We start from the raw sequence: 288358 nt of genomic DNA on the forward strand, positions 1-288358 counted from the left end.
ACGTGCTTTCTTCATATTGGTTCAGTGTTCCATGAGAAATGGCAACTCTGCCACAATGTGTGCATATAAACAGTGGTAAGCACCAAAAACATGATTGCTAGTGGTGGTGGCAGTGGTGGTGACAGTAACGTGCAGTTGTCATGCCAGGAAAATGCTTTCAGGGATAATTTCAACAAATCTGATAATGATAACAACTATGAGTCCGATAAAGATCCTAAATATGGCCCTGAATGCAGATGTGCTTGCTAATCAGGGAAATGTGAATGATTTTTTAAGCAGTTCAACAATGTTGTGTTCCTTACCATTATTTACACGACAGAAATGTTAAGGGACATTCTTAATATAGATTGCTTTTTGAGGTTGTTGTTACACTTCATTATTTCAGAATGTGGTAATGCAAATATTAGTATTATAAACTGAAAAATTTGTATTTTTGAGAGGTTTCACAATAATGTTTTTTTAACTCGCCCAGCGTAAACAGTGGCAAGTCCGTGGTAAATCATGTCAAATACACTCAGTTTGCAACTAAACAGTATTAAGTACCCATTGATGTATTTTTAAGAACATTTTGGATAGAATTTATGAAAGTTATTAGTGTAGAAATATTTGAGCACAACTACTTTTCTTAATAAAAATATCACAGTGGATGTACTTGAAATTTCTATTTGTGAGATTTAATAATAAATTTACCATGTAATTTCTCAAAATAACCAAGTTATCCCTTGCCATTGTTTACAGCCAAGGCTTCAATTCACAAATGAGTTTCCTTTTCCCCCAGGCATTTTAAGTTGCTGTCCCGCAAAAAGAAAAACAACAATAGTGTTGCGTGTCCTACTTATTTTTAACAAGTACCTCATTTTCATTAATTAAACAGCAAATGATAAACAAACCTTTTCAGTTACTCTTACATTAAGAGGACATTCCACTGGAAAGATCTAAAATGGCCGTACATTGTAAAAGACGGGTGTTGCAGCAATCGGTAAGGGAAGTGAAAAACTTGTGTAGAAAACTTATCCACTGTTTATTCACACACACTTCAACAATGTTACAAAACCTCACAAATTAAACTATCATAAATACAACTTCAAATGAGTGAGTAAAGAATTTCAAACTGACAACAAATGCAGAACAGTTACTCAAATACAAACAATACAATAAACATAAATAAAATAACATGAAAATAATTTTTAAGAAACAACAGAAAACCTAAGTTCACCAGCCACTTGGCATGATAAAAATAACAGTAACATCAGGCAGCTACAAATAATAAATTGAGGTGAAACAAGAGTCAACTGCTTCCAGAGCGCAAAACAGCATTTGCCACAGGAATGTCTCTCTCTCATTTTACCATGTTTAACACAGGGCACAAAGTTGATGTGATATAGAGGAAAATTAATCTTCCTTGCACAAAACAACTACCCATAAAATATTTGCAAACCTAGTTATTATGGCGAGAGTCTTGGAAGTTGATGTCTCTCCATCAAGAACCTTGTGCAATTCAAGCCATGAATTTTAGCTGACATTAAAGTGTCATTTCAAATTGTGAATTGTGGAGGAGGAGAAGGGAAGGGGGGGGGGGGACCTAGCGTGGTGAACTTACAACAACAAATAATGGAAACTGAATGAAAAGTAGAAAAATTATCTTGGAGATATGTAATGCCCTACTTAACATATTGCAAACCTTCATATTAATAAATGCTAATAAAGAAAGCAATGATTAAAGAGAAATACATAAGCTGAGAGGGCAGTTTCATTAAATTATGATTTTTGTTGAGCACACACAGAATGGATCAGACAATATGCTGCCACACATTTTTATACTCAAATCAATAGACATCTTAAAAATCAACTACTATCACTGACAGAGAACAACGAATTTTAAAATATGGGACTTCAGTAGCAGCTGCCATGAAATATTAAAATATTTTCGTTAAGTCTTGAAGACAGTCTTAATATCATGCTCATAAAGAGCAATTAAGAGCATGATTCCAACACCAACCAGTAGGCCGAGGAACTGCAGGAGGCACTGGCACAACGAGCCGCCCTCCTTCGAGTGGCCGCTAGTAAGCTCTGGAATCTGAAACATTAGTTAATACCTAAATAATTAAGTGTATCAACAGGAAAGCTACAAGTAATCTGAAAGAATATTCTGGTTTAATCAGTCAACAGTGTAATCATTTTGACTATTTAAATACAATGACACTGCAAAAGCTTAAGTGTCAGAGTTTCTAAGGATGGTTAAATCACACATAAAACAGAAACTATCATTAAGTAGTTGTTGAAAAACTTGACATCCATGGTGTTCATCACTTATCCTTGCACGTCACACTACATATCTGCGAATTCTAGGAACACTGTATGCGTCTCTCCTATATGCAAGAGTCAACTCTGTACCTTACCATAGACTCAGCACAGCACCAGCACTTGAGAGAGAGAGAGAGAGAGAGAGAGAGAGAGAGAGAGAGAGAGGAGGAGGGGGGGGGGGGTGAGGAGAAAAAAGGCACGAAGAAGGAAGTATCTGAATGGGACAGAAATCAGTAGATGTTGGGCACACATCAAATGATTACGATATCAGAAAAAAATGCATAATTTATTTAAGAGAAAGGGCTTCACAAATTGAGCAAGTCAATAATGTGTTGGTCCACCTCTAGCCCTTATGCAAGCAGTTATTCGGCTTGGCATTGATTGATAGAGCTGTTGGATGTCCTCCTGAGGTATATCGTGCCAAATTCTGTTTAACTGGCATATCAGATCATTAGAACTGTGAGCTGATTGCACCGCCCTGCCCATAATGCTCCAAATGTTCTCAATTGGAGGCAGATCCAGTGACCTTGCTCGCCAAGGTAGGCAGACATCACGAAAAGTAGTAGAAACTCTCGCTGTATGTGGGTGAGCATTATCTTGCTGAAATGTGAGCTCAGGATGGCCTGCAGTGAATGGCAATAATATTGGATGTAGGGTATTATCTACGTACCACTGTGCCACAGATGACAACTAAAGCAGTCCTGTTACGAAAAGAAATGGCAACACAGACCATCAATCCTGGTTGTCGGACTGTACGGCATGCGACAGTCAGGATGGTATCCTACCACTGTCTTCGGCCTAGAATCTCCGTGACTGGAGTAGAACTGTCTTCAGTAATGAGTTCCGCTTTGAACTGGGCCCCACAACCAGTAAAGATTTGTCTGGTGATGCCCCGGACTGCCGTAGGATACCAACCTGACTATTGCCTATCAAATGACCCAACAAGGAGTGATGGTCTGGGGTGCCATTTCAATTCATTTCATAGCAGGACGCCTTTGATCGTCATCTGCAGCATCCTTACTGTATGATGGCACGTCTACAATATTCTATGCCCCATTTTGTTGCCCGTATATTTCAACAATTTAATGCCTGCCCACATACGGCAAGAGTTTTAGCTCCTTGCATAATGGCGACAGGTGGACCAAGACATTACTGGCTTGCTCAATTTGTGAAGCTCTTTCTCCTGAATAAATCACCCAATTTTTCTGAAATTGTAATCATTTGTTTGTATATGTACATCACATCTGATTTCCATCACATTTTGATAATTCCTTTGTGGTGTGTCATTTTTCTTTTGTCTTAAAGTGTATTTCATAAAAGTGAGGTAGTTACCTTGCAACACTAATACCAATAAAATATGCTAAATTCAAGATAATTATTCTCCTTAGCAGAGCTGGAAAAACACTGAATATCTGCTTACATATAAAAATTTGAAATGCCGTAATGATTAGAATGGAACACCTAGCACTGTACAACATTTACGTGATTGCAGATGCAGAAAATACAAATTCCTAAATTAGTACTGACATCTGGTAATATGTGGTATGCAGTGTTGCTATGGGGATAGAGAATTAATTTATAGTTGTTACAAGCTGAGAACTTCCCCCACAGGAATTGCAATGAGCTGTATTGTCAACAGGCACCCTCTTATGAATTCAAATAAAGATGAAGAACAATGAGAAGAAATTCTCCTGTTGCATGGCTATTCATGAGAAACACCACTCACAGAGCATGCACAGGATACACTGAATATGCAACAGCAATATCAACATTCAGTAGCTGGTATGAACTAAGTGTAAACTCTGACTGAAGCAGCCTCACAGGTAAAATGTCAAGTACGTCCTCAATTGACATTCCCATTCAGTATGGTGGTTTATAGAAGCTCCCACTGCAAGCAACCCACAGTTCTTGAACAAAACACACACTTGTTCTTGGAAAGTGATTGTATTCCTCTTAAAGAAAAAAATATTTAATTTAATCACACAAAAATAGCATCACGTTCATATAATTAGATTCGAGATTTTGAATGTTCATAGACATGAATGAATAAAGGTTTCAAAATACTGACACACAATAACTCTTTGAAAAGTGGCTGTCAGTACAAAATATCTGTGGTAATTTACCAGCTCAATGCCTGACTTTTCTTGAGGTTGCTTTTGAAAGTGCTGAGGAGCAATTGTGTTTTTATTTGGGGGAGGGGAGGGGCAGGAAAAGTTCTCACTGATATTGTCATTCTCTAAAATGTGGCCAATTCTTCTTGACGTAGGAGCAACATGCTATAGGAGGAAAGTGGCACATGGTTATTCCTCTGGCTACTCAGCTGCTTGCCACTGCAGTCTTGGATTGAAACCACGTCATATCTAGTAATGACTGTATCCATTCTTCCTATGTTCCTCTTCTCATGTTAGATAGTTTCGTAGTAGGAAAAACATGGACTATGTGAACAAAAATGTTGATTATATTGTTGTTTTTTTTCTGCAGCCTCACTCATTGTTGCACTATATTAAAAAGAATCCAACTGATTCTGAGCAGCAATTTGTTATTGAGGATGAGACAGGGGTCCATGACTTCATTAAAATGTAATCAAGCCCCAAATGATGCAAAACATATTTCATCTGCTGGAAAGACTGAAACTGAAAAGGAGAAAGAAATAACTGGCAAATGGTATGAAAGTTCCTGGACTAACTTGAGAAAAAAATGAGCAAATAGAGGATTACAAAAGATTAAATATCATCTTTCTTCATGGCAATGTAGTTGCCCACAAACATGACTTCCACTTTTCGTGATGTAAATATCACACAAAGTGGTGAATTTTGGAGCAATGAATGTTTTGACAACTTCCATACTGAATTAAATGGTTTGGTAGACAATAAGAGCGAGTGAGAGCACATGGACATGAAATTTCATGTCAATTAGTTTAAACACAGGTGATGTATGATGTGAATCACAAATGATCAGCATGTGGGCACATATACAATGAAAATTCTAAAGATGTCAGCTTTGTAAACTTGTTGACACACTGTACATAATAGCAAGACATCACATACATGATTCATGGAACATGAACATAATTTAAAAATCTTACAGAATAACAGATCATTTATAGAATAGAATCCAGATTTGGTAGTGCAATGAAGGTATAGCAGAAAAATCTCCTCCTTTGTCCCTAAAATTCTTCTAATCTTTTCACAACCATGCCTACATGTATCTCTCATCCTTTGTCCCAGCCCACTCATCCGCTTTCTAGCACATATTTACAATCGTGAGGCATTCTTCATATTTATTTATGTAAATCAGTTATATTATTTGTACACTAGGTAAGTTGTCAGCTACAATGTTCTTTAATTGCAGTACAGTTAGGACTGATAATCTAATATGGCATATCCGGTGCAAACTGTTCTCTCCCTTTCTGACAACTCAACTTACACACTACATTTCTTCTGTTGCCTTGGATCACTATAAAAAGTCAACTACTCTGTAAATCTGAACAACAGATTGTAATGTCTGTTCCAAAGTTATTCACCAGCATGCTGTCATCTTTGATGACACTAGCCCATTACTTTCCAATGACAATCATTTAAGAGAAAACCTGTTAACATGATAACTAAGTACTATAGTTTCTATTTTTGTTAATATGCTTCAAACAATTTACACTACCTCTGCTCCTCAGTTAAGCCAGAATTTCACAGCACACTGAACATGGCATTATTTCTAATCTGCCATTCATTTTAGTTCAAAAAAATGTATCTTCAAAAACCACAAACCTCAGGACATAGTCAGTAACAAAGTAGTGTCTTTTCAGGTAAGGAAAATCAAACAAACTGCAAATATTCTATAGTTGCTTAACTAAAATCAGTGTAATAAATCTGTGTGTCACTTTAATATTTACTGGTTAGTACAATTTGTAGTTTGCTATAAAATCACAAAAATGTGTTTTATGTGACACACAGTCTAGTATCACTGCAATCTATTTGACAATAGCTACCCTATAGGCAAATTTTACTTTTAAAAAAATCAAAATATCAAGTTCAAATTATTACCATGCAATATTAAGAAAGCCACAAGTTACTGAGCACATGGATTAATAGTGTACCTCACAACTTATGGTAGGTGATCTGATTCAGATACGTATGTCTTCTGAAAATTGATAAAATTAGGAAGTGAGCACTTCACAAATTTATTTTATGATGCAACCTACCATGTCAACAAGGCCTATGTACAAAAAAAGTCCTCCTGCTAGTGCAAACACCCATGAGGTGGCTGACGAATTCTGGCCTAATACCAATCCAATCACCATCCCGAACAGACAGAGGATAGATGACAATAAATTGTAAAATACTGCTTGCTTTGGACTCATCCCTGCTTTCAGCAGCACAGCAAAATCACCTGCAAATATCAACCAGTGAACAAAACACCAAACAAAAATTGTTGCAATTATTAACATGAATGGAAATAAGTGTCTAATGCAGAGATGTTCTGTAGTTATATGGTTTACACACTTACAGATATTCCGAAAATAAATGTTGAAACTAAGAGGTCAGTAACGCTCTGAACAGTCAGTAACTAGAAATGAACTTCCCAGATTACGATCTCTTCTGCGCACGCACACACACACACACACACACACACACACACACACACACAATAAAACTTATTTTTAAAAATAGGTTAGAGGAGAAAAATAATGGCATAAAATGAATGAAGGAAGTTTACAGATATATGTGGCTGACTGATAATGTAACATAAAACGGATTAACTATGTAGATTGTTCATTAGCATATACAACTGCGACTTTCTTTTCTATGAGCTGTAATAAACCTGTACAAAAATGAATGGCAACTTATTGGTGAAATAGCATACAGACAGATTTTGGAGACTTTTTTTAATCTGTACCTAATTTTTCTTCACATAAAAACCATGTATCTTCAATAAATTACAATGTGTCAAGGAGCTGTTAATCAAGAACTGCTACTTTACCTGATAATATTAGGAATTGCAATTCTTCAATGTGCCTTGTGATTTCAACACACATAGCCACAAAATAACAAAATTATATGGAAATCTTTTTTTATTATGGAAGTTAAATTAAAACCTATCCTGTCAAGTCCTGTCAAACAGTCTCTCTGCATGTGCAATATTAAGCTTTCACTAACATCACCAGACGTATAACTAACTATCTCGCTCTATCCCTAGAATGGATATCTTACCGACCAAAATGCTACAGAATTCAATATTGCAGAGACATGGCTTAACCACAGCCATTTCTCAGCAATATCCTTCCTTCCAGGAGTGTTAGTCTTGCAAGTTTTGCAGGAGAACTTCTGTGAAGTTTGAAAGGTATAAGAGGAGGTACTGGTGGGAGTAATGCTGTGAGGACAGATCGTGAGATGTGCTTGGGTAGCTCAGTCAGTAGAGCATTTGCCCATGAAAGGCAAATGTCCTCGGGTTCGAGTCTTTGTCTGGCACACAGTTTCAATCTGCCAGGAAGTTTCAAAGACAGTCATGTTGTGACAGTGGGTGAGATTGGTAATAGTCTGGATAAGAATGGGGCAAAGATAACTTTTGAGAATCTTGGGGGGCAACATGCATTTTGATGAGTTTTTTCAGTGTAATGCTACTGAATGGCAGAGCTTTCCAGAATTCAGTGACTGGAACTGGAGTTTAGCTTACTTCTGTGACAGATAGGACAGTTAGATATTAATGTTAGTTTGATTAACATGCATCTTTACTAGCACGTTGTTTTTACGGTTCTAGTTGTTCACCCAGTGGTTACAAGAAAAGAAAACAACACATCATAACAGGTATTCCATCACATTAGGGGGCAGCATGTGAAAGTCCACAGAGCATCGCCTTCAAAGTAGAGGAGGAGGGGGGGAGATGTGTTGTTGCCAGATGCATGTCGAGATCCCTCTGCGAACTCAAATCTTCTTCACAGGTTTCCCTTGTGCATGGGGAAATTGCTGTTTATGCTGCATGCAACATCTTTAACACAGACTGAGATCCCAAAATTTTTAGTAAAATTGTGTTGGAAAGCCTTGAAGTAATGTTTTATTACCTGACAATGAAAATTTGAATATAATCAGTTTTTAAGTTAAGGGTTTTCCTCAACATACTTGACACTGTGTTACCTTCTACTTAGAAGAAGAATACCACCTGGACACCTCAATAATAACTTTTTAGGCAGTGCATGTAGCATAGTGACACATTATTTTCTTTTTTCATTTATTTTCAACAGCAGCTTTCCCAACAAGAATGCAAGAGTACATTAATATATTAAACATTCAATTATGTCTCATTAGCTAGTATGTTCAGTGTAGTTTGATTGCTAATGGGTTATCGCACCATGAGGTACTACTCTTAATCTTGGGGAATATAAAGAAAGAAAGAAATGAGGATACAGAGTTCAAGAACTTTATAGTCACTAACCACTTTTAATATATCCATTCATTCAACTCTTGAAGGACAATCAGTGGCAGACAGCGTCCAGCGCAGCTCTACAATATATTCACAGAAGCAGATAAATGTTTACTATGTAATTGATGATGAGGTCATTATAAACAGAATATAAGGGTGGGAAACTAAATTTGTATTGACCTAATTAAAGCCACTATGATGCTGTTCACCTTACTCAATTTAAGAAAACCAAAATAAGATATCTGACTGGGAATTTGAATCAAGCTCCTTCGAAAACCAATCATAAAAATAAACCACATTTCGTGAAAGCTGCTTTTCATCAAGGTACATAAAACACATTTCCAATAGTGCCAGACAGTCATTGTGGATAATGCAAGGAAAAAGAATGCAAGAGAATGGGATAATTGTATCAGAGATTAAGACACAATCAAGAAACATCTGTAGTAGACAAAACTAAGGCAGGGTCTTTGAAGAAAAGTTATTAGAGTAACCAATTTTTATCTTTTCTTGGAATACAATGACAAGTTACATACTAAAGATTGAAAACACCTCTTCAGTTGTAAGTTTGTTATTATTGTTGTTGTTATCTGAGGTCATCAGTCACGTAGAACTTAGAACTACTTAAACCTAACTAACCTAAGGACATCGCACACAACCATGCCTGAGGCAGGATTCGAACCTGTGACCGTATCGGTCGCGCGCTTCCAGACTAAAGCGCTTAGAACCGCTCGACAACAGTGGCTAGCTAAAGAAGACACCAAAGCTACTAATACTACTAATTTTTACACACAGTAGTACACATGAGAAAACAAAAAAGAAGTACTATATAACATTTTTAGAAAACAGTGGTTGGGCTAGGTGCAAGAACACCGGGATACTTACATTTTATGCTGTGACCCTGAGTGCCATGGTGGAGAGTATGGGATGCAGTGTACTACCACTGAGCACAAAGCACAGAGTAGCATACATGAAGGCGGAAGTAAACTTTGGTAAAAAAGATTGGCAAAAGTACTGCCATCTGTTGATGGGAAGAATAATGTGGGATCAACTAGCCCAGCAGTTCGAAGTTTGAATTAGTGATTTACATGCAAAAGGAAATAATTACAAAAAAGCTGCATGACAAGTGTGAAGAGTACATAATGAGTGGTAAAGGAACGTACTGAAACAGGGGCAGTACCATAGTCATGAGTTAAAAGAACATGCACATATATCACTCCTGTTAAAAATCATCTTGCTACTTATCAAAACAGAAAGTAGTTAAACCGTGAAGTGCTCACTGTTAAAACCCCATACAATTTAATAGCTAGTAGCAATAACAATAAAAGGACACTGAAAATAGGAGCAATACAGCAATGTAATAAAACAGCTAACTAAAAGACGGTGACTCAACAATGCTTATGTAAGTTAAGACGTGACACAATTAAATTTTACATCATGATGGACAGGTAAATTTGAATTTAGTGAGGACTCAGATAATAATGCACAACAACACACCATGGCCACTGGCTAAAAAACTAAAAATATGCAAATTTCTATAGGAAATAGTCATATGCTGTTTAGTAGGTAAGGGCCATCAAAGCAATGACAAAAAGACTGGCCCTGTTAAGAAGAATACCTGTGTAATGTACAATAAACAGAAATCAAAACCAGAAGGAGGAGGAAATGAGGTGGGATAGTGCTTCAAAAAAGAGAAGTTTTTCAGAAGGGCCCCTGAACAGATGGCAGTACTTTTGCCAATCAGGTTTACCAGTTTACTTCCTCCTTCACGTACGCGTCTCCATGCTCTGAACTTGCTGGTGGTACACTGCGTCCTATACTCTTCATTGTGGCACTCTAGGTCACAGCACAAAATGTAAATGTCCTAGTGTTCTTTCCATACTTATTTACTCAGGCGCCATCTGTCATGTTGTCTGGAGTTGCTTTGGCACTTAGCCCGACTGCTGTTTTCTAAAAATGTTACATGCTACTTCTTTTTTGTTTTCTTTTCTCATGTGTACTATTGTGTGTAAAAAATATTATTAGATTTGGTCTCTTGTTTATTTTCAGTATCACAACTGATGATGGGCATGTAATAGCCAGAAACTGGTCATGGTCTAAGCATTGAAAAATAAAAACATATCTTACATCTGAAGTGGTACTTTCAATATGTATTATAATGCTCAGTTGCGGACATTCCTCATGAAGAATAATCTGCAGCAAGTTATTGCTTACATAGTGTGGACCATTTGAGTAGTTTCTTCTTCAGTTATTATCTCAGTGGACATGTCATTTATACACTAAAGCTTCCACATACCACCATATAAGTAAATCTTTCTCTCGCAAACTTCACAATACCAATAACAACATTACCATTCTTACTTCTATAAAAAAACGCAATCATTCATACTTAATGGCATAAAATGAAGGAATGAAAAGTAAGCTAAAAGTGATATAAGAATTAAATCAGAACAGTGTCATGAAAGCAACAGAAGGTGCATATATATCAGTTCAATGAAATGGGACATTACATATACTACCAACATTACCAGATTATATATTGTGTATTGTAGGTAAACTGAACACCAGCAATATATTTTTCTTGTAGAACATGCTTTTGAGAGAACACTGGAAATTAATAAAAAAATGTCTGACTAATTAAAATCTGTGATGCATAACGATTTGCATGGTTATGATCACTGTTGTATTATGTAACAAAATTGAAAATGTAATACACAAAAGAGTAGTTGCCCATTTCTTTGAACACAAGTTATTAACAAATTCACAGTTCTGTTATTGAAATTACTCTTCAGCTGACCAGGCAACAGATTCCTTTTGCAGAAGATAAAAAATGTGGCCATTGGGTGACTTTTACACTATTATCTCCCCTAGTGCTGTGTGGAGTCTACAGTTACATCCATTATCCAATTATAGAAAAGAAGAAAGAGTAGAATTTAATGTCCAGCTGACAGAGTGGTCATTAGAGTTGGAGCACAAGCTCAGATTATGAAATGATGGGGAAGGAATCCTTTATGCCCTTTTTAAATGAACTATCCCGGTATTAATGACACCCTGGCAGTGAAATTACTAATTTAATTTATTATTGAATGGTTGATGGTATGTTTTGTTTTGGGTGTAATTTCAGTGGAAGTTTTCTTATGTAATCATGCTTCTGATGCAGTGGTAACGTGTTTCACTAAGTAAAATAAAGTATTGTATTGGTCATTCAATACTACAGATTTAAAAATGGGACAATTTCATGGGGGAATTTTTAGTTCTTTCATCCTCAGAGATTACAGTTTTTAAGTGGTGTGTTTGGTAGCTACAAGTTCTCCAATTCTTGCAGTTTCTATTTCTTTTTCCAAACTGTTAGCCTTCTCTTTAATTTTACATACACTACAAATTTATCGGAAGTATTAGGAGATTTTTTTTCTGAACCTTCTTGAGAAGTTAAGTTTGTTTTTATACTATTAATATTTATTGGAGAGTTGCATCAAACTAGTCTTCAGGCTACCAGCAGCAGCAGCAGCAGCAGTAGGAGGATTATGTGCCTTTAAAACTTAATACTTTTGTGTTATACTTCTGGTGATGTTTGTATTCTGAAGATTGCTGGCGTGTAACTAAAGTCTATAAAAGTGAAAACAGCTCTGGTATGAACTATAACCATTGAGGAGATACATAGGTAAAAGTCTTGTGGTGTCAGTTAATGAAATATATTACATTATGTATAAGGATGTAACATATTAAGTGTCAATAAAAGCAACTGTGGCAATGATGTCAATGTTTACGAGGCTTATAATGAGCCATTCGTGGCACAGTGATGGGCATTCATTTCTTGTATTGTGACACTGTGAAAAGCACCAATCTGACCATGGCCTTTGCTTGAACTGCGTAAGAGAAAGTGTCTTCATTCAGATGCAAATTATGAATTGGAAGGAGCAACATGTTGTGTTTTTTGGTTTGCCCATAGATGTTTAGAGAAACTTGAAATACACTGCTCTCAAGGTTGGACTTTATTACTTATGAACTGATATCTTATTGTAGAACAGCCACATGAAATTACATTGGACACTACAGCAATTTTTTTTTACCTAATATTATTCTAAGTAATGTATGCATATGTTACTGCTGTTCATGGGATGACATAGCTAGATTAATGTTTATCATCTAGGTTCTATCCCTATTCTTAAGGCATGCTCAAACATTTATGAATTTTTATTTTTGTCCTCTCCTCTCACGAATTTTATATTAATTATCAAATTTATTATGCCTAATGTCAGTCACTAGATTACTTACTGCTTGATATCAGTTAAGGAAACTCTAAAAGCAGAAGAGATCTATGCTTGGAAAAAAAGTTACTTTATGTTTTATCTCTTATGAATTCCACACACAAATATTATTCGAGGGTTGGAACTTTAATAGTGGCAAATATTTATTTACAGCTTGTACAAAATAGATACATGTTTCAAAGATTTTTACTGACCTTCAAAGTAGTCACCAGCATTTTGTATAACCCGTTGCCAGTGATATGTAAGTCGTAGGATACTCTTAGCAGTGCCAGTAGTGTTGACAGTTCGAGCGGTGCAGTCTACTGCCCGACGAATTTGGAGCAGTTTTGAAGTGAATACCGTGAAGTGTTTCCCTTAGTTTAGAAATTGAGTTGAACTCAAGAGGGCTTAAGTCAGGGGAGTGCAGTAGGTGGTATAGCACATAGCAGCCCCATCAGTCAAACAAATCAGTAACAACTTGCACTGTACGTGCTTGAGCATTGTCCTGCAAAATGATGGTCAGGTCCTGCATAAAGTGTCATCACTTCTGTCTCTAAGCTGGCCACAGGTTGTGTTCCAAAAATGAACAGCATAGAGACAGAAGTGATGACACTTTCTGCAGGACCTGACCATCATTTTGCAGGACAATGCTCAAGCACGTACAGTGCAAGTTGTTACTGATTTATTGACTGATGGGGCTACTGAGTGCTATACCACCTACTGCACTCCCCTGACTTAAGCCCTCGGAAACACTTCACAGCATTCGCTTCATAACTGCTACAAATTCGTCGAGCAACAGACCGCGCCACTCGAACTGTCAACACAACAAGCACTGCTAAGAGTATCCTACGACTTACACATTACTGGCAACAGGTTCTACACAATGTGTGGTATTTTAAATTAAGTCATTAACAATGTGCTTACACATCACTGGCAACGGGTTCTACACAATGTGTACCATTTTAAATTAAGTCATTAACAATGTGCCTTTCGCTATGTGACTTTGCAAATTATTTTACTGCAGACTGTAAACTTACTCCTAATTCTGTTAACATTTTCTTTCCTCATTTGTCCTTTTAAAGGAAAAGTCAAATTTTAGCATGCCAGGTTGTTCCAGAGGTGCCTCTAGTTATTTTTTTTTGCAGTTTAAAGCTTTGAAGTTTTCATCCACTGTAGTTCATTTCATGCTGGCTGCCGCCTCATGTTCCTCACTCGTGTGTCCTATGTATTTGTGTCTGAACTGACACCCACCTCAAGTTCCAGCCTTTGGCAGCGGTGATCCCATCACAATAATACGCTATACATGGAGTTGGTTCTCTTCAAAACTGGAGAAGTACCATACCATCGTGACCCCGGCACTGGCTGAATAAAGGGCAAGGGAAAGGAAGAGAGTCCAGTCCATTTACATAAGTCCACTACATACAATAATGCAAAGTATTAAAGTGTGTCATTGGAGATGTTAAAACAATGCATTACACAAGGTAACAGGAAACTCACAGAACAGAATTAAAACTATTTGCTCAGTTGTAAAGAATTTCAGAGTAGAATGTAGGTGCCTGACATACGACATATCTTCTACGAGAGAATGATACTATTAATGATTTTTTGGAGTACTGCAGCTAACTAATAAATGGCAAGTTAAACCAAAATTTTATTGCTAAAAAGGAAGTATGCGTAACTTTTAAAAACTGATGTTCTGAGACACTGTCACATGCAGTTAATGAGAATAAGTAAGGAGGAAATTGAATCAATTAGTAAATCACTGAAGGGCAAAGACTGACACGGGTTTGACTTCATGAAATATGAAGTAGATTTATGTAGATCAGTAGGCCATACATCAGTTTTGTACTCAATCATCCGTTTCTCAGATGCAGTTAGTTTCCAGATAGATTAAAATAATAGTTAGCAAAACCACTTTTTAATGAAGGAGAAGATTATATACAATTACAGGCCAGTATCCTTCATCAAACATTTTTTGAGAAGGCAATGTGCAAGTATTGTAACACATCTTAGAATTCTTAATTTTTAGTCAGATTTGCAGTTTGGCTTCATGAAAGTAGCAACAACAAGTAATGCAATTTAATCTTTCATATGTGAGGCACTTGCAGAGCTAAATAATAAGTTCTGGGCAGTAGGTATCATCATCATCATCATCATCATCATCATCATCATCACCACCACCATCACCACCACCCACCCTCAAAATTAAACTTTTTTTTTTTATCACACTACACTTTTGTACAAGTTATAACAATATAAAATTAGGAGAAAAGTTGAACAATGGCTCATTTCATATCTACGAAGTACAATAAAGAACTCTGTTTTCCACTGTCAACAAACGGACGACACATTTGTGGACTGGAATGTTATAAAGTGAGGTAGTCTCAGAGTCCCATTCTGGGTCCATTAATATGGTAGGTGATTAAAAAAACTTTTATCTGCAAATGACAAGTTCTACTGTAAGAAAAACTGAAATATAATGCAAATGATTCAGTAATGGATAACATTACCTTATGACTTGTAAGGAAGAGTGTAGGATGCTTAACTGCTACCAAACACTGTGCATACAGTATTTGACATGGAACTCTTGTAGAAATGAATGTTTACTGCCACTAAGGAGATCAAATAATCAATAACTTTTATATTTTAAATTCTTAAGACTGAATGTGGATGAATTCAAGATCTTGTGCAAATGTAGAATACTGCCATCTTTACTACGAAAATATGCTCCACTGTCCTCTATATTCAAATGCGAAAGATTATTTACTTTGCATACTTTCATTTTATTATATACTGTAGTATCATATTTTGGTGCACTTACAAAGAATATTTTTAGCCCAGAAAAAGGCAGTCAGAAAAATATTTGGTTTCAGTTAATGAACTTTGCATACTACACTGTTCAAGCATCTCAGAATTCTAGAGCTGTGTCATCCTTGTAGATACAGTTCCTCACTGGATTGATGGACTCATTAAAAAGGAACTGACTCAGTCACTTGGTAAATATTTGACAAAGGAATAATTTGCACTTGGATAGCACATCTTCAATCACTGCAGAGCAAAATATGTACTATTTCACAGGTACCATTTTCAATAGGTTTGAAGCTGAATGGAAAAATTTCCATTATAAATCACAGATTTTCACAACTAGCTTGAAGGGCTTCCTGTGGCATACTCCATTAGTCTGTACAGGATTTCTTCACTTTAATTAGAAGTCTTGCACTTTCACTACACCACCACCATGGCACGTTTACAATTTTTTATAGCCTTCTTTATGGTTTTTAAAATTTTATTATCAACAGAATTATGTAATGATTTGTGTCATGACCAGGCATCTTTGACCCACTTGGTCTCAAGGAACCTGGTGCATTAAATTCTAAGCATTCAGTGCATTACTATGAAGCATGTTATGATACAGCCTATTTCAGCTATCTAAGTAATAGGTTATAATTTTAAAAGACTATGTAAATAAATCAATACACAGAACCACATGAGAATCAAACAACAGCACATTCAGTAATGTATGTCCCTGCAAACAAGAATGTGAGCTTTTGTTTACCCACCCTCAAAATTAAACTTTGTGAAGGTGACTAAATATAAAACAAAGCATGTTTACAAAACACGACACTATCATAATAGAAAACATATGTATAAATAATTCAATATTAACCAAATTATGAGTAATGTGTGGACTTTGGCACTGAAAGTTAACACATACCTGAACAAGGGACAGTGAGACAGGGTGATAATATATTTCACCTCGGTTTTTACATTACGACTCTTGATTACACCTGCTCTTTCTGGCAAGCAAAACAATAGAAAATTTAAGCTGGTTTTCCTCAAATAAATTGAAAAATATAAGAATAGATGTTCATTTAAAAAGGTCTCGTGTTTGTTGCCTTATCCAGTCATTCTGACTTGGATTTTCCAAGGATTCCCAAGCACAATCCAGGTGGTTAGCAGGATAGTCCCTACTCAATGAACATGGTCTTCATTTTTTTTTCGCCATAATTAAGCTTTGCAAATGAAGCAAATTCTTATAACAGTCTACTACAATAATCTTCATTCTGACATTTTACAGATCAAAGTCTTGGTACTTTTAATTTTTTTGCTCTAAAAGATATGATATGCAATGACACCTTCAATGATCATGTGCCATACATAAACATGTCCAATGGATTAAAAATAACTCAATACTGCATATTTATTCTAAAACGCTGAAGATTGTAAGTAGCAATCTACCATTCTCTCTGTTTTTTTTTTCCTTTCAACTTGTGGTAGTCATATTTCATTTTCATTATCTTTTCTGTTAAGACTGAATAGGTATTACTATGTTTTAGATGGTTTGATGATCAGAGTCTCATCCATTGTTTGTTGTCCACTTCAGTACAGTGACTGTGCTAATTTAAAATGTCCTTGCTCATTTCCAGATCACAAAAGCACATTTCTTAACATACGAGGTGCATTCAAGTTCTAAGGACTCCGATTTTTATTCTCCGGACTAGAAAGAGATAGAAACATGAGCATTGTTTTAAAATGAGGCCGCGTTCATTGTCAATACGTCCCAGAGATGGCAGCACCGTATGGCAGATGGAATTTTACCGCCAGCGGCGAGTATGAGAACTGTTTTAAATACTTAAAATGGCGACGTTTTCCTTACTTGAACAGCGTGCAATCATTCGTTTCCTGAATTTGCGTGGTGTGAAACCAATTGAAATTCATTGACAGTTGGAGGAGACATGTGGTGATGGAGTTATGGATGTGTCGAAAGTGCGTTCGTGAGTGCGACAGTTTAATGAAGGCAGAACATCGTGTGACAACAAACCGAAACAACCTCAGACTCGCACAACCCGGTCTGACGACATGATCGAGAAAGTGGAGATAATTGTTTTGGGGGATCGCCGAATGACTGTTGAACAGATCGCCTCCAGAGTTGGCATTTCTGTGGGTTCTGTGCACACAATCGTGCATGACGACCTGAAAATGCGAGAAGTGTCATCCAGGTGGGTGCCACGAATGCTGACGGACGACCACATGGCTGCCCGTGTGGCATGTTGCCAAGCAATGTTGACTTGCAACGACAGCATGAATGGGACTTTCTTTTCATCGGTTGTGACAATGGATGAGACGTGGATGCCATTTTGCAATCCAGAAACAAAGCTCCAGTCAGCTCAATGGAAGCACACAGATTCACCGCCACCAAAAAAATTTCGAGTATCCACCAGTGCTGAAAAAATGATTATGTCCATGTTCTGGGACAGCAAGGGCATAATCCTTACCCATTACGTTCCAAAGGGCACTACGGTAACAGGTGCATCCTACGAAAATGTTTTGAAGAACAAATTCCTTCCTGCACTGCAACAAAAACGTCCGGGAAGGGCTACGCATGTGCTGTTTCACCAAGACAACGCACCCGCACATCGAGCTAATGTTACGCAACAGTTTCTTCATGATAACAACTTTGAAGTGATTCCTCATGCTCCCTACTCACCTGATCTGGCTCCTAGTGACTTTTGGCTTTTTCCAACAATGAAAGACACTCTCCGTGGCCGCACATTCACCAGCCGTGCTGCTATTGCCTCAGCGATTTTCCAGTGGTCAAAACAGACTCCTAAAGAAGCCTTCGCCGCTGCCATGGCATCATGGCGTCAGTGTTGTGAAAAATGTGTACATCTGCAGGGCGATTACGTCGAGAAGTAACGCCAGTTTCATTGATTTCGGGTGAGTAGTTAATTAGAAAACAAATCGGAGGCCTTAGAACTTGAATGCACCTCGTATTAGCCAAACATTATCCTGTTGCACTCAATTTAGTGACCGCAAATCTCTTCTTGATGGCGTGAAAAGTAAAATCCCTTCAGACACCATTCTCAACTGTGCTTCTGATATGTAGCATCTGTGGTAGCAATAAAGAACATTATTTTGGGTACGAGCAAACTCATTTATTTCAGTTTGCTCCAGCAACCGAGTTTCTTGAGCAGTTCAAAGCAAAGTGAGTTTTTTTCCAGAGATTCCAGTATATAGACTCAATAACATGCCTTATATGAATGTGGTTTTACATTCATTAATAATAAATATTAGCCCTAACTTAGCAACAGTTCATTTGTGTGTATGATTTTTGTTGTTCCCCTACTCCCCAACCCCCAGTAACAACTGTACAGCTTCAAAGCTGTTTAATGATTTGTACCACTCTTTTCCCTATGAAGAATAGTCAGATACCAGTCTCTTTCAGAAACAGGAAACTCATATCATCTAATTCATCCTGTAAAAGGTTACATGCAACAAAATTAACAACTTCACAATTTGTATGTTCCCTTTTGCAATCATTATACACTCATGCTCATAAATTAAGGATAATTGCTGAATGTGATGCCACACAATGTGGCACTACACAAAACTGGTGCAAATAGCATAGGCACACAGGGAAAACACACGACACAGATCTGTAAGTCCACCGTATTGGTGATAAGTTGATAAAACTGTTCTGAAACACATGTGTTACAAAATGCCACTGTTTCCTGCGCACATACCCTGACATCAGTATGGGATATGATCACCATGCACACGTACACAGACCGCACAACAGGTTGGCATACTCGGGATCAGGTGGTTGAGCAGCTGCTGGGGTATAGCTTCCCATTCTTGCACCAGTGCCTGTCAGAGCTCCTCAAGTGTTGTAGGGGCTTGAAGACGTGCAGCGATACATCGACCGAGAGCATCCCAGACATGCTTGATGGGGTTTAGGTCTGGTGAACAGGCAGGCCACTCCATTCGCCTGATATCTTCTGCTTCAAGGTACTCCTCCATGATGGCAACTCAGTGGGGCTGTGCGTTATCGTGGTGGGACCCACTGCACCCCTGAAAAGGCGGACATACTGGTGCAGAATGACGTCCCGATACACCTGACCCGTTACAGTTCCTCTGTCAAAGACATGCAGGGGTGTACGTACACAAATCATAATCCCACCCCACACCATCCAACCACGACTTCCATACAGGTCCCTTTCAATGACATTAAGGAGTTGGTATCTGGTTCCTGGTTCACACCAGATGAAAACCTGGCGAAAAACACTGTTCAGACTATACCTGGACTCGTCCGTGAACATAACCTGGGACCACTGTTCCAATGACCATGTACTGTGTTCTTGACACTAGGCTTTATGGGCTCTCCTACGACCAGGGGTCAGTCGAATGCACCTTTCAGGTCTCCAGGCGAATAAATCATGTCTGTTCAGTCGTCTGTAGACTGTGTGTCTGGAGACAACTGTTCCAGTGGCTGTGGTAAGATCCCGAGCAAGGCTACCTGGAGTACTCCGTGGCCGTCTGTGGGCACTGATGGTGAGATATTGGTCTTCTTGTGGTGTTGTACACTGTGGACGTATGTACTGTAGCACCTGGACACATTTCCTGTCTGCTGGAATCGTTGCCATAATCTTCAAATCACACTTTGTGGCACATGGAGGGCCCATACTATGACCTGCTGTGTTTGAACAGCCTCCAGTCGCCCTAGTATTCTACCCCTCGTAACGTCATCAATGTGTGTTCTTTGAGCTATTTTCAACACACAGTCACCATTAGCACGTTTGCAAACGTCTGTACATTTACTCACTGCACCGTACTCTGACATGCACCAACACACCTCCGCATATGTGGACTGCTGCCAGCGCCACGGTGGTACGACCACAGGTCAAATGCACTGCATGGTCATACCCAGAGGCGATTTAAACCTGCAGACCGCCCACCAGAACGTTGTTTCACCATGTATCAGCATTATCCTTAATTTATGAGCATGAGTGTATATTCAAAAGGAATAAAATTATGATCATTAAAACATAACTGTACTAGTTTTAGAACAAAATCTGGTTAGTTCATAAAAGCGAGTCCATTGCCCTATGCCTGATATATTGTGGTCCCACAGAACAAAACCTCACAATGGACTTGTTAAAAATGGGATTGGGAGAGAAAGAGAGAACTCTGTGCTTGTATTAATTAACAAACTAATTAAAATTACTTATAGTATAGCTTTCTTGCTTCCTACCCTTAGATTTGTAAAGTCTAGGGAGTCACTAGTGAAGCATTTACTGTTTCATTACAATTTCGCACAATATGAACCACACTATGATGTACCTTTCTTAAGTAATCAAACTCTATATTTCATGCATCATATGAATTCACTACGACATGTACTATTTCATATACAGTACACAATAGACACATATTCTATTTACTACTGCTTTCTATATATCAATATAACTGTTCCTCCTACAGACAAAATTGGCACATCATTATTCTGACGTAAGTATCTCATTCCTGGATTATGATGATGACTAAGCAGTGAAATCTTCACAAACTATTATAGTGCAATCTAACCAAGCCAATTATGCTTCAAAAACTGATACTTACTATCATTCATAAATATTACCTTACCTAATTCATGAGGTAGCTCATGGCAGAAGACAGCGATGGCAGTTGAAAAGCCACCACCTATATTGGCAGCAAATGCAGCACCTATGGCTACACCATCTGTAAAATTGTGGAGGCCATCACCCATAACCACCATCCATACAACTGATGACATTGTCTTTGGTGGTGAATGTACATGTCCATGAGTATGTGAATGCCCATGGTGAGAATTCTGATGCTCTCTACAAATTCAATCAGTTAAAGAGAATGTCAGGAAGAATGTGCACAATAAGCAAATGTCAGGAAGAGTGCGAGCAACTGCAGTTGCTATCTACACAGAAAATCTTGTAATTAAGAATGAAAAAATTGCACAATTATTTTATTCATTAGGATGACTATTTTACTGCACCATAAGTAAAGTTTAGTAACAAATTAAAACATTTCTCCAAAATCACAGAAGTTCAGCTGCCGTTACCCACAAGCATCAAAAATCAATTAACATATATCTGTTTGTTATGGCTTTTGTGTGTGTGTGTGTGTGTGTGTGTGTGTGTGTGTGTGTGTGTGCGTGCGCGCGCGCGCGCATGCCTCCAGGAGGAGGGGAAGCTGATAATAGGATTTGGGAAAGAAACAGAATGCCTGTGGGGGGGGGGGGGGGGGGGGTGAAGCACCAGAAATGGAAAAGGAAATGAAATGGACTTTCAGAAGTTAAGGTGGTATGTGCTGTTAGTGGCATGATTACAAATTTGAGTCAAATTTATAAAGAACTTGGCAATGTGAGCCCATGTATGACGTTGCACCCCTCCGACCTGGATGCATGTACTGATTAGGTTGGAAAGGGTGTCTCAAAGCTGTTGTATCCTCTTCAGATGCAAGCTGGCCTTCAACCGTTTTAACTGGACCTTGATGTCCAGAATACTGGCACTGGGATAGCATTACATCTTAGATGATTCCACACATTCTATTGGGGACAGATCTTGGGATTTTGTTGAAGTATTTCTGTGATCAGTATTGGGCAGACATTTCACACACGTAAGTGCCATGTGTGAACAAGCACTGTCCTGTTGAGAAATGGTATCCTGATACTGTTAAACAAGAAGTAACACATGAGGATGCAGGATGTCTATGACATACTTCTGGCCCATCAGAGTTCCCAGAATCACTGTCACCTGAAGTCATACTTGATGGGTTCCAACACCATGACACCAGCAGTAACACTGATGTGCCTCTGCAAAAGATAGGGAGAAATGGACTTATCTCCATCTTAACATCACACTCGCCGACAATGTTCATTCTGTGTGGTACAGAACAGCTCATTGCTAACACAGTGAACCACCACTTATCAGCAGTCAATGCTTCTTGGTTGTGGCACCATTCCAAATGCAGCCATTTGTGTTATGGTGTTAACAGCAGCTTATGTATCAGGCAGTAATCCCTAGTCTGGGTGCTGCTGAACTCTGACAAAAGGTTCAGGACAACATGGAATTCAGTAGGAAATCCACTACTTGTTTTTGGATAGCAGGTGCAGATGTGAAGGTCTTACGATGTGTGATCCACCCTTGTGGTGGCCAGACTTCTTATTACTTTTCTGCTAAAACTTAAGACTGTGGCATTACATTGCCCTCCTCCACAGAGAAGACCAGGCCCCTTGGGTATTACGTGTCCCAGTGCCCTGCTGACATCTCCTAATATATAAGCTAGCAGTATTACTACCAAGTTGGTTCCTCCTATATACTACACAATTATCGTGTTAAAACTGAAAATAAACATTTACTCTCCATCCCTAGTTCATGGAATTCAATCTATGGAAACTCGAATCATCCCTGGATCTCCTATCTGTCTGGCTCATTGTCTCAGATACGTAAAGGCAATGCAACGCAAGACAAGTGTCACTATGGTGTCTGGATCTGCGACACTCAATGTCATTTTCACTTGATGACTTTCCTCTCAATACTGTTTCATATGCTGCAAAATTTCGAGATCATAATCCTCTCCTCCTGTGCGGCTATCATCTGACTTAAAGAATGGTCTAGGCTCAGTTCCCAGGTATCATTAAGGAATGTAAGGTTCTGCATGGGTAACATTTCCAAGGGATCGTCTGGTCAGAACAGCTGTGGCTGTGTCACATTCAACACAGTAACTACTGTCATAGTGGTCCCCTTATGTCACACTTAGTTCTATTATCAGCAATCCACTACCCTGCAGTTCTGAAGGTAACCCATTTTTTTACCATTCTTACATACAGGAGTCATCCATGCTTTTTTCCAGTTGCTTGGGACTTTGTGCTGCGAGGGAGATTCGTGATAAATGCAAGCAACGTAAGGGATCAATGCCGTAGAGTACTCTTTGTAAAACCGAATTGGAATTCCATCCAGACCTGGTGACTTATTTGCTTAGAAATCTGATGATGATGATGATGATGATGGTGGTGATGACGGTTTGTGGGGCACTCAATGTCATGGTCATCAGCATCCATACAAGTTCCAAATCTTTCTAATTCCAATCTCGGCACTTCCCAAATGATGATGAGATGACGAGGACAACACAAACACCCAGTTCCCAGGCAGAGAAAATCCCCAACCAGGCCAGGAATAAAACCCCGGACCCCGTGATCCAGAGGCAGCAACGCTGGTAAAAACATCTAACAATTAACCTGATTTCACCTACACCTGTTATATGCAGATAACATAACTGTTGCACTCCACTTCGACCTCAATAGAGAGAACACTTTAGTCAACTACAATAATCACTGCCCCTCCTATTGTGTCCAATCTTTCTTTCCGATACATGTTCCATGACTTGCTAAATATCTCAGAGCTTTTCACTTTGGTTTTCAGCCAGTTCTCGATCCAAAGAATAATTTAAGCATGAGAGCTTCTCTGGAGGGCAGTAAATCAGGGAACTTTGTTATGGATACTTTGACATTTTCAAAAAAAATTTGAAAAAGTGTCTTGACTCTGAAAACAGTTTTACCTCTCTTGCTGTGTACTGACTGGCAAGTGTTCATCAGAGCACCTCAAACTACCATCCAGCCTAAAATACTGTCATGTGCACTCCACAAGTACTCTGCTACCCGATTAGTTGCTTTCTTTGTGTAGTATAACACTGACCTATCAAGAGGAGTTCTACAAATTCCCACCCGATAACACAGGTCTACAAATCTGCAGCCATGACCATCGCCGATCTTCCTGTGCTCCTTTGAGACAGCTCCAAATACTCTGTTTTTACTTGCTAACAGTTGCACATCAGAAGACACATCCTGAAGCCTTCTGACCTCATTCCGCAACTCCCACACACATTAAACATCAGATTCAATGACCATTTATGACATGACAATACTATATCCTATTCTTGGAAAACAGGACTCATCTGTCCAAGTGATGATTCTTCAGTTCCCCTACTCTGCACGCAGCACTCTGCACTCACTCACAAACTTTCTATAATAATTTGCAAGTCCAGATTCCTTAGTTGTTTCAAGTACTGGAAAATCCTGCACTGCATGTACTAATCTCTGAACAGTCCTTAAACCATCCTTACTGATGACACGGCCTAAATAATTTACCTCTCCCAATGCAAAATGACATCTTTCGGAACTCAGTGTTAAATGGGCTGCCTGTAACCTCTTAAATGCTTTCCTTAATCACTGCCTATATCCTGCAAATCCACTGAAAAGATGATTATGTTGTTGAGATACACCAAACACTGATGTGATTTTAATCATTTCAGAAACCCATCTAATAACTGTTGGAATGTTGCCAGTGTATTTTTTATCTGAAAGGCATCCTTCTATATTGACAGTGTCCCCATGGAGCCAAAAATCCAGTCTTTGGTCTACTTCCTGAACAACTTCTGACTGGTGGTACTGAATTCGCAATTCCATTGTAGAGAAGTACCGGCATTTTCCGAGATTATACATTGTTTCAGCACTATTTGGAAACATATACGCACCTGTTATGGTTTTGCTGTTTTAATGTCGATAACTGCAACAAAAGCAATACTTTTCGAGCCGTCTGTCGACTTCTTGGGCACAATTGCAATTACTGTTTTTTTCTATTATTCCACCAGACAGTTCCTGATTTATAAATTCCTATGAGGCTGGATGCAGTGATCGAGATATTCTGTAAAGTCTATGATATACTGGTGCTTCATACCCTATCAGAACCCTGTGCTGAGTTACTATCATGCAGGCAACGGTCCTTGTGGAAAAACACATCTTGGAATTCCCATAATTAATCCTCATTTATGCTCTCTAAATGCTTAAACTTCTCATGAAATGCAGTCCTAGCAGCAACCTGTTACCTCTTATGGCCCACGCCACCTGTATGGCAATGAGTGAGGTGGTGCAGTGGTTAGCACATTGACTTGCATTCAAGAGGACAACAGTTTAGACCTGCATCCAGCCATCTTGATGTAGGTTTCCAAGATTTTCCTAAATTGTTCAGGCAAATGGTGGGATGGCTCCTTTGAAAGGGCATGGCCGATCTGCTTCCTCATCCTTCCCTAGTATGAACTTGTGTTCCGTTTCTAATGACCTCCTTTTTAACAGGACGTTATACACTAATCTCCTCTTCCTCTTCCTCTTCCTCTTCCTCTTCCTCTTCCTCCTCCTCCTCCTCCTCCTCCCCCCGTATGGCAATCTTCTTCATCTGGTATTTGTAACGTGGTCAATGTTCCTGTCACTAACTTAACATTTTCAGCACTAAAATCATCTATGTTGACAGTTACTACTTTATTTCCTTCCATCTCTTGTATGTGCACAATACTTCGTCACGCTAAACAAAATGCTGCATCCAAAACTTCATTATCTCTTAGTGGTCCCATTACACAAAATACATTCACTGGTAAGTCTTATTCCACAATCACCCATAGTTACTTTCCAATGCTATTACACACACAATCATGCCAATTAAGCCTTAATGGCATTATTCAATGTTCAGTTGGACTGCTCTATACAACAGATGCTCGTCGCAACAGATCAACATTGACAGCAGTCTCCTTCAGCCAGAATGTTTTCCCACTACGTTCCACTATGCATTATCGAAGATCAGTTATGGCATGATGTTGATGCAGAAAGTCTAATTCTAAAATCATGCTGTACCCCTAACTTACATAAGACTTCCTCACACTGTTTAAACTTGGCTGTCCCCAATGAAAAATGCAGCATCACTGACCCCAGTGGTTATACATTGAAGTGCCAAAAAATCTGGTATAGGCATGTGCATTCAAATACAGAGATACTTAAACAGGCAGAATACGGCACTGCATTCAGCAACACCTGTATAAGATAACAAGTGTCTGGCACAGTTGCTAGCTCGGTTACTGCTGCTACAATGGTGGGTTATCAAGATTTAAGTGAATGTGGTGCTATAGTCGGCGCATGAGCAATGGGTCACAGCATCTCCAAGGTAGCGATGAAGTGGGGATTTTCCCCATACGGCCATTTCATGAGTGTGCTGTGAATATCAGGAATCCGATAAAACATAAAGTCTCTGACATCACTGTGGCTGGGAAAAGATCCTGCAAGAATTGGACCAACAGCAACTGAAGGGAATCGTTCAACATGACAGAAGTGCAACCCTTCTGCAAATTGCTGCAGATATCAATGCTGGGCCATCAACAAGTGTCAGCATGTAAACCATTCAACTAAACATCATTGATATGGGATCCAGAGCCAAACACCCATTCATGTACCTTTGATGACTGCACGACACAAAGCTTTACCCTCACCTGGGTCTCTCAACACCAACATTGGACTGTCGATAACTGGAAACATGTTGCCCGGTCGGATGAGTCTCTTTTTTTTTTATCGAGCAGATGGATAGGTACAGGTATGGAGACAACTTCACAAATTCATGGACCCTGCATGTCAGCAGAGGACTATTCAAGCTGGTGGAGGCTTTGTAATGGTGTGGGGCATGTACAGTTGGAGTGATATGTGACTCCAGATACATCTAGATATGACTCTGACAGGTGACACATGACTCTGACAGGTGACACATACGGGAAGCAAACTGTCTGATCACGTGCATCCTGTCTGATCACGTGCACCCAGTCATGTCCATTCTGACAGACTTGGGCAATTACAGTAGGACACTGCAACACCCCACACATTCAAAATTGCTACACAGTGGCTCCAGGAACTCTATTCTAAGTTTAAACACTTCCGCGACCCACAAAACTACCCAGACATGAACATTATTGAGCATATCTGGGATACCTTGCAAACGTGCTGTTCAGAAGAGATCTCCATCTCTTCATACTCTTATGGATTTGTGGACAGTGCTAAAGGATTCATGGTGTCAATTCCCTCCAGCTCTACTTCAGACATTAGTCAAGTCCATGCCACATCATGTTGCGGCACTTCTGTGCACTCGCGGGGGCCTTACACAATATTAGGCATAAGTACCAGTTTCTTTGGCTCTGCAGTGTATATCAGTATCCCCTGCTCCACCCAACTTGTAACACGCCTCCTACCCAATAAGTCTCTTGAGGCCAGTGACACAAGTGCCCCTGTGTCCAACAAAATCTTTTATTCCCTGCTGTTGATCACACCTATTATGGCACGTTCTGCCTTTGCATTCGATTGTACTGAATTAAACTTTGCATGAAATCCTGTTGGTGGCTCTGGGATTCCCTCTCAAGTTTAACAGACCTCTTTTAGGCCCCAGACCATGTCTACTATCATCCCTACATCCTCGTCCACAATCCATACCAGCCCCCCCCTCCCCCTCCTCCTACCACCACCACCACCACCACCACCACCACCACCACCACCACCACGTTCGCCTGTAGTCCAAATTATTCCCCTTATTCTTCCATGGTTGGTAACATTGCCTCTGCATATGCCCCGTACAACCACAATTACATTAGTTTACATTACAAGTGAACACATGCCTTTTATCCTTAACATCATAAATACACTGCTGGCCATTAAAATTGCTACACCACGAACATGACGTGCTACAGATGTGAAATTTAACCGACAGGAAGAAGATGCTGTGATATGCAAATGATTAGCTTTTCACAGCATTCACAAAAGGTTGGCGACACCTACAACATGCTGACATGAGGAAAGTGTCCAACCGATTTCTCATACACAAACAGCAGTTGACCAGCGTTCCCTGGTGAAACGTTGTTGTGATGCCTCGTGTAAGGAGGAGAAATGCGTACCATCACGTTTCCGACTTTGATAAAGGTCGGATTGTAGCCTATTGCGATTGCGGTTTATCATATCGCGACATTGCTGCTCGCGTTGGTCGAGATCCAATGACTGTTAGCAGAATATGGAATCGGTGGGTTCAGGAGGGTAATACGGAATGCCGTGCTGGATCCCAACGGCCTCGTACCACTAGCAGTCGAGATGACAGGCATCTCATTCGCATGGCTGTAATGGATCGTGCAACCACGTCTCGATCCATGAGTCAACAGATGGGGACGTTTGCAAGACAACAACCATCTGCATGAACAGTTCAACGACGTTTGCAGCAACATGGACTATCAGCTCTGAGACCATGGCTGCGGTTACCCTTGACGCTGCATCACAGACAGGAATGCCTGCGATGGTGTTGGCCAGGCTCCAGCTTAAATATCCTGAGTTTGTAAGACTAATATCTAATGATAGGTAGTTCAGCTGATTGAAGTGGTGATCCTCACTGAAGTGGCAATCATAAGCAGAAGCAGAAGCATCATCATCATCATCATCATCATCATCATCATCATCATCGACTGCTAATAGGTGTACGTTACAAAGCAGCAAGCATATAAACCCCTGTAAGTTAGGCACCCATGAGAAAATGATCTGTATAGTACACTCATGATCAGAAAAGACAGAGCACTTTGAACGACTAGTTGAACCATATCGGCCCGCGGGCTCAAGTCAACATTGATATTGTGGTGCAACACCACCTACCAGTAAAATGTGCCTGTGGCTCTCGTTGTCACTATAAGCTGAAGGTAATAGATCAATGTGACTTGAGGAGACATGCAGGATGCCTCGTAATGAGTTTGAAATAGGGTGCATTATTGGCACGAGAGAATGCAATTCATCCACCCAGAAAATTGCTGTTTGTGTGGGATGAACTGTTTTGGCAATAAAATGGGTGTGTGCAGAATGGGTCACAGAAGGCTGTAGAGCTCGACAAGATGGGTTAGGTCACACCACCCAGACATACCCTCCCTCCAAGAAGATCGACACCTCATCCGAATGATTGCAAGACAGGTCTGCATCCTCCTTGGCTCTGGTACAACAGTGTAACACATCATACACTATCAAAGGTGACAGTTCACTGCCATTTATTACGGCATGGGTTATGTGTGCATCAATCAGTCCTCCGCCGACATTTGACGGATGTACGGAAATATGTTAGACGGCAATGGTGTACAGAACAATGTCACTGAGGCAGGAATGGCATCAGATAGAATTTTCGGATGAATCTAGGTTCTGTCTGCCTGAAAATGATGGCCGCATTTTGGTTCGCCGCAGACAGGGGGAGCGGTATCACAGTGACTGTTTGCACAAGACATACAACGCTAACTCAAGGCCTTTTGGTGTTGGGTGCTATTGGGTACAACCACAAATCACAGTTGGTGTGTGTCCAGGGCACTGTGAGAAATGTGACCTACACGAATGACATCCTGCGACCCATAGACACACCCTTTCTGCACAACAATGTCGCTGCATGAACATGTGCCTTCTTTGTGTCACAGGAAGTCAGCCTCTTGTCCTGGTATGTCAGATCACCAGACTTGTCACCAATTGAAATGTGTGGGATATAGTGAAACGATGGGAGCAGTGCTGTGAGCCAATGGCATCCACTGGAGATGAACTTTGGAACCAGTTGAATGCAGCATGGATGGCTATACTACAGGATACCATTCGCACCTTATACGCATTGATGCCATCATGCATGGAACAAGTTATCAGGGCCCACGCCGGATCCTGTGCCTACTAGGCAACAGGACACATGCAGAGCCAGGGTGACTGAAATGTTAATCATTTCTGCAGAAGATACTAATGTACATGTCCTGTTAATATCTCTAGTCATTCAAGGTGTTCGTTTTTTTTCTTAAAGTGAATGTAAAATGAAAATATTCTAAGTTATCTGTATGAAGTTGATGCAAAGAGCAAACGTTAGATGTTGCTAAGACGTCAATATGAAATACTACACTCACTGTGTAGGTGAATACAAAGTCTTAAATTGCACGGAAGAGACGTACTTGCAACTGCTGATTTTGGAGTGGGACAAGTAGCACAATGGCCAGTGAGAATGGAGGAGACTGCAAGGTATGTGAGAAATAAAGACTAAGTACAGTAACGTAGTAACAATGAATAGTGTGTGGCAAGTGTACTGCAGCACATACGTCAAATGGACAAGCACTACTCCCTATTCTAATCAATGCTATTCATTGCCCTGTATTCTTCCTTTCTGGCTCGAACTACTACTCTCTACATTTCAGGCGTTGAGACCCACATACTGGTTCCTTCATTTTCTTTTGTGTATTTCACTTCTTATTTATCTACCTTTTCTTCCCACAGTCATCCCTTTTCTCTCACAGTCTTCAATTATGACATTGTAAGACACCACTGTATGTAGCATGGGATTGAGTGGCATATCTGGCACAAACACATTGATGGATGGTAAGATAATGAATGGGACAAGAAACCCACTAAATAGTGATGAACAATGCAAACAAAATATTTACATTCATCTCACCTTATTATTACAATATATTTCTCATCTTCTTTGTTGTGAGAACTAAGTTGACCATCTCTGTTTACAGCTTCATTAGAAGCACTCGATGTGCTGGGACGGAGGGCCATCTCACCACTACAATTTACAGAACTCATTTGATGATCAAACTCCTCCTCTTCTTCTTCTTCCTCTTCATCTTCTCCATAAGTATGGCAGTGATTGTTCTGGTTCAGGTTTAAATCTCTATTTTTCTTCGAAATGTTATCAGGGTTGTTCATCTTTTTATGCGCTTCTGGAAATGATAAACAAACAACTGTTCACAAACTACTTTTGATATTTGCTTAATTGTTTCAATATGTATTACAGAAGACAGGATGCAAGGAAGAAAAGGGATAGGGAGAAGGTAGTTTCCACTCCCATATTTCCTGTCACTGAATTACCAATGTGTAGCAAGAAAGATAACGATATAATTGCAACAGGTATCCATTAGATGGAGGGCTGAAATTGCAGATATAACAAAGAACCTTATTAAAAAACAGTAATTACAATGATGTGCTATCACAGTGTTTCACAATGCCATCTGTGATAACCATGTAGTAAAAGTATCCGTCTTCTCATCCATGTGCATGACCCTCAGATAATCAGTCTTACGTCTGTATGAAGATTGTCAGCAATTTACAATGTACACTGTCTATTATACGTGTGATATCACACAAGAAGCACACTTGCTGCTATAGATTTAATGTTTCTGTACTCACTAATTTTCCCAGGGTGTCATTAATGACTGTGATAATTAAGATGTTTTGACTGCAGTAGCACAAAAACAGTGGCAACGTCATTGCAATCATCTACAGAACTCAGTACAACAAACCAATTTTATATATCATCTTCAGGTTGAAGCTCTTCTATCCACATTTGCTTACAAATATATCTGTTTATGGAGGGGGGACCCTTGAGCAAAACACAGTTTTACCTTTCTTCTATTTCCTAGACATGTTTTGCTGAAGTTTCAGCATCATCAGTGGACTTTTATTTTGTGTCTATTAAGCAGGAAAAATGCTCTTTACTGCTTTTACACATATTAACTTGAGTTTTTAAGATAGTATTCACAAATCTGAAAAAACAGACAAAGTTTTGTACATATGCATTGTTATTACATGCTTTTTTCCCCTACAGTTTGTTACCTGCAACCATAAAGAACTTAATGTAGAATAGTTATTTACTTTGAAATTTTATGACTGGGAATGTTATGGTTAGACCTGACATTACCTATTTCGTGTCAAAGATAGCTATCTCTCTCTCTCTCTCTCTCTCTCTCTCTCTCTCTGTGTGTGTGTGTGTGTGTGTGTGTGTGTGTGTGTGTGTGTGTAACAGAGTTCCATTACTGAGAGCTGTGTAGTCATGTACTATTTATTTTCCTTCAAACTATGGCTTTTTGAATTTGATAATTTCTTCAATTATTAGGTTTTGTGGTGGTCTGTTGCTGCACTTGAGAATTTCCCAATCAATGATGATGTCCGATGGGCTGTGTTTAATGATGTCAATAAAGTGTCCAGCAGATGCAGAATAAAATGATACTTTTTAATGCTCTTCTGTGTTCTATGTATCTGGTATTAAAGTTTCTGCTTATCTGTCCTATATAATATGATTGCAGCCATGGCATGGCAGTTGGTAAATACCAGAAATGTTGTGTTTGTATTGGTTGCCCTTGTTTTCGGAACAGGGTACCAGGTCACAAGTATTGTGAAGCCAAGATGACAAGAGGACATAGAAAATTTGTCACTCTGACTGAAATGAAATCATATGAGTGCAGTGCCTGTTGCTACAACTGGGAGATTGGGCTGTCCTATACATGGCATACACTTGAATAGGGGATGGAAAGATAGGTTGGTTGATCTTATTGTAGATACCACACAGGGCGGGGGCAGGGGGCGGGGGGGGGGGGGGGGGGAGAGGCACCAGCACACATAGCAAGATCCGTGCGGTTACTGGTGTTAGAGGCACCTCTTTTTAGGTTAGAATCAACATTCAGGCACACTGTTTTGAAAGAAATCAAAATAACAGAAGAGCCCCACAAAATTTCTAAGTACACACAGAAAAGTAAGGTTAGCTTATTTCATCAAAATATTTGAATGCTGAATAGTAAAACAGGAGGTTTCTTATGTGAATGTACGCTTTCCCAGTGTATACTGCTGATGAAATCTTCTAGGGCTTCCATCCGGGTAGCTGCGTCGAAAATCCACGACTTTTCAATGAGTGTCATTCTCATCATCTTCTGGTGAAGTGTCGATGGACCGCAGCCGTCCTCTACATATAGCTGTTCAGCAGTGCGCGGCGTCTGTCCCTCCCCATACCTCCTACCGGTGCTGGGCTGGTGGTGGTAGGGGGAGGCCGCACGGGGGCCGGGCGACGTCGGCCGCCTGCCTCGTTAGTCTAGCTTAGAGTCGGGGAGAGACAATCTCGTCAACAGGGACGAGGGCTACCATTTAAGTTTGGCGTGGAACCCTGCAATAGCAGCTATATGCCGGGACTGTGCTCAGCTGCCAACGCTCCGAGACTCTAAACTAGACTAACAGTGTCACTCAGTCCCGCGCGGCCCAGCGCCGGTAGGAGGGGTGGGGAGGGACGGCCGCCACGCACCGCGGACCAGCTATATATAGAGGATGGCTGTGGTCCATCAACACTTTGCCAGAAGATGATGAGAATGACTCATCGAAACATTGCGCATTTTTGACACAGCTACCTGGATGGAAGCCTGAGAAGATTTCATCAGAAGGTTTCTTGCCGGTTTGGAAAATTTTGAGAGCTGTGAAAAGACAGACATCATGTGCCTGTCTGAGCACCGCATAGCCACAAGGTTAGATAAGTTACATATAAAAGATTACACTACAGTAGCTTTCTCGAGCAGAACTAATATGGGAAAAAAGAAGTTGTTACATATATTAAGATAGAATCAAAAACACTGAGACAAGTAAAACTTGTAGTGATCAGTGCACAGGAGCGTGTGCTTGTGAATTAATACTGAAAAATAGTTTGCTTCTAATTGTAACTGTACACAGATTCCCACTGGGAAATTTTGAACTGTTTATAAATAATCTGGATTCCTTACTATGCTATGCTATCTGTCAAACAGCAGCAAGCGGTTCATAGTCTGTTGTGACTTCACTGCAGATTTTCTAATGCATACTGATAGGAAAAATGATCTGGAAACCTTATTTGGATCCTACAATTTGATCTCACAAGAGGAGACCACGACGTTGGGATCACGGATGTACCGGGTGATCAAAAAGTCAGTATAAATTTGAAAACTGAATAAATCACGGAATAATGTAGATAGAGAGGTACAAATTGACACACATGCTTGGAATGACATGGGGTTTTATTAGAACCAACAAAATACAAAAGTTCAAAAAATATCTGACAGATGGCACTTCATCTGATCAAAATAGCAATAATTAGCATAACAAAGTAAGACAAAGCAGAGATGAAGTTCTTTACAGGAAATTCTCAGTATGTCCACCATCATTCCTCAACAATAGCTGTAGTCAAGGAATGATGTTGTGAACAGCATGGTAAAGCATGTCCGGAGTTATGGTGAGTCATTGGCGTCGGATGTTGTCTTTCAGCATCCCTAGAGATGTCGGTTGATCATGATACACTTGCGTCTTCAGGTAACCCCAAAGTCAATAATTGCACGGACTGAGGTCTGGGTACCTGGGAGGCCAAGCATGACGAAAGTGGCGGCTGAGCACACGATCATCACCAAACGACGCGCGCAAGGGATCTGCCAGACATTTTGGGAACTTTTTTTTTTTTTTTTGTTCTAATAAAACCCCATGTCATTCCAAGCATGTGTGTCAATTTTTACCTCTCTATCTACATTATTCCGTGGTTTATTAAGTTTTCAAATTTATACTGACTTTTTGATCACCCAGTACTTCAAACTCTGTACATCTTTAGTAGACCATTAAAACAATGCAATGTGCAAATAGTAAGGTGCACTACTCTGGCAATTCCAAGAAAATTGCAAGAGAAGTTTTACACGTCTATTATGTGGTTTATGTATGTGTGCATGGATGCTGGATGTGTGGTGATCAAGTGATTAGCATTCGAGCTTCATAAGACGTGTGTGTATGACCCAACAGTTCATCTACCACTTGAACTTAATTATTAATCTCATTTCCCCCCCCCCCCCCCAACACTGGTCATATTATTGAATTTATATGCCATGTGAGAGGTAAAACAATGAAAAAACCCATGTGTGTTTGCATGAAATTTCAATTTCTGTTTTCCATGTCTGTATGACAAATACTACACTGCAACGTGTGATGTCGAGATAACATCTGACGAGTAATTGTACATTACTTTTGTGGTCTGGCACATTGTGACTTATTATATTACTGATTGTGAATAACATCATTTGCATCATTATTTATCGAGGTTTGACTTGGGCTTTCCAAGCCTTGCCCCCCTTCCTTGAAAAATTTAGCTAGAAATAGTAAGTAGTCAAATATGAAATTCACTACAACTTAATGAAAACGCTTTTTTCATTACATTACCTCTCAAATGTCACATAAATTAAATAATGTGGCCAATGTAGCAAAAAATATAAATTAAAAAGTGAGTGGTAGCAGGTTTCGAACAGTTGCCTCACCCACAACGCTCTTGCAAAGCGCGGATGCTAAAAACTTGACCACTATGACTTCTTACAGCCAGCCCCTCCCCACAGATGCATCAGTTACATAACAGACGCATGAAACTTCTTTTGCGATTTTCTAGGAATTGCCAGAGTAGAGCACCTACCTACCTGCACATTGTGTTGTTGTAATGGTCTACTAAAGGGGTACAATGTTTGAAGAAATCCGTGAATCCAACATTGTGGCCTCCCCTTGTCAGTAATTAACTTTCCAACACAGATGAATGAAACAGTAAGACTTTAATTGATAATGTTTCCTTTGGTGAAGTTCAAAACAAGAATAGAACTGATTACCCAGTAACAAAGGCTCTCTCTGATCGTGATGCACAGTTAGTTAGGATGAATAACATAGCGCCTTACAGTATGGATACTCCTCAGTGGAAATCAGTTACAATAATTGATAACACCAGCAAAAAAATTTTTTTAAGAATGTTTGCAAGGTATCACCTGGGATGAAATATACAATGAACAAAATACTAACATAAAATTTAATCTGTTCCACTACAAATTCTTAACATTAAGAACATAATACATTCTCACAAAAAATAAAAGTTTCTGTGGTTTTTATGGTGTTTTCGATAGAGTACTAAAGAACGTTCCCATGCATTAACCCCAGACTTATCTGAAATACGTAAGGCATCACTAAATTAAGGTATTTTTTCCAGAGAGACTGAAATATGCCATTGTTAACCCCTCTTTAAGAAAGGTGATAAGACAGATGTCAACAAGTAATGATGTCTTCCACTGACATCTTTTTCCAAAATCTTTGAGAAGATGGTGTATTCTGGAGCAGTACTTCACCTTAGCAACCATAATATCCTCAGCAAATCACAGTTTGAGTTTAAGAAGAGTTTTGCTATCGAGAATACCATTTACATGTTCACTCATGAAATTTTACAAGCATTAAATAATGAAACTGCACCAGTTGGTATTTTCTGCGACCTAGCTAAGGCATTTGACTGTGTGAATCACAGTATTCTCCTAGATAAATTGAAGTTTTATGTGACTGATGGTAAAGCCAACCAATGGATAATGTCACAGCTAATCAAAACAATGCAGAAAGTTGTACTTCGTAATTCCACCAATATAACACTGGGATTTAATTCTGACTGGTGAGAAATCATGTTCCCCAAGGCTCATTGTTAGGTCCACTATTGTTCCTCATAGATGTATCTTCTATCTAATACACAACAAGCAGAATTAGTTCCTTTTGCAGATGACACTAATATTCCAATCAATCCAAGCATATATACAGAAACAGAAGAAATGGTAAACAATGTTCTTGAAAGAATTATTGACTGATTTCCTGCAAATTGTCTCATCCTCAATTTTAAAAAGACACAGCATATTCAGTTCTGCACATCTAGAGGTACTACACCAATGATAAGTGTAACACATGATGAAGTAAAAAAATGGGTGGAAGCTTCATAATGCTTAGGTGTCTATCTTAATGAGAATTTAAACTGGAAAAATCACATTTTAGAACTCCTAAAATATCTTGGTTCAGCCACATTTGCATTTAGAATCACTGCAAACTTCAGGAGAGAGAAATCAGTAAGCTGAGATATTTTGGATATTTGCATTCAATAATCTCATATGGAATAATTTTCTGGGATAACTCATCTTTAAGAAAGAAAGACTTCATTGCTCAAAAACATGCTGTAAGAATAATATGTGGTGCTCACCACGATCATCTTGCAGACACCTGTTAAGGAGTTCGGCTTTCTGGCTACTGGTCCAGAGTGTATTTATCCCTTCAGTTTGTTGTAAATAATCCACTACAGTTAAAAAAACAATGATGTAGATAATTGCAATACCACAAGAAAAAATGACATTCATTACTCCAAGTTAAAGTTGTCTTTAGCACAAAAGGGGTGCACATTGCTGCACCAAAATGTTTGATTACTTAGCTGGTGACAAATGTCCTACAGACAGCATGATAAAATTTGAAAACAAACTGAAAAAAAAGTTTCTCTTTGACAAATCCCTCTATTTCATTAATGAATTATTATTATTATTATTATTATTATAGTAAAAAACTTATAAATGTTGAGCACATAGCCACATTTACAAATTAATTTGCAATGCAAATGTAAACTGACTCATTCCACATCATTATGATTTATCATGCAAAACGATCCAATGAACTTTAAACTAACAAATGAAATTCTCTGTATTGAGTTGTGTGTTCTGTAGACTGTTTTGAGCCCTGTTTCACTGAGTATGTCGCCTATTCTGTGGGCTGCCTTGTTGTTGTAAGTGAGACTGTACCAGCTGCTTGTTGTTACAGGTGTTTATTGTTCATGTATATGAACAAACAAATGGCTCATCACCATTCCACAAAACAGAGACCTGGAACATAATGCTCTGGCTGATCAGTGTATGTAGGACAGACAAGCAGAAACACACACACACACACACACACACACACACACACACACACACACTCTGTCTGATATTTACCAACTGACTTGCCAGGACTGCAAACCAATTTACAATGATCAGCTAGAACATTATGACCACCTGACACCTACTTAATAGCTGGTATGTCCACCTTTGGCACAGATAACAGCAGCAACGCACTGAGGTATCGAAGCAATTGGGCCTTGGTAGGTCGCTGGAGGGAGTTGGGACCACATCTGCAAACACAAGTCATTAAATGTCATAAATTTTGGGGAAAGGGGGGTGGGGGGCAATGAGGTCTGGCGCCACGTTAAATCACATACCAGATGTGTTTGACCAGATTCGGATTTGACAAGTTTGGGGGCCAGCACATCAATTGGAACTTGCCACTGTGTTCCTCGAATCACTCCATCACATTCCTGGTCTTGTGACATGGCACATTATCTTGTTGAAAAATGCCACTGACATCAGGAAATAAGATCTCATGAAGCAGTGTGCGTAGTCTGCAAACAGTGTATGAAACTCCTTGGTTGTCATGGTGCCTTATACGAGCTCCACTGGACCCATGGCTGCCCAAGTGAATCTTGCCCAGAGCATAATGGAGCCGCCGCCACCTTGTCTCCGTCCTGCAGTACAGGTGTCAATGAGCTGTTCGCCTGGATGAAGAGGGATTTGCGCCCTCCCATCGGCATCATGAAGAAGGTATCGGAGTTCACCAAACCATGCAGTGTTCTGCTACTGCACCAATGTCCAGTGCCAATGGTCACACATCCATTTCAGATGTATTTGCTGATGTCATGGTGTTAACACTGACACATGCACAAGTCGTTGGCTGCAGAGGCCCATCGTGTTTGGTGAACTGTGTGTTCAGACACATTTGTCCTCTGCCCAGCATTAAAGTGTGATGTTAGTTCCATCACAGTTGACAGCCTGTCCTGTTTTAATAGTCTGACATCTGTAATTAGTGGTGGCATCCAACCCCACGACATATGGACATGGGTTCACGTTTGTGTTGAATACACTCACTATAGCACACTTGTTGAACACCTGACAAGTCATGCAGTTTAAAAAATGCTCATGCTGAGCCTTCGGGTCATCACAATCTGCCCTTGGTCAAACTCACATCGATCACGTGCCTTCCTCATTCTACACACGGACAGCACACTGACTGATACTATATGCACCATGCGTGTGTCTGGCTAACAGTCATGCCCCACCAGGTTATGCTGCTAATCGCCTGGATGGGTTTATATCAATAGTAGGTCGGTGGTCATAATTCTCTGGCTGATCAGTGTATGTAGGACAGACAAGCAGAAATTTTAATACCACATACACAAAGCACAGAAGAGCATTAAAAATTAATAGCTGTCATTCTACATGCTGAACACCATATGGCCCCATTAGACATCAACACTGACTTGAAAATTCTCAAATTCAGCAACAGCCCCCCCCCCCAACAAAAACTAATAATAGAATAAAACTATCAAATAAATAATGCCATAGTTGAAGGAAATAAAATAATAAATTAATACACAGCTCTCTCCAACAGAATTCTGTTCTCTGCCCTCTAAGAACTATCACACAACACCAACCCATAAAAACCCACCATGGTTTAATAAAAACAAATACGAGAAAGCAAGGACTGTTGCACTCTTTCTTCATAAAGATTGCAGATATGTTGACAGGCAAAAGTTACTAGAAATTCATGCATCTGTACAAAGATTTATGTGCAAAATATACATCTTACATTATCAACATTAGTGAAAGATGTTGCCAAGAATCCATGAAAATTCTGGCCCTATGTAAATTAGCTAAGCAGATTCAAAGGCTTCTCTCCAATCACTTGTTACCCAGTCTGCTGTGGCAATAGAAGAGAGCAAAAGGAAAGCTGAAGTTTTTAATTTTGTGTTTAAGAGATTATTCACACAGGAGGATCATAGAAACATACTGTTGTTTGAACACCACACATACTCCCATATGGAGGACACAGTAATAGGCACCCCTGCTGTAGAGAAGCCCCTGCCGTAGAGAAGCAACTGAAAGTATTGGAAACAAATAAGCTGGCACACCTGAATGGAATCCCAATTCAGTTTTACAGACAGCACCCTACAGCATTGGCCCATTCCTTAGCATTCACTTATCGCAAATCTCTCGCTTGCACAAACTCCTAAATGACTGGAAAAGAGTGCAGACGATTCTTTAACAATGGTGTTCTGCAGAATTCTTTAGCACATTCTCAGTTCAATTATAATAAATTTCCTGGAGATGGAAAAGTTTCTGTCCATTATTCAGTGTGGCTTAAGAAAGTACCACTCATGTCCTTTACTTTCACGATATCCTGCAAACCATGGATGAAGAGCAACAGGCAGGTTCAACAGCCCTACATTTCCGGAAAGTTGTCAAGATGGTATCCTGCTGCAGGCTGTTAAGGATCCGAGTATACAGATTAGGTTCCCACATATGTGAGTGGCTCCAAGAGTCCTTGAGTGATAAAACCCCAGTATGTTGCCCTCGACAGTGAGTGTTCATTAGAGACTTGGATATTGCCAGGATACTCCAGGGAAATGTGATACAACCACTCTGACGGACAGGGTGGGCAGCAATCTGAGTTGTTTGCTGATGACATTGGTTGCACTGGAAGGTGTTATTGTTGAATGACTAGGAGGATACATGGTAACTTAAGACAAAATTTCTAGTTGTTGTGATGAATGACAGCTTGGTCTAAATGCAGAAAAAACTTAAGTTAATGCAGATAAATAGGACAAACAATCCCATTATATTCAAATACAGCATTAGTAGTGCGCTGATTGACACAGTCACTTACATCAGATATCCAGACGTAATGTTGCACAGTTATATGAAATGGAAAGAGCACTTGAGTACGGTAGTGGGGAAGGTGAATGGTTGCCTTAGGTTTATTGGGAGAATTTTAGGCAAGTGTAGCTCATCTATAAAGGAGAATATGTAATATAACAATAGTGCAACCCACTCTTTGAGTACTGCTTAAGTATTTGGGATCACCACCAGGTTATATTATTGGAAGACATCGAAGCATTTCTGAGGCATGGGGCTAGATTTGTTACCAGTGGATTCAATCAATATGCAAGTGAAACACTGTCGAAAAAATTTAGGGAACTGGCATCCGAAGTTGACTGCAGAACAACCCTACTGCAACCAATGTACATTTCACATAAGGACCACAAAGGTAAGAGAAATTAGGGCTTGTACAGAGGCATATAGGTACTCATCTTTCCTCTTGGTCTATTTGCAGGTGGAATGGGCAAGGAAATTACTAGTAGTGGTACAAGGTACCCTCCACTATGCACCATACAGTGGCTCGTAGAGTATGTATGTAATGTAGAACAATGTAAACATAAGTCTCCCAAATACACATTAAATTAAAATTTTCACAGTGTGTTGTAAACCGAATTTTCTGAATCACAGTATTCTTAAAAATTACTTACAGTACTTTCTCAGCCTTTTCTGAATCACGGTATTCTTAAAAACTACTTTTACTACTTTCTCAGTCTAGTTTTTTGAACCTGTCATTTTACACTCTGTGCCAAATTCCCTGTCTTTAAATGTTTCTTCAAAAAAGTCACACTTCATTTCTTTCCCCATCCTTGTCAGATTCAGTGCACTGTTTGTAATCATCTTGATGTCGACAAATGTGTCCTGCGCGCGTGCACACACACACACACACACACACACACACACACACACACACACACACACACAAGGTAGAAAGTTTTCAGCCAGGCACTGAGAGAAATCAATTTGGTTTTTGTTTTGCTAGTCCACAAGATGCAGTAACTTAAGAGAAACATCTACTTAATCTGCAGAATAGTTTTGTTCACATCAATTTGTAAATTAATTTTGCTGTCAGTGTGTTGAAAAAGTACCGTATTTACTCGAATCTAAGCCGCACTTTTTTTCCAGTTTTCGTAATCCAAAAAACCGCCTGCGGCTTAGAATCTAGTGCAAAGTAAGCTCTGAAAAGTAAGTTCTGAAAAATGTTGGTAGGTGCCGCCACAACTAACTTCTGCAGTTGAATATATGTAGCACTACACAGGCATGCTTTGCAGGCACAAAGATAAATACTGGTGCCAAAACTTCTGTGTCAGTAAAAAAAAAAAAAAAAAAGAAGAAGAAGAAGAAGAAGAAGGTGGAAGACGAGCCGTTTTCTCCGCCCCGAGTTTCGAGCACTGCATTTTCCTACATTATCCAACGAAGTAAATACAAATTCCGTATTGTTCATCTTCGAATGTAGCAGCATTTCAATGTACTACGAAAATCCGACTGGCAAGACTGTTTGGGATGTTTGTCAATATGGGAAATTGTACGTTCTGAATTTTTTCCTACCTGTGAGAAGAGATGATTGCTAATAGGAACTACTATGAATTGTGAATCACATGTAGTATTCTCTTCACCATAAGAATAATACGAATACAAACATTTTGCCATGTATTCTTTTGTGTTTGCTGCTATCTCATTTAAATCCTGTCTGCTTAATAAACTACGAAACTAGAATGAGAGAACAGCAAACACGGAAGAATATAATGTCATGTCATGTCATGTTTATATTCGTATTATTCTTATGCCTAATAGTGATACAGTCAGAAATGAAGCATGGCAAGTGACTAGATTTTTAAATCTAAGATGACTAATTTCTGTGCAGAATGTAATGTACTAAAGAGGCGTCTGCAAAGATTTTCAAACAGAGAAAAATTTTCGCTAAACCCTCATTCAGAACATCTTCTATCATACACAGTCTGTTATTTGGTTTTTGTTGATCATTATCAAAGAAAGCAGCAGTGTAAGTAACAACAAATAGCAGTCTCTTGCCATTGTTTCGCAAATGAGACAATTCCTGTTCTTTTTTTTTTTTAATAAAAATTGTAAGCGGTGGTAGTGCGCACAAAACCAAGCCATGCCGCGAGCGGTGACAGGTCATTATCAGAATGCGACAAACAATGCATGACACAGTACAATAATGCATTTTCAGCTTAGAGTGACGTAAACACCTATAACAAAGAGAATGGCACTCATCAGATCAAAGAAAAATAAGCAATCAGTTCAAACCAGACGAAGCACGTGAAAAAGGAAGGTACCTGTATAAATGCAGAAGGAGCGACTGACTCATAGTAATGGCTACCTGGTAAAGCTTAACTGCTAAGCTTACGACTCGAACCAAACTACTATAGCTGTATCGTCATTCATTTGACCTAAATTGTCTCTCATATTACAATGGACCAACTTTGTTTCGATTTGGAGGTGCAGCCTAAAACTTTTCCCTTGAATTTCGAGTCTCAAATTTCAGGTGCGGCTTAGATTCGGGGAAAATTTTTTCCTTGATTTCGAGTCTCATTTTTCAGGTGCGGCTTAGATTCGAGTAAATACAGTATGCAATTACAGCATGGCAAGATTGGTGGTAAAAAGCACATGAAGTAATTATTGCCAAAGTGTTAGAAAGTGTTTTCTGAAGGTATTTGTCTGGAGTGTAGTCCTGCATAGAAGTGAAACATGGATGATAAGCAGTTCCTACAAGAAAAGAATAGAAGCTTTCAAAATGTGTTGCTACAGAAGAATGCTGAAGGCTTGGTGGGTAGATAGTGTAATTAATGAGGAGTTACTGAATAGAACTGGAGAGAAAAGAAATTTGTGGCCAACTTCAATAAAAGAAGAGATTGGTTGATAGGACACATCAAGGAATCTTCTATTTAGTACTGTGTGTGTGTGTGTGTGTGTGTGTGTGTGTGTGTGTGGAGAGAGAGGGGGAGGGGGAGGGGGAGGAGGAGGAGGAGGAGGAGGAGGAGGAGGGGGAGGGCGGATAAAAATTGTAAAGGGTGACCAAAATATGAAAACAGTAAGCAGGTTCAAATGGATATAGGCTGCGTTAGTTATTCTGAGATGAAGGATCTTGCACTGGACAGAGTGCCCGGAGAGTTGCATCAAACCAGTCTTCAGACTGAAGACAACAAGAAACAATAACGTGGGTATTACAGTAAATACTCACCACAAACTCTAACTCCACTTCCGCATTTGTCTATTCTGTAGCCCAAGCTGTTTGGTGAGCATAAGAGAATGAGGAACATTATGTGATACTGGTGGGCAAGACTTGAGTGATTATCTGCATAGGCGAGCTATATCTTCTCAGAATTCTTCCAAAGAATCTGAGAGTGGCACTTCCACTACTTTATTTTTGTCGTCCTATCATTTACTTAACTTCTGATCATAATCCATAAATATTTCCACATTATGGCTTGTAAGAGTGCTCACATTATAGCTTGTAAGAGTGCTATATTTCAATCATTTTCCCCACTATTATTTATACTGCACTGTCATTGCACCTGCCCTCAAGTCAGGCCATACCTACACCTACCTGTATCGATTAACACACAAGAACACTACTACCATGAATTGCTATTTGATTAGAAATATAAATACATAACAAAACATTACCTGAACACTCATGCAAATAGAAATTTACCACTTTAGTATTACTTATCTCAAAAATATTGCTCTGCAGTGCCGAGTAAACTCCAAGCCCCACCAGTCTACGGCTACTATATCTAAAGCACCACATACATAGTGTACCTAATAACAATCAAACTTTCAGAAATGATGTAGAAAGGAAAATGAATTAATTTGAAGTAAGGAATGCTGGTCCAATGCTGACTGCACCAAAATTTATAACAAAAATTAAAAAAAAAAATTAAGTTTACCATTGGTCTGCTGACAGCAATGAATGTCCAAGCAAAAAAAAAAAAAATTGTTTGTAATAATTTTAATAGCGAGCATAAATTTTTCAAGTTGCTACAGTCCCAACAGTTACTCAAAGTGGCATACTCCAGCTACTATGCAGGCATGACATGGTGGCACAAAGTTCTGTTATACCAGTTTGAACAATGCTGGAGTTGTTCAAACAATGGCACAGGCAGTTAGATGGTTGGTTGGTTAGTTTGGAGTGAAAGGGATTAAACTGCAGAGTCATCAGTCCCTTCATCCGTTAAGTGGCAAACCAGAAGTCAGTCAGTCAGAAACCTTGCTGGAATATTTTCTTCAGCCCTGCCATGTCCCACAAGTATTCAATGAACATTATTATTATTATTATTATTATTATTATTATTATTATTGTTGAGTACTGTAACCATCTCAATATTTTTGATCCTTCTTCTGAGGCTGGGGCAGGGATGTGAGGGCCCTCGTGTTGTACCACTAGTGCTGCTGCTGTGGTGTCAGTACTGATGGTGTGGCATTTTCCAGGTGACTAATGAGATTTGCCCAATCAGATCAGGTGAGTTTTAGCCATAGCGGACCTGGGAGGAAGATTGATCTCTGTTACTAGCCTTGGCACACATCTAATCAAATCCAGGATGGAATACAATGATATTATGGAAAGGAAAGTTATACTCACCATATAGCAGAGATGCTGAGTCGCAGATAGGCACAACAAGAAGTCTGTCACAAATGAAACTTTCAGCTAGTAAGGCCTTCGCCAAAAATGTGTGTGTGTGTGTGTGTGTGTGTGTGTGTGTGTGTGTGTGTGTGTGTGTGTGTCATCTATTTTAGATGAAGGCCTTACTGGCTGAAAGCTTCATTTGTGACAGTCCTTTTGTTGTGCCTATCTGCAACTCAGCACCCCTGCTATATGGTGAGTAGCAACTTTCCTTTTCATAATATTGTTACATTCCACCCTGGAGACACTGGAGTTTTCTGCAATGCCTTCTGCTATGTAATACGTCTGTATCCCTTTTTTCCAATAAATCACTTTGGTTTTCATTATGTGTTCTTCTCAGAACTCATAAATTCACAGTCTATCCTGTTGCCCAGGCTCCTAGCTTGGCTACTCTACACACTGATGTTAGGAGTGGACTCTGACATGCAACCTTTGAGCCTAGTTATGGCTATTAATAGACACCTAAAATAACACATTCATGTCGAACACACTATTTGCTTACAGTGCAAGGGTGTGCTGGACAGCCCCATTGTCCTATGCTTTCATTGTCTTCTGATCTCGCCAAGTCATGAGTGCTGTAAGAAGTAGGTAGTTCTCATTTCTGCATGGCTGAGTGCTGCCTGGCACGGTAACATGCTGCTAAACATTTGAATTGTCCAGGTGCAACACTATGTACAGGGGTGCATCAGGTGTAGGTATCTGACCACTTCTTCAGCAACCTGCCTGCCTGCTCGTTTGTCAGTGAAGAGGGTTGTTATGTCAGCTCCTGCTCCTGCTCTGCCACACACATTGTCAGCTGGCAGTTTTCCACCATGGCCGCCCCAACAGTGTCCTCATGGTAGCCTGAAGATGCCAACTGTGATTGTTGAGCTGCAATTATTTTAGGCCATTATGGGGACTGCTGAGCCAGAAAATAGAAATCAGACCCAAGAACATCTATTTAAAAGGTATATTTATTTACAGCTTAACAGGAGCATAGCGTAAAGCCTGAATATCTCAGATTTCATAGAAACAGCATTTGCCTGACAAAATTTGCTAATTATTATTATTATAATAATTGATTTGTCACCTCGCGTAATTGAAGTGTGGCCCTATGCTGTTTATTTTATTAATTTACTCTAAGAGTGAAAGTTTAAAATGTTTAGAATGTAGATTGAGAAAAGTAATTGTTAGGACTGAAGACCAGGGAAATGATGCATGTAGCAGAAGTATTTCAACTGTAGAGGGAATCGTTAATAGTAACTGTGTTGGGAATGGAGTCAATATGGAGAAGTTTTGTGCAGCAAACTGAAACTATTATGTTGGAGAACTAACAACTAAAGAAAGCTTCAATCAGGCAGTTGGAGCTGTAGCAGTAACTAGTGGGATTGAAAAAATGCAAACCAGTTCAAGTGTAGCAACTGTGCCAACCCCACAAGCCCCTGTAACTTCACTTCACCACCTGTAGCAATGACAGGTACTCTGATAGTAGATATCTCCTTTAATAATTTTACTCTGTCTTTATCTGGGAAGTTGAATGAAAATGTGCACCCATTTCTACAGAACGTTAAATATGTCGATTATATGTGCACATTGCTGAGCGAGTTTCAACTGAATATGCTTCTTCTTTTTCTTGTGCCTGTGTCCCATATCTGCACAAGGTTGGCAGGGTTAGTACCAGATTTGGCATGGTTAGTTTAAGGGGTGGCTGGATGCCCTTCCTGTTGCCGTACTGCTACCCCTTGGGACACAATGTGTGTTAGCTATGTGAAAGTGTGCGAAAGTTTTTCTAAATGTTTCCGAATTGTGTAACTGAGGAGGGACTTGGGTAGCAGCCTGGTATTCACCTAGTCAAATGTGGGAAACTGTGTTAAAACCATATCCAGGCAGGCTGGCACAACGGATTCAATCTGTGTCCTGTGCACCTTCCCATCTAGGAAGCGTTGCTTTAACGTGCACAGTTATCTGGGCAGGTGAGTTTCAGTAGAACATTACTCAACTGAAATTCTCTGGTGATGCAGGTAGTTATAATGAGTCATTAGATTCACTAAAAAAGGGTTCCTATTTTGAAACACTTGGGCATGGGTTAGTGGTTTGTTTTGCAGACAAAATGTGTGTTAGTATTTATCAGGATAAGTTAGCTATGATGAGAGAAAAAACCTGCTAAAGACTTATCATTTGCAGACAGAATCCAGCTGTCTTTTGCCAGACATATGAGTTGAGAGAATGCCAAGAACATAACAATATCCTGCTTTGCGAGGCAGAGGGCTGTGCAATACGTATCAACATTAAACAGATTGACCATAAAACGATGGGTGAGATCAACTTTGTGTCGCCTACTACCTTCCAAGAAGCAGTATGACTCACTTTATTAAGGGAACAGACAAACTAATTTGTAGCAACTGCGAGCCACATGACTGATGTGCACCATGTCTTCATAACTAGTGTCCAGTGCAGCTGTTGCCAATGACCAGGACACCTTGGGCATGAGTGCCAAAGGCCGTGTTTCATGCATTGTTGAGAAATAGGTCATATGCAACAGGAATGCCCAAGTGTATGGTACCAACAACAATAGGAATTTTCTGAGTGTTAGAGGTAGCCACAGAGGAAATAATAAGAGGCGAAAATTCAAGAAGCACATGGGGAGTTGGAGTCGCCACTGTCCAGAGCTCCAATTGACTCAGATTAATCCATTGAGGAGCCAAGTATTTGAAAAGGTGGGAAATGTGACATTGATCGTAGAATTACAGTAAATAAAAAAAAAAAAAAGTGAAGATACTTTTCGATACCAGATAGCGGATGGGTTTAATATTCACACTGCTTAGCATCAAGCGCACCTTGCGGCAGCTTGTTGTTGTTGTCCTAGTGTTTTAGGAAGTAAAATAATATGCCCTGTAGGCTCACAGGAGATTAATTTGAAGATTGGAATGGAAATATCTGTGCTGATGGTAGATGTACCATCATGGGGGAAATCTATAGATTTTGACACGCTTCTAGGAAGTCATTTCCTGCACTACATTCACAGTGCAGTTGATTTTGGGTTATAAACTGTCCGAATAGGTGAGAAGAGCACGAAGGCATCCGTCCTCAGAAGATTGACACACTTCAGTGCTCAAGTCAACTGAATGCGAAACTAAACGTGGTGGAATAGGAAGGATTTCTGGGTGCAGGTCAAATCTAAATTCCACCATGCACTCAGTTATTCTGGTGAATCCAATTCCCAAGAACGAGTTGCTAGATGAGATGTGATTGCATGTGAAACAAGGTATATGTCAACCAATTGTACTGAATGAAGAAATATTTTTACCACTTAGTACCAATAACTTTAGCAGGACAGATGCCATGGTACCCAAGAGAACTGTTTCAGCAAGTATACAAGAATCGCCAGCAAATGAAATTGTGAAATAGGAAGACAAGGGAAGAAGAAGGAACAGGAGGAAACTAAGATGTAAAAGAGAATATGTTATAATGTACACATTACAATCCCCTTAAAACAGAAGTTTCAAGAAACGTTGATGTATCTGCCTGAGAAGTTGTAATCACTACTTGAAAAATTTAGTACCTTTCTGAAGAACGACAGGATTTGCCTGCTGAAAATTTGGCACAGGAGATGCTTGGCCGATCAGTCACAAATCATACAGATTTTCATTTTATTTGCAACCTGTGGCTGACCAGAGCATCAGAGAACTGTTTGTAGTGGGGTTAATACAACTGTCATGCAGTTCCTGGTCTTTGCCTGTTGTCATACAGAGAAAAAGCATACAGAATATGCATCGACAAGAGAGTTTTGAATAAAGTAACAACTCTGGACTTGTATCCCCATCCAAGAACAGATTAAACAATGGACTATTTAGACAACTGTCAATCTTTCAAGACACTAGACATGCATTTTGGCTCTCAACAAGTATTGCTCACCCCAGCAGATCACGAGAAAACTGCATTTGTAGTTCCGTCAGGGCACTACGAGTATCTGAAGATGCCTTTTGGACTACAAAATGCACTTGCAAAGTTCCAACAACTTGCAGATTTATTTATGATGGAACTGAAACTTTCCACATGCCTAGTGTATTTACATGACAACATTGTGTTCTCCAGTTCCTAGAGGGACATGCACAACAATTAAGATCTGTACTTTTTTGCATACGAAATGCAAATCTCAGTCTGAAATTGGAGAAAGTTAGTTATTTGGGGTACATAATTTCAGCCGAAGGGGTTCAACCCAATCCATAGTTAACTGAAGCAGTAAAACACTTTCCTTCCCCTCATAATGTGCAAGCATTAAAATCCTTTCTCAGTTTAGCCAATCATCATCATTGTTTTGGTTGTGGAAAACACCATTGTTCCTAAACCTCTTTCCAACTTGTTAAAGAAGGGATTAATATTTACATAGGACCCCCCTGAGTGTGAAACAGCACGACTCAAAATAAAAGAAATTTGAACAGTCATCTGTTTTGGTACACCCTGATTTTGAGACATCATTTATGCCCTCTTATAACGCCAGCGATTTCACAGTCGGGTGTGTTCTCAACCAAGTACACTGGGAATTTGAACCCTCTATTGGGTATCCATCTCAGCAATTAAATAAATCTAAGCTCAACTACAGCAAAATAGAGGAGCAGCTGTTGGCTCCAGTATGTGGAATGAACTATTTTAAATTTTACTTATATGGGAGAAAATTTACTTTTGTGATTGATCACACCACCTTAATGGTGGTGTCGAGCCTCAAGAACTCTTGTAGCAGGGTGACTAGATGGGCACTTAAGATGAGCGAATATGATAACTCAGTAAGGCACAAGCCAGGAAAGCTCCATCAAAATGTCGAACATTGAGTCAAAATGTTTGGTATACAGTGAAACCTCTTTATATATAATCTTTTCCTCTATATTACATCTATTTTTTTTTGGTCCCGACTAAAAGCCCATATAAACAATGTTAAATTTTCCTCTTTACTGAGTTTCCTCTATATTACAATTTCCTCCATGTAATGCTCATATTTTTGGAACCCTCGTCAATTATTCACCTCTTTATAACGTTTAAGTGACTGGATGTAGACACACAGTTTTCTGTTCTGTGGATTCACAAGAAAGCCCGCGCTCAGTGTATTTCATAGGTCTGTGGCAGAACCCGGTCACGACATTCTGCTTGCAATCTTTTTGGTGCCATTTCAGTCAATGCTTTGGATTCATAGCGTGTTGTGTGAGCTGGGCAGCAAACAGTTTGTGTGTCTAGTGAGAGTGTGTCTTCGATATAACCTTTTTAAAAAAAAAAAGCTTTCATCAGTGTACATGAGTGAAAAGTGGAAGAACATTTCTCTGGAAGAGAAGTTTTCTGTTATTAAAAAAGTGGAGGCATCTCCTTGTGTGAGTCACGTGGAGCTAGCTAAGCAATTTTAACTGGTCCCCTCAACACTCAACACTACTATGGAAACAGATCGTCGATAATGGAAGGGTTTGAGAATTGTGGAAATTCGAAACGTATGCATGTGAAACCATCGACTTACACAATGAAATGGAGGAAGTTTTATTAACTTGGTTTCAGCAAGCACGCACTGCAAACATTCCTATAAACTTAACTATTCTGAAGGAGAAGGTGCTTCAAATATCACTGCAGTTAGGAATGGAAAATTTTACGGCGTCCAATGGATGGATTAATAAATTTTGACAGCATCATGGTGTTGTATACAAAGCAGAATGTGGAGAAAGTAAAAGTGTGGACGAACCAACTGTAACTCAGTGGATGCAGACTCTCCCTAATCTGATACATGACTACAAACTGCGTGACATTTATAACACTGACGAAACCGGCATGTTTTTCAATTTAATGCTGGATAAGACATTTACTTTTTGTGGGGAAAATTGCCATGGCAGTAAGAAGAGCAAGAAACGTCTTACCATTTTGTTGTGTACAAATGCCGATGACAGTGAAAAACTGAAACCTTTGGTTATCGGGAAGCCAAAAACTCCAAGGTGCTTCAAAAACATTTCCACGTTTCCATGCAAATATACAAACAATGCCAAGGCATGGATGACGAGTGATATATTTTTACGTTTTCTCAGAGAATTTGATGCCATAATGGGGAGTGCTGCAAGAAAAGTGCTGCTGTTTGTGGATAGATGTGCGGCACATCCACCAGACGTATCCTTTCTGAGAAATGTGAAAGTAATTTTCCTGCCACCCAACTGCACCAGCCACCTGCAACCTTTGGACTTGGGAATAGTACACACCCTTAAGGTTAAATATAGGACAGCCCTTGTAAAAAAAAGGCCTTGAATTTGATGGACCAAAGGAAAACCGGGAAGCCAGCAGAGCTCACAACTGAAGCTGAATATTTTACAGGCAATGAATTTAATTATGTACTCGTGGAGGCAAGTCAGTGCTGAAACTATTAAAAACTGTTTCACAAAATCGGATTCAGTGAGAATGAGATGGCAGCTCCTGTGGAAGATGTTGCAAGTGATTTGCAAGAGTTTCAGGAATTAATAGGCAGTGATTCTGTCACTTTTGAGGACTTTGTGGCTGTGGATGACAATGTGGCAACCACAGGAGTACAAAGTATTGAGGAGCTGACTGCAGAGAGAAGCTTGGATAATAATAGTGGTAGTGAAAGTGACAGTGACAAGGTAGATGACCCTGTGCCCTCATATTCTAAGGCAGCTGAAGCCTTTGAAACATTCAGGAGATATATGATGGCCCATAGACTTGAGGACAGAACGAGCAATAAATGATTGCCATACAGTCAAGGAGAAATAGAAAACAAACATGCTTGCTTGAATATTTTAAAAAATCATAGGTATGTGATTTTCAGATTGCATAGGTTCCTAGAGTTTTGTTCAAATTTAAGTTCCATTTCATAATTTAATTATTAAAGTAATTTTTTGTAACTAATTCTTTTTTAATCTGTACTACTTACTGTGTTTTTATGTAATATGTGCAGTATATTATAAACAAAATTTGGCTCATATTCTATAAGTGGGTCAACTGAAGAATGGGATACCACCTGTCAGCTTTGGACAATGATGTCATATCTTAAGAATCTGTTATAACTTTTTACAGTACAAACTGATCCATTTACTTTCACCCATCCACCTACTGGGCCCCATGTTTTAATTACAAAAAACTAGTCATTTGATACATTTATCATTTGCAATGAATATCATATTATGGTATTGTGAAAATTTAAAATGTCATCTATGGCACCATTTGTAAAAGCTGATTAGTGGTATCCCTATCTTCAGTAACGCCCTGTAATTATTATTTGGAAGCCTTCCTCTTTATAGTGTTTTCCTCTATACAGTGTTCAGAATTTGTGGTCCCTTGAAAAACGTTATATAGAGGTTTCACTGTATACATGCTGATGAAGTCCTGGTTGCTGAACTAGAGAAAGAACAGCAAGAGGACAAAGAATGTAAGCAATTTGCAGCATTCCCTGACATGATGGTTATTTATAAAATCCTTTATCATAAAGCACCCTAATGCAATTGGCTGCTTATCATGAAAATATTTTTTGCACTCACATGATAGTATACAATGGTAAGAAGCCAACCAATGCACGAATAGCCTTGCAGTTCTGGTTTCAGCTCAAAATAATAAATATTTCTTATCAATTACTGATTACTTAACCTGTTTTTAATTATGGTAACTCAAGCAGATATGACTGCACAGACAGTCATGCCCAAATCTTTTGTGACACACAATATTTTACAGTATGGAAGCTCTGAAGCCATCATAACAGACCAATGTAGCAACTTTGTATCATACCTTTTTACACAGGTCTGCAAGTTATTAAAAATCAACAAGTAGCAATAGCAAACTACCCTCTTCCATCTAAAAAGTAATGACTGTGTAGAGCATGTCGATAAGTCTATTTTCAAACTGCCATTTTACTACTTTAATCACAGCCATACAGACTGGGATAGACTGCTCCCATTCATCGTGTTCTTGCATAATGTGAAAGTGCATGAATCGATTGACTGTACTCCATTCGAGGTGCTATATGCATGCAAGATGTGTTCACCATTAGAACTAGATAAGTTGCCCTTTGATGTCAATGCAACAGCAGTGTAACAGCTCTTAAGATGCTTGAGAGCTGTCTGTAAACAAGTACAGAAAAACAATGCCGCTGCTATTGTTGTTAACGAAGTTGCAGATAAAATGAATGTCCAAATCCCCAATTATCAGCCTCAACAACAGGTGTTGCTCCGGAATTCAGCTATGAACATGGGCGAGACTAAAAAGTTCACACTTCTCTGAGAGGGCCCCTACCAAATAACACTCTTAACCTCACCATAAATGCAGATTTACAGCTGCCACACCAAGGAGTCATAGGGCACTTTCATTGGCTGCAGTTTTACCAGAATGACATGACAGTGATTGGCAGTAATCAGCCTCACAGTACCCCAGGCATGCCAAGACCAGCCACACATCCAGACACCATGCCCTAGTTGGCAGTGTACTATTATAGGCTAGTATAATCTATGACTAGCACCATATCAGCTTTGTTCTATGGACTGAGCAGCTATTAGGTGTCATAGTAAACAGATTCATGGAAAGCACATACTATTTAAAAGATGCACCAAACCCACAATTTTGAAGATACAACGATGAAATTTTGTATCATGCTTTACATGAAATTAAAATATTTACTGTTAAGTTGCTTGAATTATATATATTTAACTTTTTTATGGCATTTAAAAATTTCATTTTCAAAAAATAATAATGTACCTTTTTCTCACACACTATTCAAGAGATTTCTACAAAATTTTATCTGTTTAATCTCTTTGCATATAGTAAACCCCTCTCATGAGGTTTTCTGAATATATCAAATAGGAGAATCTTAATAATTTTTTAATTGCAACTCTGTAAGTATAATATTAAATTCACACAAAATTCCATGCAATTTGCCCCATAAATCAGCTTGCAGTCAGAATTTCAAAATTTACTCTTGAGACAACATTTATTAGGTTAATAGAAATAACTGTACAAAATTTCATAATTCTAGTCTTCATAGAATCTGAGAAAACGGTACATAAACTGACAAAAATATAATTTTCAGGATATGCTGTTCAAAGTTCAACCTAATGTTTTTTTTCTTAGTCACCTCTTTGGAAGGCCCCAGATTTGTACTCAGGGTCTTCTTTCCCTTCAAGATTTCTCCTCTTGTTTTCTGCTTTTGTTTCTTTACCAGCTCCTCAAATGACTTTTCAGCAATGGACAGTCGTCGTATCAAGTGAAATTTCGTATCTTAAAAACCATTCTCTTATACCTTCATCCTCCCTACGTGCTCATCATTAAATAAAAGAACTTCATCATTAGTTGCAAGTGTAGCAGATGAAAATATGGTTTTAGGGCATCATTTCCATATGAGTGAATTTAGAGACTCATTTCGATTCTGAGTTTTGCCAAGATTTTTTTTTTTATTTTATTTTTTTAAATAGAAGTTCAGGATCGACCAGAAACCAGTAAGTGGGCTTGAGAAGATCCAGGATACAATTTGGAAGCCTCTTTTTGTGAATGTAGGGATTGTTTTCCCTCTGAGCCCAGAAATATTTACACCAGCTAATGTAGCAGATGAGGAATGGTATGTTAATCTGTTGATAATATGTGGAAATATGTAGCCCATAGTGCACTTTTCATGTCACTTACACTGGATAGGTTCTGTCTAATAGCCTTGCCATCTCGGTCAGTAGCACAAGGCAAACAAGAAATGCTTCTTCATAAACAAAACTGCTGGTTTGTTACAGTTTCTAAGAAACAGAACATTGTCACAGATGATCTACAAAACCAAAGAGCCTATAAAACAGCCTTCTGGATATATCCCACGCAAGTTTGCTTGAAAGGAATCCATGGAATCATTGTTCACTGAGCTAGTACTGAAGTGTTGCTTCAAAAAGTGGTCATGGCACGAATGTCATGTCACACAGGCACTTCGGATGCAATTTCATCACTGAAACTTTGGGAACTTATTGTCCACGAGTTCTCCTACTAAATAAAAGATAAATTTAAAATTGACATTTTTGGTCAATTTCATAAATGAACATCCTCCCTTAAGACAGTTATATATATATCCTTTGTTTTATGTGTACTGAATGAAAAGTTACAAATGCGGTTGGTTATACAGTACTTCCTGTAGGATTATAACACAGGAATTGGCAAATCACTACACTCACTTCTCCTAGACATACCTACCAGTACCAGCCTGGCGGCTACTCTGTCCTGTCTGCTGCCTCCGTAGTGCCTCCATGCAACAGTTACTGCTGATCACGATAGCAGTACATAAATGTTGTTGTTATTGTCATTTTCATGACTTTTGCAAATTGCATATTATGAATGTAACACCATTAAATTTTTCTTCCTCTTTAATCAACTCTCCATTAGTTATAAGCCCCCAATCAGAGCAAAATCACCATGTCACATGGTCCTTTGTGAAGGAAGGGTAACATACAATGTATAATTACTCTTAAGTATTGTAAAAGGCTTGATATTTTCGATCTTTCTTCCGAGACTGGAGCAGGGAGGCAAGGGCCCATGCTCCTGTGTCAGCACTGATGAAGCAGCAATTCCCAGGCGGCCAATGAGCTTTCCCCAATCAGATCAGGTAAGTTTTAGCTATAGCAAACCTCGGAGGTATCTTGCTCTCTATTACTGGCCTTGTAATGCACTGGATCAATCTTAGAGAGACTAGAGTTTTCCGCAATGCCTTCGTCTACGTAGGATCTCTACAGCCCTTCTTTCCAATAAACCACTTAGGTGTCAATAGTGCCTTCATCTTCTTATCCCTGATTTCACAGCCTATCATGTTGCCCACACTCCTAGCTTGATGTTTAGTACATAAAAACAACTCAACAGGTTATATTAGATAAATGAGCAGGCCATGAAGCAGTATCCCACATGATGTGCTTTTATGTGTTGAGCAAGAATGCTTAAGACACAGTATTAGAAACTACATAAATAATAGAACTATTTATTACACCACACTGACAGAGTTATACAACAACACACTTGTCATTATAATTTCGGACAGTCGTTTCTCGACCAGATTTCCTTACTTCACATTGTTACATTTGCCTTGCTCCATCATTTCTGGAACTTTCTGTCGCCATCATTGTAAACCCCTGTAATGACATTAACTAATACTAAAATATTGGTATATTATGTACTAATACTACCTCCTTCACATGATCAAACGTATCTGTATTCCATTGACAATAAACTCAGACTACACATTCACAGTTATAGCTATTGTAAGATCACTTACATTAGCTGCGGGGAATTGTGGGAAGGGCAAGTCAAGACAGGTGCAGTATTTGCGTTACCGTCTTACCCTTCAGACAGCAGCTAATAAGAACTCTTTTTGCATTAAAACGTTAAAAAAAAGAAAAAATTCATAATTTTTCCAGAAGATGAGAGCTACTTCACCAGTTTTCGTGCAGTTCCAGTGACTTACATTCATATTTTTGAATGTGGCTCAAAAAATGGCTCTGAGCACTATGGGACTTAACTGCTGTGGTCATCAGTCCTCTAGAACTTAGAACTACTTAAACCTAACTAACCTAAGGACATCACACACATCCATGCCCGAGGCAGGATGCGAACCTGCGACCGTAGCGGACGCGCGGTTCCAGACTGTAGTGCCTAGAACCGCTCGGCCACCTCGGCCGGCTTTTTGAATGTGGTTTTATTTTTGGTGTGAGGTGGTTTACACATGTCTCGTTAAAAGGAACAAACCAGTGGATAAAAGTGGTTGGACTATTTTTTTTAAAATAGTTCAATCAATCAGTTTTGCATTTGCTTTTGGTCAGCATTCAAAAAATGCAACATTCATCTTGCACAAAGGTTTCTCATAATTATGTGTCTCTCCAGAATGTAATATTCTCCTACTCCTGATAAGACGATGATAGCTGTCTCATACACCTTTGATCACCAAAAATATGCAGTATTACAGAAATCGCTTATGTTTTCATTTGTGGTTGCACTTCTGAGATGTCCTTCACATGTTGTTAGAAGAGAAATAACGGTAATATTGGAATTCAGCTATCATTTATCAAATGTTGAAAATTCAGGACCAAATTGGGTTGGTTAATGATGAAGTGAGGGGGGGAAGGGAAAATATTCTAGTTGAATGATTTGAATGAAGCACATGTGTACATATTCACATGCCCATCCACAGTAACACCTACATAGGTGTGAGCATGTGAAGGTGTTGATGTGAGTATTCGTGCAAGTATGGGTGTGCGTGTTGGTACCCACATGCTTCATTCATATGGGTGAAACAGAATATCTTCCTTTCCCCCCCCCCCCCCCCCCCCCTCATCAATACTGGAAACTAATCCAATATAGCGAAAATTTATAAATACACACCACACACCATTCTTCTAAAAAGAAGTACACACCAAACTGTTTCACATATAATGTTGGAACTTCGTACAATTACTGGAAAATGTGTAGCAGTGTGCGAGTGTGCATGTACTTGCAAAGTATAAGCTTTCTCAGCTAATATCACTTCTTTGTAAATCATGTAAAAGACATCATGTGTCAAGACTGACAATATACAAAAATGCAGTACACAATATAGAGAAGTTCACAATAATTCATCAACCAAGGCTGTCCTTTATGACTAACAAAGGACAAGTCAGGAGGAAAAACAAAGATGTGGAGTAGTAACAGAAAGATTCAGAAAACAATTTAGAGTGAACTGAGTGGTATACAATTTGTAGAAGAATCACACGAATTTGCTAATAAAGTGTTAAAAACCTGATAAGCATTTTTATTTCATCATATTTTGGGTGTGCATCTGCGAGGACAATATTTCTGTTTCTGATATTTCAGCTAACACACACAGCTATTTTCAAAGTGAGTGAGTGACTGAATTAAAAGTAACTGACACATTAGCATTTTTGTTTGGTTAATGGAAAGAGTTCAGAGTTGATTATACTAGTATGTTACAGATAACAATACATAATAGTTTTGGGAACCTTGACAGACATAACTTTATTTGCATGTGAGGTGATGATACTGTGTTACCAAAAACTACATAGGAGTGGAGAAAACCAGAAAAACATTTTCTGACTATGTGATCAGCAAACTTGGCCTAGGGTGAGACATCAACACATTTTTTTTTTTATGTTTACGTTAAACTGCACTGTCAATATTAACATGAATTGCTAACATGTTTTTACACTGGAGGAAAAATCTCACCTCGCCTACCAAAATAAACATTACAAATTCAAATACAAATTGTTAACAACATACCTGACATTTCTGTAATTTCGTCATAGCAGTATGGTGATGAGCTATATTTATGTTTGCACAATTTCTCGCCAACAGAAGGTGTCCGTATTCCCTCACAATCTTGCACGACGCGCACTGTTGGAGGTGCCTAAGAAGTGATATTATGAAGATGTAAGTCCACAAAATAAATAAATATTTATATGCACTTCATAACATAAAGGTGTGGAAACTTAGAAAAATGTTTGTTGCCGAGAGCATACAGATTCAATGAAGTTTATTGTCTGCAAGCACATAAAATAAACAGATTTATAATGACTGTGCAATAACTGAAAAATGGGTATCAAATCTCTAAAAAATAAAAGACTGATCCAGTGGTGAAAGTCAAAAACATAGTGTCACAGCTTAATAATCAAATGTACATCAGAAAATATACAATAAATGGAAGCCAAATAAATATAAAAGTAGTAATTTTACAACCTGGCGAAGCAGAATGAAGACCTGATCAGGGTGGCGGCACCATCATCATCCTTACAGCAAAGAAGCAAGGAGGGAGGTAGTAATAGCGTACATTCCAGTATTCTCACTAGCACAGCACTGTCACTTACTACTTGTTTGTACACGTAACTGAGCGAAGTGCCCATTTACAACAATGACAGAAACAGAAAGTACAGTATATCCCATCTTTGCTGCTCACGACATGTCACTGGTAAAACCAACTTCCCTGGTGATACTGCTAAGTCCCTTAGATGAGCCTGTTGTATCATCATGTGCTATTTCAGTCACGGACTGCAAAGTCAACTCTATGCTCAAATCCACATTGAGTTATTGTACTTAATTCTCAATTTCCTCGTCTGTTACAATATTACTGCTCCAGTAGTCATCACAATCTTCTTAGACTGACATACTACTTAGTTACAGCTTTCCAATGTTACCAAACGCTAATGTCACAGCAGCGTATGCAGTCTGCTGTTGTGGATGACAGGTCAGCCAAAGCTAGTGATGTGGAGGTCAGGTTCAACTCCCAATGAACATCTCAAATTTTTCTCCGAAAAGAGGTCAATTCAGCCTTGTGAAGACCAATGCCGAGTTAATTGAAAACAAAAGCAGCAAAATTGATGTGTAAGTCACTGAAGAAGTGTCACATTAAAAGGCTTATACCAGGTTGGGCAACACACAATGTTGTTTATTAGCAGCAAAAGCATCAAATGTTATTTTTGTCAGCTCTGAAAACAAGATGCTTGATGATTACTACTCCAGATCTTATTCCTGGCAAGAGTTTAGACCAGTTCTATAGGATTTATGTACAGATGGTTTGGTGGCCATACGACGGGACCCATTTTCTTCTAAAATATTGTCAATGGCATGAAATGGATAAGGTTTATTCTTCTGAATGACAAAAGTTCAACTTTCTTTGTCTCTACCTATTTTTAAAACATTTTTTGTCCATTTATGTACAGTAATCCAAAATATAGGAGAGGTTTACATGAAACTTGCCTCGTATCACTGGCCTGCATCCCCAACAATGAGAAATTGATTGATCCAGAATGAAATTTTCACTCTGCAGGGGAGTGTGCGCTGATATTAAACTTCCTGGCAGATTAAAACTGTGTGCCGGATCGGGACTCGAACTCAGGGCCTTTGCCTTTCGCAGGCAAGTGCTCTGCAAGGTAGGAGATGAGGTACTGGCAGAATTAATGCTGTGAGGACGGGTCCTGAGCCGTGCTCGGGTAACTCAGATGGTAGAGCACTTACCCGCAAAAGGCAAAGGTCCCAAGTTCCAGTCTCAGTTCGGCACACAGTTTTAATCTGACAGGAAGTTTCAAGTTGATTGATGTTTTTGTTTGACAATACTACATACAAAGGAAGGTTCTGCCAAAATGTAAAAAATTTAGGAGTGAAGCAGTCCGCTCACTATATAGCAAAAATGTTGAGTCCTTTATTTCCATCTGTCTCAATTTCATTTGACAGCCCCTGGCATTTCCCTTCTGTTGCAGGTCATGTTCCAAAGTACTTGGTCACTCACAGAATATCTTTTATAGTGAGTGAAACTTCTCTCTACCACAAAGAAATTTAAATCTGTTTTTGTAGAACTTATTTATTCTAATGTTACAGACGAATCTTGGTAGCTCAGTATGTTCATCAGTTAAAACTTGTTGAATTACACATTTTTTTCAGATCATGATTTTTTTAGAAATATGCTCTATACATTTTCCTACACTACTTCACATATAATTCCAAAGAAAGACTTCAGTTTAGGGATGATAACTCTGAACATGTTTAGTAAGTCACAAGAAGTAGAATAACAGAGAAATAGAGTAGCCTGCCTGCATGAAGCAATTAACAACCAGAAGATAAAAAAATGAGCCAATATACGTTACTCATGCCATACAATGCAAAGACAATTATGCACAACAAGACTGGCGCTTTGTCAGATCATACGTGTTCCGCATTTCTTGCAGGCACAGTTCTACTGTAGTATGAGTAACATGTGCATTACACTGAGCAAATGAAATGTCATGGCACCTGAGAACATACTCCACAGTTGAAGTACACTGGACAGTATGAGTCTTGTGGGCACAAAGTTTTAATTGCACGCAGATTCAAAATGAAGTTCAGGCAATATATGGACCAAGTGCACAGTGAAACAGTGCCAACAAGTTAACAAAGATCAAACAGGAATAGGTGACATGGATCAGGAATTCCAGATCTTGCATCACATGATTTTCATCATCTTGACAAGCTGACAGAATGATTGTGGGAAACTGGTATTCCAAAGATGAAGACATTCACATAGTGGTTCTCAAATGACTGAGACCAAGGAGCAGATTTCTATTTGAGTGATTGAACAATTGGCAGAACGTTCCAATTGTTGGTAACAAAGACTTGGTGACTATGTAGCAAAACAGAGTGCTGTACTCGTGTCACTTTTGAAGTGTAGTGCAGAATTCAAGAAAAGTTAGTTCATCTGATGTAACAATGTATAGTACTTTCTGAAGTCTCCTCAAATATATGAGATGTTTGCACATGTTTTCACATTTTTTCAGCATACAATGGTGAATGTTGACTGAGGCTGCACTTCAAGGATTAAATGTAATTACAACATTACTAATTCATTCTAGTGAAAAAATATAAATGCTGGGAGTGTTCTCTCTCTCTCTCTCTCTCTCTCTCTCTCTCTCTCCCATACCCACCCCCACCCACTGAAAAATGGTTAAGAACATCCCTCAAGCTTTCTCTAGGGACAAATATATAGTGTCCGGTATATCGTTGAGTACTATTCTAGAATACTACCAGAGTCAGGAAATGACATTCAGTTTATCTCCACATATCATGAGGCATGTGAGCTGAAGGAGTCACTATCAGTTCTGTGTCCATCACAGGTACAGTGATATTAGGACTAAAAAGTGTTATTGTTATAAACTGTGGCAAGATGTACTGTGATACGATAGAAGTTACTTAGTCACAGTGTGAGACAAGAAATGCGATTTGTGTTGCAAACTGCAACTTTTTGTGTGTACGGTCTTTTTCAAGAGATAATCCATACAAAAAGATCATGACAATGTTGCTCATGAACAAAACAAATCAGAGTGAAGCTATGAAAAAGCATGACATAACTATTTAAAGGTGAGACAAAGTGCAACTCAGCAGTAATGAGTCTTGCAAACAGCAACAAAATAAACAATATTACCTTACCACATACATAAAAAATAACCAAGCATGCTACTAACAAGGGAACCTCCCCATCGCACCCCCCTCAGGTTTGGTTATAAGTTGGCACAGTGGATAGGCCTTGAAAAACTGAACACAGATCAATCGAGAAAACAGGAAGAAGTTGTGTGGAACTATGAAAAAATAAGCAAAATATACAAACTGAGTAGTCCTTGTGCAAGATAGTCAATGTCCAGGATAGTACGCGGTCAGGAGCGCCGTGGTCCCGTGGTTAGCCTGAGCAGCTGTGAAACGAGAGGTCCTTGGTTCAAGTCTTCCCTCGAGTCAAAAGTTTACTATCTTTATTTTGGCAAAGTTATGACCTGTCCGTTCGTTCATTGACGTCTCTGTTCACTGTAATAAGTTTAGTGTTTGTGTTTTGTGACCGCACTGCAAAACCGTGCGATTAATAGACGAAAGGATGTGCCTCTCTAATGGGAACCGAAAACATTTGATCGCAAGGTCATAGGTCAACTGATTCCTCCACATGAAAACATGTATGATATATTCTATACGACACTGGTGACGGCATGTGCGTCACATGACAGGAATATGTTGTCGACCCACCTAACTTGTACACTTGGCGAATGGGTAAAAAGATTCTTCTACCTTGCCCGATTTAGGTTTTCTTATGGATGTGATAATCACTCCCAAAAAAGTGATGAAAACACAAGAGTTTGTAACATAAACTTAAAATAAAAAACTAAACTTTTCACTTGAGGGAACACTTGAACCAAGGACCTCTCGTTCCGCAGCTGCTCACGCTAACCACGGGACCACGGCGCTCCTGAGTTCATCCTATCCTTGACATTACCTATCTTGCACATGGACTACTCAGTTTGTATATTTTGCTTATTTTTTCATAGTTCCACACAACTTCTTCCTGTTTTCTCGATTGATCTGTGTTCAGTTTTTCACGGCCTATCCACTGTGCCAATTTATAGCTAAATGTGAGGGGGGTGCGATGGGGAGGTTCCCTTGTAAGGAACAACTAATTGCCTGATGTCACACTTAATGTATTACATTTTCTGGTAGAACCCAAGAACACATCCATAGCACACTGCTCCTCCAACATCACTGAGTTGGTAAGTTTGTAGAATATGCAGATACGGTTCTTTTATAGATTATGTAATCACAATGGCTATTGGCTTTGCTTTCCAGCACACCAAATTCCAGAATGCAATGTTTATTCTAGTGATTCTAACACACAAACTGTACAAGGAAGACAACACATTTTTTAAAAAAATGAAAAAGTTGTTATATTAACTTAACTATGTTGTTATATCTAAAAGCAAAGATGATGTGACTTACCGAACGAAAGCGCTGGCAGGTCGATAGACACACAAACAAACACAAACACACACACAAAATTCAAGCTTTCGCAACAAACTGTTGCCTCATCAGGGAAGAGGGAAGGAGAGGGAAAGACGAAAGGATGTGGGTTTTAAGGGAGAGGGTAAGGAGTCATTCCAATCCCGGGAGCGGAAAGACTTACCTTAGGGGGAGAAAAGGACGGGTATATACTCGCACACACACACATATCCATCCACACATATACAGACACAAGCAGACATCTCACAAGCAGACATATTTAAGGAGCAGTGTGCTATGGATGTGTTCTTGGGTTCTACCAGAAAATGTAATACATTAAGTGTGACATCAGGCAATTAGTTGTTCCTTACAAGGGAACCTCCCCATCGCACCCCCCTCACATTTAGCTATAAATTGGCACAGTGGATTTGCCTTTAAATATGTCTGCTTGTGTCTGTATATGTGTGGATGGATATGTGTGTGTGTGTGTGCGCGAGTGTATACCCGTCCTTTTTTCCCCCTAAGGTAAGTCTTTCCGCTCCCGGGATTGGAATGACTCCTTACCCTCTCCCCTAAAACCCACATCCTTTCGTCTTTCCCTCTCCTTCCCTCTTTCCTGATGAGGCAACAGTTTGTTGCAAAAGCTTGAATTTTGTGTGTGTGTTTGTGTGTCTATCGACCTGCCAGCGCTTTCGTTCGGTAAGTCACATCATCTTTGTTTTTAGATATATTTTTCCCACGTGGAATGTTTCCCTCTATTATATTGATAACTATGTTGTTAAATTAACACAATTATGTCATGTATTGGAAAATTTGACTCGTTCCACATCATTAGGAAATAACGTATTTATGATCCATGGAACTAGTATTAATCTAATCTAAACTAATGCTGCTCAGTATAATTTTACATCTAGCATGTGCTACATTCCATGATTATGTTCACTGTTACGCAAAAATTACATGCAGAAGCTTGTAGCCGTTCCACCTACAGCATATCAACATCTTCACAGCAGAAACAGGATTTCATTACTACCACAAATTAAATATTAATTCTGATGTAGTTACTTTAATGCCATTTCCTGATGAATTCACAGGTCATATACACCCACAGTAGTATCCATAACATGAGTAATAATCAACAAGATTCATAGGGCAACCCACATGGTGCCATGAAAATAAATTCCCAAGTCAGTTTCTTTAATATGTCATGTATCCGGTGATGCATTTACAGATTCTGTATTTTGGAGAAATTAACAACAGCAATCTGCAGTTGTATATTGGTAGATATGATACCTATAGAAAGTGCCAGCATCCATGCACAGCACCAGTGGCACCACAATGAGTTCCAATCTACTGTCGCCTTGACGGTAATCATAATCTGGAACCATTATATGCTTCCATCTTGAAACCTTCAGAGTCATATCCAGCCATAGCTAGCTCTGTCAGCCACAACAGGGAGTGTCAATACCGAAAACTACTTTCTACTTTCGCCACTGAGATCACAGATGCTAAAATATTCTGCTCCTTGTGGGTAAATGAAGAGGTGTGGATGCACTCTGACAGTGCCAGTTGTGGTTCATCAGTTTGTCTGGTCCCTGTACAGTTTGCATGCGATAGTTCCAGTTTCCCATTCCAACTGACACTATCTTCAATTGCAGCCTTTACAGCAAGCTGCTATAAACAAGTGATCCATTGGACAGTAAATGCCAAGGGTCAACTGATAGTCATAGACAGAGCCAGACTTATAAACAGTTACATACAGTAGTCAAAACTTTAACTTCTATGGATTAGCTAGTTCACTTTCTCTGTATTAGGTTAGAATGGTGTTAGGACATCAGCTACTGTGACACACATCAGTCAATACTCAAAGTTGAATATTTCATTCTCCATAAATGCTTTCAATAAATGTTTATTGCCAGTTTCATTTTGAGTTCCACATATTACTTGTTTTAAACATAATACCCGTGATCACATCTGTGGCTAGTGCGCACGTCAGCTACCGTGTACAGTCACCATTATTTTGTAATTGGGGTGGGGGGCAGTGGGGGAGGGGGGGGGTGTTTGCTTCCTGCTAACTTGTTGGATGTTGAGCATAAGAGTTATTTTGATGAATATAACAATACAGTACACATGACATGTAAAATCAATGAATAAGTATGCTAAACTGCCTGGTTGAGCTATCCACTCAAGAGTGCATTAACCTCTCTCCTCAACACTTCAGGGATGAGGCCTGACATTTCACAGAATTGTAAAATGTGTTACACTGGTGTCGGTGAGGGTGGAACACAGGTCTCCAGCCAAACAGAGTTGCCCCTATGACAGCATATAAAACGCATGTAGTTAAAACATACTGTACCAAAAGTGATGCCCTACAAACTTCACATATTGGTGCACCTTTCCAATCGAGGAGGAACCTGTACATCAATGGACAGTGTCCTATTCTGAACATTGTGCACATAAATTTCTTGCATTGGTGTGGTTGGCTGACACAAGACTGTTCAGTCAAACAATAAGATGACAGCATGCTGAGGAACAGCACATTAAATTACAATATCATCTCTTTGGCTGCTTTGTCAGCTGTGTCATATCCCCATATCCTGACCTTTTCGCGTACCCAGCAAAATACTAAGTCCTTTGCTTGGTTTTTCATCCACTGTGATACACTTTTTGTACTGCTTGTAGGAAAAAGAGTATGAACAGATGAGAAACCTTTTGCTGTGATGCCTCTGTACCTGCTCCAGTGTTTTCAGAGCTCCATATACCTTTGCGTCATAATTTGTTAATTATTTGAGATAAACTGTTAGAGGACATACCATTAGCCCCATAGAATGCAACATTCTTATAGCATAGTCTGGCTATTTGGATCTCCAAGCATAACACAGATTTTTGTTAACGGGATTGGCTGAAGACAGGAACACATACAGAAAAGGTGGATACCCAAGGTAAACTTCTTGGACCTATAACACGCAATGTCAGCCACACAAAGAAATGTAGATGTGCGCTAAATTGAACTGTGGAGTATAAAAATGCATATAAGTTGATGGTGGACACCTGGAAGATTACTTGAGAACTGTTTAAAGCAAGCTCTGAATTGCTGAAAACCTATTATGAACTGTGGTAAATTCAAACTTGGAGATGTATACAATAAAAAACTAGTGCAACAATAAATCACAAATTAAAATCATCTTATAATTACAATAAAAATTTAAAAGCATTTACTCTGGATGTCATTTGAAATACAACATGTGTCCATGTGGTCCCTCTCCCCCCTTTCCATGTACCAGAATACTGACTTTTCCTTCTTGAACACCCTGTATACATCTAATTTTTCCCTAGAAATCCTTGATTTGCTTACTTGTATAGAAGATAGGGGAAATTAAACAATCTAGAATTTTACACTCTCCTATTCTTTAAAAAAAAATAGCTTACTGTACATGTGGTTATTCCAATGAAGACTGTGTGGTTCACTAAACTGGATTACTTCGGGAATGCTGTGACAGGGCTTTCCTCCTTTGACTGCAGATTGACAATGATTATTCTTTCAAGAGGTAGGCCATCTCTGTTTACTTGAAGATGTATTCTACTGTGGCACAGTAGATTGCTGTAGTGATTTTTTAAATGAAATTATTGCCACCATTTGAATACAAGTTTTTATTGTTTGTTTATTTCACTATCCAGATTTTGGCTTTTGAGCTGCTATCAAGTACAAAGGTGAAAAAAACATCAGCAAGTATCATATATGTATGAACTACATGTCTTCAATCAGTTGTCTCATGGTAAGCTCCGAATGTGAATTAAAAAGAGAGATTGCAGCTAACATTAGGTATGGCAGACACACTTTTAATGTACTGTGCTGCAATAATGCAGGTAGGGTAAGCAAGAACCATGTCCAAACAAAAACTAATTGTTAGTTCATATTTAAATAGGATTTGTGCTTTCCGTAACACTGTGTAAGCAAGCAGTATCCCAGCAAAGTACGTTAAAGTGTGTGTTCTTTTTAACTGGCACTTGGCTCTTATGATGAGAGAACTAGTACACATATTCACACATTTGGTAACATTTTGACAATTACATATAATTCAGAAGTGATATTTATTGTCTTTTCACCCTTGCACTTGAAAAAGTTTCTACAGCTGGAATTGTAATAGCAAAATAAATAATAAAAACTTACAGTCAAATGGTCACAATGATTTCATTTAAAAAGTATATTACGACTGTGGTCCACAACACAGGAAAAACCATCAACTGTCATAATGTTTCCACCAAATCCTAAATGCTATCACAATGTTAAACATAGTTAATGGACTATATCTCATTTAGTTCCCTTGCTGAACTCTAGTTTTAGTGCTTTTGTTTCTGGCACTGCTGTAAATTAAAAATGAGGAGAAACATCATGGGGTACGAAATGAAGTAAAATATGTATGTAATAAGAGTATGTACTTAGTGTGAAGTAAAAATAATGAAGTAAAATATCAAGCAGTGCACTGTTTTCCAGTTCTCTGCATAATGTCCTACTGTGACATAATATATGCTGAAGGTCACAAAATAAAGAAGATAAAATCACTCACTCAAGAGTATCTACAAATGCCAGAAAGTAGACTGTATGATTAATGAGAGATAATCTTTTTGCCAAATCTTGCCATTTTCTCTGTGTTCTTAGGCACATACCTCAGGTCATAATGCACAATGCATCCATTGACATGGCACTGCAAAAAGAATGGGGAAGAGAGCTACTGGATTGATTCAAGAAGCTTATTGTGTATATATTTTTACGAAAACATAGGTCTCTATGAGGTTTTCTATTCTCTCTCCACCTTAACGAGTTATAGGCCCGTAACACTATTCCAGGATTTTGCTACCTTCAACATAAATATAATGTCATACTGCATGGAAGACATCTGGACTATGAACTGACATTTACAACCATGTTTTACACTGAAAAAAATGAGTGAATGTTCACCTAAATAGCATTAAACCTGGAGTGTAAACTGGGCCAATAGTTACACAACTTTAGAAGGGTGTATACATGCAGTGACCAGCTTACAAGCCAGGCAAACAACCTGAATATACTGTGTACATTTGTTAACTACGTAATGTGGTATTTAATTCTGTTGAAGAGTGCCTATTTCACACTGCCTGACTACCTTTCCCAAATGTAACATGACAATTATGGTGTAATCTATCACCAATTTTCAGCAATTCAGCAATGAGTTCAGTGTATGCAGACATACCTTATGTTGATAAGTGATCAGATAAAATGGGTGAATAAATGTTAAATTAAAATGACTTTTTTTAGATTACCAGAGATCCCCATCAAGTTTCCAACCTTAGGAAACCATTCAGATTGTATTGTTTCTGTACCTGAATAGGATCTCAACGTAGAGGGTGGGGCAAACAAAAGTGGCCCGGACTTTGCCAAGTTACACTGCCAACATTTTGAAACATGTGTGGCAGCATTAATGGAGGAGGAAAAGACATATAGTTACTTCCAACAGGATGGAGCAACTGCACATACAGCTGGCTGAACCTTGGAGCACATTTACACAAATTCACACCCGACAAGAGTTATTAGCAGAGGTCAGCCTGGTCTTGGCCCTAGCTGGTCATCTGGTCTGTCAATGTGCTATTACTTTGTGTGGGAAGCCCTCAAGTCTAAGGTGTATTCCAACAATGCTCATAGTCTTCAAGAACTGCACCAATACATTTTAGATGAGTCTGCAGGAATTCCAGCAGTCCAGCTTCGATCTGCCTTCAGCAATTTGCTGACCAGGGCCCAAAAGTGTCAAGAGATTGAATGGTAGTCACTTTTAAAATCTGCTATAGTCAGGTTAGTACTGTATTTCCTTTCCTCTGCTGTGTTTCTTTGTACCCTGGAACACTGTTCTCGAGGCCACTTTTATTTACCCCACCCTGTATTATGTTCTTGCATCAAAGCTCCATAGCTACAATTAAGAGTGTTACATAGCTCAGCTTGGTTGCTATGGAGCATTCCAAGATACAAGCACTGTCTCAATTCAACAACAATGAGGGAAGGAATTGTCAATGGACATGTTGAAAGAACCACAGGTTGAACTGATGATGTTTACAATGATCTTCACCACTTTCACAGAGCTGACAACCCCCTATATGTCAAACTTTATTCTTACCAATGAACACTGGGCAATGTTCACATTGTTGACATTTGTTCGCAATAATAAGGGCCCCTCCATCCCCTTTCAGTCTGATTCCAAGACAGGAAACTGTTCCAGATATGAGAGCTGTTAATGTTGTGCTTTTACCTGCTTCTGGACAAAAAGGCACAAACATGAATCCCGTTGTTTTGCTCTTTTTACCCATAACAACTATGAAACTGAAATGAAACTGTGTTGATATTCGCGTGTGCTTATGATTCATAAATGACACCATGAAAATGGCGGCACAACAATTAAGTATAAAATCATTGACTTAAACTGCTTTAGCATGCGATTTACCTCCCTCTTTTTCTGTCGTCGTTTGTGATATTCTGCGACTACAGTAAGGAACTTTTCAGTGAAAAAAAATAAGATAATTCCCAAAACTGCAACCAGCCCCTTTAAGACCATATCTTCAGAATGATGGTCATGTTCAGAATGATGCTCACTTTCATCATCATCATGTTCTCCAGCAATAGCCTGGAATAAAAACAAGTGATATTTGTAATTCTTGTATACAAATCACCTAAATCAGCAAAAGAAGAAGAAATGTGTCCACAAAAAGTAAAACCACAGCACACTAGAACAATACATTTGGTTTTTTCATAAATATGTTTGATTGCACATGTAAACGGCAGCACCATGAAGAAAGCATGCTAATGACACTAAACTTACAGTATGTTAAAAGTAAGATGAGACATTTTAAGTGATTAGAATAACTGTGCACAGCATATGAGTAGCCAGTTGAACAGCACATCTGAATAGTTATGTGTGTACATAAAGAGCTGTGGACTGGTGCTTAAAAATAATGTAGTGTTTCCTGTCAGCAGTAAATGTTGCACAAGTAATTTCTTTGTGTCACTTATGTTATATGGTAGAACAATTAAGTTACAGAATCTGAAATCAGTGAATGGACAGCTTTCTTGGTCATGATTTGTTCATTGTTAAAGTGTAGTCCTTAAGAGGCACAATGCTAATACTCTGATGGATATGTGGAATACACTAGACATAGGATGCCCCATCAATATGAACTTGAGTGATCGTTGGGCATATTCAGCACACTATATAGATGAACACCATCTCTCACAAAACAGTTTTCAGTTCACACAGACTGGTACAACAAACAACTATCACAGGTAATCCCAGGAACCGATCATCCATATGTGCAAAAACATCCAAGAATTAACTTGTAAGCAATATAGGCAGTTACTGTTCTGGGCTGGCCTCTCTCCACACATCAATGCCCAGAACATGTTACAGATTTCAGTGGTCAGCAAATTGCTCATAACAATAATTCAGTAACTTATAATGTTGAATTTACATCCCTGATATGTTATGACACATTCAAAGTCTGTTTACTTTTATTCAGTCATACGAAGAGGCTGTTACTGCAGTGTAAGGCAACATCATATAATGATTTCAAGGAAGCATTTTTGACTATAGAAACTGTTGAATAGACAAAAACGATTTATCAGTATTCTGACTGCAACTGAATGAGCCACGACACTGGAGGAAGAAGAAGAAGAAGAAGAAGAAAATTAAAAAAAATGAAGTCGTGAGCATGCTATGAATGTTTCACTGGCATATAGCAGTCCTCAGCATTTGTTAGTGTGAATGGAATTATTGTGACAGTGTTTATTGTGGCTGAAGGAAAAAATTGGAATAGAGGAATACAGTATCTCATGGATGGAATGAATTACTAAGCTTTTCCTTATTTCTTGCATCATTGTAAACCTCTCTCCATGAGAAAATTATTAAGAAGCAAAACAAAAACAAAAAAAAAAAAAACAAAAAAAACAAAAAAAAAATTACCAACACACAATTATTGGTTTGAACAGCTTAAAAATCAAAGTTTGAACTTGTATTTACATCTTGCTTCTGCCACAAACCTCATTATGTGGAATACAGTGCGTAATTTCTGACTGGATGTCTATTTCCACTAGATGTATCAATCGAAAATCTGGGATGGAATACAATATGAAAGAATAGATTGCTGCTCACCACATAATGGAGGCATCAAGTGGCAGACATGCAAATTAAAAGAAGACTGGCTGATATTATCAGTTATTTGGTGCTACGGCCTAGAAACTACACTAGCCATGTGTGTGTGTGGTCTACATCAGATGACTTAGTTGAAGAGCTGATATCATCAAGCTGGGTTCTTTCAATGTGCCTGTATCTCACTCATCACCACCTCTACATGGTAAGTAGCGATCTATCCTACTTCATACTGTCGTATCTGTTAGATTTTAGTCAGTAAGTGACATTACCTTTATCTATCTTGCCTCTATTTTTCTTCTGCTTCTCAGTTTTATCACCATTACTAACAGTACAATGCTTCTTAATTCAGATGTTAACACACAGATTCTAGTTGTTCATAAACATGTGGCAGTCCACTTACTTTTGCCAAAGGCATGAATGATCTTTTTGTTCCCACAACATATCCATTAAGATGAATCAGACAGCCCATAAGAAGTTGTAGGCTTGTTTCTCATTCATCATCTCAAGTTTTAAGAATTTAGCACTTTTGACAATACTATTATGTCCATCACCATCCACAATGAAAGAAATCAAACAAATAACATACAACTTGAAGAACAATGAGGAACAGGGGGAATACAGAATAATTGTGAAATGTCAGAAATAGGTGGCAGCAAATTGGCTCAGATTCTTCAAGAAATTTCACAGGACAGCAGATGTAGTGAGATAATCCCTGAAGCATGGAAATGTGCATTAGTTCATCCATTTCATAAAAAATGGGACAAAAATCATATACACACAATTACAGAGGAATTTGTTTACTTTCAGTTAGCTATAAAATCCTTTCTAAAGCCCTACTTAATAGATGAGAAAAACAAACAGACCTCTTATGTGGAGAATACCAAGCAACAGAACAAATCCTAACTTTTAGAAGCATCTTTCAAATTTGGAAAACTTAAACAGTAATCATATCTGTTGATTTAAAGCAGCATATAATTCTATTAACAGATGGACACTGCTTAATGTATGAGAATAATCCATAGTACCCGCCCAGCTAGCCGCACGGTCTAACATGCTGTTTACCGAGCAAGAAGTTGTGCCGGTCCAATCCGCCTGGTGGATTAGTGTTGAGGTCCAGTGTGCCAGCCTGCCTGTGGATGGTTTTCAAGGCGGTTTTCCATCTACCTTGGTGAATGCGGGCTGGTTCCCCTTATTCCGCCTCAGTTACACTGTGTCGGAGACTGCTGTGCAAACATGTATGTGTACACCATCATCACTCTACCATGCTAAACATTTGGGGTTACACTCATCTGGTATGAAATGATCCTGGGAGGGAGGGGGTGGGGGTGTCCACTGGGAACCGCACAATAACCCTGGGTTCAGTGTGGGGTGGTGGTGGGGTGGGAGGACTGCTGTGGCCTGTTGTGGGGTTGTAAACCACTGAGGGCCATGGCAGGACGAAGCCTGTCCATCATTTCTATGTCCCCAGTTTAATGCAATACAATTATCCATAGTAACACCACGCTCATCTGGTGTTAAAACTTCGATAGGAAGATTTACAAGAAATGGCAGATGAAGATACATCTGCCACTACGACATTATACTTACAAGGCAACCTCCCCATCGCACTCCCCTTAGATTTAGTTATAAGTAGGCACAGTGGATAGGCCTTGAAAAACTGAACACAGATCAATCGAGAAAACAGGAAGAAGTTGTGTGGAACTATGAAAAATTAAGCAAAATATACAAACTAAGTAGTCCATGTGCAGGATAGGCAACATCAAGGTTAGTATGAGCTCAGGAGCGCCGTGGTCTCGTGGTTAGTGTGAGCAGCTGTGGAACAAGAGGTCCTTGGTTCAAGTCTTCCCTCGAGTGAAAGGTTTACTTTCTTTATTTTCGGAAAGTTATGATCTGTCCGTTCGTTCATTGATGTCTCTGTACACTGTAATAAGTTTAGTGTTTGTGTTTTGCGACCACACCGCAAAACCGTGCGGTTAGTAGAAGAAAGGACGTGCCTCTCCAATGGCAACCGAAAACATTTGATCGCAAGGCCATAGGTCAACCGATTACTCCACAGGAAAACACGTCTGATCTATTCTATACGACACTGGTGACGGCATGTGCGTCACATGACAGGAATACGTTGTCGACCCACCTAACTTGTACACTTGGCCAATGGGTAAAAAGATTCTTCTACCTTGCCCAATTTAGGTTTCCTTGTGAATGTGATATTCACTCCCAAAAAAGTGATGAAAACTTAAGAGTTTGTCACATAAACTGCAACAAATGGATGGAACAGTTTCACAGTTGCACAGTTTTCCCTGTGCTCTGTAAAAACATGTTTTTAACGTTTTCAAATTTTTCCGTGTGTAGACGATCGAATTCTGCATTTGTCCAAGCAAATCTGAACATGTCCTGGAATTTTGGAGAGCGAATTTGATTATGTGCCTGAACTTTGATAATTGTTTGAAAATAAAAAATTAAACTTTCCACTCGAGGGAAGATTTGAACCACAGACCTCTCGTTCCGCAACTGCTCACGCTAACCACGGGACCACGACGCTCCTGAGCTCACACTCTCCTTGATGTTGCCTATCTTACGCATAGACTACTCAGACTGTATATTTTGCTTATTTTTTTCATAGTTCCACACAACTTCTTCCTGTTTTCTCGATTGATCTGTGTTCAGTTTTTCAAGGCCTATCCACTGTGCACTCTTATAACTAAATCTGAGGGGGGTGCGATGGGGAGGTTCCCTTGTTAGAATGGTTCAAATGGCTCTGAGCACTATGGGACTCAACTTCTGAGGTCATTAGTCCCCTAGAACTTAGAACTAGTTAAACCTAACTAACCTAAGGACATCACATACATCCATGCCCGAGGCAGGATTCGAACCTGCGACCGTAGCAATCACGCGGTTCCGGACTGAGCGCCTAGAACCGCTAGACCACCGCGGCCGGCATCCCTTGCTAGAAAACAGTACAATTGCCAAGAAGTGCACAAACTAAACAGAAATGTACCTTGGTGGAACACTAACCTGGAATTGCAAATGAAGCAGGTAAGAAGACTTGTTCAACTTTGCAACAAGGAAAGGACAATCGAGAAAATACTGGGAGGTCCTTGCCAAATACAGCCTTGCCATTATGCAAGCGGAACTATTATCCTGGAATGTATTCTGTAAGGAGGTGAAGGGCACAACTAGGATACTAACAAATAAAGGAAGCGCATTAAGGAAAATAGTGGTTATACAAAGGCAGTGCACAAGACACTGGATGTGCTACTCAACTCTGACTCACCTCAACGCACTCTGGGAGGTAACCAAGGTTCAGTACCTGAGATGTGCTAGTTTACAGGTAACCAATGGAAGAACTGAGAATCCATCACAGAATGTGGTGACTTCAGGAAAATAGAGTGGGTAGTGGGAAGGTTTCAACTGTTCAAGTGACTAGGCCCAGATAGAATCTGTCTGGATCTATTGCAACAGGCGGGAGAGGGATTAATCAAGATTCCTATGCAGACGATTGAGAGTCAGTCTAGCTGGAGGAATCCTTCTTACGCTTGGAGGAGAGTGAAAGTTGTTTTCATTCTGAAGCCTGTGGGAAGTGATCATACAAATGCTAAGGACTTGATACCGATCAGTCTGGCCCCCTTTCTTATAAAAACATTAGAAAAACTGATTTACATGTACGACAGCAAAATGTGGTTACCTGAGGTTCCTCTATATGCAAACAACGCACATATCAAACAGGCAAATTATGCAAAACATCACTTCACAAACTTGTTGAGAAGGTAGAGGGGGGGAGACTATACTTTCAAGAAATTGCTCTCTGCATCTTCCTGTATACTGAAGGGGCTTTTAGTAAAATGACCTTCGAATCAATGGTTAAACCTGCACAAGAGTGTGACATTAACACCACTATATATATGTAGGTAGGTTAAGAACACACTGCTAAAGATGAAAAGTAGAAATTGTCCTGATGGATGAGAAAATTGTGATCAACAACACTCAGTGGCGTCCAGGAGGTGCGGGCCTGTACCCACTGCTGTGGAAGCTAGTAGTCCTTAAATTCAAAGATTTAAATGCTTGAGGTTACTTTTGCCAATGATACCTAGGCATTTAGTCACAGAAATACTAAGTAAATTTGCAAGCACTATTATAAAAATTGCAAACTGCACTCTGACATTGCAAAAAAATGGTGTACAAAAGACAATCTAAAGGTTAGTCCCAGGAAAACTGTGCTTGTACCGTTCACAAGGGAGCATATCCAGGGCATGTACTGGAATCTTAAGCTCTTCAATAAAATTCTATTAGTGGAGGAGGCAGTGAAGAACCTGGGGTAACACTGGATGTGAGACTAACATGGACCCTTCACATAAAAAAAATAAGTTTCAAGGCAAATGGTGCGCTCACCTGCATTAGAAGAGCCTGTGCCAAAAACTGTTCCAAGTTCCAGACGCATGTAGTGAATATACTCCTCTGTAATAACACAAATGATAATCCAGAATGAAATTTTCACTCTGCAGCGGAGTGTGTGCTAATATGAAACTTCCTGGCAGATTACAACTGTTTGCCGGAATGAGACTCAAACTTGGGACCTTGGCCTTTTGTGAGCAAGTGCTCTAACAACGAGCTACCCAAGCACAACTCGTGACCTGACCTCACAGCTTCAATTCTGCTAGTACCTTGTCTCCTACCCTCCAAATTTCACAAAAGGTCTCCTGAAAACCATGCAGAACTAGCACTCCTGGAAGAAAGGATATTGCGGAGACATGGCTTAGCCACAGCCTGGGGGATGTTTCCAGGATGAGATTTTCACTCTGCAGCGGAGTGTGCACTGATATGAAACTTCCTGGCAGATTAAAACTGTGTGCCCGACCGAGACTCGAACTCGGGACTTAGTATCCTTTTTTGAGTGGAAAAGAGTTGACAGACTTGTCTATCAAATTAGTATAAAGTTCATGAATTTAGTAGGGCCTGAATCCGTTCTGTGTTATTCTGTAGAATTTTCGGTTAGACTAATAAGTGGCGTATGTTGAAGACCTGTTTTTATGAAACAGTGTGGAAACTTTGGAAGGTGCTTTTACATACTTCAATTTGACGTTACAAAATATTCTGAGCTTCGGAGATGTATTATTTGACATTGATTCAAATTCCCCATGCAGGCCATGTATCAGTATGAAAAAAGGTCAGAGATACTCTGGCTTCATACCACTGCTGCAACTTGCTCCCACAGGGGGCACTGCTATCATGGCCATGCTATGTGACCCCATACGCTGACATGTCAAGTGCCTGTAAATACGTAACCCTGCAGTTCTTTCTATTCTCTGAAGCCTTTGACATAAGCTACTGATAGTAGAGTAACTGACTTTGCCTGTGTTTAGGTTTCTTGATTTAGATCACTTCCTGGGCAGTTTGTGCACACTTACAATGACTTTCGCTAGGCTTTGAACTTTGCTTCTAGCTACATGTTGGCCCCATGAACTCTGCCACCACTGACCACAGGAACAACCTATTTGTTCCACCAATCTCTATTTCACCATTAGTACGGGTTATCATAAACTGTGTTCTACCTATGCCAAGCAGAACGGAAAAGTGGCTACAAGGATTTTCTTGGCGTATAGCTATTCACTGTAACGAATGGATCCCGTGTGTCTACAGTTGAGGCAGCAGAAGAAGTTGTTGTTGCAACAGCAACAACAACTGCAGCATCAACAGCAAGAAAAGCAGTGGGAATTCTAACAGCAACAGCAGGAATTGCTGTTAAAACTACTGCAAAGCCAACAGGTCTGCACATGCAGCAGCATCATCACACTTCCCTTGCTAGTTCACTTGTTTTGATAAGGAAATGAGAGATGGGGGAAGTTGGGAGGATTATTTATGTCATTTGTTCTTCACTGCAAGGCAAGTCACATAAATGACCCTGGACATCAGAGTGCACTCTTGTCATCTTCTAGTAATAAATTGTACGAAGAGATGCAAAAAGTAAGCCCATTTCCGGATCCCAGTGGTTCGAACTTCTCTGATGTTTGTGGCTTGCTGACTGACTACCATGGTCACCAAAGTCACATAGGTGCAACTAGGTTCAAATTAAATCGATGTGTTAAGCAATGTGAGCAAACACATGCAGCAAGGATTGCTGACTTACAAGGCATAAAACACAAGTGTTATTTTTCTTATAAACAGGACATTGTATGTGAAATCATTAATCTATAATATTATTAGATGTCTAACTCCTGATGAAGTTTGTGGGAAGGTTTTAGTCATCTTACCCAACCCCTAGTCATGTGCTAAGAATTGCCAATGCTAACGAAGTAACAGCATCAGCACAAGCTTTGTATCATGACACTTGTCGACTTTCTTAGCAGTAGCAGTAGTACCTGTCGTATTCTACAATCAACTGACAACAGTCAATCAACGTTACCATCTAATTCACAGAGCACCTTCCTGCCTGGTAGTCTGACGAAGCAGGATTCAGTAATTAGAGCAATAATTAACAGTTCACTTCCCTCATCTTAGACAGACACACACACAAATGCAAGTGCTTTATTGTCCATCAGCATGTACCAAAGTGAGTGGAAGCTCATATAAAAGTTTCTAGAGTACCAGAAAAGTCAGCGCAATTAAATCACGTTCAGATTGCCCCCCTCCCAAAGACATTAATGACATCACTAGCTGTTCTGTAACGTTATCTGCTTTGTATGCCACAAACCAGGACATCTAGCAAGTGTCTGCCTTAACCGGCAGGCAATAACAACAACCGCTAGTGCACTGCATGCTAACCTGCCAGTGCCGATAGCAGCAGCAGATGAGATACAAAAGATCATGTTGAAGTTGGAAATTAATGGAGCAACATGAGGATTCCAGCTGGACATGAGAGCCACCATTTCTCTGATTAATGTGAACACCTATGGCCGAGTGCATCAACCTTGATCAAACACCTAGATACCCAAGGTCCCATGATCACAGCTAAAAGTAAGCTACATTTAAAATGTCTCTGCTGTACACCAACATTATTCGCCAGTCCACAAACCATCATCAGCCAACCGTGCAACTGACCATAGTTAACTCTCTTTATTGTAATGGAAGGTGCCCTGGAGATGCAAAGATGTTAATAGAGATATGAATCTGCACATGGGCACATATATACACACTTTTCTAGACAGCACTCATCACTGTCACATGCTCTCATTTATGTAAACAAGCGGAACTGTGTTTATACCTCACTACTAGTCTGCTCATTTGTATCTGGTGAAATGAAAAACAAAAGAACAAAACGTTTTCAAGTATGAAATTGATATACTTCTCAAATTGGTTGGTGTGAATGCATCAGTTCTTAAAAATAAAAGAACTGATGGCTGCTGCATAAAAAAATGTATAGTGTCTCGTTTCGGTCAGTATTTTTCATCCATGAACCATTGACCTTGCCGTTTGTGGGGAGGCTTGCGTGCCTCAATGATACAGACAGCCATACCGTAGGTGCAACCACAACGGAGGGGTATCTGTTGAGAAGCCAGACAAATGTGTGGTTCCTGAAGAGGGGCAGCAGCTTTTCAGTAGTTACAGGGGCAACAGTCTGGATGATTGACTGATCTGGCCTTGTAACACTAACCAAAACGGCATTGCTGTTCTGGTACTACAAATGGCTGAAAGCAAGGGGAAACTACAGTCGTAATTTTTCCCGAGGGCATGCAGCTTTACTGTATAGAGTAGCATGGAGAGCTGCATCGAACCAGTCTCAGGACTGAAGACCACAACAACATCCACCCCATTAGTTCAAATACCTATGTCATTTAAAGTTATCAAAAAAATCATCAAAACACATCAAATATATACTAATTAACAAATTTAACAGTCATTTTTATGAAAAAGGCATGCCTCCTTACTTCTAGCTATATACTGCGTACAAAAATCCAGTTTTCATTCCAAACAAAAATTCTTAATGACTGATCTTATAAAAGATTGTTAATCAATACTGTACAATTAAAATGAAAATTTTTTTTTTCTCTCTTTTGTATTCTTCGCTTCACGTAAATGATCACAGAACATGCACCTTTGTTTAAAAATTTCCCCCTGTACTCGAACCATGGTCTACCACACAGTTAGCAAGCCCACTACCACAGAGCCACACTGCTTGTCAGAAAAACTGTATCTTATTTTAGCATACTAAACATGGTCAGAAAACTTAGGAGTTGATTTTCTTGAGAATTTTTGGGAGTTGCATTGGACTGCTTTGGGAGAGGTGTATTTGGGTTTTGGACTTCACATACAGCAAACATAAAAATTCTTCTTGTCAGAGAAAATCAGACAACGTTGTCATGTGTGGAGACACAATTTAATTCTACTCCTGGTCAGTTTCATTCATAAACTAATAAACGTTTTGGGTACATCTTACACATATGGTATATGATGCTCAGAATCTCTCTTAGAACATCAAAACATGCTGGCATCTTATTATTATAAGCTCATAAAATCCACGTCGTCTAGTGCAAACCGGACATGAGCCATGATCAAATTTAACTGCGGTGAATGGCCTTGTTTAAGTCTGATCGATTTCGGTGCACCAGAATTTTGCATTGAACAGGGTTAAATGCCAACTTTACCATAGTTAATTTTTAATCGAGGTTGGTGCGCTATGCTGATACTGGCACATCGACTCCCCACTGCAGCAGTATCCTCAGCGCAGAATGGACAGTCAAGCCTGTTGCAGAATCGGGTTGAAGTCCAACCCATGTTTTAAAAAGTCACCCAGCAAGTAAACCTGTTGGTAGTCTCTTGGATGACATCATTTTTGACTTAAGACACTTTTGCATGCTTTGGTTTCCAAATTCAAGACACAGTGAATCTAGTTTCAATTGTGATGCCATTCAAAGAACATGATACATTACGTGTGCAATGTAAGCAAGTTATTTGAACCTACATTAGGTTTTGACCAGGTTTCCAAGCCCATGTATCATCAAAGCAGTCAGCAGTGCCCAAGTTTTGTAGAGCATGTCGAGTGCCTTTCGCCATAGGATCAAGTTAAAGTGGAACTAGTCAAATTACAAAGTCTGGGAGTAATATCCCCAGTATTGTATAGCCAGTGGGCAACACTGACAGTAACAGTTAAGGGGCCAAATGGATCACTTAGAATTTCTGGCAATTTTAAGTTTACCATTCACACTCAAGCTAATGCAGATCTGTATCAAATTCTTGGGCCAAAGGAAATGTTGACAAAACTGGCTGCGGCTATAATTTTCCTAAAATACGTCTCGCTAACACTCATTTTCAGTTACCTGTAGATGATCATCCATAACAGGTTTTAGTGATTAATGTGCCATTTGGCATGTATCATTATAACACAACACTCTTGCGGTCACACACACTCCTGCAATATTTCAGATATCTTTAGCAACTCATCCAAGGTACCCCAATACTGTTAATTATTTATATGTCTTGTTAATTACATGGGTCATATGGGAGCATCACCTGCAAAACTATTAGATGAAACTTATTCCCAACACAGCTTAGATTTCCTACCCACTCAATTAACTGTGTAAAAAAGGAGTTAAATTCATTTGGTCAGAGGCATGCCAGAGAGCTTTCTTGCAACTTTAAAAATGCCTTATTGGTCTCTTGTTTAGAATCATTCAATCCAGGCAAATACTTAACAACAGCCAATGATGCCTCAGACTGTGGCACTGCTTAGCGCTGTCCCATAAGTATGCCATCTGCACAGAACAGCCCAATGATTTTTTTATCTAAAACTTCAAATGTGGCACTGCAAAATTATTCACAAATAGAGAAAGGTGCATTGGCTATCATGTATGATGTCAAGAAGTTTCATGTATCTCTTTATGGTACTAAGGTTTACCTATTCACAGAGCACAAGCCCCTCATTTTGTTATTTGGACCCCCACTTGAAACTTTTCGATGATACGGCACAGAGGCTGCAATGATGGGCATTGTTTCCTAACAGTTATAACTACAAGCTTTGTAGCAGGCCCAATGCACAGTATTTAAACACGGAAGCACTTCCCCACTTTCTGTGTGGTCCAGATTCAAAGTTTCACAGGTGTGAAGTGCTGTGTTTTGCCATAGACACCAGTTAGCAACAAACACATCCTTGACAAATTCCCAATTACAAAATGCAAAGTAGCAACAGAAACGTGACATGATCTGCTGCTTTGTAGGGTGTTGTCTGCTGTGCAGCAGGGTTAGCTGCAGTGTCTGCCAAGGGGGCACTGATCTGGCATGGCGCACACATTTTTCGTTACTCAACCAGCTTAATGCAACTGACTGATGGTGTCTTATTATTAACCTTGGACAAATCTCAATGTCAGGTGGAAATTCTGTCCCATCACATTGAAGCTTCTCCATATTGCACACTGGGGAATGTACAGAATGAAGGCAATAGCACGGCATCATGTGTACTGAGCCAGTGTTGACACAATCAGAGAACATAATGGCTGGAACTGCCAGGCTCTTCTTCACTATCAATCAGCTCTGGCATAGTGTTTCAACCCTCAGCTATGCCCTGACCAACCCTGGCAAAGAGAACCTAATGATTTCACTGGATCATTCTGAGAACCAATGTGGTTGCCAGTTGTAGATGCCCTCGCTAACTTTCCACATGTGGCACGGTTGGCTAATACCACCTCTATAGTTACCATCCGTACCATCTCCATCATATATGCAATGGAGGGGGCACCTTAAAACTTTGTTCCCAACAATGGCCCCCAACTCAAGCATCTGTGTTTCAGGATTTCTGTAAATGCAACACTATTGAGCACCCGATCACTGGCCCTATCCATCCAGCATTCTATCCGGAAGCTGAGTTGAGGGTCAGGACCTTCAAAATGCAGATGCACAAGATAATGATGACAGCCGACTCTCGGGAAGCATTCAAAAGCTTCCTTGCAATGTACTGGCCCATCCTTGTAAATGTACATAGGCCAGGCAAAATTCTGAACTGGTGCAGAGCCCACACCCTCTTCAATCTGCAGCACCTGACTCAGTCAACCCCCCCTCCACACACACACACACACACACACACACACACACAGGATTGTGGCTGGCTGCAAGTGCATAGTCAAGCATAGTAATCAGCTCCCCCTCAGCAGCTGGCTGGACATGACTCGTGCAATGAGAGCCAATGGGGCTGGAATCACTTCCAACTTCTATGCCACTTCAGTCTCCCACAACACTAGAAACACCCTCCACAAGCATTCTTGGTCTGGGGTGCCCACACAGGACGAACAGTTATCCCCATTTGAACCATGGCTAGCATCCACTCCCCTGCAGGAAAGGCCCAGCGATGCTCTAGAAAGCGTCAATCAACTGGCAATACCACAGGCAGTGCCCACATACAAACCACCCAATCATGTCAAGGGCATCCTGTGGGAACCTTGGCAGTGATTCCAGTACCTCTCTCTCCCATTCCTTGATGGTTTCTGGCCCTATGTGCCAGTTAAAGTAGGGAGGGGGTGGAAAAAGTTTAGTGTCAAACAGTGATTCAGATACCCCACCAAGCCTTAGTATTGATATGGAGGAAAGATCTGAGATAATCAGGTAGGAGCACTGCAAGTGCATGTCTGAAACATGAGGCATTCATGCGGCTACAGTGCAAGAGTGAGCAAGCGTGAATACACTTCGCATTCTTTGGTGGAAGTTGTTGAAGATCACTGATGTTGCCTCGGCAAACGACTGCAGAGCGAGTGATTTTCCACAGCCACATAGAGGGCACAGCCAATTAAGCCCTTGTTCATGGCCATGCACGTCACACATTTGCATTCACTTGCACAGACTGTGATTTTGCAGTGCACGCATGCACAATGTGCTTTGCTTACCAATAGAGTTTGGAAAAATTTATTTGAATGACAAATGATGAATAATGAATACAGACAAAAATTATTATTCCCGAATAACAAATATTACTCAAAACGTTAGTCACTTAAATGTATAAAAACATTTATTTGCCAACTGTGAATAAAAAAAGAGTTATTAATAAAAGATAAATCTGAAATCCAATGACATTTATTGCTCCAATTTTTGTCATTTATTCAACAAAAACTGAGAAATCATCAATTCTGGCGTAGTTTTTGGCTAATAATTCATTGCGATTCCATGTTAGCTTCACTTTCCAAATCACAATCAAAATAAAATTTTCTTTTTACATAATAACTTCATTTGAAACTCACAGCGTGATTTCTTCAACATTTCTGTGGCTATTATATGACTGTAGTTTGTTGTAGGCCACCCTTGGTAATGGACAGAACCACAGGTGAATTATTTATTTTTAAATTGCGGGTAAGACATTGCTGCCATAACTGCAAGTGATGTAGAAAGGTGAAAAACATCTTCCTAGCGTCTCTCGACACTTTCTCAATTAAAATAGCTCCCAGTGTGCTGCAACATTATGAACTCTTTTATGTAATCAAACCCACCATCACTTCTGAAAGCTTTGAATCGCTACACTTTGTGTAGCTTTACAGGCACATGTTGGATTGAAAAATTACTCCAGATTCTAATGGAAAGTTTACACAGACTTAACCCTAAAACACCTTCAGATGACGCTGGACATACAGCAGCATTCCGCAAACATTTTACAAGTTCTTTAGATTGAAAGACTGTTGATGTTAAGTTGTTAGCAATTGAGTTCTTACTTTGTTCATTCATTTTGTAGCACTACAAGCATGAGTGGATTGCGTAATTAAGACCCAAATATCCAATAGTGTTAGTAATCTTGGTACAATGGAGCAAGGTGTTGCAGATTGGGAGTTTTTGTTGACTGCATTCTCAACTTTGGCTACTTACATAGATTACATCTGCATGTTAGCAGGAGGATGGGAGAAGTATTGGCAAGTGCACAGTAACTTGAACTGGGCCACAATGGTAGCATAACTGCTGAGACCATTCACCTGTGAAGTACTTTTGTGTTGCATTTGTTACACTGTATAACAAGTAAAGCTGTGCTCAACTCAAAAGTTGGTTTCAACACTGCAGTGCCTTACTAGGCAGGGTAGTGCACTCTCAACTTCCTCCCACATCTGAACTGACTTATACAGCAAGTTAAAGGGGGACCTATAGTTCAACATGTACCCTAAAACACGGTGCAGCTTGACTTGGCAATTTTCTCATTGTTAGAAATGAAAGAAGCAATAAGCAATAGAAAAAAGTATAGGCCAATGTGAGACCAAACACAAAATTTTAGCTTTGTAGTTTGGAACTGAGCCATCGAGGCTCATTTATGTACAATCCATTAATAACTTATTTATCAAACTGAAACTGCACTCAGCCAATAGAAGAAACACTAGGCAAAGAATTCGGTATAAGAGGTAAACAAGGAGAATAAAGTGGCATTCTAGGTTATTCATTATTTAAGTACAAATTATTCAGTTGCGAGTAAATCTGTTTGACTTATCTACTTATTCAAATAATTATTTGGATAGAAATTTGAATAATGCCAACCTCTGCTTACCACTACACCTTGTGCTTCCTTCCTCTTTCCATTCACAACAGTCTAATATTACAAATTTTAAGAAGTCCTATTAGTTCATTTGCTTGATTTACTTGTGAGAAGCTACAATGTAGCTGGATTGAAGTCTTTTTTTTAATTACAAAGTTGACGATTATAATCTGTTGTCACACTCTTCAACATTATTTTTTTCATTTGTTCTGTCCAAAAAAAGTCTATGTTAGTGCGATTTTAGCAGCAGACTGAATGTGAGCATTATTTCATCAACTATTCGATTTTACAGTTCCACATCTAAATGACGTTCAATAACATTCAATATTTGATTACAACTTAAATTTTTGTTTTACATGACCACACTCAGTCATTGTGGAACAGATGGTGAATCTCAGGTGTACAGCATACATTTTCGCATAGAAAATATAGAAAACCGACAGCTAAAAAGGAATTCCAATTTTACAGTCATTCCAACATTTGTTGGACCCATTAGTGTTGCTACATTGTGGCAGAGTTTATGTTTCCTTAGTTGCATGGCAGGGCCACTCACCTGTTGCCCAGCACTCAGCGCGCACCATGTAATACAGAGTGAAGAAATTGACAGGCACTTGTTTCCACAACATGCGCAAAGCGAGTGATGGGTAGCGAGCACTGCTCATGCAGTTATACCATGCAGATGCAGGACTCTAACCCAGGCTTCATACCATGGTCGTAGCTCGCTCCTACGGAGTGCACCACTGTAAGCAAATCACTTGGCCCATCTACTGACGTGACTGTGTCTGTAAATACTGCGGCCCCACTTGTCCAACAGTTCTTGCTACTTTCTGAAGTGTTCAACGCATCACTGATAATAGAGTGATTGGCCTTGCCTGTGTTTACATTTTTTTGATTTAGATCACTTCCTGGACTGTTTGTGCGTGCTTAGGATGACTTTCATTATGATTTGTACTTTACTCCTGGTTAGCAGTTCACTCTCCGTTTGTTCCACTGGTCTCTGCATCATCGCCAGTGTGAGAGATCAAAACTGTATTCTACCTATTCCGAGTAGTATAGAAAAGGAGACGCTGTTCGGGATGCCTTTGTTTGACATCTGTGGTAATAATTAGTCTCTACAGACATACATAATGACTATTTTTTTCTCGATTTTCAAAAACTGTGATACAATTTGATGTTATGACTCCCAAATATGATGATAACATTCCTGTTCAGATCTGAAACCAACACATTAAAAAGAAATATCTAGTTCACTACTTGAACAGACAACATTTCTGAATAAATATGCTAAAACCAGGGGCACACTTGTGTTGAAGCAAATAGTTCAGTGACTTGGGGAAGTAAGTGGCAACATTGAGGCACTGCTGAAGGAAAAGCTTTTAAGTCAAAGGATAACAATGTATTTTTGATTATCACCCCTTCAAAGTTTCACAGTTCTGGAGCCATACAGAAAATTGATACCTACTTTGATCAAACCATTATTTTCTATTTCCTTCAGTAAATGTCATTACTGTAACTTCTTTCTGCTGTTCAACTACTCACATGTGACCACTTAAATATCTGCAGATGACTTACATGAGGCAAGAGATGCAAGAGGGCATCACCACACAGTGTTCCAATGGCCAGTGCAACAAGAAACTGAAGCATCTGCTGGTAAAATGCACGTTCCATGAAGGGAATTACAGCAACACCAAGCAGGCCACACAGACTTACGACAATAACACTTGCAACAGCACAGAGCCATACTGAAAACAAAATATTTATAATCACACAACTTTATAGTTACTACATTTACTTTGTATTATATAAGAGAGGTCTGTTTCAAGTAATATATACTTACTCAAGTAAATTATACTTACTACACAATGTTCCATATCACAGAATAAACTACAGAACTGTGGAAGTTAAAAAATACGAAAAGGAAACACAGTTTTCCCCTCTTAAAAATTTAATTCTTATATTTCAACTACTACTATCATTCACTAAACTTTCAGAGTTAAAAATTCTGTAGCAAATCCATCGAGTTACAGATGTTAGGGTGCATATGTAAAAAAGGCCAAAATCCTGTCAATGTGGTTGAACTTTATACACAATTTCAGGAAAAAATTACAATTGGCAAACAGAATGGCCATAATGAACCAAACCTGTGACAATGCATTGAACAGTGTAGCAGCAACAAGCAAGTAAGACTGCAGAGAGATGAAGTACACGTATAGTGCAAACAGCGCACTCTCGTGTGAGAATGGGAAGAGCACTGAGATACCTACGTTATTCAGCAAAGAGCCACCAGACAAAGCAGAAACATAAAAGTAAGTGGCCATATTCCTCACTGAAACCCAAGTGTGCAGTATTGATATGTACGTTAATCCTAATAAGGCAGAACACTGGTCCCCAGGAAATGAGCTTGTCATACCAAGGATGTTTCAGCTCTGTTATTATCTGCCATCTGCACTGAGAGTTCAACATTGTCTGTTGTGGACTGAACTAGTAATGTGCAGTTATATTACAACATACAGATTAAGGGATGCCTCGTTCACTTCTTACTGGCCCCAGACTACATCTTTTGACACTGTAGCTTACACAAAGTTCCAAAACTCTTCCATACCAGTCTTCAATACAATACAAAAAGTTCAAAATGTACCAATACCATGCCAGTGTCTCCAAATGCCCCAAGCACAGTCAAAAGTGTGTTACAATTTTATTTCAGAAATATGACGGCAAAGGATGAAATTTCGTGGTTTGGCACAAGATCGTATTGATATGAATGAAATTTTGTTGTTGTTATAGTGCTTCGTGTGGCTTCATATGCAGTAACTTGAATCAAGTGTCACTTTGATATGTGGAATAGCTTTGGTTATATGGCTTTTCAAAGAAACAGAGAAAGAGAGAGGGGGGGGAGGGAGAGGGAGAGAGAGAGGGGGGGGGGAGAGTGTGTGAGTGTGTGTGTGTGTGTGTGTGTGTGTGTGTGTGTGTGTGTGTGTGTTGTGCTGACTTAACATATTTTTTATTTTGTGCAGTTTATCATGAATAGAAATCATCTACAATTGGGGAAGTGTTACACAAAGTCTAGAGCTTTAGTTTTTATGCTTAAGGAACTGTGGCTGAATGCAAATTTTCTGTATTTCTTTTCAAGATGATCCAGCTGAAGTTTCCAAAAATATAAACTACAAATGAAAAAGCTGATAAAACTCACAATGGGGAAATGGATGAAGGACCATTAAACGTGTGAAAAGCAAATGCTACCATAGGCACATCAGAAGAAACGATATGATACATTTCATAAGAATAATTAGCTATCAAAAACATTTATCCAAAGCCCTTGTCACACTTGTTGAATACTGCCCAAATGAATATGGAACAGAAAGTTTTCAAAAGGGTTCTCTGCTACTGCAAACTTACTGTGAATGAAATGTGGGTCCACCATTTCCAACCAGAAACAAAGCAGTATTCAATGCAATGAATATTTGCTGATGGTTCTGCACCAGTTCAGTCAGCATTATTGAAGTTATGTCCAATGTTTTCTGAAAGTAAAAGCATTTTTTTTAATTGAAATGGTGAATACTATGTTCGTTTTAGTTTTTTGGACCAACTGGACGAGGAAAGTATTTGAGAAGCTATGTGGATTGCCAAAGAAGAAGAGCTGCCACCTTTATCAGGGCAGTACAAGTGGCCACAAAGGCTCTTTGGCAAAAATGGGTGATTAGAAGTATGAATTGTAGGAACGGTCACACAAACCACACGAGTTGAAACCCTCAGTCATACATCTATTCCCACATTTACAGAAATTTGAACATGGGAAAGGTTTTTGAGTACAATGAAATGGCAGTAGTAACTGGGTATTTTGTAGACCTCCAAAATCCACTTTTCCAGGGTACATCACATTACTGCGGCACTGACTGTGGAGGCAGAGAGGTTTGTATGAAGCTGACAGCAGCACAGCTGGACAGGTCTTGGTGAATGAACCAGATGAAGTGTGTCCCACAACACCACATTTCCATAGTCCTTCCCAGCTCCTTAGGTACCCAATGCAATTCATGAGGCAATCCGTGCCAAGAAGTGTATGGCTCCTGGGAAAGATATGTCGTGAACAGAGCCTCAGTGTACTGGATGACTTCCCTGAGTAATTAGCCTTACACCAGCATTGGCCCTTTAAGAATCCTAGGAGAACAGACTGTGACTCATACAGGAAAGGTCTAAATTCACATGCATCTGAAGTTGAAACTTCTATAAGAAACTCAATAGGTCATGAGGAAATGGCAGTTGAAGTGACATTTGCCATTATGACCTCATATTTAAAAAATTGTCCAATCACCAAGAAGTGCACAAACAAACAGGAATGTACCTTGGTGGATCACTAATCTTGAATTGCAAAGGAAGCATGTAAGAAAACTGTTAAACATCGCAAGAAGGAAAGGATAGTTGGCAAAATATTGGGAGGCCCTTGCCAAATATTTCTGGCCATTTCATGAAGCAAGAGAGGGATCAGTCAAGAGTCCTCTGCAGACAGCTTAGAGTCAGTCTAGCAGCAGGAGTCATTCCTGTGCTTGGAGGATGGTGAAGATTGTTTTCCATCCAAAGCCTGGGAGAAGTGATCATATCAAAGTTAAGGACTTGAAACTAATCAGTCTCTCCTCCTTTCTTATAAAAAGATTATAGAAACTGGTTATGTGCACATTAGTGAAAAGAGGTTAACTGAGGTTCCTCTACACAAAAATCAACATGTAATTAACTAGGAAAGCCATGCAAAAAAGCACTTCACCAATTTGTCAGGAGGGTGGAAAAAGCTCTATAATTTCAGGAAATTGCTCTTTGCATCTTCCTGGATATTGACGGCACTTTTGGCAATAGGACCTTTGATTCCAAGGTTTGAGCTGTAGAAGAGCATAGCATGAAGACCACTATATGTTGGTAGATTCAGAACATGGTGCTGAAGATGAAAAGTAGAAACCATTACGATGGATGTGAAAATGGTGCTTAATGCCATATGAGGAGTGAGGTTTTGTTCCCACTAGTGTGGAACCTAGTGGTGAACAAATTCATCAAGGCGTTAATACTACAGGTTACTTTTGCCAAGGAAAAGTAAATGATTTAGTCATAGTAATACATGGCAAATTTGCAAGTACCATTAGAACAATGATATAATGCACTCTGAACACTGTGAAAAACTGGTTTAGGAAACAGGATCTAAAAGTTAGTCCCTGGAAAACTATTGTAGTACCATTCACGAAAGAGAATACCACTGAGCATGGGGAGCATATACTGGACATGTGCTGGAAACTTAAGGTCTTCCACGAAATTCTACCACCAGAGGGTACAGTGAAGCACCTAGAGGTAACAATGGGTGTGAGGCTAACATGGACTTCCAAGGGCGTCTGGTAAAAATTGCTATCTAAGTCCCAGGAGAATGTACTTGTCTGTAATAACACATATGATAATTTATGGTGCTACAGTATAGTGGAATAAAGTACAGCAGAAAGTGGTTACTAAGGAGCTTGGTAAGATGCAGAGATTGGTCTGCCTAGCTACAAAAGACAGGATTAGCAGTGGATCCACTGCTGGGATGGGGACCATGCTGGATGGACCTCATTACATCTTTGAGTACAAGGGAGGCAGCAGCATGGCTGGGGAAATGCAAGCTTACCATACAATAACTTCCAGATGCTTCAATAAAGCTTTCAATGTGACTGTTGGAAGTATGGAGCAGTGAGCTACAATACCATTAAGGAAACAGTCTTTTTGTAGACAGGTTGAAAATAGATGAAGATGCTGGGATTGGAGTATATGGGGTGCAGTTTCTCTGCGGAAACCAGCTACAGTACAGGTGGACATATTTGTAATCAGAATGTGTGTAGTGGAGAATCTACATAGTGCTGAAAGGATTGTAGTTTCTTCATTCATTCAGACAGCCATGTGGCTCTGAAATTCCTATCAGCTCCTTCAATGAGATCAAAGATCATTGCTGAATACCATGAATCGCTTGAGGCTAGGGGAAAGCAACAGCATAAACCTGCTGTGGGTCCTTTGTCAATTAGGAATTAGTGGTAACAAAAAAGCTGATATGCTGACCATTACAGAAATGAGGACTCCATTTGTTGCACTGTACCATGTTTCAACCATCTTTAAGGTGATGGTAAAATCAAAACTAGGTAGATGGATCAGGAGGCAGCACACAGAATTTTGGGCTAAGATCCTAAAATAAAAATATGGCAAGCCAATCGTAATGAAACCATGTTTTAAGAAGTTCTGCTGTCATAGGCTTGAACAGTAGGTAGTATAAACACATGGTAGGACTCATGTCTGGCCACAGGAACTTCAGAAACACTGACACACAATGGCTGTAAGGAAGAAGCTCTTACATACAAACTATGTGGTATGGGAAATGGAATTGCATCACATTTAACATTCCAGTGCAAAGCACTAGAGGCCAAAAGACACAAAATATGTGGGTCATTAATTCTGAATAATCTGGACCCTAGAGCAGGACACCTTATGCTCATTCCTCCACAACCTCAATAGCTCCTCCACCCAGCATGCCACCTTCTTGTATGTAGATCATCTCCTCTCAGCTGGCTCCACCCACACTTAGGTCCACATCAAACCACCTTTCACCGACTGTACCTACACTTTGACAGTGGCCACCCCTTCCAGACCAAAAGGTCCCTCCCACACAACCTGGCGACCCGTGGTAGATGCACCTGCAGTCGTGACAAACCCCTCGCCCAGTATGCTGAAGGCCTCACAAAGGCCTCTGCAGGCAGGCAATAACCTCCAGACCTAATTCACAACCAGATCTCCCATGCCATATTCTCTCTCTCTCTCTCTCTCTCTCTCTCTCTCTCTCTCTCTCTCTCACACACACACACACACACACACACACACACACACCGATCCTCACATCCATCCCAAGAACCAACCACAAAGAAGTCCCCCCCCCCCTTGTCATCCAGTACCACCCTAGACTGGAACAACTGAGCCACGTCCTTTGTCTGGACTTTGATTACCTACCATCATGCCCTGAAATGAGGGACTTCTACCCAAGATACTTCCAACCTCTCCCAAAGTGATGCTCTGCCACCCATCCAACCTCCACAATATCATACTCCATCCCTATGGCACTCCCACCCCCAAACCCACTGCCACAGGAATCATACCCCTGAGGAAGACTCAGATACAAGATCTTCCCAATCCACTCACCCAGCAACACCTACTCCAGACCCATTATAGGCTTATCCTACTTCATCAGAAGCCAGGCCACCTGCGAAAGCAGCCATGTTATATACTAGCTCTGCTGCAACCATTGCACAGCATTTTACATTGGTATAACAACCAACCAACTGTCAATTAGAATGAATGGCCACTGTAAAAGCACAACATGCGAGATCCCAATGGTTGCTTCACAGCCCATGTCATCTGGATCCTCCCCACCACCACCAGCTTTTCTGAGCTGCACAAATGGGAGCCATCCTTACAGCAAATCCTTCGCACCTGCAACCTTCCTGTCCTAAAGCTAAGGTAACTCGCTGACCCCCTCTCCCCCCTTCCATCCAGCCAATAGTGCATGTGTGTGTGTACACCATCCCCTGCGCTAGTACCCCCACCTAGTTTGTATCCCCAAATCAGCTAATTGTGTGCTGTTATCTCAAGCCCTAGTCTATGAAATTGGGTGCCCAGCCATCTGCCACCTGCCTCCTCTACCTGCACCCCTAGCTAGCCAACAGACAACTCCCCACTCTTGAGAGAGTCGCTTGATGCTCCCCCCCCCCATCCCCCCTCCTCGCCTTTCTCCATCCCTCACCCCATCCCACCCCACACCCCCACCTCACAACAGTACACACCCTGTGGGCCAGAAAAGGCCTGGCAGTCGACTGAGCACAATGTAGGGAGACAGGTGTGTGTGTGTGTGTGTGTGTGTGTGTGTGTGTGTGTGTGTGTGTGTGTGTGTTTCCTATAAGTTTAAGCTTGAAAAGTAAATGAAAGCTAGCCAAGCCCTGTACCTTTTGTTTGTGAACCTATCAATGACACAGCACTTCTGCCTTTTCATGAGTCGTCTCCTTTATTCCTAAACAATTCATAATTCTCAGCCAGACTTTCCGTACATTATTATAGATGGTGTCTAACAAGCGACTGTGTCTTCAAGGGTATTGACCGGCTTTAATAGAATGACAGGGAGAGAAAGTGCACAATAAACTTAGTATCAGTGCAAACGACAGGGGCTAAAGAGCACTATTGTCTCTGTAATTAAATCAAATCAGTCAATCCTAAATCCTGGGATTCCCCAATCTATCGTGTGAGTAACCTCCCCTCTCCTTTCCAACCTTCCCCAATCAATCCCTCTTTCTTACCTGAGGAAAGAACAGACAAATTCTGAAAGCTTTCTATCAGCAAAATTTGGTATTTTACCTGCTGAAGTTAAGTAATGGCCAGTCATTTTGCCACCTCCAATTTAACAACTTTCTAAATTGGATTTTCCTTTTGATACATTAAATATTGTCTGATTTCCAGCTTGGTGCAAACCTTTCACTCTGGTGTCACTTCAGCAGCCTGAAATTCCACTTCATTGCTCATCTACCGAACAATTTAATTATGGAACAAGTGGATCTGATTTGGAAGCAGGAAGCTGAGTGGATACTAGTGTGGATCTTTCCACTTGAGAAAATTCTAACGCGGTCAATAAAAAGTTAACTTGAAACCTTCCAGTCATTAACCAACAATGCCAACAATTAGACTGTCAAGATGGTTGACTAGCAGATCTATACCAGTTCATTCCTACACGTAATAGTTTCTAAAAGGCTGACACTTAACTTTTCAACAGTAGGATGGTCTCAACTTACTGAACTTCTGCTCACAAATATGGTTAATTGCCTTGCAAGCATTTACAAAACCCGAGCAGGTGAACTTGGCCCACAATTTTATCTGCTCTTTTGCAATGTCTTCAAGTTAACTTTTTCTTGTAGCTGTAAAATAGTGGTGAGTGATTGAATTCTGTTATTTCCTATGGAATCACATCCTCACTGTCACCAAAGTGGACTGCATCTCCTGCACTTTTTTATCGCAAAGCTGTGCACAGTTGTATCACAGTCCAGTTCTGGAAAACTTTTCTCATTTTCAGATTTGTACCTACTCACTCAAAAAAGTCCTGTTATTTAGGACTGATCTCATTGCTATTGATAAATAATAGATGTTTTTCCTCTTGAGGTTCTTGTGCCACGAATTTTTACTGATTAGAGAAAAGGCTATCCAAATGCTTCTTTCTGCGATTTTTCTGAAACTTTTCCTAGTTTCAGTCAACAGGTGGCTAAGTTCTCTTCAATTTTTTTTAAATTCTCTGTCACTGATGAAGAGCAGCAACAAAGAATCAACTTCTCCGACATACCAGCCTTTAGGTAATCTTGAAATCTGAAGTATTTTCCAATATACCGGAGAACTGTACATAATCGCACAATTTGTAATCCTCAGTTGGTCATTCTGACAAGTGTTATCGTATGTTGAAACTTCCTAACTAATTACAGCTTTTTGCTACATGAGGACTCATACTCAGAACCTTGCTTTTTGCTGGAAATGCTCGTCGACAGCAAGACATTGCCTGTGGAAGGTATAGTTATGGTTTTGGATCTCGGTGCAGCAGACAGTTTCAATCTGCCAGGAATTTTCAAAACAGTGCACACTCCAGTGCAAAGTAAGAGAGTCACTGCACCTAAGAAATTTCTCCGCAATATTATTGATTCAGAAGTGCTAGTCTCATCCTAGTGTGGAACACAGTTTTAATCAGCCAGGTGCACACACTGCTGCTGAGTGATAGACCCACTCACAATTTTAGTAACTTTTTCATAACCTTTCAAAAACCACATTTACTTTTCAGGAACTTTACTACATATTAACATGCAATGTCTAATTTTAATGGAGAAGTGTTTCTAGACTGTACTACTGAATGAAGCCTATTCAATGAAGACATCATTCAGGCTAGATACAAAAACAATGAAGCTGCTGCAGTTACTGAAATTTCACTGATGAAACCTGCTCAAATCATCAGCCGAGTAACAATGTTTTCTTGAAACAAGATTCCAACAATGTTCTTACTCATCATCTTTAGGCAAGGATAATTAGTATGAAACTTGTTAAAATGTTACTGCAACATGGTACTGTTACTTGAATGAAAACCCAAGACTTCATTGGATTAAACACTTAACACCCTTAAAAAACACATTAACAGGTTGTTACGTAAGTTCTGTTCATTTACTACTTAGGTCCTCTATGGGAGTGAGAAACCTAGCCAAATTATAGCCTTTTCAATGACTAAAAATAAAATTGGATTCTAAATAATTTAATAACATTATGTTTAAACAATGATATATGCATATCGCTTGATAAGTTAAATTATAAATGAAGCTTAAGTCTGTCATTACAATACTGAATTTATGGGAGCTGGTAGGGAATACTAAGGCACACTAATATACCTTTCAAACTAATTTCACGTCCTGTAGTGTTGGTGGATAATTCTGTCAGTGTTGGTACATAAATGCAACCATTATCTTGTTCATACTGTGATTTTGCTACCAAACTGTATAGGAGGACAGGGCAATATTCATGAAATGTGTTCACAGTAACAATAGAATTTGTAGCACTGCTGGTAGAAAGTAGGTCCGCTTCTCTTATGCACTGTAACAAAAGAAGACAATGGTGGTTGTGTACACACACAAATAAATAGAATAGTATGCTAAAACATGAAGTGACTTGTCCTTAAATTTCAACTTTACCTCTGTTTTCACATCATTTTGTACTTTTGTAGGTTGTTCAGCAACTAATGCAGTTCCTAAAGAAAAAGCAGAGACAATGTCAATTAATAAATGATATTTAACATCTAACACAGGTTAAATCTTAAAAATATATATACACATAGCAATATATTACATTAAATGTTAAGGGGAGAGGAGAGGAGGGAGGAAGGAAGGAAGGAAGGAACTTTTTTATCTTTTACAATGATTTTAAGTGATATGTTCACTAGAATATCGACATACATGTGAAAAATAATACTCAAAGTAGCATGATGTGCAAACCACAATGCAGACTTACATCTGTTTCAACAAAACAGTGCATGAGAAGTGTTGCTAATATTGGAGAATGGCATACGCACTGATTAAAAATTAAAATTCTGAGACAGTAATTCAAATGTTTATCCAGTTTCAAATACTGCTACTAAGTACCTACAAAGCACAGCCAGTGATATAGTACGATTCACCTTGAGTCTGAAAAGTTGATTCCAAATTTCCCGATATTTTTTCATTGAGTCAGATAGCAAATTAATATTGTGATTATTCTTATATACGTATGAAATATTGAACAATTAAAAAAAAAAAAAAAACTACCCGATGACTTAAGTCAAACACACATTTTAAAAGATGGCTACGTTCTATATAGGAGCAACAACAAAGAACTGAACTCACAATAAACAGCAATTTCTACAGTTAAAACTATTTTTACTTTTTATGTTTAAACCAAACAAAGCAAAGTGTTTATTTTATATTTCCAGAGTCACTGATAGTGAATAGAGAAACTTGATTCCGAATAGCAAAAGAGTAAATAATTTCATGTGCTTACCAGCCTTGTTTTTTGTGTTGGAACCAGTTTCGGTGTTGTTGGCAAGCTGTTGAAGCTTTCCTACATTCATCATGCGAAGAAAGCCTTCCAACGATATACTCTCTCCATCACCATACTCGGTAAAAATTTTTTTAATATGATACAAGTTATTATCATCCAAATCCATTACATGTGCATCCGTGCCTTTTACAGAACTCACGTGAACAGCATGTGACACAGATGCAGCACACAAAAGGCAGACAGTAGCTATCACTTTGACCATTTTTCCTGTCAAAAGTTGAGACAACCTACAACATAATTAAGTAAATAATAATTATTTTCAGTAACACATATGAATAACTAAATTTACTGAAATGCTCAAACATAATTAGGACAACTTACATGTATTAGAATTTACTTAAAATAAACTGATAAACAAATCTCAAAACACAATGTTTCTGGTACTGATGCGATACAAAAATACATTGTTCTAATTAATCAGCTGCTCAAGAATCTTTCCAATGCAAGATAATTTTCAATAATGCTACAGTAATTGGTAGGGAGTGTCCTGCCCTTTCCTTGTTTTAGGAGTATTAGAATTTCTTCCTGCCACAATTCGAGGTAGTGTCCTTAAGTCAAAATTCTACTGAAAACAGCAAGGAGGTGCTTCCGATTAAGAGATGAAACACTGCAGCAAATCTGCCTGACCAGGGCGCAATACCATGAGCCACTGACTGAGCTGGTCCCAGTTGTCATACTGTGAATAGCTTGCAGTACACACATGTTTTATGCAAAATCAAATTCAATCTGTTCATCTCTATAGCTTCACGATGCAGTCAGAATATAGGACTTCTGTTGGCTTAGCTGGTAATTTCACAAAAGTGTTTTGCCACTGTTTTGGCTAATCTCTCTGGCTGGAAATTGGGGTGCCATTTTTCACTACAGAAGTGAATGGACGTTCACTGTATCTCAGATATGATCTTTGTAGATTTCAGTACACTGACTGATGAAACTAAACTATTTATTCATCACAGGAACTTGGTCCACATGCTCGTCTTCCACTCCTTGAAAGTATTAACTTCGGTTGTTGCTACCTGAAACACTACTAGGTTTCCAGCAGACAGATTAAATCCTAATCCTCACAAGGCTGCTTGGCTATCTCTAAATGCAATTTGACAATATGTGTTCCACCAAACAGTAGGATGCCTCATAAAATGGCCATCAGATCTTGTTATGTTGTATTGGTGTCTTTGTGTATAGCCTCAGCCATGTGGTCACCACATTTCAGTGTGCCGTAACAGTATTCCATCACAGTTAGCTGGTTGTCAGCATTCATTTAGCCTTACTGAGCATCCATTCTAGTGGCCTTCATTCAGATATCACTCTCTCTGGTAAACGAGTTAATATAAAAAGTGATTCCTATAATTTAACTCATTCATCACTTCTCTTAAAGCATCACCTTTAGGTATTGGAGAGCATATTGAGAGGTCAGTGGCAGAAATCTTCCCTGTTATAGCACTACAACATGTCATTTTACTTATATTTAGGAGATTAAAGTTTTCTGATAGAAACAAATGCTCAGTGACTTGACACTGGAGGAGCCCCATAGCACATACTCCCTATTGGTTTCATCAATGGGAGAAATGTTGTAGGACTTCTTGAGCAAAATCTGTGAGGACTGGACAGTCAATATGTTTGTGAGGGGGCACAAAGACACAGCACACTGTTGTTGCAAGTGTTAGAATAAACACAATTCCAGCCCTCCATCCTTACACAGTGCTCTTAGTCTCTTAATGTGATCAAGTCTGAGGGCTTTAAAACATTCTCTTGCAGACATGTATAGACAGGTTTTTCTTGTGACAAGATATTAAACTCATCCATAAGAATCCTGTAACCATTCAGATTTTGTTTAAGCATGAGTGTCATCTTCCAGATACATTTATCCTTCCCTTTTTCTCATTCTCATGGCACTGACCCAGCAACAGGAGAGGAAGGAGTGTGCACAACCCACTGTTACTAATGCCTTTACATCAACATTTCCATAATCTACACTGAATATTGTCTGCATTTTCAGATCTTGTGTTTTTTGTTCTATTTTCTTGGTCTTTGATTTACTTTGGTTGCAGCATTACCCTTCTGTGGCGGGATATTTAGCGAAGTCCACAAATTGTAGTTCTCATTAACAATATGTCAGCATTTTGACATTGCCTTGAAAGGCTGCAAGAATATTCTGCACTTCAATCTGCACAGTATAGCATGTCTCCCAAAAGTGTCACTACTCTTCCTGTAAGGGGTCCGGAAAGGTCAGTGCCAAGGTGGTTCATATTCATAATGCCACCTTCACTTTGCTGTATGGTGTCATCAGGTCAGCTGATTGTACTGCAATTTGTCCTACTCAGCTTCCCATTTCAATGGGGAAATTGTCACTGCAGTGCAAATCAATGGTGACTTGTCACTAAGCAATGTATGATAATGCAGAAGGGCATTACAAGAACTCAGAGGCAGAGAAGAGTGTACTCTGCCCTATGTCAAGGACAAGTAAGTATCCCAACAATAAGAGCATCTGAACAACACTGAACCCTGGGACAGGCGACAGCAGACATGTCAGTCAATACAAAGAATTTTTTTTTTTTCCCGCCCAGGGATAGAGGAAGGGAGAGGGGGGCAGTGCCACCACTATTTTAACCTCGGAGACAGCCTGGTCTAGGGCAAGTGAGGTGGGGTTGTAAGGACAAACTGAGTACCATGTTACGCCTGTGGGCTAAGAAAGCAGTTACATTAATAAGTTGGTTTTAACAGGGAGATTTGAGGAGTGACATGTACAACTAACAGAACCTACCACTCCTTACAGAGCCTACCATTCCACCTTCAGCCCTTCTCTACTGAGGTAGTCATTTCTGTGTAGGCTGTATCCACTTACCACAGTATCATCAGTTTAAAATGTTTTATGTATACATTTAATCAAATACTGATTTTTTTGTGCTTTATGGTGCAAAACTGCTAAAGTCATAAGTATCCATATCATAATGTAAGAAAAAACAAGTACTAAATAAAAAACCTGAGATGAAAAAGGAAAAAATCCCAATCAAGCAACTTTAAAAGAGAAACAGCTAAGGACAAGGAGTTTCCCAGTGAAAATTTCTCAAATCATCTCCGAGATGGGGGAGGTCTCCGCTGGGAGGATCAAATTTGCTTCACCATGCCCCTGCAGCAACCAAGTAGACGCGATCAACAGAACACGTGTAATCCATTCAAAAACATCTGATAAAGTAGATGGCAAACATAGATGTAAACGTAAACAGTTAAAAAATGGGTACCAGATCAGAAAGTGTCGCACCGTCAAGGGTTCAGAGCAGTAGGCACAGAGTGGGGCACAGTCACCACTTAATAAATGGAGGTGACTAACATGACAGTGTCCTATAAGCAACCAGGCTAAAATGACAATGACATCCTCACAACGTGAGGGCCTTGAGGAAATTGATCACGCTACTGGGAGATGTTTAATGTCTCCGAGTTTATTCCCCTGGAGGGAAGACCATTGCTCACCCCAAAGTGATGCTACATGCCGACAGACAGCAACACGAAGATCATCTAAGGGGACAGTATGGCTAACAGGCTGATGGATGAGAGTTGCAGCCTTTGCAGCAGCATCAGTAGCCGAGTTCTCTGGCACACTGACATGACCAGGAACCCACAGGAACAACACACTGGCTCCCCCACAGTAAGCGAGTGGAGGCATTCCTGGAACTGTTGTACAAAAGGGTGGACTGAGTGCAGTGTGTGAAGGCTCTGAAGCACAGAGAATCTAAGCCATGGGCAGGCAAACGTTGCAGGCAGCTCATGAGCGCACAGTGCTGCACGTGTGCTGCTCGCGTGCAGTCACCGACCGGGGCAGTGGCGACAGCCGGCAGGTTGCGGCAGTGTAGTACCACGCTAGCTGCGGACGTGTTGATGCGAAGTTATCACTACGTAATGAACGTTGTATTTCAAGAACTGGAAAATGCTGAGTGAATCAAGGAAACGGAGAAGTGGAGATTTGCTATCTTTTAAAAAGGAATGGGAAAATCATTTTTTCTTTGTGCAAAAACTTGAAAATTCGAAATGTTTAATATGTTGCAGTATTCTCACTGGTCAACGGAAGTTGAGTATTGAACGCCATTATAATAAATATCACAAGGACAATACAATTTATTGTCGAATTCTGAGCAGGTGTGGAAATTTACTGAGCTTAAGAAGAGCGATCTGACTATACTAGATGAATCTGACGCAAGTTTCTGTTGTCACGAGAGATCTGCGACTTTCTTTCGTCATGTCTCTCATCTAACTGATTTAACATTTTATGGAGCACCGTTTTCAATTTTTCAGGACGACAACAATGACAGCCTAGCGGTACGTGCAAGTTATAAGATTGCGCTTAATATTGCGAGAGCTGGAAAACCATTTGCTGAAGGTGAGTTTATAAAGGAGTGCATAAATGATGCTGCTGATTTACTTTGCCCACTGAATGCAAATCAGTTTCGAGATATTACTCTTCCTCGGCTGACTGTAAGTCGTCGTATAAGTGCCATGCCAGGTGACGTTTACCGCCAATTAAGGAGTGCAGTGCAGGAATTCATTGCATTTTCCATCGCACTTGATGAGTTCACAGACATTTCAGACACAGCGCAATTAGTGATTTATGTCCGCGGCATGGACACTGCTCTGCACATAACAGAGGATTTTTTAGATATGATATCTTTAAAAAGTACGACAACCGGCGCGGACATCCTAAAAGCCGTTGAAGAAGCTGTTGATTCAGCTGGTTTAAACTGGGAACGTTTGGTGTCAGTGACAACAGACAGAGCACCTGCAATGAAAGGGGAACAAATGGGATTTGTTAGATTACTAAGAAAAAAGCACAGCGTATAGAAGAATCATTGTACAGCGTCCACTGCATTTTGCACCAAGAAGTACTCTGTGCAAAAGCAGCAAAACTGGGGGACGTCATGCAAGTGAGTATTCGGGCAGTTAATTATTTGAGGTCCCACGGGCTTACACATAGACAGTTTCACACATATTTAGTTGAAATTGGTGAAGAATACGGTGACATACCATACCACAGTGAAGGCCACGGGCTTAGCAGCGGTAATGTACTCAAAAGATTTTTTGAGCTAAGAATACCAATAAATCAGTTTTTAAAGGACAAAGGAAGGTACAATCCCAAGTTAGAAGATCCAGAGTTGGTTGCCCACCTTGCATTTTTAGTGGACATTACCGGACACATGAATGCATTGAACACAAGTTTGCAAGGAGAAAATCAGATAATTTGTGAAATGTCTTCCAGACATTAAATGTATTGTAAAATCCACCTGTGGCAATTAAATAAAACATATCGTAGGTAATAGGTACTCTTTCAAACCATGATTTCTTTCAAGCACTCCTACTAACCTTATTCCTTCATGCAATACAGCAAGCTAGGAAATAAAAATGCACTACAGAGGAAGGAGCGGGAAACGATATGGCGGGGAGACGACAAAAGCGGGTGGCCAGCCTGCCCCTGTGTGCACACAGAGCAACTGTTAAGTGCACACGAGCAAGTGCACCGCACACGTGCAGGATTCCTGCCCGCCCCTGATCTAAATTGATGACAATTTTGAAGCCTGTATTGCCAGATGTACTGGATGGCCTGATAAAGGGGATAGAGCTCCGCAATAAAAATCAAGCACTGGTCAAGAATCCAATATTGAAAACGATCATCACCAAGTAGAAAGCCACATCCCATACCATCCTGGAACTGTGGCTGGTCTTGGAACTGTTGGTGTAGACTAAGACACTGTCCCCCCAGGCTCTGTGTGACATGCGAGAAACTCAATGTGATACATCATGCCGGGAGCAGTGTTCTTAGGAAACAAATGGAGTCTGAAATGAACACATACCCCTGGCACGAAGCCAGGGCAGTAAAGAGCTCACACCCATGGGAACATGGCAGGGAGCGCGAAGCAAAGCTGTCGAAGCACTAAACAAAAGCAAACTCCGGGAGGCCTCAGAGAAGATGGGCACAGCCCATAACGGCAGTCAAGGGAATCATCAAAACAGGGAGCATAGGATGGGAGACCGGGCATAGAAGACAGACGGCTTGTGTAACGACATCTATAATCCAGTTCTGAATGAACAAGGGACCTGTATAAACAGAGGAGGACGGTCCGATCTGGTCCCCATTAGGTACCGCATTGAGGGAGCAAGTGCAATGAGATGCCAGGTATGAGATGTGGTAAGACCAACATTTTCCTATCAAACGTGAGTCCCAAGAATTTTGTTGTGTCAACAAATGGGAGAAAGAATGGGCCGAGATGTAGGGACATGCGAAGAAACTCCATGTGTTCATACAGACAGTCTTGTCAGCAGAAAAGCAGAAGCCACTGTTGATGCTCCACGAGTAAAGATGATCAAGACATCACTAAAGACGTCACTCACTCAAGCAGACAGGTGCATTGAGGGCTGCAACAGACTGCAAAGTTATCAGCGAAAAGAGAGCCTGAGGTACCTGGTGGGACATTCTGTTATAGTGTCAACGGCTATGGCAAATAAGACGATCCTGAGCACAAAATCCTGAGGCACCACGTCCTCTTCAATAGAAGTGTCTGACAGAGCTGAGCCCACACATACCATAAAACAGTCATTTAAAAACTACCTGATAAAAAGGGGCAGGTGACCTCAGAGCCTCCACTCATACTTAATATGGAGGATACCCGTCCTCCAGAAGGTGTCATATGCCTTTTCCAAATCAAAAACACAGCCAAATTTTGGCACTTTTACAAAAAATTGTTCATAATATAAGTTGACAAGGTGATGAGATGATCAATTGCAGAGTGGTGCCTCTGGAGTCCAAGTTGGGCATTAGCGAGGAGATTCTGAGACTCGAGACAGCACACCACCTGACCATTAATCATACGTTCCATTACCTTGCAGACGCTACTGGTGAGGAAAACTGGGCAGTAGCTGGAAGGAAGGTGTTTGTCGTTACCAGGCTTAGGTATGGGAATGACAATGGCCTCATGCCAGTGACTGTGAAATGTGCTATCTGTCCAAATGTGATTTATGTATAGAGGAGAAAGCGTAGGCTGTCAGGAAATCGGTGTTGCACTATCAGAGTGTGAACAGCCCTGCAGTCCTGGAGTAGATGACTGGGACAAAGAGAATGTATGTTTAAGCTCCCTCATAATAAAAGCAGTATTGTAACATTCATGATTCTGGGAGGACAAAGATATTGTCCTTGTCTCTACCACCTGTTTGAGAGGGAGGAAAGCACGATGGTAGTGGGTGGAACTCGAAATGTCTGCAAAATATCAGACCAAGGTGTTGGAAATATCAATGTCTACAATGAGGTTCGCTATGGTCCCGAACCGGGGAATGAACTGTAGCTCCCGAAAGCCAACTGAGATTACTTCAAACAACAGAAGAGGGAGTAAAACTAAAAAGAGCTTTGGAAGGAAAGCCAACTAGCTTTCTTGATATCTCTGAAAATATGGCAACACTGCCCACATAGCTGTTTATAATGGATACAGTTCACCATTGTGGGATGGCGTTTAAAAACACAGATAGCTCATCTCTGCATGCAGATTGCGTCACAGCATGCTTCAGTCCACCAGGGGATGGAGGAAAATTGCAGCGAGGAAGAGGTGCACGATACGAACATTCCGTGGCAGTAAACATATACAGCTGAGTCCCGTTAATCCAATCTAATTGGGACCGGACCGTGTTCGAATTACCGATTTGTTCGGATTAGCTGGAATTATGGTGACGAGTTTCTAGAATGAAGTATACCAAGCAGATAAGTAGGTACACCATGGTAACAAATGGGAACAATGGCTCACTCTCACTCCCTGCACTTGTCGTTGTGCATTGATGAGACCTTTGTAGTGTCTGATGTCAGTGCACTGCCAGTTGGCTCACAAAATGCTCGGTTATGTTAGTTATTGATCACTGGCACGCGTAACAGTTGTATTGTATTCGTTCAGGTGTAGTGATGTACGTATTTTCGTCATGAGTAAAAGGAAACATACAACGTCACTCTCAAAGAAAAACTGAAAGCTTTGAAGCAGATAGACAATGGAGGGAATGTATCTAAACTGGCAACAGAATTGAGTGTTGGTAAAGCAACCATTTGTGACTGGAAGAAGAACCGGGTGAAACTTGAACAGTCCTGTGCATCGTCTTCACGAAAAACACTCAAAATTCAGCAGACTTTGAAACAGTCCCAGTACGATAAAGTGGATGAAGCTCTTTTTCTTTGTTTTACGCAGGAAAGAGAAAGGGGAACTCCTTTGAGAGGAGTACTGGTTCAGGAGAAGGCTGTTTACCTGAACAAGTTAATGAATGGTGATGAGCCTTTTAGTGAGAGTACGAGTTGGTTGGACATAAATCAAAAAACGTCATGGAATCCGTCAGTTAACAATTACTGGAGAGAAGCTTTCTTCTGACTGTGATGCAGTGAAGGAATACTTGGGTGAGTTTGAAAAAAATGATAAGAGAGGGAAAGTATTCTCCCCAACAAATTTATAATGCTGACGAGATTGGCCTTAATGTGATGTCTTGATCATCTTTACTCGTGGAGCATCAACAATGGCTTCTGCTTTTCTGCTGACAAGACTGACTTTATGAACACATGGAGTTTCTTCCCACGTCCCTACATCTCGGCCCATTCTTTCTCCCATTTCTTGACACAACAAAATTCTTGGGACTCACGTTTGATAGGACAATGTTGGTCTTCCCACATCTCATACCTAGCGTCTCATTGCACTTGCTCCCTCAATGCGGTACCTAATGGGGACTATATCAACAAAAAGCCTGGTATCAAAAGCAGAAGACCATGCTCCTGGTTTTAAAATGTTCAAAGATTGTGTGACTTTATTAGCATGCAGCAACACTGCTGGTAATCACAAGTTGCCTTTAATGCTGATTGGCAAATCTGCTAAGCCCAGAGCTTTTAAAAACTGCAACATGAAGTCCCTGCCCGTATATTATCGCAACCTGAAAAAAGCAAGGATGGACAGTAAGCTGTTGAAAGAATGGTTTCACAGCCAGTTTGTTCGCTCTGTTCAACGGTTAAGGAAAATCATTTGTCTCCCCATGCAATCCTTTTGATTGATAACACGCCATCTCACCCCAGCACTGAGGAATTATGTGATGGAGAAATTGTGGCGAAGTTTTAGCCGCCGAATGTTACACCACTTCTACAGCCGATGGACCAGGGCATACTGTGAACATTAAAACTGATTTACAGAAAACAATTTTTAAGCATGCTGATCCAAGACGATAGCATTCCTTTAGTGTACAAAATAAAAAAGACCAATGTGAAGGATGTTGTTTATTGGGCCGCTGAGGCATGGCAGAATATTTCAGAAAATACGCTGAGAAAACTGTCCGAATTCCCCGGAACAACCGAATTCCCCGGAACAACCGAATTCCCCGGAACAACCGAATTCCCCGGAACAACCGAATTCCCCGGAACAACCGAATTCCCCGGAATAACCGAATTCCCCGGAATAACCGAATGTCCGGAATAACCGAATGTTCGGAATACTGGGACTCTGCTGTAGTTTGTAAGGTATTCTGCCTGGTCATCAATTCAGGGGAAATGGTGTTCAGCAAAAGTGGTCAGTGACGTGTAGAGCTGCCAGTCGGCATTGGGCAGCTGCCAGTCAGCATTGGAAAGCTGCCAGTTGGTTGGACGCACAGATGGGACAGGCGTTAGCAAACGAATGGCACAGGGGAAATGCTCGCTTGAAAGTGCATGTCAGAGAGAACGGACCACTCGAGACAACGGGCAAACTGAGCAATACAGATCGAAAGGTCCAAGTGGGAAAAGGAGTGCATGAAACCAGAAAGAAATGTGGATGCACCCATGTTCAAACAGATTAGACTGAGCTGATTGAAGATATCTGCTAGGAGAGAGCCTCTCAGACAGGGGTGTGGAGAACCCCAAAGGGGATGGTGGGCATTGAAGTCGTCGAGCAGAGAACAAGGAGGAGAAAGTTGAGCAGTAAGTTGCAAAATGTCTGCCCTCGTGACAGTAGAAGATGAGGGTAAGTAGACACTGTTGGCACTGGGAAGGGAAAGGCGGAAACCAACAGCTTGAAGCTGGGTGTGCAAGGAAATGATGTGACTACAGACGTTGCATCAAATGAGCAACATGACTCCCCCATGAGAAGGAGTCTCCGCCTCAGGGGGGAGGTCAAAAGGGACTGAAGTGAAGTGTGTGAGGTCAAAGCGATCCTGAGGATGCGATTTTGATTCCTGGAGGCAGAAAACAGCTGGATAGTAGTATCGCAAGAAGAACTGTAATTTAACCAAATTGGATCTGATGCCACAAATGTTCCATTGCAGAATAACCATACCTGATGATAGACAGGAGATGGATGAAATAAGGCGGCAGTCACCGTGGTGGTTGCCGAGTGCCAGAATTCAAATTTGCACAATGACCAGGTTCAGAGACTGGAGGATCCTCATCCATTAGTTTGACAGAGATGACTGTATTCACCTTCAGTTGGCCAGCAGACTGGTTGTTCAGTTGGCCAGCAGACTGGTTGTTGGTGATGCATCCCAGTGAAACGAGGGTTGGCTGGGTGGGGGTATCACTTGGTGACACTATTGAAGAACACCGAGGGGGAGAAGGGGCAGATAATTTGTGTTTCTCTGATTGCTTAGAACATTCATTTGTCAGGTGCATACCCATATGTTGGATGGCTACATGTGCACAGAAAGCCATCATGGGAGTGCTCCTTTTCGAATTTCCGTGCTTCGGTTTGCAAGGCATACAATTTTGCTGTTGCAGGTGAAGGTTTGTTGGTATGTTGAAGATGAGGGTGTGACCTTGGAGCTGGACGATTTCACAACTGTGGCACTAAACTGGAAGTTGCAAGTCTGTGTAGCCGGTAATATGATCTGAAGTTTGTCAATAGGCTTTCCAACAACTTAAGGACTGTCTCAAAACAATGCAATGACTAGTGGCATATACACCAGACCTGCAGTTGACACTCACAATGGATGTGTCCCAGTAAGGGATTGCTGTAATTTTGTAGCACAAATTGTCGGACAGCTCTGAAGAGCCAATCGTTCATGCCTCCAAAACATTAACAGTTGTGCAACCAACCTATTCGCTAGTTGAGGAGGCGGCTTTAGCAATAATTTACCACATAAAGAAGTTTCATGTGTATCTGTATGAGAGCCAATTCTACCTGTTAACCAATCACAAACATCATTCTAAGCTCCCAGAAGAGACAGTGCCGCAGCTGCAGTGGTAAGTATTGTTTCTGAATGGGTATAACTATGAAAAACAGTTTTGTCCACATGCCAACACAGACACTTCACATCCTTCCTTCCCACGGACATCAACACAAGAGTTCCATCACCAGGAAATGGTAGGTTTTGCACTCAGTCAGCACCTGCAAGAAACAATGAACAAATTCCTGCCAACAACATGCCACAGAATTGACCCATGACTCACTTCTGCATGAAGTATTGTCAGCAATGCAGTTAATGTGGCCAGAGAACTTAGCAAACCATCATTTCTTAACTATTTTGTGATGCAACACAGACTCAACATAACAAACATTGTCTTAACATTGATCACTGATCACTCTGAGTGCAGAGTCGTTATTGCGCCCCCACATCATTCAGTTCCTTAACGCCTCACACTGGAAAATTATGCGCATGAATGCATTAGCATGGTGCCATGTGTAATGACTGAGTGCTGATGCTGAAACTGAACGTGTGTGGCACTCCTGTTGTGTCTGCTCCCTATATCAGGAAACCCCAGCATCTCTTTCTTGACAGCCAAGCCCAGTCCTTCCATGGGAGAGTGTACACATTGATTTTGCTTGGTCTTTACAGGGTTGGCTGCACATCAAACAGCTGACATTCTCTGTGGCCTATGACGACCCTTTGGTTCATCTGGGCACCGACCAAATGTGTGCACCCAGAGACAGACTACATAGTGGGCCTAAAGGCTGGGCACACAGTACCTTTGCTACTGAAGATGTGATCCAGGTATTTAATGCTGGGGAAGAGAAATCTGCACTTGTCCAATTGACAACATAAGCTATTTTCAAGAGCCACTTGAAAGGAGCTGGTGGTGGATGCTCTTTCAAACTTTTCCTTTTAGCACTGATGTCATTAGTGATCCCCAATGCTACCACTCACGCCCTATCTACAGTCCTTGCAATTGGAGGAGCACCGCACACACTTGTCTAACTACGGTCCCCGAGTCACATCGCTGTATTTCAAGGCCTTATGTCACTGCAACAGCACTGAACAACTTGGCCACCACCCCCCTTCCACTCACCCTTCGACGTATAGGCCAAGTGGATGGTCAGAACATTTAAAGCTTAAATATGTAAGGCCCCTTTGGTGACACTGAATGAGAAAGCACTCCATAGCTTTTTTGCTACATTGTGGTCCATCTCCAGTCAGTGAGGCCAGTCCAGTGTCCAGCTAAAATCTGCATGGTGCAGGCATTGAAGCCTGCTAGGCCTCCTGTGCCCCGTGCTATGTGCCCAGCCTAAATACAAGCCCGCCACTTAAGGAATCCATGTGTGGGTGCACACAGTCAGTCAGTGCACAGGTGGAACTAAGGAATCGTCGTAAGCCACAGAGGACGTGGCTGTTTGGTGTCATGGCTACTTGTCCTATCCCGGACCAAAACATCAGTGAGTTGCATATTATTTGCATTTCTTCACGTGTTGAATGTTTAACTACGAGTAGACTGCAATGACCTGATCACCATCGATTCATGTCCTCTTTTCTCATCCTTTTATTTATAAAATATGGATGGATACACACAAACATACATACATGACTCTGATGGGACATTTTGGTCCTCTGTTTCCACAATCTGATAGTCTGATTTAATGGAAGAAAATTAATGCCTTACTTGTTCCTTGTGCATATGGACACATTGATGTTGATCAGACACAAATACCGGGAATAGCAACATGGCGAGGACTGAATACATCAAATTAAATACATAGAAAACTCACACTCTGACTACTTTACAGAGGAATAAATCTTGGAAGATGCAGAAATATACAAAGAAAAGTTTTTGCAAGACTCACTTATGACTAATTCTTGAACACTGTTGAGTTAGAGAACCCTACCATGTGGGTTTGAAGAAGTAGTCAAAGAGTTGCTGCTACATTTGTGAGTCTACTGTTTCTTTTGTTTCCAGTAGTATGTGTGTATGCGTGTATGCGTGTGTGTTTTCAAGTATATATTTCTGAATGCCTTGTATTGGATAATGGATGGAAGGAAAGCAGTTAAGGATGAGTGAAATTAGGTAGCCAGTTATTTTCATCCCATCCCACCTCATTAATAGCAGCACTTTTAAGCACATGTTTCAGTCGCTAAGTTAGTTTATAATTTCTTTGGTTTGATATTACTTTCATTTCAATATCTGGGACTTTATTATAAGGTTTGTAGGTGCTTTTTGCTGGCGGTTTCCTGTCTCTGTTCCTTTTTGACATGTATATGTGTTCCACAGATATCCTGTGACTATCAAATGAGTTTTCCCTTCTACAGACACTCAGATTATTAGCTACCACCAAAACTAGCTCCAACCACAACTGCAGTCGTAATCGGTGACCCTGCCTCCACTGCTGCCTCCAACCCAGGGATATGACACCCTGACAACCACATTCAGTGCTCCCAGCTGTAACACTGTGTCACCCACTCAGAAGCATGCAGATGAGTGCGTAAGTGCATTGGAGCACATGGACATTCAAGCCATTCCCACTGCCCAAGCCTCTTGTAGCACCAGATGTACTGGTGCAGCATTCCACCTCCGTCACGTTGCAAACTCCACTATCCCAGCAGTACCAAGTTGGGCCATCTGAGATGGCCAGTCTAGATGAGGCTATGCTGCTTCGATCACTTGGCAGGGAGCTTAACTATACCTCTCACTCTTCCACGCCAGCAGTGGCACAAACATGGTCATTATCAGTCCTACATGTCAATTTTAGGGATTTAGCATCCCCAACTACAGCTACTATCACCAGTGACTCAAAAGACGCTGCACAACAGCTGCTGCCTCTGGCTGCAAAAGGTGGAATAGGTGTATCATGTGGGCTGCACTAATTGCACGGGCAGCCATTAATTACTTGTTCCGTACCATATGAAGTGCTTAGTATCTTATCATATCATTATGCATACAATGACCCTCCTTTTGGTCTGGACTGTCTGGTTTTTGCTATTGGGATGTATTCAGTGTGTGCCTTATGATGACTCTTGCTCTGTTAATGGTTTGGTATCAGAAGTGGAGAGAAAACAGATATGTGTTTTCACTTGCTTCAAACATGATAGGGCCAGTGAATAAAACTGGCTGTTGCTTTATTGAGCCCCGATCTGATGCCTGATGTGAAGAATCTCTAAAAACTGCCAATCCCTATAAACATTTGTATTTATAAAATAGACACACTGCATCAAATATTCCTTTCACATTTTATAATTACAAATACAGTTTAAAACATTTGGTTTTGACATTGTACTTCTGGGCAGCTCGATTGGAATGAGTAGATACATATACAAGGTGTTACAAAAAGGTACGGCCAAACTTTCAGGAAACATTCCTCACACACAAATAAAGAAAAGATGTTATGTGGACATGTGTCCGGAAATGCTTAATTTCCATGTTAGAGCTCATTTTAGTTTCGTCAGTATGTACTGTACTTCCTCGATTCACCGGCAGTTGGCCCAATTGGAGGAAGGTAATGTTGACTTCGGTGCTTGTGTTGACATGCGACTCATTGCTCTACAGTACTAGCATCTAGCACATCAGTACGTAGCATCATCAGGTTAGTGGTCATCACAAACGTGGTTTTGCAGTCAGTGCAATGTTTAGAAATGCGGAGTTAGCAGATGCCCATTTGATGTATGTATTAGCACGGGCAATAGCCGTGGCGCGGTACGTTTGTATCGAAACAGATTTCCAGAACGAAGGTGTCCCAACAGGAAGACGTTCGAAGCAATTGATCGGCGTCTTAGGGAACACGGAACATTCCAGCCTATGACTCGCAACTGGGGAAGACCTAGAACGACGAGGACACCTGCAATGGACGAGGCAATTCTTCGTGCAGTTGACGATAACCCTAATGCCAGCGTCAGAGAAGTTGCTGCTGTACAAGGTAACGTTGACACGTCACTGTATGGAGAGTGCTATGGGAGAACCAGTTGTTTCCGTACCATGTACAGCGTGTGCAGGCACTATCAGCAGCTGATTGGCCTCCACGCGTACACTTCTGCGAATGGTTCATCCAACAATGTGTCAATCCTCATTTCAGCGCAAATGTTCTCTTTACGGATGAGGCTTTATTCCAACGTGATCAAATTGTAAATTTTCACAATCAACATGTGTGGTCTGACGAGAATCCGCACGCAATTGTGCAACCATGTCATCAACACAGATTTTCTGTGAACGTTTGGGCAGGCATTGTTGGTGATGTCTTGATTGGGCCCCAAGTTCTTCCACCTACGCTCAATGGAGCACGTTATCATGATTTCGTACGGGATACTCTACCTGTACTGCTAGAACATGTGCCTTTACAAGTACGACACAACATGCGGTTCAAGCACGATGGAGCTCCTGCACATTTCAGTCGAAGTGTTCGCACGCTTCTCAACAACAGATTCGGTGACCGATGGATTGGTAGAGGCGGACCGATTCCATGGGCTCCACGCTCTCCTGACCTCAACCCTCTTGACTTTCATTTATGGGGGCATTTGAAAGCTCTTGTCTACGCAACCCCGGTACCAAATGTAGAGACTCTTCGTGCTCGTATTGTGGACGGCTGTGATACAATACGCCATTCTCCAGGGCTGCATCAGCGCATCAGGGATTCCATGCAACGGAGGGTGGATGCACATATCCTCGCTAACGGAGGACATTTTGAACATTTCCTGTAACAAAGTGTTTGAAGTCACGCTGGTACGTTCTGTTGCTGTGTGTTTCCATTCCATGATTAATGTGATTTGAAGAGAAGTAATAAAATTAGCTCTAACATGGAAAGTAAACATTTCCAGACACATGTCCACATAACATATTTTCTTTCTTTGTGTGTGAGGAACGTTTCCTGAAAGTTTGGCCGTACCTTTTTGTAACACCCTGTATGAAAATGTTAGTTTTAGAGTTGACCATTCTATTAATGTTGAGGTACTTAACTCTTTAAATGACCATCTTGATCTCACACAATATTGATTTCTAGTATCCACTGTACAATCACCAAAAGACTAATGTGTAAAAATGGTGGTGTTCCTCTTATCATTCACTGGCTACAGACGGTTGCGTGTGCTTATCTTTGTAGCATGGTATTTTGTCATCAAATGGCACATATACAGTGGATCCCTGAAGAATTGTGAACTGCTGGATTGCACATACTTTTTTTATATAACATATGAGGCAAAACTTTCCTACATGTTTTGCGAGCTCAATTTTATGAGAACAGGTACTTTTACACTGATTTACATAAAAATGAAGTATTATTTTAGGCACTCAGTTGCTTATGAGTAACATCCTGTAATTTGTAAACTTAAAACAAATAAACTTATACAAATACTCCATTACATTTAGTATAACCCACTTAACAAAAAAAGCTGAAACAATTATTTCTCAAAATAATTATGTGTGCCAAATAATGGGTTAAAGCTGGTGCATTAATTCAGGTTGAGCACAAATACACAAATACAGAAGGAAACTGGCCATGGCTTCATTGAGGGAACCATCCAGGTATGTTCCTCACATGATTTATGGAAACCACGGAAACTCTTAAATCACGATGGCTGGGTGGAGAATTGAACCCCTGACTTCCCAAATACAAAACCAGCACATTAAGCACTTTATCGCTTCATTTGATGACTATCCTCATGTTCTCTTTGTAGACAGTACAGCAACCTTCACAGCAAATGTGATATAATCGAGTAATTTGCAGAAAATATTAGTGAGGCTAACTGGGTGATAGCTGTCCATCTCAAGGTGGTATCTACCTTGTTTCAGTACCTGGATGATCACACTTTCTAGCCACTGAGATGGGAACTCGCCCTTGCCCCAGATAGGATGAAAATGGCACTGATGTGAAGATGACAAGCAACTGTTACATGTTAGAGCATTTGGCTGTGGATGTGGCATTGCCCTGGAGCCATGTCAGGGCAAAGGGTGAAGGGCTACAGCACTCAGGAATTCCCAAAAAATGGCTCTGAGCACTATGCGACTCAACTTCTGAGGTCATCAGTCGCCTAGAACTTAGAACTAATTAAACCTAACTAACCTAAGGACATCACACACATCCATGCCCGAGGCAGGATTCGAACCTGCGACCGTAGCGGTCGCTCGGCTCCAGACTGTAGCGCCTAGAACCGCACGGCCACTCCGGCCGGCTCAGGAATTCCCACTCTTTGAACAGAGCATTATAAGGTTCCAGGTGACATGTAGCAAATTGGAAAGGAGTCTCTCTCTACCTGCTGTTTGAGGACACGAAATGCAGGCTGATAATTCTCAGGTGCGGAGGCTCGAGCATAATGAAAAGCAAACTGTTCGTCAATAGTGTCTGGATCAGTGTAGGCATCGGTATTCACAGAGATACCACGCACACCATTATATCCCATAATGGAATGGCCAAATCTTTGACATTTGAAAAATCGTACTGGGTTAGGAACAAACGGGCAAACCTTAAGGAGGATATAGCCTGCAAGGACATGTTCACATAATTCTGGAGTACTAAACGTTAGAATAAATGTTTCAGGTATTTTTCCAATATGCCACTGACTCTCTTCACATAGTTCTGCACTTCTGTGACACCCATATGTTTCCATTCTTCACATAACTCTGTGGGGTCCATTCCATTATATTGGAAAAGGCAACCACACGTATACTAAAGTTAAGGGTGTTATGCAACTCAGCCTCGACTGGGTAGTCACCCAAGGCCTTACATCCCAAATGCTTAAGATACTTGTTGGTAGCAGTTTCAACTAGTAGTGTTCCATTACGGATTCATTTGACACTTTTGAGGGACCCAGCAATCTTCCAATGCCTCGTGAATATACACTCCTGGAAATTGAAATAAGAACACCGTGAATTCATTGTCCCAGGAAGGGGAAACTTTATTGACACATTCCTGGGGTCAGATACATCACATGATCACACTGACAGAACCACAGGCACATAGACACAGGCAACAGAGCATGCACAATGTCGGCACAAGTACAGTGTATATCCACCTTTCGCAGCAATGCAGGCTGCTATTCTCCCATGGAGACGATCGTAGAGATGCTGGATGTAGTCCTGTGGAACGGCTTGCCATGCCATTTCCACCTGGCGCCTCAGTTGGACCAGCGTTCGTGCTGGACGTGCAGACCGCGTGAGACGACGCTTCATCCAGTCCCAAACATGCTCAATGGGGGACAGATCCGGAGATCTTGCTGGCCAGGGTAGTTGACTTACACCTTCTAGAGCACGTTGGGTGGCACGGGATACATGCGGACGTGCATTGTCCTGTTGGAACAGCAAGTTCCCTTGCCGGTCTAGGAATGGTAGAACGATGGGTTCGATGACGGTTTGGATGTACCGTGCACTATTCAGTGTCCCCTCGACGATCACCAGTGGTGTACGGCCAGTGTAGGAGATCGCTCCCCACACCATGATGCCGGGTGTTGGCCCTGTGTGCCTCGGTCGTATGCAGTCCTGATTGTGGCGCTCACCTGCACGGCGCCAAACACTCATACGACCATCATTGGCACCAAGGCAGAAGCGACTCTCATCGCTGAAGACGACACGTCTCCATTCGTCCCTCCATTCACGCCTGTCGCGACACCACTGGAGGCAGGCTGCACGATGTTGGGGCGTGAGCGGAAGACGGCCTAACGGTGTGCGGGACCGTAGCCCAGCTTCATGGAGACGGTTGCGAATGGTCCTCTCCGATACCCCAGGAGCAACAGTGTCCCTAATTTGCTGGGAAGTGGCGGTGCGGTCCCCTACGGCACTGCGTAGGATCCTACGGTCTTGGCGTGCATCCGTGCGTCGCTGCGGTCCGGTCCCAGGTCGACGGGCACGTGCACCTTCCGCCGACCACTGGCGACAACATCGATGTACTGTGGAGACCTCACGCCCCACGTGTTGAGCAATTCGGCGGTACGTCCATCCGGCCTCCCGCATGCCCACTATACGCCCTCGCTCAAAGTCCGTCAACTGCACATACGGTTCACGTCCACGCTGTCGCGGCATGCTACCAGTGTTACAGACTGCGATGGAGCTCCGTATGCCACGGCAAACTGGCTGACACTGACAGCGGCGGTGCACAAATGCTGCGCAGCTAGCGCCATTCGACGGCCAACACCGCGGGTCCTGGTGTGTCCGCTGTGCCGTGCGTGTGATCATTGCTTGTACAGCCCTCTCGCAGTGTCCGGAGTAAGTATGGTGGGTCTGACACACCGGTGTCAATGTGTTCTTTTTTCCATTTCCAGGAGTGTAGAAAGGAGAGACCTTTTCAAAGTTTCCCCCGTTCTCTTGATTACAATGAAAGTGTTATACCACACTAACACCCTGTTACCATAATTCTGAGACTTCTCCTTGGGAGGACTGATCAACCAATCTCTCTTTGATGAGTGGGTGTAGGTACTACCTGACGGTACATCCATTCCGTCAGGAGCAGCAGTTTGGTGAGACTGTTCCACAAGGATCCCACGAGACGCTAAAGAAACATCCAACAGCCCAGGTTGGTTGGTTTGTTTGTTTGTTTGCTTGTTTGCTTAAAAGGGAGGAAAGGGACCAAACTGCTTGGTCATCGGTCTCTTGGTCCTACTGTAACAATTCCACAAGGGAGAGAATAAAACGAACTAGACATACAGCACAATACTGAGAGGAAAAAAAATGACAGAAGAGCAATAAACACTACAAGGAACAAAAGAGGACAAGAAAAACACAGAGAGACCCAAGAAACAGGTAGAAGAGAGTAAAATAGGAGAGCAGATTACAGTGGAAGGCTGAACACGAAAATAAAAGGATAAACCAGTCACTCTGCAACACATTAAAACATTCATTCTAAGAGCACTAAGATGGAGGACACTAAGGGACAAAGGACATGCACTAAAACATAGATCATGATAAAACCCACCCTCATGTATAAAGCATACAACCAAATCAACCAATGAGGCGTTATCTGCTAAAATTAATTGTAACGAGTCCAGTAAGTGAAGAGGATGTCTCAGAGCTGCCAAACTAGGACAGCGCAAAAGAATATGGACCACAGTCAACTGGGCTCCGCACCGACACTGAGGTGGGTCTTCCCAAGCATGGCTAATGCGGAGCCCGCAGAGAACCACAGAGGTCCTGCGAGAAGCCCACAGGGAGGACATCCACACATTCGTAGTCTCCTTAATGGTACGCAGTTTGTTGTGCATACTGAGACTGTGCCATTGTGTCTCCCAAAGCCAAAAAACCTTGTGGCGAAATAATGAATGCAGTCAGTTATTGGAATGCCGGTCTCCAAAAGCAGTTTCCGTGTAGCCTGTTTGGCCAGCCTGTCAGTGAGTTCCTTGCCTGGGATTCCGAAGTGACCTGAGGTCCACACAAATGCCACTGAAGTACTGGACCATTCCAGGGCATAAATGGACTTCTGGATGGTCACTGCCAAAGGATGATGAGGGTAGCACTAGTCGATAGCTTGAAGGCTGCTCAAGGAGTCAGTACACAGAATAAACGACTCCCCAGGGCACAAATGGATGTGCTCAAGAGCATGAGATATAGCCACCAGCCCTGCAGTGAAACACTGCAGCCATCAGGCAAGGAATGCTGTTCGATATGGCCTCTGTAAACGTAGGCGAAGTCAACATGACTATCAGCCATCGAAACGTTGGTGTAAACCACTTCAGAGCCCCGGAACACGTCAGAATCGAGAGGAAGTGGCAGCGGAGAGCTGCAGGAGTAACTGAGTCACTAGGGCCATGTGAAAGGTCCAGGCGAAGCTTCAGCCGAGGTTTACACCCTGGAGGTGTACGTGAATGGACTTCTAGCAGAGGTGGTAAAGGGAAAGACTCCAGTTCAGACAGAAGCGATCGGACGTGAACCACAATCTTAAGCCCTGACCTGGGCTGCCGATGCGGGAGATGAACCACAGTGGTTGGGAAAACGAGACAGTAATTCAGATGTGCAGGAGAACTACGAATGTGTGCAACATAACTGGCGAGCAGTTGTACACGCTTAACCTTCAATGGAGGGACTCCGAACTCCACCACGACACTGGTCACCAGACTCATCCTAAAAGCTCCTGTTGCTAGTCAAATGCCACAGTGGTGCAGTGCGTTGAGTAAACGCAACGCTGAGGGCACCGCTGAACCATAGACCAGACTCCCATAGTCAAGGTGGGATTGAACAAGGGCTCTGTAGAGCTGCAGCAATGTAGAGCAATCTGCATCCCAGTTGCTGTTGCTCAGGCAGCAGAGGTCACTGATGTGCTGCCAGCACTTCCTCTTACGCTGACGAAGGTGAGGAAGCCAAGTCAATCAGGCGTCGAAAACTAGTCCTAAGAATTGATATGTCTCCACTACAGTGAGTGGATCATCATTAAGGTAAAGTACGGGTTCCGGATGAACGGCACGATGCCGACAGAAGTGTAAACACACGACTTTGTGGCTGAAAACTGGAAGTCGTGGGCTAGAGCCCATGAATGCGCCTTGTGGATGGCTCCCTGTAGACACCGCTCACCAACACCAGTACTGGAGCAGCAGTGCAAACTGCAGTTGTCCTCTGCATACAGAGGAGGTGAGATGGACAGCCCTACAGCTGCTGCTAAGCCATTAGTGGCCACTAAAAATAGAGATACACTAAATACAGAGCCCTGCGGGACCCCATTCTCCTGGATATGGGGGAAACTATGGGAGACACCAACCTGGACATGGAAAGTACGGTGCGACAGAAAATTTTTGGATAAAAATCGGGAGCGGGCCCTGGAGACCCCACTCATATGATGTGGCAAGGATATTACTTCTCCAGGTCATGTTGTAAGCTTTCCATAAATCAAAAAAGACGGCAACACAGCGTTGGTGTCTGGAAAAAGCTGTTCGGATGGCAGACTCGAGGGACACAAGATTATCAGTGGTAGCACGACCCTGACGGAAACTGCCCTAGCATGCAGCCAGTAGGCCACGTGACTCCAGGATCCAACACAACTGCCAACACACTATATGTTCTAGCAGCTTACAAAGAATGTTGGAGAGGATGATGGGCCGATAGCTATCCACATCAAGTGGGTTTTTACTGGGTTTGAGCACTGGACTTGATTTTGCTCTCCCACCACTGCGATGAAAAGATGCCATCACACCAGATCTGGTTGAAGATGATGAGGAGATGTCGCTTGTAGTCGGGATGAGAGATGTTTAATCATCTGACTGTAGATCTAATCTGGCCCAGGAGCTGTGTTGGGACAATGTGCAAGGGGGCTGAGGAGCTCCCACTCTGTAAATGGGGCGTTATGGGGTTCACTGTGATGTGTAGTGAATGTGAGGACTTTCCCTTCCATATGCCATTTGTGAGTGTGGAAGGCTGGGGGTAATTCTCCGACACAGAGGCTCGAGCATAGTGCTCAGCAAAGTGCTCGGCAATCGTGTTTGCGTCAGTAGATAACACACCATCGATGGTAATGCCGGGGACACCTGTTGGAGTCTGGTACCCAAAAAACACAAGTTTGATCTTTGTCCAGACTTGGGAAGGTAACATATGGCACCCAATGGTCAAGACGTACCTCTCCCAAGACTCCTGCTTCCATCTTTTAATAAGCTCGTGAACGCAGAGACAGAGCCGTTTAAAACCTATTAGGTGCTCCACATATGGGTGCCGCTTACGCCACTGTAGAGCCCGCCTATGCTCTTTACTGGCCTCAGCAATTTCCGGTGACCACGAAGGTACTGTCTTTCGCCAGGGGTGCCCTGAGGAACAAGGGATCACATTTTTAGCCGCAAAAATGATCGTTCTAGTGACTTGCTCATCCATCACATTAATGGTACCATGTGGGGGAGAGTCAATGGTGATAGCAGAGGTGAAAGCTTACCAGTCTGCCTTGTTTAGAGCCCATCTTGGTAGGCGTCCATGGGCACAATGCTGGGGGAGTGACAGGAAGATCAGGAAGTGGTCACTACCACACTAGTCATCATGGACTCTCCAGTGGACAGATGGGAGAAGTCCTGGGCTACAAACTGATAAATCAATGGCCAAATAAGTGCGACGAACCACATTGAACAAGGTCGAGCTGAGACAGTACATTTTCGACCTCTCTACCTCCGCCAGTAAGCATGGTGCCACCCCTCAATAGGTTAAGGGCATCAAAATCTCCCAAAAGGAGGAAAGGTTTAGGGAGTTGACGAATCAGTGCAGCCAAGACGTTCACAGGTACCACACCATTTGGAGGAAGATATGCATTGCAGATAGTTATTTCCTGCGTCGTCCTTATCCTGACAGCCACAGCTTCAAGAGGAGTGTGAAGGGGCACAGGTTCATTACATACAGAGTTCAGGACATAAACGCAAACTCCACCTGACACACTATTATATTCGCTATGGTTCTTGTAATATCCCCTATAGCAGCAGAGAGCAGGGGTCCGCATTGCCGGGAACCAGGTTTCCTTGGGGGCAATGCAGAAAACAGGTGTAAAACTTAACAGCTCCCGTAGCTCAGTCAGGTGGTGGAGAAACTTGCAGCAATTCCATTGGAGGATGATGTTATCGTGAGGCACGGAAGGAATGAAACGCTCAAAGAGGTAGTTTAAGCCTCAGGGTCAACTGCTCCCACCGACTTAGTTCCTGAGCAGTCTATATCCATTGTGTCTGAGGGTCCAGCGAGATCTGGGTCCTCAGCGGACACCAGAATCTTCACCTCATCCTCAGACGCAAAGCTTGTAGGTAGCGGTGATGTGTGTTCCACCGCAATTTCCTTGTTCTTAGGGGTCTTCTTTTTGGATTTCTCTCACTGCTCCTTGGGTTTCTCTGGCTGGGAAGGCTTCTTTGATTCAGTCTCCGGAACTGAGGAGGATCGCGACACCCTACAACCAGCTGCTTTTGGGCACTTCAGTCACTGGTGGGTGTCATCTTTCCCACAAGTAGAAAGCTGGGAAGGGAGGGACCCAAGGGACCTCTTCCTAGCGACGGGAGCCGAAGAAGACTTACACTTCTCCGGGTGAGAAGTGAGGACTAAGGTCCCAAATGGTTGGGGGGGGGGGGGAGGGAGGGGGGGGGGGACGACAGTGCTCCCAAGGCAGGCGGTGCGGGAGCTACAAGGAGTGAAGTGCCCTCCACCATCAAGGGGGCAGGGGTAGTCTTACGGGTCTGAGAGCCGATTGAAATTGACTGAACGGATGAGACTAGAACTGTTCTCCTAGCGGCGGCGTAAGAAGATGTCAGAGGTACTGGATGTAGCCGGTCAAATTTCCTCTTAGTCTCAGTGTAGGTCAGTTGGTCCACAGCCTTGTATTTCATGATTTTCCATTCCTCCTGGCGAATCCTGCAGTCTGGTGAACAAGGGGAATGGTGCTCTACCCAGCTGACACAGATGGGAGGCAGGACCACATGAAGTATTAGGATGTGAGGGGCATCCACAGTAGCGACATATGATGCTGGAATTACAGTAGGAAGGCATATGCCTGAATGTCCAGCACTTTAAGCACTACATTATAAGAGGGATATATGGCTGGACATCACACCGGGACACCATCACCTTGACCTTCTCGGGTAATACACTCCTGGAAATGGAAAAAAGAACACATTGACACCGGTGTGTCAGACCCACCATACTTGCTCCGGACACTGCGAGAGGGCTGTACAAGCAATGATCACACGCACGGCACAGCGGACACACCAGGACCCGCGGTGTTGGCCGTCGAATGGCGCTAGCTGCGCAGCATTTGTGCACCGCCGCTGTCAGTGTCAGCCAGTTTGCCGTGGCATACGGAGCTCCATCGCAGTCTGCAACACTGGTAGCATGCCGCGACAGCGTGGACGTGAACCGTATGTGCAGTTGACGGACTTTGAGCGAGGGCGTATAGTGGGCATGCGGGAGGCCGGGTGGACGTACCGCCGAATTGCTCAACACGTGGGGCGTGAGGTCTCCACAGTACATCGATGTTGTCGCCAGTGGTCGGCGGAAGGTGCACGTGCCCGTCGACCTGGGACCGGACCGCAGCGACGCACGGATGCACGCCAAGACCGTAGGATCCTACGCAGTGCCGTAGGGGACCGCACCGCCACTTCCCAGCAAATTAGGGACACTGTTGCTCCTGGGGTATCGGCGAGGACCATTCGCAACCGTCTCCATGAAGCTGGGCTACGGTCCCGCACACCGTTAGGCCGTCTTCCGCTCACGCCCCAACATCGTGCAGCCCGCCTCCAGTGGTGTCGCGACAGGCGTGAATGGAGGGACGAATGGAGACGTGTCGTCTTCAGCGATGAGAGTCGCTTCTGCCTTGGTGCCAATGATGGTCGTATGAGTGTTTGGCGCCGTGCAGGTGAGCGCCACAATCAGGACTGCATACGACCGAGGCACACAGGGCCAACACCCGGCATCATGGTGTGGGGAGCGATCTCCTACACTGGCCGTACACCACTGGTGATCGTCGAGGGGACACTGAATAGTGCACGGTACATCCAAACCGTCATCGAACCCATCGTTCTACCATTCCTAGACCGGCAAGGGAACTTGCTGTTCCAACAGGACAATGCACGTCCGCATGTATCCCGTGCCACCCAACGTGCTCTAGAAGGTGTAAGTCAACTACCCTGGCCAGCAAGATCTCCGGATCTGTCCCCCATTGAGCATGTTTGGGACTGGATGAAGCGTCGTCTCACGCGGTCTGCACGTCCAGCACGAACGCTGGTCCAACTGAGGCGCCAGGTGGAAATGGCATGGCAAGCCGTTCCACAGGACTACATCCAGCATCTCTACGATCGTCTCCATGGGAGAATAGCAGCCTGCATTGCTGCGAAAGGTGGATATACACTGTACTAGTGCCGACATTGTGCATGCTCTGTTGCCTGTGTCTATGTGCCTGTGGTTCTGTCAGTGTGATCATGTGATGTATCTGACCCCAGGAATGTGTCAATAAAGTTTCCCCTTCCTGGGACAATGAATTCACGGTGTTCTTATTTCAATTTCCAGGAGTGTATGTCACCCTAGAAGGCCAAGATGAAGGCACAGGTGGCTACCTGATTATCATTTGGACCCCTATGTACGTGCTGGACTCAATACCCTGGACCAAATTTAAGCTCTTATGTGGCATGATGGAAACACAAATATCCCCCAGCTTGTCACAGGCGAGTAGTACCCATGACTGGGCAGAGGATGCTTTTTTTATCAAGACGGACCCCAGTCGCATTTTGGACAATCCCTCCACCTCCCCAAACTTCTCCTCTAAAAGCTCCACAAAAAACTGAGGCTTCATCAACATGAAGGATGCCCCATCAGCTGTCGTACATACAAGGTACTGAGGGGAGTAAGATCTGCTGCCATACCTAGCATGGCCTTCTCCCATGGTGTGACCAGGGAAGGGAACGAATTGGGGTCCTACTTCTTCACATTGTAGGTAGACATCAACCGCTTAGAGACTGCTGGTGTTGGGACACCAGCAAGAGATGACATAGTACACTTCATTATGTATCATCCGCCCTAATACCACTGACCAGGGGGCCTCCCCACAGGCGCCACCCAGCCGCAGCAAAGGCCACCTGGTAGGATAGCCATTGCCGGGAGTCCCGATGTCCCAGGGTGACAGGCATCTACTCCTTGGAATACGTGGGGACTTAACGACACACGCGTCAGCAGAGCAATCCCTGTGTAGTCAGGGGGCTACAACCAACAGGGTACCGGGCAGCCCCACCACAACAGACTGGTTACCATGCTGCCTACCAGGTGCAAACAAGCCCACTATCATCGTCAGTGCAGAAAACGATACTGCGCAGTGGATGGAGGAAAATGCACATGGGGGGTGACCTCGCCCAACAGATGAAGAATGAGCGGAAGTTCAGATCCATGTCGATGAAGGATGTGTGCGGTATCAGTGCATGATGGACACAATGCACCATGTAAGGCGCCCTTCCCCGATTGGCTCGCTCTTTGGGAAAATTTGGAAAAATGGAGGTCAAACCCTACAGGGACCATCACTTAAAGGCCGAAACGTGTGAGACTCCTTTTAGTCACCTCTTACGACAGGCAGGAACACCTTGGGCCTATTCTAACCCCCAGACCTGCAGGGAGGCCATCAGGCCAGGCAGAGCCCTGCATGCCTGAGCAAGCCTTACACAACTGGAGGATGGTAGGTGCCCCAGAGGTTGTCCACTGGAGGTTGTTTTACCTCAACAGTCATTCACCTCATCAGCACATACCACACTTTGAGACTGCGGGATTTTTTTTATAGAGTTGTGTACCTTCCTCATGGTCCAGGCGGTGAAGCCAAGGCCCCGTTCTCTGCAACACACAACATTCCACCGCCGCGCCGCATGGTGATGGCAGAAGCATGCCTGGAGTTTACGCTAATAGAGGACTGATGGCACTTACCTGTACTCAGCTCAGGAACGCTGGGTTGCCAAGCCCGTACCCAGCAACCGAATGCTGAGCCCCGTGGGGAGGGAAGCAGGGGAGGGGGGCAAGGGAAGACTGAAGTGCGCATTAAATATTTTGGTTTCACATAACTTATAATCAGTGGATTAATGGATGGCATTAGATCTCTGCAGTGGATTAAAATTTGTACATGATGCAGATACAAGTGTTTACACATATTTAGTAAACAGCAGCACTATTATTGTCTAGTGCATGTTAAAAGTACCAAATATATTGCTGGTTTCATAACAACAGTCATAAGTAATTCAAAAGGGAAAGTCAGTCCTGCAGTTTCATTTTGAGATAAACGATACCTTCAGCGAGTACTAACTTTTAATACTGCTGCAAGGTGTAAATGAAAGCACGTAAATTGTACCACTTAAAGTCACATCTATTGATAATTTGTTTATCAGACTACCGTGTGCTTCAATTTTAACTCATTGAGGTCTACCACTGAATCTTTGTACTTTATCAAAGTATCCCATTTTCGTGCATCTGCCTGGCTACGTTGTCACTACACACATAATCTGATATGAAAACTAACATGACTCTCAATTCACTGGCATACATTATCAAAGGAAGTAGAATTTTTTGGAACACTGTCCTTAGGACAGCAGCGATCGATAAAACTGTATTAAAATTATTTCAACAAAATAGTCTGGATTGCATGTAAGTTGTATATATCGCATTTTGTGACTGTTTTCAGTCTTTTTTTAGACAATCGTCAGACTATTTTTTTACTCTGTATAAAAGAGTATTACATATTGTAAATGATCGAGGAATGAATACAATCACAGAACTAAAATAACAAAAAATTGCCTGGCATACCCTTGGCATGGAGCAGGCTGCTCTGGAGACATGTATAACAGTCAAATAGAGCTTAGTCACTTGTGGTTTTATAGCGAAAGCTCTGCCCACCATTTCCTGCATAATGTCAAAATAGTCAATCATAGACAACCATTACTGTTATCTGTGAGAGCTCTTTGTAAACATATATTATTATAAGTTAAGTCATAGAAAAAACAGTTAGGGATATTATGAATGTATATAAAAGATATGCATTATTAACTGTTCTTAAATAGAGCATAATGTCTTGCCCAATGACACTGGCTCAAATCAATATATGCTGCTTTCTACAGGTGCTTCTATCAATGGGAGTGTGGCAGAGATGGTTGATAGGATGCCAATTGGTTACCAGGGCAATGAATGTGAGCTGTTAAGTTCTGCCATGAGCAAAAGATGTTGTGGCATCCAGTCAGGAGTGATGTGGGAGTCAATGAGCACTACTTTCAGTGGAGTTATCTGCAGTTGTCTTTTACATATATGTAAGTTTTTAGTTGCCTGTTGTACAATTGTCATAAAATATTTGTAAAATTATCATTTACAATGCCACACCATTTCTTTTTGTACAAATTCAATGACCACGACATATCTACAATATGAATTACAAAATGCAGCACACATTTTGCGCAGATGAGATGTGTATCATGGTTGCTATCATTATTAACTAAAAAGGAGCAACCATGGTGATAACAGTAGTATCACAGTGTTAATGAACAAGCTGTGTGCATACATTAAGAACTATATTCATGCTAAATAAAAGTATTAGCTGATAATTAGTTGGCATCCTATCAACTATCTCTGTCACATTCAAATGGATACAAGCACCTGTAGAGGGGGGGGGGGGGGGGCTACATTGAATAAGCCAGTGTCATTGGGCGGGACATGATACTCTCTTTAAGAAAAGTTTATAATGCATGTCTTGATGTGCTTCTCTATGACTTTAACTTATAATAATATATATTTACAAACTGCTCACACAGATTACGGTAATGGTTCTCTATGATTATCTATTGGTGATGATATGCTGGAGGCAGTTGGCTGAGCTTTCGCTATAAAACCACGAGTGACTGAGCTCCTCAGCAATGTTTCATATGCCTCAAGAGCAGCCTGTTCCACTCTGCTCCTGCTGTCAACAAGGGTATACCAGACATTTATTTTATGTTATTTTACTTCTATGGTTGTATTAAATCCTTGATCATTTATAGTATGAAATATTCTCGTTTACAGAGTACAAAAATGGTCTGATAAAAGACCAAAACAGGTCATCAAACAAAATATAAGCAATTTACATGTGATCTAGACTGTTCATTGAATATTTTATATAAAGGAAATAGTGCGAAACCTTTAATACAGATTGTGTGTGGACAAACGACCCACACATGTATACTATACAATACTGAAAAATAAATACATAATTTACATCATTGTGAGGTTATAAAATTACCCCAGAGACTGTAAATTGTTACTGCTTCACATTAAACCACTGTTGAAGTTCTAAATAATTGAAAAAATTCATGTACGACATGAAAAATTTATCAGTTTTAAAGGCAACTTATTTAAGAAACAAGAATTTTTAAGTAAGTGGAAAGGTGTGGTAACTATGGTACACATGTTAAGAAGTGTGAAACTTGTCAATTGTATCTTTCATCAAGCCCAGAACATCTTTTATTTTGTCGTTGCTATGAAAAATCGGCTTAATACCTGCCCGACCTAGAATTTTGCCCAGAAGTTCTGTGACCCCCTTGTACGTATGGTAGCAGATGGTGTTCCGTGCTTCGTTCTGCATTTCTCTGTGGCCACCCTCCTTTGGCGCCATAGCTTTATGAATCATCCTCATTTCGTAGCCATTAGCTCCAAAAATGGACCTGATGTTCTGTAGTTCAGCTTTGAGATTGTGTTCAGCACTGATCTTGTAGGCTCTCTTAGTTAAAGTTTACAGGTCCAATTTCTTTTGCGTAGGATGGCGGTGGGAGGATGCATGCAGGTACCAGTGTGTAGGTGGGCTTTCTATAAACTCTGTGTCCAAGCCTGCCATCAGGCTTACGGTAAACTTCCACAATGAGCAAAGGCAGTACCCCATTCTTTACTATCTCCATAGTGAAGTGAATTTCGCTGTGCTGCTCATTGAGATCGTGGTGGGAGTTCTGAAGCTCTTTTTCTCCGTGTGGCCAGATGACAAACGTGTCATCATTGCATCGTAGCCAGCAATCTGGGCATAATGGTGAGGACTGAAGTGCTATTTCTTTGAACGCTTGCATAAAACTGTCTGCTGCGACAGGCAATAGAGGGGAACCCATAGCTACACTGTCCGTCTGCTCACAGAAATCCCCTTTCCACCTAAAAAGGTGGTCATCAAACAGTGATGCACTAGCTCGCAGATATCCTTCCATCACCATCCTATGCAAAAGAAATCAGCCCTGCAAACTTTAACTAAGAGAGCCTACAGGATCAGTGAACACAATCTCAAAGCTAAACTACAAAACCTCAGGTCCATTTTTGGAGCTAAAGGCTACGACATGAGGATGATACATAAAATTATGGCACCAAAGGAGGAAGGCAACAGGGAAATGCAGAACAAAGCATAGAACACCATCCTGCTACCATACATACAAGGGATCACAAAAGATCTGGGCAAAATTCTCCATTGGGCAGGTATTAAGCTGACTTTTCATAGCAACAACAAAATAAAGGACATTCTGGACTCGACAAAAGATACAATTAACAAGTTTCATGCCACCAGAGTTTATGAAATCAGGTACAAATGTGGACTGGTGTATGTAGGTGAGACAGGGTGTCCAATAAGCACAAGGTTATCTGAACATGAGACATATATCCATCTCAAACAATACAACAAATCAGCAGTGGCAGAACACCAGGAACAGTGCAGGATGAAGGTTGAATTTCAAGAGGCCCATGTACTGGTGAAACAGCTGTTTAGTTTTAGGAGGAAGCTCAGAGAGGCTATAGAAATAGCCAAGCAACTGAACAACATGAATAGAGAAGACTAGTACAGACTCCCCAGCATCTTGGCTGCCAGCAGTGATAATTTTGCAGAAGGACAGCTCTCGCAAAGCAACAGGCACACGGTTGGCCACAGTGGCAGAGAGAAACAGTGTGCTGACGCACCCTAGTCGATACTAGGCAGTTAGTAAACAGCGTCACACTGCAGTCAACGCTCAATGTCCTATTCGCTGATTTCCACCAACGGCAAGCAATAAAGGATACTCCAATGGAAAACACCTATTTCTGCCAATGACAACACGCACTGCAAAGCCCAAGAAAAGATCATCCTAATATCCTTCCTCCTCACCCTCATATCCAAAGACAGCAATCCTCCATAGTATTTAAGTAATCAAACTAATGCCCATTCAGCAGTTAGCAATACACCCTGAGGAAGGTGTCTTGCAACAGTAGCTGAAACCTCAGAATTTTATAGTTGGCAATCTGGTCACAAACCCAGAAAAATTTTACTGACAGGATCACACAATGTTGCAGAGAGCATTGTGTGCAGACCATTGTATTGAGGTAAGAGGACTGGAAGAGGAAATTTTGAGATCACTGGCTGAGATCAAGCCATGAGATGTTTTAAAATGTGTTGGGTTCCACCTTTGAGATACCACAGGTCAAAACCAGAAAGTACAGGGTGTTTCAAAAATGACCGGTATATTTGAAACGGCAATACAAACTAAACGAGCAGCGATAGAAATACACCGTTTGTTGCAATATGCTTGGGACAACAGTACATTTTCAGGCAGACAAACTTTCGAAATTACAGTAGTTACAATTGTCAACAACAGATGGCGCTGCGGTCTGGGAAACTCTATAGTACGATATTTTCCACATATCCACCATGCGTAGCAATAATATGGCGTAGTCTCTGAATGAAATTACCCGAAACCTTTGACAACGTGTCTGGCGGAATGGCTTCACATGCAGATGAGATGTACTGCTTCAGCTGTTCAATTGTTTCTGGATTCTGGCGGTACACCTGGTCTTTCAAGTGTCCCCACAGAAAGAAGTCACAGGGGTTCATGTCTGGCGAATAGGGAGGCCAATCCACGCCGCCTCCTGTATGTTTCGGATAGCCCAAAGCAATCACACGATCATCGAAATATTCATTCAGGAAATTAAAGACGTCGGCCGTGCGATGTGGCCGGGCACCATCTTGCATAAACCACGAGGTGTTCGCAGTGTCGTCTAAGGCAGTTTGTACCGCCACAAATTCACGAAGAATGTCCAGATAGCGTGATGCAGTAATCGTTTCGGATCTGAAAAATGGGCCAATGATTCCTTTGGAAGAAATGGCGGCCCAGACCAGTACTTTTTGAGGATGCAGGGATGATGGGACTGCAACATGGGGCTTTTCGGTTCCCCATATGCGCCAGTTCTGTTTATTGACGAAGCCGTCCAGGTAAAAATAAGCTTCGTCAGTAAACCAATTGCTGCCCACATGCATATCGCCATCATCAATCCTGTGCACTATATCGTTAGCGAATGTCTCTCGTGCAGCAATGGTAGCGGCGCTGAGGGGTTGCCGCGTTTGAATTTTGTATGGATAGAGGTGTAAACTCTGGCGCATGAGACAATACGTGGACGTTGGCGTCATTTGGACCGCAGCTGCAACAAGGCGAACGGAAACCCGAGGCCGCTGTTGGATCACCTGCTGCACTAGCTGCGCGTTGCCCTCTGTGGTTGCCGTATGCGGTCGCCCTACTTTTCCAGCACGTTCATCCGTCATGTTCCCAGTCCGTCGAAATTTTTCGAACAGATCCTTTATTGTATCGCTTTTCGGTCCTTTGGTTACATTAAACCTCCGTTGAAAACTTCGTCTTGTTGCAACAACACTGTGTTCTAGGCGGTGGAATTCCAACACCAGAAAAATCCTCTGTTCTAAGGAATAAACCATGTTGTCTACAGCACACTTGCACGTTGTGAACAGCACACGCTTACAGCAGAAAGACGATGTACAGAATGGCGCACCCACAGACTGTGTTGTCTTCTATATGTTTCACATCACTTGCAGCGCCATCTGTTGTTGAAAATTGTAACTACTGTAATTTCGAAAGTTTGTCCGCCTGAAAATGTACTGTTGTCCCAAGCATATTGCAACAAACAGTGTATTTCTATCGCTGCTCGTTTAGGTTTTATTGCCGTTTCAAATATACCGGTCATTTTTGAAACACCCTGTAGTTGCCCTTCAGAAGCCCCCTTCCAGAGTGCTTGATATTCACCCATGACACTATGTGCAGTGAAATTCCTAAGCAGGAGGAAGGATGGGGAAGTCGCTACATCAAGTGTGCCACTCTATGGGCTACTGGCTCTTTGAAGATGACATCACACTCACCTCTCATCATTAAATGTAGTTTTGATTATATGTTTTCCTTTTGTTGGTCGCAGTGAAGCTTTATTTTAAGTCATAGTACTTTTCTTATCTCTGTTCTTCATTTGAGCATCAAAAGAAATATTCATGGCCTACTGTTATCTGGCCACTAGCCATTCAGCATTCCTCATTTCTACATATTTGTCCACTGGTGTGCATGGCAATTACGTTTTCAGTTTCAGGAGCTTGTGTCGACAGTACTTTTTACAGTCTGTGTCTTAGGAGTGGGATGCTTTGTTGTTGAGGTGAATGTTTTGGCAAAGGTCAGAGAAAACTGCTTTAACGACCTTTGAGTATGGCATGTGTTGCATGACCCTGACCTCCTGAATTTTTCTTTCAACAATAAATAGGGTTGTTGTAGAAACTGAAACACTTATCCATTGTTGTACATTGGATACGTCATTCACGTGCATGTAAAAAAACAGTTGCAACATGTAGTTTGACCTGTATGCCCTACAGTGGTATGTCCAAACCCTTGGCACTTAAAACAGTGCATGTGGCAGGCAATGTGCAGTCACACTTTCAGGCAAATGTAGCCTGAGTAAATGTACTCTGGAAGTTTGGTAGCATTAAAAATAAGTATGGATGCTGCAGTTTTCTGTTACCCTTTTTCATAATACTACTAACTTCCACTATACCTTTTTTTTCCTCCATTGCTGAAGCAGATCATTTCTATCTTAGTACATACTGTTCCTGCAGCTGACAGTTTGTTATAATTCAGTACCTTTTGTAGATCACTGGTGAGCAGGTACTCATGAAGTATTTTAGAATTCAGTGGCCTGTTCACTACAGCAGTGTGTCATTTGTCAACCTCTTTACTGACTTTGCTGACAATGCTAGTCCTTCCAAAGCTTTATAAATGTAAAAAATGGGGTTTTATTTTTAATTTTACCTCTTATTTCTCAATAACAATGAATATGTTAACAACCACAGGATAAGGTCTGTTACTGCAACTGTCATGAGTAGTTTTAGAAGATTTCTTAGATGGGCTGGACACCTGAGGCCTCTTGGTTGGGTGTTATCATTGTAACCTACTCGTCCAACGATATTATTATTATTATTATTATTATTATTATTATTATTATTAAAGGCTATAGACAAGCCCTACCAGCCAATAGGGAAACAAGTCGATCCAGACAGACCCGAAGAAGTCTGATACAGCTGGAGTGCAGCAGGTATCCTAGAGGCTGCCCACTGATCACTGCTACACCTCACAGCCATTCATCTACACTCATGCTCATAAATTTAGGATAATGATTATACACAATGAAACAATGCTCTGGTGGGCGGTTTGCGGGTTTCAATCACCTCGGGGTATGACCATGCAGTGCATTTGACCTGCGGTTGTACCACAGTGGCGCTGGCAGCAGTCCACATGCACAGAGGTGTGTTTGTGCACGTCAGAGTACAGTGCAGCGAGTAAGTGTGCAGATGTTTTCAGACGTGCTAATTGTGACTGTGTGTCGAAAATGGCTCAAAGAACACATATTGATGACATTATGAGGGGTAGAATACTAGGGCAACTGGAAACTGGTCAAACACAGCAGGTCGTAGCACAGGCCCTCCGTATGCCACAAAGTGTTATCTCAAGATTATGGCAACGATTCCAGCAGACAGGAAACGTGTCCAGGCGCTACAGTAGGTACATCCACAGTGTACAGCACCACATGAAGACCGATGTCTCACCATCAGTGCCCACAGATGGCCACGGAGTACTGCAGGTAGCCTTGCTCGGGATATTCCTGCAACCACTGGAACAGTTGTCTCCAGGCACACAGTCTACAGACGACTGAACAGACATGGTTTATTCGCCCAGAGACCTGCAAGATGCATTTAACTGACCCCTGGTCACAGGAGTGCCCACAAAACCTAGTGTCATGAACACAGTACATGGTCATTGGAACAGTGGTCCCAGGTTATGTTCACAGACGAGTCCGAGTATAGTCTGAACAGTGATTTTCGCCGAGTTTTCATCTGGTGTGAACCAGGAACCACATACCAACCCCATAATGTCCTTGAAAGGGACCTATGTGGAGGTCGTGGTTTGATGGTGTGTGGTGGGATTATGACTGGTGCACGTACACCCCTGCATGTCTTTGACAGAGGAACTGTAACGGGTCAGGTGTATCGGGACGCCATTTTGCACCAGTATGTCTGCCTTTTCAGGGGTGCAGTGGGTCCCACCTTCCTCCTGATGGATGATAACGCACGGCCCCACTGAGCTGCCATCATGGAGGAGTACCTTGAAACAGAAGATATCAGGTGAATGGAGTGGCCTGCCTGTTCTACAGACCTAAACCCCATCGAGCACATATGCGATGCTCTCAGTCGATGTATCGCTGCAATCTTCAAACCCTACAACACTTGAGGAGCTCCGACAGGCACTGGTGCAAGAAGGGGAGGCTATACGTCAGCAGCTGCTCGACCACCTGATCCACAGTATGCCAACCCATTGTGTGGCCTGTGTGCATGTGGATGGTGATCACATCCCGTATTGATGTCAGGGTACGTGCACAGGAAACAGTGGCGTTTTGTAGCACATGTGTTTCGGGACGGTTTTCTCAACTTATCACCAATACGGTGGACTTACAGATCTGTACTGTGTGTGTTACCTATGTGCCTATGCTATTAGCACCAGTTTTGTGTAGTGCCAAGTTGTGTGGCACCACATCCTGCGATTATCCTTAATTTACGATTATGGGTGTAATTGGTGTGCAGCATGCTTTAAGATTGAGGTTGGATTTTTTCCTTTCATTTTTTAAATAGAGGATTGTACTTCCTCATGATACAAGCAGTTAAGCCAAGACCTCTGTTCTCTGAGACACACAATGTTTCACTGTAACACCCAACAGTGGTCACTGAAGCATGTTCAGACTTTCTGGTTTACTGGTGATGTTTAGCAACCCCCAGATCAGGAACTCCAAAGTTCAATGTCCCATACCCAATCATTATTGGCTGGGTCTCTGGGAGGAAAAGGGGGGGGGGGGATATACAGGATAGTGCTAGAGAGTAGATTTGCACTACAGAAACCTGCAGTAGCACTGCAAAAGCTTGGATGCACATGTTTGCCAAACATATGCTCACAACAGATCTGTGAGGTCCTGGAGAAGTATGGGGAGAGGGGAGGAGGGAAGGGGGGGAGGGGGGGAAGGTGGATACTGCACCATGTGGAAAAGATGGAATGCCACAATGGATTAGGGCCCCGTAGTTGCCACATATGAGCTCACAAAGAAGTCACAAATCCCCTAAAGGAGAAAACATAATGTTGTTGACAGCAGAGACAATTTTGTCACTGGATCAACTGTAAGACTTGCACTCTCTTTGATTATGAAGAAATAATATTAATAATTTCACAATGTAAAGCTATCTTCAGGCGATTTCCAACCAGTCAAAAGTTATTTGGACCATAGAACATAAAGAACACTACATAGAGGAATCAAAGACAGATGGACCAGGAAGTATATACCTTTTTTTTCACAAAACAGGTTCTTAATATCATGTAGAAAAATAAAATAAAGCTCAATGGTTGTGACTCGTTATAGCACAATTATTTTCTTCCAGTAACAGGTAGTATTCAGTTGTAGTAACAACCTACAGAACTCACATGGCTACATTCACAAGGAACATTTATGTATAAAACAGTGGGAAGTTCAATCTACAAACCATCGAACGTGTTCACTTCAAATAACAGCTTGAACCACAAGAAAATTACAAGCAAACAACATCAATGTCCAATTAATTTTGGTATGAAACATCCATTTATTATTTTTCTTTGTTGCTAGGTTGTAATTTTCTTGCATGTAAAAGGAAACTGAATATGACCACAAACTACTAACAATACAAGAAATCTTCACAAACTCCTTCAGCCTGTCATGTAAACAAGTTAATATCTACAGCAATATTTTATTTCTTAACTCTGTGTTTTAATCCAAACACATGTTGCAATTATATTTCAGCCTCTCAATTAGAAGGAACATCTCATTCTGAATAAATATTCAAATTGTTCTGTTTACTGGCACCAAGAACAAAACATACTATTCTGCAAGGGCATATCAAAGCATACTTTGTCCTCACTTACCCCACTGATAACAACTTCCTTCAGTCTTGCTACATGTTTACAGTCACTGCTTTGTACTTCTGAACAAATTTATCACCAAAATCTGAAAAAAATACAATACAGTTAACATTGGATGGGGATACTTGCTGCAGATTTATTCATTCAACTTTCAAGGACTATCACTGACAGGAAGTGCATAGAGCTAGAATAATAAATACAGCACACATTAATAAAACTACTTTCCCCCAAAAGGTACACAAAACACAATCCCAGTACCAATAGGCAGCAAAGTGGAAGACAGAAGTCATTAGAATATCAAGTAACAGTATGAGTGGAAACTGCATCAAAAAGTTACAGGGAGAAAGAAATATGTAGGTTAAAGTTTAACCCTTTCACTGCTATGCTCTGCCACTCCCCAGGTGCTGAGGACATGTTTACTTGGGTTTATGCGACCCATTCTGCTGATCCTCTCCCTCTCGCTACTGAGGACATGTTACTTCCATATCTTGGTGAACAAAAATGTTTCAAGTATTTATCATACAACATACATGCCTCATTGCGTGTTATCATTTGCAAAAAAAATCATTTTAATATCTTAAACCGTTTATGAAATATGACAAAAGTTATTACTGTGATTCTGGATGCGCAGGTATGGAATTGGGCACGCCAAGTGCAACCATCTACCAGATATAAAAACCAATAGCTTGAAAATGAAAGGAGACTGTGTTGTGCTATCAATTTTAAATAAAATTTTGATATCTTATCTACATTTCATACACAACACTGTATGAGCTAAAATCAACTAACCGCAAAGTCTATGCAATGCAATTTTACCTCTGCAAACTCTAAAATTTTGAGCTATGTTTTACTTAATTTGATGCAGTACAGTAACTATGTTGCATAGCGAAAAAGAAATTCAGCTGTTTATCAATCGAAGATCTCAGATAGTAATGTGAGCAAAACTATTTTTTTTTCACCAAATAGTTTCTTAAAATCAGATGATAAGTATTTCATAGCTGCCAGAATGCTGCCCCTCTGCATTAGGCAAGCAGTACAACAACAAGAAAACAGCATTCAACATGAAAGGCAGAAGGCACGCCGGTAGCAGTCACATGGCTAATGTCTTGATGGAAATGATAATTAGAGACTGTATGGCTATGACTGCACCAGAGTGGCAAAGAAAGTCAGCAGCCCCCTTTTCAAAGCAACTGACACACATTTTACTTTAAGCAGTTTGAGGAAGTAATGAAAAAAACTAAATCTGTATGACCGGAATGGAGTTTAGGACCCACTTCCGAATATGAGGCCACTGTGTTACCTACAGTTCCCTCTGCCCAGTTGGATAAAGAAGACCAAATCATTGTAGATAAATACAAAAGATTCTATTAAGGTCTTGAGAAATGTTATTGGAAAGGCTTGCAACTAGAATGTAAGAACATCAGAATAAAGCCAAACAAATATGGGTTATAGTAACGATAACATCAGACGAGAAACTGAAAAGTTCAATTATCAATTTACTGAAATGGGATAAAAATGTTACTGGCATTACTAAATCACTTAAATGTATAGTGACTAGACTGAGCAAAACAATATTAACTCCATAGATTTCTTGCAGAATGCTCTCTTGCAGGAACAACAGGATATGAAGATACTGGAGACTGATAGTAACAAAACAGGCACAACAATTATCTCTAAGCATGAGGATGCATATGGTTATTGTGAAATAGGTGTGTGTGAGTTCTTTGAGCATCACTTTTAACAGACAGGAACAGTTCCCCATAAATACTTTCCTCTGTGCACAGAATAGTGAAACGTGTATCAGAAACTGCAGCCATCGGGTATGTTTTGTGACAAACTTTTTGAGTATGCAGACCACAGTTTATCACTAAATAAATTAGAGCAATATGGGATTAGGGTTTAGGCAACTGTTCATTTTAACCTTATCATAGCATTAGGAAACAAATTAGTGTTTCATAATGTCATGTAATTGTGGAACATCCAACCATGGTACTATAATACGGCATATTTCTTAGAATTCTGTTCTAAGGTTATTTATTTTCCTGAATTTCTCAGACTTATACAAAAATGGCAGTGACATCAAATTTAATCTTATGTTAAGTTTCACCTATGGTATAGGTTTTTTTATTTTTTTTTTTTTTTACAGTTATTATGTAGTCTTATATGTGTTTCAATCAAGTGTACTAACAGACATAACATGTAGTCATAAAATAGTTTGTTTTGTATGGTTTGATATCCACAGAAACTCATCCAAGGTTAGTGACCATTTAGGCAGATGCAGCTTGACTGAAATATGCTGAACAACCCTCTAAGATAATACATATGACAAATGTGCAAAAAGTGCACCCCACAATAAAACAAAGTGCACAACATTGTGTCAAACATACAACAGTTAAAAGTGTTTAAAATGGCTGTTTCCAGAAGCATATCAGGAGAAAGAATGTGGCACATTATATAGGAAGAATTATGATAATGCTTTGTGCATTATGTGTGCCATATTTGTATAATACCAACATTCAATTTTTTGACCATTTATCACAAAATTCAACCTATATTATGCATAGATTCCTTTCCTGAAAATGGCAGTGTTGATTTCACATGGCTAATGTTTTCTAGTATGCATAAGGGATTTTTTTCATTGGTTACGTAGAAAACTGTGTGCATAAGAACTGACAAATGGTATGCAAGTTTTCTGGTAAAAAGAGACAAAGAGGCATGGATAGCAAAAGAAGAAGAAAAAATCTTTTTAGGGAAATTTATTTTTCCACAAAAGTGCTCTAAAATGGGAAAACTGACAGAATGTAACTATGAATGTTGGAGTAGTTACCAGAACTGTGCACCCTACAAGTTTCGTCTGTCACACATTTAAAAAAAAATGTTGATGGAAAGTGTTTTGAGCATGTGAAGAGGCTATTATAGCTATAAATGTGTATTTTGCAGCCTTTCAGAGTCACACTTCAGAGATGAAATCATTTCACTAGAAAACTGTTTTAAGTTCATAATTGAGCCTCAAAGGGGACTACAACGAAAAATAGGTGCATTTTTGCTTAAAAAAAAAAGATTGTCTTTCATTGTCAGGCCAAGAAGACAATTTCTTGGCTTGTTTCTTTTTCTGAGACACATTAATGACAAGCCTTCCACTATGAGGTTGGTTGGTTTGGGGTATAAGGGGGCCAAACTACAGGGTCATCAGGCCCTTTTTCCTGACGCAAGCAAGGCTCAAGGTACAAAAACACCCAACACCACACCTAAAAAATACACCACATGGAAAAGCAGAAGTAATACCATAAAGCATATGGTCTGGGCTGGCTGATCAAAATGATAAGAGGATGAGTCAGCCACTCTGCAACACATTAAAATGTCCACCCCAAAAAGACAAAGCGAGATGAACACATGTAGGGAAAAGACGACCACCAAGACAAACAAACGCAAAGAAAGTGCGACAGAGTTTAAATGGAGGGTGGGTGGTGGCCTAAGAAAGAAGGCTAAATGCCCACCCTTACATGGTATGAAAAAAAACACCTCACGAATAAAATGTAAAACTAAATCTGCTGTTGAGGCATTGTCGCCCAACACCAAAGGTAGGATGCTGGGAAGGTTAAAAGTCCGCTGCACAGCGACTAAAAGTGGGCAGTCCAGCAAGATGTGGACAATAGTCATATGTGAGCCACAGTGACACCAAGATGGGTCCTCGCGACAGAGGAGGTAGCCATGTGTAAGTCACATATGGCCAATACGGAGCCAGCATAGAACCACAGAGTCCCTACGAGAGGCCCACATGGAGGTCTTCCACACATCTGTAGTCTCCTTAAGGGCACGCAGTTTGTTGTGCGTACTCAGATTACGCCATTCTGTTTCTCAAAGCTGAAAAACCTTGTGGCGTAATAATGATCGCAGGTCAGTTACAGGGATGCAGATCTCCAGAAGCAGTTTCCATGTCCTGTTTGGCCTGTCCTGTCGGCAAATTCATTTCCTGGGATTCCGACGTGGCCTGAGGTCCAAACAAACTCCACAGAATGACTGGACCGTTCCAGAGCATAGATGGGCTCCTGGACGGTTGCCACCAAAGGATGGTGGGAGTAGCACTGGTTGATAGCTTGTAGGCTGCTCAAGGAGTCAGTACACAGAAGAAACGACTCATCAGGCGATGAGTGGATGCACTCAAGAGCACAAAAAATGGCTGCCAGCTTTGCAATGAAAACATTGCAGCCATCTGGCAAGAGTGCTGTTCAATATGTCCTCCATGAACATATGCAAAGCCAACGTGACCATCAGCCAACGAGCCTTCAGTGCAAACCACTTCATGGTACCCGTACATGTCAAGAATCGAGAGGAAGTGACAGCAGAGAGCTGCAGGGTTAACTGAGTAGTCAGGACCATGTGAAAGGTCCAGGTGAAGCTTTGGCCTAGGTGTACACCATGGAGGTGTATCTGAATGGACCTCGAGTATAGGTGGTAAAGGCAAGGGCTCCACTTGAGATCAGACGCAAACCGCAATCTTAAGCCCTGACCCGGGTATCCGATGCAGGAGACGAACCGCCGTGGATGGGAAAAGGATACAGTAATTTGGATGATCGGGAGAACTATGAGTGTGTGCAAGGTAACTGGCAAGCAGTTGTGCATGCCTAACCTTCAATGGAGGGACTCCTACCTCCATTAGGATGCTGGTCACCGGACTCATCCTAAAAGCTCCTGTTGCCAGTCTAATGCCACAATGGTGCACTGGGTCAAGTAAATGCAACGCAGAGGGCACCACCAAACAATAAACTAGAATCCCATAGTCAAGGCAGGATTGAACAAGAGCTCTGCAGTGCTGCGGCAGTGTACAGTGATCTGCACCCCAGTTGGTGTTGCCCAAGTAGCAGAGGGCACTGAGGTGATGCCAGCACTTCCACTTCAGCTAATGAAGAGGAGGAAACCACGTAAATTGGACATCGAAAACCAGTCCTAAGAATTGATATGTCTCCACTACACTGAGTGGATCACTGTTAAGGTAAAGTTCTGGTTCCGGATGAATGGTACGACGCCGACAGAAGTGCATGACACATGACTTCGTGGCTGAAAATTGGAAGCCATGGGCTAGAGCTCACGACTGAGTCTTGCGGATGGCTCCCTGTAGGCGCTGCTCAGCAACACCAGTACTACAGGAGCAGTGTGAAATGTAGAATTTGTCTGCATATAGACAAGACGAGACCGAGGGCCCAACAGCTGCTGCTAGACCATTAATGGGCACTAAAAATAGAGATACACTAAATATAGAGTACTGCAGGACCACATTTTCCTGGATATGGGGGGAACTATGGAAGGCACCAACTTGGACACGGAAAGTATGGAGCAATAGGAAATTTTGGATAAAAATTGGGAGCGGGCCCCGGAAACCCCACTCATATAATGTGGCAAGGATATGTCGTCGCCAGGTCATGTAAGCTTTTCGTAATCCAAAAAAGATGGCAACAAGGTGTTGGCATCTGGAAAAGGCTGTTCGGATGGCAGACTCGAGGGAAACTAGATTATCAATGGTAGAGTGACCCTGACGGAAACGGCCCTGGCATGGAGCCAGTAGCCCACATGACTCCAGGAGCCAACACAACCGCTGCCTTACCATACGTTCTAACAGCTAACAAAGAACGTTGGTGAGGCTAATGGGCCAACAGCTATCCACATGAAGCGGGTTTTTACCGGGTTTGAGAAATGGAATGATTGTGCTCTTCCGCCATTGCATTGGAAAGACGTCATTGCACCAGATCTGGTTGAAGACAACGAGGAGATGTCGCTTGTAGTCGGACGAGAGATGTTTGATCATCTGGCTGTGGATCCGATCTGGCCTAGGAGCTGTGTCACGGCAATGTGCAAGGACACTGAGGAGCTCCCACTCTGTAAATTGAGCATTATAGGGTTCACTGTGACATTCAGTGAACGAGAGGGCTTTCCTTTCCATCCGCTGTTTGAGGGTGCGAAATTCTGGGGGATAATTCTTGTAACACGGAGGCTTGAGCACAGTGCTCAGTAATTGTGTTTGCGTAGGTAGATAACATGCCGTTGATGTTAATGCAAATAACACCTGTTGGGGTCTGGTACCCACAAACATGTGATCTTCGTCCAGACTTGGGAAGATGACGTATGGTACCCAATGGTCGAGACATACCTCTCCCAACACACCTGTTTCCGTCTTTTTTATAAGCTAGCAAATGCGGGCATGGAGCCATTTAAAAGCTATAAGGTGCTCTAGGGAAGGGTACCCCTTATGTTGCTGTAGAGCTCGCTGATGCTCTTTAATGGCCTCCCCAATTTCCAGCGAGCACCAAGGTACTGAATTTCACCAGGTGCACCCTAAAGAACAAGGGATTGCGTTTTCCACTGCAGAAACGATCGTTGTAGTGACCTGCTCAACTACCGCATCAATGGTACCATGTGGGGGAGATTCAACAGTGACAGCAGAGGTGAAAGCTTCCCAGTCTGCCTTGATTAAAGCCCATCTTGGTAGATGTCCAGGGGAATGGCACTGAGGGAGTGACAGGAAGATGGGAAAGTGGTCACTACCACACAAGTCATCGTGGGCTCTCCAGTGGACAGATGGGAGAAGTCCTGGGCTGCAAAGGGATAAATCAATGGCCAAGTAAGTGCCATGAGCCACGCTGAAATGAGTGGGGGCTCCATTATTTAAGAGGCAGCGGTCAAGTTGAGACAGGAAAGTTTCGACAGCTCTACCTTGGCCAGTAAGCACAGTGCCACCTCTCAAGGGGGTATGGGCATTATAATCTCCCAAAAGGGGGAAAGGTTTAGGTAGTTGATGAATTAGTGCAGCCAATGCGTTCAGGGGTACTGCACCATCTGGAGGAAGATATACATTGCAGACAGTTATTTCCTGTGTCATCCTTATCCTGACAGCCATAGCTTCAACAGTAGTTTGAAGTGGCACAGGTTCACTGCAAACTGAGTTCAGGACATAAGACACAAACTCCACCTGACACACTATTATAGCCACTACGGTTCTTGTAATATCCCCTATAGCCACAAAGGGCAGGTGTCCGCATTGCCGGGAACCAGGTTTCCTGCAGGGCAATGCAGATAGTAGGTGTAAAGCTTAACAGCTGCCGAAGCTCAGTCAGGGGGTGGAAAAAACGGTAGCAATTCCACTGGAGGATGACGTTATTGTGAGGCTGGAAAGGCATGAAGCATGCAAGGAAGCAGGTTACGCCTCAGGGTCACCTGCTGCCAGCAATTGAGTATTTGTATCCATTCCTATTGTGGATGAGGCATCAGTGAGGACCAGGTCCTCAGGGGACAATGAGGTCTCCACCTATCCGCAGGTGCAGAATTGGTATGGAGTGGAGGAGTTGAAGCCACCGGAGGGCCCTTTTTCTTAGCAGACTTCTTTGCTTGCTTGCCCTCTCCCTTCTCTTTAGGGGCTTGCTGGGAGGACTTCTCTGAAGTAGCTTCAGGCACGGAGGAAAACCATGATGCTCTTCGTCCAGCAGCTTCTGGCTCCTTTAGACACTGGCGAGTGGAGACTTTGGGGGAGAGTGTCCCAAGGGAACCCTTCCGCACAAGAGGTGCCGGAGGAGGCTGTCGCTTCTCCGGCTGGGGGGGAGGAGACCTATGTCCCCTGCATTTGGGGGGGGGGCGCTTGCTCCCGAAGTAGGTACTTGCGGAGCAATGGAAGATTTTCCCCCTACCACCAAGGGGACACATGTATTCTGGAGGCCTGGAGGGCCCACTGTTCGCGGCACAGAGTGTAGTACTACTGGTACTTGTGATGGCGATGGTACTGTAGCTGCAGCGTATGTGGACGTCAACCAAATGGGCTGCAATGGTTCAAATTTATGTTTAGTCTCTTGGTAAGTCAACCGGTCCAGGGTCTTGTACTCCATGATTTTCTGCTCCTTTTGGAGTACTGTGCAGTCTGGCGAGCAGGGGGAGTGCTGCTCTCCGCAGTTGATACAAGTGGGAGGAGGCGCACAGAGTGGATGCAATGGATGTCCGCAGTCTCGCCATGTGGTGTTGGAAGTGCAGCAGGAAGATGTGCCCGAACTTCCAGCACTTAAAGCACCACATAGGGGGGAGGGACGTATGGTTTAACATCACAGCAGTAAACCATCACCTTGACCTTTTCAAGCAATGAATCGCCCTCAAAGGCCACGATGAAGCCACTGGTAGCAACCCTGTTGTCTTTGGGTCCACTGTAAACGTGCCAGATGAAATGAACACCCCATCGTTCTAGATTGGCACAGAGCTCATCAGACTGCACGAGGAGGTCATGATGGAAAATAATCTCCTGGACCATATTGAGGCTTTTATGGGGAGTGACGAAGAAAGGAATACCACCCAGCCCGTCACAAGCGAGTAACACTCAGGATTGGGCTGGGGATGCTGTCTGAATTAAGACTGCATCACTTCCCATGTTGGCGAGCGCGCTGTCACTTCCCCAAACTTATCCTCATGATGTTCAACAAAAAATTGAGGCTTCATAGATAGAAAGGAGTCCCCATCCATTCTGCTACAGCATAAATACCAAGCCAAATGTGGCTCTCTTCTTTCTGTAGTCCTATGTTCCTCCCATGGTGTAGTGAGGGAGGGAAACAATTTAGTGTCATATCTCCCAGCATTGTACTCGATCTTGGCCTTCTTAGAGACTGCTGGCACCATACGGTCACCAGCAAGAGATGACTTAGTCCACTTCATTGTGTGTCATCCACCCTGATGCCACCTACTCCAATCAGGGGCTCTCCCCACGAGTGCCACCCAGCCACAGCAAAGGCCAGCTGGCATGATGGCCCAGGAAGACTCTTTGGCATACATGGGGAGTTTACAGCTCAGGCATCAGCAGTGCGATCCCTATGTTGTTAGGGGGCTAGCACCAAATGGGTACATGACGGCCCCACCACAACAGACTGGCTACCGTGCTGGATATTGGGCGCAGAGAAATCCAATACCGTCATGGTGGCGAAAGAGGACAGGAGACAACGAAAGAAGATGACATACCCCATAAAGTGTCCTCACCCAAATAGTTGCATTGCAGGTGGAGATGCAAAGCCATGACAAGAGGTTCAGGAGATCGAATCTAAGGGCACTATGGGTAACTTGTGCACCACGTAAGGTGTCCTTCCCCATATGGCTTGCACTTCTGTAGAATTTGGAAAGTGGCACGTCAAACCATAAAATGGGACCTGAACTTATAGCACCAAGAAGTGAGACTCCTTCCAGTCGCCTCTTACAACAGGCAGGGATACCTCGTGCCTATTCTAACCCCCAGACCCGCAGGGGGACCACTATGTGGAATACCAATAATAGGAAGAGTAAAAGTAGCCACACACAATGTCATTGAGTTGATGAGTGGTAGACACACACAAATCTGACTGAATTTGTAGCTACATGTATGGACAATGTCCTTCATCGGTGTGTTCTCTCTAAGAGGTGTGTGGTGGGGTGGATAAGGGATAAGGGAGGAGGGAGGAAGGCTGAGGACTACTGAAGAGGGAGCAGCAAGGAATCAGGATAAAAATGTGGTAGAATTGAGACACCATCTAATTCACCTGGCTCCAAGCCAGCACCCCTGCCCCCCTCCCCCCCAAAAAAAACCAAATACATTCCCATTTCTTCACTCCCCCACATCCCCAACTACTTCATTTTCATTCATATGTTTATTAATATTTACCCCATAACGTTCTCTACAAAACTGCCCCCTCTGTTTGTAAACCCCCCCCCCCCCACCACTTCACCACACCACCTATTTCAATCTATACTACACACGCTGTCTCCCTAATTGCATTGTATTCCACACAGGACTTTCCTGTGTTGTCTCTTAAAGTTGCCTTTAGATGTAATACATATATTTATAGCAGTTTCATTTTGATGACATGTCATCAAACTGTGTCCGACTCAGGTTAGGATGGAGGGTAGATGGGATGTTCTGGTGGGTATATTCATGACCACCTGAAATAGCCGACTGCGGCTACGTTTATCGTTACAGTGCTGTCCGTTTATCGTTACAGTGCTGTAACAAATATGTGTGGGAAGTTTATGCGTAGAATTGCAGTTTGGGCGGGGTCTTGGCACTCGGTTCCTATTTGAGCTATGATGGTTGGTTGGGTGGGGGGACGGACCAAACAACTACGTCATCAGTCCCTCGATCCAATAGTGGTGCATCCAGAAGTAAACATTCACCGGGATGGGGTTGATTTTTCCATGAGGAGACCATTTCTCCTTCAAACCCACCCCTTGTTACATCTATGGTGAGAGGTTTAGACACAAATTTATGTGCCTCTAGAGAGAGGGAAGCATCTATAATAGGAAATATCCCACAGTGAGGATGCATGCATCCTAAACTTTTTATGACACTTTGTGTCATATTGCAAAACACGGGAAATGCCATGCTGGATGACATGTTGGCATGTCTTATGTTATATGACATGATACCATATACTGAGTTACTTTACTTGACACAATGTGTTATATTACATGATATGGGTACTAATACTAACAAGTAGAAAAGTGTGAACATATCAAGATGTTTAGATTTAAATGTCTTTGAAGCTGCCTGATAAGTCAAAAAGCTAGTTCCCTTTTTTTTACACCCCTAACTCTGCCCAGCACATATTTGCCTTTCCTGTGCTATGATAGCAGCACTTTTCATTCTGGTAATTAGAATATTGTGGCACCAGCGACACACTGAAATGTGTGCATTGTTACACTGTCATCAGAGTACATCCATTTGCTTCTCACACCTTTGACTGACAACATGATGGAACATTAGCGTCTAATGCCCTGTCAATGACTTGGGAATTAGAGGTGGAGCACAAGCTCTGATGAGGAAAGTGGCTGAGACGTGACTTTTTTTAAAAACGTATTCCAGTATCCACCTTCAGCAATTTACAGAAATCAAGGGAAATTTAAATCTGGATGACTGGACAGGGATTTGCACTGCTACCCTAACTGAGTGGTCAGTGCGACAGAATGTCAATCCTAAGGGCCCAGGTTCGATTCCCAGCTGGGTCGGAGATTCTCTCCGCTCAGGGACTGGGAGTTGTGTTGTCCTAATCATCATCATTTCATCCCCATCAACACGCAATGCACTGAAGTGGCGTGCCCTAGTCACACATCATCATCATCATCATCATCATCATCATCATCATCATCACTGCTACCCTACTGAATAAGAGTACAGTGTCCTATCACTGCATCCTCACTTGGTCTACACAACATGAACTACTTTAGAAAGGAACAGCAGCAGCCATTCAGGAAAAGAAAGACTGAATGACAATCTTTATGTTGTGTGAACATCCTTTATTACAGTTCAAAAAAGTGTGCAGCACTTGGCAACATACGTTTACCATAGGCTTTCACAAAAGTGGAAGACCACATGTGAAAACCAGCAAGTTTTCAGTCACATGTTAAAAGCTTTCTTTCACCTGACGTGTCCTGCATAAACACTTTAGGTCAACTTGATTGTGTTATGGCAATTATAATTTGTTTAAATAAATATACAAGTAGGAAATATTGTTCATATATTAGTACTTTCATGTCATCCTAGCTGTGTAACTCACTGGTATGACTACTGGAAAATTATGAAAAATGTGTTCATAAAAACAGGATTATTCAGGCTTTTTAAACCACACACACACACACACACACACACACACACACACACACACACACACACACACACACACCACCTGCTCGTTCTTTGCCCATTATTAAGCTTTCTATAACTGTTTAATGCTTTTAGTCAATGTTTGCTGCTATTGCTGTTTTCATTTTAGCAACTCACAGTACTAAAACCCCAACTGTTTGGAACTAGGTCACAGCACAAGAACTATGATGTGCCTATTTACCAGTCAACACCTCCAACGTTTAAAATGTGGCATACCAACATTTGTTTGCCTGAAGCACGTAGTTTGCTGTACGCTACATGTTGTAATTTTATTTATCCTCCTAGAAATGTTCCTGACTGACTCCCACAGCATTGTGGGTGAGGTGGTTCCATTAACAGAACAAGGAAACTATTGTTACCATTTTTTAAAAGGATTTCATGTTTTCCATTGATTGTAAAACTATTTATTTATTTATTTATTTATTTATTAGAACCACTACTGAAATTTTAGTCATTTAGCCATTATCAAGCGGAATAACTGTGCTTCTGTATGTTGCAAAGCAGAATAATTTTATTGTACATGTTTACATTTTTTATAAATACTACCAGGTGGGCACAGAACAGAGTAGGTACCGCAATGGACTGGTGTGCCAATCGCTATGTCAACAAGGCATATTGCGAATGCAACACATCTCACAGCAAGGCAGGCAGAAATGTAAGCACTGCTTTGCTACATCACAAGGCATTGTGAGGTAATATTACGTAACTTTCTGGCCGACTTGTGAGCATCTGCTGTAGTCTTGATCAATCTATGTTTGACGACCAGGCCCTAGTCTGCATGACAACCAGCATCCTGGACCACAATCAGCAGTCCCCAACCAAGCGCACAACACGCTGTTTTTGAGAGCACAGAGGTGGATGCCGCACTGGATCAAGGAGTGTCTTGGCAGGCAGTGCCTACGAAACCCCTCCACCGTCACCAGCACAGCACACGACCATGGCACTTTGTACATACGATTACATTCTGAACATTTCCAAGTTTTTTTTTTTTTCCCGAAAACGAAAAATATATAGAGATATTGTCAGTAAGTAATACCCGCTACCTTTCACACATTACAGTAATAGAAATTCAAAACAAGGAACCTGAATCCTGATTCTAATTTAATAAGATACCTGTCACACGACAGTAACTGCAGGCATCTAGCTATGTGTGATGGTGCTGTGGACCTGCATTTCCCACTTATAGCTTCACACATACTTGTTGTACAGCCAACCTTTTTACATTTAATCGTGAAGTTACATGCTCACATAGCATAGGCAAGTTAAAGGCTAAATGAAATTCTGCACCCCCCGCCTCCCCCCCCCCCCCCCACCACCCACAGATAAACTTTACTTCCCTCATAATACTTTTACTCCCCTGAAATTCTGCAGAGTTCAGTCTCTAATATGTGTGCTAGATAATAGTCTTCCATCTACTTGCATAAAATTAAATGTGTTGTGCATTTGAACTACTATGGAGCAGCCAGTTACAAGGGTAGTTCGAAAAGTTTGTGGAATCACCACCAGATGCTAGCACTAGTGCACCAATCCTTCAAGAGTAAACACATGATGTGTCAGTGCTCTGGGCACAGATCTGTTGTGCGGACTTCTCTTGTTGCAGTACCTCTATAGTGATACACGATGACGAAAAAAAACCTGATATGAAGCAGTGATTAAGTATGTTGTAAATAAAGGTATGAAGACAAAGGACATTCATGCTGGTTTTCAGAACATACTGGAGACTCTGCCCCTCCATATTACTCTGTTGCCAGGTGGACAAATGAGTTTAAATTTGGCTGGGACAGCTTAGATGATGATCCATTTTGGGGTCGGTTTTGGTTTGTTTTGCTTTAGGGCACAAGAAACAACTGGGGCCACATGCACCCAAGTCAAAACTATACAACACGAAGGCAAAGAAGAGTTAAACAAACGACTATATGTCAGTCCAAACTGACATCAGGGAAGACAGCTAAAGACAGGGACGTGGAGAAAGGGCTACAAAAGGCACCATACAGAAACAGACGACCAAAACTAAAAATTAAATGGCCTTCACCATATCGCTTTGACAGATAAAAAGTAAAACATGGTCAACAGCCTGCGCATCATTTGCTAAAACGGCCGGTACCTCAGACGGCAAACCCAAGAGGTAACGTAAATGGTTAAAAAATGGGCATTCCATGAGGAAGTGGCAGACAGTTCAAACTTGGGTGCAACGTGTACAAAGTGGATGGGTAGTGCCACTTATCAAATGACGATGGCTAAAAACACAGTGCCCAGTACACAGCCTAGTTAAAATGACCTCCTCCTGGTGGGACAGCCGAGAGTCAGTCCAATCTGCTGGGACAGGCTTAATAAGCCGGAGATTATTCCCGTGAAGGGAGGACCATTGGCAATGACAAAGGGACACTACCTCCTGACAGATGGCAACACAAAGATCATAGGAGGGAATATAGGAACTAGCGGGCTGAGGTACAAAGACTGCAGCCTTGGTAACAGCCTTGTTTCCTGGCACACCGACATGACCAGGAGCCCACAGAAACATCACACTGGCTCCACCAAGAGTGAGCAAGCTACAGTTTTCCTGGACCCGCTGCACTAAGGGATGGCTGGTGTACAGCTGTACAGCACACACAGACTTTGGAGGGCGCTGAGTCTGAGCAGAGACCACAATTGAAAAGGAAGTGTCGCCAGATGTACTCTGTGGCCTGATACAGGGTGAGGAGCTCAGGTGTAAATACTGAGCAGTGTGCCAGAAGCCGATATCAAAAGACACGGGTGCCAATGACGAAGGCACACCCGACCCCACAGTCAGTCCAAGAGCCATCAGTGTATGTAAAGGTACTATCGAGAAGTTCCATGCGGAGGTCGTGAAACTGAAGGCGATAAGAGCGAGGCTGGAGTAGTGTCCTTAAGAAACGAATGAAGGCCAAGGTTATCATGGGCCGCTTCACGAAGCCAAGTTGCTGAAGCATTCACATCCACCGGGAAAGTTGCAGGTAGTGTGAAGTTAAGCTGCCGTAGCAAGTGCCGGTAGTGGACTCCAGGAGGTAACAGAGAAGAGGGACGCGCCCCATACTGATGATCAAATGAATCATCGAAGAAGGAGGCATAGGATGGGTGGCCATGCATGGCAGACAAACAGCATGCATACCCGTTGAGGTGAAAGTCACGGCGGTAGGACAGTGGTAGTTCAGCAACTTCAGCATACAGAGGACACATAGGACACTGAGGAAACACGTACAGCGGGCTGTCAGGTAAGACACATGCAAGGACCAACAGAGTTTCCTATCGAGCATGAGCCCCAGGAATTTCGTAGTTTCAACGAACGGAAGGGCAACAGGCCGAATATGTTAAGACAGTGGGAGAAATCAATTGTGTTGCCAGAAATTCATACAGATGGTTTTGTGAGTGGAAAAGTGAAAGCCATTGTCAATGCTCCAAGAGTAAAGACGATCAAGATGTTGCTGCAGACGCCGCTCAATGAGACAGTGCCATGGAGAAATGCAACAGGTGGTGAAATTGTTAACAAAAAGGGAGCCGGAGATGCCCGGTGGGAAACAGGCCAGTAGTCTCCAAAATCAAAGTGCCATTCCGTATACGAGAGCAGGATTTCACAGGGCCAGCAATTGCATCAGCACCTTTCTGAATAATAAACGGATTAACTGTGGCGAAGGACTGACCATCTTCAGTACATGAGACCACGAGGAACCGTGGTGCAGTGAGAAGGGTCGTTTGAATAATTAGTCTCATTATGTTTACGTTTCGTAGACGTTGATTGTGAAGTAAATTGACTTGCGGGAAAATCCCCCATGATTGCCAGCGTCTCCGATGGCATGCTGCTTCCAACTGGGGGCCCTCTTCACAAGGGGGGCACACCTGCCTTAAGTGATTGTTCACACCTCAGGTCATGCCTCCTGAGCACCCAACAGAGGGAGCAATCGGCAATTTGGGGAGGTTGCAGCTCAGGCAATCACCCCTCCCTGGGCCTAGCCTGTACCAGGGGTACGTGAGAACCCTACCTTTCGACCTGGGGCTGGGAATTATACGTTACCCAGTCACCTGTTGTGGCGAACCCCCTGGGGAGTTGCAGTTGGCCAAGATGTGCCACTACCTTGGAAATTACTGCGAACGTTCATAATATGGTCATGGACGATCACCAAATGAAACTGCGAGAAACTGCTGAAACTGTATGACTTATCTGAATGACCACATCACATTTTAACAGTGGAACTGGATATGAGAAAATTTATCTGCTAGGTGGGTGCTGCGACCATTAATGTAAGATCAGAAATGCATCAGAATGGAAATGTCTGAACAATGTTTCACCCATTTTCTGAGCAACCAACAAATTTTTTTGCTTTCGTTTGTGACCACAGATGGAACTGGGTCTCCTACTGTGCCCCACAGAAAAAACAACATTCAAAGCACTGGAAAAAGGTTGTTTCACCACAATCAAAGAAACCAAAGGCAATGCAGCCAGCCAGAAAGGTCATGGCATCAGTTTTCTGGGATATGAAAGGGATTCTGCTGATAGATTATCTTTCCACTAGCAAAACAACTACGGGAACCAACTACAGTAAATGACATGAAAAAGGGTTTGGTTTGGAAAGTCGTCTTTCATCAAGACAATGTGTGCATGCGCACATGCGCACACACACACACACACACACACACACACACACACACACACAAAATCATTGCTATAGCAAAAATACATCACCTAAGATAAAATTATAAAACTGTTGCTACATCTGCCTTATTCCCCTGATTTGGCTCCATGACTTGCATCTCCTCCCAAAACTCAAAATTTTGCCTCAGTGGATGGAGATTTTCTTTAAATGAAGAACCGACAGCTGAAGTTGCCGTGTATTTTACTAGCTTAAAGGAATCTAATTTTTGAGATGGGATCAAGGCACGGACCAAGTGCATTAGTGCACAAGGGGTGTGTGGTTTTCCACCTCACAACATGTAGCCTTCCATGCACAAGAGGTAGGCTGTATTGGAGAAGTAATGGCCCTTCCTTATCAACCTGCTTTGCATGGTAGCCTGTATGTCGGGGGCAAATAAGTGATTTTTTGATCCCCTGACGCAGAGCCTGCCCTGCATGGACAGGTGTATTGTGGGAGTAGTATCGGCCTGTTTCATTGAACTGTACTGCAGGGGCCACACATGACAATGAACCTGGCTGGGGACATGTAAAGATGGATTGAACATGGAATGGACAGAATGAGGTGAAGGACGAAATGGACGGAGAGAGGGGAGGAGGAGATGCACGAGATAGATGGAAGGTGTAGAGGGAAAGTGGGCAGGTGGAAAAGAGGGCGAGGAGGAGATGGAAAGAAAGGGAGGGTATGGGCAGAGGGAGTGGAAGGAAGAGATGGTCAGAGAGAGGGGTTGAAAGAAATGGATAAAGAGGGGAAGGAGGACATGATATAGAGAGAGAGAGAGAGAGAGAGAGGAGAGAGAGAGAGAGAGAGAGAAAGGAAAGGTGGTGGAGGATGAGATGGACAGACAGAATGTGAGGGAGGGTTAGATGGACTGAGAGGGCGATGAGGAGGGGAGGAGCAGAGAGAGGGCAAGGGGGAGACGGATGGGGAGAGAAGGAGATGGGCACTGAGAACAGCAGATGGACAGAGAGGGAGGGAGAATGGAGTGTGTGGGTCTATATATAGTGAGGAGAATGCGATGGAGAGACAGGGAGAGTGGGGAGGGCAAGGGGAACAGAGAGATGGGGGTAGGAAGAGGTTGACACAGAGTGGGGTGGAGGAAAAGTGTCCAATGTATGTATCCCACGTGTTCATGAGCGAAACTGCAGGAAAGATGCTAATGTGATACACATATATAAAGCAGACTGCATGTATGTCGATCTAGGATCTCCTCACAAGCCCCTGGATCGATTTCAGCCAAATCTGGCACACAAACAGCTAGCTTCATGAGTAGCAGCACTGTGGGGTTTATAACTTCCAAGCCAATAGGAGTGGAGATGCAAGCAAAAACACTGTTTTTAAGCCCATGCTGTATAGGATACCCTTATGACAGGCATGTTGTGTGGAAATAGTATTGGCCTGCCTTATTGACCTTCTTTGCCGGGTAGCCTAGACATAATGGGCAAGAAACAGTTTTACAGCCCTCGATGTGTAGGCTGCCCTGCGCAACAGTTGCATTGGCCTACTTTGGCAACATGTTTTGAAAGGGCTACATGAGCAAATGGGCACAGCTGGGAGAACGTTGAGATGGATAGAGGGGGGCATGGATAGAGAGAAGGAGACAGGAGAAGATATGGGGGGGGGGGGGGGGGAGCAGGAGGATACAGATGGAAGTGAGGGGGAAAGGAATGGTGAGACAGAGAGAGGGGAGCAAGGATATGGACACAGAGAGAGAGAGAGAGAGAGAGAGAGAGAGAGAGAGAGAGAGAGAGAGAGAGAGTGGAGATGGCATGTTGTCTGGGTAGTATCATGCCTTGCAGAGACTACACGTGTGGATGGGGGGGGGGGGGGGATAGCGAGACAGAGGACAGGATGAGGTGGACACAGAAATGGGGAGGAGGGGGGGGACAGGATGAGGTGGACACAGAAATGGGGAGGAGAAGATGGATAGAAAGGGAGAGAGGATGTGATGGACAGACCTAGACAGGGGAGGGGGCAGTAGGAGATGAACAGAGAGAGAGGGGGGAAGAGGATGAGGAGACGAGTGTACAGATAAAGGAGGGAGGAGGACTGGATGGGCACAGTGCGAAACTGGAAAAGTGGGAGGGGAAGGAGGAGAGGGACAGAGAAAGGAAGAAGAAAAGATGGGCAGAGGGAGGGGAGAGGAAGATGTGGTTGGACAGGGGAGGAGGGGGCAGAGAAGATGGACAAAACGTGGGGTAGAGGTAATGGAGAAACAGAGGTGTGAGGATAAGATGGACGGAGAGACGGCTGGAGGAAGAGGTGGACACAGATGGGGGAGGAAGAGGTGCGTGCAATATCTGTGTGTCAAACACACACGTGAGCGAAGCCACGTGTAAGGGCTAGTTGAAGATAAAGGCTTTACAGAGTTAAGTCATTTCTTTTTATTCCATTCTGATAACTTTTTAAATCACCCTTGCAATATGAACCCAAAAGCACAAAAACTTATAATGATATAGTCATGTAAACCAGTAGAATGCCATTCCAGACTGCCTTCAATGTGCAAGCCAAAACTTTTAGAATGCAGAAATATGAGGCTTTATAGCTGATTGGGGGGTATTGTGATAACAATATAAGCATTAGAGCAAACTTCGACATTTCTTTGTTAACATGAATAACATTTTTTTTTTATTTATTTGGGAGGACTGGTCTACAAAGCACTCTTTCCAGCCAGGACTGCAAAGACTTCAAGAAGTAAGAATCACTGTGTTCCAACAAGAAGTTATATAAAAGACAGCTGAACTCAAGCAGAGCCCCACACTTTAGGCAAGTCTATTACACCTGGGGTTTAACGGGTGTGCCTGAGGTTGCTCACTTGCACAAATGCTGAATATAGGTTGGGTCTGTATTCACTTGTGACCACCCTCATCCTCCATGATAGACGCTACCAATGACACGAGTATGGAAGTCTTGCTGTGAGTGGGCAGGGTTTTACAAGTGTAAGAAGTGCCAAATCTAGCTCACACAGAGCTAGCGATTACAGGCACATTTTCTGTGCTGAAGTACAGGCCACCCCTTATGTAAGGACGTAAGATAGCCTTGGAGAAATGCTTCACCAATGTCAACAGTTATTTGGGAATATCCACACTTTAGTACAGTTGCTATATATGATCACCCATATTTTACTGACACCTCCAGATGGCTCACTATATTTTGGCAGAGCTAATTAAACAGTCAGTGAACCGACCACCACTTCTCGCTCTCCATCGTTCATGTGCCCCTGGCCCTTGAAACCAAGAAGGCTCAAAGTAGCTGGCAGTTGTAAGAATTTTCACAGACTCATATTGCTAATCAACATTTCACAACTCCACAAGGGAAACGCAGCCCTCTAAAGGTGATCTGAGATATTCAGATTCCAAATGCAAGTCCATTGTCAAACCCAATGCAATATGTTACATAGTTTTCTTTGTTTGGCTGTTGCAATACTACGGTGTGCTTGGAGACTATCCCATTGGAAGTCTCTTCCACTGAATTCAAGCAAGTTTAACAATACTCACTGACATTGAGGCCTTTACAAGTGAGCCGGCCGCGGTGGTCTCGCGGTTCTAGGCGCGCAGTCCGGAACCGTGCGACCGCTACGGTCGCGGGTTCGAATCCTGCCTCGGGCATGGATGTGTGTGATGTCCTTAGGTTAGTTAGGTTTAAGTAGTTCTAAGTTCTAGGGGACTGATAACCACAGCAGTTGAGTCCCATAGTGCTCAGAGCCATTTGAACCATTTGAACCTTTACAAGTGAAGCACTTCAAGAAGAGTGGGGAAGGAAGTCAACCAGCCTGTTTAATAAATCAACCTAGTGTTTACTCACAACGATATAGGAACTGTATGCTTGTGGGCCTTGACATCTTAGTCTGTAGTTTTTATTCTAAAATTCTTACAAACAATCCTGTTGGAGGAACATCTGCAACTGAGCATTATACCAGAGGTTGAAAATACTGCTACAGTTGTAAAGTTCTTTTATTATCACATGACCGGTTTCGGGCTCTTACACGTCCATCTTCAGGTGTCGCACCAAGTTTACAACTACGCGGTATTTACAACCTCTGGGCTAAAATTCTTATATGTGGTTCAAAACAATAAACCTTTTAGGTTTAGTATAGACTACACACAATTCACAAACTATTAAAAGATGCACCACACTTGTCAGCTAAAATGGAGAGCAGGTCCTCACTTTAAATTTACTGCTACCCTCTAGTCAAGAGTATAAAACACACTCCATTGAAATGTGTCGTACTGAAAAAGTGTCACAAGCACCACAAACTGGTGGGTTCTCTTGCTGGAGGGATCTATGATGCATTAACCAACTGGTACCACCATGATTGCATAGATGCAGTTAATATAACTTCATCCCATCCCATCTCTGTGACCAAGAGTAGCACCACAACTGGTATTTGTTTCACTGAACATTGCTTATTTTCATCACTTCAAGCCACTCTTTCTCCCAACAGATCTGCAACAAGTAAATTGCTTGTTGATAGATTACACATTTTTATGTAGAGTGGCAGATTTTACATCTCCACCTATACCTTGCAAGCCACCTTGTGATGTGTGGTGGAGAGTACTTTGAGTACCACCTCACTTTCCCCCTTTCCTGTTCCGGTGTGTGTGTCTAGCAATGTATTTGTTGGCTCTTCTAGGAATGTACACAATCTGAATTTTAAAAGTAAACAACAACATGATCCAAAGCACATCCTTTATAGTGCCTGCCACTGGAGTTGGTTGAACATCTGTCATTTTCGCATTAACCAACTTACCTGTGATGAAACGCACTGCTCCTCTTTGGATTTTTTCTATTTCCTTTACCTATAAAGGTGTGTGTGTGTGTGTGTGTGTGTGTGTGTGTGTGTGTGTGTGACTGATGAGCATTATTCAAATGCCAGTCAAATGATCATTTTGTAAGCTACCTCCTTCGTGGAGGATTACACTTCCCAATGATTCTTCCAATGAATCTCAGTCCACCATCTGAGGTTTCCCGTGATTACAATTCTCAGGCTGTTCAACTTTAAATCTCTAACATACTTAAGGAATGTGACTGCTTAAAGTGATGTAACTATGTAGTTATTCAATAATAGGTATTTGTGCCTAAACATGCAATGAGATACATTTGTTTATGTTGAGGGTCAACTGATAATCACTGCACCAAATGTGTCTGCAGGTCCTGCATTTCATTACTGTTTTCTAGCACTGTGACCTGTCTATATATACAATGTCTTAGGAATAGAGAATTTCTGTGATTCACTTCCAGAATTTTTTTTTTTTCCAATAAATGCCTGTCAGTAACAGCTTCAAACAGCATAGGTACTTTCGAAGTTCATGTGAAACAGCATGGCCCAACAAGAGTTTCTATCTTCATCCTTGTCTGGGCTACATTTTACAAACATGGCTGATCCCACCCCTCAGCATTTGCTAGCCAACCATGCCGTATGACTATTTTTTATTTCATGTCATGGTGGTGGGTTCATAGTGCCAACACTAAACAGTGGGTCCGTTTGGTTGAAAATTGTGGGGTCTCTCTTTCTGGCAAATGAGCCCAGCTGTTTTACCCTCATGTTGGAGGGCTGAATGCCTACATCTTCTCATTCTTTCTTCAGTGTCTGTACATCTACATATATTACATTCTTGTATGACTCAACTCCAGCCCCCCCTCCCCAACCAAACTAACAGAGTTGAATAATTCTGTCACAACTAGCTGTTGAGTAAGCTTCTTTTTTTTTTTTTTTAAAAAAAAAAATCTGTAACAACATAGCTTTTTCCACCAAAAGTGTCCTGTATCTCAAGCACTTGTCAGATTTCAATGCCATGCAAGCATTTGTGTATTTAAAAAGGTGATGTCTCTCAACAGCTTCTCTCATGTCTCTTCATAACCATGAACATAGTGCAACTCACATGAAGTATCCCATTACCTATCAGTTTTTTTTAGGCGAAGCTGAGGGAAAGCAATGTGGTCTTTGTAGTGAGACAGTGTTATTGTTCCTAGATGATACAACCATCCTATTGGGAGTGCTGTAGAGCAAAAACTTGAAAACTATTCTCATTCCGAAAGCAGCTAATGAAACAGAGCATGACTCAGGGAGAGCACTATACACCCCAGCAAGCCTAATACCGTTGCGGCTCAGGAACCCAGTAGATTGACCATTAATGACTATTTCATGTCAACAGCTACCAACACCAATATCATATATCCTGGCTGAGGGTTTTTCTTGGAGACATTTGTACTAAACTCACAATTAAGGCAGTTAAGCCAACATCTTCATTTCCTGTGATACACAAAATTCCACTGCTGAGCGACACAGTGGTTACTGAATTGTGCCCAGAGCTTATGGTTAGAGAGCCCTGCTATCAGCTCAATATGCAAAGTTTTTCCAAACCTTCTTGAAGACTGGCCAATTATATGCACAGATGTCATGTAATGCAAGCAGAATTGCAGATACAGCACCACTGTAAACAATCAAGGTATCTAATCAGATATGGTGGCCAGACTGTGTGGCCTCAGGAATAAATGCCCTTTCAAATGCAGTATTTGGCATGTTTTATTCATTTTGTCTATGAAAGGGAATACAAAATGTTTGAGTGCATACAAAGAACATGATGATGTGAGCCAAGACTTACTGTGATAGATCAACATAAAAATAACAAAACAAATTAACTGGAAGACAAACTGCCATAAGTGCAGTTGCGGTGTACCTGTGCCTTCTGTTGTATGCTCCAGTTGGTAACTGCACGATAAGTTATCCAAGATGAACATGATGAAACATTGTATTTTAGAGCTCAGATTTGTTGGTTTCACGAACTCACAACCAAAATTTCACATTCCTATCTAACCTCAGCCTTCACTACAGGTTGGTCTGTCACCACATCAAGTTTTATTTCCATCCTCCATACAGAATACAAATGCAGTCGGCTGCTTCCTCTTGTGCATCACGCAGTTACCAAACTGCTGCATGCAACGAAAGACACAGGTACCCCATAACTGCATTTTATCCCAAACTACTTCATGAAAAGCAATGATGAGAAAGTTTTGTAGGTAAATTTATGAATGATACAAATATTTAAATTTAAAATCAAATAATAGAAAATCCAGGATGGAATGTAACAAGGTTATGAAAAGGAAATTTGCTACTCATCATAAAGAGGAGAGGCTGAGTCACAGATAGGTATAGCAAAAAGACAGTCACAGAATAAGCTTTCAGCTTCAGCTGCCAGAGACTGCAGTCATGAGTGTGCAAGTTGTGTTTGCGCGTACGCGCGCGTGTGTGTGTGTGTGTGTGTGTGTGTGTGTGTGTGTGTGTGTGTGTGTGTGTCATCTATTTTTGACAAAGGCCTTGTTGGCCAAAAGCTTAATCTGTTATACTCTTTTTGCTGTGCCTATCTGTGACTCTGCATCTTCGCTATATGGTGGGTAGCAAATACTTAATTTTTTTTTTAACCATTAAAATCTTCTAAAAAACTTTTGGTTGCTGCATTACCTGTTAGTAGTTCCTTTATTACAGGATCATACACAAACAGTTTTGTGATGATTTAACTGCATGCTCTGGTGTATTCATATAATTTAATAGCAGTTCAGTATAAATACACAGTCTCCCAATGTTAAGACAGCACTCAAATTGTCAGAACTCCCTAAACTGGGGATGGTTACAAGATGAAGTAGGCTATCAAAAACTCCAATGGGTGGCAGTTGCGTGTAATGGAATTTTTGACACTTCATCTCATAGCTTTCCAATTTAGGCAGTTATGGCAATTCAAATGCCATCTGAATGTTGGGAGAGCGCATATTAAATTAACCATGTTAAATTACTTATATGTATATACCTAATGATGCAATTAAATCATTGCAAAATTGATTGCATTATGATCCTGTAATAGAGGAACTACTAACATCTAATGTGGCTACCAAAAGTTTTTTAGAAGATTTTAAAGATTTAATTAAAATATTTGTATCATGTATCTAAGCTGTGAATGCCCAAATCATAAAATCATAAACATATGAATATTCTCCTATCTCACATATCACTTCTAAAGCTAATAAGAAAATAGAACTCGACTAAAAACAGTTTGAACAGTGGCATACAAATTTTTCCGACATTCCTATGATACATTCTATGATGAAGTGGTTAACAACATACCCAGCAACCTGTCAATATTTGAAAAGCTGTCCAGTGACAAAGAAAACAGTGTACAATCTTTCTGTAGTATTAGCAGTGACCTTGAGTTCTACTTTGTATAGTTCAGTAGCAGAGATTAACTGCTTTAAATTCTAGTTTTTTGGAACAGGAGTTCAGCAGCACATGCTAAATGCATCTGCTTCAATAAAACTACATGACAATACAGCAATATGAAAAATGATCTGGTGCCCTGGTCAAGCCTGAGTATTCATCCTGAATATACAAGCGAACTAAACAAAAACCTATTATCTTTTTCTATACTTGCATGTCACATCTCACAACAATTCTATATTTACTTCTCTCACCCTTACCCCTTGCTGTATTCATTTTTCTCATCCATAATCCTTTACACAGAAGATATTGTAATACATGGAAATACGGAAGTGTCCGATCCCGCCCGTCTGCTTTGACCCCATGATGTCAAAAATATGGCGGAAATGACCACAAACCACGATTCCAATACGGTGCATATAAAGTTCTTACGTACACATTACGAGGACGAAAATACATCGAAAAACAAACACACACACATTCCACAAAAAGCCTAATGACACTAACGGGACAGACGCAGGAAATAGGGGGTTTTTGGGTGGGGACAAACTAAATATAAACAAATTTAGACACCCACCCCCATACAAAACCACACAAAACTACGAAAAAAACCGACATCACAAAACTCCCCAAATACCACTATACACAATATCATCTGGAATCGGACACTTCCCTTGAACTATATAGCTCAACAGCAGTTCCCAATCCCATAAATTGGGATCGAACACTTCCCTTTACCTACATAGCTCAACAGCAGCTCCTGATCCCATAAATTAGGACTTAACACTTCCATTGACCTATATAGCTCAAAAACATCTCCCGATACCAATACCAACATTCACAGCCACACATTGGGATCGAACACCTTGACCTGTTATCCTTACGACATCTCGACATACAGCCGTCCCTGGTCCGAGATGCCGGAACTTTAAGTAAGCCTTATTTCTTCACGACTTCATCCAATCCAAATAGCTCAAGAAATTTTACTAGAGACAACGCACTGTGCCCCATCATAGCCGACAACTGAAAACTGTTGACCCTGTCAGTCATATCCATACCTACCAAAGACATCAAAAAAAGCAATTTACCAAAATTCACACATGACGCCACACTCCCCAACTAAACCAAAAACATCACCTAACACACCACCAGAGAGCACCACCGATCACATCAAAACGACACCTACAAACATGCCACTCTCACAAACTAAATTCTGTGCCGCCGTGACATCACACACCACAACAGCCTTACGTCACGGGTCAAAGCCGGCGGGTGGGATCAGATGCTTCGGTCGACCCGTAATACATTTGTAAACTAATTTTTTTCTGCATACTGAAAAAATTCAGCATACAAAAGCATTTTTAATGACACACAAGTATGAAATTCATATTGTAAACTGACACTGAGGTTTCTGTTCCCTCCCTAGACTATTAATGCATTTGTCTTGAAAATCAAAGGAGCAACTTGTCAGTGAGTGTACAGCATGCACCTCCACTTCTATCAACATCGAAACTTAATCCTGAATGTGCCTCAAGGCTGTGCATTTATTCTTAATACATCCTCTGTTCATTCATTTTATTTCAAGTATAAATTTACAAAGTTATGATTGGGTAATCACACTTGCCAAGTAACCTGCTGAACAGGAGAGCACAAGTGAACAGTGTACATTATTAATATAAATATTATTATAAAACAGGGATGCAAGTTTCACTAATTCAACAGAAAAGAAACTCTGCTATGCTTTAAATTAATATTCACTACTTTAAATGTAAATGGTTTTGGTTAGACTTTATTGTGACTGTTACTGATAAAGAGTGAAACAAGAAATTTACTGTTTCCAGGCACTATTTCCACAAGACGTTTCAAAGGTTTAAACCTCCATAGGTGGATTTATGTGCACTAATATGCCAAATACTTTGGTGTAATCTGTGGCACTGTGTGGTAAAGAAAATACATGGAAAGGAGCCTGTAATCAATGAAGGTATTTTCATTTCATTTATTTTATTTCCTCACTTATATTTTCATTCACACTTTCAGCCAAAGAGATCCACCAAATTGCGAGCCATGTACTGACAAGTGTCTTTTTCCACCTACTGGACAGTGCCACAGGTTAGGTCCAGGCCTTAATGAAACACATATGTGTCACGTTAATCAATATAAATCCACTGATATTGGAGGTTTAAATATTCAAAATACATAATGAAAATAAATAAGCACTTATCGGTAATAGTAAACTTATTTCACTTGATAATCACTACTTCCTAAATATGTGCCCAGAAAAAGTATACCTGTAAATCCCAAGAATAATACCATAGTTTCCTAATTTTTTGAGTGAAGGGTCACAATCCTTAAGGACAACGTAAATGAAAATAAATGAACTTACTTAACTTCATACTCCCAAAGTTGCCTGCCAACCTTCCTGTTAAAGTAAAGGAACCCAATCATTTCTACGGAGACAAATGATGATGACAGCAAGCATGGATGAACTGCTGTTAATGCTCTGCTCTATGCCTCAATATAAAGAAAATTGTATACCTGTCACCAGGTGCAAGTAATACAGACAATTTAAAGGTCACTGCGATACATCTTCAAGTATTTTGGCTCAAAAATCACTGCTGAAATCACAAGCTGCACAAGCCATGGGTGGCTTCAATAGCAGAGTTTGAGTTGTGTACTTTGTAATAAGTAGATCTCAGACTGACTCAAGTCTAAAATATCCGCTCTGCAATCCACCCAACTGCCTCAGACAGAGCAGAAAGTTGGCCTGGTGGGGGGGGGGGGGGGCGCAAAAGGGGACAGAGCAAAAAGTCGCTACACTGGAAATCAAAGTGCTTCAGTGGACATCTGACCTGACACTTCATGATCATCTGACCAATCATGAAATAGCAGGCCGTATGGAAGGGCACCTATTGTTGATAAAACAAGGGAAAGCCATCCATGTAGTAGTATGGACATGTACTTTGAGCAGATCAAGATACAACAGCAAAATGCAGGATTTCATTGAAAGTCGAAGGTAAACAACCTTCAGAACTGGGAAACTGGGGCAACGCTGATTAGATACCTCCCTACACAGACTAAGATAGCAGGTCTCTACCTCAACCAAGCACAAAATTGTGTCAAGCAGTGACAGGCAGCCAACATTTCATCCCCATCGACGCGCAAGTCGCCGAAGTGGCGTCAAATCAAGAGACTTGCACCAGGCAAGCGGTTTACACGACGGGAGGCCCTTGTCACACACCATTATTATTATTAATAATTATTACCATCCTTCTTATAAACAGACCTCCCAATGCCACGATGACATTTCTATAGTTAATATAGGTTTTTGAAAACCCGAACTTTCACCAGTATGCTACAATACTCCTGCTTCATCCCAGAAAGGATAGGACACAGAGAAAGACATAGAAAATGCTTCTCCCAAAATCAGAAAAAAGAGGGAGAGGGAGAGGGAGAGAGAGAGAGAGAGAGAGAGAGAGAGAGAGAGAGAGAGAGAGAGAGAGACTTAACAGAAGCCTAACATATCACTTCATTAACTCACAGTCTAGTATCTTTTAACCTAGGCCTTGAACTATACTACACACCACGTCAGTATTTAGCCTCAACTAAGATTGCATGTGTTATTTGTTGGCTTTGTCAACTCTCAATCAAATTGCCATCTTTCAAGGTACTCTATATCTCAGGCTACACTACAGATCAGTCTGTCACAACAACTTATATTCCAAAAACATAATGCCAATTTTCTGTTCTCTTCATCTCCACATGTCACATCTTCATTACATTACGAGATGAAGCTGACATCTGGTATTGGCAGTTGCAGCTGACTTGACAATGACCCTGATGTTAATTTTATCAATTCTTTTTAAAACTTAACATTCTTATTTGTTCTGTCAGTCACACAGACTTTGCCATTTAGAATAAAATATGACAGTATAAAATTTACAAGAATGCTAACATCCGAAGAAGCAAGTTTATGTTTTTTCTGAAGACCTTCAAATCTAGAATGAGTAGATACAGACTATTATTCCAAAAAAATAGCAATAAGTGCAAAAAAATCCATTAATTAAGTAATTCACTGTCCAATGAAAATGGAGTTTGGAAAATGCTTGACCTGATTTTTTTTATGAGTAATAATCTAAAATAATTTAAAAGTAGTTTCATATTGCTATTGATGCACAACGAAACAAACGTGAGCAAATAACATACCTAGTGTTTTACTTTTTGGTAGCTATTTGACAATAATAGCGTGCAAAGTATACATAACATTATGATAATTGAAAAAGAAAAAATCTTTCTATTTAATCATTTCTCTACGTCTTACTGTCAATGACTTCAATAGTTGCTCTAGGACTAATACAATACACATAAATGTCAAGTCATATGTACATTGTCACAGCATATACAATTACTTAATCTTTTACACTGAGCACTATGTGAATTTACAAGTCAATGTTGTAGATGTGGACACAAAAATTAATATCTTACCAATATGTCACATCTTACCATTAGAGAGGAAAGAGTGTAAATGAAAGCTAAAAGTAAAGTTGGACAAAGAAAAATTCAGACCCATCTTCTTCTAATCAGAATCATCAGAATAGCAGATGAACATTGACTATCAGGCAGGCTATTAGCCAAACGAAGTAAACATTCTGTACTTGTTCATCAAAAATATTATGGACTGTCTGAAGTATTAATTTAATATCCAGGAAATTAACTTGTGTACATGGTACAAAATTAAAATAAGAGTTGGTAGGTACTTTGAGTTCATAGTGCAGTTATAAACCAATCAAGTATAGTTATCCACATGTCAATTATAACTGTGGTCAGTCCATCAAGTGCAATAATAATGGGCACTGTTGTATGTAGTTTAGGAAACTTAAAATTTATAAAAAAAATCGTTTTTATATTACCAATAAAACAACTCAGTCATGACTGACAGAACAATTCAAAGTCACTTTACAAATGAAGAACGTTGTTATTGAGGTGTGTGCAAAATGGAATGTTAGTTTTACAGAAACAGTTTCAAGTGAACTTACATTAATCACGGAAACTCAATATACGTGCGAAATCTAGTGCAGACACAAAAATGAAATTTGAAATAAGTATTGAAATTTTCAGAAATAAGTATTGAATATGTACAAATGACACTTTCATGACACTTACATTATAGACGGTCCGAAGGTAGTGCGCAGTTCGTCAATAATGGTTATAAATGTTACCAACCAAACTAAATTTGTACCAAACAAAAAACTTGTAATTATGGCTTCATAATTCTGTTCTCTGAGAAAAACCACCGAATAGCTCAACAGAAACGTAGATACTATCGCTTATGAATGTTTTTGTGGAACAGGATGTTGTAAATAGAACATAATACGTTACACACGCTATACGAGACATATCGCGTTGGCCCCATGTGGACACAAGTTCCAGACTCCAGCTATCGTAATGTTCCTTGAACACTCGGCAACAAGTACAAGTGATCCGATATAATAGGGAAAAAAAGAAAAAAATAGGCCCCTTAGTAATGACTTGACATTTACATTTATTTCTAGCGTTCAAAAACACCGCGCTGGCTAAGTAGTGCCAAGCTATCAGATAACCGAACGAGTCTACTACAAGCTGTCACGCATCCCAAAACGATATTACCACTAACAATAACACACCGACGCCGGTAACAAATATACACAATTCTATATATCACTCACAATTTCCCGTAAATAACCCAGTCCACAACATTGTTAGGTCCCCAACTCCATACTTCTACACATGTACACACTAGTTTAGTGTTACTGCTGCAAAGATAAAATACATGAGTAAAAGACCGATAACAATATCGATTATGTTCTGCACATACCAAGGACGTTAATTATATATGAACACAAATGACGCAGGTAAACTGTATAGAATTCGACACAGATCACAGCTTATTTTACACATTCATTAATTGTAAACCATGTCAATAATTAACAAGTCTGTAATATTTGATACTATACGTGGCATAGAGAGTTGACAGCCACTGTCGCAATGCTGTTTTTTCGTCAAATTTAAGGCTGTGATTCAGAACGAAAGTCATAAAAATAACGTAATCTTTATGATTCACAACTGTGGCTGCGTTCATATAGTAAGAGGAGATGACGCTACAGATTTATACTGTACGTTACTTTGAAGCTAGCGCCGCCATGTTACATGCCACAAACACAACTTATTTTACTTGTTCATTAATTGTAAACCATGTCATTAATTAACAAGTCTGTAATATTTGATACTATACGTGGCATAGAGAGTTGACAGCCACTGACGCAATGCTGTTTTTTCGTCAAATTTAAGTCTATGAGTCAGAACGAAAGTCATAAAAATAACGTAATCTTTATGATTCAAAACCATATAGTGCGGGGAGATGACACTACAGATTTATACTGTACTTTACTTTGAAGCTAGCGCCGCCATGTTACATGCCACAAAACATTGGCAGACCAGTGTTTACGATTGCTCCATGTTCTTAACTTCTGTCGTGTGCAAGATCAAGTTGTTTTAAATAAAAACTGGACAGTGCATTCGTGAATAATACAGCGTCAGGAAAGCATTTTCGGATGTTTTCCTGATCTTAAATGCATATTTGATCCAGTAATACAACACATTTCTCCTCTTTAATGTAACTTTATTTCCAAGAAGAGAAGCATGTGATATGAGAAGGCTGCTTTCGTAATCCAGCATTTTCTTTCGTACGAAATGACGAAACTGATGTTCGCTCTATGTTCTCTTACCGAAAATGCTGAGCACATATCTTGTTATGTTTGGACGTATTCAACCTTTCCTTCTCACAACGCTCACCCAGAGAGTTTTGCGAGTTGGGCTGATAGGAAATCTTAAGTCAAGTGGCAAAAGTAAACTGCTCAACCAAAATTTATGTGTATAAAAGACAGTATCGCTTCAACGAGTCCACTTATGAATAAAATGTGGTTTCTTTACACTTTAGCCTATAATCAGAATCAGTAAACGACGCAAGCTGGGATTTTTGATCGAAATTCTTCCACCCCGAAGCTAATGTTTGCTGCAGCTAACATGGTGGACGTCGGCTTCAAGTTGTTGACTTCATGACAACTTCTCTTATTATACTTCCACGGTTGTTAACCTTCGACCATAGATATCTCTGGTAGAATTTATTAACTATAGCCGCTAATTTGTTATCCAAGTGAAGTTATCATTAGTTGCGTCCTGCGTATATGCCCTCTGGCTCCAGCAATGGTCGGAGTACCTGTCCACATTTCGCGTCATTTTTCCATGCTCATATTTAACCATGACGTCCAGAAATGGTAGGCAACCATCCTTTTCAACTTCCATCGTAAACTGAATGTTTGTGTTAAACGCAGGGTGGATGGGTCATTGGGTCATTCTGTCTATCGAAAACCCACGCATACGGACCTGTACCTGCAGGCGTCAAGCTGTCATCACCCGTCATAAACTATGGGCGTCCTTCGAACGTTGGTGCATAGGGCACACGTCGTGTCTGATAAAGACAGCCTTGCAGACGAATTAGAGCACTTGAAATCTGTATTTCAACATAATGGATATTCTGCACATCAGGTCAGTACTGCTTTAAGGAGGAAAAAACGTCACCACCCACAAGATCAAGAGGAAAAGGAGGTGTTTAAGTCCAGAACATTTCTCCCATATGTCGGGAACATTTCATCGAAAGTAGGCAAAATTTTAAAGAAACATCGCGTGAAAGCAATCTTCCGGCCACCTACAAAGACTCGTGCTCTTCTGGGCTCCGCCAAGGATGATCTGGGATTATGGAAGGCTTGAATTTATAAAATACCTTGCGAGTGAGGCAAAGCCTACATTGGTCAGACCACACGCACAGTACACGACCGCTGCATTGAACATGAGCGCCACACTCGCCTTTTACAGCCCAGTAAGTCGGCCATAACCGAACATTGCATTTCCACAGGACATACTATGGATTATTCGGTCACGAAAATCTTGGCCCCATCGAGTTCTTTCTGGGATTCAGTTGTGAAGGAATCCGTGGAAATACGTTTAGCGGAAAATCTCATTAACCGTGATGGCGGCTTTTTATTGAATAAGGCCTGGGACCCGTAGATTTCTTAAATTTCAACCAAAAGAAAACTTTTTATGGCTTCTGACATGTCGAGCGACAAGTAATTTTTAATTTTAATATTGAAATTTTGCATTTTATTGTTTTGGACACATCTGCGTGCATGTTTTACTTTTTTCACGCATTCGTTTGCGCTCCATAGATGCAGTAATATTGTAGAGGGTCTTGGAATCGACAGGTGGCGCGCATGCTACGGTAACTTGCGCATGCGCGCCGGCGGCACTTTTACGTATAAATAAAGCGACTTGCACTAGCAATCTCTCCTTCTCTGCTGATGACCAACTCCTCCGCCTCACTCATCTCCTCTCCCTCCAGCTTAACTCCCGTCGCTCCGCCATTTTTGTCTCACTTGACCTCGAAAAGGCCTACGACCGTGTCTGGCATACCGGTCTCCTGTTTAAACTCCAAACCTACGCCCTTCCTATCAACTACATCCGTCTGGTGGCCTCCTTCCTCTCCCACCGCCCCTCCTATGTTACCATCCATCATGCCAATTCCCACACCTTCTACCCCTCTGCCGGTGTGCCCCAGGGCTCTGTCCTCTCCCCTCTCCTCTACCTCCTGTACACGGCCGATATGCCCCAACCCCCCCCCCTCCAGTACACCTCTTGCAATATGCTGATGACACCGCATTCCTCGCCCTCGCTCCTACCCTCCAACGGTCCCAACGCCTTCTCCAGAATCACCTTGACCTTTTTGCTGCATGGTGTAACCAATGGCTCCTGAAACTCAATCCTTCCAAGAGCCAGGTAATCATCGTAGGTCGTACCACTCGCTCCTTCCGGCTCCTGGATTTCTCCCTTACTGTCTGCGCACGTCCTGTCCGCCTCACCCCCACCCTCACCTACCTTGGCCTCACCATTGACCGTCACCTCACCTGGATACCTCATCTCCGCTCCATCCAATCCAAAGCCCACAATCGCCTCCGACTCCTCAAACTCCTCTCTGGCCGGACATGGGGGTTGCACCCCTCTACCATCCTCCACACCTACAAATCCTTAATCCGTCCCATCCTCTGTTATGCCAGTCCTGCCTGGATATCTGCCCCCCCCCCCCAAATTCTATCAGTCCCTCCAGATCCTTGAGCGTCATGCACTCCGCCTCGCCTTCCATATCCGCCTCCCGTCCCCCACGCGGATCCTCTGTGATCTCATTCCTTTCCCCCATCTGCTCCTATTCCTCGAACATATCCGCATTCTCTACACCTTCCGCCGTCTTGAACCCCCTCACCCCCTGGTTGCTCCTCTCCTCTCCCATCCCCGCCCCCTGCCACGTCTTCACCGTTGTGTCCCCCCTACCCTCCATCTCTACACCCTCCATCTCCTTTCCCAAGGTGGCTTCCGTCAACTCCCCCTCCCGGATGATGCCCTCTCCCCCTCCATTTATCCTTCCTATCAACTCTGATCCTCACCCCCCTCCTTTCCTCCGACCTTTCCCTGGGCTCCCTCTTCCTCCCCCCTTCCATCCTGTGTTTTCTCCCCGCCCAACCTCCCCCTGTGTCCCTTCTCCTCCCCCACCCCCCGAGTCCTTTTGCATTCCCCTCCTCTGCCTTCCCCACTCCCTGGCACGTCTGCTCAGCACCCCCCACCCCTCTTATGGGTCTTCTCCATTGGCTTCTTTCCCCCCTCCCACCCTTCACTTTTCCTCTCCTTCCCCCCCCCTTTTTTTTCTCCATCATCTGTCCAGTTTCCCCCCCCCCCCCCCACCTGCTCTCGGCTGTGGTATGTCATATTTGTGCCAACTTTTAAGTGCCGTGTTTAAGTGAGTGTTCAGTGTTGTGCGTCTTTCCACAGTGTTGCGAACAGAAATCATGCTGTCGCTGGGTGTGCATTTTATATCTTGCGAACAGAAACCAGACTGTCGCCGTGTTTTTTTAACTGTCTGTCTGTTATTTTTCTGCTTCCTGTGTATTATCTTAGCATCATCACCCATGTGTTTTATGTTTTAAGTTCTAGAATTTTCTGCCATTTTACCTTTAAGTCACCGATTTTATCGCCAACTGTTATTTTTTATTATCTTCCTCTTTTTAACACAAATTCTGTAGGCTGCAGAGCGGCGTAGTCAGCTGCTGCCAGCCCGCCCCCTTCGGGGGGGAATTGAAATTCAATAAAGAAAAAAAAAAAAAAACTAGCAATCTCTCCCCCTCCCCTTCCATCCTGTTTTCTCCCCACTAAACCTCTCCCTACCTCCCTTCTCCCCCAGTCCTTTTGTATTCCCCTCCTCTGCCTACCCCACTCCCTGTCGCGTCTGCCCCCCACCCCTCTTATGGGTCCTCATCCTCCATCAGCTCCTTTCCCGGTTCCCCCCTTCGCTTTTACTATCCTTTCCCCCCCTTTTTTTGTCCCATCTTCTGTCCAGTTTCCCCCCACCTGCTCTCGACTGTGTTGTCACATTTGCCAACTTTTTAGTGCAGTGTTCCAGTGATTATTCAGTGTTGTTTGTCTTTCTCGTGTTGCGAACAGAAACCATGCTGTCGCTAGGTGTGAATTTTATGTCTTTTGCGAACAGAATCCAGACTGTCGCCGTGGTTTTTTTTTTTTTCCTGTCTGCTTCGTATGTATTTTTATTAGCATCATCATCCCTCTGTTGTTGTTTTAAGTTCCCCGATTTCTTTGCGTCTTGTTACTCTCTAAGTCTCCAATTTTATCGCCTGTTTTTTATTATTTGTTCTCTTGATCTTTGTCACAAAATCTGTCGGTTGAAGAGCGGCATATTAAGCTGCTGCCAGCCCGCCCCCTTCGGGGGGAATTGAAATTCAATAAAGAAAAAAAAATAGCAATCTCCAGTGTCAAACACTCGCCTGAAGATGGCTGTAAGGTTGTCAGCCGAAATATCGTGGAAAGAAGTCGATGAGATCCGGCTGCAATCCCGAAATCTTGTGGAATATTTGATACGCTGGGAAAATTTCAAGAGTCACATAGAACTGACATGTGATTACATTTTCACGCAATTAGGGTGCATAGATCCTGAGAAATCAGTACCCAGAACAACCACCTCTGGCCGCAATAACGGCCTTGATACGCCTGGGCATTGAGTCAAACAGAGTTTGGATATCGTGTACAGGTACAGCTGCCCGTGCAGCTTCAACACGATACCACAGTTCATCAACAGTAGTGACTGGCGTATTGTCACGAGCCAGTTGCTCGGCCACCATTGACCAGACGTTTTCAGTTGGTGAGAGATCTGGAGAATGTGCTGGCCATGGCAGCAGTCGAACATTTTTTGTATCCAGAAAGGCCCGTACAGGACCTGCAACATGCGGTCGTGCATTATCCTGCAGAATGTAGGGTTTCGCAGGGATCGATTGAAGGGTAGAGCTACGGGTCGTAACACATCTGAAATGTAACGACCACCGTTCAAAATGCCGTCAATGCGAACAAGAGGTGACCGAGACGTGTAACCAATGGCACCCCATACCATCACGCCGGGTGATACACCAATATGGCGATGACGAATACACGCTCCCAATGTGCGTTCACCGCGATGTCGCCAAACACGGATGCGACCATCATGATACTATAAACATAATCTGAATTCATTCGAGAGAATGACGTTTTGCCATTCGTGCACCCAGTTCGTCGTTGAGTACACCATTGCAGGCGCTCCTGTCTGTGATGCAGCGTCAAGGGTAACCGCAGCCATGGTCTCCGAGCTGATAGCCCATGCTGCTGCAAACGTCGTCGAACTGTTCGTGCAGATGGTTGTTGTCTTGCAAACGTCCCCATCTGTTGACTCAGGGATCGAGACGCGGCTACACGATCTGACCATTGGGATCCAGCACGGCGTTCCGTATTACCCTCCTGAACCCACCGATTCCATGATTCCATATTCTGCTAATAGTCATTGGATCTCGAACAACGCGAGCAGCAATGTCGCGATACGATAAACCGCAATCGCGATAGGCTACAATCCGACCTTTATCAAAGTCGGAAACGTGATGGTACGCATTTCTCCTCCTTACACGAGGCATCAAAACAACGTTTCACCAGGCAACGCCGGTCAACTGCTGTTTGTGTATGAGAAATCGGTTGGAAACTTTCCTCATGTCAGCACGTTGTAGGTGTCGGCACCGGCGCCAACCTTGTGCGAATGCTCTGAAAAGCTAATCATTTGCATATCACAGCATCTTCTTCCTGTCGGTTAAATTTCGCGTCTGTAGCACGTCATCTTCGTGGTGTAGCAATCTTAATGGCCAGTAGTGTACAATGAGCTACCATCAAATTTCATTGATATTTAAGTTAATCTAAATAGCCTGCAAAAGTAAATCATACAAATTTTTTTGAAAAGAAAGTCAAACGTTTTGTGAAATCATATGTCGAAAATTATGAAATAAAAAATATTAGAGAAACATTTGACGCATTTCATTTTCTGTTCATGGTTCAAATGGCTCTGAGCACTATGCGACTGAACTTATGAGGTCATCAGTCGCCTAGAACTTAGAACTAATTAAACCTAACTAACCTAAGGACATCACACACATCCATGCCCGAGGCAGGATTCGAACCTGCGACCGTAACGGTCGCTCGGTTCCAGACTGTAGCGCCTAGAACCGCACGGCCACTCCGGCCGGCTTTCTGTTCATAATTTCGAGCATCATTCAAAGGCACGTCGAATGTCTCTCTGATCTATTTGTTTCTTTTACACAAATAATTTCACAAAATATTTGATCGATTTCTTTCATTTATTATGTTTATTCAGAAACGTCGTTTGCCTTCCTAACGTCTTCTGTTCTCGAAAATCCTATCTTTGGTACTTGATATCGAGGAAGCCTTTTTGACATTTAAATATCGCAGCAATGTATCTTTTTATGCGCAAAAAAAAAACAGATGAACCTCTTGACACTTCATTTACATAGCTTGTAGCAGCTTTTTGTGAAATGTTTGTTTTTCTTCAACTTAGTTATTAAGTTTTCCTTAATTACCCTAATTATTTTCAAGCAATTAAATATGCTCATGCAAAACTAGACCTCACGCTGGTCACTTTGATACCCTGTTTGCCTGTTTCTCTCTCTGTGTTTGGCTATGAAAATTCGGACAAAACCTCATTGTATAATTTATAAGGATTCTTGATTTCGCTCTGCTCACTCGCCTGCAACGACGAATCGAGTGTTAATCAAACGATAAAATAGTTCTTTCTGCGTGGTGTCATTGCCAAAAAACGTCGTTTCGATATCTTGAACCGTTTATGAGATACGACGATTTTTACGACCACTTGATTCCCAATGTGCAGGAAAGGATTCGGACGCGCTGCGAGCAACTCGTCCCCGGGTATAACACCCCATATCTCCAGAATGAAAAGGGATATCATTCCGTTCTCAACTTTAAATACAATTTAGATGTATTGGTTACATTTAAGACGCAATAATTTATGGCCTAAAATGAACTATACGGAAAGTGATTTTACCCCTGCAAACTCAAAAATTTCTTACAACCATGTGCTCAGTACCGTGCAGCACGGTAACTATGACGAATAACGAAAATAAGTTAAGACCTTTACCAAGCAAAGATATCAAGCTCTAAGATACGGAAAAATCAAATTTTTTCGCCAAATCGTTTTCTTAGAATCAGATGATAAGTATTTCATAGCTGCCGGCGCGTCTGCTCCACTGCTTTGCCGAGAAGAGTCGAAGCTGTCGCTCTCACTGTCGCGCGTGCTGCAGCGACGAAATTCAAACACGTTCGAATTCAAACGTCGCTGGTTGTAGCAGAGGACAAGCAGCGCCATGGACGTTGCCCACGTAGGACACTTCCGTAACCATAACTGCGGTCGGTCGCTTACGTAGGACGCGGCCTAAAAAAGAGAAGGTTACCTAATTTCGGAAATTCATACACGTTGTTATGGTAAAAACTAAGTCTGAAACAACAACCATGGACAGTTGTGAGGAAGAGAACACTTCAGATATCATATCCGAGACTAATGTTGAAAATGTTCTGAGTAACGGTAGCGGCGTTTTGGCGCCATCAAGTGACGCTGCGTCCGAGCCGGTGAGCAATACTAGTTCCGAAGCAGCAAATTCTACACCTCGCTCATTTGTGCAACTGTATCATAGAATAGACGCTCTACTCTTTCAAAATCTTGATAAAAGGTTTGAGGAAAACATTCAAAGACTTGGCAACACTTCAGCGTGATTAGAAGTGGTGACTAACGATGTTAGTAATCTTTCTCAACTGAAGAATACTTTGAAAACAGACGCTACGAACCACGTCATTGAAATGATACGCTGCGGCTTAAAAGGAATAACTGATGACATTTCAATACTGAAAACTACAGTAAAAGACATGCCAGAACAGATTAAAAAACTGACAATTAATTTTGACACAATGCCGTAAGAACAAACACCACTACAGTCCACAGTTCAACAGATATCCAAACAAGTAGATGACTTGATGATCTTTTACGAAAGAGACTTTAATTGATAACAGGTTAAAGACTGAACTACAGGAGACTGTTGAGCAAACGATTACCGATGTGTACACAGAGCAGAATACGCCACTATTAAAGATATGAACTGAGTTAGGTCAGATACACAGAACACTTACACAGGATCTACCTAATTGGAAGGATCATGAGCAAACACAGATAGAAGCACAAACGGACAAGTTAGAAAAAGAATACAATAACATTAAGGAGCTAACAAGGAATGATAGTAGCTATACAGGTAAGAGTAATGATGAATGTCATAGTCCAGTTTCTGATGCGAATGTATGTACACAAGGAACAGTAGCTAGCACAAACATAGTACTGCAAAACGCTGTTACACGAAATGTGGGGGAAGACGCCACACTTTCATCAATTATAATAGAAGAAAGTCTTCTAAAAAACCGACAATTCCAGGTGTTCATCCCAGAAAAGAAATCTGTTCATCCGATTATTTTCTTGGAAGCTTTTAGAATCGTGTTGCCTACAGCTTGGTCTGAACAAAAAATGATCCAGTATGTATTAGGACTTATATAATGTGAGGCCGCGCCTTTGGCGCCAGAGAGCTGTCACACATTAACACAATTTCAAAATGCATTTCTTTCGAAATATTGGCCGTGTTGTGTGCAGGGACGGTTAAGGAAACAAGTATTTAAACCAGAGCCGTACAACATCAGGCACGGATCGTTAAGAAAATATTTCGAGAATTACATAAATAAGACTTGTTTCTGGTATGAACCCGTGGATTTTAGTGATGTTCTACATATTTGGTGGTGGTGGTTAGTGTTTAACGTCCCGTCGACAACGAGGTCATTAGAGATGGAGCGCAGGCTCGGGTTAGGGAAGGATTGGGAAGGAAATCGGCCGTGCCCTTTCAAAGGAACCATCCCAGCATTTGCCTGAAACGATTTAGGGAAATCACGGAAAACCTAAATCAGGATGACCGGAGACGGGATTGAACCGTCGTCCTCCCGAATGCGAGTCCAGTGTACTAACCACTGCGCCACCTCGCTTGGTCTACATATTTGGAAAGGAAAACTTCCATTTCACATGAGAGAGACACTGGTACAGGTCCCAGGTACGTATCTAGAATACTTTTTGTCGATCCTCGATACTATTGAGCTTATAAACGCAGATATGAAGGCTAGTAATAACAATAATAACCAGAATGAGTATCGTAATGGCGGGGGCGGAAGGACAGGCTACGCCCACCTGGCCGCAGTATAACAGCGACAGTGACGGGTGAGCACGTGATGCTCATCCCGCGTTTGTTGACACAAAGCAGCCTACGCCGATCTCAGTGGCTGGCCGGGCCGGGGGATTCTCTCCGAATCATAAAAGGAGTCGTAGTGATGACGACAGGTATCAACCTAGTTATTCGAACCACGGTGAAGGCAACTAGTATGATGAATATAATAGAAGTCAGTGGGGACTACCACCAAATAGTCATTCACAGTACAATAGGAATAGGAATTTAAGGACTCCACAGTGGCAATACCAGCAGAGAAACCAGCCGCAATTCAATCAGAAAAGAAACACATGGGGGGGGGGGGGGTGCCCAATGGGGAAATACAAATCCAGCTGTGAATGTAAGCGAGGTCACCGATAATACACATTCGGTGGCTAGGAATACGTCAAACTAGAATTGGTCACAGTACGCCCTCCGACCCTCCGATGCCCTCTTTTGACATCCATATTTTCAAACCACTGTAGTACTTCCGCTAGGAAAACGTAAATAAAACTAACAGCAGAGAAAATGCTTGTGCATGTGATACTAACAAGGGGAGGCCCCAATTGTGAAATTCAGATTCGATTCATACTGCGCATAATAAAAGCTCATGGCCAGAGGTGTAATGTGGCAAAGCACCAAGATGCACTTCTCAGCCGTTGTCGAGAAAATCGACAGTTAAAAGAAACCGTTGCGGTGAAATACTCTCTACGATTAATAATTTTCGACAGCGTCGTGGCGCAGCGGTAAGCGCTCGGGTTCGTAATCAGAAGGTCGCGGGATCGAATCTCGCTCCATGCAATTTTTTTTTATTATTAGTTTTTCAAACACACACACACACACACACACACACACACACATATATATATATATATATATATATATATATATATATATATATATATACACTATTAATGAATTGCTTATGCATGTTGGTAAAGGCGGATCGCTCTCCAATTGTACCGCCTTAATTTTTCCGTTTTTTTAACAGGGTGTACCAAAGCTCTCCCGTCCGCACTGATTTTCGACGATAAGTTGCGCTAGGGACCGCATCTACCTTCTTTCGAAGTTAGCAGGCAACTACGCTGTTATGCGGCGGCTCGTTTCGGCCCATTCAACATCTGTCCTTCAAGTGTAACGAGCGAGTAACGGAGTTTATATTTCATACCTGCCGCAGCAAATTTGTGTTCGTGGGGTCTCTATTCTAATTCGAACGTTTGACTTACGCTATACGTATTCGTTTCGGAATACCGTTTCTACGTCTTCCGTTAACTATACGTGGTTAACATTATGAAGACAATTAATAACATTTGTGAAATACAACTTTGTTTGCGGAAAACATAATGATATTCCAAGTCGCCAGTTTTTCCACGACAAACGACTTTCAACAACTTATTATATGCATAATTGTTGCAATTTGAACTACAAAAAACAAATACTAAAAAAAAAAAAGGTTGCATGACGCAAGATTCGATCCAGAGACATTCAGATTACAAACCCAAGCGCTTACCGCTGCGCCACGATGCCATTGAAAACTATTAATCGTAGAGAGTATTTCACCGCAACGATCCTTTTAACTGTCGATTTTCTCTTAATCGTAGAGAGTATTTCACCGCAACGATTCTTTTAACTGTCGATTTTCTCGACAACGGCTGAGAAGTGCATCTTGGTTCTATGCCACATTACACCTCTCGCCATGAGCTTTTATTATGCGCAGTATGAATCGAATCTGAATTGCACAATTGGCGGCCTCCCCTTGTAAGACTAAAACATAGTAAGAAGAAAGTAAAGCTGTAGATCGGAGCACAGGATTAAAGAACCAAATCACAACAACACAAACATACTGGTGCTATTCTATCTATTACACAGTAGTTAAGTAAAACGAAGTTAGTACACTTGCACTGATGAGCCAAAACATTGTACCTGCTTAATAGCTAGTCTGTCCGTCTTTGGAACGTAATACATCACTGATTCTGCGTATCAGGGATCCGACAGATCGTTGGTAGTTTTGCGGACGTATGTGAGATTAGATGTCTACGCACAGGTCACGTAACTCGCATAAATGACGGGTCCCTGATTTGCGTACGCGGTGATGCCGCTCGATAGCGACCCAGTGGGTTCCATAAGATGTACATCAGGCGAACTCGGTCGCCGAGACATCGGCATGAGTCCACTATAACGCTCCTAAAACCACTGTAGCACGGATCTGCCCCCGAGAGGCTGACAATTATACTGTTGAAAGATGACACCGCCGTCGGGAAAGACATCAAGCATGAACGGATGCAGGTAGTTCGCAGTTGTCAGCGTGTCTTCGATTACTACCACAGGTCCCATGCAAGTGCAAGAAAATATCTCCCATAGCATAATACTGCTCCCACCAGCCTGCGTCCGTGACGCGCTTCACGTTTCGAGCCGCCATTCACCTCGATGACGGCGTTTCTGGAGACGACCAGCAACCTAGTGTAGCAAAAATGTGATTCACCCGAAGAACCGACACGTTTAGATTGATCATCGGTCGAATCCCGATGGTCCCGTGTCCAAACCTTAAATGACGATGTCGTTGGGTCAACATCTGAACACGTAGGGGTGGTCTGCTACGGAGCTCCATGTTCAACAACGTACGATGAACGGTGTGTTCCGAAACACTTGCACGTGCACCAACATTGTGCTCTTTACGCAGAGATGCCACAGATCACCATATATCCTACTTTACAGAGCAGACAGGCCTCCGAACCCCACGTTCTGTGAAGAGTCGTGGACATCCAACCATTTAGCGCCTGGTGGTAGTTTCACTGTCCTCCTAGCTCAGGGCTTAACAACTGGCCGGTTTTGAGCACGAGTACTCGCGTCTGCTCAGGCACGTGCTCGTGAGCAGCTGCAAGGTCGCGGAGTAGGGAGGGAGGGGAAATGCGCGCGCACGTTTGAATGTCATCTCGCGTTCTTAGCACATTTAACTAGCCATCTGAATGCTTTGAACATTTCACTACAAGGTAAAGATCTGCTGATTACTCATTTCATAGATCGAATACGAGCTTTTAAAATGAAATTGACACTTTGGGTGAGTCAGCTGGAAACAGGAAACCTAGCTCATTTTCCTAAATTATCATCCATGCAAGATGTTCACAAAGACTGTGGACGTTATTCACGTAGTTTAGTTGATCAGCGCTTTCAAGATCTGACACCACTAGACAGTGATTTTCATCTGTTCTCCTCTCTATATTCACAGAATATTGAAGAGATTCGTCCTGAGTTGCAGCAAGAAATTATTGACCTGCAGTGTGACAAAGAATACAGAGACAAATTTCAGAACAAGAAAAACATTTTGGAATTCTACAGACACTTCCCTCAGGATAGATTTTCTCGTTTGCACAAACTGGCGGCTACAATAATATCAATGTTCGGTTCCACATATGTTTGTGAACAACTGTTCTCTGCAATTAAATGTAACAAGACGCACCTGAGAAACGCATTGTCTGATCGAAATTTAAACTGCACGCTGCACCTAAAATGCACAAGAACAATTACTCCGAACATAGACGCAATTGTAAAGGGCAAAAAGTACATGATAACCAAGAATCTCACACTTCAGTGACACCTTTTATTGTGTAACAGTTCACAAGTTAATGCGAATGTAGAGGCATACACTAAGCTAATAAAATTATGTGGCATGTGTACATTCTCCTTTATTTGTTTCATTTGTCGCAGTAATAATTCGTGAGTGATATCCCTGCAGTTGGCCGCGGATTTACATTGACTGGCGGCAGCCATTGTGTGCCCCACGTGACTCTCCCCACTCTCCTCTCTAGTCCGGTAGTGGGGGTAGCGTGGTCGCGTTGCTCCGTGCTCGCGCCTTGCTGCTCACAGCCTGCTCCGCGAGCACGTATGTTGTGAAGCCCTGTCCTAGCTCTTTCCGTAGATGCTCACGACAGTAGCATGTGAACATTCGACCAGCTTCACCGTTTTTGAAATACTCGTTCACAGGCTCTGCATAAAAATAATCTGCCCTTTGTCAAAGTCTCTTACCTCATTGAATTTTCCCCTATCTCCGCAAGGGTGATTCCCCGACCATGTTTATTCCGCTTACATACTTTTGTTACCGCGTCACGTGCCCGCAACGACACTAGGCAGCATCCAACGTAGTGCTGGGCGGTGATCATAATACACTCCTGGAAATTGAAATAAGAACACCGTGAATTCATTGTCCCAGGAAGGGGAAACTTTATTGACACATTCCTGGGGTCAGATACATCACATGATCACACTGACAGAACCACAGGCACATAGACACAGGCAACAGAGCATGCACAATGTCGGCACTAGTACAGTGTATATCCACCTTTCGCAGCAATGCAGGCCGCTATTCTCCCATGGAGACGATCGTAGAGATGCTGGATGTAGTCCTGTGGAACGGCTTGCCATGCCATTTCCACCTGGCGCCTCAGTTGGACCAGCATTCGTGCTGGACGTGCAGACCGCGTGAGACGACGCTTCATCCAGTCCCAAACATGCTCAATGGGGGACAGATCCGGAGATCTTGCTGGCCAGGGTAGTTGACTTACACCTTCTAGAGCACGTTGGGTGGCACGGGATACATGCGGACGTGCATTGTCCTGTTGGAACAGCAAGTTCCCTTGCCGGTCTAGGAATGGTAGAACGATGGGTTCGATGACGGTTTGGATGTACCGTGCACTATTCAGTGTCCCCTCGACGATCACCAGTGGTGTACGGCCAGTGTAGGAGATCGCCCCCCACACCATGATGCCGGGTGTTGGCCCTGTGTGCCTCGGTCGTATGCAGTCCTGATTGTGGCGCTCACCTGCACGGCGCCAAACACGCATACGACCATCATTGGCACCAAGGCAGAAGCGACTCTCATCGCTGAAGACGACACGTCTCCATTCGTCCCTCCATTCACGCCTGTCGCGACACCACTGGAGGCGGGCTGCACGATGTTGGGGCGTGAGCGGAAGACGGCCTAACTGTGTGCGGGACCGTAGCCCAGCTTCATGGAGACGGTTGCGAATGGTCCTCGCCGATACCCCAGGAGCAACAGTGTCCCTAATTTGCTGGGAAGTGGCGGTGCGGTCCCCTACGGCACTGCGTAGGATCCTACGGTCTTGGCGTGCATCCGTGCGTCGCTGCGGTCCGGTCCCAGGTCGACGGGCACGTGCACCTTCCGCCGACCACTGGCGACAACATCGATGTACTGTGGAGACCTCACGCCCCACGTGTTGAGCAATTCGGCGGTACGTCCACCCGGCCTCCCGCATGCCCACTATACGCCCTCGCTCAAAGTCCGTCAACTGCACATACGGTTCACGTCCACGCTGTCGCGGCATGCTACCAGTGTTAAAGACTGCGATGGAGCTCCGTATGCCACGGCAAACTGGCTGACACTGACGGCGGCGGTGCACAAATGCTGCGCAGCTAGCGCCATTCGACGGCCAACACCGCGGTTCCTGGTGTGTCCGCTGTGCCGTGCGTGTGATCATTGCTTGTACAGCCCTCTCGCAGTGTCCGGAGCAAGTATGGTGGGTCTGACACACCGGTGTCAATGTGTTCTTTTTTCCATTTCCAGGAGTGTATTTTGGCTTATCAGAGTGTGTGACAAATGGCACTGGATTATGAAAGGAAATTGGTCTAGGATACATTTGTGACTAGCACATAAGAAACGAGGAAATGTACCTGTAATTATCAGGTAAGATAGCATATTGATCACTGTAGATTAGGTTAAGTAATAGTGGAATCCGGAGTCTAATGGGACGGACCTCGTAAAATATATTTACAACAGACTGATCAGGATCAGTGGACAAAGGATGGCACAAAAAATTGACATCCTTAAAGGAATGCAATGAGGAATGGAAACAGGAAGATTTATCTTTGTCTCTGCATAAATATACGTAATCCACGCGACTTTCAATGCTAATATTAGTATTGATGTCCATAAGCGCTAACTGTTCGAAACTTATAGAAAAGTATGAATACTATTAAGTACAGTAGTTTTAATTTTACATTAATTTTTAAGAGAAATGTATGAGTGCTCAAGTCTAAATTTTGGAACTGGAAGAAAAAACCACTTCCAACCTATAACAGAGTAGCAGTACAAACCACTTGAAAGGACCAGCAAGGAACTTTGTTTTGTAGCATGGTGCAGGGTACTAACGTTTATACATTCTTAGCACATACTGGTGCTCTGTCAGAATCACAGAAACAAATGGAGAGACACAAATATATGTAGCAGCACGACAAGAACTCAGCTTTAGCACACACTACTTTTATTTAATAGGTACGAATTACGCAGCAAGCCCCGGAAGGCGAGTTATCATAGAGGTAAGTAAAAGACACAATTAAATGAACATGGCAGAACGTTTTGACCGAGCGGTTCTAGGCGCTTCAGTTCGGGACCGCGCTGCTGCTACGGTCGCAGGTTCGAATCCTGCTTTGGGCATGGATGTGTGTGATGTCCTTAGGTTAGTTAGGTTTAAGTCTAGGGGACTGATGACTTCAGATGTTAAGTCCCACGTCTTGTTACGGCACTTCTGTTTGCTCACGGGGGCCCTACACGATATTAGGCAGGTGTACCAGTTTCTTTGGCTCTTCAGTCTACACCGCCAGTGTGTATTAAAAACAGTTTGAAACTAATGTGGATGAGAAGTATAACCATACGGAAATTCAAGCTTTGGAAAATCGAGTAATTCTTTAGATACTATGAATCATCACGTGAAATTTCCTGTAAGTACAAAGGAAGTATACAAAAATGGGACCAAGTGAGGTGGCGCAGTGGTTAGCGCAATGGACTGGCATTTGGGAGGGCGACGGTTCAAACCAGCTTCCAGTCATCATAATCCAGGTTTTCCATGATTTCCCTAAATAGCTTCAGGAAAATGCCGGGATGGTTCCTTTGAAAGGACATGGCTGACTTCCTTCGCCATCCTTCCAGAATCGGATGGGACAGATGACCTCGCTGTTTGGTCCCCTCCTTCAACTCTACCAACCAACAAAATTGGATAACATGGATAGTGTATCAACATGTAAAAGTAAGAAGTGCAGTGAGCTAAGTGATAAAAAGAGGCCGTTACTCCTCTTAGTTAACAACCACGAGCGAAATATTTCCAAGATACTTAGTGAAATGAACTTTGCTGAGTACGGTAGTAGCTGAGACATGGAAGAGCCAATATCACAGCGAGCTTAGTGTGCAGCAGTACGGTTTTCCTTGTGTATCAGTACTGTGTTTTTAGTGGTGCGTTTAGGTCCACATGTTGATTCCACGTTCGTTCTTGCAGCTCAGAGCCATTTGAACCATTTTTTGAAATGAACATGTCACGCGCGATTAGCCGAGCGGTCTATGGGCGCTGCAGTGATAGACTGTGCGGCTGGTCCCGGCGGAGGTTCGAGTCCTCTCTCGGGCATGGGTGTGTGTGTTTGTCGTTAGGATAAATTAGGTTAAGTAGTGTGTAAGCTTAGGGACTGATGACCTTAGCAGTTAAGGCCCATAAGATTTCACACGCATTTGAACATTTGAAATGAACATGACCACAAGCATAAATGACACAACCAGATCAGTGAATATGGTGAACTTAGTAGGGGAATAACAAGCAGCACACACTTAGATCTGAAGCTAAACACGTGAAGATGTCACTAATTAAGAAAAAAACAAGAAATAAATGTTGAATAATCTTCTCTATTCTACATTTGTCTGTTGTAAATATTTTTATTATTACTCCTGTTTGTATTAAGATCTGAAACTATCAATTGGTAATTACCACGAAATTGCGTTCTGGATCTCGTGAAAATGAAATTCCCGCCGCCCCCCCCCCCCCCACACCACAGTAAACTTACGGTAAAAACAGTAATCCACATCTCAAATTTAAAACGTTTCCGAGCGCTTGACGGTGCTCCCAAATTTTGAAGCGAAAGTACCAAACAATTAGGCAAAGGGCCTTGACAGCGAGGAAAATGAATTGTAACTCTACAAGGCGTGCTTTCCGTACGACCTGCATATACACACGATTCGTATTTCGGTATGCTGGAAGCACAAAGCAGTCTCATGTAATCCGTTTTTGCCTACGCCATGAATAATAGTGAGAGAGAGCAATACCTGAAATAATTGTACTGTAAATAAATGCATATGCGGCTAGTGATGTACTCAAACGAATAACGATTGTACTCATGAGCGAGGGCAGTATGAAGGAAGATTGTTATGAAGTTAAATTCAAAAATGGCTATAAACTGAGAAACTATATTCAGGTAGTGCAAATATAGTGAAGTGAAAACTGTGCTTTAAGGAAGTTTTGTTGCTATTGTGGAGGAAAAGTTCTTCCGGACTTGCAACGGTGATCAGTAAATGTATCTAAGGGCATCATGGCACATGCCAGTAAACATTAAGCTGTGTTACTTACCGGGATCTAGTAATAAGGAAAGGACTCTCGACTTCTTGAAGAACCTTGCTACTCTTCTCTGTGTGTGGTGGAGCCCGGTGCACGTAAAGTCACGATGAAAGAAAACGCTCGCCAACCCACGCTCACAGCACACTTAGGGTTATAAAGTATGCCGCACCGCTCAATTGTGGTGGATAAGAAGACCAGGTGCCGCGCTATGGTATTGTACAGATTGTTGCGTATGCACCCATGTATGCGGCAGCATTCACGCCACCCAATGGACGTAGGGACAATGTGAATTTAAAAATAGGAAGCAAACTTCACAAATACACTTACGCAAGTGCATATTGAGATAGTTTAAAGGAGACCACTCGAGACACCGAGAATGAAATTATAATATAATGAAGTAGAACGTAGTATTTTTATGAATATGTGAGCTGCTCATTCCTCAAAAGCATCGGGTACCATGGGGAGTCTCGGGAACAAAAAAACTACGCTTTGAAGACCTTTTAACGGATGGATGATTCATCCTACGGCTGTAACATCCAATAAGTCACCCGAATATCGCCAATCCACTGTCATCCAAGCTGTCAAGAAAAAAATAGCATACATTGAAACCAACTAAAATCAGATATAAGTCACCAGCGGACATCTAAGGAGAAACTAATAATTTATTCTAAAAAAAGACAGAACATGGTAGCAACGATATTACATGTAAGGTAAAAACACCTAACGATATATTATAACCTTTATGATCATAGTTACAGACCATTATATTACGACGATTGTTTACTTACATATTTACAGAGCACCTGATGATGGCAATATGCCGAAATGGGCTCATCGTGAATGATTATAAAACAAAAACCATTTAAAGAGGAGCGTAGCTGCCTGAAATTAGTAACAATCCTGTCATTTCCATTTCTTCGTGCAGACGAGGCAAATCCATCTGATGTGAAGGAATGTTGTTTAATACAACATATACTTTAATAATGATGATAAATGCACCTGTGTTGGAATGATGTCAGATCATAAGTTCTACCCAGTGCTGGCTTTTGCAAATCCTCAATGTAATGATACAAAAGTCATCTTATCACTGGATTAGTGGATTCGCTTATGTACTGCTTCAGTGCAAACTGCTGCCATTTTGAATGGATTTGCTGAAGCTCCCTCAGCGATATTATTTCTGCAAGGGACTTTCAATGAATAGTTAAACTTTTTAATGGGAGAGAATGCACTCACCTGCAAGAGCATATGTTTAAAAACTTCATTTACTCCAGTTACACGACACAGCATGCTCTTGACCAGGGCTTCACAACATACGTGCTCGCGGAGCAAGCTGTGAGCAGCAAGGCGCGAGCACGGAGCAACGCGAGCACGCTACCCCCACTACCGGACCAGAGTGGAGAGTGGGGAAAGTCACGTGGGGCACACAACAGCTGCCGCCAGTCAATGTAAATTCGCGGCCACCTGCAGGGATATCACTCACGAATTGTTACTGCGACAAATGAAACAAATAAAGGAGAATGTACACATGCCACATAATTTTATTAGCTTAGTGTATGCCTCTACATTCGCATTAATTTGTGAACTGTTACACAATAAAAGGTGTCACTGAAGTGTGAGATTCTCGGTTACCTTGTACTTTTTGCCCTTTACAATTGCGTCTATGTTCGGAGTAATTGTTCTTGTGCATTTTAGGTGCAGCGTGCAGTTTAAATTTCGATCAGACAATGCGTTTCTCAGGTGCGTCTTGTTACATTTAATTGCAGAGAACAGTTGTTCACAAACATATGTGGAACCGAACATTGATATTATTGTAGCCGCCAGTTTGTGCAAACGAGAAAATCTATCCTGAGGGAAGTGTCTGTAGAATTCCAAAATGTTTTTCTTGTTCTGAAATTTGTCTCTGTATTCTTTGTCACACTGCAGGTCAATAATTTCTTGCTGCAGCTCAGGACGAATCTCTTCAATATTCGGTGAATATAGAGAGGAGAACAGATCAAAATCACTGTCTAGTGGTATCAGATCTTGAAAGCGCTGATCAACTAAACTACGTGAATAACGTCCACAGTCTTTGTGAACATCTTGAATGGATGAAAATTTAGGAAAATGAGCTAGGTTTCCTGTTTCCAGCTGACTCACCCAAAGTGTCAATTTCATTTTAAAAGCTCGTATTCGATCTATGAAATGAGTAATCAGCAGATCTTTACCTTGTAGTGAAATGTTCAAAGCATTCAGATGGCTAGTTAAATGTGCTAAGAACGCGAGATGACATTCAAACGTGCGCGCGCATTTCCCCTCCCTCCCTACTCCGCGACCTTGCAGCTGCTCGCGAGCAGGTGCCTGAGCAGACGCGAGTACTCGCGCTCAAAACCGGCCAGTTGTTAAGCCCTGCTCTAGACGAACGACTAAGTTGGCAGCCGGCAGCCGTATGTGTACAGGTTTTATGACAGAATATGGACCAATCTGGTGGATTTAGCACCCCAAGCACAGCAACCATTGGAAGAAATCTTCGCTCAAGTTTACGACGCCTCTGGTGCACCAATACATGCAAATATGTACGAACAGCCATGCCAAACGTATGCACAATACTACGTTCTTATTTACGTATGTACACTCGACAAACAAAAGTGTTCGCATGCATTGATAAGCTACCTTCAGTTGCGTACAGCCTGCACCAGTAATAACGCAACAGCACCATGTGTAATATACTTTTAGCAATGTATTTATTCCATTGCGACTTTACATATTGACTTTGTTGATATTCTTTGATCGCGTATAATTACCGCATATTGTTTTACATATACATTATAACTAGAGACGGATTATATGCATTTGCATGTTGCATATGCATTTGCATATTTGGCTCCTTTTCACCGGTTATTGCATATTTTCACTAAAAAATGGTGACGATGTATATTCTCGCTCTGTGTTTACAATATTTTAAAAGTTCAGTCTGGCGGTCTCTAGCTCGATTTCGTTTTGATATCTCACAGATTTACCGGGACCTAGAACTTCGTGCAATCGCTAACCGAGAGGCCAGCGTCTATCGAAATCATTACAGAAGAGGAACAGGAACAGACAGAGATTCAATGCTGCTGCGCCAACGCCTCTGGTCAATGCCCTCCGCTGTCGCGCCGGCAACAATTAAATTAAAGTACGCAAGCTTTTAGTCGCACGTCCATTATTTAATTTTAGCTTTCTATTTACTTGTACACAGTTGAACGTGTTTACGACGTGTAGTGTGTAACGTGTTGTGCACCATGCTGTCCGAAGAAAAAAATGTTGTTTCGTGGATAACTGACCATCCTTGGACATTTATATACGACGGAATTGTTTTATATTGCCGAGATTGCGAGAAAAACGTTTCGTCCAACAAAAAAAAAAAAGGTTTCACATAGACCATCATGTGAAGACAAGTCTTCATATCGCAGGAATGCAGAAGAAAGGGCCACGACAACAACTTCTGACAACAGCAAGCTGCAGTAACCAAAAAAGACCGTTTAACGTGGATCAATGTGAAGCTGTCATTGCAAGCAATATTCCTCTTCAGAAACTTACAAACTCTATCCCCAAAGGCTTCGTGCGCAAATATTGCTTAAATCAAAATATACCAGATGAATCAACATTGTGTAAAAATTACATACTGATAATTTACGTAAATGTTCTGGAAGAAATAATCGGATTTCAGTTGACGAAACTACAGACACTTGTGGCCGTTACGTTTATTTGTTGGTGCTTTAAAAGAAGAGCCTTCTTCTTCCTATTTAGAGGCCTGCAAAGAACTCAAAAAGGAAATCATTCTATGCTCGAAATCTTCTGCAGATGAAAGGATCTTTGTGTTTATTGCAGATGCTGCTCCCTATATTATCAAAGCAGGAAAAACCTCCCGAGTATTTTATCCCAATCTGATTCATGCGATGTGCTTTGCTCGTGGAGCCCATTGCGTTGCTGAAGAAGTACGTTGTGAATGTAAATAAACTGATTTCATCCACAAAGAAACTGTTTCTAAAGGCTCCTGCTCGCATCAAGACCTACAAAGAAAAACTACCAAATGTGCCTTTTGTAAATAAGTTATACACAACTGCAACCAGTCACTTTTTTGAATAATAATGCTTTATTCCATAATGCTACTACCAGTAATGATGTAACTTCCCGGATCCTCCCGAAACCATCTGAAGATGAACCTGAAAAGGTTTGAAAACCGGTTTATTGAATAAAGCATTATTATTCAAAAAAGTGACTGGTTGCAGTTGTGTATAACTTATTTACATTCAATATACAGTCACGGTTCTAAAATATCCTTAATGGATAAGCATAAAATGTGCCTTTATCTCCCGAACCAGTGGTAACTCGTTGGGGTACGTGGGTTGAAGCTGTGTTGTTTTACAATGAACATTTCGAGGCCGTTAGAGGGATAGTAAACGACTTCGATAGTGTAGTGGCTTTGGCGGTTTGCCAGTGCTAGGAGGCTTTTAATGATTCCGGTATTAAAAAAGACATTGCTGTGATTAGCACTCATTTTTCCCATATACTAGTAAGTATTAAAAAGCTTGAAACTTAAGCTTTGGCGTTGAATAAATCTATTTAGTTAATGAATAAAATTATTCTAGTGAACACCTCATTGCCATAGGTATTCCCAAGAAAACTTTAAGAAAAGTTCGAAAACATTTTAAAAAAGCAACCCAGGCTTTGAACCCTTGTGCCAAATCGATAGTTTTAGTAGTGGGATTGGTGAACTTTTACCAGAAACAATAAGTGCCAACATAGCACCCAAATTCAAATACTACCTGAGCTGATGTAGAACGGTCCTTTTCCGCTTATAAAAATGTTTTGAGTGTCAAAGACACAATCTTACTACCGAACATTTTGAATAGTACTTGGTCGTTTATGTATGAATTGTAGAAAAATGTAAAATTGTAAATAATGCTTTGGTCCAATAGTATTAATTAAAACTTAATGCTGTTCAAAAAAATTCATGATTGTATCTTGTTTTTTAAATAAAATAGTACGGAGTTTTTGAGCGTGCCTCTCACCGTGCGATATATTCCGAAGTTGGTCCTATACATATCGATTCTTTCGCTGCGACTCACTCTCATCGCATCCGCTTGTTACCGACAACAATAGCAAAGAAGGAACATTTTCAGTCAAGGAACAATTCTTGAAACACGGTATGCGTCCCCATCTTGCAGGTTTTTAGAAAATAATCCCGGAAAGGCGCCCTTCCTTACATCTACCAGAAAGTATTCAGAAAATGATATCAGCGTTCTGAATGTACCAATTTTTCGTGTGGCCGGCGCTCTTCCCCGTAACTGATAGGCACAGGTTCGACTTCGAGACACAATGCATGCGGTAACTACCGTGTTTATTTTATCTGATCTTGCATGTTTCGACATTTTTCATGCATTTTAATGCATATTTGCATGCATACTTTAATGTTTTTATGATGCATATAATCGGTCTCTAAATATAACACTTGTATGTTAACCGGGGACCTAGAAACGACGGAGAGGCTCCGTCCCCGCCGCAGTCGCAGTGGTCCACAACCCCACGACGACTACCGCAGTCCACTTCACCCCTCCGCCGCCCCACACCGAACCCAGGGTTATTGTGCGGTTCGGCCCCCGATGAACCCCGCAGGAAACGTCTCACACCAGACGAGTGTAACCCCTATGTTAGCGTGGTAGAGTAATGGTGGTGTACGCGTACATGGAGAACTTGTTTGCACAGCAATCGCCGACATAGTGTAACTGAGGCGGAATAAGGGGAACCTGCCGGCATTCGCCGAGGCAGACGGAAAACCTCCTAAAAAGCATCCACAGACTGGACGGCTCACTTCCCGCTACGGACAGCCGTGGGTGAGACCGCTCGGCTAACCGTGCGGGCTAAATATAACACTTTTATCTGTTTGAAATGCTGAGATGCTTCTGCCTGGAATACACAGATAAGAGCAAACCTGTATAGTTACGTTGTAGCTGTATGGAAGTGTCTCAGGCTTTGGAATTCCACTGAAGAAATTGGCGTTCGCTTCGCCCTCAATATAACTTTTTTTTAATTACATTTTATTGCTTGTTGATGTGCTGCAAGCATAACACGAATATAACAGAGGTATACTGAACATGTGGTCGTGCGGTAGCGTTCTCGCTTCCCACGCCCGGGTTCGATTCCCGGCGGGGTCAGGGATTTTCTCTGCCTCGTGATGGCTGGGTGTTGTGTGCTGTCCTTAGGTTAGCTAGGTTTAAGTAGTTCTAAGTTCTAGGGGACTGATGACCATAGCTGTTAAGTCCCATAGTGCTCAGAGCCATTTGAACCATTTGTATACTGAACATGACAACACACTGCGTCACAGACGGGTATATGGCAGTGAATTACTGCCAGCAGCATACGCAGTCCCCGAGAGATAGTATTCTGGCACTCGCATGAAGCGGCAACAATGTGCGGCGTTCAACCTCACTGATTAGAAGTGGATAGAGCGGTGGCGGAAGACAGGGGTAACTGGCCAGCTTTGGGGGTTGGGCTTAGGAAAAGCGTCGACGCCTCAACAAGAGTTACATGATGGAATGTCCATTTTTAAAACACAGCCCAACTCAAGAATGAGGTCAATTTCGCTGCAGGTTTGCAAACCATTCAAAACCATTTACGGGATGCTGGCCCTACAGCTCATAGTGCTACTAACAAAGAGGCCCTCTCTGATGATCACAATTTTTATAGGCTTGCTTTCGCTAAATTGAATGTGGACCATGCTGGATACATCATTTTTTCAGATGAGCCTACGTTTAGCACATGAATGGGGGTTTGGAAAAATGGGAAATTTGTGGTAAGGTCTCTTGGGACATAACTGCTGACGTCATCGGTCCCTAAACTTAGGCACTACTTAATTTAACTTAAACCAACTTACGCGAAGGACAAAACACACACCCATGCCCGAGGGAGGATTCGAATCTCCGGCGGGGGCAGCCGCTCGGGCCGTGACAAGGCGCCTAAGACCGTGCGGCTACCCCGCGCGGCGGGGGTTCAGCGATGGGCTGCAATCCACGGGGAGCAAGTTGTAGCCCACAGAATGTGGCTCAACCTATGCAAGTTCGTCACATCACAGTCTCGTTCTGGGGCTGGATGTCATCAAATGGGCCAGGGAGCCGGCCGAGCTGGCCGAGCGGTTCTAGGCGCTACAGTCTGGAACCGCGCGACCGCTACGGTCGCAGGTTCGAATCCTGCCTCGGGCATGGATGTGTGTGATTGTCGTTAGGTTAGTTACGTTTAAGTAGTTCTAAGTTAATGGACTGATGACCTTAGAAGTTAAGTCCCATAGTGCTCAGAGCCATTTGAACCATTTGGGCCAGGGATACTGCATAGAATTTATGGCCAGATCAGAATGTGCACATAATGACACATACAAAGGTGCCGAGTGTGAGGATGCACTATCCCACTGGAGTGGTCCACTTCCAGCAGAACCACTCCCTGGTCCACACTAGTCAAATTGTTCATCAATGGTTTTGGCAACAGGCTGACATCGACCTGATCGACTGGCCTGTTCGACACTGTACTCGAATCCCTTTGAAAATTTCTATTACAGAATGATACATCACTTGAACTTACAGTGTTTGACACTGGCCCCACACACACCTGACCAAATGTGGGACCTAGTGTTAGATACCTGTCAGAGTCTCGTGGATAATGAGACATGTTTCTAGAGATTGGCTTCCTTCATGTCTCTTCGGATGAGGGAGGTAATTGATGCCAATGGGCCGGCCGCTGTGGCCAAGTGGTTCTAGGCGCTTCAGACTGGAACCCCGCGACCGCTACTGTCGCAGATTCGAATCCTGCCTCGGGCATGGATGTGTGTGATGTCCTTAGGTTAGTTAGGTTTAAGTAGTTCTGAGTCATAGGGGACTTATGACCTTAGATGTTAAGTCCCATAGTGCTCAGAGCCATTTGATGCTAATGGTAGACGTAATACTAGCCTAATCGCTGGTGCAAAACTTTCCTTATCTCACATTACTCCACGTTATCATTTGATAAATCTGTATGTTTGTGGCTTGGAAATCTATGTGAAATCATTGTTATTTAAATGTAGCTACTGGATTCGTGCTACTTAGCATGTAATACGTGTATATTTCGATAAGGCACGTCAATTTGAATTGAAGTATAAATAGCGTCCTAAAATGAAACAGTCGGGAGAAGACATTGTCAACCAACATGAGAACAGGTAAACCATAAAATAATAATATTCTCACCCTTGCTGCATCTTCAACGTTTTCTGAGTTTATTGTGCAAAAGAAGTGTAGTGAGGGCATACAAAACCTCTTTTTCAGTTTAAAATTCTTCAGGAGCCAAAGGACAGCATAGCATGCACTGTGCCAATTTATCGATTTTAGTCTTCAGAGAAACAACCATCACAGAGTATGCATTCAGTGTCTTCTTCTTCAGATTGCACGTATGAAACATTTTCCTTGTATCAGATTCCGAATGACTGGAAGATTATGTTTCCTGTGTTTTTCTATTCTTCTTTTCCAAGAACAAAACTTTCACTTCTGTCTTTTTTTATTCGACTGCAGCGCTTTTCTGTTTGAACTATTTCGTAAGTTCCCTGTATGGAGACGATGTTAGATCCTTTACAGATTCAGAACGTGATGATTTTAGTACAGCTGGTAGTTCTTGATGTGGCCTGCTGATTCTTGGACCTCGCCAGATACCATTTGGACTCACATTACTCCACTGTTTGCATCTTGTATGTCAAACTCCTGGTGTACTGCAATGTCATTATCTCCAACTATATGCCTGTTACATGGGAGAAGACCCGTTTTCCAGAGACCATATTTAGCATTTTCCGTTATTATTGTTCTCAAATAGGCCACTTCAAATAACCTCATAATAAAAAATGAGGTTACTACTTAACTTGTGTTATTTACGCACCAGGTTTCTAATTCTTGGAGATAATGGGTTTTAAACGGTCCCATGAAGTCCACACATGAGGTTGCATTTTATACATGTAATGGGGTGATAACACAATGATATGGACATACAAATGTCATATGACGCCCATCAATTATTAACACAACAGGATCATCACCAGATGACTTCATAAATTTCACAAGATTAGGACCGAGAGAGGTGGCGCAGTGGTTAGACACTGGACTCGCATTCGGGAGGACGACGGTTCAATCCCGCGTCCGCCCATCCTGATTTAGGTTTTCCGTGATTTCCCTAAATCACTCCAGGCAAATGCCGGGATGGTTCCTTTGAAAGGGCACGGCCGAATGCCTTCCCCATCCTTCCCTAATCCGATGAGACCGATGACCACGCTGTCTGGTCTCCTTCCCCAAAACCAACCAACCAAGATTAGGAGATCACTTATTAAAAATATGAGTCTGAATCCAACTACTACGATGACAAGCTGCAGTTATGCTAATATGAGATAGTGCATCCTAATAGGTGATACTGTCGCTTATTAAAATACCCATGGTATCGCGTATTAGAAGGGTAGCCCCATAGTTACCCTGCTCGATTTGAACGACAATCCACTACAGCAAATGAAAGAGTGCTTTGTCAAGAATACAATCATATCAGTGTCATTGCAGCAGCTACCCGACTTCAGAAATTAAAGCCCTAGGACCACATACACTACAAAAACTTGTAATTCAACACTTAACAAAATCAAGGAATCTCGACAATGTCCAGCTCTGTAATGGTCAGTATCGAGCTGTCTCCCATTAGCGAACTCTCCCATAACAGGTAAACAGGCACCTTTCTTTTGTATTCAACAACATTTTCAGCAATGGTACTATCGTTTGGCTGAATTAAAAACAACGTCAAACTAGAAAATAGGTAGTCACTTTCCCAGATTAAATTCCAACTGCAGTAAGGCAAAGCGTAGTGAAATTTGTCATGTGCCGTCTGTAGCTCCATACCTGAGGATCACCGACACTATAAAGTTCTTTTTTCTTTGAAAATTAAGGAGAAACGAACCGTAATTTCCGTTGGAAAGACATATTCTACGCTTGTCCTGTCAACTATAAGGTCGCGCAATTTCGTACCTGCTTTAACTCTTTTGCATCATTATGTGTGTACAATCAAATTTTAATAAATATTACGAGACAACATTCAAAGCTCTTATTCAGACCCATTACGCCGAATATGTGAACTTACTTTTTCCCAACATATCTGTAATTTTACCTCGACACCAAAATTTGTGTGTTCATTGTTAAACATTATTCTCACTTACTCAGTCTCATCTTAATGATTTTTTCTGCTGTCCCATTCTGTCTGAAACTTTTGCGAATAGTTTTAAGTACACAGACAAAACATTCTGTGGGGCAACTTACCTTTGACCTGATTGTTTTCGAAATAGAGAGCAGTGGTGAATTTTAGTGTTCCAGAATAAATGGGTATTTTGCTTTTGAGCTTGGTGCTTGCATTAAGTGCATAATTTGAAAAAAAGTACATAGTTACGAGTTTCACTCGTGCCAAAAAATTGAATAATTTTTTCGATTAGTTACTCTCCTCTACATTAATTGAAATACAAGTTTTGTAAAATATCAAATTTTGTTATAAGTCTGAATAATCTAAAATTACTTACTGCTCATAAGAATAATATGGTCTCACTCCCACAAAACTAATACCCTTAAAATAGCGCAGATGAATTTTGATTAAAATTTTGTGAGTTTTGTAATACAATGCTTTTTTAACTCGTACAACAATAGTTCTCAGAAACACTGCAAATAATATGCACTAGTGTTGCATTCATCAGGACGAATGCTGTTGGTGCCTTCCATGAAGGGGATACAAAAAATATCGGCCGAACTCTGATTCAGTGAGTGATCACCATCAACTTTGACGATGAGATACATGCACAGTGGCATTATCACCTCCTTGGACCACATCTAGCACTGCCAGACAAATCACTACAGATTTCATGAGCACTGTTGCGATGCTGTTCTTCCATGTATAACGTTTAATTGGTATAACTTTCGAATGGTGTTTATAGCATGTCTCGTTGGTGTAATAGTATGTTGTCGGTATAGCCCAACACGGGCATTAATGGGACGAAAATGTTGCCACAGTTTGGGATGTGGCTGTACACACTGAGAATGCCCAAAGTGGAATTTAGTCATTTTCAATGTGAACAGTTTTGTCTTGTCAGTCGAACATATATGCAAAAAGTTTAAGACATTCGTAATTTTTATTTCTGTATTAACTCTCGTGCATGCCAATGTTATCATATACTCATCACCATAACCGGGAGGTCGAAACACCCTTATCACAAAGTCTCCAGAGTAAGCAACCAGTCCAGTAATTCCATCAAAGACCAAAAGAAGAAGAATAAGAAGACTGTAACATTCCTTATTAGTAATATACAAGAGATAATTGTAGGTCTATCTGACCGTGACAAGATGAATGTTAGCATGTCACTGCTGACACATCAAGACGGAATCCGCTCCTGATTCTGTGATGATGTTATAAACTTTCAGGGATGATGCAGAATGGTAAGAGGTAATTGGCCTTGGTCTGGAAATGACCAAATCAAAAGTTATAAGCGAAAATCATTCAGATACCTCTGATAGTGGGATACATGAATACATGTACTGCTACTGTTGTTGCTAAGATGTAGGGTAGCAACAAGTACCCACAGCTGGTATACATTTTAGAGCCTATCTTTACAAAACATTTGCTTCTTCTTCTGGTCCATACTACATTCTCCAAGATAATGGTAATTACAAAATTTTCAGTAGATGGCACGTGTTTCACACTATCAAAGATGAAGAAGTGCTCATAGTTTCCAAGATATGTATTTTACAGCCCATGTTTAGCAGACATCTTTATTTGTTTTGGTCCATACTATCATCTCTGAAGGTTACTAACCCTACACTTTTAGCAACAGCAGTACAGGTTCGTGTGTTCCACGGGTAGAAGTATCAGAATGATTTTCTCTTATTACTCTAGACTTGGTCGTTTCTGTACCAGGCTACTGTACCTCAAATTGAAGCCTTTACCATTCCCCATCGTCCCTGAAAGTTTGTACCATCGTCACATATTCACTCTGCATATTTTCAGAAATCTTATTTCAGACCATATGCCCACTATTATGGGAGATATTGCATGGAATTGACGGTATAACATACACAAAATTCAGTAAAAACAGTGACACCGTGCCACCAGGAAGACTAAAGCTGAAGATTTTGTTTATACTTGATGGCGCTGCAGTGGAAAACCAGAATAAAAATGGAAAAATTTCTGTTTCAGCCTTTATTTGAGTCAGACATATTCTAGGATTTTGAAACAGTGGACAGGATAATGCAGACCTTATTTTCGCTTTCAAACAATACATTATAAATTTAAAACAGATTTGTGAAGCACACTTAGGAACTGACACGACTTTTAATGAATTTATAAAGATATCTGGAGATGTGGTATAATTTACTGGTTATTGATTAACCAAGAAAATTGATTGATGGACAGTATAGATGAAGCTTCCAGAAGTTTCTCTTTAACTTAGCGTAAATATAGTACAGAAGGAGGTAAGTACATCAGTTCACATTGCTTCAGAGACAAATACGGATGCATTTCAGGTGCTCAACCTGAGAGTAGGGGAACATATGGACAGAATATCCATTTGTACAGAGATGCAAAAATTGAAAATATCAATCAAAGTCTTAAATCGTGTGTTATGGAAATTCAGATGATTAACGAAACCCCGGATGTGAGAATTGCAACGTTAAGTCATAATGTCAAATCCCTCAGCGAAATTCGGAAATGTGCTGCTACAAATATCCAAATGGTGAATTAAGTTCTCAGAGAACATACTAGACAGATTACATTCTCAACGGAAGACTGTTGCTAAGGGTGCTCAAGATACTGTCGGCAGTAAAGTATTTGCATAGTACATGAATTCGAAAAAAAGGTAGAAGCTATAAATATTAATGACGTTATAAGTCAGTTTAGTATGCAACAACATGTTTACAAAATGTAAAGTCATTGAGATGTGTAAGGCTGCTCAATGGAAATCACGACTGCTAGGGATAAGACATTTGGAAAGAGATCAACTTCTTAGAGAAACTTTTAATCTAGTTACTGAATCTCTCGAACAACTCTTATGCACACCAAATAAGATGAACTGTGGCAGAGAAGAGGAAGAAGAAGGATACAGTATTGCCTATTTCATCAGTCATCACAGGGATAGTGATAGTGAGGTAGATTGGACATAAGGGTTCACAGGGTATACAGACTATGAGTTTATCCAAGCATGTAATGAATGTGGGGAAGAATCTGAAAGAGCACTTGGTTTAGGTGATCTATTATTCTTAAAAACCTCAAATCTCGTCAGTTATTTACCCAAAGCTCTAAAAATGTGTGGTGAAATAGTAAGTATGACTAATACTCATAGGATAAAAAGGCAAATGAAAAGCGGTAACAGTTGGAGATGCAGAAAAATTATTAAACAGGTGTTATCTGGTAGCACAGGTAAAGGTATTGACATTTGCCAGAAAAGAAATAACCAATAACTGTAGTAGATTATACACTCCTGGAAATTGAAATAAGAACACCGTGAATTCATTGTCCCAGGAAGGGGAAACTTTAGTGACACATTCCTGGGGTCAGATACATCACATGATCACACTGACAGAACCACAGGCACATAGACACAGGCAACAGAGCATGCACAATGTCGGCACTAGTACAGTGTATATCCACCTTTCGCAGCAATGCAGGCTGCTATTCTCCCATGGAGACGATCGTAGAGATGCTGGATGTAGTCCTGTGGAACGGCTTGCCATGCCATTTCCACCTGGCGCCTCAGTTGGACCAGCGTTCGTGCTGGACGTGCATACCGCGTGAGACGACGCTTCATCCAGTCCCAAACATGCTCAATGGGGGACAGATCCGGAGATCTTGCTGGCCAGGGTAGTTGACTTACACCTTCTAGAGCACGTTGGGTGGCACGGGATACATGCGGACGTGCATTGTCCTGTTGGAACAGCAAGTTCCCTTGCCGGTCTAGGAATGGTAGAACGATGGGTTCGATGACGGTTTGGATGTACCGTGCACTATTCAGTGTTCCCTCGACGATCACCAGTGGTGTACGGCCAGTGTAGGAGATCGCTCCCCACACCATGATGCCGGGTGTTGGCCCTGTGTGCCTCGGTCGTATGCAGTCCTGATTGTGGCGCTCACCTGCACGGCGCCAAACACGCATACGACCATCATTGGCACCAAGGCAGAAGCGACTCTCATCGCTGAAGACGACACGTCTCCATTTGTCCCTCCATTCACGCCTGTCGCGACACCACTGGAGGCGGGCTGCACGATGTTGGGGCGTGAGCGGGAGACGGCCTAACGGTGTGCGGGACCGTAGCCCAGCTTCATGGAGACGGTTGCGAATGGTCCTCGCCGATACCCCAGGAGCAACAGTGTCCCTAATTTGCTGGGAAGTGGCGGTGCGGTCCCCTACGGCACTGCGTAGGATCCTACGGTCTTGGCGTGCATCCGTGCGTCGCTGCGGTCCGGTCCCAGGTCGACGGACACGTGCACCTTCCGCCGACCACTGGCGACAACATCGGTGTACTGTGGAGACCTCACGCCCCACGTGTTGAGCAATTCGGCGGTACGTCCACCCGGCCTCCCGCATGCCCACTATACGCCCTCGCTCAAAGTCCGTCAACTGCACATACGGTTCACGTCCACGCTGTCGCGGCATGCTACCAGTGTTAAAGACTGCGATGGAGCTCCGTATGCCACGGCAAACTGGCTGACACTGACGGCGGCGGTGCACAAATGCTGCGCAGCTAGCGCCATTCGACGGCCAACACCGCGGTTCCTGGTGTGTCCGCTGTGCCGTGCGTGTGATCATTGCTTGTACAGCCCTCTCGCAGTGTCCGGAGCAAGTATGGTGGGTCTGACACACCGGTGTCAATGTGTTCTTTTTTCCATTTCCAGGAGTGTAATTGATAAAATCAGCGACATAATGGATTGGTTACACACAGTTCACAGCATCAGCCACCACTGGGAATATGGCTCATACGAATGATGACATATCAATCGCTTTAGAGCTGAGAGAAAGAAGCATCATCGAAGAATTTTGGTGACAGTCGTTCGAGAACTACACAAATTGTGACCCAAAACATTCCCTCATAAACTTATTATAGCTTATTTGGATGACTTATGGCAAACTTATCTTGTAGATCTGATGCAATACTCAATAGCGAATAAAAGTTTCAAATATATTGTAATGGCGACTGGTCCCGGCGGAGGTTCGAGTCCTCCCGCGGGCGTGGGTGTGTGTGTTTGTCCTTAGGATAATGTAAGTTAAGTAGTGTGTAAGCTTAGGGACTGATGGCCTTAGCAGTTAAGTCCCATAAGATTTCACACACATTTGAATATTTTTTTATATTGTAATGGATATTCTAAATTCATCTGGGTATTAATATTGAAATAAAAAACTGGGAGGGATGTTGCACAGGTGTTTCACAATTGATGCAGACAGGGATGAAGCGTCGTCTCAGTAATCTTCAAATCGACCATTGAGGAGAGTTTTATAAAAGATATTTAACCCGTAACTGGTGAGGTTGGGTGTCAGATACCCAGCTAAATCTTTGAAGCCCCATTATTACCAAATTGTCGTGAGTACATCATTGCTGGTTCCTGTAGCTTCAAGTCAGTTTGTTGCAAGTCCGCCTGAAGCGCGGTACTCAACAGAGCGGTGAGTTGTTTGATTTTATACGCGGTTTTTTAAAGTTACTGGGTATTTTTACCCAACCTCACCAGTTGCGGAACTTTTTTTGGAATATTCTCTTATTCTATTTTATAGGTAGTATGGCATCTAGCAGGTTTCCTGTACTAACTAATAACCCTGGATGCAGTTCTTATCAAAGCAGTGAGTTTATTTGATTCATTATTACTAGAAACTATGCTTATTGATAACCACGTTAGTTACACTGAGATTTTCTCGTTTTCCAATTTTCAGCTGACATGCCATCTAGAAGGTGGTCTATGAAACCTAGTGATTCTGGATTTGGTGACTGGGCGAGATCTATACTGGATGAGTCTGAGAGTGAATGTAGTTGGGATGAAAATGTTATAGAACAAGGTTTCGTGAGTGCCCATGAAACCGAATCAGAGCAAGAAGTATGTGAAGCTGAGAATGAAGTGCATGGTATACCTAATGCTACAGTTCCTGGATCATCACCAAGTTCACTACAACCACCACATTCCTTTGAAACAGACACATCGTCATCAGATGAAAACGAACCCCTTTCAAAAAGGCAGAATCGTCAATAAAGCGAAAGAAGTATTATGGGAAGAACCGTTTCATATGGTCCAGAAAACCTCCAGCTTCAAATTTTCGCACAAGGAAACATAATTTCGTTTCACAGCTACCGGGAATAATTGGCCCTGCTAAAGCCCTTGGTCAGATTTGTGGACCCCAGACTGCTTGGACGCTACTTTTTACTGAGAGAATACTGAATGAAATAATTCTGCAAATCAATAAAAAATTGGCCCTCATGAGGGAAAAGTTGTCTGATGATACAAGAACTGACTACAAAGACTTGGATCTGATCGAGTTCAAGGCTTTTTTGGGCAGTCTCATGTTCACAGCCATCTTCAAATCTAATAATGACCTTCAAGCTATGTTTGCAACCGACGCTACTGGTTATGATATTTTTCGTTGTACAGTGTCACTGAAGAGGGTCTTGGTGTTACTGCTCAGTATATGTTTTGATGACGCCTCAGACAGATAGGAAAAAATGTGATGCAACAGCTCCTATAAAATGGCTTTTCCAAGACTTTATGAAAAACTGTATGGCTAGTTACTCAATTGGAAGGTACGCTTGCATTGACGAAATGTTGGTGGGCTTTCGTGGTCGATGCCGCTTTAAAATGTATATCCCCAGCAAACCTAGTAAATATGGACTCAAAGTAATGGCTTCGGCAGATGCAAAAACCGATTACTTGCTAAAAGCCTACATTTACTTCGGAAAGCATACTGATGGCAGAACACTCACTGATGAGGAGAAGAAATTTTCCACGCCAATTCAAGCAGTGTCGCAATTGGCCAAACCCACTATCAGAAGTAACCGCAGTATCACAGCAGATAATTGGTTTTCGTCCATTTCCCTCGTACGGGAACTACGTAAAAGGGGCTTGACATACGTAGGAACACTTCGAAAAAATAAACAAGAAATACCGAAAGAATTTTTAACTGCCAAGGAAAGAGAAGTAGGAGAAGCTCTCTATGGTTTCACAAAGGAAACAACACTACTCTCTTATGTACCAAAGACAGGCAAGGCCATCCTACTTGTATCCTCAATGCACCATACCCAGTCAACTGATCCAGAAACCGGAAAACATTGCCTTTTATAACAACACAAATGGTGTGGTAGACGCCTTAGATGAGACATGCACAGTATACTCAACAAGTCGACGCACAAGCCGATGGCCATTAGCCATATTTTTCACTCTTAATGAACATTAGCCTAGTGAATGCCTATGTTATCTACCGTGGATTCCCAGGGAATCCAGAACTAACCAGATTGGAATACATCAAAAATCTTTCCAAGGAACTCGTAGACCCTCATCTCAATCGTCGACTTCAAAACGACCATTTGCCCTGTGAACTGCGGCTAAATATCAGCAGAATTCTCAAGATACCAGTTCCCTGTGAAGCCAGACGAGACTTGGGCAAACAAGTGAGGTGTAAGAAGTGCCCACCAGGCTCTGATAGAAAAACGAACAAGGTCTGTAACAGCTGCAACGTACCGATTTGCGGAGCCTGCACGATTCCTCTTTGCCGAGATTGCGTAGAGTAATGGCTTGCCAATTCTTCTGTGTGTAATAACTAGTCAATAAATAATGTGCTTTTGTAAAGGTTCATTGTTGCTTTATACTGTAATATTCAAATTTGGTTTATTTGTTATAAAAATCTGCAGATATATATATTTCGTGACATGTTGCAAAATTTGTTATGGACTTACATATATTTGAAAAATTGTCTGTTCTGTTCACTGTAAATAATTTTCTGCTGCCAAAAGTTGTTCACAGATGTCAATAAAAGTTACTTTTGCAATGTATGTAGAAACGTTTGATTTCGCCTTCACCATTGAAGTATGAGGGCCATGGAAATTATTGGGTATCTATAACCCAACCTCACCAGTTGTTTTACAAAAATATCACCTCACCAGTTACGGGTTAAATACAGTGATTGGGCAGTGAGGAACCACCACAGCTCATCATTCCCCCACTTGAAAGTAAATATCATGGAACGTTTGAACAGAACAATAAAAAATCAAATGTTGATGAATTTTAATCTTTGAGGATCAGACAAGTATCTATATATTCTCCCACAAAAAACTGACCAGTATAGCCAAACTATACATAATATGATAATAATGAAACCAATTATGTGAAATAAGGGAAAAGCAACCACTTACCTATAAAACATTGGTCTATGGTACAAAGAAACATGTAATAGTGCAGATTTACCACTAGTTTTCGAGCTCTTGCTCTTTTTCTCGTAGCAGTACACCCAGTCACATGGAGACAATCTGAACATCCATCATCCATGGTCGCAGTAGCTGTGAGACTGAAACCAAATGATGTTTATGATAATTAGCATTGAAATACCGTATACAGTCGTACTAAAATGGTGGATCCATGCAAACAGAAATTTAATGTCAATGATGTACTACATTTTTCAAAATATAATACTGCACTGGAGAAGTCTTACCAACCGAACTGGTCAACAGAGATATTTACAGTTTCCAAAGTGCAGAGGATAAATCCTAGTACTTAGAGCTTAAAGGACAGCAAAGGCAAAGAAACTGCTGGAATTTTTTTCACAGAAGAATTGCAGAAAAGCTCTGAACGTGGTGTATATCTAATAGAGTGTGTCATAGTACTTCAAGGAAACGAGGCTTTAGTTAAATGGCTGAGTGGATGTCCATGATCTGGTATATAACATGGTACGCATACCTCAAACCTGACAGTAACACGCCATGAATGATAGGAGCTATATCAGAGGTAGCAGTAGTATTCTCCCTAAACTAGCCGTTGGTTTTCCCATCCACATATGCAACAACTGTGGATTTTAGAAAAAGCCTCAAAAACCGTTGGCACATGGTGGAAAGGAGATTAACCTGTTGGAGGAGGTGTGCAAAGAGCATATCACATAAGCTAAAAATGAGAGTTTGGCAGAACATTACGGTGCAAATTGAAATTTAGCTGAAAAAGCTAAGGCAATACATGCAATAAAATACATTGATGTAGGTGAATGCATTGCAGATTTCCAGTTGATAAATCAATATGAACCAAATGTAAGTTATTTTGGGAATAAATTTTCTGCAAGTTGTGAGCACTGCTTGTGGTACACTATGGCTAAAAGAGCCCTGAAGCAGAAAGCAGTAAGAAAGAAAAAGAGGATTGACTAAAATGCCTAGGGTTCTACCAATACGTAAAATAACTCGTGCAATTATTCCGTTTCTAATTCCTGCATTGGTGGGTTACTCAGCAAATGGTTCTTTAGCTAGAGGATTGACAGCCATTGCCAAAACATGTAATAATCTAAAAGTGCCCAGGCACAGCTCGATGATGCTAAAAGACACAATAGGATGATGGACTACGTGGTTACCAGAAAAGGACTATGTTTAAAACCATACAGAAATGACACTGTTCTAAAAAATGACCCTTACCTTTACTATCCAATGGATCACTTACAAATAGCGATCTGCTTAAAATCATAAAAAAATTCGAAATTCCAAGATGTCGTGGCATGTTTATGCAGAATACATTACCTAAGAAATGCGGAAATCTGAAGAATGTGAATTTGTGAATTTAGACGTTGCAGCAGCACCTGGAACTCACTATGTGGCGCATGTTAAAAAAATGAATAGCGTCTATTTTTTATTCGTTTGGTGATTTATGACCACCTGAAGAATTATGCCAATACTTAATCAACAACCACGTGTTCTACAATTTTCTTCGCTATCAAAACTTTGAAACATACTTGTGTAACCCTCTATGAGACATGTTCCTCCTGTTAACAAAGAAGCTATAAGGACCAACATTACACACATATACCCCAGTTGACGTTTAGATGTCACGTCATACACAGACTTAAAATGAACGATAGTCAGTATTATGTGTGAATTACTTCTCTCCAATCGACTTAAGCAGAGAACATTGGAATATAGCACTGATTTGATTAGAGACATACTACAGTACTCTCAATATCACCAAGGTAAACAATAAACTATAGCCAGAAGATGGAGAAGTTATGGAAATACAGCCTGGTTGGTGCTTATGATACTAATGATTTAAATAAGGTTTTAGACTGGTCTGGAAAAGGAGCTGTTTTTGTGGCGAGGAAGCCATAGTACATCTACATTCAGGATGGACATAAGGTATAAATACAGTGCAAACAATCGTCCTTGCACCACTCTGGAGTGGAGACACTCCATGTTAACAAAGAAGAACTACAAATTCCTTAAATCGCTGGTCTTGAAACTTTACAATGATGTCACTCAAATAGCAGCTCCTGTAGAATATGACGACAGGGTTATACGTATACCAGGAATAACTTTTGCACAAGCCACGTGCTTCAGCTGTGTGTAATAAAAATGATGAATTCAGGATTGTTATCGAGAATCAGGCTGTGTCAAACATTCGATGGAACATTTTCCTATACTTGTACTTGAAATTTCGAAAAAGCGATGGTGGCTCTACAGTGGCATCGAACCTAACACGTAATGCTTTACCATTTCTTTTTCAGGAAAAAAGATATGGACTGACCGAGGTAGGGATTGACCACACATGCAATTTAGATGCAACATCAATACTTAAAACATACATTCCACATTGTCTTCAGACTTGAATGGTTTAGAAAACGTAGGATCGTTTATAGACAAGACGAAACAGCAGCAGAGTACAGCCGATTTAGATTTTAATCGATCCTCTTCTTCTCCTTTCTCCTCTCTAAACCAGGCCACCTTCAGACACTGACACCGTTGATTGGCTGCAGTTTTATAAACATCCTTGGGTCTTTAACGTCTTCCTTAGCCCTTTTTTGCCCGAGTTCTCTCTTTTATTTTGGGTATACATTTAAAATGAACTTAAAATAAATTGTTTGAGATATCCTTATCGTAATTTTTGATTTTTCCCTATTGATTTTCGCAAAAAAAAATGGTTGTTACCTTATGAGAACACCAGGAATGAGGGAGGTCCCGTAAGTTAAAACAAAAAGAAACATATTTTTTCAATAATATTGGTTTATTTAGTAAAGCAAATGCTTTATTACGAATATTGATTACATACATCCAACTGACAGTTAATTCTTACAATGGTAATCCTTGATACAATGCTCATGGAGAGTTATTTTACATTTTTCACATGCCTTTCTGGCTTTTTTTTTCAAAGAGCACATCTTCCTTGCTTTGGTGCATGTGAAATCCAGTGGCCAACGTTGTCAAAGCGTACTGTGTCGATAGTCCTCTTAAGTAATTCTTTTGATGTCTTCGGTCTTCCTCCTGACATTGGTGGTCTGCCATATTTTATCAAATATGTTTTTACGATGTTCCTTCTAAATGAGAGGCTGTCAAGATTCTGATTATTCTAATTTATCGTGTAAAGTTGTCACGCGTTTTGCATTGACACATCAACGCAGAAAATAAATATTGGCCAATATATATATATATATGCTATGGCTGGTTAATACTTATTTCCATACTATATTGGTACACTGCAAGCATCGTAAAGTTGAGCAAAGATTTCTTCCAATGGATGCCGAGCTTAGCATGGTAACTCCAGCAGATTGGTCCACATTCTCTTGTAGAATCTGTACACATACGGCTGCCGGCTTAGTCATATGTATAGAGCATTAGTGGGCAACTAGTGGCCTATGGGCCACATCCGGCCTGCAGTTGGTCTCAATCCAGTCTGCGGAAGAAATTCGTGGGAGGGAGAGTGAGGCACTTGCACTGTACTCTGGCCGTGACCCATTTTCGAATATTTCTGCTCATGCTCAGCTCTCCTCAGATTTGCAGCTCATGACTCAGACCAGTGAAAGTTCTGGTTATGCCCTGGATCTACAATATAAGTTGGCCGCCGCAAGGTGTGAACAACAAAGAAAGATATGTTTCCACTCTAAGTGCAAAACTTATGGACCATGTGCATATGTGCATGTAGCGAAGAGGGAAACAGCTCACTACCTTAAATGGTTGTGGGAAGAAGTATGTTCACATCTAGATCATTGCTGACAACAGACATATGTCAGTTACTGCTTGCAGCCTATTTCTGTGCTATACACTGAAACGTCATAAACTCTGGTAGTAGGAGACATTGACATGAAAATCACTGACCACTCGCAAAATGTGCCAATTTCAACAATGGTAACAAGGCGCAATTCATATCAGTACAGTATCGCACAAGCATGAACGTTACAGACGTTATAGTTTTGACATCACGCACCAGGAGCTCTGCCGTTACGTCAGATGACACGACAGACCACAAGCATAAGTAAATATGTGAACCAGACCCGTGGGTCACCAAAGGTTATCCACGCCAGGTCTAGAGCTTGCTGGATCGCGTAACTGAAGGACATTAAGTTATTAAACGTATGATCCTGCAGGTGAGTGAACCCACTTCGATTAAAAAGTTTAAATGTTCATTGGAAGTCTCTTGCAGAGATTGTATGAACGCTTAACATCAGTGAGGGAGTGTCAGCAATTCCATTCAAAAAGGCAGCAATTTGCACTGAAGCATTACATAAGCTAATCCACTAATCCAGGGATAAGATGACTTTTGTAATACTACATTGAGGATTTTCAAAAGCCAGCACTGGGTAGAATTGATGATCTGACATCATTCCAACACAGATGCATTTACTATCACTAGTGTTTAAAGTATGTGTTGCATTAAACAAGAGAACTTTCACATTAGATGGACTTGCCTGACCTGAATCAAGAAACGTAAATGAGTTACATATATGTTTTTCGTATATTTTGACAGCCACGTTCTACCACATTCATTATCATCACTAATTCTTCCATGAAGGCTGCGCTGCTGCCACATGCTTCGACATGTTCAACCTGTGAGAGCTTTTACTCGACTGGTAGAACGTTTCTTCGGCCTAAGCTAATAAATATCATCCACCACAGTGTATTTAACTTTAAAATATATACAACTTTATAATAGAAAAAAATGCGTATATAATTTTTGCTTTCGGATATAAAAGAAAAATTGTGCTGGACTCTAAAGTCAGTTCATTGCTGTCCCTCATGTTATCTCGCATATTGTTGGATATTAGCATAGTTATGATATTTGATGTTAAACATGATAAATCAGAGTGACAATATTAGGTGTTAATGTAAGTGAGGGCTGTGAAAGTACTGCAAATTCTGAACGCAGAAGCATCCGCCTATACTCTGAACATATCTGCCAACTCACTGCCAAAGGAGAACGATTACTGCGTGACAGTAGTGTTTTCAACATTTTCTCAGGATTCTGGAGCAATTTATTCTTGAATCTGTCTTGGTGTTACAGCTAGACAACTATAAATTCACCATGAATAAAGAGGACAGCGTTGATACTTGCTGCTTGTTCAAGTGACTTTGATGGCAGTCATTTTCTGCTTGTATACCTATATTTATAAATTTTTGTCGGCTGATAGTCCACGTATATGTAGTGGTGAATGGTAGTACACTGTGACCACTTAAATGCAGCTCACTGGTTGGTTGTTCAGAAATATCTGTGCACTGCTGCTGCAGCTTGATGAACAGTTGTATGTCCTGATCAGATATATGTGATAGGCCAACAGTGCACTGCTGTGGCTGAACAAGTGGTTCAGACAATAGATGCTCAAGAAGTTCTGTGTCCTGCTCCAACATATCAACTAGTGCTGCATCAGGTGGCTGTTGCACTGTTGAAAAAAGGAAAAGAGCGTAAATACTTGTGAAAGTATACACACAATTAGCAATGAGGGGGAATTGTTAACAGGAATACTTATATTCAACTGTCTTATTCTGCTGCGGGTGGTGGCTGATCTCTGTTGATATTCTATGGTATTGAATCTACTACTGTGGCAAACAGAACATTAATGCTGGATGGCTGGTAGGTCTGGACACTAGGGCTGAGTAATGGGGGTAAGCGACTGCAGCGCCATGAAGTATCTGCCATAGTGATCTCACAGTCTGGCATTTTCATGCTGCCATTTTTCCACCACCGTGTTTGATAGTGACATCATAATCTGCCATCTTAGCCACCATATTCTGTGGTCTCATAGCCCGTCATCTTGAGAGAGAGGTAACTGGCATAGAGGTGCTGAAGGTGACCTTGTTCTTGACTTTAGTGGCGGAGGATGGGAGTTAGAGGAGAGGTGACTTGGAAGTGACAGTTCACTAGTAAAATTATCTCATAAACAGCACCATCATGTGTACTGTTCCACTACTAGTATAATCTTGTGCAGAAGTGAAACATTAATGATCAATAGTTCAGGCAGGAAAAGAATAAAAACTTTTGAAATGTGGTTCTGCAGAAGAATGGTGTATATTAGCTGAGCAGATTGAATAACTGATGAGAAGGTACTTAATTGGACTGGGAAATGTAAAGAAATTTTTGACACAACTTCACTAAAAGAAGAGATTGGGAAGTTATGCTGAAATGTGCAGTTTACATAGGAGAACATCAAATCGGTCTTCAGACTTGAAGTCCACCAAATCATAAATACCCTCAAGCACGAATGATGAACATGTTGTACCGAACTATGCAAACCTATAATTAAGAAACTACTGCTTGTTTTCACACGCTAAATTTGTAATGCTGAAACGTCCCCTTAGAAAAATTATACATGACTGTGCTTAAACTGACACACAATATTTTTTAGCGCAACGCAATCCGACTTTCAGTAATCCCTACAAAAGAATGGCCCTGACTAACATTAACCTATACTTTTCACAAATCACTTACCTCACAAAAATCTTCGTTGCTCGAAGTACTGCAATACAGCGAGCGCCACTAATGCTAGCTAAATAAAAGATTCAAACTACGGAAGGCACTAACTACTGATAGGCATAGTTAGCAAATGAAAGATTTTACTAGAGAACAAACGATGTATTTACCTTAATAGTCATAATATATATAGCAGTTCATGACATCCATTCTTACAAATGTACTGTTTCTGATGGACACACCTTCAGATTATCCATTCTCAAAAATCCACCATCTCACTTCCCCACATCCACCACTGCTGGCGGCTCGCCTACAACTGCGCAACGCTATGTGCTGTTAACAGCCAACAGCCCAACACTACAATAGCGAACAACAATGCAAACCAGCCACAGACTGCACACAGCACATCCAGTGATTTTCATAATGAGCGCTATGTGGCGTTACCATTAAAAAAACCTAAACAGCCTACTTACATAGCCCCCATGCTCCCCACAAAAAATTTTACAAATTATTTTGGGCAGTGGCCAATAATGATTTTTAGAAATTTTTCATAATTACAATAACAAAGCTATCAGATGCACACACTTATTGATACGATGTTGGTCAAAAGCTAAAATTTTCTCACAGTCCATAAAGACAGTCTTAATCATTCAATCACAGTAAAATTGCAGATTTTTTTTTCTCAAAGTCTGAACAGTAAAAGAAAATGCCCACGATAGTAGTGGATTTCCATGCAGTCTTGAAGAAGTTGTGTTGTCCTTCCAACGGAAAAACGGTGCTGACTCTTGACATGCAGGCAGGTAATGGGCCACAACAGAGCAAACCCACTGCCGGGTCAGTCGAAGTTTTGAAGAATATTGGTAGGTAGGTCATCACAGAGTAGACCCGCTGTAGTCCTGGTAGAGATTACGGTATTGGTGGGCCACCAGAGGTGCAGACCCACTGCAGTCCTTGTAGAAATAATGGTATTGGTGGGCCATCGAAGGTGCAGACCCACTTCAGTCCTTGTAGAGCCGGCCAGCAGCCATCTGTTGCAACTGTGCAGGTGCACAATCACCATCGAAGAGTCTTGTACTATATAGCAAGTCCATAAACCACCACTTGTGCACTCACAAAGTTTTTGGAATTGTCCTTAGAACCAGCAGTGCTGTTAACCAGTCCCTTGCTGAATTATCAACACACGTGCAAAACACTAACAGTCCCAACTTCTCATATATTGTGCATATACTATGACCAACAGAAATGTGTGCACCGAAATGAATGCTTACAAGTTACTTAATTTGCTGAACTGGTGTCCATTACAATTTTATAACATGAGAATACAACTACAAGGATACACAAAACATCATTAAAAACATAATAATACAGATAACATTTGTAGTAATACAGGCTTTACAAAAGAATACAAATAAACATATACATCAGTGTTACAGGAATTATGAAATAAGTAAATATATAAAATAATGATAATAGTTATTGAAACATTAATTTCACACATGAGCATTGAAACAGAACAGAATTAATAATGTCTTAACATCTTTACAAAGTAAATAACATAGTATTTGAAAAATTCTACAACATAAATCTTATTAGCTAAACATTTAAAGACAGGAAAAAGACAAATACACAAGGGTACATAAACACATTGCAGAATAATACAAGAGGAAAGACAGGGTTCGTTCTCAGTGTGACATTTGGTACTGCAGTCCAACCCAAAACTTCGTTCTGTAGATCTTTCCCCTTATTTCAACATTTGTTTCCACAAAAAAATCCTATCCAAGCATGCTTTCTGTATTCTGTTCACATCCTCTTTCAAAATTCTTTTTTGGCAAAACCATTTTCTTATAGCTTCTCAATGCATTTCTTCCAATTCATCACAACTCGTTCTCACATATAGCCTACCTCATCTTAAGCTAACTTAAATCTACTGAGCTCAGATACTAAATTAAGGGACGAGGCAATGCAGCAGCACAAAACAATTAACACAAACAGCAATGACAAAAAATGCAAATTGGCAAAGCAAGCAGCAGTAAATCTAAATTAACAGAGAAAATACAACATTACAACTAATATGAGCCAATGCGCAGCAACAAGAAAAATAAATCAGTAGTGAAACTGGCTTAACAGAGTAATACAAAGTGAAATTTACTAGCACTATGCCTGGCAAACAGCAGCAGCAAATGCAATAACTTATATCTAAACATGACAAAGCTCAAGCAGAAAAAATAGTACACTAAAGACAACAAGGCAGATAAGGGAGATGTCTATTCACATCTTAATGTCTATATAATCAAATGGTGCACCACAACTTATTCTGCGAAATAAATTACCAAGTACTTGAAAAGAAAATTATGTATGCAGTTCCTGTGAAGGGAAATGTCTTTTTGTGCTCCCTCATTTTTTTGGAAGTATATCACAAAATTATTATTTACTGGATCTGTAGACAGAAAATATTTATATTAGTACATCTATTAAATTTTATTTTAACCAATGCTGCAGTGCAGCTAGAAACTAGATACTAAACAAATTGAGCAATCTCTCAACTAGAAAGACAATAGATGTCAAAATTTTTCTCATCATTTCATTAGGCATTTTAGTAAATATCAGAAATTAAGAGCTCCACAGTGTAATCATATGTTTTCAAGTTTGAGCGTGTCGTATTTGCGATGCTTTCTACAAAGAAATGTCAATAGCGAGGATAATGGCCTCTTTTTTTTCTCCACCTGTGCTTCTGAAAAGCACACACTAATGGCTTTTTTTCCAGGCGACTGTCACGCAGCTGGGTGCCCACGACGCATTACGTGAAGGTGGTCACTTAAGTTTCTTGCCAAAATATTTACAACACCAGTTTGCACTACAGAGACAGTCCCATATAAAATTTCACAGGTCGAGAATTTGCGTTACAAATGTGTACAGACAAAATCCTTTAAATATAATAGTCTCCAAAAAATATTCGTCGGCATTATGATACATTCACGTATTTACACACATTTCATAGCTCAATAAAGTACGATTCTTGGTTTCCATCATCCTTTTTCACAAGTCAGAGTCCTTAACCACTACTCCTTATTCCTTACCTTATTACACATATACATATTCGTCAACATGACTTCAATATTTCATCATAATAAATACATAGCATAATCAGATTCCTCATATAGCATCATCTCATTGATCATAAACATACCTCAACAGCATAATACATATCGCCATCGTAATAATAACATCATAACAGATCAATCACATCTCAAAATCGTCGTAGCTTTCTGAATATTTTAAAACCTAAAAAAATTCTCTGCTCATTTCAAAAGTGTCATCTACCTCAAACATACTTTAAAAATCATGATCCCATACCAAAGACGACATTCAAAGCTCTCATAGTATCACAATGGTTCCGAAAAAATATGAACACTTCACAAAGTACAGACAAATACAATTTCATAAGTGTGAAGTTATCCAACGGTGTAATTAAGTAAACATCTGTCACTGATTTAGTAAAAAAAAAAGGTTGTTTCTCTGTTAAATAGTCAGATAGTTGTGTAATTCTGTGTTAGAGGAATATAGTAACGATGTGTAAAGTTATATAAGCAAATACCATATTAGCTAGGGCTCCTTGTGCTTGCCAAACACATGGTACACAAAGTAGGCGTGTACTCCCTGGGTATTAATGTAATTATACCCTCAGGTGTTACAGGTTACAGCAATGGAATGAAATGTATCACGGAAAACCTTTGTATCATTGTAATTCAAAAATCTTTAAAAATAAATGTTTTAAGTACAAAATTAATCACTCAAATATATGTACTGTAGCCCTAAACTGTGCGTCTTGTTGTAAGATAATCTCTGTGGAAGTGTCGTAGTTATCATCCTCCGAAAGCTAAGTTCTGCAGAAGTCAATGTACTTACCTCATGATAAACAAAAGTGAAATACTTTGCGTATAGATATCTTACTTATTACGCTTATTGCCGTACTGTGCTGTAACATATTGTTGTGCTACGGAAAAGGCTGTCTCATTGTAGCTATACCACAAAAGTTACTACTAAAATTGTTTTACTTTCCAGAAGAATTCAGAAAAACTGTGCAGATATAAAACAGATACACCGCAAAAGCAACATTGTAAATTGTCACTCATTAGTAGCAGGGTGATAAAATCGTGTAGCTGTCACATAAACTAACCAGTGTGGCATCTGGTATCTCACAGAAAGTACTTTAAATGCAGAATATATTTTCAAGTAAACCAAAATGTTGCATTAAAATCTCATTAGCAGTACCTGTATATGTTCTTAGTATGTATGCCTTATAGTCGTTACGTGCAACTAACAAGTAAGAATGTACACACACAATAACACTGTGTCGTCTGTTCACTATAACAATGCATTCGTAATTACTGTCTAAATATGTTCCCTAGGTTCTAGACTGGATAGTTAACTTTAAAACATAGTTTCTACGTGTGACAAATTGTACTAGTAACGTGAAGTGAAAAATTTTATGGCAAAGATTAAGTTAAAAAGCAGATTATCATTAATAAACGGTTTTATATGTGGAATGTGGTGCAATCCTTTACCCTTTCTAGCACGCAGAGTTTCAACTTCAATGCAATTGTCATGTGGTATACGTCGGTAAAGAATACTGGAATTTTTCTCAAGGTTAGCGTCTATGTTATTTTTCTCTGAGCCAGCCGGCGCACGTGGCTGCCTGCGGTGCGAATCATTGTCTGTCTCTTTGTTGGCGCGCGTCGTTATTGGGATTAGGAGACCTAACTTCTACAAATTCACCTTGTCGAGAAAGCCCTGCTCTGTTTCAATCTCGCCAGTTCTGATGCAATTCAAGTCTGTCGTTACGATTATATCGTCTGTCATCATGTCGGTAGTTCCTGTAGTTTCTTTCTTGTCAGTTAAGTATTGGAGAATTTCTCCCTGAATTATCACTGCACGGTGGACCGTTGCGTCTGAAGTTATACTGTCTCCCGTGATAATAATAGTTCTGGTTGCCATATTGTCTGTTTCTATGATTGTCTCTGTTATATTCATTACTACGGAAATGCGATCTTTCTCTGTAACTATTACTACTGTGCCAACGGTTGTCATACGGGTGGTGTCTGTTTTGGTCACGATTTACATTGTAAGAATAGCCTTGTCGTGTCCAGTTATTATTTCTTTCATCGCGGAATTGCGACGGATGTGACCTGTAATTGTTGTGATCCTGTTTTCGCGTTCCGCGATTGTCAGTGTCAATTTCTAATTCTTGTAAGAGTCCCTGAAAAGCTTCAATGTCGTCTTTGCAACGTCCTGCCAAAATAACATGTCGTAAATGTTCAGGTAATTTGATTAAGCAAATGCGGATGAGTTCTGAGGGGCTGTATGGGTTTGACAGGTACTGATTCTTGTGCAACATGTCTTCAAAATATTTCACAAGACTGGAAAATTCAGATTGTTCGAAATGTTTCATCATTATGATTCTATGTTTTACTCGGTCTTGTGTAGCTTGAGACCAATATGCTGAGAGGAAGGCATGATAAAATTCTCCTTCACTGTGGCAATCGTGAATGACCGATCGCATTCTTACAGCTGGTTCATTCTCTAAATAGCCACACATAAATTCTAATCTGTGCTGTAATAACCATTTGGGAGGAAAACAATGAGAGAATTGATGAAGCCACGCTTGTGGATGACTATCGTTGCCAGAATTCTTGAATGTTTTGAATTTACGTGTAGTAATGAACAGCTTATAGTCAAAATCACCGTGTCGGCGAGTAGCACATCGGTCTTTGTTACGTCGTGTCGGCGGTTTCATCTCAAAATTCGGTGCACCTTGCCAATTTCTTTCATAATTTCCGAAGTGCCCTGTGTTATTATTTTGTGGCTGTTCCGTATTTCTATGTCCCTCTTCCCGTATTGGAGCGCGAGTGTCCTCTGAAATATGTAATTCTTGTATTACCTGTGTCAACAGATCTTTTACTTCCCGGATTTCTCTTTGGTGTTGCGTGTTAATTTGATTCTGATTTTGTTTGAATTTCCTAATTTGTACGTACTCTTCTGTGTCAGTGAAAGCTACAGGTATTGTGTCATTCAGATTATCATCCACCTTTGTAGATAAGTTAGTGAACTGATCCGAAAGTTCGGCTACTTTCTCCGATAGTGAAATTATTTCCTCTGTGTGTTTTTCTGAACCAAGTTTCAGAGTGTCCATTTGTGTTGAAATCGTATCTACTGTGTCCTTTAAGTTTTCCTGAGTTTTTGCAAGTTGTGTAACCGAATCGGTAGGTACAACTGAGTCAATCTTAGCTTGCGAGGTCTCATGATTTTCATGAACAATAGTTTGCAGTTCTTTTTGGCTGCTTCGTGATTCTGTAATGTATTTTCATGCCGCGAAAAAATAGGTTGGAAATGCTCACAAATTTGTGTTTTTACGTCATTACAGACTTTTTGACTTTTCGATTCGATTTTATGTAACTCAGTAGTTAAATATTCACGTGTTTGTTGAAGTGTTTCTTTAATTTGTTTCTGATTTTGTTCCATTTGTTGCTGTGTTTGTCTGATTTTGTTTCATTTGTTGCATTAATTGCACTAATAATGTATTAGTGTCTGGAATCTGTTCCTCTATGCTTTTCGGCAGTGCATATGCACCGGCAACATTCACATTTTGACGAGCAGAAAATGTGTCTTGACTTATTTGAGAAAACGGTGAGGACGCAAAACCTGAATCTACAGTATTTGCAAGATTGTGTCCTGTCATTTCGGATTCCTGATGCAAACTGTTGCCGACCGATCGATCGATAATGCTTCCCTGTTGACTAATTGTTTCACTGTCTACACCATTATTTGCCGCCCGCTCCATTTCCCTATGCACAATTACCAAATTACTAGTTTGAACATTAGTTAATTCATTACACGGTGGCGCTAACACACTGCTTTCGTTTTCACTGTCATTCCTCAGTTTACTTTGGAGCCTAGTATTACGTTTTTCACACGCCATTATTGTCACAATGTTTCACACGACAACACAGAAAAGCACAATTTGAAGAGCAAAATACGAAAAGACATTAACATAGCACTGAAAATAAAATCTCGTTAATTGCTAATGCAGCTGCGCAATACCTGGTGCAAATCTACATGCATGCCACAACTGTTTTACTGTACAACAATGAGAAACTACAACTACAAAGGAAATTCTCTCTATAATTACGTGCTAGCAATAAACAATAGCTACACTAATTACACAAACTACAAGAAAAAATCAGAAGATTCCAGTGAGGTATCCTAGGCTAAGGGTCGACATATGAAACGTCCCCTTTGAACAACTATACATGACTGTGCTTAAACTGACACACAATATTCTTTTGCGCAACGCAATCTGACTTTCAATAATCCCTACAAAAGAATGGCCCTGACTAACATTAACCTATACTTTTCACAAATCACTTACCTCACAAAAATCTTCGTTGCTCGAAGTACTGCAATACAGCGAGCGCCACTACTGCTAGCTAAATAAAAGATTCAAACTACGGAAGGCACTAACTACTGATAGGCATAGTTAGCAAATGAAAGATTTTACTAGAGAACAAACGATGTATTTACCTTAATAGTCATAATACACTCCTGGAAATGGAAAAGAGAACACATTGACACCGGTGTGTCAGACCCACCATACTTGCTCCGGACACTGCGAGAGGGCTGTACAAGCAATGATCACACGCACGGCACAGCGGACACACCAGGAACCGCGGTGTTGGCCGTCGAATGGCGCTAGCTGCGCAGCATTTGTGCACCGCCGCCGTCAGTGTCAGCCAGTTTGCCGTGGCATACGGAGCTCCATCGCAGTCTTTAACACTGGTAGCATGCCGCGACAGCGTGGACGTGAACCGTATGTGCAGTTGACGGACTTTGAGCGAGGGCGTATAGTGGGCATGCGGGAGGCCGGGTGGACGTACCGCCGAATTGCTCAACACGTGGGGCGTGAGGTCTCCACAGTACACCGATGTTGTCGCCAGTGGTCGGCGGAAGGTGCACGTGCCCGTCGACCTGGGACCGGACCGCAGCGACGCACGGATGCACGCCAAGACCGTAGGATCCTACGCAGTGCCGTAGGGGACCGCACCGCCACTTCCCAGCAAATTAGGGACACTGTTGCTCCTGGGGTATCGGAGAGGACCATTCGCAACCGTCTCCATGAAGCTGGGCTACGGTCCCGCACACCGTTAGGCCGTCTTCCGCTCACGCCCCAACATCGTGCAGCCCGCCTCCAGTGGTGTCGCGACAGGCGTGAATGGAGGGACGAATGGAGACGTGTCGTCTTCAGCGATGAGAGTCGCTTCTGCCTTGGTGCCAATGATGGTCGTATGCGTGTTTGGCGCCGTGCAGGTGAGCGCCACAATCAGGACTGCACACGACCGAGGCACACAGGGCCAACACCCGGCATCATGGTGTGGGGAGCGATCTCCTACACTGGCCGTACACCACTGGTGATCGTCGAGGGGACACTGAATAGTGCACGGTACATCCAAACCGTCATCGAACCCATCGTTCTACCATTCCTAGACCGGCAAGGGAACTTGCTGTTCCAACAGGACAATGCACGTCCGCATGTATCCCGTGCCACGCAACGTGCTCTAGAAGGTGTAAGTCAACTACCCTGGCCAGCAAGATCTCCGGATCTGTCCCCCATTGAGCATGTTTGTGACTGGATGAAGCGTCGTCTCACGCGGTCTGCACGTCCAGCACGAACGCTGGTCCAACTGAGGCGCCAGGTGGAAATGGCATGGCAAGCCGTTCCACAGGACTACATCCAGCCTCTCTACGATCGTCTCCATGGGAGAATAGCAGCCTGCATTGCTGCGAAAGGTGGATATACACTGTACTAGTGCCGACATTGTGCATGCTCTGTTGCCTGTGTCTATGTGCCTGTGGTTCTGTCAGTGTGATCATGTGATGTATCTGACCCCAGGAATGTGTCAATAAAGTTTCCCCTTCCTGGGACAATGAATTCACGATGTTCTTATTTCAATTTCCAGGAGTGTATATATAGCAGTTCATGACATCCATTCTTACAAATGTACTGTTTCTGATGGACACACCTTCAGATTATCCATTCTCAAAAATCCACCATCTCACTTCCCCACATCCACCACTGCTGGCGGCTCGCCTCCAACTGCGCAACGCTATGTGCTGTTAACAGCCAACAGCCCAACACTACAATAGTGAACAACAATGCAAACCAGCCACAGACTGCACACAGCACATCCAGTGATTTTCATAATGAGCGCTACGTGGCGTTACCATTAAAAAAACCTAACCAGCCTACTTACAATGCCCCTAGACATACTCCATCTTTTAAATCTGTACGTTTTGTGTGATGCAGTTTGTTTGCCCTTGTTGTTCTTTCCCTTGTCCTGCTACGTAATTTGGTTTGAGACAGTCTCTTATCCTCTTTTTAGAACTTTGCTAAATAGGTGTATTCTTAGTCTATTTTAATATGGCAATTTTTTTCACTGTGTTGTATATAACAAGGCTTCAAATTTTTTCTCAAATATGCTTTAATATGTTGCCCTATCATTAATATAATCTAACATGATACTAACACTTTTAATTTTGCTCTCTTTCTTTAGTAATTAGCTAATAAACTGAGTTGCTAAAAGTCATGCCACATATGAAGGAGGAATTCAGTAGGAACAGTGATCTGACTAGAGTAGGAAACAACGTGTGAGTGAGTGTTGTGAAGCAGTAATGTAGAACATGGTTTCACATGAGATGAGCTAAGTGACATGCACTTGGTCTAGGACAATGAAACGGGCAGCTCGCAGGATTTATCAGGAATGTTATTCACATCACAGACTCCCTCAGAAATATACTTTTGTGGCAATTGACAGGCGTATGAGGGAGACAGGATCTTGGCAGCTTCATAAGCATGATACGGGCCGGAGGTGCAATGTTCATACAGCTGAGTTTGAGAAAGATTCATTACATGTCATAGAGCAATATCCAACAACAATTACCAAACGAATGGCTCTTGAACTTGGCGTGCATTGGCGTCACGTCTGCTTGGTGGTTCGCATTACAGCAGCACCAAGGTGATGCAGACTACTCCTGGTGTGTTTCAGATGACACGCCAGTCCCTGCATTGTCGCCATGTTCTATGGCAGCGTGAAAATGGTTGTCAGTCTGAACATTTTCTATGACATACTCGTGTTAATTAAGTGGCGGCAAGTCTATGTACAAGAGCATATTCATTTTTCATTTACTTTGAGCTACATGTTGTAACATGAAACATGGCCATGTAATTTTTTTCATTTCTAAAGCAGTGCTATATGGTACAACAGCTTGGTATGATACAGATGTATGATTTGCTTTAGGTTTTTCTTGTTCTCATTATGACGATTAGTTTTCCAAACATTTTTACGTATATATTTTCTGTGAATTACTTTTTATTTTGAGTAAAGTCATCCATATGCCAGATTTCAGATGTTCACGTGATGCCCAAAATATGCAGGTGCGTCCCCTAGTTACAGCGCTCAAATTCCTTAGTCTAATGCTGTCATTCTGCTCTACTCTTTTGGTTCAAAAGGTTCAAATGGCTCTGAGCACTATGGGACTTAACATCTGAGGTCATCAGTCCAATAGAACTTAGAACTACTTAAATCTAACTAACCTAAGGACATCACACACAACCATGCCCGCGGCAGGATTCGAGCCTGCGACCGTAGCAGTCGCGCGGTTCCAGACTGAAGCGCCTAGAATTGCTCGGTCACAGCGGCCGGCTACTCTTTTGGTCAGCTTATTATTCCCCAACTTATACATGTACACAATGGCGGAAAAAAATCGCAACACGAAGAAGGAGCTGTGCAACATACGAGGGTGAGTCAAATGAAAACCTTAAATTTGTAATAACAAATCGAAATTTCGCGCCGTTATCCTGTAAGTTGGTAAGCGTGCTACAAACAGCGTGCAGAATTGCCTGTACGTGGCAGCATAGTGCAGATGCACACATACCGTCGCAGTATCAGTATAAAGATGGCCGCCCCACTTGCGACTTGCACCAGAGAGGAACAGCGTTCTGTTACTCGGGTTTTGTGTAGTGAAGGTGTGAAACCTATTGAAATTCATCGACGAATGAAGGTTCAGTACGGTGATGCATGTTTGTCACAGCAGAAAGTCTACGAATGGAGTAGGAAGTTCGCAAATGGTGTGACTTCAGTGGAAGATGGTCCTCGTCTAGGTCAGGCAGAACGAGTTGTGACTCCACAGAACAGTGCAGCAGTTGAAGCCATAGTGAAGGACAACCGCCGAGTGACACTCAATGACATTGCAGCATGTTTACAGATTAGTCATGGGTCAGCACACCACACTGTGTATGATTTGCTCCAGTTTCACAAAGTGTCTACAAGATGGATGCCACGGCAGCTGACTCCTGAAATGAGAGAACGACGTGTTGACGCTTGTGAAGGACTTCTTTGGCTCTTTGAACGAGAAGGTGATGGCTTCCTTGCAAGACTCGTTACTGGGGACAAAACCTGGGTTAACTTCCACCAACCGGAAACGAAGAGAGCGAGCAAGGAATGACGCCATTCCTCATCACCAAAATCAAAGAAGTTTCGAACAGAACCATCAGCAGGGAAGATTATGCTGACTCTCTTTTGAGACTAAAAAGGCGGCATTTTGGAGCATTACATGCCTAGAGGGGCCACTGTCACCAGTGCATCGTACAAAGATCTCCTAAAAAATCATCTGCGGCCTGCAATCAAATCAAAGCGACGTGGACTGCTGTCAGCAGGTGTCCTTTTTCAACATGACAATGCAAGGCCCCATACTGCCCGTACAACAGTTGCAACAATCACATACTTGCATTTTGAGTGTCTTCCTCATCCAACATACTCACCAGACCTCACCCCAAGTGATTTCCATATGTTTGGACCACTCAAAGATGCGATGGGAGGAAAGAAGTTCCGTTCTGATGAAGAGGTACGCCACGCTGTGCATGAGTGCTTGCGCGGAATTTATGCACTTTGTAAGTGGACTTGTATTGAGCGTAGGGGAGATTATGTTGAAAAGTGATACAGCTTTATACCACTTCTGCACAATAAATAATATTTAAAAATATTTAAGGTTTTCATTTGACTCACCCTCGTGAATGAAAATTGGTAGGCGTGTTTCTACATCTAAAAATTGGTATCTATTCCAGTTTCGCCACAGTCACATATAGTTGAGTCAGCATGAGGTTATCCGTGACAGTTGCAGTGGGCTGGGCACAGAAGCTTCGCAGGCCCGCCTTAACCATAAACGTAACACGATTTTGTAAGCGTTTTATGGTAAGGCCACAGCGTTGTCACAACTCTGTAGACGGCTACGTTTTTTGCCCACAGCGGTTAGCACTTTGCAGTTGAAATCTGACAACAGTGCTGCGAGGTGTCAGAGATCATCTTACGCCATCTCAACTATTGCAAATCAGGTTTGCTCTAAATACATATTGCAACGATCATGAGCGTGAAAGACGGCGGTGCCTTCCGGGCAGACCACTGCCGTGGTAATACCCACAGGCACTTCCCCTTTAATTTTGTTTCAGTGATTATCATACAGTTTCATTCGCCTTTGGTGTATCTAAATTTTCCCCGATTGCCATTAATCTGATGGACTATTAGGGTTATGGTAAACCACTGATTGATCTCACAATACTTACATGACTTGAGGAGCAGTAGTGGACTTAAACTCGGCTATAGAGACAGGTTTTTGGACGCTGGAGGTGACCATTGCATTAGGGGCAGCTTTAGAAGTTTCCCTGAGCAGCAAGCGAGCTCACGGATTCCTTCGGAGTCACCAAAACTGGTCGTGGGCTTTGCAGTACAGTGGTTTATGGGCCGCCATTGTGGCGGTCGGCCTTGTTCCGCTGGTGGCCAAGCTATAGGGTGGGAACGCCGTGGCTGAATGCGAAATGACACTTCTTTAGAAACTGGTGGCGCCGGGCATCCTGGCGCTGGCCTAACCGTTTATGAGCGAGTGGACGTGGTGTGGGAGTCTGGTCTCCTTATCCTGTGTGCAAGTCCAGGTAAAGCAGCGTCAGGCGCCCGGTTAATGTGTTTATTACAAGAGCAGCGTAACTTGTGAGACAGGACGACGAATTTGTCCAGATGTGGCGTTTCTTAGTTGCTGCCACGCCTCACCAAGGCGGCGCCCACTAAATCGTTTTATGGACGAGACGGAGCTTGTTTTCACTTGGAAGCTCATCTTGTGAAATGCGCCGGGGATTTGGCTGCAGGACCTCCAGGCATTGTGTGCTGTTTTTTCGGAGATCAGAATGTGTACTGCACTGCAGTGATTGGTTTAGGAAAATCGGGTCTCCTTGCTAGAAAACGTGATTGGAACGGTGATATGTTTATTCAAGAACATTGGAGGGGAACGGCTTTTTTTCAGAAAGTTTTGAGCAACGGGAGAGGGGACTTTCTTCTTGACCATTGCGGAGTACAGTCGTTAGAGCTCTTCCGTTTCCACGGAGAGAGCAGTTAGTTGCAAAGACTTCCGGATCCCAGGCGAAACTTTCGCGGACGTGAGACAATCATCGCCGGACGTGGGGTCATCTCCCGCAGTGCGGCGCTTCGGCAGCGCCCGCACGCAGACAGCATCTCGTATTTCACCGGCTATATCGGCAACATTGCGCAGTTTGTCAAATTCAGAATGCTCTCAATCGTTTTCACAACCATCTGTTTTCATAGCAGCCTTGTACTCACAGTAGTCACTTCCAGTGTCCATTGCATGCTTAATTATATTTTGATGTGGGAGACCAATCAGTGGAAAGATACAGCAGAGTATGCTTGCCTAGATTGGCATCCTTCCACTCACAGTAGCCAGTTCTCATTTAGACGTAATTTGCAGTTAGGTTCCCCAAGTCTATTGCCAACCAACCTGAGTTCATGTTAATGAAATGTTACCCTGTTGAAGTTTCTGTTTATATGTTTGTTCTCTTTTGATCTTGATATTAGTTAATAAATCTCTTTGTGATACCGTAGGTCCAATTTATTAATTTTTCAGTCAAGTTAGCCAACTCAGGGGTGATCCACACTGGGGCCACTAGTCAGATTTCATTGCACTATTGATAAAGTTGGCACCTCTTGAGTGTGGTGGTTACGTCATTTTAGTCGTTTGGCAGACGGAGAACTGCCGCTACCCCAGGCTATCTTGTAAGTGTTAGTTGCCTTAGAGATTGGACTCGCTGATTTGACGTTAATCAAGGATTCCCTTAGTGTGACAAAGACACCATTATCAACACCTCACTGAGTTTGAACAAGATCGTGCAATAGGACTACGAGAAGCTGGATGTTCTTCTGCGATATTGCAGCAAGACTTGGCATGAATTTAGCGACTGTACGTGATTTCTGGCATTGGTTGTTGCGAGAATGTACAGTCGCAAGAAGACATGGCTCCGGACGGCCACTTGTCACTACCGAGAGGGAAAGCCATTGTGTTTGGTGTATGGTTCTGGTGCATTGTACTGCATCTGCACCACCAATTTGAACAGAAGTTGGGCCCACAGCGTCGCACTGAACTTTTACAAATCGGTTACTTCAACGAGAGCTCCAAGTTAGACGATCTGTAGTGTGCATTACTCGTACGTTGACGCCAAACCACTGGCACTTGCGATTTCAATGGTGTTGAAACGGTACAGTAGTTTCCGCTCCATAAGCAGCAGGTTTGACTGCTCGCTCGCACCGGGAAATACAAACACGACGCGGCCGTCTGCGGGCGCAACGGAACCCATGTGGACGGGTAGAAAGAAATGTGTCAGGCTTCATAATACGTATTTATATGTGTCGTGTATTATGCATTTCTTGTACGTGAATGTGAATCTGAACATGAACTTTCCTATCCCTCCTCACACCTTTCTGTAAAGCGTGGCCAAATCTTAGTTGGGAAGTAGTTCTGTAGTATAGTAGTGCCAACCTTACTCCTGGGTAGGGGATCAGAGAGACGGCACAGGCAGGTAAAAGTCAAAGACTTTCCAGTGTCACAAGATTTGGGGTGGAGAGGTTGGTCACGGCCAAGTGGTTCGACCACCCCCTCCACCGGAGCCCAGGAAGACCTCCGGGTGCCCGCCATATTCTGGGAGTGTTACAGAAGACGTGTAAGTGAGCAGACGTGCCCTCAGTGCGTCTGTCTCAATGTTCAAGCATGGAAGAGAGGTATTTGAATATTTGTACTAATTCTTTTATTTCCAGCTTCGGATTGTGTAAGGAAATGAATGTTCTCGTTCAATTTCGGAAATTTGACCCCCTGTATTAATGTATCTGGTCCCCAGCTTGCCCGTTATCCTCCTCACATAGTGGATGTCCCATGTAAAATATCGGGAGACTTTGGTGGTATACATTTGGCCAACGCAATTGCGTCTTGCCCGTAGAAATGTGCGAGCAGATTAGTATATAATATACCCGAGCTATAAGTTGTAAAATTGTAATATCTGTAAACTGGAACAATTGCTGCAATCGCTCTAAAGTAGAGTTATAATGTTTAAAATAAATAGGTAATCAATTGTCATCAATCTTCAACATACCTTAAAAATCACAAAGAAGTCGTTAAAGGAATTCATTTAAAATAAAAGATATAGAATGCAGGGACCCACACATCAGCGTGTGAGCCCTCCAGCCCACTGCCTAGTATCGTACAGAAAAGGGCACGCTCTCTAGGTAGCGCTCTCAACCTCCCCTCCCCAGTTATCCGTTGCGCAATTTTCATTCAGGGCTTGACGACATCAACTTTCATCTGGCGTCCCTGGGCAAGGAGGTTTGACGGTAATCTTTCAGCGTGAGCTCATTGGAGGGCAGGGTGGAGGTCTGTTGTATTTTCCAATGAAAGCTGGTTCTGCTTCAGTCCCAGTAATGGCTGTGTGTTGGTTACAAGTAGGCGAGTTGATGGGTCTGCAACCAACCTGACTGCGTATTAGACACACTGGATCTACACCTGGAGCTATGGTCTGGCGTGCAATTTCGTATGACAGCAGAAGCACTCTCGTGGTTATCGCCTTTGCTCGTCAATCAGGTGATTCGACCTGTTGTGCTACCAATCATGAACAGCATTCCAGGGGGTATTTTCCAATAGGATAACGATCACCCACTTATCGCTGCTCTTCCGAGAGTCGACAGGTTGTCTTGGCTTGTTTGATCACCAGATCTGTGTCCAATCGAGAACATATGGGATGTCATCGCACGACAACTCCAGTGTCATCCAGAAACAGCATTAACCGTCCCTATATTGACAGACCAAGTGCAACAGCAACGGAACCCCATCCCACGAACTGATACTCGGCACCTGAACAACACAATGCATGCATGTTTGAATGCTTGCATTCAACGTTCTGGGGGTTACATCGATTATTAATGCACTAGCATTTCACATTTGAAATGGCTTATTTGGAGATTGCATTAACCTGTTATCTTCCAATGTTAATCGCCTAAATATGTTACCTAGACAAATGTATTCCGGAAATTTCATTGCTTCACATTAATTATTTTTTGGTAGTGCGTTTCTTCTCGTATACATATATATGTACTATGTGATCGAAGGTATCTGGACAGTATGGTGTCGTCCCACCCTTAGCCTTGATGACAGATTCCACTCTTCAGGCATACGTTCAATCAGGTGCTGGAATGTTTCTTGGGGAATTTCAGTCCATTCTTCACGGAGTGCTGCACTGAGCGTTCCAAAACATGCCAAAGGTGTTCTATAGGATTCAGGTCAAGACTCTGTGTAGGCCAGGGATGTTACTGTCATGTAACCACTCCGCCACAGGCCGTGTATTATGAACAGGTGCTCGATCGTGTTGAAAGATGCAATCGCCATCCCCGAATTGCTCTTCAATAGTGGGAAGCAAGAAGATGCTTAAAATATCAATCTAGGCCTGTGCTGTGATAGTACTACGCAAAACAACAAGGGGTGCAAGCCCCCTCCATGAAAAACACGTCCACACCATAACACCACCGCCTCCGAATTTTACTGTTGGCACTACACACGCTGGCAGATGGTGTTTACGGGGCATTCGCCGTATCCACACCCTGCCATCGGATCGCCAAATTGTGTACCGTGATTCGTCACTCCACACAACGTTTTTTCCACTGTTCAGTCGTCTAATGTTTATGTTCCTTACACCAAACAAGGCGTCGTTTGGCATTTAACGGCGTGATGTGTGGCTTATCAGCAGCCGCTCGATCAGGAAATCCAAATTTTCTAACCTCCCGCCTATCATAGTACTTGCAGTGGATCCTGCTGTAGTTTGGAATTCCTGTGCGATGGTCTGGATAGATGTCTGTCTATTACACATTACGAGCTTCTTCAACTGTCGGCGGTCTCAGTCAGTCAACAGCCGAGGTCGGCCTGTATGCTGTACGTGTCCATTCACGTTTCCACTTCACTAACATATCGGAAACAGTGGACCTAGGAATGTTTAGGAGTGTGGAAATCTCGCGTACTGTCGTATGACACAAGTGACACGCAATCACCTGACTACGTTCGAAGTCCGTGACTTGCGCGGAGCCTCCCATTCTGCTCTCTCACGATGTCTAATTACTACTGAGGTCGTTGATATGGAGTACCTGGCAGTAGTTAGCAGCACAATACACCCAATATGACGGTCGTATGTTTCTGGTGGTGTCTGGATACTTTTGATCACATACGTGTGGTCCAAGCTTCAAACACCTATGTTATTTGGCAGAGAGACATAATGCTGAAGTTACTTTCTTAAGTTTTCCACACCAGTGAATTATACAAGACAAAATACAGCAAAATTTCATGGTTACTCTCCACTGTAAAAGTCCGTAAAAGCTAAGTTGCAACATTTTTTATGTAATAGGGATTATAAAACAATATATTATGGTAGATTAAGTCGATGACATTGCACTGCTTTATACAGGGTTATTCAGCTGCCCCTACTGATGTTGTTTTTCGCAGTCCACAGTTCTATACCTGGTCTTCAAAAACCACTGTATGATTTTCATATTTCCTCGCTCGCTAAGCACAAACTATTATTCCTACCGAGAAAATGAACATACGTGTGGTCCAAGCTTCAAACGCCTATGTTACTTGGCAGAGACATAATGCTGAAGTTACTTTCTTAAGTTTTCCACGCCAATGAGTTATATCTCTCTGTAGGAGATTTAATGTAGTTCAGTTTGGTATTCGGATACGTTTTCACTTGTGACAGTAGTTTTCGAGTTACTCAAGAAACACGTACAGAAGTGACCTTCAAACGCACACCCACGCCCACCCCCAGCCCGTAACGTTAAGGACTTTTAGTATGTTGTTCATGGCATTTCCTCCTGCCACAGTATAAAAATTTGCGACTGCACGAATTATTCCCCACACTCGACCTTTTTTGGCCCTCATTCACTGGCCTTATCACTCCACCGGCTTAGTAGAGCACTTAGAAATTGTAAAATTGACGTATGTATAAATTTTACCTAACAATTTTGTGAATTTTAACAGCATAAAACAAACAATTACATCGTTGTATTCGTCCGGCATTCTGACTACGAAACTGTTGTGCTTGTAAGTGTTAAGTTTGGACTAAATTGTCAACGCAATTAGTTTCAGCGTAAAGTTTACAAAAGTCGTTTTCCTTTCATTGCCCTCACGGGCACGTTGAAATTAGTAACGTTAACGAAATAGCCGGCTATGCTGATGGCATAGTAGCCCATCAATAGCGACCAGAAAAGGTCTGATATCTGCAATAGGTCAAGTAGCAGGAAATTTTTATAAAGTGGTAGCAGTCCAGATTAGTGAGGGATGCGTGTGGGGGCGCAGGTGCGTTTCAAGGTCACTTTTGTACATTTTTCTTGAATAACTCGAAAACTGTGGTCTCCAGAAAAACGTATCCCAGTACAAAATTTAACTAAATTAAATTTCCTATAAAAAGATCCTGTTCGTTTTTTCTGTAGGTCTAATAGTTTGCGCGTAGCGAGCGAGAGAATATGAAAACCTCGCGCATGATTTTTGAAGGCCAGATATGACATAGCTGGTTGCATGAAGCGACATCTGTAGGAGCAACTGAATCACCTTGTATAGGTGATAACGATGAGTTGTGCAATATATCTGAAAAGATGAGTACAATCCACCCAAAAGTTAAATTTGAAGTTGAACTGGGAAAAGAAGATAACTTTACCTCAAGTTGAATAAAAATATGTTTAAAATTTACATGTAGTGTTCAGAAAACACTGATACAATTGTAAATGTCTACTCTAGTCATCCAAAAATGAAAAGGCTACGGCCACACTTGCGTTTTTTGAAGCTGGACTCTCAGCGTCTAAAGAGGCAGCTTCAAAAGTCGCCTGGTGGTGGCCACATTCGACCGTGTGTATAGCTTCTTTTAGCGTGGCCATATATGACTTCGTAGCGTTTCAGACGTGCCTGGGTGACATCGCAGCATTGAGAAATGAATGTATTAATTAAACAATCTGCAACAATAATATGTATTGCATTGTTACTGACTCGACGGAGACGACGTAGACAAAAAAGACGTTTTTGGACTCATCCAAAAATTGAGGACAGATCAGAGAGGGTAACATTCAATCTGCTACACAACAAACTTAAAGAAAATCCTGAAACGTTTTTTGAGTGCTACAGGATGTCTATTAAGTCATACGAAACTCTGCTGTCTAATGTGTCGAATGCTATTATTGAAAGACACACCCGACTACGTGATTGTGTAAGGACTGAAGAAAGACTATCAATTACTCTGAGGTAAGTGAAGTTTTATTGCTTATTGTATAAATTGTTTACAGTGCATAAAAGGGCAGGATTGGATCTTCTGATTTTTCCTCGAAGATCATTGTAGGTGTGCTGCTTGTGGACTGAGATGATTATTGGTCACTTTCAGATGTAATTCTGGACGGCTGTGTATGTGCGTAGGACTGAACCAACTGTAAATATTTCAATTGAAAACCCATCTTGTCAGCTGGGCTAAAGTCCTTAATAAGGTTCATTTGCGAAAGTAAGAAAATTTCATCTGGATCATTTGTTCTAGGTTCCTTTGTATGTGATTGTTGCTAACTTTTTTTTCAAACTCTTCCTGTTTAAGTTTCTTCGGAAAAGGACTTTCTTCCTCCCTTTGCGCTGTGCGAGCAGGGGGAGAGGCTTTGGATGTAGTATGTTGAATTTCAGGTGTCGCGTTTGCTTCTTGTTGTGCAGTGTTGTTGTCAGCGTATTGCGTACTTTCTGTTAGATCGACAGCCGTATTCCCAGATGTCCTGTGGTAAAAAGAGAAAACTGCAATTGTCCACAATACAATTTTATAATTTGTGGCCATGCATGGCTCAGTCTGGAACTTAAAAATACACAAACATTATAAATATGGAATACTCACTCTCTTTCTACACATAAAGATTGGAGAAATGACAACTGGTTTTGATAAATGTAATGTTTCCTGGGTTTTGATGAATCTCCACTTTTTCCATCGTGCATTTTCACATTTTTGTAGTAGCAATCCTTAATGCTCTTCCACTTTTTTTGCACATCTTTCCCTAAAAAAAATTTAAAAAAACACTTAATATAAATTTTGGTTCTACTTTTAACCTACACTCCTGGAAATGGAAAAAAGAACACATTGACACCGGTGTGTCAGACCCACCATACTTGCTCCGGACACTGCGAGAGGGCTGTACAAGCAATGATCACACGCACGGCACAGCGGACACACCAGGAACCGCGGTGTTGGCCGTCGAATGGCGCTAGCTGCGCAGCATTTGTGCACCGCCGCCGTCAGTGTCAGCCAGTTTGCCGTGGCATACGGAGCTCCATCGCAGTCTTTAACACTGGTAGCATGCCGCGACAGCGTGGACGTGAACCGTATGTGCAGTTGACGGACTTTGAGCGAGGGCGTATAGTGGGCATGCGGGAGGCCGGGTGGACGTACCGCCGAATTGCTCAACACGTGGGGCGTGAGGTCTCCACAGTACATCGATGTTGTCGCCAGTGGTCGGCGGAAGGTGCACGTGCCCGTCGACCTGGGACCGGACCGCAGCGACGCACGGATGCACGCCAAGACCGTAGGATCCTACGCAGTGCCGTAGGGGACCGCACCGCCACTTCCCAGCAAATTAGGGACACTGTTGCTCCTGGGGTATCGGCGAGGACCATTCGCAACCGTCTCCATGAAGCTGGGCTACGGTCCCACACACCGTTAGGCCGTCTTCCGCTCACGCCCCAACATCGTGCAGCCCGCCTCCAGTGGTGTCGCGACAGGCGTGAATGGAGGGACGAATGGAGACGTGTCGTCTTCAGCGATGAGAGTCGCTTCTGCCTTGGTGCCAATGATGGTCGTATGCGTGTTTGGCGCCGTGCAGGTGAGCGCCACAATCAGGACTGCATACGACCGAGGCACACAGGGCCAACACCCGGCATCATGGTGTGGGGAGCGATCTCCTACACTGGCCGTACACCACTGGTGATCGTCGAGGGGACACTGAATAGTGCACGGTACATCCAAACCGTCATCGAACCCATCGTTCTACCATTCCTAGACCGGCAAGGGAACTTGCTGTTCCAACAGGACAATGCACGTCCGCATGTATCCCGTGCCACGCAACGTGCTCTAGAAGGTGTAAGTCAACTACCCTGGCCAGCAAGATCTCCGGATCTGTCCCCCATTGAGCATGTTTGGGACTGGATGAAGCGTCGTCTCACGCGGTCTGCACGTCCAGCACGAACGCTGGTCCAACTGAGGCGCCAGGTGGAAATGGCATGGCAAGCCGTTCCACAGGACTACATCCAGCATCTCTACGATCGTCTCCATGGGAGAATAGCAGCCTGCATTGCTGCGAAAGGTGGATATACACTGTACTAGTGCCGACATTGTGCATGCTCTGTTGCCTGTGTCTGTGTGCCTGTGGTTCTGTCAGTGTGATCATGTGATGTATCTGACCCCAGGAATGTGTCAATAAAGTTTCCCCTTCCTGGGACAATGAATTCACGGTGTTCTTATTTCAATTTCCAGGAGTGTATTATCAATGTTTCATTGTAGGTATTTCGCAACTAGCAATTCCATCAGATCTCTACACTTCCAGTTTCTACTTGGACGTTCAACAATTTCAAAGATTATTCGAGAAACATGCTCATCAATCTGGGAAACAATCCATGGCCAATATACGAAACAATTAACTGCTGAAGATTGGTTGAATACTAGTTTACAGTTAAAAAAAAAAAAGCCAATTTTCCACATTGCGTGGGATGTATTGATGGTAAGCATATTAGGGTGATCATTCCATGGGGATCGAGTAGTGAATACTTTAACTACAAAAAGTATTTTTCAGTAGTTTTAATGGAAGTAGCTGACGCAAATTACTGCTTCAGATATATAGATGTTGAGGCCTTTGGACGCGCGGGAGATTCAAACATCCCGAAAAGTACTAATTTTGGCAAGAAATTCTATTCCAACAATTTACCTTACCACCACCAGCCCCCTTACCAAACGATACTTCTGGTCGATTACTTCCATACGTGTTTCTGGCAGATGAAACCTTTGCTCTGTGTGAAAACCTTCTGAGACCATACCCCGGTAAGGACACGACTAACATTAAAAGAATTTTTAACTACCGTTTATCGAGTGCCAGGCGGTACGTGGAATGTGCATTAGGTATTTTAGCCAATACATGGCGTATATTCCGATTGACGTCAGTATCGATTTGGTTGACATTATTGTTAAAGCCACTTGTGTACTGAACAACTTTGTGAGGGAAAACGATGGGTACAACTTTGAAGACACCTTATCGTGTCCTTTGGACAGCATTCCGGCCCAGGGGACAAGAGGGGCCGTGAAAGGAACACACACAAGAGATCAGTTTGCTGAATATTTCTGTTCTACCGCAAGTTCTGTACCCTGGCAAAACCGATACGCAAGCTATGCTGAGTGAAAAAGACTGCTAGCATAACAAGACACCACCAATATTGTACAATAAAGCGCATAAATTGTGACTTGTTGTACTTACTTAATTTAACAAATGTAATTCAAGAGATGTCTTTCATAAAATTTAAATATTTTATTGTATTTTTGATCTTTTATACAACCCAAATTAAATGTTTTTTTACACTTATCTAAGGATTCTTTTGTTTTTTTGTCCATGTTGTCCCAACCTTCACCAACAACATTAGACGTCACAGCTAGCCAACCGTCTCTTCTTTTTTGTCTGTTCTTATAATCTGCATTTTGAATGTCGTATAAAAAACGGTGGAGCTTCAACTTCTAAAATAATACGTTCGCTATCAAGTTCAATTTTTTCCATCTCACACATCGAGAAAACTGTAATGAAACACTTGACTACACACACTACTTTGTGTTGACACACTGCAAAGTTACTACTGAGTTCACGTGGGAACGCAATGTGAAAAGCGTCTTTTGACGCAGGGAATGGGCTCCGGCCCATCCGACTAGCGTCTGACCTTGAGGATGCGTCTTCCCGTCAGACGTTAGCAGAAAAAGACGCTGTGTGTGGCCACTAACGGCCTTCTCCAGCCTGCCTATAACTGTGGCGTCTTTTGAAGCTGAGCGCCCAGCTCCAAAAAACGCAAGTCTGGCCGTAACCTAAGTCTTCGACCCAAAATGATGAAATGTAGAAAGAGTGAGGTCCAACGAAAGCAAGGAGGGCAGATTCAGCAAAATGTTTAAGAAGATGAAGGAAAAAATGTGGCAGATTATGAGAATATTTTAATATAACAATCAGTTAGAATCATGATACGTTCGTTAAGTTACAACTTTCGATCATAATTTGTGAAACTCACTTGTTGAAATGTTCTGAAGATTATTTTCTCAACGCTGGGACGTCAAATGAAGTAGTGTTACTATCTGGCGGCACATCTTGCATACTGTTAAATACACTACTGGCCATTAAAATTTTTACACCACGAAGATGACGCGCAACAGACACGAAATTTAACAGACAGGAAGAAGATGCTGTGATATGCAAATGATTACCTTTTCAGAGCATTCACACAAGGTTGGCGCCTGTGGCAACACCTACAACGTGCTGACATGAGGAAAGTTTCCAACTGATTTCTCATACACAAACAGCAGTTGATCGGCGTTGCCTGGTGAAACGTTGTTGTGATGCCTCGTGTAAGGAGGAGAAATGCGTACCATCACGTTTCCGACTTTGATAAAGGTCGGATTGTAGCCTATCGCGATTGCGGTTTATCGTATCGCGACATTGCTGCTCGCGTTGGTCGAGATCCAATGACTGTTGGGTTCAGGAGGGTAATAGGGAACGCTGTGCTAGATCCCAACGGCCTCGTATCACTAGCAGTCGAGATGACAGGCATCTTATCCGCATGGCTGTAACGGATCGTGCAGCCACGTCTCGATCCCTGAGTCAACAGATGGAGACGTTTGCAAGACAACAACCATCTGCACGAACAGTTGGACGACATTTGCAGCAGCATGGACTATCAGCTCGGAGACCACGGCTGCGGTTACCCTTGACGCTGCATCACAAACAGAAGCGCCTGCGTTGGTGTACTCAACGACGAACCTGGGTGCACGAATGGCAAAACGTCATTTTTTCTGATGAATCCAGGTTCTGTTTACAGCATCATGATGGTCACATCAGTGTTTGGCGACATCGCGGTGAACGCACATTGGAAGCGTGTATTCGTCATCGCCATACTGGCGTATCACCTGGCGTGATGATATGGGGTGCCATTGGTTACACGTCTCCGTCACCTCTTGTTCGCATTGACGGCACTTTGAACAGTAGACGTTACATTTCAGATGTGTTACGACCCGTTGCTCTACCCTTCATTCGATCCCCGCGAAACCCTACATTTCAGCAGGATAATGCACGACCGAATGTTGCAGGTCCTGTACGGGCCTTTCTGTATACAGAAAATGTTTGACTGCTGCCCCAGCCAGCACATTCTCCGGATTTCTCACCAACTGAAAACGTCTGGTCAATGGTGGCCGAGCTACTGGCTTGTCACAATACGCCAGTCACTACTCTTGATGAACCGTAATATCGTGTTGAAGCTGCATGGGCAGCTGTTCCTGTACACGCCATCCAAGCTCTGTTTGACTCAATGCCCAGGCGTATTAAGGCCATTATTACGGTCAGAGGTGGTGATTTCTCACCAACTGAAAACGTCTGATCAATGGTGGTCGACGAACTGGCTCGTCACAATACGCCAGTCACTACTCTTGATGAACTGTGGTATCGTGTTGAAGCTGCATGGGCAGCTGTACCTGTACACGCCATCCTAGCTCTGTTTGACTCAATACCCAGGCGTGTCAAGGCCATTATTACGGTCAGAGGTGGTTATTCTGGGTACTGATTTCTCAGAATCTATGCACCCTAATTGCGTGAAAATGTAATCACATGTCAGTTTTAGTATAATATATTTGTCCAATGAATACCCGTTTATCATCTGCATTTCTTCTTGGTGTAGCAATTTTAATGCCCAGTAGTGTATTTTAATATAACAATCTGTTAGATTCATGACACGTTCGTTAAGTTACAACTTTCGATCATAATTTGTGAAGCTCATTTGTTGAAATGTTCTGAAGATCATTTCCTCAACGCTGAGACGTCAGATGAAGTAGTGCTAGTATCTGGCGGCACATCTTGCACGCTGTTAAATATTTGCCATATAGTTCGTTTATCAGGTGTATGTTACTTCAACAGAATTACTTCTCGATGTAATAAGCTTTACATTCTGTACTTGTAAATACATTTCAGAGAAACGCTGATAGCATCGCTGATTTTATCTCGATCGTTGTTTATGTTGCATGTGATATACAAAATGGAGTTATACCCCGAAGCGAAGATTCAAATAGATGGAGTGTCGTAGAACAGCCTTGAAAGAGAAATGGCTCAGGCGTAAGGCAGCTGCTGGTACGACGGATGCAGTATGTACGTAAAACTGTGCGAATATCAACAAGATCGCCCTGTTGCCATCTTTAGTCATTACAGATGTTAACAACACATCTACCACCTCCAGGTTACTGCTCATTCAAACGATGTAGCAGCAGTGTGTCCCGAATGCGTAATAATAATGTCTTAAACAATAATAATCATTTATGTGGTGTCTGTTCTTTCAGAGTATCTGATCTTTCGAAGATGTCCAAAAGAGCAGACACATTTTGATCCCGCAGGCATTAAGATACAAGACACAAAGGAATTAATGACATTGACTGCTAGTGGGCACTGATTCAAATCAATGGGGAAAGTTGAAAATTTATACCAGACCAGGATTCGAACACGGGTCTCGTGCTTAGATTTTTTATCGAATGCACGATTTACGTTTACAGAGCACGAAGCTTACCACTTTTTTATTTTATTATTTTTTTATTGTACCTCCCAATTCGTCTTATAGCCCAGCCATGCTCTCTCCTTACGTGCTTTTTTAGTTTTAGTTTTTGCCTTTCCTCTGGATATCATTGCTTACAATAGAGAAGTTTTGTCATTTTTATTTGTATTCGAGCTCACCGACTGCTTCAGAGATCGTCTTCTTAGAGGTCTGCTTACGCAATTTGTCCATAGCCTTTTCACGATTGTCTTGTTTTCTGTTTACCCCTTTGTGTTTTAGAAGTGCGGCTGCTCATAACTCTGATAGCAGCAGCTGCCAGAACAGGGCAGAGTCCTTTCTTTTTATTTATTTATTTAGTATTGCTGTGTCTCTTGTGTAATGATGTATCCATCGTTCTCGACAGTTCTTCTCAGAAAACAATCTAGAAGAGAATTAAATATACACTTCTCCTTCTTGTCTCGGAAGTCTCAGACGGGGACTTCTAGCGAAGATGGGAGTCAAATGCCCACTAAAACTGAGACCATTCCGTTTGTGTATGATTAAAATAAATCAAGGCGTCTTCTCCTCCTTAAAATACAGTAATAAACATAATAAGTGAAACAAAGTATATAATAAAAAACATTAGTAATAAAAACTTTTTCTCTGGGAAAATGAAATGGAATATATTTTTTTTCAGATTTATTTTCTTGCTTTAAAATCTTCGTAATTCCTGATTCAAACATAATCTTTTTATTCTAAAGTTACTTCTAGGAATTTCGTATAGTTTTTCGCATAAGTTCTTGTTTTTGAAAGTATATGGAGTTGGAATGCAAAATACATGCAGAACTCCTCCCCACTTTTGGTAGCTCTGGTGTTAAATAATAGACTGAATGTCCCTTCAGCCAATTCACGGAATTCCGTTTTGTGTTACGGTGCACTATTGAGTCTGGGTACAAAAAGACGTCATGGGTAATGGAATTTGGGGAAGTCCTTGTGATGGTTGCTATATTTGGCGAGAAAATTCCAGACATTTTTAACAATGGTTCAACATACAAGGCAGATGAGTTGGCCACTGCGTCATGCGGATACAGAGGTCATTGCAACTGTACGGACTACCCTAGTACATCTCCCGTTAGCCGGCCGCGGTGGTCGTGCGGTTCTAGGCGCTCCAGTCCGGAGCCATGCTGCTGCTACGGTCGCAGGTTCGAATCCTGCCTCGGGCATGGATGTGTGTAATGTCCTTAGGTTAGTTAGGTTTAAGTAGTTCTAAGTTCTAGGGGACTGATGACCACAGCAGTTGAGTCCCATAGTGCTCAGAGCCATTTGAACCATTTTGAACATCTCCCGTTAGACCCAACTTCTCAACTCATCCACAAACTACTGATGTAGTGCTCCTTGCCCATTATCCTCATTACATCGATTTCTTGCAAAACAAGAATAAGATTTGGTTAGAAGAGAATCCGCAATTGAGTTTCATAGTAGAGTCAGATAATCCAAATGCTTCAGCTGTAAACAGTTTTATTGACTCAAGATCGTGACTAGTTTCGGGCGATTGTAAGCACATCTTCAGGTGTACAAGAAACGGCGGGGAGCGTGGTCGCTGCACACTGCGGGTAATTGACCGCCACATGTGAAACCGAGATACAGGTCGCATGTGTAACAGAGATATGGGAAATCCGTATCTCGGCTTGACATGCGGCCGTCACCTGCCCGCAGCGTAGTGCCACAGTACGCATCGGCCACGCGCCCAACGGTTCTACATTCATGAAAAAAAAAAAAAAAAAAAAAAAAAAAAAAAAAAAAAAAACCCAACTTCGATCGTCTAGAGATAGGGCGTTCATATTCACAGGACATGTACACTACTGGCCATTAAAATAGCTACACCACGGAGATGACGTGCTACAGATGCGAAATTTAACCGCAGGAAGAAGATGCTGTGATATGCAAATGATTAGCTTTTCAGAGCATTCACACAAGGTTGGCGCCGGTGGCGACACCTAGGACGTGCTGACATGAGGAAAGTTTCCAACTGATTTCTCATACACAAACAGCAGTTGACCGGCGTTGCCTGGTGAAACGTTGTTGTGATGCCTCGTGTAAGGAGGAGAAATGCGTACTGTCACGTTTCTGACTTTGATAAAGGTCGGATTGTAGCCTATCGGGATTGCGGTTTATCGTATCGTGACATTGCTGCTCGCGTTGGTCGAGATCCAATGACTGTTAGCAGAATATGGAATCCGTGGATTCAGGAGGGTAATACGGAACGCCGTGCTGGATTCCAACGGCCTCGTATCACTAGCGGTCGAGATGACAGACATCTTATCCGCATGGCTGTAACGGGTCGTGCAGCCACGTCTCGATCCCTGAGTCAACAGGTGGAGACGTTTGCAAGACAACCATCTGCACGAACAGTTCGACGACGTTTGCAGCAGCATGGACTATCAACTCGGAGACCATGGCTGCGGTTACCCTTGACGCTGCATCACATACAGGAGCGCCTGCGATGGTGTTCTCAACGACGAACCTGGGTGCACGAATGGCAAAACGTCATTTTTTCGGATGAATCCAGGTTCTGTTTACAACATCATGATGGTCACATTCGTGTTTGGCGACATCGCGGTGAACGCACATTGGAAGCGTGTATTCGTCATCGCCATACTGGCGTATCACCCAGCGTGATGGTATGCCATTGGTTACACGTCTCGGTCACCTCTTGTTAGCATTGACGGCACTTTGTACAGTGGACTTTACATCTCAGATGTGTTACGACCCGTTGCTCTACCCTTCATTCGATCCCTGCGAAACCCTACATTTCAGCAAAGTATTGCCCAACCGCATGTTGCAGGTCCTGTACGGGGCTTTCTGGATACAATAAATGTTCGACTGCTGCCCTGGCCAGCACATTCTCCAGATCTCTCACCAATTGAAAGCTTCTGGTCAATGGTGGCCGAGCAACTGGCTCGTCACAGTACGCCAGTAACTACTCTTGATAAAGTGTTGTATCGTGTTGAAGATGCATGGGCAGCTGTACCTGTACACGCCATCCAAGCTCTGTTTGACTCAATGCCTAGGCGTATCAAGGTCGTTATTACGGCCAGAGGTGGTTGTTCTGGGTATATATTTCTCAGGATCTATGCACCCAAACTGCGTGAAAATGTAATCAGATGTCAGTTCTAGTATAATATATTTGGCTAATGAATACCCGTTTATCATTTGCATTTCTTCTTGGTGTAGCAATTTTAGTGGCCGGTAGTGTACATTAGTATGTTCTGTAGAATGATTAGCATTTGAAGGGCCTATGTCTGAAAAGTGTGTCTCCGGGATCAAGGTCAACATCGATATTGCGGCGCAACACCACATTCCGGTGAAAAGCTGTGCCTGCGGCTCTCGTTGTCGCTATGAACCGAAGGTAAGAGGTCAGAGTGAATAGAGCAGATATGCAGGAAGCTCGCAGACGTATGCGCGATTCGTACCGTCAAATTAGTCAGTTTTTGAAAGAGGGTGCATTATTGGCATGAGGGAATATGATGTATCAATCGGGATAATTGCTGCTCCTGTGGAACAAAGTGTTTCGGCTGTGCAACCAATGTGTGCAGAATGGTTCACGAAGGCTGTAGAACACGACGAGATGGGTCAGGTCGTACCACTCATACCAGGCCCCTAGAATGGTTCAAATGGCTCTGAGAACTATGGGACTTAACAACTGAGGTCATCAGTCCCCTAGACTTAGAATTACTTAAAGCTAACTAACCTAAGGACATCACACACATCCATGCCAGAGGCAGGATTCGAACCTGCGACCGGCCCCGAGAAGATCAACACCTCATCCGAATGGCATTGCAGGACAGATCTGTGTCCTTCTCCGCTCTGGCGCAACAGCGGAACAGTCTAACACATCGTACACTATCGGGGACGACAATCCCTCGCCGTTTGTTACGGCATGGGTTACGTACGCTTCGACCATCTCTCCGATTACCTTTGACGAATCTGCAGAAACATGCTAGGAGGCAGTGGTGTATGGAACGGCGTCACTGAGACAGGAATGGCATCAGATAGTGTTTCTGGACGGATCCAGGCTCTGTTTGTTTGAAAATGATGGCCGCATTTTGATTCACCGTAGACAGTGGGAGCGGCATCAAAATGGTTCAAATGGCTCTGAGCATTATGGGACTTAACATCTGAGGTCATCAGTCCCCTAGAACTTAGAATTACTTAAACCTAACTAACCTAAGGACATCACACACATCCATGCCCGAGGCAGGATTCGAACCTGCGACCGTAGCGGTCGCGCGGTTCCAGACTGAAGCGCCTAGAACCGCTCGGCCACATCGGCCGGCAGAGCGGCATCACAGTGACTGCATTCGCACATACAGCGCCAACTCAAGGCCATATGGTGTGGGGTGCTATTGGGTACAACCACAAATCACAGTTGGTGCGTGTCCAGTTCACTGTGACCTACGTGAATGACGTCCTGCTGCCTGTAGCCATACCCTTTCTGCACAACACATCAGACGCCATTTTTCAGCATACAATGGACGACTACTTGCTCCTTCACGGACACGTGCTTTCTCGGTGTCACAGGATCTCAGCCTTTTGTCCTGGCCTACCAGGTCCCCAGACCATCTGAGCTACCGAAGCACGACTCACGCCCGGTCTCACAGCTTTACTTCTGCCAGTATCTCGTCTCCTACCGTCCAAACTTTACAGAAGCTCTCCTGCGAACTTTGCAGAACTAGCACTCCTGAAAGAAAGGATACTGCGGAGACGTGGCTTAGCCACAGCCTGGGGGATGTTTCCAGAATGAGATTTTCACTCTGCAGCGGAGTGTGCGCTGATATGAAACTTCCTGGCAGATTAAAACTGTGTCCTGTGAGACCGGGCGTGAGTCGTGCTTCGGTAGCTCAGATGGTAGAGCACTTGCCCGCGAAAGGCAAAGGTCCCGAGTTCGAGTCTCGGTCGGGCACACAGTTTTAATCTGCCAGGAAGTTTCATATCAGCGCACACTCCGCTGCAGAGTGAAAATCTCATTCTGGAAACATCCTTCAGGCTGTGGCTAAGCCACGTCTCCGCAGTATCCTTTCTTTCAGGAGTGCTAGTTCTGCAAGGTTCGCAGGAGAGCTTCTGTTAAGTTTGGAAGGTAGGAGACGAGAGACTGGCAGAAGGAAAGCTGTGAGACCGGGCGTGAGTCGTGCTTCGGTAGCTCAGATGGTAGAGCACTTGCCCGCGAAAGGCAAAGGTCCCGAGTTCGAGTCTCGGTCGGGCACACAGTTTTAATCTGCCAGGAAGTTTCATATCAGCGCACACTCCGCTGCAGAGTGAAAATCTCATTCTTTTTGTTCCTCCTATTTAGCACTCAATCCCTTTATATCTCTTTCCCACTGACATTACTTTCGTTTTGGAGATGCTTATCTTCATACCATAGTCCTTACTTTTCTGATCTAGCTCTGAAATATTACTTTGCAAAATTTTCAATCGAATCTGCCATCACAACTAAGTCATCCGCATATGTGAGACTGCTTATTTTGTGATACAAAAAAAAAAAAAAATAGCAATTTTATGCAACCTAACTAAGATGAGTCTCAGCAGGGAATACCTAACCGTCTTACCTCGTCCGGGGTTCACACACGGTGGCCGAAAGGGCTCAGAGAGTCTGCACGGTGGCTATTTGCCAACCTAACGGGGCCTGCTCAGGTGCGGGGAACTACCGAGCGAGGTAGCGCAGTGGTTAGACACTGGACTCGCATTCGGGAGGACGACGGTGCAATCCCGCGTCCGGCCATCCTGACTTAGGTTTTCCGTGATTTCCCTAAATCGCTGCAGGCAAATGCCGGGATGGTTCCTTTCAAAGGGCACGGCCGACTTCCTTCCCCGTCCTTCCCTAATCTTATGAGACCGATGACCTCGCTGTCTGGTCTCCTTCCCCAAAACAACCCAACCAACCCAACCCCAACTAACGTCTCTCTGGTCCAGTGCAGTCGCACTCTACTTGATACAATGGTTGGCTAAACTGCATCTCCACATTCACAGAACCCACAGCAGACAGACCACGCATACGTCAGCAGACGACCCGCATTCACACTTGCAGACTGTACTAAGTGTGATGATATAACAATAATTCCGGATTAAAATTCCCTGAGTGTCGAAAGGGCACCCAGGTGTGTTTTGAGCATGTGACTCTCGTAACAAGCCATGTAGCGGCTCGCATGGAGTCGTTACAATTTGTATGTCTTTGGGCTCGCCTACTGTTCTCAGTAGCAGCCATGGACCTTACAAATCCGGTTCCAGCAGTTTCGCATTAAAAATATCGCAACCGTGATTATTTCGGTCGTGAACCATCACAAATGCAACTGTTTGCATATCGATCGGTGGGCGCGACAAAGCTAACCATGCTTGCTCGATAGTGCTATGTATTGCCCCTGCCTGTGCTTCAGTTTATTCTCTCTTGTGAATTATAATCATTACAATTTACCTCCCAGTGTACACTCTCTGTCTCTGATTAAAGGATCAAAGGCTGGACGAGTTAATAGGACACTCGTTTATGTTGCAAAATTGTTCCCTTTGTCTTGCCCTGCAGCAAGACGTTTTCTATGTCAAGTTTGTGCTATTCTTGTGTGTGTAGTATATTTTAATTGTAACAGGCTACCTCGCATTTCCACGTGTGTGTTTATGGAAATATTTTTATTTGTCATCATCATCATTTAATACTGATTATGCCTTTCAGCGTTCAGTCTTATCCTCCTACATATGAACCTGACCTCCTGCACTTTCGGCCTCACAATCCCAATTTCAGTGTAGATTAAATAATGATCAGTGTCATCAAAGAATCCCCTGAATAAACGTGTGTCCCTCACAGCCTTCCTGAATTCCTGATCTGTTATTATATAGTCAATGACAGATCTGGTTCCCCTGCCTTCCCAAGTATACCGGTGAATGTTGTTATGTTTAAAAAAGGAGTTTGTGATTACTAAGCCCATACTGGCACCGAAATCCAAGAGTTGTTTCCCGTTCCTGTTGGCCTCCATATCCTCTCCAAATTTACCTATAACCTTTTCATACCCTTCTGTTCTATTTCCAATCCTGGCGTTAAAATCCCCCATGAGCAGAACACTGTCCTTGTCCTTTACTCTAACAACTTCATCACTGAGTGCCTCATAAAAACTATCCATCTTATCTTGATCTGTCCCTTCACAATGCGAATATACTGACACAATCCTAATTTTCTTGCTAGACACTGTCAAATCTATCCACATCAGTCGTTCGTTCCATTTCTTTCCTGATGTAAAGCCCTACACCCCATTGTGCTATTCCTGCTTTGACACCTGAGAGGTAGACCTTGTATTCTCCCACTTCCTCTTCTTTCTCACCCTTACCCGAATGTCACTAACAGCTAAAACGTCCAGCCCCATCTTACTTGCAGCCTCTGCCAGCTCTACCTTCTTCCCAGAGTAGCCCCATTTATATTAATAGCTCCCCATCTCATTACCACTTGTTTGCCAAGTCGTATCTTAGGAGTCCCTGGTTTGTCAGTTAGAGGTTGGACTCCGTCACCTCCAAAGGTCCGAGGCATTTTGCTCTGATTGTTGCCAGCATCATATTTAAAGTACCAGGGAAGCAGGTTGCTAGCCTTACTTGCCCCGAGTCCCATTGGGTTTTACCCCTAACGGCTGAGGGACTAACCGGTGGATTTGTAATACTACATGTATGTATCGTGTATGTGTGTGTGTGTGTGTGTGTGTGTATGTGGAGTGGAGTGTAATGTGTGTGTTGTATGATGATGATGATAGAAGGGAGAGAGTGAAACCCGGTGCTGGCACATAGCCTATCCCTCGCGAATAGCACCATGCGGCCGCCATGCTTAATGTCCCCATCCGACGGACGGATCACCATCAACAGTGTTACATTCCCTCACTTCATGAGACACTGCGGAGAGGTTTGGTATTTAAACCAGGACATTGGCGCAAGGTCCTGTGAACAGGAACTTTACACCAGCACCTCTCCTCCCCCTGTCGGCCGAATATTGGCAGTGAATTTTTTTTCCACCACCAGGATTCGAACTGACTTACCCCGGGTCGAGCGCCCGGGTCGTAATGCAAGACCAAGACTGCGGGTAGGGCAGGGGTTGACATCTGAGGCCTGGCCAACCCGTTGGCACGCCAACGCATTTATTTACTTATTATTAATTTTTTTCGTTTTAACAAACAAGATCCTGCGACTAAAGTAACGAGGGTTCGAGTCGTCTTCTCGTCTGTTGGTAGAGGTTCCTTCCCTGTTCCGTCCGTAAGGGATCAATAGCTCCAGGAATCTTCGTCAGCAACGGTGCCTCACACCCGGAACAACTCAATGAGCAGGAGGCTCCGCAAATAAAGAACCTAAATAATTAGCGACGTGGATCCTTTACTTCGCGTGGCGACAGAAAGCTGCATGTGTCGTCATCAGTAGGAACCAAAAGTCAAGTGTGCTTTTTTGTGCATCATAGTAAAGGGCCATGTCTTTTAGCCCGTTAACGGTTTACGTCCTGGTTGCTGGAAAACATACTCTGTTGTGGTGCAATATATCGTTAGGGGAGATAGACTTCAGTAATCTAATAACCTCAGCCACGTAGACGGGTTTATGGAAAATATCCAACATAGATCTGTCCGGCTTCTGATCTGTAGAATACTTCTGTCACCTCGTACAACCCTTTAATTAATAATCACAAACCACTCCACTGCTAGAAGGCATGTGGATCGATGCTGGCTGTGGTCAAAACAGCAGAAGATTAGCAGTTGAGGTCAAACGTACGTACCTGTTAGTTCAGAATTGGAAGTCAGGGGGCCATTTTGATTTCTAAAACCGCAATCGCCACGTTCGTTCTTTTAAAAGAGGACTGACGAAAGTCGCAACATCGACAGACTTCGCGACCGTGGCAGGATTTGGATAAATTATACGTTTCCGTAACTCCAAAATTCGATATACGAGTTTTTCCATGTTCGCGCTTTCCACCCAGTTTTTCAGTAGCAACACCTCGCCGAACGATCGAGGTGACAGGAATCGACCATGTTTCCCGCGAATTTGTACTGCAAGAGGTGACCGGAATTTCATTTTATTTACTGTTAGCCCTGAGGGAAGGACTGAGAAGCGGGGCAGGCGACAACGCCGTGGAGCATGTAAGGGCAGTGACGCGGGAGGACGACCCTTCCCCCCCCCCCCCCCCCCCACGTCCGGTGAAGGACGGGCCTTTGTCGCGAAAGGTACCGTTTACCGGAGCGAGAGAGGCAGGTTCTGCTGCCTCGGTCTTGTCGGCTGCCGCAGGTGCGTCCAGAGCGAGAGAGGCAGGTTCTGCTGCCTCGGTCGTGTCGGCTGCCGCAGGTGCGTCCAGAGCGGAGCATGTGAACGACGCCAACTGGCAGACTTACGGCGAGATGAGGATCCCCACCACCTCTACAGCCCACGGCGCCGCCTCCAATGACAACCCCGTTCCCACTGCCGCTTGCGCTGCCGACGCCGCCGCCACCGGCGCCGTATCGAGCCTACGCTATATTCCGTTGGCTACGGCCGCACGCGACTTAAGGCCCGTCCACACGCAACGATCTGTCTGCGCACATCACATCTGCGCAGACAGATCGTCGAGTGTGGACAGAAGATTTGCACCAACCTGAGGTGTGTGCAAACCTGTAAGTTGGAGTTGGAGGTTTGAGCGAAACCTCTCAAATCTGTGGGTTCAAACCACATCTGCGCAGACAAGATGGAGCGTGTGGACAGGAGATCACCGCAAATCTGGCGCGAAACAGCTGTTTGCTCAGTCTAGTGTTTGTATTTGTGCGCACAGGGCATTAAAATGGCTGATACTCGACAGTGTTCTCGAGAGTTTGTAAGTGAATTCATTGAAATATATACAGGGTGTTTCAAAAATGACCGGTGTATTTGAAACGGCAATAACAACTAAACGAGCAGCGATAGAAATACACCGTTTGTTGCAATATGCTTGGGACAACAGTACATTTTCTGGCAGACAAACTTTCGAAATTACAGTAGTTACAATTTTCAACAACAGATGGCGCTGCAAGTGATGTGAAAGATATAGAAGACAACGCCGTTTGTGGGTGCGCCATTCTGTACGTCGTCTTTCTGCTGTAAGCGTGTGCTGTTCACAACGTGCAAGTGTGCTGTAGACAACATGGTTTATTCCTTAGAACAGAGGATTTTTCTGGTGTTGGAATTCCACCGCCTAGAACACAGTGTTGTTGCAACAAGGCGAAGTTTTCAATGGAGGTTTAATGTAACCAAAGGACCGAAAAGCGATACAATAAAGGATCTGTTTGAAAAATTTCAACGGACTGGGAACGTGACGGATGAACGTGCTGGAAAGGTAGGGCGACCGCTTACGGCAACCACAGAGGGCAACGCGCAGCTAGTGCAGCAGGTGATCCAACAGCGGCCTCGGGTTTCCGTTCGCCGTGTTGCAGCTGCGGTCCAAATGATGCCAACGTCCACGTATCGTCTCATGCGCCAGAGTTTACACCTCTATCCATACAAAATTCAAACGCGGCAACCCCTCAGTGCCGCTACCATTGCTGCACGAGAGACATTCGCTAACGATATAGTGCACAGGATTGATGACGGCGATATGCATGTGGGCAGCATTTGGTTTACTGACGAAGCTTATTTTTACCTGGACGGCTTCGTCAGTAAACAGAACTGGCGCATATGGGGAACCGAAAAGCCCCATGCTGCAGTCCCATCGTCCCTGCATCCTCAAAAAGTACTGGTCTGGGCCGCCATTTCTTCGAAAGGAATCATTGGCCCATTTTTCAGATCCGAAACGATTACTGCATCACGCTATCTGGACATTCTTCGTGAATTTGTGGCGGTACAAACTGCCTTAGACGACACTGCGAACACCTCGTGGTTTATGCAAGATGGTGCCCGGCCACATCGCACGGCCGATGTCTTTAATTTCCTGAATGAATATTGCGATGATCGTGTGATTGCTTTGGGCTATCCGAAACATACAGGAGGCGGCGTGGATTGGCCTCCCTATTCGCCAGACATGAACCCCTGTGACTTCTTTCTGTGGGGACACTTGAAAGACCAGGTGTACCGCCAGAATCCAGAAACAATTGAACAGCTCAAGCAGTACATCTCATCAGCATGTGAAGCCATTCCGCCAGACACGTTGTCAAAGGTTTCGGGTAATTTCATTCAGAGACTACGCCATATTATTGCTACGCATGGTGGATATGTGGAAAATATCGTACTATAGAGTTTCCCAGACCGCAGCGCCATCTGTTGTTGAAAATTGTAACTACTGTAATTTCGAAAGTTTGTCTGCCTGAAAATGTACTGTTGTCCCAAGCATATTGCAACAAACGGTGTATTTCTATCGCTGCTCGTTTAGTTTTTATTGCCGTTTCAAATATACCGGTCATTTTTGAAACACCCTGTAGAAACCACCCATGTTTGTGGTAGACTGTCGCTGGGTGTGCCTTTTATCTCTTGCGAACAGAAACCAGACTGTCGCCGTGTTTTTTAATTGTGTGTCTACTATGTTACTTGTCTGATTCCTGTGTATTTTATCTACATTGCCAACCCCTTTTGCTTTCTGTTTTAACTTTCCGCATTTTTACGCCATTTTACAATTTAAATCACCATTTTATCGCCTGTTGTACCGTGTTTCTTTCTTCTTCCTTTATTTAAAAAAAGTCTGTAGGCTGTAGAGCAGCGTAGTAAGCTGCTGCCAGCCCGCCCCCTTCGGGGGGAATTGAAAATCAATAAAGAAAAAAAAAAGGTTTGTGGTAGATTAAAAGTAAAGAATATAGTGACCGAGACAAAAAGACAGCAGCATACAAAGCTCTAATTGAAAAATTGCGGGCAGTTGACGCCTCGGCAAACAGAGAAACAGTAATAAAAAAAATCGTTGCGAACTGTTTACCGAAAAGAGTTATCCAAAGTTCAGAAATCTAGAAGATCTGGTGTAGGAGTTTTGTATCCTGGAATAAAAGTTTGTAACAGGTTGCTTCTACACAGTAGCGAACTGAAAATGCCTACTCAGAAACAAAGTAAACCATAGCTCATTGGCCATGTAGGTATATAATCTCTAATAATATAGGCCTACTGTGTTTCAAACACGCCTACAGCACCAAAAATATTATCTGTAACTTGACAGACTTAATTTACTTGACTTGCCTTCATGAGCTCATCCTTCAGGACAGCGTAAATAGCTTCACATGTGTTGGGTACTATTTCACTCAACGCTTGTTTCGATATTGCAGTTGAAAATTCCAAATCCTTGTAGCTCCTTCCTGTTGCTAGGAATCTTAATGTTACCGCCAGCCGTTCATGAGGAGAAATTGCCCTTCTCATACAAGTATTTTTTCTCATAATATGAGGGGTTACAAGCTTTAAGAGATAATTATAAGTTTCGACATCCATCCGCAAATAATTTCGCCAGTCGTTAGGTTCGCCCTGGAACTCTCGCAGGAAATTTACGTGAGAAAACTGCTTTCGCTTTAGCAGCCACTGTCAACACCATTTGGACCGCTTTCTCTGTTTCCTGCGGTTGGTCTGAATGTTTTTTGCAACACAAGTTGCGAACACAGACCACAACAGAACTTCCTCCATTTCTATATTTCAAAATAACTGAATTAAATTTTTGAAGTTTACGGGGAGCGTAGTCGCTTGCCACTGATATTTCTGTTCTACACCGACAGATGACGGGCGAGTAGTAGACTGGGGTTTGTGTCGTGTGAACACACCACACTTGCAGCGATCTTTTGCATGTACAGACATCTGCGCAGACAGATCGTTGCGTGTGGACAGGGCTTTAGCCGCTTGCTCCTACATCAGGTGCATTTTCCGTGGCGCGACAGCTGCATGCGGCAACGACAGACCCCCCCCCCGTGACGGAATAGGCTGCCTGCTCCGTGAGGTATATATACGGCGACGCGACCGAATTTCTTCCGCAGCCGCCGCTGTTTCCCAAGACGCAGTCCTGGCGCCGCCGCGGTTCCAGCCGACAATTAGAAGTGGGAAGGTGAGAATCCTGACCAAATTGGATACGACTTTGACCTACTTAGACATTTTACTACAAGAAGAAGGGGAATGACACGTTAATATTATTGTGGCTCCTCAACAGGAGAAAGAAGAAGACGAAGAAGAGTAATAGCATTTTTAAGGAACATGACAGTGAAAGCTGTTGTAACATTTTGATTAACAGACACCCTTTAAATGACGACACCAAATTCAGACTTTCGTTTAGGTTAGCTTGCGTATATTTTGCAATTTACGAAAAAAACGTGCAACCTGTCCACAAAAACTGTCGATGCAGCTAAAAAAACTTGCAGTGTCACTAATTTTCTTCTCTAATACACGAATTTTTGGCTAAAATTATTAAAACCATTTGTTTTTCTTCTTTGTCACAGTTGTAATGGTTTAATGACTCATGGCGTATTTATATATTATGCACTCTTAAGTAATTCATCATTTCTTAGTAAGAATTAATGTTTTCAAATGGTATTTGAACCTCTTCCTGTTACAAGCTCTCGCCGGCCGCGGTGGTCTCGCGGTTCTAGGCGCGCAGTCCGGAACCGTGTGACTGCTACGGTCGCAGGTTCGAATCCTGCCTCGGGCATGGATGTGTGTGATGTCCTTAGGTTAGTTAGGTTTAAGTAGTTCTAAGTTCTAGGGGACTTATGACCACAGCAGTTGAGTCCCATAGTGCTCAGAGCCATTTTTGTTACAAGCTCTCAGATTTCTCCTTTACGGTGAAAACAGTGAAACGTTTGGAAAATAGATATTTATTAAGACTCTTGTATATTATTTACCTAATAACTTCTGCATAGTGCTGAATCAATGTGATAAAGTCTTAATATACTCTTCCACCATCGACAGTTTTACAGCAACAAAGAGAGATAAAACAGAATATAAACTGTATACATTTAAATGGCCAGCTGCTTTTAAGAAAGTTACGAAACGTAGTAAAACATTAAACAACACTTTAATTTCATTTTAAAGGAAATATATCACGGCCCTAAAATCGCTAGTCTCAAGTAATATCAATCTGTTCTGACATACTCTTAAATTGCTCAATTTTGAGTTTTATACCCTCACTTAATTCCTAAATTCCAAATGCTGTTTTGACTCAGTTAAAATAATGGGTTGGGGTGTTACCATAGCCACACACATTCTCATTAGAAATAAATTTATGTCTTCCTTCGTATGCGCCTCTAGGCATTTTATTCTGCGGATGCTTTGTCCCTTTCAGTCTGTCATTTCTTTCGAGCAGGAGACATATCTTGTCCTCAACACTCACCTTCCTCCTTTTACGTAAACTTGTACCATTGGGATCAGGACCTTTGTTTATCTACACGGAAGTTGTATATTCACGCGAAACATTTACTGGAGATTGTATCTCTCATTCAGCAATATGGATACAACTTCTGTATTGTCATTGGAATTAGTCACAATGTTTGAAGCATTACTGTCGGTCTTTTTTTTCGACTGAAAGAGTCAAATATTGGAGACAGATCTGCAACAAAATATTTCCTGTTTTAGTTCGTCTAATTTATCACTACAGTGCTTGCAGGATGTTTAGGGACACATCTAATTTTCGCTGAAACCTCATGTGTGCCTAACGGACCAACATCTCACTAAATGTTTACATGATGTTATTAGAGATCTGAATTACGAGTTTACAGTTAAAATTTCACTCCTCTGGCTCCAGTACTTTTGGAGATATAATGTTTTTTACGTTTTTTACACATAGCTAAAAAATCCTATTTTTTAGACTAAAACGTTTTCTTTCTCTAAAACTGATAGCCCTACTGCTATTAAATTTTTACTGCCGCAATCACAAAATAATAATGCAACATGTGAAAAAATTCCTACAGATTTGGTTACCTCTCAAGCAAACTCAATTTACCCCGGTAAATTCGGTGGCAGGATTCGGCAGGATAGTTTCGCAATAAGTACCAATAGCAACACTTAGACGAATTTGGACCATGCAGTTGTTTTCTCCATGTCTTGTTTGTGGTGGATCCGCAGTCAAAATCGGTTTAAATGTTGCCAATCGGGAGTGATCGTGGAACGAAACTGTCCAATTCCAGCACCGAACTTACCGTGGAAAAATTTTGCTTGAGAGGTGACGAAATGGATAGTAACTTTTTTCCCATATTGTATTAGTATTTGTATCATTTCTATGTTGTAATAAAACAGCAGTAAAAATTTTATAGCTGTAGGAGTGACAGTTTCCGAGAAAGGAAACATTTTTAATCAGAAAACAGAATTTTTTAACTCTGTTTACAAAACCGTAAAACAGTCCATCCTCCAAGTTATCAGAGCTACTGGAGTGAAGCTTTAACTGAAATTCCGTAATTGAGATATCTAAAACATTATGTAAAACACTGACTGAAATGCGGTTACTTCTAGGACATATGCGGATTCAACGAAATTTAGGCCTGTCCTTCAATTTTCTGCAAGCGCTGTAACAGCCCAAATTTATTATTCCCAAATGCAAAGAAGCGGAAGCTATTGGCAGATGAAAGTAGTATGGATAAAATCAACCAATTTGCTTATTATCTTTCGTGTTGAACTGTATCCAGGGAAACCTAGTGATCATACAGAACCCATTTCTTTGGTTTCGCTGAGACATTCCATCCTGTTCCAAGCATTCTTTCTCTTCTATCTTTTTGCATATGTTCTTGAAAATATCACTTAAAATACCATGAAATATACACTGAGATGACAAAAGAAGTCAGTGAATAGCAATATGCAGACATACAGATGGCGGTAGTATCGCATACACGAGGTATAAAAGGGTAGTGCATTGGCAGAACTGTCATTTCGTGCAAGCGGAAGGGAAACGGAAGCCACCACTTCCACACCGGCCGTTCGAGCTTCGTGGCGGATATCGGGCAATTATGCTCGAATTCGTCACGAAGAAGGATCTCCACACAATCAACTCGAACCCAGTCTTCACGCCGCGCGACTGGGGCTTCATCTTGGAGGATGCGGTCGCGCGGCTGAAGAAAGAAGTCCGAGATGGAGAGAGGAATCTCTCACCCGAGCTGGAGTCCGCACTGAACAACATCGCGCGCGAGGGGAAGACGAACTAGTACAACATCAACAGCCAACGTCACCGCCAGCATGCCTGCACGGTGGCAACCATGATTAATCACCAATAACACTCAAAGACCATCCACAACGACAGACAACACTATTCCAACCCGTAAGGATCTTGGAGGAACAGCTATCCACAGCTTAGACTCCAAACCTCGGGCCAAGGACTAGGCCCGTATACACTCCTGGAAATGGAAAAAAGAACACATTGACACCGGTGTGTCAGACCCACCATACTTGCTCCGGACACTGCGAGAGGGCTGTACAAGCAATGATCACACGCACGGTACAGCGGACACACCAGGAACCGCGGTGTTGGCCGTCGAATGGCGCTAGCTGCGCAGCATTTGTGCACCGCCGCCGTCAGTGTCAGCCAGTTTGCCGTGGCATACGGAGCTCCATCGCAGTCTTTAACACTGGTAGCATGCCGCGACAGCGTGGACGTGAACCGTATGTGCAGTTGACGGACTTTGAGCGAGGGCGTATAGTGGGCATGCGGGAGGCCGGGTGGATGTACCGCCGAATTGCTCAACACGTGGGGCGTGAGGTCTCCACAGTACATCGATGTTGTCGCCAGTGGTCGGCGGAAGGTGCACGTGCCCGTCGACCTGGGACCGGACCGCAGCGACGCACGGATGCACGCCAAGGCCGTAGGATCCTACGCAGTGCCGTAGGGGACCGCACCGCCACTTCCCAGCAAATTAGGGACACTGTTGCTCCTGGGGTATCGGCGAGGACCATTCGCAACCGTCTCCATGAAGCTGGGCAACGGTCCCGCACACCGTTAGGCCGTCTTCCGCTCACGCCCCAACATTGTGCAGCCCGCCTCCAGTGGTGTCGCGACAGGCGTGAATGGAGGGATGAATGGAGACGTGTCGTCTTCAGCGATGAGAGTCGCTTCTGCCTTGGTGCCAATGATGGTCGTATGCGTGTTTGGCGCCATGCAGGTGAGCGCCACAATCAGGACTGCATACGACCGAGGCACACAGGGCCAACACCCGGCATCATGGTGTGGGGAGCGATATCCTACACTGGCCATACACCACTGGTGATCGTCGAGGGGACACTGAATAGTGCACGGTACATCCAAACCGTCATCGAACCCATCGTTCTACCATTCCTAGACCGGCAAGGGAACTTGCTGTTCCAACAGGACAATGCACGTCCGCATGTATCCCGTGTCACCCAACGTGCTCTAGAAGGTGTAAGTCAACTACCCTGGCCAGCAAGATCTCCGGATCTGTCCCCCATTGAGCATGTTTGGGACTGGATGAAGCGTCGTCTCACGCGGTCTGCACGTCCAGCACGAACGCTGGTCCAACTGAGGCGCCAGGTGGAAATGGCATGGCAAGCCGTTCCACAGGACTACATCCAGCATCTCTACGATCGTCTCCATGGGAGAATAGCAGCCTGCATTGCTGCGAAAGGTGGATATACACTGTACTAGTGCCGACATTGTGCATGCTCTGTTGCCTGTGTCTATGTGCCTGTGGTTCTGTCAGTGTGATCATGTGATGTATCTGACCCCAGGAATGTGTCAATAAAGTTTCCCCTTCCTGGGACAATGAATTCACGGTGTTCTTATTTCAATTTCCAGGAGTGTATATAGCGTCAGCGTCAGAACTGTCGTTTGTACATTTGTACTCCTGTGATTAACGTGAAAAGGTTTCCGTCGTGATTATGGCAGCACGACGGGACTTAAGAGACTTTGAACGCGGGATGATAGGTGGAGCTAGACGCATGAGACATTCAGGTTCGGAAATATTTAGGACATTCGATATTCCGAGATCCACAGTGTCAAGAGTGTGCGGAGAATACCAAATTTAAGGCGTTACCTGTTACCATGAACAAAGCAGTGGTCGACAGCCTCACTTAACTACCGAGAGCAGCAGCGTTTGCGTAGAGTTTTCTGTGCTAGCAGACAAGTAACAATGCGTGAAATAACCGCAGAAATCAATGGGGAATGTACCACGAGCGCATACGTTAGGACTGTACTCCGAAATTTGGCGTTAATGGGCAATGGCAGCAGACGACCAACGCGTGTGCCTTTGCTAACAGCACGACATCGCCTGCAGCACTTTTCTTGGGTTCGTGGCCATATCGGTTGGACCCTAGACGACGAAATCCGTGGCGTAGTCAGATGAGTCCCGCTTTCAACTGGTAGGAGCTGATGATAGGTTTCGAGCATAGTGCTGACCCCACGAAGCCATGGAGCCAAGTTGTCAACAAGGCACTGTGCAAGCTGGTGGTGGCTCCATAATGATGTCGGCTGTGTTTACATGGAATGGACTGGATCCTCTGGTCCAACCGAACCCATCATTGACTAGAAATGGTTGTTGTGTTGTTGTGGTCTTCAGTCCTGAGACTGGTTTGATGCAGCTCTCCATGCTACTCTATCCTGTGCAAGCTTTTTCATCTCCCAGTACCTACTGCAACCTACATCCTTCTGAATCTGCTTAGTGTATTCATCTCTTGGTCTCCCTCTACAGCCCGCATCTCGTGGTCGTGCGGTAGCGTTCTCGCTTCCCACGCCCGGGTTCCCGGGTTCGATTGCCGGCGGGGTCAGAGATTTTCTCTGCCTCGTGATGGCTGGGTGTTGTGTGCTGTCCTTAGGATAGTTAGGTTTAAGTAGTTCTAGGGGACTTATGACCACAGCAGTTGAGTCCCATAGTGCTCAGAGCCATTTGAACAATTTTTTTCTCCCTCTACGATTTTTACCCTCCACGCTGCCCTCCAATACTAAATTGGTGATCCCTTGATGCCTCTGAACATGTCCTACCAACCGATCCCTTCTTCTGGTCAAGTTGTGCCACAAACTTCTCTTCTCCCCAATCCTATTCAATACTTCCTCGTTAGTTGTGTGATCTACCCATCTAATCTTCAGCATTCTTCTGTAGCACCACATTTCGAAAGCTTCTATTCTCTTCTTGTCCAAACTATTTATCGTCCATGTTTCACTTCCATACATGGCTACACTCCATACAAATACTTTCAGAAATGACTTCCTGACACTTAAATCTATACTCGATGTTAACAAATTTCTCTTCTTCAGAAACGCTTTCCTTGCCATTGCCAGTCTACATTTTATATCCTCTCTACTTCGACCATCATCAGTTATTTTGCTCCCCAAATAGCAAAACTCCTTTACTACTTTAAGTGTCTCATTTCCTAATCTAATTCCCTCAGCATCACCCGACTTAATTAGACTACATTCCATTATCCTTGTTTTGCTTTTGTTGATGTTCATCTTATACCCTCCTTTCAAGACACTGTCCATTCCATTCAACTGCTCTTCCAAGTCCTTTGCTGTCTCTGACAGAATTACAATGTCATCGGCGAACCTCAAAGTTTTTATTTCTTCTCCATGAATTTTAATACCTACTCCGAATTTTTCTTTTGTTTCCTTTACTGCTTGCTCAATATACAGATTGAACAACATCTGGGAGAGGCTACAACCCTGTCTTACTCCCTTCCCAACCACTTCTTCCCTTTCATGTCCCTCGACTCTTATAACTGCCATCTGGTTTCTGTACAAATTGTAAATAGCCTTATGTTTGGCTAATTGGAGACCATCTGCAGTCATTCATGGACTTCATGTTCCCAAACAACGATGGAACTTTTATGAATAACAAGGCGCCATGTCACTGAGCCACAATTGTTCACGGCTAGTTTCAAGAATGTTCTGCACAATTCGAGCGAATGAGTTCGCCACCCAGATCGCCTGACATGAATCCCATCGAACATTTACGAGACATAATGAACAGGTCTGTTCATGCACAAAACACTTCGGTAACACTTTCGCTCTTATGGATGGCTGCGGAGGCAACATAGCTCAATATTTCTGCAGGGGACTTCCAACGACTTGTTGAGTCCATGCCAGGTCGCGCTGCTACACTGTGCCGGGAAAAAGGAAGTCCAACTTCCTTAAGCGGTATCCTTTTGACTTTTTTCGCGTCATCGTAGATTTGTTAAAAAAAAGCACCCCCAGCTTAATTATCTTTTTTTTCCAGGTTTTTACCAACAGGAGAAACTTACCCACCTCTAGTATTTTCCTTCCGAATCTCTACACAATATGTAAGCAGAATATTGGAAGAAGTGCTGTCCGCATTTGTCTACAAACTGTCTCCTATTTATTTCCCAGTTCCTTGAACAGAAGACGGCCGTTGTGGCCGAGCGGTTCTAGGCGCTTCAGTCCAAAACTGCGCTGTTGCTACAGCCGCAGGTTCGAATCCTGCCTCGGACATGGATATGTGTGATGTCCTTAGCCTAGTTAGGTTTAAGTAGTTCTAAGTCCCGGGACTGATGACCTCAGATGTTAAGTCCCATTGTACTTAGAGCCATTTGAACCATTTTGAACCTTGAACAGAAAATCTTTGGGAACAAGCAAAGAAATTTTCGACCAAATGGCAGTTTTCCAACTGCGACACTGCTGGAACAAGGCACTCTTGTACTTATGATGCTTTACATCTGAAGACACAGATGCTGAGAGACTAGCTCACAGAATATTACTTTCTGTGAGTGTCTCATTGTAGATTTCTTAGGGTAGACATCATGCACCAGCAACGCGTCGCTGCCCAGTCTGGATCTGCGCATGCGCGAGCAGGCAGTCCCTTTCGCTGCGGGGGTCCAGTGCCTGTCGCTAGCCGCTGTCGCACCATGGACATTGCACCTACCGTCAGCGATAACGGATCGCCGCATGTTGTCGGCGCGGCTGGGTGGAAAAGGGCGGGGGGGGGGGGGGGGGCGCTTGGCCTTCAACGCTGCCGGACGCAGATTCACATACGCTCCGCAAGCAGCTGTTGTCGGGGATGAGACAGTGTATAGATGCTGGATCACTTTATAAGAGCAGAATTAACTGAGGGATTCAAGGCACAAGACGGAAAATCAACTGCGAATTTACACTACTGGCCATTAAAATTGCTATACTAAGAAGAAATGCAGACGATAACGGGTATTCTTTGGACAAATATATTATACTAGAACTGACATGTGATTACATTTGCACACAATTTGGGTGCATAGATCCTGAGAAATCACTATCCAGAACAACCACCTCTGGCCGTAATAACGGCCTTGATACGCCAGGGCATTGAGTCAAACAGAGCTAGGATGGCGTGTACAGGTACAGCTGCCCATGCAGCTTCAACACGATACCACAGTTCATCAAGAGTAGTGACAGGCGAATTGTGACGAGCCAGTTGCTCGGCCACCATTGACCAGACGTTTTCAATTGGTGAGAGATCTGGAGAATGTGCTGGCGAGGGCAGCAGTCGAACATATTCTGTATCCAGAAAGGCCCGTACAGGACCTGCAACATGCGGTTGGGCATTATCCTGCTGAAATGTAGGGTTTCGCAGGGATCGAATGAAGGGTAGAGCCACGGGTCGTAACACATCTGAAATGTAACGTCCACTGTTCAAAGTGCCGTCAATGCTAACAAGAGGTGACCGAGACGTGTAACCAATGGCACCCAATACCATCACGCCGTGTGATACGCCAGTATGGCGATGACGAATACACGCTTCCAATGTGCGTTCACCGCGATGTCGCCAAATACGGATGCGACCATCGTGATGCTGTAAACGGAACCTGGATTCATCCGAAAAAAATGACGTTTTGCCATTCGTGCACCCAGGTTCGTCGTTGAGTACACCATCGCAGGCGCTCCTGTCTGTGATGCAGCGTCAAGGGTAACCGCAGCCATGGTTGCCGAGCTGATAGTCCATGCTGCCGCAAACGTCGTCGAACTGTTCTTGCAGAAGGCTGTTGTCTTGCAAACGTCCTCATCTGTTGACTCAGGGATCGAGACGTGGCTGCACGATACGTTACAGCCATGCGGATAAGATGCCTGTCATCTCGACTGATAGTGATACGAGGCCGTTGGGATCCAGCACGGCGTTCCGTATTACCCTCCTGAACCCACCGATTCCATATTCTGCTAACAGTCACTGGACCTCGACCAACGCGAGCAGCAATGTCGCGATACGATAAACCGCAATCGCGATGGGCTACAAACCGACTTTTATCAAAGTCGGAAACGTGATGGTACGCATTTCTCCTCCTTACATGAGGCATCACAACCACGTTTCACCAGGCAACGCCGTTCAACTGCTGTTTGTGTATATTTGCATATCACAGCATCTTCTTCCTGTCGGTTAAATTTCGCGTCTGTAGCACGTCATCTTCGTGATGTAGCAATTTTAATGGCCAGTAGTGTAAAAGCCCTGAATAGAGAGTCAAAAGAACAGTATGAAAAATTAAACTCAAGACTGGATCAGAATTCTAAAGATTTAGAAGTTGTTACTAATGTTTTCACAGTAGCCCTCCATGGTCTCCGTGACGAGGTTTCGATACAATTAGAATCTCAGACCTAGGATTAAAGGCACAGGGTGAACTAATTAACAACATTCTCGCGGAGAAAAAGGGGCTATTATCTAAGATCGTCACACCAATGAGTGAGCTCGAGAACAAGTGCGCGGGCGTAGAAGAGCAAGTAGTTTCTATTGCACAACAAATAGTCGGTCAACAGGCTACTACTCTAGAGTCTCTAAATGAAGGGGTGACGGAGGCTGGCACAGTAGTGTCGGATCACACAGAACTTTTGTGTGAAACAGAGACAAGGGGTCTCACCACTGAAGAGAAATTTACGGGACTCAGTAGTGGAATAGCAGAAAAAGTTGCCGCACAATAGGAAGTGTTGGAGAAAGGGGCGCAGCCCCGAATCCTCCCGCGGTCAGAAAAATGGTACCGAATCCTCCCAAGCCCGCAAGGGTCTGAAAAACGATAGGACGTAATCCTCCCGTTTGAAGCAGGTAGCAGTTCTAAACGTTATGAATACTCCAAGCAGGTAAAGGAAATCATATGCACTTTCAGTAGAAGATGTAAAAAATTTTCGCGTGTATTGTATGTTTAGAAGTTTTATCTTTTATCTTATTTATATATTTATGTTAAAAACTGGAATAATTTATAGCTGTGATTTCTTCATAATTAATTTATTAAAATAGCAAATCATGATTTCGCAACACATATTCTATCTCAGTGTTCATTTTATGAATTATGGTTACGTTTCCAGCAAATCTATACATACACCAAATTGATAAGTGCCCGATGTCTGAATATGTACTCGCATTATGCAAAAAGTAACGCACGAAGTTGGATGCTGTTTTGACACTTATATTATTGCGGGTCTAATGTAAAATCTGGTACATATTTCTTCTTTATAAGCAGCCTAGAAGCAGAGTTATAACAGTTTTATCATGAACATCTGCAGCATTCGTGGGCAGTTTTGGCAGAATTTTGCGCCTAGCTTTGTAAATAGATTTACGAAAATTGTTGACATCTCTCGTACTTATATCTTACGTATCTTCTCCTTTTAACTTCTGGTAAATTATTTTTGACGGTCTCTCACAAATATCTTCTATGGCTTTTCTCTTTAGGTCAGAAATGGTTTCTTGCCCCTGAATTTTCTTATGAGGCATTTCTTGATGATTGTGCTCTTGTTGACACTCCACGACATCCAGCTCCCCAATAGAAATAGTTTCAACAAAACTTCTGCAGCCATTAATGTTGCACGTCCATCGCGCTAGACCACCTTTCAGCAGTTTTTGAAAACCGAAGGTGTTACCTTTCAAAAGCAACGTTTTCCTTCCCTTCCTACTTTCTGAAGCTGTAAGCTCGTCTGAGGACATGTTCATTCCACAACGGTTTGTCGCAAACTGCGAAGTGGCCGCAGGCAGCTGTGGTCATTAGCACAGACAATGCTCTGTCGCATTGTGAGGATTCGGTCCTGTTACCTGCTTACCGACCTGGTTTCGGGAGGTTTCGGGGCTGCGCTCGGAGAAAGTATTGGATAGTAAATTAGAAAATAAACTGATCAGCCAAAACATTATGACCACTGAGCCGGCCGGAGTAGCCGTGCGGTTCTAGGCGCTGCAGTCTGGAACCGCGAGACCGCTACGGTCGCCGGTTCGAATCCTGCCTCTGGCATGGATGTGTGTGATGTCCTTAGGTTAGTTAGGTTTAAGTAGTTCTAAGTTCTAGGGGACTTATGACCTCAGAAGTTGAATCCCATAGTGCTCAGAGCCATTTGAACCATTTTTATGACCACTGATCTGCTATCCATATAAATCTGTCCACGTAATAGCAGCGTCATCTGACGAGGATGGGGCAGTGGCAGAGCGTCGCATGGTCTGATGAATCACGATACATTCTTCATCACGCGTGTGGGAGGGCGCGAATCCGTCGTCTTCGAGGGTAACACATCCATGAAACCTATAATGCAGTGCGGAGACAAGCTGGCGGCGTCTCCATTATGCTCTGGGGAACATTCACGTGAGCATCCATTGGGTCCAGTCGAGCTCGTGCAAGGTAACACGACAATCAAGGAGTATCGAACACTGGTTGCAGACCGCGTACACCCTTTCGTGACGATCATGTTTCCCCACAGCAGTGGCATTTTTCAACAAGATAATGCGCCATATCAAAAAGCCAGGAGTGTGATGGAGTGGATCGAGGAACGCAGTGACGAGTTCCAGTTGGGGTGCTGGCCCCCCAACTCGCCAGATCTTTACCCGATCGAACACATCTGGGATGTGACTGACGTGGCGTCAGAGATCATTGTCCCCTCCTCGGAATTTACGGGACTTGTGTGTGCAAATGTGGTGCCAACTCCCTCCAGCAACCTACCAAGGCCTTATCGCTTTCTTGCCACAACTCGTCACCGCTGTTATCCGTGGCATAAGTGGACATGTGGACACGCCGGCTCTTAGGTAGGTGGTCATAATGTTCTGGCTATCAGTGTAAGGGAGTGAGTAAAGTGTTAGCGGTATGACGAGCCGACAAACTTTAGACTTTGGTGCGGTTTCGTCCACGAAGGGATTTTAGCAGACATTCTGCCCGTGGGAGAGACCGCCGCTTGCGACCGAGAGGAAAGGCACGGCAGCGGATCAGCGTTAGCAGCCCCCCCCCCCCCCCCCCATATTCCCCGATCGGCCTCTGCGTTGGCCGTTGGGCCGGCGCGGCATATATCTCTGACATCGATCTGTTGTAGAATTTTAAAACATGTTTTTTGTTCGCGTATCATGTCATTTCTGGAAACCCAGAAGCTACTCTGTGGGAATCAACATGGATTCCGGAAACAGCGATCGTGTGAGACCCAACTCGCTTTATTTGTTCATGAGACCCAGAAAATATTAGATACAGGCTCCCAGGTAGATGCCATTTTCCTTGACTTCCGGAAGGCGTTCGATACAGTTCCGCACTGTCGCCTGATAAACAAAGTAAGAGCGTACGGAATATCAGACCAGCTGTGTGGCTGGATTGAAGAGTTTTTAGCAAACAGAACACAGCATGTTGTTCTCAATGGAGAGACGTCTACAGACGTTAAAGTAACCTCTGGCGTGCCACTGCGGAGTGTTATGGGACCATTGCTTTTCACAATATACAGGGTGTTACAAAAAGGTACGGCCAAACTTTCAGGAAACATTCCTCACACACAAATAAAGAAAAGACGTTGTGTGGACATGTGTCCGGAAACGCTTAATTTCCTTGTTAGAGCTCATTTTAGTTTCGTCAGTATGTACTGTACTTCCTCGATTCACCGCCAGTTGGTCCAATTGAAGGAAGGTAATGTTGACTTCGGTGCTTGTGTTGGCATGCGACTCATTGCTCTACAGCACTAGCATCAAGCACATCAGTATGTGGCATCAACAGGTTAGTGGTCATCACGAACGTGGTTTTGCAGTCAGTGCAATGTTTACAAATGAGGAGTTGGCAGATGCCCATTTGATGTATGGATTAGCACGGGGCAATAGCCGTGGCGCGGTACGTTTGTATCGAGACAGATTTCCAGAACGAAGGTGTCCCGACAGGAAGACGTTCGAAGCAATTGATCGGCGTCTTAGGGAGCACGGAACATTCCAGCCTATGACTCGCGACTGGGGAAGACCTAGAACAACGAGGACACCTGCAATGAACGAGGCAATTCTTCGTGCAGTTGACGATAACCCTAATGTCAGCGTCAGAGAAGTTGCTGCTGTACAAGGTAACGTTGACACGTCACTGTATGGAGAGTACTACGGGAGAACCAGTTGTTTCCGTACCATGTACAGCGTGTGCAGGCACTATCAGCAGCTGATTGGCCTCCACGGGTACACTTCTGCGAATGGTTCATCCAACAATGTGTCAATCCTCATTTCAGTGCAAATGTTCTCTTTACGGATGAGGTTCATTCCAACGTGACCACATTGTAAATTTTCACAATCAACATTTGTGGGCTGACGAGAATCCGCACGCAATTGTGCAATCACGCCATCAACACAGATTTTCTGTGAACGTTTGGGCAGGCATTGTTGGTGATGTCTTGATTGGGCCCCATGTTTCCACCTCTGCTCAATGGAGCACGTTATCATGATTTCATACGGGATACTCTACCTGTGCTGCTAGAACATGTACCTTTACAAGTATGACACAACATGTGGTTCATGCACGATGGAGTTCCTGCACATTTCAGTCCAAGTGTTCGTACGCTTCTCAACAGCAGATTCGGTGACCGATGGATTGCTAGAGGCGGACCAATTCCATGGCCTCCACGCTCTCCCGATCTCAACCCTCTTGACTTTCATTTATGGGGGCATTTGAAAGCTCTTGTCTACGCAACCCCGGTACCAAATGTAGAGACTCTTCGTGCTCGTATTGTGGACGGCTGTGATACAATACGCCATTCTCCAGGGCTTCATCAGCGCTTCAGGGATTCCATGCGACGGAGGGTGGATGCACATATCCTCGCTAACGGAGGACATTTTGAACATTTCCTGTAACAAAGTGTTTGAAGTCACGCTGGAACGTTCTGTTGCTGTGTGTTTCCATTCCACGATTACTGTGATTTGAAGAGAAGTAATAAAATGAGCTCTGACATGGAAAGTAAGCGTTTCTGGACACATGTCCACATAACATATTTTCTTTCTTTGTGTGTGAGGAATGTTTCCTGAAAGTTTGGCCGTAACGTTTTGTAACACCCTGTATATAAATGACCTAGTAGATAGTGTCGGAAGTTCCATGCGGGTTTTCGCGGATGATGCTGTAGTATACAAAGAAGTTGCAGCATTAGAAAATTGCAGCGAAATGCAGGAAGATCTGCAGCAGATAGGCACTTGATGCAGGAAGTGGCAACTGACCCTTAACATAGACAAATTTAATGTGTTGCGAATACATAGAAAGAGGGACCCTTTATTTTATGATTATATGATAGAAGAACAAAGACTGGTAGCAGTTACTTCTGTAAAATATCTGGGAGTATGCGTACGGAACGATTTGAAGTGGAATGATCATATAAAATTAATTTTTGGTAAGGCGGGTGCCAGGCTGAGATTCATTGGGAGAGTCCTTAGAAAATGTAGTCCATCAACAAGGGAGGTGGCTTACAAAACACTCGTTGGATCTATACTTGAGTATTGCTCATCAGTGTGAGATTCGTACCAAGTCGGGTTGACAGAGGAGATAGAAAAGATCCAAAGAAGAAACGCGCGTTTCGTCACATGATTATTTGGTAATCGTGATAGCGTTACGGAGATGTTTAGCAAACTCAATGGCAGACTCAGCAAGAGAGGCGCTCTGCATCGCGGTGTAGCTTGCTGTTCAGGTTTCGGGAGGGTGCGCTTCTGGATCAGGTATCGAATATATTGCTTCCCCCTACTTATACCTCCCGAGGAGATCACGAATGTAAAATTAGAGAGATTCGAGCGCGCACGGAGGCTTTAAGACAGTCGTTCTTCCCGTGAACCATACGCGACTGGTACAGGAAAGGGAGGTAATGACAGTGGCACGTAAAGTGCCTCCGCCACACACCGTTGGGTGGATTGTGGAGTATAAATGTAGATGTAGATGTTGTTCTACCTGCTGGAGAGACCCCTACAATGCTGGGAATAAGCCTTGTTAATGAAACACCTTTGTGGGCAGGCTCATTCACGCAGAAAGAAAGAGCATCTACACTCCCTTCACAGTCGAACCTATAACTCCTGGTGCGCAGGGCCCTGCCAACCGCAAGAGTGGAAGAATACTTCGTTTGCGATATGCACCCAGTCAGATAATCCCTCCTAATTGGGAAAAATTTAACGAAATAACCTCCCGTATCCATCCAGTTGAGTTTTTCGCAAAATTTTCAGGATTGGTATGATACAATATGGCTTAGTCACAGGCAGCTAATGATCTTTTTTGGTCAACCTCTGACTTCCGAAGCAGGCCTGTGGTGGTAAATCAGGGGTGGGTGGGGGGGGGGGGGGGGTCTGTTCTGATTTCGCACAGTTCAGCTGCGAGTCCCTCGCGCAGTACTGGAACTGGGCGAGACAGCAGAGAATTAGACGCTCGCCGATGATGGGGCTCGCATACAGTTCCTGTGGGGGAACTTTGAGCGAGTTTTTGTGCGAAATGTCAGCAGGACGTCACCTACATCCACACATGGAAGCAGAGGAACTGATACCACTGATCTATCACCGCGTGCCCGAGACGACAACTTTTCGGTACCAGTCCTTACAAGGGAACCTCCCCATCGCACCCCCTCAGATTTGGCACAGTGGATAGGCCTTGAAAAACTGAACACAGATCAATCGAGAAAACAGGAAGAAGTTGTGTGGAACTATGAAAAAAATAAGCAAAATATACAACCTGAGTAGTCCATGTGTAAGATAAGTAACATCAAGGATAGTGTGAGCTTAGGAGCGCCGTGGTCCCGTGGTTAGCGTGAGCAGCTGCGGAATGAGAGGTCTTTGATTCAAGACTTCCCTTGAGTGTAAAGTTTACTTTCTTTATTTTCGCAAAGTTATGATCTGTCCGATCGTTCATTGACGTCTCTGTTCACTGTAATAAGTTTAGTGTCTATGTTTTGCGACCGCAAGCAAAACCGTGCGATTAGTAGACGAAAGGACGTGCCTCTCCAATGGGAACCGAAAACATTTGATCGCAAGTTCATAGGTCAACCGATTCCTCCACAGGAAAACACGTCTGATATATCCTATACGACACTGGTGACGGCATGTGCGTCACATGACAGGAATATGTTGTCGATCAATCTAACTTGTACAGTTGGCGAATGGATAAAAAGATTCTTCTACCTTGCCCGATTTTGGTTTTCTTGTGGATGTGATAATCACTCCCAAAAATGTGATGAAAAGATAAGAGTTTGTCACATAAACTGCAACAAATGAATGCAACAGTTTCACAGTCGCACAGTTTACCCTGTGCTCTGTCAAAACATATGTTTTTAACGATTTCCTGCATATGTAAGCAAATCTGAACATGTCCCGGAATTTTGGAGAGCGAAGTTGATTATGTGTGAGTGCCTGAACTTTGATAATTGTCTGAAAATAAAATACTAATCTTTTCACTCGAGGGACCAAGGACCTCTCGGGCGGCAGCTGTTCACGTTAACCACGGGACCACGGCGCTCCTGAGCATATACTTTCTTTGATGTTGCCTATCTTGCGCATGGACTACTCAGTTTGTATATTTTGCTTACTTTTTTTCATAGTTCCACACAGCTTCTTCCTGTTCTCTCGATTGATCTGTGTTCGCCGGCCGGTGTGGCCGTGCGGTTAAAGGCGCTTCAGTCTGGAACCGCGTGACCGCTACGGTCGCAGGTTCGAATACTGCCTCGGGCATGGATGTGTGTGATGTCCTTAGGTTAGTTAGGTTTAAGTAGTTCTAAGTTCTAGGGGACTCGGCCGGCCGGTGTGGCCAAGCGGTTAAAGGCGCTACAGTCTGGAATCGCGTGGCCGCTACGGTCGCAGGTTCGAATCCTGCCTCGGGCATGGATGTGTGTGATGTCCTTAGGTTAGTTAGGTTTAAGTAGTTCTAAGTTCTAGGGGACTGATGACCTTAGAAGTTAAGTCCCATAGTGCTCGGAGCCATTTGAACCATTTGAACCATCTAGGGGACTGATGACCACAGATGTTAAGTCCCATAGTGCTCAGAGCCATTTGAACCATTTGATCTGTGTTCAGTTTTTCAAGGCCTATCCACCGTGCCAACTTATAACTAAATCTGAGGGGGGTGCGATAGGGAGGTTCCCTTGTTAGTACAGAACAGTCGTTAGGAGTTTTAGCCTCGTTAGACGAATACCAGGAAGAGAGGAACCGTCAAGATGAACATCGGGGTGGGAGTAGGCAATAACTAACTGTAAACGTCAGTGAGGGCAGTTCCGAACGTCTGAGTAATTAAACAGGGAGCATTACTGGGGGTCACTTCTGTCAGAATGCACCACACGAACACAACGGGCGATAGAAAATACTTCTCATATGGAGCCGATTATGGTAGCTGTAACCACCGAAAAAGAATAATCCCCACAAACCTTTGCCGAGTTTTGTCTACTACGCGGTAACAACCCCGGTTGAACAGTGTTTTCGCGAGGTAAGCATACTCGCTAGATTTGACTGCCCTGAGAAACGCACGGGATTTGTTGAATATGTATCCCAGTTTGAGAATATAATAAAGAACTGATTTGCATCACTACTGGCTAGTCGCCGGCAGAACTGATGTTGCGTGAACCAGTAGCATTAGTAATGCCGCCGGCCGGGGTGGCCGAGCGGTTCTAGGCGCTACAGTCTGGAACCGCGCGACCGCTACGGTCGCAGTTCGAATCCTGCCTCGGGCATGGATGTGTGTGATGTCCTTAGGTTAGTTAGGTTTAAGTAGTTCTATGTTCTAGGGGACTGATAACCTTAGAAGTTAAGTCCCACATTGCTCAGAGCCATTAGTAATGCCGATTTGGATAATAGCAAAACTAATCCCTTCACCCACCGGTCGTTGAATTAGAAGAAAAGTTAGCAACTGCTCTCAGAAATATTAGCAGAAAGGAAGTTGTGAGAAATGAAAGACACCGCAGCACTGCAAAAACGCCCTCAAAGACAGGAGATTTAGTCTTAATTGGCAATCACCTACGATCTCACCTGGTGGACAAAAAGATATCCAAGTTTTACATGATATATGACGCTCTTTTCAAAGTGAAAAAAGTCCTAGGAAACCACTCGTATGTAGTAGTGGATTACAAAACGAACGTGGAGAAAGGAGTACAGAACATATCAAATAGAAAGCTTTTATCCATTAAGCCCTCCCCAAATTTACGTCTACATCTACATCTACATGGATACTCTGCAAATCACATTTAACTGCCTGGCAGAGGGTTCATCGAATCACCTTCACAATTCTCTATTATTACAATCTCGAATAGCGCGCGAAAAGAATGAACACCTATATCTTTCCGTACGATCTCCGATTTCCCTTATTTTATCGTGGTGATCGTTCCTCCCTATGTAGGTCGGTGTCAACAAAATATTTTCGCATTCGGAGGAGAAAGGTGGTGATTGGAATTTCGTGAGAAGATTCCCTCGCAACGAAAAACGCCTTTCTTTTAATGATGTCCAGCCCAAACTCTGTATCGTTTCTGTGACACTCTCGCCCGTATTTCGCGATAATACAAAACATGCTGTCTTTCTTTGAACTTTTCCGGTGTACTCCGTCAGTCCTATCTGGTAAGAATCCCACACCGCGCAGCAGTATTCTAAAAGAGGATGGACAAGCGTAGTGTAGGCAGTCTCCCTAGTAGGTCTGTTACGTTTTCTAAGTGTCCTGCCAATAGAACGCAGTCTTTGGTTAGCCTTCCCCACAACATTTTCTATGTGTTCAAAATGGTTCTGAGCACTATAGGACTTAACTTCTGAGGTCAGCAGTCCCCTAGAACTCAGAACTACTTAAACCTAACTAACCTAAGGACATCACACACATCCATGCCCGAGGCAGGATTCGAACCTGCGACCGTAGTGGTCGCGGGGTTCCAGACTGTAGCGCCTAGAACCGCTCGGCCATCCTGGCCGGCTTCTATGTGTTCCTTCCAATTTAAATTGCTCGTAATTGTAATACCTAGGTACTTAGTTGAATTTACGGCTTTTAGATTAGACTGATTTATCGTGTAATTGAAGTTTAACGAGTTCCTTTTAGCACTCATGTGGATGACTTCACACTTTCCGTTATTTAGGGTCAACTGCCACTTTTCGCACCATTCCGATATTTCTTCCAAATCGTTTTGTTGTTTGTTTTGATCTTCTGCTGACTTTATTAGTCGATAAACGACAGCGTCATCTGCAAACAACCGAAGACGGCTGCTCAGATTGTCTCCCAAATCGTTTATATAGATAAGGAAGAGCAAAGGGCCTGTAAGACTACCTTGGGGAACGCCAGAAATCACTTCTGTTTTACTCGATGACTTTCCGACAATTACTACGAGCTGTGACCTCTCTGACAGGAAATCACAAATCCAGTCACATAACTGAGACGATATTCCATAAGCACGCAATTTCACTACGAGCCACTTGTCTGATACAGTGTCAAATTTCTTCGTGTCTTTTGTTCTGGTGTTGTCAGTGAGAGTTTATGTTGTGTCGACGACCATGTGTTTCCGTTTTTTTTTTTTTTTTTTTTTTTTGCCATTGACAGTGAGAGAATTCTTTGTTTTGTTGTACAGTGTAGCAGTAAAAAGTGTTTCTTTGTTATTTTGTCATGCGTAATTGCGTAGCTGTTTACCTTTGTTAGTTTCGGTCTGGGAAGCTAAGCAGAAATGAGAATGGTGAAGCAGTCCCAAAGAATTGTCAGTTTGAGCGAAGGTGAAAGGCTGACAGTGAGAAAGGATGAGGTCGGTGGTGTGGGCATGTGTTCCCACAGGAAACATGCTACAGACAAGAGCGGAGACAACGCAGGAAGTGTCATTCGTGTGGTAGGGAGCACTCTGGGAGTGGGTGCCGAGGTACGGGGGGTAAACTACACATCAGCAAACCCCTTCTCTTGCAACTACTTACTCACAATATGATGAGAAACGTTGTGCAAAATGGCTCTGAGCACTATGGGACTCAACTGCTGTGGTCAGAAGTCCCCTAGAACTTAGAACTACTTAAACCTAACTAACCTAAGGACAGCACACAACACCCAGCCATCACGAGGCAGAGAAAATCCCTGACCCCGCCGGGAATCGAACCCGGGAACCCGGGCGTGGGAAGCGAGAACGCTACCGCACGACCACGAGATGCGGGCAAACGATGTGCATACATGTCAAATGGAAAACAGCCTGGAATATTATATTAAGTGATCTGGGGTGATGTTTAAAAAAGAAATTTAAAGAGAGATTTAAAATCAGTAACACAGCTCCAAAATTGATGACGGTCATTAGTGTCAGTGGCCATCTTCTCTTCATTCAGTGATTCTCAACGTTCAGTGCGGGAAAACGACAAAATTCACAACTGGCCATTAAAATTGCAACGCCAAGAAGAAATGCAGATGATAAACGTGTATTCATTGGACAAATATATTATACTACAACTGACATGTGATTACATTTTCAAGCAATTTGGGTGCATAGATCCTGAAAAATCAGTACTCGAACAACCACCTCTGGCCGTAATAACGGCCTTGATACGCTTGGGCATTGAGTCAAACAGAGCTTGGATGGCGTGTACAGGTACAGCTGCCCATACAGCTTCAACACGATACCACAGTTCATCAACAGTAGTGACTGGCGTATTGTCACGAGCCAGTTGCTCGGCCACCATTGACCAGACGTTTTCAATTGGTGAGAGATCTGGAGAATGTGTTGGCCAGGGCAACAGTCGAACATTTACTGTATCCAGAAAGACCCGTACAGGACCTGCAACATGCGGTCGTGCACTATCCTGCTGAAATGTAGGGTTTCGCAGGGATTGAATGAAGGGTAGAGCCACGGGTCGTAACACATGTGAAATGTAACGTCCACTGTTCAAAGTGCCGACAGTGCGAAGAAGAGGTGACCTAGACGTGTAACAAATGGCACCCCATACCATCACGCTGGGTGATACGCCAGTATGGCGATGACGAATACGCGCTCCCAATGTGCGTTCACCGCGATGTCGCCAAACTCTGATGCGACCATCATGATGCTGTAAACAGAACCTGGATTCATCCGAAAAAATGACGTTTTGCCATTCGTGCATCCAGGTTCGTCGTTGAGTACACCATCGACGGCGCTCTTGTCTGTGATGCAGCGTCAAGGGTAACCGCAGCCATGGTCGCCGAGCTGATAGTCCATGCTGCAACAAACGTCCTCGAACTGTTCGTGCAGATGGTTGTTGTCTTGCAAACGTCCCCATTTATTGACTCAGGGATCGAGACGTGGCTGCACGATCCGTTACAGCTATGCGGATAAGATGCCTGTCATCTCGACTGCTAGTGATAAGAGGCCGTTGGGATGCAGCACGGTGTTCCGTATTACCCTCCTGAACCCACCGATTCCATATTCTGCTAACAGTCACTGGGTCTCGACCAACGCGAACAGCATGTCGCGATACGATAAACCGCAATCGCAATAGGCTATAATCCGCCTTTATCAAAGTCGGAAACGTGATGGTACGCATTTCTCCTACTTACACGAGGCATCACAACAACGTTTCACCAGGGAACGCCGGTTTGTGTATCCGAAATCGGTTGGTTCAAATGGTTCAAATGGCACTGAGCACTATGGGACTTAACATCTGTGGTCAGCAGTCCCCTAGAACTTAGAACTAACCTAAGGACATCACACACATCCATGCCCGAGAAATCGGTTGGAAACTTTCCTTATGTCAGCACGTTGTAGGTGTCACCACCGGCACCAACCCGTGTGAATGCTCCGAAAAGCTAATCATTTGCATACCATATCATCTTCTTCCTGTCGGTTAAATTTCGAGTCTGTAGCACGTCATCTTCGTGGCGTAGCAATTTTAGTGGCCAGTAGTGTATGTCAAGAAAAGACTACTTGTTCACGCTGGGACTTAATGTTTTGCATAATTTCGACTTACCGGGAAGCTAAGGAAGTGGGATTCCCCAGTAAAAATAACGAAAAAAAGGAAAGGGAGAACCTAAAGAGATAATACGGTATGTAATACATTTTTGGTGTTGTTTGAGCATGAAGTGGAATGGTGAAGGAGAAAAAGAGACGTTAGTTTCGTTAGAGTAAATCTATCGCAACCGAGTGAAACCGATTTCAAACTGTTTCTACTGCGCATGTGGAGCTTCGCGATAGCTTCGACCGTCAGAACTCCTTGAGTTTAACTCGAACGCATATTTCGAGTGTTTCGTTGTTTGACCACTAGTCGCGCTAGTTGACACCTTCGCTTAGAGAGACTATATACAGGAGGCTCTCTACCTTCGCTAACATCGCGCGCCTCAAATGTCTCGGATTTAAACAATGGAACATTGCAGCCGGTACATATTTTTTTCATGCTTACCATTACGCGTTTCGTGAATTTATTCTCATTGTCAAGAGCAAAAATTTACTTTGTGTGCTGTTTGTATGTGTGTTATTCCTCTATTGCACTGTACTGTGTCGTCTTTTTGAGGTTGTACGGTACCGTACTGTGCCTCGTACATTATGCAGAAAAACGCACACTTTTACAAACAGTATGAGTGATGGTTTGCATATGTGTAGTTTTCTGCATAATGGAGGAGGCACAGTATTTTATAACCTCAAAAAGACGACTACAGTGACAGACAGGCAGCACATCACACGCAAAATACTGATCTAAATATTTGATCATGACAATGAGAAATTCTCGAAACACGTCGTGCTAAGCGTGAAAAGATACGTAAGTGGTGCAGTGCTTCATTATTTAAAAAATGAATGGCAGTTGCGAGCTTTCTAAAAACATCAGTTATGACGAATGAAATTGACTCAAACGTTTCTGCTTCCCACTTGTGACCGGCACTTCTTGGAGAAGCAGCGATACAAAATGTTAACTGAAGAAGCTCTTAATTATTCCTGACACCACTTTTCTCATAAATATCCTGTTTTCTTTTACATATTGTGATTATATGCACGTGATGAAAAAATGTGATAAGCTTGTCTCATTGATTTTGGTACCACAATACTTTGTTGCTGATTGACAGAGCATTGCAACTAATTAGTACCAGCGTCAATAAACTACGGTGTAGTAAACGCTCAAACATTACAAATGTTGGAAATTATCTAAACTGAATAAAAATTATCTTTGGTTTAGTTGGTAGGGAGTGACTACAATGTGTCCATTGCTTCTGAATCTGATATGCACCTTAATTGCACTAATATATGTGTAACAGCTTAGCATGCTTATTTCTACCTATGCCGCCTTCCCTCTCAAGTGAGCCAAGTTAATATGTGCATGCCATTTATAGCAATGAGTATAGTATATAACTCCTAATTATCGGCCCTTGTGATCCTTGTACTACCTATGTGTGAGATAAAATTTATTCATTTTGAAAGTGAAAGTAACTGAGAATAGTGAAGTCCTTACGCTTTTAATACATCGAGCTTTATATATGCAACATATTTCTGCAGAAAACTCCTTCAGTTTTTACAAGGATGAGATGTAGCGTTCCTTTAAAAAGCTACAAGGAACGTAATACTTATTTTCTTCAATGATAATGCTACGATGCCGAACAGAAAAAGCTATGTGCAAGTGCGCGCTGATCTGTTTGGTGTAGGGTTATTAAACGCTTTGGAACCGGTCAGAAGAATTTCCTCTGATCAGTCGGAACTAGTAGCAACCGTCCATCGGCTGCCACTCGAACAGCTTGCACTTGGTCACGAGAACTGGCAGAATGCCAGCGTGGAACGCATGCGCATGGTTCAAGCGGTTGCAACTTTATCTCGAACGAACCTCTTATATGTGCGGTTTAAACTGTAAAAAGAAGTCCCTGGAGCAACGTGCTTTCGACAGGATGAATGGTGCCACTAGAGTAGGAAGGCTAACCGCCGTAATGTAAATAGTGTTTTCAGAATGAGATTTTCGCCCTGCAGCGGAGTGTGTGCTGGTATGAAACTTCCTGGCAGATTAAAACTGTGCCGGACCGAACCTATACTCTGTTCATCTTAGGAATGAACCTGATGTAAACATTACGCCATGTATTCTCCCGCGTTTGCTTGAATCTCATTGTATTTCGTTTCACGGGGATCGGAAACAAAGCAGTGCCCAGTATAGTGAGGTATGGTCGTAAGGATACGTTTTATGCGGTGTTAAGAGCGCATGGACTGAGCGATAATGCGGGACAACAGCTTTACCGGGGCATTAAACTTGGACATCACTGTCCAGTCAGCTGGTCCAACTATTTGCAATGATGTGAACAGGTGCAGCTCAGACGTAAAAAGCGAGAAGTAAAGAAACAATATAGCTTCGAACGTCGTTTAAATTTTAAAGGGAATGAAATAATATTCGGCAAAACTCCGGCACTACCGCACGCATCATAGGTGACCAGACGGAAAGCATAAAATGCTCACGTTCTCATCTAACATAGTATTCTAATTACAAACAAGAGTGGTGAAAATTCCTAATTTAAATATAGCGTCATTTTTCTGAGCGAGCTATGTTTGATGCAAAAGCATGCTGCAGGGATTTCACCGCTCTGTTGAATACTGACGCCACTGAAGGTAGTAATTACAGTCAGTCATCTGGTAATCTCTTAGCTCCTTCCTCATCCGAATCCGAGAAATACATTTCAGTTCTGGAGCTGTCATCTGCCACGTTGATAACGAGTCGATTAACAACGGAAGCCCCACCCAGGCATCGCATTTTCTCCTCTTCTTTTATGACGTGCTGTTATACAGGGTGATTCAAAAAGAATACCACAACTTTAGGAATTTAAAACTCTGCAACGACAAAAGGCAGAGCTAAGCACTACCTGTCGGCGAATTAAGGGAGCTATAAAGTTTCATTTAGTTGTACATTTGTGCGCTTGAGGCGCTGTTGACTAGGCGTCAGCGTCAGTTGATGCTAAGATGGCGACCGCTCAACAGAAAGCTTTTTGTGTTATTGAGTACGGCAGAAGTGAATCGACGACAGTTGTTCACCGTGCATTTCGATCGAAGTATGGTGTTAAACCTCCTGATAGGTGGTGTATTAAACGTTGGTATAAACAGTTTACAGAGAATGGGTGTTTGTGCAAAGGGAAAAGTTCTGGACGGCCGAGAACGAGTGATGAAAATGTAGCACGCATCCAGCAAGCATTTGTTCGCAGCCCAGGAAAATCGACTCGCAGAGCTAGCAGAGAGCTGCAATTTCCACAATCAACTGTATGGAGAGTTCTACGAAAAACTACCTGAACGTCAACTGCCCGAGGCGATGGATCGGCCGCCAGGCAGCCCGTGACAGAGCACTTCATCACTGGCCTCCAAGAAGCCCTGATCTTACCCCCTGCGATTTTTTCTTATGGGGGTATGTTAAGGATATGGTGTTTCGGCCACCTCTCCCAGCCACCATTGATGATTTGAAACGAGAAATAACAGCAGCTATCCAAACTGTTACGCCTGATATGCTACAGAGAGTGTGGAACGAGTTGGAGTATCGGGTTGATATTGCTCGTGTGTCTGGAGGGGGCCATATTGAACATCTCTGAACTTGTTTTTGAGTGAAAAAAAAACCTTTTTAAATACTCTTTGTAATGATGTATAACAGAAGGTTATATTATGTTTCTTTCATTAAATACACATTTTTAAAGTTGTGGTATTCTTTTTGAATCACCCTGTATATCCCACCAGCGTTCGGCAGTGGCACGTGAAAATGCTGCATGCGTTAGTTCCAGTACATCTGGCAGCTTAATAGCCTTGTTATTTCTCGGGCTAAATCCCTTAACTTGGCTCCAGATCAGTTCTGTTGGGTTCATATTGTAATGGTACAGTGCCAAATGCAAAAAAAGAACAGCATTTGTATGCTGTGTTCGATGCTGTGAAAATGATTGATTTTCATGTTCCTGCGAGACTCATCACTCTGGTTCGTGTGAGACTACATCTGTGGTATAAAACAACGGACATAGCCCAAATAAAGAGTATTCGTTTCTTCATTTTTGCCCTAAAAATGAAATTGTGTTGTTTTCCTAATTTAAGCAACCTTTATTGACAATCTTTTATAAAATATCGATAATTAAGAATTTATATTTGAAATGAAATCAGGAATTTCGTGTGCTATATATAATTAGAAAAAAGAAGACGTGCATTATTCATAAAAAAGATGATGAATTTTACAATTACAAGATGTAGGTATTTCAAATTGAACGAAAAATGAAGACTAAGGCGAGACGTGATCAGCGCCATATGAACTGCACTAGGTTATTAATCCACTACGCTACCAGTTCCGCTATACATCCAAACTGCATTTCTATTTCAACTGCATCAAATACAGTCCCTCGGACAACGTCAAAGCTGATTTTTTTGTGTAAATTTATGAAAAACATTAACAACAACCTATTTCTAGGCACTTTTTAATCATTTTCCACACGCGTGTTTCACTACGGAACAGGATGCAACGTCAGCCATTTTCACATTGAGTATTAACAGCGCTATAATCAGAGCACAACATTAGAGAGACTGCGACTGTACACGAGTTTTGAAATAAAAACTACATAGCTAACACTTGATTAAGAAAAACGTTGACGGCTGTTAATACAGGGTGTTTCAAAAATGACCGGTATATTTGAAACGGCAATAAAAACTAAACGAGCAGCGATAGAAATACTGCGTTTGTTGCAATATGCTTGGGACAACAGTACATTTTCAGGCGGACAAACTTTTGAAATTACAGTAGTTACAATTTTCAACAACAGATGGCGCTGCAAGTGATGTGAAAGATATAGAAGACAATGCAGTCTGTGGGTGCGCCATTCTGTACGTCGTCTTTCTGCTGTAAGCGTGTGCTGTTCACAACGTGCAAGTGTGCTGTAGACAACATGGTTTATTCCTTAGAACAGAGGATTTTTCTGGTGTTGGAATTCCACCGCCTAGAACACAGTGTTGTTGCAACAAGACGAAGTTTTCAACGGAGGTTTAATGTAACCAAAGGACCGAAAAGCGATACAATAAAGGATCTGTTTGAAAAATTTCAACGGACTGGGAACGTGACGGATGAACGTGCTGGAAAGGTAGGGCGACCGCGTACGGCAACCACAGAGGGCAACGCGCAGCTAGTGCAGCAGGTGATCCAACAGCGGCCTCGGGTTTCCGTTCGCCGTGTTGCAGCTGCGGTCCAAATGACGCCAACGTCCACGTATCGTCTCATGCGCCAGAGTTTACACCTCTATCCATACAAAATTCAAACGCGGCAACCCCTCAGCGCCACTACCATTGCTGCACGAGAGACATTCGCTAACGATATAGTGCACAGGATTGATGACGGCGATATGCATGTGGGCAGCATTTGGTTTACTGACGAAGCTTATTTTTACCTGGATGGCTTCATCAATAAACAGAACTGGCGCATATGGGGAACCGAAAAGCCCCATGTTGCAGTCCCATCGTCCCTGCATCCTCAAAAAGTACTGGTCTGGGCCGCCATGTCTTCCAAAGGAATCAATGGCCCATTTTTCAGATCCGAAACGATTACTGCATCACGCTATCTGGACATTCTTCGTGAATTTGTGGCGGTACAAACTGCCTTAGACGACACTGCGAACACCTCGTGGTTTATGCAAGATGGTGCCCGGCCACATCGCACGGCCGATGTCTTTAATTTCCTGAATGAATATTGCGATGATCGTGTGATTGCTTTGGGCTATCCGAAACATACAGGAGGCGGCGTGGATTGGCCTCCCTATTCGCCAGACATGAACCCCTGTGACTTCTTTCTGTGGGGACACTTGAAAGACCAGGTGTACCGCCAGAATCCAGAAACAATTGAACAGCTCAAGCAGTACATCTCATCAGCATGTGAAGCCATTCCGCCAGACACGTTGTCAAAGGTTTCGGGTAATTTCATTCAGAGACTACGCCATATTATTGCTACGCATGGTGGATATGTGGAAAATATCGTACTATAGAGTTTCCCAGACCGCAGCGCCATCTGTTGTTGAAAATTGTAACTACTGTAATTTCGAAAGTTTGTCTGCCTGAAAATGTACTGTTGTCCCAAGCATATTGCAACAAACGGTGTATTTCTATCGCTGCTCGTTTAGTTTTTATTGCCGTTTCAAATATACCGGTCATTTTTGAAACACCCTGTACATTAGAATATATTAAAGTTTCATTTAACTGAACATAGCAACAACATATCTCATACATAAGTAGAACCTACTTCCAAGAGCATAACAACACCAGTGTACGTGTGCTACGGCTTTTACATCAGGTTTATTCTTATAATGGACGGAGTATAGAACTCGGGTCCTTTGGCTTTCACGTACAAGTTTTCTTCCGATTGAGCTACACAGAAGATACCCTCACAGTTTACTTCCTCCAGAATCCAATATCCTACCTTCAAAACTTCACAGAAGCTCTCCTGCGAAACTTTCAGGACTAGCACTTCTGGAATAAAGGATATTGTGAAGACATGGCTTAGCCACAGCCTGTAGGGATGTTTTCAGAATGAGATTTTCACTCTGCAGAGAATTTGGTCCTGATATGAAACTTCCTGGCAGATTAAAACTGTGTGCCGGCGGCAGCGAAGCTGCGGGGTGAGGTCGTGAGTCGTGCTTACAAGGGAAACTTTCCATCGCAACCCCCTCAGATTTATTGGTAAGTTAGCTCAGTGGACAGCCCGCCAAAAAGTGTACACAGATCAAGCATGAAGACAGGAAAAAGGTGTACTAAACAGTGAAAAAAAAGCAAAATAGAAACAGTGAGTGTTCCAAACTTAACAAGCAAAACATTGAGCGTGGCGGAAGAGCAATGGCGTAGTAGTTACGTGGTCACGGTGATGACTACAAAACACGCGAACCGTTATTGAAACTCTCTCATGCCACTTATTTCAATTTTCTGTTCACAACATTATGAACTGCACGTCCGGTCATTGAAATGTTTGTTCTCTTTCTGTAGTCTTTGCAGTTGTCATACCTGTACATTGGTTATAGAATATGAGCCATGTGGTAAGAATACATTACCGTCGCAAGTAAATGCGATGAATAGTGAGAGTAGGCGAGATACCACATAGAAAACAAAACAACAAATAAACGGATGTGAACTACGCCATAGCAAAGGAATTCAAGAGTCAAAGCTTCCAAAACTGAAAGCAACTTCAAAAACGTTAAAAACATATGTTTAGACAGAGCATAGAAAAACTGTGTGAGTGTGAAAGTGCTGCGTTTATTTGTTGCAACTAGTGTGACAAATTATAATGTTTTCATCATTTCCTTGGGGGTGATCACCTTCACATTCATACGAACAGCTAAATCGGGCAAGGGGACATTTCTCACTCACTCACCAGGTGTACAAATTAGGTGCGGCTATAAGAGTTTCCTATCATATGACACACGTATTGTCTCTAATGCCGTGCGCAGGATTCGGTTGTTTGTCGCCTTGACATCAAACATCTGCGGTTCCCATTCGAAAGCCACTTTCTTTCGTCTACTGATGGAGTAGTTGTGCAGAGTCAACTTTCATTATAGGTGACTTCCTTACACGTCGTTGCTGCAAATGTACGTTACAGCACGACACAGACAAAAATTTGAGTACAGTGAACAGCAGAAAAAAAATGTTTTGTGGTACGAGGGAGCTTCGAACTCAGATCGCCGGCTTTGTTGTCCAACACCGTGACCACTTCAGCACGAGGCGTTTGTTGTTCTGCACTCCTCTATGTTGCACTTCTGGTTGTTGGACCGTTCACTGTTTCTATTTTGCTTTTTTTTTCACGGTTCAATTCACCTTCCTCCTGTTTTCATGCTTGATCAGTGTTCAGTTGCCGCCCGGGGTGGCCGAGCGGTTCTAGGCGCTTCAGTCTGGAACCTCGCGACCGCTACGGTCGCAGGTTCGAATCCTGCTTCGGGCATGGGTGTGTGTGATGTCCTTAGGTTAGTTAGGTTTAAGTAGTTCTAAGTTCTAGGGGACTGATGACCTCAGATGTTAAGTCTCACAGTGCTCAGAGCAATTTTTTTGTGTTCAGTTTTTGACAGTCTGTCCACTGGGTCCTCTTACCACTAAATCTGAAGGGGGTGCGATGGAAAGTTTTGCTTGTTACGCAGCGCAGTCGATGGAGCATTTGCCCGCGAATGCCAAAGTTCCTGTGTTCGAGTCTAAGTCGGGCATACAGTTTTAATCTGCCAGGAAGTTTCATAGCAGTACCTACTCCGCTGCAGAGTGAAAATCTCATTCTGGAAACATCCCCCAGGCTGTAGCTAAGCAATATCTGACAAAATCCTCTCTCGCAGGAGTGATTGTGCCGTAAATTTTGGAGAAGAGCTTCTGTGAAATTTGGAAGGTAGGAGATGAGGTACTGTCGGAAGTAAAACAGTGACTTTCGGTCGTAGGCTGTGCTTGGCTATCTCAGTTGGGGAGCACCTGCCCACAAAAGGCAAACGTGGGTCCGGCACACAGTTTTACTCTACCAGGAAGTTTCAAATAGTGTTTTGTTTTATTGTGACTTATTAACTCTTAAGGTAACAACTTAAAGTTTATGTTTGTATGTTATATCTCAAGGAGTGTGCAGTTTAAATCCTGGGACTGGAGAGAGATGTTCACGCATAGTTGAGCCAGCATAATTGCTTGTCACCAGCGTACCATGCCGAGAGGGCGACCGCACTGTGTAGCCTCGGGGTAGTGCTTGGCTAATCCAATGCTCGAGCGACAGCAGCTGGTTGCTAAGCGGTTAAGTCCTCAAGGTCCCTGGCCAGCACTGAACGGTGCGTTCAGAGTCTGCACAGGCGAGCAGTGCAGTGATGACAAAATCGTGGCCGGCCGCGGTGGTCTCGCGGTTCTAGGCGCGCAGTCCGGAACCGTGCGACTGCTACGGTCGCAGGTTCGAATCCTGCCTCGGGCATGGATGTGTGTGATGTCCTTAGGTTAGTTAGGTTTAAGTGGTTCTAAGTTCTAGGGGACTTATGACCACAGCAGTTGAGTCCCATAGTGCTCAGAGCCATTTTTGAACAAAATCGTGCACATCGGGGAATGCGGGGACAACGTCTCTGTAGCAGCGAAAGGTTTAATGGGGCCGTGGTGGCTTTACTTGCGCCTGCAACTGGCAACGCAGCAATCTCCCGCGTCTGGGCAGGCTTGCGCTAACCGCCAAGATAAAAGAATTGAACTAGTGCGCGTCATTTACGACGGCGGCCGGGTTTAGGTTCGTTCTGCGCATCTGACGTCACAAAACACAGTCAGCCAATGAACAGAGAACGACGTTGCCAGAGCTCGACTGCAGTGCAGAGCCCGGACGAGTGTCTTCAGTTTTAGAAACGTTCAGTCATAAATAAAGTAATTGAACAAAAGCAATGTCTTGATAGCAGACTTTCTTTTATAGAAAGTTTGGAAAAAGCATTCTTTATACCAAATGCTTCATAGTCTATTAATTAATTAAACCAAACAAGCAATAAGCCTCATAATTCAGGCGATAGCAAGGAAAGGTGTTTGTATCATTCTCACTAACCACCTTTTTGCAATAAAGAACAGCGGTAATTGTTTAATTCCTATTGTACTTCGACGAAACGTGAGTATTTCATAGTCATACCAACAGTGTTTCTCGGTATTTTGTGTGACATTATGATGTCCTCTGGGAGGTCTCTTGGAGGACGAGCTACGTTGGCGTAATGGTTGAAGTGTTAGGTAGCTAAGCGAAAGGTTTTAGCAGGCATGGCAGCTCAGCTCAACAACGAAGAAAAAAAAGAAAAAAAAAGGGGTTCTGAGATCAGACCTTGTACGGTGCTTACTATTTTCTTTATTTAAAAACAATATCGAAGTGTCTTACTTCATGAATTTTATTCTTTTGAAGGTAATTTTTTGAAATTTCTAGTGGCAACTAAAATCGGCCATACAGAAAATATATGCTATGGACTTTTACCTCTGCAAAGTCTTCAACATTTCGTGCAATGGTTTACTACATCTAATGCTGCACAATAACTGCGTTGAACATCGAAACAAGATTAAGTCATTTATGGGGGGAAGGTATCAGTCAAGAAGATGTGTAAAAATTAAATTTTTGGGCCATATAGTTTTTGTGAAATCGAATGGTAAAGCGTGTCAAAGCAGTCGAAACACCATGTGTCTGGCCTCAGACGCTTGGAATCTGTTTCAGCGGACACAGCTGAGGGCGGGCGCCCCCCAGGTACAGGGATGCCAAGGACGCGGCTGGCGTCACGACGCTTACCCTTCCCTGCTCGAGAGCAACGCCCTCTGCTAGACACAATTAGCGGCCTCTCACACTGGAAGTGGAAGTGCCAAGGCAAGGGAGATGTGCCGGGTAGGACCAGTGACAGCGATAGCGAATCAAAGGCTAGCAAAGTGAAGGGAGAAAAGTCTCCAACTCAAGTGCGAAGTGCTGGAAAACAAATTAATTGAATTAGATTTTTTTGTTTCAAAGAGATCTTTGAGATGGAGCAGCCGTCTCAAGAATCGAAATTACGATAAAATGTCTACTCAAGAGAATCTCAGTTTCAATTCTATAAATACAGAAGGTCAATTAAATTAAAATTTATTTTGTCGTCGTGCCGGCTGGGTGGCCGAGCGGTTCTAGGCGCTACAGTCTAGAACCGCGCGACCACTACGGTCGCAGGTTCGAATCCTGCCTCGGGCATGGATGTGTGTGATGTCCTTAGGTTAGTTAGGTTTAAGTAGTTCTAAGTTATAGGGGACTGATGACCTCAGATGTTAAGTCCTATAGTGCTCAGAGCCGATTTGACCAAACCCCTATGTCAGCCGATGACCAGAGATCCTATAAGAATGCTAATACATCCCCAGACACACTGCCAGAAAAGTGTCAGGTCAGCAACAGCTGGATCTACTCAAACTCTGTGATTTCAACAAATCTCGTATCGAGGTAGTCGCGGAGGACAGAATTTCTTTTAGGTGTTGTTTGTTTTATTGTACATAATTTCGGTGTTGATATATTTTAGGAAAGGTGTTTGCAGATTCTTTAATGTTTGTCTATTTTTAATATTAGTGTTGCCAATAATGCGTGTACCTCAAAGGATAGGGACCGATGACCGTAGCAGTCTGGTCCCTTTAATCCCACAAACCAACCAACCAACCTCAAAGGATACTGTACGTCTAATGACATGTGTCTATCCAGTCAGATCGCTTCGCGGCACGTTGTAGAGCACATACTTTTCTTTCGCCTACCACAATTTGTGCGTCAGGAACTACTGCCAAAGAGAGAGTGTCATAACAAAATACATTTACTTTTCTCACAGTAGATTCAAACTATACGCAAATTTACGAATCATTTGATGTATCACAAAGGTCGATCCGATTAATATTCAGAAAGCCGATGAAATTATTCGTCAATTAAACTATATCAAACTAATTTTCCCTGGCAGTAGGATATCAGTTTAAACTTGCCTAGTCAGAGGACTGTTGTCTCGTGGGGGCGGAGTAATTTTCGAAGCCTTGATTTCAATATTCCTTGTAATTTGCAATATTGTGAACTGCCACAAAGGCTCTTCGAGCCGTTATTTTGAATTCAAGACCACAGCTTCTCCATGGCGGAGCGTCACCAGTCTGTCCCACCCCTTTCGACGAGTTGCTCTCCAGGGAATCCAACTTCGGGACCGTGAGACCAGGTCTTGTAGACAAAACAATACTTAACCGTCACTGTGGTTAAGTTGGTACGATTTCCTCTTTCTGCTGGCGGACGCTTGCTGTGTTGCGGTACTCCCGGTAACAAAATAGATGAGAGAGGACCTCTCGTCCTGGACGAACGGTTCTAGGCGCTTCAGTCAGGAACCGCGCGACTGCTACGGTCGCAGGTTCGAATCCTGCCTCGGGCATGGATGTGTGTAATGTCCATAGGTTAGTTAGGTTTAAGTAGTTCTAAGTTATAGGGGACTGATGACCTCAGATGTTAAGTCCCATAGTGCTCAGAGCCATTTGAACCATTTTTGAACCTCTCGTCCTCAGTTACATTCAGTGGTTATTTGTAGTAGGTTCGTGGAGTTCAGTAGCACAGAAGTTGCCACGATTTGTGTATCTTTGGGCTCGCCTACTGTTCTCAGTAGCAGCCATGGACCTTACAACTCCGGTTCCAATTGTTTCGCATTAAACGTAACGCAAACGCAATTATTTCAGTCATGAACCACCACAAGTGCAACGGTTAGCTTGACATTGAAAATAGGTACAACATTCTTCGTTATTCTTGTCAGAACAACATATTTTTTGTGATAATAATTCAATTTCACTTAATACACCAAAGCTGGATACCAGTGTAGGAAAGAAGGACCATTTATTTATTTAATTGATCACATGTGCACTCCCACAAAATAAATCCCTACATCCAATTTGGTGAGATCTGTGAAATTAATGAATGTGTGTGGTCCTCTGCTAACCGCAGATAGTGATTGTGCAATATGTGATCATCTTCGAGGCGGTCCTTTGGTCACCTTTGGTGGAACCAGAGAGACGAAATTTACCTGAGCTTTGAGAGCCTGAAATGTGGCTGACCAATACGGTAGCATGGTGCTCCCCCACCTTGGCAGAAGTGTGAGATGACCTGAAGAACGGCCATGTTTCAGCACTCTGGCCCTGGATCTTGCGTTGGTAAGACCTGTCTTAGGTGTGCTCCGTAAAGACAAAAGAGTGGAGAGATGGTATGCATGTGAAATACTTAAGAGTAGTTTGAAATAATTATTTCTCTATTTCAGGAACTTTTGGGAGAGGGGGGGGGGAGAATTAAATGACAGGCAGGTAATATTAAGGGGATCGTAGTAATCTTCGGAAGTGACCAACGGTCACAATGAAACCACGTGTAGCTATAAGTTGAAATACTTCCGAGTGATAAAGTTAAGCTGAATTACTGGCGTGTGTACCATAAGTTGGAAATATTTAAGAAATGGCGTGTGCAGGACTTGTAATTAGAGACGAGCACTTTCACGTGGTGAGTACTGTGTGAGTCTCAATCTGTTCAAATGGCTCTGAGCACTATGGGACTTAACAGCTGTGGTCATCAGTCCCCTAGAACTTAGAACTACTTAAACCTAACTAACCTAAGGACATCACACACATCCATGCCCGAGGCAGGATTCGAACCTGCGACCGTAGCAGTCGCACAGTCTCAATCTGTGTATGAGACAAAGGATAAAGAGAAGTACTCGTCCAAGGTATCAGTTGAGGACTGGCGTGTGTGACGAATATGATCTTAATATTACTTTGCGTGTTATGTTTCCGTGTGACGCTAGATTCAAACTCTAATACTCTGAGAGAGAAACAAGATGAGTTAGCCGTCTATCCAGCAACGCCACTTGGCTTGCATTGCACAGGAAGACGTGCATATATCCTCCAGGGTTCGTGGTAGGAAAGATGAATATGATCTTAATATTACTTTGCGTGTTATGTTTCCGTGTGACGCTAGATTCAAACTCTGATACTCTGAGAGAGAAGCAAGGTGAGTCAGCCGTCTATCAAGCAACGCCACTTGGCTTGCATTGCACAGGAAGACGTGCATATATCCTCCAGAGTTCGTAGTAGGAAAGAAAAGTTACGAAGTGGGGCAGTGTCGTGTGAAACTGGGATGAATACTAATTGAAGTGGGGAAGCTGAAAGTGAAGTGACGTATTTCATGTAATTTAAGTATGTGTCGTTTGCATGGGAGAGTGGCAAGATAGGTTCAGAGGCAGTGGGTTATGCATGTTCCTTTTTGTACTGCTCGGTCTGGAGTAAATTTTCGTGATGATGGGTGTGAGAGTCGAAGTGTGAGATATAGCAAAAGATCCATCATCCTATCCAGAAAGTGCCCTGTAGCGTTAAGGTCGATTCACACTTAACGGAACGTCTCCGTCACGTCAAAACATTCTTCCCTGTGTTTCTAATGGCTGTGTTCACACTCGACGTCAGCGTCCCGGAACGTCTCCGTCACGTCAACGTCACGCATTCTTTCGGAGAATGTTTCCCGTCATGACGGTGAGTTGACGTGATGTAAATCTCTGGTTTTCGAACGACTGCCTCCATGTTTTTACTCGGTCCCTGTTTATATATTTTGGAAAGAGTGAGGTTAGGTAGATGTGGTTCGAAAACTTTGCTTGTACCTAACATGTAAGAATCAATTTTTTATAGTTCCGAGTTTCTCTTTGTTATTTATTCTAATTACAAGTAAGTTCCGGTGTTTTCTATTGTATTTATTATTTTGTTTAGATAATGGAGTTCGACGAGTATTTGATTGAATTAGTTCGTTCTCATTCAGAGCTATATAATATGACTGATAGGAGATATAGTGATTCCATTTGGAAAGAAACACTGTGGAAGGAAATTGGAGAAGAGGTGGGGCGTCCAGGTAAATGAAACGTAATTTAATTTTACTTTCTACTAAGGACTGTTAAGTGGTACGTAGTTAGTATGTGCGAAGGTTTTCGCTACAACGATGAATATTTGAGTGGAGTACAGTGTGCAGCGTTCCACGGTAAAAGCATTATATACTATACAAGGTGTTTTTTAAAACTTACAAACTCCAGCAACGTAAATACACTGGTGTTGACCGAATTTATGTTGTATTGACGTGCACCTAGCATTTCAGGATCTTTAAATTATGTACTGCACGTGGATGCTGTATACACGTAACTGAGAATAGTTCCGGTCAGTTTTATTGGGCTGTATATTTCCAGTATTTATCTGAGGGAGTGGCACAAAGTAATTTAGCAGACCCTTTTGTGCTGTGCAGTGTATAAAGCCTCAAAGTAAAATATATCGTATCTAATGTAACACTGTTGCTATAATTTCGAAATATTGCACTAATTTAATATTTATGTAAATAACACATCATATAGAAAATTTGGCAATGCACTTGGGCCACTCGTATTCTTTAAATTACAAAAGTGTTATTGCTCTATACGTTTGATCAGAATGAAACAACACTTCTTTTATGTAAACCAGACACATTGTGACTGGGTAATTACCAAAAAAACCTTTTAATGGGATGACAGATTATACAATCACTTATTACATTGATTCATGTGAAAAGGAAATAAATGGACAGTCATTCTTGTACCTAGTACGTAAAGAATCTCTTACCTTATTCTCATATATATTTGGAGCTAGAAAAAGATCACAGGATACAAATATGTTTGTTAGCAGTTTTGTAAATTACTAGATAAGGCTTACAAAGTTTCTTCAGCTTTGTGTAGGCTGTAATTGAACATTTTGTAGAGAGTGTTTACTCATGAAAATTTTTGAACAAAAGTATGTTTTTGTAGAAACCTGGATGATTTCCAAGAAATGGTGTCTATTGGCTATGTGCTGATTAACAGCATAGCAAATGAAAAGTACCTCATATTATTGGGAAGCTGTTGTAAAAATAAATGAAAGTCCCTAATTATTTTTTGAAAAAGCGTTAGACTACTCCATGCACTCTATTAACAGCTGTATATGTTGTCTTATTTCAGGCCCTGAATGCAAGCGACGATGGGTGTCACTGAGAGACCAATTTAGAAAATGTGTTATTAAAAAAACAAAGAGTTGACAAGCTGCCATACCCAAGAAGCCATGGAAGTATGAGGAGATTATGGCTTTCCTGCGCCCATACATGCTGGAGCGGGAAACAGTTTCTAACATAACTGTTGATATTTGTTCAGAGGATGAATCAAACAGTGAGGTGTCATCACCTATTCCGGACATTGAAAATAACAGTGATTTGAGGTCAGAGACAAGCAGGCCTGTCATGCAAAAGCGTAGTCAAAGTGGCAATAAGAGGAGAACTACAGACTCTGCATCTGCTTCTCTGATGAATTATATTCTAGCGACACAGCCAAAGGAAGATCTCATTGACAGTTTTCTTTCAGGGATATGTGCCAGTATAAAAAGATTGTCCCCATTGCGGCAAATACAAGCTAAAGACGAAATTTACAGAATAGTGTCTGATCTAGAAAGGGATCAAGTGTGTGAAAATATTAATAGTGATACATCGTGAACAGCGCTGTTTGTTACACAGTTTGGAAGCACTTCTATGTATAAGTTGATTAAATAAAAAGTCTCTTCACAGTGTAGTTCTGTCTTAACAACCAAATAATGTAAACAACCACCTGTTACACCCAAAGTATTTTTTGTTGTGTTTGTGACTTATTTATGCTGATGACTAGAATTTTAGAGAACCAAGCAGCCAAGTCAGAGGTGACTTAACATGAAATTAATAAGAAATTTTCTTTCAGGGTTTTGGTTGGGCTAGGCTTTCTTATTTTTTGATGGTGTGTGTGTGTGTGTGTGTGTGTGTGTGTGTGTGTATGTATGTGTGTGTGTTGGTGTGTGTGTGGGTGGGGGGGGGAGGAAGGACGTGAGAGATGAATATATACTTATTAATCATGTTAAGCCCTTACAGTGACAACCTATATTTTACTATGATATCAATTACTGTTCTGAATGAGAGCTACTGTTACATATGAAGGAACAGAAGCTTATCTGGTTATACTATTTAGATTTAAAATTTCAATAGTGTTGTAGGCAGCCAAAATCTGGTGTATCCTATTAGACATGTTTCCTATGGAGAACAGCGTAGTAGTGAATGAATGAATAGCTCACTGATAATTTATATGAAACTTTTTCGGTAATACCTGTATCAGGAATAAGAACGTGATTTTTTTCTTCATCTAAGTGAAACAAGCATCCGGGTAAGCTCTTTATTAACAACTTTTTCCTAAAACCTCAAAAGTCTTCATTTATGAGTTATAAATCATAAGGTTATCTGCTTTTCATTTTGCCAACTAGGATGCATTTTGCAGACTCAGAGCATGTTACACCAACTCTTTCCCATCTTAGATTAGTTCAGCTATTATGAATTAGTGACAGAAGAAATTACAAATCATACCCAACTATAGATTAGAGAGATTAGATTAGTACTTGTTCCATAGATCATGAATATGACACTTCGTAATGATGTGGAACGTTTCAGGTTAATAAAAGGTGTCTATAAAGGATATTACATTACACAAAATATTACATGACACTTAAATTTTTTTTGTGGGGGTGGGGAAATTGCCGACTTACTATATCCAAAGATTCATCTAATGAGTAGGAGTTGCCATTCAGAAATTCTTAATTTCCTTTTAAATGCTACATGCTTATCTGTCAGACTTTTGATGCTATTAGGTAAGTGAGCAAATACTTTTGTGGCAGCATAATTTACCCCTTTCTGAGCCAAAGTTAGATTTAACCCGAGGTGCCGGGGCTAGCAGTGTATTTGACACTAAATTCTTCTTGAATCTACATATGTAAATGATGCTCAAAGCCCCCCCTATTCTAACTCCGACTTTTGCTGTTGCACAAGGATAAAAAAAAAAAAAAAACACGCGAACTGACTCTAATCAACCCTGCCAGTGGAGTAGAAGAGAGTTTGGCACCTGCAATAATTTAATTTGATAAATAAGTTAAATAAACGAAGGTTTCATTAACATAGTGGGAAATGATGGGTTGCTCTACCGATTAACAGACTGAAAGTTCTGTCCAAAATAACAATATGATTTATTAAGACTAAACACAAAATAATAAAAAAAACACATGAAATATTTATAATACATCAAATTGGCTCAAATTGGAGATTCATACAAACACTGTAAAGGTGAAGTTGTCCCTAAACTAGATCGTGAGGTTTAAGACGAAGTGGTATGTGGAGCCAATTCCTTGCCACTCAAATCTCAAGAGAGACACACAGGTAACCCAACAGTAATTGTTGCTACTCAAGACAGAACAAAGTTAGAAAAAGACGAACAGGCGCGCTCTGCTGAGCTCTGATTGACTAGGAAAATCCCTATCTGCCGTTGCTGCGGACATACATTACCAAACTGTCTTCTTGACTGCCAGAACACGATCTGGCGTATCGGCGGCGATGGCTGGTTGCTTCGACGTCCTCGACCGAAAGGTGAGAGCCGACTACCCCTGAGCACCCGTACAGGCCGAACACAGAACATTCCCGCACCCACGACAGTAGCCGTGGTTAAACGTTCCAATCAGCAACTCGAAAACTGACGGAAAATTCCACTCCATTGCCGGAGCACTACCATTCCACCAATGGAGATTCTTGGCGCCAATTTCTGCGCTGATTTTGCTACGTCACGGAGCTATGCCCTGAGCAAGCCAATCACAGTTACTATTTTGCAGAAAGCGCGGGAATTTTCCCGCCACAGCTGCCTGGGTACACAAGTCATTCCCACGCCTCGCTGGTAGCCCGCCAGAAAGTGTTTTCGCTAAGATTCTGCGAAGTAACGGAACCTCTAGCCCAGCCGCTACTTCAAACCCCTCCGGGCGTGTCTTTTGACAATGTCGGCGTCTGGAAAGCATTCACTCGACTTCCTTGCACCCGTCGGCTTAACCCTCTCCAGTTCAACAGAGCCCGCCTGTCACCGGACCACCCGGGTGACGAGAGACGCTGCGTGGGAAGTCCGCGTGTGAAGGAATAGCAACTTTCCACCGCATGCAATTAGAGAGGAGAATCGTAAGATAGAAATATGAGAGGGGGCTCATGCCACTGCAATTGCTTTTGAATTCGTTCGGATTGTTAATAACAAATTTCATAAGTGAATATATATATTGTGAGGCTACACTGAAGGTCCCTAGCTCCTTAAATAATTGTCTGCAGGATGATCTTGGATGAGCTCCAGCAATTATTCTGATTACACGCTTTTGTGCAATGAACACTCTTTTACTCAATGATGAGTTA

The 288358-nt window shown here is 42.3% G+C and overlaps 1 protein-coding gene across 2 annotated transcripts; it reads right to left on the minus strand.

Moving 5' to 3' along the window:
• Positions 1-1002: 1002 nt before the first annotated feature.
• LOC126248120 (zinc transporter foi) lies at positions 1003-165184 on the minus strand. Of its 2 annotated transcripts, none has more exons than XM_049948803.1 (12): positions 165100-165184; positions 134896-134977; positions 97021-97307; positions 96180-96235; positions 95880-96081; positions 87001-87170; positions 70305-70484; positions 58837-58963; positions 31073-31343; positions 21384-21601; positions 6503-6690; positions 1003-2077 (listed from the first exon to the last, which is right to left on the minus strand). In XM_049948803.1, exons 3-12 carry the CDS (start codon positions 97280-97282, stop codon positions 1931-1933), a joined length of 1821 nt encoding a protein of 606 aa, XP_049804760.1. In that variant the 5' UTR covers positions 97283-97307; positions 134896-134977; positions 165100-165184; the 3' UTR covers positions 1003-1930. The 2 variants fall into 2 exon arrangements, with proteins under 2 accessions (XP_049804760.1, XP_049804759.1); XM_049948802.1 differs by having other exon boundaries at positions 164558-165177.
• Between the last annotated feature and the right edge of the window lie 123174 nt (positions 165185-288358).

This window comes from Schistocerca nitens, chromosome 3 (assembly GCF_023898315.1).
Source record: "Schistocerca nitens isolate TAMUIC-IGC-003100 chromosome 3, iqSchNite1.1, whole genome shotgun sequence".
NCBI classification, from domain to species: Eukaryota; Metazoa; Arthropoda; class Insecta; order Orthoptera; family Acrididae; genus Schistocerca; species Schistocerca nitens.

What these genes read in the sequence shown, in the direction of transcription:
- LOC126248120 (XM_049948803.1), bottom strand. Translation starts at nt 97,282, where the DNA reads ATGGTCAAAGTGATAGCTACTGTCTGCCTTTTGTGTGCTGCATCTGTG. An exon ending in AAATATATTGTAATAATAAG is followed by an intron (nt 21,602 to 31,072) that starts GTGAGATGAATG and finishes TTGAATTTGTAG; the next exon opens with AGAGCATCAGAATTCTCACC. An exon ending in ACATAGGCCTTGTTGACATG is followed by an intron (nt 2,078 to 6,502) that starts GTAGGTTGCATC and finishes CTAATGTTTCAG; the next exon opens with ATTCCAGAGCTTACTAGCGG.